Below are 288,358 nucleotides of genomic sequence, written 5' to 3' on the forward strand. Positions count from 1 at the left end.
AGTATTATAAATAATCTGGCCATAATTTAAAGTATACAGGAGGGTGTGTGTAGGCTAAATGTAAATATGCCACAATATGTTAAGAAACTTGAACATCCATAGATTTGGGTATTTGCGAGGAGGGGTTCGGTGGTTTCCTAGAACCAATCAATCTTCCATGGATATCAAGGGACTACTTTGCTTTTTTATTGTGCATCCTCTTTCTGCCTAATTCGCTAATGAGTACTTCCCCAGACGAGATTTGTGACAAATGACAGGTCTCTGTGTTATTAAAGCATGTGTTCTAAATTGAACCCTTAGACCTCAGTACATGTTGAAGAAGAGTAACCAGGTTGGATTTTTTTTAAAAGGCACCCATACAAAGAAAATGATTTGTTCAAAATCAAAAATGCCTTTAGCATTTATATATGTATCAACATCTAGTTTGGTGAAGGGACAAAAAATTTTCAAACTCAAACACAGAAACAATTGATGTTAATCTTTTACTCCTTGCAGTCATTGGCCTCTTCCTACTTTTTGTTTGTTAACTTTGGAAGGTAAGTTTATTGTCTCTTCCTCCCCCTCCTCCTCCTCCTCTTCCTCCTTATCCTGCTCCCCCTCCTTGAATCAGGAAATAATTCCAAATTTCTTCTTTCTTATAAATATTTATTGGGATCAAACATTTTTCAAATGTGTTCTAACAACTAAACCTACAATGACTTTACTATAGTGTCTTCTATTCTTTTAAATGGGTTTTTATATAACAATAGTTTATACATGCTTTTTATTCCTTGACATCTTGATCCTCAGGTTACAAGAAAGTCCCTCAAATCCTTGAATAATGTTCAGAGATGCTTGACCCAGGAGCTTCATATATGAGACCATATGTTACATTCCTACAGAGTTCTTCATATGACATTTCTACCAGTACTCCAAAAATGTCATCTCGCTGCATTTTGGCTTCCATAGGAGGTATTAGATACTCCACTGTCAGTCTACCTGCTGCTTTTTCAAAGGTAATGTCTCTTTCTTGCCTATGTATTTACTTATTCCTTTGTCAATATTCCACTCCCCAATTAATAGATAAACCCCATTTGTTCAAGGACTCTTGCTGTATTATTCACCTCTATGACATTCACCACTTCCTAAAATGCTGCCTGCTATAATAGGTGCACAGTAAATACTTGCTGAATAAAAATTGAGCAAAGGAATCTTCAAAGCCTCTGCCAGTCTCCCAGTCTAAGCCACACGATATCTTATCTGAATTAATCACACTTGCCCCCTGAAGAATTCTGTGCATACGGATCAGAATTTTCTTCTAAAAGGAAACGTATATGTCATTTCCATACCTGCAATTCTTTGATGGCTTCTAAGTGTTGTTGGTATAAAGTAAAAACTCTGGAGATTAAAACCTTCAATAGGTCAAGCACAGTGGCTCACTTCTGTAATCCCAGCACTTTGGGTGCCCGAAGCGTGAGGATCACTGGAGCCCAGGAGTTCGAGACCAGCCTGGGCAACATAGGGAGACCCTATCTTTACAAAAAAATGAGCAAATTAGCCAGGCATTTTGGTGCACATCTGTGGTCCCCGTTACTCAGAAGGCTGAGGTGAGTGGCTTGCTTGAGCCAGGAGATTGAAGCTGCAGTGAGCCATGTTCATGCCACCACACTCAGCCTGGGAGACAGAGCAAGGTTCTGTCTCAAAAATTTTAAAATATATAAAAAATTAAAAAGCCCTCTGATAGTCCTTCACAAGCTAACTCAGACTCCTTTTCTGTATTAGCTTCCAATGCTACCCTTACCTGGAATGCACGTCTCTCCAGCTCCTACACCTGGAGGACTCTCGTACTTCTTTCTTTCACAGCTCAAATGTCACTTCTCCAGAAGTCTTTCTCAGTTCTCCTAACCCAGGTGGCTCTCTCTGTTTTATGCTCCCATGGCACCGCTAAATTCTCCTGTCATGTCACACATGCATTTCTTCATTTATTCTGCAGATATGTTAGTGAGAACTCACTGTATGCCAGCACTGGGCTAGATCCTAGAAACATGGTGATCAAGATAGAATGTGGGGCTTACATCCTAGTGTGGAAAAAAAAGAGAGAGATTCAACAAATCATTACACAAATCACTAACAAAACTGTGGTAAGTACTTTGAAGGCAAAGTGCAAGTACAATGAGAATCTTGTAACAATACTGGGGTCTAAATCTACTCTGGGGAGTCAGAGAAGGCTCTTAGGCAAAGATAATGATCTAAATGAATCCCAGAGTAACAGTCACCCGGAGAGAAAGTGGCCAGGAGCTACCATAAGCTGAGAGTGATTATATTATTGTAAGTATTTGTTTAACATGTCTTCCCAATTGCATGTCTGTGCTATTTATCACAAATTCATCAATATATTTATTTTAATCATATATCAACTAATCAATGAACTCATTATTAAAATTATAAAATATTTAGGACAAAGCCGAGTAAGCTAATAGGTATTAAGAGATGCCAAGTCCCCATATCATAATTGAAGAATCAAAGTTTATGTCAATACTCCACTATAAATAACACAATGATTAGATCAACATTTCTCAAACTAGATTTCCTAGTACATTAATATATTAAGATAGAATTCTTTTAGACTCATGTGAAAATTGGTTCATGTTGATGAAAAACAGGGCTAAGTCTAGCTTCAGGAATGGTTGGATACAAGCCTGAATTAATTGCCTTTCCCTTGAGCCAGGGAATTAAGTTAACCCAATGTAAACATCATGTCATGGGCTGAGAGGAGGGGAGAGAGTTCTCAAAGGAAAATTAAAGTGCAGATAGGAGAAGAACAAGGGACTGCTGGGCAGGGACAAATACTAGCTGTTCATGATCGGTAATTTGCTAGATCGACAATCTTCAAACTTTTTACATTCTTGAAAATTATTGAAAATATCAAAGAGCTTTTATTTACGTGAGTTATAATTATTGGGTGTATTCAAAATCTAAGCCAAAAATGTTACCATATTAGCATATGAACATAATGTTCCTGTCATTTTTCAACTAATTCATAATACTTGTATAAAATTATTTTATTAAAAAAAGATTTAAAACAAAAGTCGGGAGAAAAGTGCTCCTGTTTTACATTTTTTCACGACTCTACTATTGGCTTGATAGTCACATTCAGTCCTGCGCTGACTCTGTCACAATCATGCACATCATGCAGCCTCTGGAAAACTTCAACTGTATGAATGAAAACGAAATTATTATTATGACATACTATTGGCATTGCTGAACTCCAGAGACCATCCGGCTTCTAGAGGTGATCTAAATTCCTTGGTTCACTGCCCCTTCCTTCATCTCCAGATCTCATCATCCAGCCTCTGACCTCTGATTCTGTCCTCACAGCTTCTCTCCGATTCTAACTCTAATATCTCCGTCTTACTAGAAGGACCCTTGTGATTACATTGGGCCCACCCAGACTATCCAGAATCATCTCTGCATCTCCAGATCCTTAACTTGATTACATATACAATGCCCCTTTTGCCATCTAGGGTAACGTATTCAGAGTCTGGTGCCTAGAATATGGATTCCTTGGTGGCGGAGGGCGTTAATCAACCGACTGCAGTGTGGGAAAGCGATCCCGCCTTTGCTGGCCCCTGGGTTCCTTACCATCTGTTGTTAATTTGCTTAACCCTGACCACAACTCTTCAAATTAAAGTCTTTTCAGTTAAATCCCTTGGATTTATCACCTATTTCCTGCCAGGACCCTGTATAATATACTTGCTAAATCTGAAGCCAGTTACAACTAATTTATAAGTGTGGGTATTATAAAATATATATGCAGCCCTTCATGCTAATAACAATTTTTAAAACGTACATAATCATAAGTAATAAGTGTGTAAAAATATCCTACCCTGGAAATGGGGTCAGCCTGAGTAACCTTATGAAACTGGTGGGCTTTGCCTTTTGTACTCACCACCTCTCCTTTGATCACTCTTCTTCCTTTTCTGTCTGTTCCCGCCTCTTCTGATCTCAGGTCCAGGCTCATAGTCTGCTCACCGAAAACCCAATGAAACCTCTCACCTAGGTCTGACCTCCCTAATAATCTAATCCAGTTTACCCATTACCCTTTACAAGCAACTTGTTCTTTTTACACTCCCTTCAGCTAACACATTAGCTAATAAGTGATAACAAATTAACATTGACTGTGTCAATGGACAATTGAATTAAAATTTTATGTTGGCAGTCTTCTGGAAATATACTGCCTTACCCCTGTTAACTTAAATCACATAATGTATAAAATTAGAAAGGTGAGCTTTATTTCTTAAGAATGGAATTACGACCTGCAGGCAGAAAGGGCAGCCTGCCAATGGAAAAAAACCTAAAGCAAGCTTTTCAACAGAAGGGAAGAGTAACACAGGAATTTAAGCTGAAGGGGTCGGCAAAGCATACATATTCAACAGGACACAGGAAGTGCTATGAATATTCATGAAAGAGCATGAGCATGCATGATAAGCAAACATGCGTGTCACCTGCATCCCATAGTCCTGTTGGGATGGAGATTTAACATTTAAATGTATAGAATTAGGTGAAGAAGGACAGGAAGGCACTCAAATGTGCATCCTCTGTAAAACCAGCCAGAACCAGTTCACGGTTGGTGGGCTCTTATCAGAAGAAAGTTACAGAAATCAATCTCTTGTCCAATCAAAGCTCTCACTGTGGCTTGTGGAACAGGTTGGGGCTCAGTTATTCGGTGTCTGATGGCTGGCCAGCTGCAACTGCTTCAACATCACTTATCTCAAAGCCAGTGTTGTTTAGCTGTTGGAGAAAGAGGGAGAAAAAAACCTTGTGGCAATTAGAACACAGTTACTTTGTTAAGTGTAAAGTATGTGACTTAGCCCATGCCTGACATGGCCACAGGTCTTGTTTACAATTTGGTATCTTATTGCCATAAACAGTCTATTCTGCCAGTCTTAGGATCTCTGTTTTAACATTAATGCTGGTCAGCTGCTGTGTCTAAGCAGCAAAAAGAAGGGGATATAACGAGGTATCTGACCTACTGTCCCGTCATGGTTGGGAACTCAGGTGGGTTTTTTTAACTATTATTATTTTAAGGTTTCTCTGAGGTCCCCTTGGCCAAACAGCCCATTCAGTTGGTTGGGGGCTTAGGATTTGATTTTCAACCCTCAGCCCTAAAGGAGTGCATTTCTGATGGTAAATTATCAGACATCATGCAAAACTGAATGGGAGGTGGAAGAGGAAAAAAAAAAATCTTGGTCATGTATGAATGAAGTAAACCTGTTTGTAACTGTTTATCTCTTCTGTGCACAATGATAGAAATATTTAGAGCCGGGCGCGGTGGCTCAAGCCTGTAATCCCAGCACTTTGGGAGGCCGAGGCGGGTGGATCACGAGGTCGAGAGATCGAGACCATCCTGGTCAACATGGTGAAACCCCATCTCTACTAAAAATACAAAAAAAAAAAAATCAGCTGGGCATGGTGGTGCGTGCCTGTAATCCCAGCTACTCTGGAGGCTGAGGCAGGAGAATTGCCTGAACCCAGGAGGCGGAGGTTGCGGTGAGCCGAGATCGCGCCATTGCACTCCAGCCTGGGTAACAAGAGCGAAACTCTGTCTCAAAAAAAAAAAAAAAGAAATATTTAGAGTACTTTTATCTCTTACTTTCTAGGAAGTAACTCTGTTTGATTGGTTTTTATTAATATTATCTCAGACTTATTCCTAAAATAAAATTAATATCTAAAGTATTAGAGCTTTTAAATAAACTTTTGGTAAATACAAAAATTAATCAGAGAGATGGTAGTTGTTTCGGAAAACATAATCAAATAGTATCAAAGGGTCTTATTGGATTCATTTCCTAAACGTTTCCTGAATCTGTCTCCACTTCAGTTTTTCTCAGAAAACAATTTTTAAAAAATATTTCTTCTTTGAACTCCTATTTTTGCCATATTAGGTTTTCCATAATACATTATTTAGCTTGCAGTTTCATTTCATTTATTTACATTTATTTATTTATTTATTTATTTATTTATTTATTGAGACAGAGTCTTCCTCTGTCACCCAGGCTGGAGTGCAGTGGCACAATCTTGGCTCACTGCAACCTCAGCCTCCTGAGTTCAAGCAATTCCCCTGAGTAGCTGGGATTACAGGCGTGCACCACCATGCCTGGTAATTTTTGTATTTTTAGTAGAGACAGAGTTTTGCTACACTGACCAGTTTGGTCTTCCTGACCTCAAGTGATCTGCCTGCCTCGGCCTCCCAAAGTGCTGGGATTCCAGGCATGAGCGATCGCACCTGGCCTTTACTTATGTTTTCATCCTGAGTATGTTCCTTCATTTGATCTAGATCTATGTTCAATTTTTCATCAGTTTCTGTTCTATTATTCAGGTGATCTGTTGGATTTAAAAGTCCAGAATTAAATTTTATTTCAAGAAATCCTTTTTTCTCTTCAACTGATCATTTGCAATAGCTTCTTGTACCTTCTCAATAATTCTCCTTACAATCATTTACAAATTCACCTGTTTCTTTATGAAAACTTCTCTGTAAACAAGCTGCTGAGTTTATTTGATTCAAGTCCCTCTTTTAAGCTCCTGAGACCCTTTAAGTAATACCTGACTTTTCTTTTCCTACCAGTGTCCACTCGTGTCAGTCCCCATTGCTTCTGGATATGTCAGATTACTGGAAAGGTCTTGGACAATAGTGGACATCCATGAAGTGAAGGGTAAGGAAGGTGTTTCCTCACCAGGATGGCAGCTTAAGAGGTACTGGGACTCTCACAGGGCTGAACATTTCAAGTAGATTCCATATGTCTGTTAGGATGCATGGTGATCACCTGGTCAAGTGATTATAGTCTCTCAACAAGCCATGGGATTGATTCTATTTTCAGACTTCCCCAAATCTACGAATACTTAGGTCTGCTCATTGCTGTAAATAATTTTGTCAAGAGAAGTTGACCTGTGCTCTTCTGTTCCTATACTGTCTCCTCAGGTCCTGAAGCCTCGGATAGATTTCCCCTCCCCACATACTCTCTGTGTTATTGTTTGAGATGGCATAGGAGGGTGTCAAGGAATAAGCCTATGCTGCCATATTCCCAGAGTGCTTGTCCCCTCCTTCTGTAAATAAGTCTTTCATCATTTCCTGTGCAAGTACTAAAATGCCTTCCCTTTCATCCTCCTGCCAGCAGTCTTCTCTCAGTTAAACCCATTCTTCCAGATTGATCTATTTATCATGAACTGGATGTATAACTTCCCGTCTTGAAACCACTCAGCAGCCTACCAACACTTAAGATAAATTCCAAGCTCTTCACAAACTTTTCCTTAAGATTTTCCCATCTCTGTCTTTAGCCTCAACATCCATCACTGCCTTGCACTTACAGTTCTACTTTTAGAACATAAAGAATAACTTGTAATTTTCTTGTACATCATATTATTTATTTCAGACCTCTATTTCTTTGTTCATGCTGATAATTTGTTCCTTCAACAAACATGTACTGCATACCAACCATGAGTCTGGTACTATGGTAGGCACAGGAGATATAATGCTGAATAAGATAGATAATTGTTGTGCCCACAAAGCTTATACTCTAAGGCAAATGTTGTATCACATCAAAAATATAGAACCTAATAGGTGCAAAGAAAAAATAAAGCATATTATTTCCTCCCTGCAATGAGAGTTTAAAACCATTCAGTAAACTGCTTTATTTATTACATGGAAGATTTCATTTCTCACCATGTTGGCCAGGCTGATCTTGAACTCCTGACCTTAAGTGATCCACTTCATTCATGGGACACTTTCGTGTTTTCTTAAAGATTTTCCCACTAGAAACATTTGACTGAAACTCCCTCTCCCCAGCTGAATGTTTACAATTCTCCCCTCAATTTCTGCAACTAACAGCATGTCCCATTCTTTTTTCTGGCTACAGCCTGCCTCTGGTTGAAAACCTTCTTGGATGGGGTCCCTTTAAAAATGATCCTCAGACTGTCCTTTCTGGTTGCCCACGTCACATCCCTGGTACACACTCTGCCCTGTTGTCAGTGAAAACACAGTTTGTTTTCACTGCGTGCAGCTTGGTCTTAGCTCTGCCACCAGAGAGGCAGCTTTAGCCACACCATTTGCTTTTAGTCTTCTTAGATGTGAGACAAATCCCAGGCCCTTTTTACCAGAAACTTCACAACAAATATCAACCTCTCCAACTGCTTATCTCAAAGCCCCTCTCACAGATTTTCTAAACAAACTATTGCTTGACCTCAATCATGTATCTCCTTAACTTGGTTTCCAGATTCCTTTGCTACAGGTATCTTTCTTTGAAATATAAGAGTTTTTGCCAAATAGGATTTAGTTTTCTCTTTAACATACTGATACACAAGCAAACAGGCACTCACCATAAAGTGTAATTAGTAAAATGTGTTCTGGGAGCACACGAGGGAAGTCTTTAACTTAGACTTAGAAGTCCAGAATAGACTTTTTGGAGGAAGCCATATTTAAGATGAGGCTTGTGGGATGAGTCAGTTATCCAAGCAAAGTAGGAAAACACACATATAAAAGCCAGAAGCAAAACAGGATGTATTCAAGGAACTGAAAGTTTAGTGTAGCTTGATCAGACTAGAAGGAAAAATAGGGAAAATGAGACTAGAAAATGAGCAGGGATTGAGTCACAAAGCTTTTGTCACTCACAATAAAAATTTGAATTTTATTTGGGAGCAATGGAGAATCATTGAAAGTTTTTTTTCTTAGGAAAATGACATGTCTGTTGTGTAATTTAGAATGTGCTTTAACTGCAATGTGGAGAGTTGGTTTGAGGGAGGGTGGTAGAAAGAAATGGAGAGAGAGCTGGTTGCTAGACCACAGCCACATCCAGCCCAGGAGATGAGCATGGTGGTGGCAGAAGTGGTGGAGAGAAGCAGTGGGCCTCAGATCCACTTAGGAGTGGAATCTATTGGGTTTGGTGACTGACTGGTCATGGCAAGGCGAGGAAGAGAAAGGAGTCAAAGATGCCACACAGGTTTCTGTCTTTGCCAACTGAGTGGTGCCACTCCCTGAAATAAAACTCTGGAGGAAGGGCAGGTTGACCAAGCTCCACTTCGCATGCATAGGTCTGAGATGCTTGTGAACACTTTCCTGCTTCTGCTTGTTTAATTGATCCTTCTTCAACCTTCAAACTTCAGCCCAGAGGGTATCTCCCTCTTGCTGTTCCCAAATTCCCAGAATTTTCTATTACCCCTTCCTCTCTTACTCCTCACTCACCTTTATTTTTTATTTATTTTATTTTACCTTTTTGAGACATTACCCAGGCTGGAGTGCAGTGGTGCAAATTTGACTCACTGCAACATCCACCTCCCAGGCTCAAGCAATGTCCCTGCCTCAGCCTCCCATGTAGCTGAGACTACAGGTGTGCACCACTATGCCCATCTCTCTTTAGCAGAGGTGGGGTTTCAGCATTTTGACCACGCCAGTCTTGAATTCCTGGCTTCAAGCAATCCACCCAACTCGGCCTCCCAAACTGCTGGAATTACAGATGTGAGCCACCACATCTGGCTTCCCTCTCACTTTATCCTATTACTTTTCTCTTTACAGTGACTTTAACTATATGAGTGTCTTCTCCAGTAGATTATAAAAGCCTTGAAGATATAGAATTTGTGTTATTCCTCATGTGAAACCCTCATCACCTAGTGAAATTCCTGCACATAGCAGGCCCTTTATTAGCGTTGTTGAATACAGTGGATCCTCCTGAATTTGAAAATATTGAAGCAGTAATACATATGTAAATGTGTATGATAAGACGTTTCTGAAGCAACACATATCAGACATACCCACTGGGGCAGACATCATCACTACAGCAACACACGTGTATCACAAACTCACATACAGACCAGGTACTGCCAGCTTTCTAGGAAGGACAGAAGAAAAAGAGTGAAAACTGAGATATCCAAATTGTGCTCCAACTAAGAGGGATTGAATGCCCGAACCAGTGTACCGTCAGCTCCGTCTGACTGGAGATCTTATGTATCTCTCTGTTACAACAAGCTCCTGCTCATGAAACTGTTCACAGGTTTTACCAAAGTTACCCCCTACAAAATAGAGGATAGAAATAACAGATTGTCTTACACGTGCATATAGTCATGCTCCATTGCAGAATGAAAGCTTTAGAAATCGATCCTAAAACAAAATGGCTACAAAGAGGAGCTCGGAGCCCACATGTCCTGTGATTCATCCCAGGATCTGCCACTTACTGGCTGGGTGATATTTCTGTGCCTTAGTTTCATCATTAGAAAGATAAAACACTCAATGGAGTGGCTACAGGGTCCCACTGCTGTTACATCTAAGTGGTTCATGGTCCGATTCAGTACTTACGGGGTTGTGACAAGTATAATATGAATCAATCTATACCAAATCCTTAGAACAGTGCTTAATCTATGCATGCTGTTCTCACCATTCTTCTTCTCATTATTATTATTTTGCTGTTGTTGTTGTTACAATGACTACTACACAGCATCATGATTCAGCCAGTCAGATTTCCATCAACATCAGTCGACACTGTAAGTAGGAGGAAAGGAACCGAGGAAAAGCTCTGTCACAAAGTCCATGTACTTTCCTTGGTGGCAGCGTAATCTTGAGGAATCATCTGGCTTTTTTTTTTTTTTTAGATGGAATTAGCCTTTTGTTACCCAGGCTGGAGTGCAATGGCGCGATCTCGGCTCACCGCAACCTCCGCCTCCTGGGTTCAGGCAGTTCTCCCGCCTCAGCCTCCTGAGTAGCTGGGATTACAGCCACGTGCCACCATGTCCAGCTAATTTATTGTATTTTTAGTAGAGACGGGGTTTCACCATGTTGACCAGGATGGTCTTGATCTCTTGACCTCATGATCCACCTGCCTCGGCCTCCCAAAGTGCTGGGATTACAGGCGTGAGCCACTGCGCCCGGCCCTCATCTGGCTCTTATCTTTGAAAATAAATCCAGTGTATATGAAAAGAGAGAAGAATTGAAGCACTGGCTAGACATCCCCTCTAGTAAAGGGCAGCCACCGGCCGTTAGAAATGCTGGGTGAATGCTGGGAGAGAGCCAGAGGAATCCCACAGGAAACAAGGAACACACACTAGGATGGCTGCAGGCTCGCCCAGCGGGTGCCCCTCAGCAGTGCGATGGTCCCATTCACGCCGATGGTGCCGACCATGGCAAGACCTTGAGGAAAAGCCAGAGTACATCAGTATACCCTGTTTACTCAAGCAGAGGCATTCTATGAAAATATGCTCAGGTGTGGTGGCTCACGCCTGTGATCCCAGCACTTTGAGAGGCCGAGGTAGGTGGATCACTTGAGGTCAGGAATTCGAGACCAGTGTTGCAAACATGGTGAAGCCCTGTCTCTACTAAAAATATGAAAAGTAGCCAGGTGTGGTGGCATGCGCCTGTAATCAGAGCTACTCGGGAGGCTGAGGCAGGAGAACCACTTGAACCCAGGAGGCAGAGGTTGCAGTGAGCCAAGATGTGCCACTATACTCCAGCTTGGGCAACACAGAGCGAGACTCTGTTTCAAAAAGAAAAAGAAAGAAAGAAAAGAAAATGTTTAAGTATTTCTATTGTGATTGGTTATAATTCTCAAGATGTGTGTGTTATAAAAGGTAAGATTTATTTTTTATCTAGAACATTTACTTTTCAATTGTAAAATTCTTTTGAGAAAAAACTTATTGAGAAATACATAAGTCATTGTTAATTATAAGTCATCTATTAGCATGTTAATATTCCTAAAGTCTTTTTTGTTACTGTTATTAACATACGTAAGGACGCCACAGACAAGCGGGCAGACTACATAACCTCATTTGATTTTTGACATTTACACTACATTTGACATCTACCTTTGATATACACAATTTTTATGGAAATTGTATGACTCTTCTCTAAAGGCATTTATAAGAAAATAAAATTTCTTAATATTTTCCAAGAAAAATTAGCATTTCTTTTTTTTTTTTTTTTTTTTTTTTTTTTTTTTTTTTTGAGACGGAGTTTTGCTCTTGTTACCCAGGCTGGAGTGCAATGGCGCGATCTCGGCTCACCGCAACCTCCGCCTCCTGGGCTCAGGCAATTCTCCTGCCTCAGCCTCCTGGATAGCTGGGATTACAGGCACACGCCACCATGCCCAGCTAGTTTTTTTTTGTATTTTTAGTAGAGACGGGGTTTCACCATGTTGACCAGGATGGTCTCGATCTATTGACCTCGTGATCCACCCGCCTCGGCCTCCCAAAGTGCTGGGATTACAGGCTTGAGAGCCACGTACTGAATTATACTAATCGTCTTGAACTCAAGAAAGTTCAGATAAAATCTACTGCCTTTGAAGGTAAATATCTATTGTTGTCAAGCCCAACATGGACAGAGGCTTGTTCGGGAAGATGTAGAGTGGATTAATCATTGGGTGGGTAGTTAATCTCAGTAATCCTTAAGGTTACTTCCAGTCCTGACATATAAACTAACAATCTTAACTGGCCCTTCGCAGAGTCATAAACTGCAGTTTGCAAACTGTTTTGAAACAAAAATATTCTATATGAGTCATATTTATTGTTCATTATCTGTATTCACTAGAACACTCTGCAATGATGAGAATATTCTCTTTCTCTACTGTCCAATATGGCCACCATTAGCCATGTGTGACTATGGACACCTGAAATGTGGCTGCCACAATGGAGAGCACAGGTCTATATTCACTTTTTAAAATCTCCTATCTACGTTTGCTTATTAGTATTTTGCATTTAAAACATTATACTTCAAATAAGCTGAGGCTCACTATGACAGATGACTCTGGAGAGAGTAGAGTTCTTGACAGAGCTGAGAAAATTTAACTTTATTCTTATCCTACAATCTAACACAGTGCCTGGCACAGACTAGCTCTCTCTGAACATTATACAACTTTTTGTAATTCCTTGACTCTTTGAATTCAAAGTCAAACATTTAATTCACTCAATCCTATAGGCTGCTTTTAAAGATAGTAGCAGTTTCTTACTTCATTCTCATTGTGTCAGAAGTCTAAGGATAATAAAAGCTCAAGAACTTCGTGAACCAGCTCAGCACATGAACTCGGAGATTAGTCAACAACTTAAACAAACAAGGCTGGCCAGCTGGTCTCTGCTCTATTTTACCACAGTCTGGGGCAGGAAAAAGGCATTTAGGAAAGGCCTTGAGAGTGTTTCCCTCTCCTCATCATCCATCCCCCTGCCCCCAATCCATCAGTTTAACCTGCACAACTTTTGGCTGATAAAGGACATGGTAGTTGGCCCTAGGGACCACACCAGTCACTTCAAAACTGTGCCCCATGGGACTTGGGACTTGTAAGGCCCATCCCAGTGAGATGCAGCGTGTCTCCTGTGTCCCAGATCTTCCTATTAGTCTGGCTGGGCCTCTTCACCATAGACCTGCAGCCACAGATGACTACAACGGCATGGCTTCTCACTTCTTCGTTGTTTAATGTCCAAGGAGGGCAGTTTGGCAACACCAAGAAGAGTTTAGACAAATAAACATGATCAGGGCACATCATAATTAATGGGCTTCACCACACAGCCAGGCTGCCCAATTTCATGGTTTCAGACTGTGGATTCACCATAGAACTTTGCTTTTTCTGCAATTGCTCCATTTAGAAGGACAGCAGGTCCGGATAGGCTGGAATTGAGTACATGGTTCATTCAGTACTTGCTGTAAGAGCGAGGTCTTGCATGCCATGTTGACTGGCCATTTTACCATTGCTGTCCTATGGGTGAAAAGGATTGAGGACCTCAGACCCATAGGCACTAAAGATTAGGAGATATTCCTGTGTCAGAGTTTACCATAGTCTGAAATAAGTGGGCTTTGTCAATGGGCTGAATTTTGTACCTCTTTCCCCTGGCCCCCCAAAAAACCCTCCTCTGTTGAAGTCCTAGCCCTCAGTACACAGAATGTGACCATATTTGGAGACAGGGTCATTAAAGAGGTATTTAAGTTAAAATGAGGTAATTAGATTGGGATCTAATCTGATGACTGTCCCAGTAAGAGAAAATCTGGATACAGCCACATACAGGGAGAAGACAATGTGAAGACACAGGGAAATGACGGCCAGTCATAAGCCAAGAGGAGCCCCTAAAACAGATCACTCCCCATGCCTTTAAGAATAAGCATACCGGCCGGGCGCGGTGGCTCAAGCCTGTAATCCCAGCACTTTGGGAGGCCGAGGCGGGTGGATCACAAGGTCGAGAGATCGAGACCAACCTGGTCAACATGGTGAAACCCCGTCTCTACTAAAAATACAAAAAATTAGCTGGGCATGGTGGCGCGTGCCTATAATCCCAGCTACTCAGGAGGCTGAGGCAGGAGAATTGCCTGAACCCAGGAGGCGGAGGTTGCGGTGAGCCGAGATCGTGCCATTGCACTCCAGCCTGGGTAACAAGAGCGAAACTCCGTCTCAAAAAAAAAAAAAAAAAAAAAGAATAAGCATACCCTGCCAACACCTTGACTTTGGACTTGTGGTCTTCAAGACCCTGAGAATATGAGTTTCTGTTGTTTAAGCCACCTAGTCCCTGGTGCTTTATTATAGCAGCCCTAGCAAACAAATGCAGACTCTGGTTCCATCTCTGTAAAGCCAAACTTCTTAGTAGGGATACGACCTCTTTGCTTGGGATCCTCTTTTCCTGTCTTGAATATAGAGCCAGGAGGAACACAAGGAACTTCTCTAACCTGGGTTGGAGCTCTTTTCCCTTCCTGGACTTCTTTGTCCTAAATGTAACAAATACATTGTGTCAGTTTACTTGATAACCCTCTGCCTTTTCTTTCTCCTCTCCCATTTCCCAGAATGAATTAGTCTTCCCAGGAAACAGCTCCAGGATCCAGCCTGCCACCAGGGAGGCCAGGGAAGCTCTGAAGGATTCCCCAAGTCCAAGTCAATTCTTTCAAGGTTGGTCCTAGGAAAACCCAGGCTGCCATGAATAGTAACTCTTATCAGATCTTTCTAGTCCCAGTAGTATTTTGTCAGGATCTCTGGGAACAATGTACCTGCTCCATAAAATATTTTCTTCTATGTACTGCCCCCAAATAATCAAATTTATTAATGAATGAAAGGTATATTGCCTTTCATTTCACGTCAAAGATTGCCTTTATTGCCCATCACAAGTAGGTGATTCCTTTTACCATTCAAGATGGTCATATTATAGCCATTCTATTAGACAGTTAACCATATTTGGTAGACCCAAAGGCTACTGAAGACCACAGAGGACTCTTCTGCCCTCTTCTGATGCCTGCCCTGATCTGGATCTATATCCCTGAGAAAACTGGACTTCACAGTTCAAGAGCGAAGGTCAGAGCCAAGCATGAGGCAAGAACGCTTAGGCTGCTTCAAGCTTTGTTAATGAAAACATTTACTCCATCAGCATGACTTGTATACCAGGACAATACAGCATATAGGAAGCAGTGAGAGAAGTAAGTCAACCCCACCACTCAGGGTTCCACCATCTGTAATGGGGGTTACATTGAAAGGGGATCTGAATGGGGGAAGGTGATAACAAGGAGGGATCTTATTAAGGATGGTGAAATATAGGAAACTTGGTAAGAGAGGGCATTATCATAAATACCCTGGAACAGGTGTTTGAACCACCTCACTGGCAAAGCATTTGTCAGAAGAATTTAAAAAAAGAAAAACATGGGCCGGCAAGACAGGGACCCGTTTCTGGCTGCAGCACTAGACCGTCCTTCCTGTGTCACCATCATTTAACAGGTGTTTAGGACACAAGAGGTATCCTGTGGTCCAGGGTTGCCCAGCCCTTAGATTCATTAACCTTTCAGGGAGAGAAATTGCCTTTCTTTCTCCCTAACTCTCAAGGAGGAAGCAGCCACATATTTCACCAGAGGAGTTCATTTTAAGTACAGTATTAAATACTTTTCAGTTTTCCATCAATAAGTTTTTCTTTATAGTTAACCAAACTCCATCATGCTATAATCTTAAATGTTTTAATAATTATAGTTTAATATAATGTTATATTTAATATAAAATTTTACTTAATATTGAGAAGAAAGTAATAATTCAAAATCACTGGTGAAAATCAATGTTAATAATTTAGTATATGAGTATTTGTATGTATTTATATAAATGTATGCATGTGTGTTCTGCTTTTATTTGATGTTATAAATATTTCTCAATAAGTTATCATTTATATTTCTCAGTATGTTATCCCTTGTAAGTATTTCTCAATAAGTTATCTCAATATCATCAACACATATCTTTCATTATCAATAAAATCTTCAGTAAAAGTTTGACTCTATTTTTGGTTGTGATGTTTCTTTTAACATCCACGGTTATTTGGTGACACTAGGAATAAATCACTAAGCTTTTTAATCTAAATCCCAAATTATGAGAACGATAGATGGCCTCATTCTATCTCTAAAGCCCACCTAATCCTTAATGCTCCTGAGGGTTAGAGTCAAAAGTAGAAAGAATTAGGGTTCTAGAGATTGCCAAGTGTTAAACACATCACTTTTTTTTTTTTTCAACTTAAAAATTCAGTGGTTTGTTCTTTAGGGACAGAAAACATCTATGGTATCAAAAGAACCACAACAAAATGTCCTATTTCCCACTTTAAGAGCTGCACCCCACAATTTTCTCAGCCTTTGCCTATTGTTGGACATTAAACTTGTTTCCCACTTTGGCTCGCATATGTTAACGATGCAATGAATTTTACTAGGTATGGATCTTTCGCAGATTTCCGTATGTGATCCTTAGGCTATATTCCTAAAATAATTACTAGATGAAAAGGTAAAATTGTATGGCTCTTGATTCCTATGTTAAGCTATAATTTATACTCTTGCAGCCAATGTGGTCTTCAAAAGAACGTAACATTTTATCATCTTAAAGTGGGTCATTCAACGTCCTCCTCACCAGATCCAGTAACTTCAGTTTCTTTAAACTTTTAACTTCTCTCCAGGGAGAGATGGGATTCCAGGATCTCAAGGAATTATAATCAATCCTGGGTGAAGAAGCCAGCATATGACAAGACTCCATAACAAATAGGATGGAAGAGTGTTTGGAGTCCATTTTCCTTGGAAATCACAGGCTGCCTGGACATGCTGCTCCCAGCTCTTGAAGGGCCACTATCCCTGCTTCCATCACAGAAAAGGGAAAACAGATGCAATAACCATATCGATAAAACCCCAAGCCAGCATGATTGTCCTGGCAAACACAAATGCAGAGACAAAGACAAAGGGGCTTAATATATTTGAAATCAGGACCATCCCAACTTATACGTATTTAGTCTGCTTGTAGACATTTCAACAAATAGGCACAAGGAGTCTGGTGGTGCCAGACACTGTGGTGATGCTGAGCGTGCAGTAGCCAACAGCATAGGCACAGCTTTACCCACGTGAAGTTTAGTTTCTGTGGGTAAGTGAGTATGTACAAGAAGTGCCATGATGCAGTCAGAGGGGGAAGCCTTCCTGCCCAGCTGGAAAGCCTGTGGACGACACAGCGCAATCTGACCTTTCTATCATCAGCCCAACCAGCCTCACTCCAATGCCCTCCCACACCTTCAGAAGAGAAATCTCTGTGTGTTTCTTTTACTTCTCTACCCTTCAGATGCTATTGAGAAGCACTGAGATAAAGCACAATTGAAGAGGCAAAGCACTGGATTTAATTGAGACACCAAATCTGAAAACAGAAGAGGAGATAGACCTTGTAGACCCCTATCAGCCCCTGCATTCAATGTGTCCACGAAGGTAGACAGTAAACAGGAAAGCTCACCACCACCCTTACTGTGACCTACTATCTTGGAGGCCAAACTGGCAAATTTCCCATGCAAATAAAGCCTCCTTGCTGCATGTCCAGGGCAGGCTGTATTTGCAGAGCAACTGACCAAATCCTGGGGCTCTGATGAGAGCCTAGATCTTCAGGGACCTCTCTGCAGGATTTTGGGTCATCCCGAGTGTGTCTGCTCATAGTGCTATTATGTCCAGGGGTGTCTGCCATCTGCTTCTTTGCTTGTCTGTTTGTCTATTTGTCCTCTCTCCAAATCTTTAGCAACTCAACAATAAATCCCGGAAACCTAACTCTACTCAAAACATTCACAAGGCGCTGCAACCTTGCTTAATGGCATTGAAGCGAAGGAAGTGGGGCTGGGGGAAACAGGGTGCTGGTGGGTGTTCCCAGTTCCTATGGTCACAGCCTTAGCCACAGCCTTGAAACACAGAGTATCGGGTTCTCAGCTAGCCCCCTTGGCGGGGAGAGCTGGGAGTTTCTGACCTTCTTTGGGGTTAAGGCTGCTGGTCTCAGTCTGTGCGTAAGCGAGTGGTCACAGTCCTTAATTGCAAAAGGGAAGTGGTCAGAAAACACACTCTGTCCTGGCAGGATTGATAACTTGTAAGAAACTTTGGAAGAATGCCAGAAAGTAACACTGAGGTTGTCTATGAAACAAAATATACATACATCACTTACATGTTTGCTTATAATTTCCAACATGTTCTGAAAAGAAAAAGGAAGCAGAGGGAAAGGATTTTGAGAAAGAGTTCACAACAAAGCCAATACAATTCTCTGCCATTTCCTTTTTACAGTGAAGAGATCACTTAAGTGGTCACATCTAACAAACCCAACAATTACTATGTCCAGGGTCCTAATCAATGCATTTTACATGTATTGACTAATTAATTTATCATTACGGTTTTATAGACAAGTCCTTTATTTAATATAAAGAAATGCCCCATTTTACAGATAATGAAACTGAAGTCCAGAAAGTTAAGTCATATATAGAATCCCTAAGATCTAGTAAGTACTGGAGCCAGGACTTGTCGCCAGGCAAATGACTCCAGGTTAACACTAAACAATTACACCCTGCTGTCATTTTAGGGCTGAATACTTTCTATCAAGTTCAAAATGAATTATTCCCATGGCAAAGGGACATAGGATTTGGATCATCCTGCTAATGAAGTTGTTCTCAAGATCAAGGCACAGGGATCAAGAGTGGTTTTAAACTGGACAGGGAGGCTCAGTGAGGCCCGTAAGCTGGGAAGCATATTGCTTTGGCACTGCCTTCACATTTCATAAGAAGAAGGCAATCTAGAGAAATGCAATAGAATTCGACCATATGAAGTTTCCAGTTTGATACTGAATGTTGTTTCTGTTTGGGGCCACCATGCTATCGGAGCTGTCATTTTGTTTCCTGACTGAAGCTAAAGGAGTTATTGCTGGGGCATGCTTTAATATTCCTCCTGGAGGTCAAAGTATTTAAGTCTAGAAACAAAATAAAACCTTATAAGCTAGCAGACAGTGAAACTGAGACCACAAAGCACACTTGGTGATCATGTACCCACACTTTGTCTTCCAGGAAAAACATGAGAAAGAGTGACTCTGTCTTTATGAGCTGGCTCTGCTTAAAATGAAAGTGAAGGGTGAGGCTCCCGGTCTTCACTTTTCATTTCTGAAGGCTGGTGAATTTTCTGGAGCCTGTTTGGAAGCCTTCACTGGGGTGACCTGGGGACTGCATTAAGTCTAGCAACAGTTGATTGAATATCCACTGTATGAAGAAGACCATGCTAAATACTGTGTAGGACACAAAAATTGAAAAGACAAAAGTTGAGCCTTCCAAGAGCTCATGGGGCTAAAAGTCATAACTGTCTGCATTGGAAGTCTGGCTGGGAAACACGTCATGAGACTTTGAGTTAGAGGGGAAATAAATGAAGAGATGGAAGAAATGTCTGGGGATTTCAAGGTTTGAACTGAACTGGGCAAGAGAGTAGAATGTCATTAGGTGAAAAAGGGAAAAGGAAGAAGTTTAAGTTCAAGAAAACATTTAGAGCCAGAGGCCGGGTGTGAGAAACACATGGTGAATCCTGGACTGACGGGGGTGAGCCAGCATTTCTGTTAGCCCAGAATGGGTCTGAGTGTGTGCATGCCTTCACGTGTGCATGTGGGGAGAAAAGGCATGGATATTCTAGCAAGGAATGAGAACAAAGGCCTGGGCAATGCTGTATAAGCTCTCGAATGCTTGATAAAGGACTAACAGCTTTATTCCGCATGTCAAGGAGATGGAAGGATCCAAGCCTTTGAGTATTGAATGACATGACAACGGATATAATTTAAGGAGACTTGAAATGCCTTAACCAGTGCCCCCCAGTCATAGGTCATAGTGACCCTAATCATCAGATCCAGAGGCTGACCTGGACAATAGCATCCCTGAAGTCTGTTTCTGGTGCTGACCCAAGTGTGGGCCTTCAGACCGTAGGACAAATGCATAGGGTCAATTTGGCCCTGGCTTCTCCCTGGGGAATAATAATATAACTGATATTTCACCGACAATGGAGCATGGCAGAAGGAGTCACTGTGCAATATTGAAAATGTATAGGAACCACGCACCCACACAGATGGACTCATCCATTTTCAAGGAGCGTGAAGCCTGGGAAGAAATATCATTCCAACCAGTAAGGACTGCAGAGTGGTGTCAAACTGAGTACAGGCTCCAGCTTCACACACCTAAGTTTTTGTGTCAGCTCATAACTTCAGTAGATTGGTTTACATAAGCTGTTGTAACAGAGTGCTACGACTAGGTGGCTTAGGTGGCTTAAACAACATAAGTTTATTGTCTCACAGTTCTGGAAGCTACGAGTCTGAGACTTCCTTCTGAGTTAGTCTGGAAGGTCAAAGAAACCTGCCACTGTCAGCAGGGAAGTTTCGTCTGAGGGCTGTAAGGGAAGGAGCTGTTCCAGGCCTCTCTTCTTGGCTTATAGATGACCATCTTAATGTTCATTTTCTCTGCATGCCTGTCTGTGCCCAAATTTTCCCTTCTTACAAGGACCTAACTAGATCCTAATCCAATAAACCTAATGACCCCATTTTAACTTGACTGTCTCTGTAAAGACCCTATCTTCAAATATAGTCACATCTTTAGGTACTAGGGTTTAGGACTCCAACATATGAGTTTTTTTTTTTTTTAATATATTTTATTGTACTTTAGCTTCTAGGGTACATGTAAAGAACATGCAGAATTGTTGCATAGGTACATACATGGTAATGCGGTTTGCTGCCTCCATCTCCATCCCTATATATGGCATTTCTCCCCATGTTATCCCTCCCCAACTCCCCACCCCCCTGCTGCCCCTCCCCTAGTCCCCCACAACAGACCTCAGTGTGTGATGCTCCCCTCCCCGTGTCCATGTATTCTCATTGTTCAACACCTTCCTACGAGTGAGAACATGTGGTGTTTGACTTTCTGTTCTTGCATCAGTTTCCTGAGAATTATGGTTTCCAGGTTCATCCATGTCCCTATGAAGGACACGATCTCATCATTTTTTATTGCTGCATAGTATTCCATGGTGTATATATGCGACATTTTCCCTGTCCAGTCTATCATCAATGGGCATTTGGGTTGGTTCCAGGTCTTTGCTATTGTAAACAGTGCTGCGATGAACATACATGTGCATGTGTCTTTATAAAGGAAAGATTTATAATCCTTTGGCTACATACCCAGTAATGGGATTGCTGGGTCAAATGGAATTTCTATTTCTAGGTCCTTGAGGAATTGCCACACTGTCTTCCACAATGGATGAACAAATTTACACTCCCACCAACAGTGTAAATGTGTTCCCACTTCCCCACATCCTCTCCAGCATCTGTTGTCTCCAGATTTCTTAACGATTGCCATTCTAACTGGCATGAGATGGTATCTCAGTGTGGTTTTGATTTGCATTTCTCTAATGACCAGTGATGATAAGCATTTTTTCATTGTTTGCTGGCTTCATATATGTCTTCTTTTGAAAAGTGTCTGTTCATGTCCTATGCCCACTTTTGAATGGGTTTCTTTGTTTTTTTTCTTTAAATCTGTTTTAGTTCTTTGTAGATTCTGGATATTAGCCTTTTGTCAGATGGGTAGGTTGCAAAAATTTTTTCCCATTCTGTTGGTTGCTGGTTCACTGTAAAGATTGTTTCTTTTGCTATGCAGAAGCTCTAGAGTTTAATTAGATCCCATTTGTCTATTGTGGCTTTTGTTGTCAATACTTTTGGTGTTTTAGTCATGAAGTCCTTGCCTATGCCTATCAACATATGAGTTTTAAGGAGACACAATGCAACACACAACACTCAGTTTCCTTATCAGTGAGATAAATACTATTACCCACTTACTGTATGTGTTATTAGAAATAAGTGGCTCAAGCTTGTGAATTACTTACAACAGTGCTCGGCACACAGTAGCCTGCAGCAAATAATGGCTAGTGTTACACAAACTGACAGAGGAATGTAGAGCATTCTCCATCACACCCCTCTGTCCTGACAGCTCCTACGCCTTGCTCCCAGACAAAAGTCATCCTGACTGACAAGTAAGCAAACCGTCAAAATTCTGTCACCATTCCTGATGAAAACAGTCACAGTGGCTCTTAACTTACTTCTCACCCTTTTGAATGCAACTATTTTTCACAAGCAAAGTTTCCTATTATAAAATGAGAAAAGAAAGCAGGCCACATTTTTCTATTCTTCCCTTGGAAAATATCAACCTCACTGCACCTTTAAACAGAGACTGACAGCAGCCTGATTGGCAACCTTGTATCTCCAAGGCCAGTTAGGGTTGCAATGGCCCACATGGCCCTAGCATCCCTGGGTGGGACCAGGGGAACCCAGACAGCCCTGGGAAACAGGCTGTTTAACTGGCAGTGCCGAGTCAGCAGCAAGCATACAAGGCTGGTTATTTGTGGACGGCACCAAGGAGTGGCTATTATTTTAAAAGAAATTCTCATAGAAAGAATGTTGGATGTAAAACAAGTAAAGGGGCTCATGGAAGCAGAATAAAACTGTAACGTAAGTGGAATCCTGGGCATTAGACCGTGTCCATTCACACCCAGGAAAACAGCTGTCACAAGGTCCAAGCTTTCAGTCCTTTCAGAATTCACATGATAATTGTGATAAAACAGAATGTTTCTGAAATAATAGTTCTTATCATTGACAATGCCTACTTTACAAAGTGTGAAATGTAGCTTTCATTGGGAATGCCCATATTACTGGCTCTAACAATAGGTGAAATGAACATGTATGTTTTGTTGATTTTTTTTCACATTTTAACATCTCCGAAATCAAAATATGTATTAAAATTATTAATTAAAAATTGAAATATGAGAAGAAGCATTGTGGCTTAGCATGGTGCTTATGGTCCCATGTACCACTATGCCTGTAGGTAGGAATAATCCCTCAAGCCCAGAAGTTTGAAGCCAGCCTGGGCAACACAGTGAGGCCCCCATTTCTAAAAAATAAAAATAAATACAACAACATGTCCTGTAGAATCTCATTTTTTTAAAGAAGCATTATGTCATAGCTTAATTGGTTATGTGTCATTTCTTCATGGCTTATAAAATAATTCTGCAGTTAACAAGCAATAGTGATATAGATTCAATGAAATACGGGAGCAACTCTAAGTGTATTTGAGTTTCCTCTGGGAATAAAGATGTGACTTATTTCATCCTCTTTATATCTCCCCTAAATCTTCTAGACCTATATTGTGGCATGAGTAAGAACATCTTCAAGTGGCAAATGTTTAAAAAAAAAAAGACAACAAGGTTAGTGTTCCAACTGATGTTAAACTGCAAATCAGCAGCAAGAAATTCAGACTCAAAAAATCAGTGGAGTGATTCTATTAGATCATGAGTCGCCATGGAATTGCTTGAGTATGTGTGTTTTGTGATGTGACTGTAGCTTCAGCACCATGACATAGTCTGGGAATTAGAAAAGAGATGGAAGCAGGGAGTGGCACATATAAGAAGACTGAGTGGCAAGCAGTTGTTGCGGCCCTGAACCTCAGAGGAGAATCAGAAGCCAGTCTTTTCATTGTTCAATATGCTGTCCTTACCTAGTTTGTTATTGTTAAGCTTTATCACCACATTTGAGCTGCAAAAAGTGGACCATGCATTTTCAGTTCTTTACATCTTAAAGAGCAGGGCATCTAATCAATGCTTAATGGACATCTGCTTTTCTTAAGAAAGTGTTTATAGCATATTCCTGTGATGATGTCTACTATATACTAGTAAAGAAGAAAAAAACAAAGATGAATAAACTTCCATCCCTAAGCTCCAGGAAAATTCTTCCAGTAGAACTAAGGCTTCCAGTATCATAAAGGCCAAAAGAGAAATTTAATTTGTTCGTATCAGTTGGGAACTGATAATTCCTGTATGTTACACTAGTCTACACTACAGTGTTTTCATTTTTGTCCCTGTCTAACAGAACTTGCCAACAATGTTGGGCAGATGTGTGCCTACTTAAGGTCAAAAAAGAAGTAAAAATATTTTGAAGCAGAGAAAGGATTGAATAGACTCACTATATCACTCAAAGGAACTCAGACTTCACATTCTTTCTTCTCCAGCTATAAACAATGGAAATAATAACAATCCTTTAAGAAGCAATCCCTTTAAGAGGGTGTCTTAAAAACAGCCTGGGAAGTATAATATAATTGAATAAGGAATATTATGAAAGAAAAGAATGTAAGCTCACCTTTTGCCACTCTCCTTCATTTTCCACATTTTCTCTTACTTCCTATCTACCCGGAACTTTCCCCATCCATCTCCACATTGTTTACTTTCCACACATACAGAAGATCAACAGATATTTTCCGAGAACATTGAATGCTAAGCACTCTGCTAGGCTCTAGGAATATGGTGTTGAAGAAAACAGATGCAGTCTCTGCAACCATGGAGTTTAAGCCAGTTACTAGGACAACAGCCAAATCCCCCATCTGGCTCCTCTGTGAGTTTCTCAGTGAGTATTTCTCCTTGAGTTTGCAAAGCAAACAAGAATGTGGCCCCAGGAGCTTACATTAGAAATCCAAGTGAAAGGGAATTTCTAACAGAGAAGAACACCTCTTCCATCTATGCCTGGGGCCTTGACTCTTCTCTTTGCCTCCCACAGGTGTCATTGGGATGCAATAATGGATGTGAAAAGTGTCATATAACCTATAGAAATCTGTAATAAATTCCCATTATTGTTTCTGCATTATGATTATGAGCTCTATATTCCCATCACTGTCTTTTCAAGACTGGAAAAGCTCAAGGCTTCATTACTCCTTGGAGTATAACACGTTCTGAAGCATTTATCTGGAAATAAATAGCGGATTTCTACAGCCTGGAGGGGCTGAGATGGAGGGTAGACAAAATGGAAACAAGGAGAGTTTGTTTAAAGTGGAGCTGCTGGCAGAAATAGGCTTCAGCTGAACGTGAGGCGTAAGCTCTTAAATCAGTAGCAATCTATTGAGTGATGCACATTTTTACTGACACGTTTACATCCTGTAAATTCCATGTGTTGTCTTGAGAAATGTGATTTGCAATGAGGAGGAATGACCAGGAGAAGTGGTCTATTATTTTATATGTCATTACAGACTTGGGATAGAACCACAAACCAGAAACTGAGGAGCCAGACAAGTTCACGACCCATCAGCAATACCACTATCAGCCATTAACTATTTTTTTTCTTGCCTAGTATGAAAAGCTCTGCTAAAGTACAGTTTGTCTGAAAAAAAAAAAATTGTGAATTAGATTTTACTTTATTGCCACCATCTGATTTTTTAAAAAATCACCAATTATGAATGCTAGAGCCCTGGGCAGCACTGCTGAGGCTGGGATGTGATTGGAAGGCTTAGGACTACCTTTCCTTTGAACTAAAGACTGGAATTTTTTTTCTTGCCTTGGAGGGGGCCCCGCAAAGAGAGTTTCCAGCAGCATCTTGCCATTAGCTTTCATTTAAAAGACCATAATGAAAAGTCCTTCAGTCAGGCTCAGAGGCTTACGCCTGTAATCCTGTCACTTTGGGAGGCGGAGGCAGGCAGATCATGAGATGAGGAATTTGAGACCAGCCTGACCAACATGGTGAAACCCCATCTGTACTAAAAATACAAAAGTTAGCCAGGTGTGGTGGTGCACACCTGTAATCCCAGCTACTCAGGAAGCTGAGGCAGGAGAATTGCTTGAATCTGGGAGGCGGAGATTGCAGCAAGCAGAGATCGCGTCACTACACTCTAGCCTGGGCAACAGAGCCAGAAGAAAGGAAAGGAAGGAAAGGAAGAAAGGAAGAAACAAAGAAAGGAAAGAAAAGAAAGAAAAAGAAAGAAAGAAAAGAAGCACTTCAAAAGACTTCTCCACAGAAAGTGGAGGGGTGGGGAACAGCTTACAGTTGGTGGAGAAGGAAAGTTTGGTTGAAAGATAAATAACTGAAAAAATGGATGTCATATTTTAGAGAGCCCTGGGTGGCCACGTATCCACAAAAACTGAAGGGGAAAGGAAAGAAGATGAAGAGAAGGAGGGAGGAAATCAGTTAATACTAGCCTTCTACGTCTTACAACCCAGAGGAGACAGACGTTAATTACATAATTACCCATTAGTGTAAAACCATGACGGTGACAAGTGCTACAAAGGAGCCCTCCATGATGATATGAGTGCCTTTGCCGGGGGAGCCTGATTCTTTCTGTGTGGTCAGAGAACACTCTCCCTAGCTGACAGACGAACAACAGAAGCACATATCGTGGGACAATGTCTCAGGCAGAGAAATGACATGTGTGCACGCCATGTGGCTGGATGGATTACAGCACACGGAAGAATGAAAGTGGAGCAAGGTTGTTGGGGACCAAAAGACAAGGGAGTAATGTGAGGAGAGGAGGATGCAGAGCAGCTTGACTACACAGGGCCGTGCCAGGCAGCAAAGGACTCTGTCTTCATCTTAAGAAACTAGGAAGGCCCAAAGGGCTTTAAGCACAGGGCACGTTTTAAAAGACCACTGTGGCTTCAGTGTGGAGAATAGGTTTTCGGAGGGTGCCTCAGTGCATTTAGTGTTGCTATAAAGGAATATCTGAGTCTGGGGAATTTATAAAGAAAAAAGGTTTCTTTGGCTCAAGATTCTGATGTCTAGAAAAGCTCAAGATTGGACATCTGCATCTGGAGGGCCACTCATGGACAGGACATAAGTGAGAGTCAAGTGTCTGGATTCAGACGCTTCCACTCATGACAGAAAGTTCCAGGGAGCCAGTGTGTGCAGGAATCACATTGGAAGAGAGGAAGAAAGAGATGGGGGTAGGGGGAAATTCCAGGCTTTTTTTTTTTAACAACCAATTTTCATGGGAACTAATAATGAGAGTTCCCTCATAACCCTCACCCCCCATGGAGGGCATTAATCTACTCATGAGGGGTTCACTTCCATGACCCAAACACCTCCCATTAGGTCCCACCGCCAACACTGGGGATCAACTTTCAACATGAGGTTTGTGGGAACAAACATTCCAACTATAACAGAGGATAAGAGGGAATATAAGAGACCCATTAGGAGGCAGCAGTTGTCCAGGCTAAAGACCTAAACAGACTACTCCAAACTCAAGTGTTGGAGAGAGCACAGAGGACAGATTTGAGAGGTGTTTAGGAGGAGATATATATATACATATAATTAGGAGATTTAGTGATTATCATAATGGACCAGTCTATCCACTGCTATCCTGGCTCAGTAGGAGATTTTAAACTAATTTAGCCTAGATCAGTGGTTCCCAACTGGGACAATTTTGCCTCCCAGTGGACATCTGGCAACATCTGGAAACATTTGGGGTTGCTATAACTAGGGTGCTAATGCTGCTGATAGAGCATCTAGTAGACATATTTCACCGATGTTACTAAACATCCTACAATGCGCAGGTCAGCCCCCACAAACAATTATCTGACTGAAAATATCAATATTGCCAGGGTCTAGCAACCCTAGCCTAGACCCGTCTTTTCACTACACAGATCCCCACCTTCACATCACACTTATGAATAACTGAGTCAAAGAATGGAAATTATCCACAAGACAACAGCAAGAATGACCAGTAGCAAGAATGACAAGTAGTCAGTGGCTGCTCAGCATCGGCCAAGCTTTCAGCTCTTGCCGAGGAAGTGCCTCGCTACAGATGGTGGCATTCTGCACTGTCCTCCCTCACCTCCTCCCCACCTCACTCCGCGCATCTGTTGTGAAGCCCATGAGAGCTGGGAAGACTCATGTCCTCTTGCGTGTGTCTGCAGCCAGATGCTTGACTCTCACTTCTGTCCTGTTCAATGTTTGTGGTATCTGTGACAGTGGGTGACTAATAAGTGACCGTGTCTTCCAGCTTGGGGAAGAAGAGGCCTTCAGGATGTAAGTACAGGGATTTTTGGAGTATCGGGGTTGGAGAGAAATGCACTAATTAGTACTCTGCGTAATTATTTCAACATATTATTTCTAATGAAACAACAGGTCACCTTCCTTCTCTGGCTCTACTTTGCTTCCTCCGCTTGGCAATATCTTACGCCATCGCTTGGAATCAGGAGGAAGACCTGACCCCAAATCCCCAGTCCTTCTACACTTTTCTTGTTGGGCACCTCCTTCACCCCTTCATCAGCTGATTCTCCCATTCTCCCCACTCCTCCCAGGAAAGTGAGCTCTCAACCAGCCCTCACAAAGGGTTAGTTACACTTTCTCCCAAAAGGTGAGTCATAGTCCCAGTCAGTAAACTTTTCCTAAAATTTCTGCCATTGTTCTGCTGCAGACTTCCTTCCTCATTTTTGTAGAGAATACTGCTTGGGTGCTCTGTTTCTGTTGCAAGATCACGAGAATCACAATCTCTGCTTCTTTCAGTTTATGGTATACATGATCTCATGAGGCAGACCAAAAATCAGAAAGAAGAGCAGGCGAGTGAGTGAAAATGGATAAGAATAAGTGATTGTCAAAACACTGACAATAAAAAAGAAATATAGTAACTATGTTCTATCAATGGATATCAATTTTCAAGATTTTCGTGCAGAGAAAAAAAAAATCCCCATAATAATGGTCTGTATTGTAGAAACCAAAACCATTTGGTATTTTATCACATTTCAGGTGGAGCTCATTTCTTTTCCAAAGTCCACCTTGCCCTTACATTATCATTGTCCTCCCATTTCCGAAAAGATGCAGTATTATTACCCTTGTAAGAACAATGATGACTCTGGAGGATTTATTGATGACAGTCTTTCACACGAGTAGCTAAAAAAGAAAAAGACTTTGACTTTAGACTGATTGATTTTTCTGCCCTAATGTAATGGGTAGAAGATTGGCTTTCCTCCAAGAAGTTTCAGAGAAAAAATTGATTTGGTTTCCTTTCAGACTGTTAAGGAAACAGTGATTCATGTTTACCTTGCTGTTACGATGTTTATGATGAATAGGTGAATTACACCAACACTCCAAGTGGATGCACAGAGCAACACCAAGGCTATTTTTATTTATATGTGATTCCCAAACATTAACCCAGACTAAAAGAAATGTGTGTGGTATGCACCAATAGCTAAAGTTGTTTCTACGTGTGCTATGCACAGCTTCAGGGGAGGAGGAAATAAATCCAAATATGAACTAGCCCAGAGCCCTTCTCATGGATAGACCACTGCTTATATGAAGTGATTTCAAAGTCACTAGCAAGTACCCCTCCACTGGGAACTGGATCTCTAATGGTGTTTAGAAATGTTGACATCACTCACTTTTTAAAGCTGAGCCCTTATTAAAATGCAAATGTCAACCAAGGAAAATAAGACATTTAGCCATGATAAGTATTAACACTGTGTTAGTCAGGGTGCTCCAGAGAAACAGAACCAGTAGGAGGTATATATATGTAGGAAGATTTATTTTATAAAATTGGCTTATGTGATTGTGGGGACTGGCAAGACAGAAATTCACAGGGCACACAGGCAGGCTGGGAATTCCAGCAGGAGTTGATGGTATAGTCTTGAGTCCAAAGACAATCTGGAGGCAGAATTTCCTTCCTTCTTCCTCCATTTCTGTGAAAGAACCTCAGTCTTTTCTCTCAAGGTCTTCAACTGATTGAATGAGGCCCACCCACATTGCGGAGGGTAATCTGCTTTACTTAAAGAATATTGATTTAAATGTTAATCCCATCTAAAAACTACTTTCATAACACCATCTAAACTGGTGTTTGACCAAACAACTGGAAACCGTAACCTAGCCAAGTCGACACACAAGATGAACAATCACCAACACCTTGACTTGAATTAATTTATCATGTTTATTTTTCAGTTTCCTGAGAGGTCAGTACTTGGGAAAGGCTAATTCTCACATATAAAAGAAGGGAAGGGTAAAAAGAACAAAGGACAGGAATCCCTGTCATCAGAAAGCATAAGTCAAACAATGAATGGTTAGACTTGGAGACCAAGACCAGGAAGGCGGCAGGGAGGGTACGAGGTGCAAAGAATTTGGCTGTGGGAAAGGGGAGGCCAGGGATTATAAAGGAAGTTTCCCCAAAAGTTGGAGGACGAGGAGGAATGTGAAGCATAATTCGCCTAGAGCCGCTAAACTCATCTGTAGAGGCCCTTGGCCAATTCTCGAACTAGTGTTTTATTTTACCTTCATGTCTATTGAGGATTCACACAAAAAAACAGCAAGAACAGTAGCATTTCTTGATTGGCAAACACCACGTGTCACAAACTAATTTCTTTATATATTTAATCTTCCTCCAATGAAATGAAAGTGGTTCTACTATTGTCTCCATTTTACAAATTAAAGAACTGACACCTAGGGAAATTCAGCAACTTCTCTAGATACACCACTGGAAACTGGCATAGCTGGGATTTGAACCTATAAAACGTGCCATCAAAGCTTGTAATCACGAACACTATTCCATCATCTCTGAAACTGCTATTGAAGATATTATCTAGGCTGTTCTGTGTTCTTTGTATAAGGACATACACACACAATATGTTCCTTTTAGTACCAGGAAAAAGATTGTATCTCCCAAGGACCTGGTTTATTTAGAAATATCAGATAATATAACCTGTTTGTTTTTCTTCTTCTGCATAGTTTGTAATTTTCTTTTTCAATTTCAATAGTCTCAGTTTATGAACATTTATTTTTCAGGTTACCTCAAACTCTATTGTAAGTAGGAAGGATACAAATTCTAAAATATGTGTAGTATTATATACATCATATTACTGCTTAAGAAACTCAAATAGCAATAGCGAGTGAGAAGTTTCACGTTCTTAAAAAAAAGCCCTGTTATCAGAGAAAACAAAGTAATAAAAGTGATTTCTCTGACAGCAACATTTCAGGCTTAAAAAAAAAAACCACCAAATTTTCAAGAACTCACATTCCAAGATTAAGTGGATGTAGATAGGAAGAATCCACTGGGAATTCCAGGCTTTGGAAAAAACTGCTCCCTCTCTAGTACCTAGAGGAGCCAAACTTCCCATATTAGCTCTGTAGGGTCCTAATTAGGGAATAATAAGCAGCACCCACAGTTTTTTGGGGAAAAGAGATACAGAAAGATGCAGAGCTTACCTCTCTAAAGCTAGAACAATGCCTGAAGTAGGTGAAGGGAAAATACATATCTGCAGTTTTCTTCAGCATCCTGGCAAAGTAATAAGTCCACTTATGGGTGCTGATCCCAGTTCTGCTTCTGATCTTGCTCCTGTTTCTGCTGCTTTTCCAACCCTCATTTCCCTTGCTATTCAAGCCTGATCTGTGCTATCAACTCCCTGGACTCAATTTTTGTCTAATGAGACTCCATGTCCTGTCAGGGCCTCCATCTGACAGCAAGCCCATGGCCTCACTTCTGCCAATAAATCTGTCCACCCTCACTCTTACTTCTCTGACATTTTTGGCCAGCATCCTACTTCATCTCAGCTCCAGCTCACTATGACTTGACCCGCTGATACCACAGCAAAAATACTGCCCTTCTCCCAGCCCTTCATAGTGGAGTGGCAGTTCCCACACTGTCCATGGGCATTCATTATATTACTGCTTAAGACATTCAATAGCAATCAACAGCAAAGAAGATCATAGATACAAATCTGATCTACCACCTAATAAACCTAGTTTATGATGTTTATTATTATTTATTATTAAGTAAATCCGGTGGAGTATTTACCACCTAATACTCCATGATCAGGGCTTTCAGAACCATGTCACTGAGGCTGTAGGTTCCAGCCATGGTTTCTTTCTACAAGTACCTGAGTCAAGTGTGATGGGACTCAGCAGCGCTCAGCTATTTCCTAACCTGGGCTGAAGTGTACGTGGACCTGCAGAGAAGTTATCTATTTCCTTAATACGGGGTAAGCTTTTATATGAAACCACTGCCAAAGGGGCACATCCCCACGTACTCTGAACCTGTGTGCAGTAACAGTAGGAAACAGCAGGAAACACCAGGTCAGAAAACACTAAGACAAAGGTTATGGGACAATCTGGAAAATCTAGAGAAATTCGCTAGGTTATACTTCACAAACTACACACAGTCTAGACAATACAAATCCAGCCATCTGGTGGTACTTGCAGTGGACTACAGAATACTTGAGATACAGAAGTCTCAGAGGCTTTCAGTGACCACTGGAAACCAATGTTCTCAATGATTGGTTGACTACTCCTTCAATCCATTTATTCTTCATAGTCCTTGTGATCCTGTGTTCAGGAACCACTCACTGCTTGGATAGCTCATGGTCCTATCTCTGAGTTTGAGTGCTTGGCCATCCTGCAGCACTGCTGGGCCCACCCATACCAGAACTGTCCATGTGAAAGCATCACTTGGACCATCTTTACCCAAGAAGTGGTTAGGAGAGGGTGAAGGCTTCCTGAATCATCCTTATGATCATACCATCAACCTAGTCATAGGTTTACCAACACCTTCTCCCTGTTCTCTCTCTCTCTCTTTTTTTTTTTTTTGACACTTAAGTATTAACATTTTATTTCAAACACTTATGCTCATCCTTGAGTTTAAAAAGTCTAAGAAAATCCAAGGGGTTCCTTTAAAACACTTACCTACTTGTGATGGAGACACCAACAGGAACCAGCAAACCAGTTTATTTACTCCCATGGATACCTATTCGCTTACCACTCTTCATAGCCCCAGTACACTCTCATAGAGCACCCTAGGGTTTCACTGATCATTACCTAACAGCACCTAAAAGCACCTATGCTTTTCTTGTCCCATGAATCAGTGAAAGTCTGCAGATCTTTCCAGCTCTAGAAGCAGTAATGTTTTCACCAAAATCAGCATTTTGCTTTATGGAAACACAGGCAACATCTGGTAGTGAAGAGGGCAGTAAGGTTTGACTTAACCAAAATTGGCTGACAACTCAAAAAAGTGATTTCATCATTCTGCTTTGCAATGTAGTCTTCAGAAGTCAACTATGATAAAAAAAAGTAGGAAATAATCGTTAAAATTTTAGCAACTCCTAAAGGGCTGGGAGGTGGGTTTAGCAGTTTATTAGGATTTATAAGTCATTTTAAAAAGTCAATTTAAACCAAGTAGAAATAAGTATGCAAAAAGTCTGCAAAACAAAACATACTTTAAACATGTTTAAGTAGACAGGTTATCTGAAATTCTTGATTTTTCAGTCACTTCACTGTTATGCTATGGCAGCCAAGTAATCCTTAACTTCAGTTGGAGTAAGCCTCCTAAATCCAGCTTCATTGCAGATTCCAACTTCTATGTTATCCTCTGTCATTTGCCCTTCAAAGCTTTCCTTTAGGTTTAAGATGGCTGTATGAATGGTATCCTCAAGTTCCAGATCTGCATTATATCTTTTCTCAAGGTAAGTTTTCCCATTTACATAGTTCTTTCCATTGCTGTAGCTTTCCAGGCAAAGTATGCTCCAGATGGATCTGACTGAAATAAATATGGTCGCCCCTCATTCCAATCACAAATAAGTAAAGAAACTCCAAATGGATGAACACCACCTGACTGAGTATATTCTTGCATCACAGAAGCTACTCTCTGTAACAGCTGAGCTGTGGGAATGGGTTCTTGGTACACAAGATAGTACTGTTGAGCTAGTTTTTGAGCTCTGTGCACAAGCACTCTGTAATCTGGGCCCATGCCACTGTACACCAAACCTACATGCTTGGTAATTGGTTCTACTTTGTGTACACTTCGCTCATCATACAGAATGGATTTCTGTTTTTTCTCAGTTGCTAATACCACACCATTTGCAGCTTTAATTCCCACTGACGGGGCTCCTCCAGCTACAGCAGCCAAAGCATATTCAATCTGGACAAGTCTACCAGATGGGCTGAATGTAGTCAGCGAAAAGCTGTACCCACGCTCCGCCATCTTTACCCAAAGAGCCCTCTCCCTGTTCTCCTATCCAGAGAGCACAACTTTTGGGCACATGAGAAAAAAAAATGTACAGCTATGGCATTTTTACGGAACCTAAGCCACCTGGCTCAAAATGGATTTTAAAAATTGGTAATGAGAGAGATTCTATGTAATCCTGTATGAGAAAATGACCCATCTCATTGCAGATGACAAGAGACCCAACCCCAAAAAGCTGACATGGTTTTTGTCTGTGACCCCACCACAATCACCTCAAATTGTAATAATCCCCATGTGTCAAGATCAGGGCCAGTTGAAGAAAACTGAATCATGGGGTGGTTTCCTCCATACTTTTCTCATGGTAGTGAATAAATCTCACAAGATCTGATGGTTTTATAAATGGGAATTCCCCTGCACAAGCTCTCTTGCCTGTTGCCATGCAAGACATGACTTTGCTCCTCATTCAGCTTCCATCATGATTGTGAGGCCTTCCCAGCCATGTGGAACTGTGAGTCAGTTAAACCTCGTTCCTTTATAAATTGCCCAGCCTCACGTATGTCTTTATTAGCATCATGAGAACAGACTAATACAGGTACTTAAATAAAAATGGAATTTACTGAACCACATAATGGTAAAGACTAAGGATAGTACTTGATGACTCCAGGTTCAGCTCAAGTCAGGGGTCAAACAATGCCATTAAGGTTTAGTTTTCCTCTCTCCCTCCATTTCACAAGGCTATCTTCCTCCATGTTGACTTTAGACAGAGTACACGTGGTAATAAGATAGTGGCAGCAGATTAAGCCCTTACACCTTTTTTGAGTTTTAGGTCCATCCAAAGATATTGAGTCCACTTTCCCATCTACTCAGTCATTCTGGAATTCAGTGTCATTGGCCCGTGGTTGGCCTTCTTTGGGTCCTGTGCCCATCGCTGAACCAATCCCAGGGATGGGGAATGGAATGCAATGAATGGCTTAGCCTAGCTTTACCCTGGACCCTAAGGAAAAGTTGGCTTCTCCAGAACCACATATAGAATAGTGAGGGAGGAGTGGGTCCCATAGAATCAGAGTGCTGTAATCACAAGAAGAGAGTGGATGCTGGGTGGGAAAAACAGCAAAAGTCAACCCAAGATTTGCAAGGCCGCCTTAGAACCAGGCCTTGGTTTCTGCCACAGTTGCTTCTGTGTTCCCATTGTAGGCTCAGCTCCAATGTGCCTCAATCTCTTATCAGGTCCTAACTCTTGTTTCTGAGCAACCCACAATCCATCTGATGCTGCTGGCCCTGCCAGTGGGTCTGCCTTGGTCAGCCTTTGCCCATTGAACCCCAGTTCCACTAAAGCCTTACTGAGCCCAATTGCCAAGTCCAGCTGAAGCCTGCTGTATGGTAATTCCAATCTGATCTTCCCGACTCCACCTGCTACTGGTCATATGAAAAGTAGGCCATACCTGATATTTCCATGATTCAGTCCAAGAGAGACAGATCTGCAAACATGCTAATCAAACAGATATCTGGCTTTCGATAATGGAAGAGATTTCTTTAGGGCTGTATCCCAGGGGAAGAAGGAAGATAATCAGGTGACAGCTACAAGAAAACAGCATTCCATTTAAAGCTCTTTCCAGTAACAGGTGATCACAAGCCTGTTTGTAGTATGTAAACACCTGACATTTACATGCGTGTGTGCACGTCTACACATGCATGTGATGTATATGGGAGTATGGAAGAAGAGTTGGGGAAAGAGCGATTCCTGCAATTCTTTTTTCCAGTCTCATATTAATAATTAAGCCCTCCAGTGAAATCTCCTGCCACCTCTAATGAGAAAGTGGAGAGGGGTTCTGAGTATGTGGTGCTGGGATCTGACTTAGCTCTAGTGTGTCCATCACAGTCCCTGAGTGGCTACTGTAGTGTACTGCTGTGGTGTTTAAGCAATATACCATGATATACTGGTGACTTGAATAGAGCTAATGCCTATCAATGGAGGCCTGGCTTACGCCAGTGGAAAATCTGAGTGATGGTGGAGCAATTTTCATCTGATGCAAAAAGGAGGCTTTTATTACACTTCCCTATATGGAGCCCCAGAACTCATGAATTTACACCAAAAAGTGTACTGAGAACATATGGCATACCCAGCATCCACTTAGAGCCTGGAGCTGAAGTCCAGAAGGAGAAAAAAGAATTAGAAATGAAAATAGTGAAGTCTAGGGCCAGGGCATGGTAAGAGAAGGGGAGAGCTGGAAACTTGTTTGTTTTAAACAGAGGTGTTATCCTTTTGAAATTATTTCCTATATTTATCCTCTAAGAGCAGAGTCCACACTAAATAACCATAAATCCAACTGAGTTCTGAGAAATAATACATTCTTAGACTTGTCTGAGGTAGGGTTTGCATGATTGTATGTTTTTCTTGGTTTTATTTGCATGAGAAAAAAAAAAAAAGAATAGGAAAAAAGGCTTACCAAGCATAGCTGTAAGACTTTAGTTTCAACGATCTATTAAAATTACTTCTCAGTTCAAAGGGTGGATTTTCATTGATGTGCATATCATAATTTTCTTTTAGGTTTAAATTATTTCGTAAATTTTCATTGTCTCATTTAGTCAGTCATCCAACAAGCTTTTATATAAGCACGAGTAAAGGGGAAAGAAATCCAAGGGTTATTTTTTTCATTTCTTAATGAAAAACTGTTTTAAGAAATGAAAAAAATTTTTTCTTTAAGAAATGAAAAAAATTTATCACTTTAGACATAATTCCTTAGGTAGGCTGGCTGCAGTAAAGATGGCTTTCGAATAACAGCTAATTATTTTTCTGTCTAATTTCATTATTTGTTTACATTCCTCATTCAATAAGTGATTTAAATCATTTTCCACTTCCTCATTTACTATCAATTATTGTTTGCTCTGAGTCAAAAAGTTGTTTGTCACAGGATGTAATACTATTTTAATCAGCTTTATTTATTAAAGTAGAATTATACATTGTTGAATGGAATGCTATACTTGGAAAGTAGTGACTTGACCCCTCACATGTCTAACTTTGGGGCAATGAGTGTCCTCTGAAGTGGAAGAGTGATCTTCCATGGGGAAGTGAAAGTTCATGTTTCATTGAAGATGTGCTTGCTGATAACTTGCTTCCCAAGTGCATAAAATTGGCTAGAAAGCAAAACTAGTTGCAACACAATATTTGGAGAAAATTTTGAACTGTAACAAATTTCCCCACTCTAATTGTAATAATTTGTAGAACAAAAACTAGTCTATGAAGAGTCTATTTGAAAAAATTGGGGCATTTTAAAAAAAAAGCTCCTCTTGATTAATGGATACAAATATAGAGGTAGACAGAAGAAATAAAACCTAGTATTTGAATAAATCCATAGAGTGACTATAGTTAACATTAAACCATCTTACATTTCAAAATAGCTAGAAGAGTAAAATTAAAATGCTCCTAACATAAAGAAAAGATAAATATTTAAGTTGATGGATATCCCAATTACTCTGATTTGATTATATGAATGTGTCAAGTTATCACATGTATCCTGAAAGTATGTACACCTACTACATATCAATAAAAATATAGATAAATAAGTAAATTTTAAAAACTCCTCATCACTCCCTGCTATGTCTCATGGAGCTAAGTTTAGACCCATAAACATTGCACGACATTTTAATGAGTTGATATCCAGCTTTCCAATCCAGTGAGTGAGACCACTGAAATAAAAAGAAAGCCTTTGCTCAGTTGAATCCTTGTACGGAAATCAAGAATCCCACGTTGTCTTGGCTGTTTGAACTTTCAGGAAAAAAGAGTGACAGAATATTTATTCAAAACAAAAAAATTCTGGTGATTATACAGGATGTCTAAGTGCCTGCCAGTTTGAGTTTTCCAAGTTTTATCATGGAAGCTTTGTTCAAAGATTTCAATCATCATTTAGCAGACATGTCAAGGGTGGTATTGACAAGAATAAATTTTGCCTCTGAATACTTTGTTAATGAAAAATACCTTGACCTCAATGTAAGAATATGTGTTTATTTTCAATAATCATTATTATATTTTATAAAATAAAGCTATTTGATTTTCACTTCTAGTATTTTAACAGATTAATTCAATGCATTTGTCTCCCTCTAAATAACATGCTATAGTAGGAAGCATACTGACTTTAGAAGAAGTGGGAGATGAGCTGAAATGTGGTGTCATCATGTAAGAGCTGGGAAAAAGAGTAGACACCTTATTAACCACCTATTCCCCAACACTAGATGTTTCTCTTCCACATGATGACAGAAAGTCACTTGACTTAGATCGTTGAAGACTAAAATTAGGTGATACATGAAAAGTATCTATTAATTTTTGGCACATAACAGGTACTTGATAAATATTATTTCCTTTCTCAATTATTTTTTGGCTCCAATGAATCTTATGCCTGTAAGTTAGACAGCTGTGTACTTAGGTTTTGTCTGCAAGTGCCCACTAGTCTTTGAGAGTCCTCCAAAGATCAGATGACCACACGTGTTAGTGCATCTGCAAAGGGACTCCCCTTACCACTCATGTTTACTCACTTGTTCAGGGGCACCTGCTGAGCATCCACTTGTTACAGCCATGTGCCTGAGGATACTAAGGTGAAGAACACCCAGGGCAAGCACTCAAAGAACCAGTTACCTCCTTAGGGAGATAGGCCAGAAAACCAACAATTACCCCACAGGGTCATATGTTCTCTCTGGGTTTATCCAGATTTTTTCCAAATCTGCACACATTTGAAAGAAGAGTGTAACAAGAGCTCCTAATGACAGTGGAGGGGAGAGGGAAGTCCAAGAATACTTCAGCTCAATCTAGACCTACCAGAAATGTTAGCTAGACAAGAGGGGAACAGGAAGAGACACAGGAAAGAGTGTTCCAGGTAGAAGAGATTGTCTCTTTTTTTGGTAACAGAAAATTCATTACACACAGTCTCTATAGTCTTCTACTTAGATTGGCCATAGATAAAGATGAAGAAGCTATTGGAGCATCTGTTGTGGCCAAGGTAGTCTGCTAAAAGGATGGAAAGACTGAATTAGTTCTTTCAGGACCTTCAGGAAGCTTGTAAGATAGCTAGAAGAATGAGAAACACACATGTGGCAAATAACTATGTAAAGTTGGAACTGTCAGCACTATCCAGGATTGATAAGTGCTGCACAGTGATTTATTAAATTTGTATTTCAGAACAAATGCCCCCCACAATGAGGCCAAAGGGATTGAGTGTCAAAGTGTTAAAGCCACAGATTTCCAACTCCATTCTCTGAGAAAAGTTGGAGTAGATGTAAAAGCACTACTCCTACTCCAAAGAGATGTTTTCGAGTTGAGTACTTGAAAGTGAATGAATTACAATTTATCTCATATTTTTAAATGCCACAAAAGTTGCAAGAATGAAGATTTTAAAAAGCTAAGCAATGGGGAAGATAGCAACTAACCTAAGTATCTTTTAAAAAGTGTTTTGACTGAAGTCTGTTAGGCTAAACACAAAGAGAACCGCAAACAAACACTACAGTCTAGTTGGTCAATTTGTTCCTCACAGGGAGGTGGTTTCACAATTCTGAAACTATTTTATAAACATATTAGGAATGAGCTAATAAGTAAACATATTACAGATAATGAGAGCCAGGCTTCTCAAAACTGGAGACAAAAATTTGAAATAAATAATAAGAAGGCTCAAATGAGCCTTGTGGTGTGGGATTGATCTTGGAAAAATCAATGTGAGCTGATTTTTAAAATACATATATATGCATACACACACATGCACACATATTTATATATAATGTGTGTGGGGGGGATTGGGGTAGTATACATACATACATCTTGAGTTTTGCCTGTCGGGAGGGCGTGAAAGCAGTGACACCCCAGTAGCAATGAGCACATCTGGTGCTCCGATCTTGGTTTCTAAATGTTATTCTCCAGTAAAAAGAAACAGGGTGCTCCTCGGAAAAATGGTTGAACTCAGGGCTGGGACAGGGAAAGTAGAAAATGAGCAGTACTCAAAAAAAAAAAAAAAAAAAAAAAAAAGGCATTGGGGGAAGAGGATGAGGACATATTGAAAGTGCACAGAAACCTACCTGAAAGAACTCCCAATGGCCAAATATGAAACAATTACAGCAACAAAATAATGATAGCATTGGATCATAACCCAAAGGATAACATAAATATCCTTGAGTCTATATTGATATAAATAATAACTGAATAAATAAAAGGCAGAGAAGAAATAACTTTTCTTTACAGACTCCCACTAGTAAATGTGGAAGGAATAAGGGAGCTAGAAAGTCCCCACGATTACAGCACAGTGGAAATTGCTGTGGGCAAGATTTGTTAACGAATGACAAAATTAGTGAGCAAATGTTTAAGGAGAAACAGGGTATTTGTATAGTCTCAAAGCATATCTTCCAAAATATAAACATAGTAATTTTAAAGGGAAAGATGGAAATTTTACATTGGAAAAACCTGTGGCCACGTGATCAAGGTTAACATTATCAGTAATAAGGCAAGTCAACGTCAGGTACCTCTGGTGACGCATTGAGAAAGATACATGTCCTCTGCCATATCACCCTAATAATACATGACTTCAATCTAATCACGTGAAAATTCCAGACAAACCCAAACTGAGGAGCATTTTACCAAATAGCAGTAGTCTTCAGAAGTGCCAAGGCTCTGACAGACAAGGAAAGTCTGAGAAACTATCACAGATTGAAGGAAACTAAGAAGATAGACAATTAAATGCAAAGTGGGATCCTGGGACAGACAAAAAGGCCTTTGTTGGAAACTCTGGTAAAATCTGAATAATAAAGTCTACAGTTTAGTTAACTGTATTAAATCAGTATTAATTTTGTAATACTGATCAATTTACCAGTATGAATGTGTTAACATTATGAAAAACTGCATGGAGGGCATATGGGAAACTCTGTTCTGATTTTGCAACTCTTCGGTAATTCTAATATTCTCTCAAAAATCAAAAGTTTTAAAAAGAAAAAAACAAAAGAAATTAAGCAGCATGTCTCTTCTTGCTACAAATGAATTTGAGATCCTTCAGGGACTATACTTGTTTCCTGTTTCTACTGTAACAAATTACCGAAAACCTGGTGGCCTATCACAACACAAACTTGTTACCTTATGGTTACCTTGTTACCTTATAGGTCAGGGCTGAGATAGGTCTCACTGGACTAAAGACAAGGTATCAGCAGGACTGCGTTCCTTTCTGGAAACTCCATGGAAGGATTTTCTTGGATTTGTTCAGCTTCTAGGGACCGCTTGCACTTCTTGGCTCATGACTCCTTCCTTCGAAGCCAGCCATGGCAGGTCACAATGCCATCTCTCTAACCTGCCTCCCTGGTCACATTCTCCTCTCCGACTATAGCCAGAAAGGATTCTCGTTTTTCAAAGACACAGGTCATTAGATTGAGCTCACTTGAATAAGCCCATCTCAAAGTCTATAACTTAATCCCATCTGCAAAGTTTCTTTTGCCTCATCATGAAACCCAGTCACAGGATTACAGCATCAGGACATAATTTGAGGTGGGAGCCATTATTCTGCCTACCACAGAAACATTTCAGGGAATAGGAGATGCCAGCACCAGGGAACCCTCAAAAAGTAGGTGAGTCAAATTCCATAGCATCCCACAGTGTCTAGAATCTAAGAGGTTCTTAATTAATGACTGCTGATTTATACTGAAAACGAAATTATCACACCGATTCCACTAGTCCTTCAGTCAATGTCCGGCTACCTCCTGGGTGATTCATCTCTACCCAAACAGTGTTCCTCTTTCCACTATGAAGGCCCCACCTTTTTAGGATCTGTATCCCCAGACCTCCCCATTCTCAAGCAGGGCTGGGTCTGAGTGTCCTAGGAGTACCAATAGCCATCCTGTCCTATAACATATCTGCCTCAGTGTCCCCAAGCACAGTATTTAATGAATGTTTGTTAAAGTGAACCCCAGCCAGGAATTTGCTTCTGCTCTGCATGCAGTGGGCCTGTACATCCTTGCTTCAGATCTGTTTTGGCTTATTAAGAATAGAAACCCACTTTCACCCTGCCTCCAAAAGAAGTATGTGAGAGGGAATGGGAAGTGGTTCTATCCATAATTTTGATGTGGCAAAGTAGATAATGTTTTTATTATGGTCTTTGATGAAAACAGGGAGAGTCAGGCTGAAAACACAATTTTCATGGATGATTTAAATGCTTTAAAATCTTAGCACTTTGAAGCATCATATGCAATGCATGTACCCTCGAATTATTCTCAGGGATTTATGTGAATAAATGCACATTTTGTTCACGGGTCTTTCACAGGCTCTGTTGATAGTTTTTGGACCCGTTTGCTAAAGCGGCTAAACTTAGGCCGCACATTGGCACCATGAGAAGCTTTTAAAAAATACTGATATCTGCACTTGCCCTCAAAAATTCTCATTTAATTGTTCTGTTAAAGAATCAGATATTCACACATTTAAGATCTCCAAATGATTCGAACATGAGACCAGGACAAAAAACCACTATGCTAAAGAAATCACATGTGTTTCTTCTTATTAAAGCTGAAATGTGCCTTGCTGCATGGGGTGAGGTAGCCACTCCCAGGTGAAAATATGCGTCTACTTCTTATGAGAAAGTAACACCCACACTTTAATCTGTCTCTGCTAAGGTTTAACCAGCAGTCCTTTTCCCTCCTGCTCCAAATTTTTTACTCCTTCCTCTCCCATTTATTGTTCCTGCCCCCACGGTGCCTCTTTCTCTTTGATCTGTTGTTGAACCAGGAATACTTCTCCATCTAATGCCCTGCAGCCACCTTCACATGGCCCCATTTGCTACAGTCCTGACCCTGCTGCTTTCTTTCATCCTCCTGTCACACATCCTCATCCCTCATCCTTTGCTATTTCCAAACACAAATGATGGGAAGAATTAGGGTGGGAAAGGAATTCAGATGATGTACTGTGGCTGCCAGAAAAAAACATGCTTCTCAGATCTACAACTACAGCACATGGATTGCTGGCCCTGAGTGCTATGCTCTGAAATCCGCCATTGCCTTAGCAGAAAGTCAACTTCTCACAGCCCCATATCCCCCTACTTGGTTGCTCCCCATCAATAGCTAAGATGATGGCAGGGTCCTAAGTCTGGCCTGTCCCTGGGAGCTTCAAGCGTCTCTGACTGCTATCTTTGACACAAGGCTTCCCATCAGCCTTACCAGGCTTACATACAACTGCACTCACACTAGGACTCTTCACTCACCCCTATTCCTTCACTCCCTCCCTCCCAAATGTCAGACCAACAGCTGGCACTGTCATCTGTCACAGCCCTTCCTAGCTTCCTCTCCGTTTTCCCTCCCAGGCATCTTGTTGGTAAATTTCTTGCACATCTAATTCCAACTCGGTCTCTTCTTCTTGAAAAATCCAAAGTAGCACATTACCACAGGAGGAAGCTATAAGTATAATTTAATTTTACTCTAAAAGATGACTATTTCTAACCATTTATTTAATAATCATAAGCTAGTATATACATTTAAAAATATATATTTAACAGAAACCAGGTGCCTTCAGAGGTTCTTTGATTAAATAAGACTTTTTTGTTTTTTTTCAAAACTGGCTGCACATTGGGTCACCCAGAAAACTTTTTTAAAATGCCAATCCCCCTCTTGAGATTCTAATGCAATTAGTCTGGAGTAAGCCTGGAAATTGGCATTTAAATACCTCCCTAGACGACTCCAATGTGCAGTAAGGTTTGAGAACCCTACCCTATAGGTACACATGGGACAGGCCACCATTTACAGTACCTACAAGATGTCAGCTACCCAGCTGCTCAGGAGAAATATGGTTAAGCATCATCCCGAGGGGAGAGAAAAATGTCTTCAGCAGGTCATCATAAAGGAAACACTGTGGGATGTCATCAACCACATCCTTAACAACATCCCTGCAGTAAACACAGAAATAAGCTTCATAGAATTGCTTCCTATGACATTCCCCAGTGTCGCCAGGTTCTTTCCATGTGTTACCACAGTGCAAGCAGGTTCTGTTCACGTACAAATTTGGAGAGGAATTTTCCAGTTTGGTTAGTGGTATCTCTCCCTGAATAGGCTTCACGCTGTGTCTTGGTGTAAAGTCTGTGGTTGGACACCGGGGGTACCAGAGAACAGCTACTTACCTATTTTCTGTGTTGGAATTCTGCAGAAAGTTGTGTTTGGTCCAAAGAGTCTACTGCTAAGGAGCATTTGAAAGTCAATCTCCAGTCTGCAGGAAGAAAGTAACACTCTCATTCTTTAATGATTCTAGGCTCATTCCGATTGAACTCACAACAGACCATGACTTCAGAGTCTTAGAAATCATTAACTTCACTGGGAGATGATCAATAAAGATGAACTTGAGACCATGTCTCGATACCCAAGCAGACAGTGCACACCTGACCAGGAGTGACATCAATGCTAAGATGGACCCCCTCTAGCAGACACCAGGCCATATCAGACCAGAGAAACAAATTCCTCCCACATGGCCAGAAAGTTTTATGGCAGTAACCCTAAGACTGACAGAGTCACTATTTCATACTTAATTATTTTCGTTTCCTCACAGCCATGGAGAGAAGCTATCTAAAACCTTGAATATGAGGAAATGAGTTTATGAACATCTATCTTTCTTGGGACATGATACTATAACTCATTAGAAAGGCCAACACATTGACATTCTCAACTCCAGGCTCCAACACTCCAATCGGGCTGCCCACCATCTTCAAGAGGCATACCCTAGTGAACTTCCCAATTTAGACACTAAACACACCTCCATCAGTTGGCTGTGCCTGACCCACAGCAATGCTGCATGTTGAACTTCTGGATTCCTTTCCCTGAGTTTCCCTTCCCAGCATTCTTGCAACCAACCTGGAATAGCAGGGAAGAAGATGTTTAACAGATGAGTTTTCTTCCATCAGTTATGATTTTCTAACCTCCTTGCTTATTGAGCTGCAGTTCACTGCAACTTCAGTGAAATGGGTTAGAAATGCTTTAATGTTCTATTACCTATGAATTAACAAGTTTCAAAGACATTGTTTTTTAGCTAATGGAGAGTGCATGCTCTCAGTATTACAAATCAACTATAGTAGTGACGTTGAATAACGTAAGTAGGAGCTGAATTGAAAGCTGTAGGAACAAATAGCCACAGTGGAATATAAGTTCCAAAATGAGTCTTTATGCTAATTCAGATGAGTGAACAACATTTTCAAAGAAGCAGAACGTTCAAAAACACCCAGAAGAAGGAGCAAAACAACAGAAAAATTATATCTGCTGATCAATTTGGATTATTGTTATTATATCACCACTATTCTTGACTTTAGACATCACAGAAAACCGTTATGTGGTATAAGAGTTTTATTTTTTAATTTATAACTTGATATGTACGTTCACCTACAAACTCCATTTCATTTCCTCCAACAAATTGCTGCTCTCCAAGAATGGCAAAAGTGGGAAGAGCCATTTTTACTCCCCTTACAAGAAGAAAGGGGGCCCCCTATGACTGGTAGCATTTTGGAGGCAAGCCATTCTCACCTCCCCGGCCAATTTATCAATCCCTGACTTCTGCTAAAGTGTGGAGATAATGAATCTATCAGATTCTTTCTGGAAAGAAAAATCTTGATAATGCAGGTATATAATAAAAATCCATGAGCATATGAGAAAAATGAAGCTACCAAAGTTGGAAAAATGTGGGGAACGGCTAGAAGATCAGCATCTTCACCATCCTTGGTTTGCTTCATTTATCAGCATTTTCACCATCTTGGTTTTATTCCATTTTACCAACATCTTCATTATCTTGGTTTTGCCCCACCTCAGGCTTAGCTACAGACCTGATCCCAGCAGAGAATGGATGAGCCGAAGGGCACGCCATTCTAGCGCAACACTGAGATTCCTTTGGAGTGTTAATACTGCTCAGTTTCTGTTTGTTCTTCTCTCCCCATTGCCACCATTCTGGGTCCCCATGCTGCTGCCTCAGTGTGGCCACATCAAGGCACTTGGGAAGCAGTCACATGAGACAGGTTCTTCCTGTGGAGTACTTTCAAGGCTGTGGCAGGCTTACTGGTTACCAAAATAAAATCTGTTTTCCTCTCAAAGCCTGTTCAATACTCCATGTACGTAATGACATGAATGGAATTTAAAACCTGACAACTTGCTAAATTCTTTACTTCTCTTCAAATCTGCAAAACCTTGCTGAGACAATGCAAGGACAGCTGTTGAGATCCATTTTTTTTTTTCTCCCATCCTGAGTGAAAGACAGGACCAAGAAGTTTAAAATGAAGGGCTCCACTAGTGCCAGTCACGCTGAGAGAAAATGAGCATAAAGCCAGCCTGTGGAAAATGTCAGTAAATCAGGTCTGGAAATTGGCATTCTTCATTCTTCCCCTAAGGCAGAGAAAGTAAAGTAAGGAGCGAGAGGTTTTATCAAATTGGACTTTACTTCATTATTCTCACTAAATCACAAATTCCCTACTCTCCAGGGTAACCTTACCCGGGGTGATGCTTTTTTAAATGAGGTGTCTTTCTCAGACGTGTCTAGTCACAATTCACTGGTGACAGCACAGGAAGGTTAAAAGTGGGAGATTCTGCTGTTAAAGATTTGAGGTAGGCCTGGGATATTCTTAAATTTATTGAATATTTTTTATTGTGTGTCTGTGTTTGCAAATGTGTAGTCAGGGGCATATTAAAAATAATTTTTTAAAGATATTTTAAGGTCATTTTTGTCATATTTATAATTTTTTTTAAAAATATGAAGGATATGGACACTTTTCAAAAGAAGATATATATGAGGCCAACAAACATGAAAAAATGCTCATCATCACTGATATTACAGAAATGCAAATCAAAACCACATTGAGATACCACCTCATGCCAGTTAGAATGGTGATCATTAAAAAAATCTGGAGACAACAGATGCTGGAGAAGATGTGGAAAAATAGGAACACTTTTACACTGTTGGTGAGAGTGTAAATTAGTTCAACCATTGTGGAAGACAGTATGGTGCTTCCTCAAGGATCTAGAAATAGAAATACCATTTGACCCAGCAATCCCATTACTGGGTTTATACCCAAGGGATTATAAATCATTCTATTATAAAGACACATGCACACCTTTGTTTACTGCAGCATTGTTTACAATAGCAAAGACTTGGAACCAACCCAAATGCCCATCGACAATAGACTGGACAAGGAAAATGTGGCACATATACACCATGGAATACTATGCATTCATAAAAAATGATGAGTTTGTGTCCTTTGTAGGAACATGGATGAATCTGGAAACCATCATTCTCAGCAAACTGACACAAGAACAGAAAATCAAACATCGCATGTTCTCACTCATAGGTGGGTGATGAACAATGAGAACACATGGACACAGGAAGGGAAACATCACACACTGGAGTCTGTTGTGGGGGACCACGGGAGGGACAGCGGGGGGTGGTGGGGAGGTTGGAGAGGGATAACATGGGGAGAAATGCCAGATGTAGATGACGGAGGGTTGGAGACAGCAAACCACATTGCCATGTGTGTACCTATGCAACAATCCTGCATGATCTGCACATGTACCCCAGAACCTAAAGTACAATTTAAAAAATTATGATTACTATAGAAAATGTACCAAAAGGAAATATTCAGAAAGATGCACAAAGGTTTAGTGACGGTTTATCATTGTATTTTTTTATTATACTTTAAGTGTGGGGATTCATGGGCAGAACATGCCAGTTTGTTACATAGGTATACACATGCCATGGTGGTTTGCTGCACCCACCAACCCATCATCTACATTAGGTATTTCTCCTAATAATTTATTTTATATTATATTTAATAATATTTATGTATAATTTAAAATATATAGGGGGCTATCCCTCCCCTATACTCCTGGCCCCCCGACAGGCCCTGGTGTGTGATGTTCCCCTCCCTGTGTTCGTGTGTTCTTATTGTTCAACAACTACTTATGAGTGAGAATACGCAGTGTTTGGTTTTCTGTTCCTCTGTTAATTTGCTGAGCGTTTTCTGTTCCTCTGTTAATTTGCTGAGAATGATGGTTTCCAGCTTCACCCATGTCCCTGCAAAGGACATGAACTCATCCTTTTTTATGGCTGCATAGTATTCCATGATGCATATGTACCACATTTTCTTTATCCAGTCTATCATTGATGGGCATTTGGGTTGGTTCCAAGTCTTTGCTATTGGGAACAGTGCCACAATAAACATATGTGTGCATATATCTTTATATTAGAATGATATATGTTCCTTTGGGCATATACCCAGTAATGAGATTGCTGGGTCAAATGGTATTTCTGGTTCTAGATCCCTGAGGAATCACCACACTTTGTTCCACAATGGTTGAACTAATTTACACTCTCACCAATGGTGTAAAAGCATTCCTATTTCTCCACATCCTCTCCAGCATTTGTTGTTTCCTGACATTTTAATAATTCCCATTCTAACTGGCATGAGATTGTATCTCATTGTGATTTTGATTTGCACTTCTCTACCACCAGTGATGATGAGCTTTCTTTCATATGTTTGTTGGCCACTTAAATGTCTTCTTTTTTGAAGTGTCTATTCATATCCTTCACCCACTTTTCGATAGGGTTGTTTGTTTTTTTTCTTGTAAATTTGTTTAACTTCTTTGTAGATTCTGGATATTGGCCCTCTGTCAGGGATAGATTGCAAAAACTTTCTCCTATTCTGTAGGTTGCCTGTTCACTCTGATGATAGTTTCTTTTGCTGCGCAGAAGCTCTTTAGTTTAATTAGATCCCATTTGTCAATTTTGGCTTTTGTTGCCATTGCTTTTGGTGTTTTAGTCATGAAGTCTTTGCCCATGCCTATGTCCTGAATGGTATTGCCTATGTTTTCTTCTAAAGTTTTTTTGGTTTTAAGTCTTACATTTAAGTCTTTAATCCATCTTGAGTTAATTTTTGTATAAGGTGTAAGGAAGGGGTCCAGTTTTAGTTTTCTGCATATTGTTAGCCAGTTTTCCCAACACCATTTATTAAATAGGGGATCCTTTCCCTATTGCTTGTTTTTGTCAGGTTTATCTAAGAGCAGATGGTTGTTAGATGTGTGGTGCTATTTCTGAGGGCTCTGTTCTCTTTCTGTTCTGTTACCAGTACCATGCCATTTTGGTTACTGTAGCCTCATAGTATAGTTTGAAGTCAGGTAGTATGATGCCTTCAGCTTTGTTCTTTTTACTTAGGATTGTCTTGGCTATATGGGCTCTCTTTTGGTTCCATACAAAATTTAAAATAGTTTTTTCTAATTCTGTGAAGAAAGGCAATGGTAGCTTAATGAGAATAGCATTGAATCTATAAATTGCTTTGTGAAGTATGGTCATTTCCACAACATTGATTCTTCCTATCCATGAGCATAGAATGCTTTTCCATTTGTTTGTGTCCTCTCTTATTTCCTTGAGCAGTGGTTTGTAGTTCTCCTTGAAGAGGTCCTTCACATCCCTTGTAAGTTATATTTCTAGGTATTTTACTCTCTTTGTAGCAATTGTGAAAGGGAGTTCACTCATGATTTGGCTCTCTGTTCGTCTATTGGTGTATAGGAATGCTTGTGATTTTTGCACTTGATTTTGTATCCTGAGACTGCTAAAGTTGCTTATCAGCTTAAGGAGATTTTGGGCTGAGAGGAGGGGGTTTTCTAAACACACAATCATATCATCTGTGACAGATAATATGACTTCTTCTCTTCCTATTTGAATACCCTTTATTGCTTTATGTTGCCTGATTGACCTGGCCAGATCTTCCAATATTATGTTGAGTAGGAGTACTGAGAGAGAGCATCCTTGTCTTGTGCCAGTTTTCAAAGGGAATTGTCCAGGTTTTGCCCATTCAGTATGATATTTGCCATGGGTTTGTCATAAATAGCTCTTATTATTTTGAGATATGTTCCATCAATACTAGTTTATTGAGAGCTTTTGGCATGAAGGGGTGTTGGATTTTATTGAATGCCTTCTCTGCATCTATTGAGATAATCATGTGTTTTCTGTCATTGGTTCTGTTTCTGTGATGGATTACGTTTATTGATTTGTGTATGTTGAACCAGCCTTGCATCCCAGGGATAAAGCTGACTTGATCATAGTGGATAAGCTTTTTGATGTGCTGCTGGATTTGGTTTGGATGAACATTTCCGTATCAATGTTAATTAGGGATATTGACCTGAAATTTTCTTTTTTGTTGTGTCTTGGTCAGGTTTTGAGATCAGGATGATGCTGGCCTTATAAAATGAGTTAGGAAGAAGCCCTCTTTTTCTATTGTTTGGAATAGTTTCAGAAAAAAATAGTATCAGATTCTGTTTGTACCTCTGGTAAAATCTGGCTGTGAATCTGTCTGGTCCTGGGCCTTTTTTGGTTGGTAGGCTCTTAATTACTGCCTCAACTTCAGAACTTGTTAGTGGTCTATTCAGGGATTTGACTTCTTCCTGGTTTAGTCTTGGGATGGTATATGTGTCCAGGAATGCATCCATTTCTTTTAGATTTTCTAGTTTATTTGCATAGAGGTACGTGTTAATGTTATTCTCTGATGGAAGATTGTATTTCTGTGTGATCAGTGGTGATATCCTCTTTATCATTTTTTGTGTGTCTATTTAATTCTTCTCTCTTTTCTTTTTTATTAGTCTGGCTAGTAGTCTATCCATTTTGTTTTTGGTTTTTTTTTTTTTGTATTGGAAGCAATTTTTATTTTTTTATTTTTTTATTTTTTTTAATTGCATTTTAGGTTTTGGGGTACATGTGAAGAACATGCAAGACTGTTGCATAGGTACACACATGGCAGTGTGGTTTGCTGCCCTCCGTCCCCTCACCTGTATCTGTCATTTCTCCCCATGCTATCTCTTCTCACCTCCCCACCTCCCGTCCCTCCCCCATTCCCCCACAATGGACCCCAGTGTGTAGTGCTCCCCTCCCTGTGTCCATGTGTTCTCATTGTTCAACACCCGTCTATGAGTGAGAATATGCGGTGTTTGATTTTCTGCTCTTGTGTCAGTTTGCTGAGAATGATGGTTTCCAGGTTCATCCATGTCCCTACAAAGGACACCAACTCATCGTTTTTGATGGCTGCATAATATTCCGTGGTGCATATGTACCACATTTTCCCTATCCAGTATAATTCAACCATTGTGGAAGACAGTGTGGCGATTCCTCAAGGACCTAAAAATAGAAATCCCATTTGACCCAGCAATCCCATTACTGGGTATATATCCAAAAGATTATAAATCATTCTACTATAAGGACACGTGCACATGAATGTTCATTGCAGCACTGTTTACAATAGCAAAGACCTGGAACCATTCTGCTAATCTTTTCAAACAACCAGCTCCTGGATTCATTGATTTTTTTGAAGGGATTTTTGTGTCTGTATCTCCTTCAGTTCTGCTCTGATCTTAGTTATTTACTGTGTTTGGCTAGCTTTTGAATTTATTTGCTCTTGCTTCTCTAGTTGTTTTAATTATGATATTAAGGTGTTGATTTTAGATTGTTCCTGTTTTTTCCTGTGGGCATTCAGCACTATAAATTTCTCTCTAAACACTGCCTTAGCTGTTTCCCAGTGATTCTGGTACGTTGTGTGTCTTTGTTCTCATTGGTTTCAAAGAATTTTTTAATTTCTGCCTTAATTTTGTTATTTACCCAGAAGTCATTCAGGAGCTGGTTGTTTAATTTCCATGTAGTTGTGTGGTTTTCAGTGAGTTTCTTAATCCTGAGTTGTAATTTGATTGCACTGTGGTCTGAGAGACTGTTATGATTTCCGTTCTTTTGCATTTGCTGAGGAATGGTTTATTTCCAATCATGTGGTCAATTTTAGAATAAATGCGATGTGGAACTCAAAAGAATGTATATTCTGTGGACTTGGGGTGGAGAGTTCTGTAGAAGTCTATTAGGTCTGCTTTGTCCAGAGCTGAGTTCAAGTCCTGAATATCCTTGTTAATCTTCTGTCTTGTTGATCTGCCTAATATTGACAGTGTGGTGTCAAAGTCTCCCAATATTATTGTGTGGGAGTCTTAAGTCTCCTTGTAGGTCTCTAAGAACTTGCTTTATGTATCTGGGTGCTCCTGTATTGGGTGCATATATATTTAAGTTAGTTAGCTCTTCCTGTTGCATTGATCCCTTTATCATCATGTAATGCCCCTGCTTGTCTTTTTTTTTATCTTTGTTGGTTAAAATCTGTTTTATCAGAAACTAGGATTGCAATCCTTGCTTTTTTTTTTTTTTTTTTTTTTTTTTTTTTTTGCTTTCCATTTACTTGGCAAATATTTCTCCATCCTTCTATTTTGAGCCTCTGTGTGTCTTTGCATGTGAGATGGATCTCCTGAATACAGTACACTAACAGGTCTTGACTCTTTATTCAATTTGCCACTCTGTGTCTTTTAATTGGGGCATATAGGCAGTTTAAATTTAAAGTTAAAATTGTTATGTGTGAATTTGATCTTGGCATTATGATGCCAGCTGGTTATTTTTCCCATTAATTGATGTAGTTTCTTCATAGCATCAATGGTCTTTACAATTTGGCATGTTTTTGCAGTGGCTGGTAATGGTTTTTCCTTTCTATATTTAGTGCTTCCTTCAGGAGCTCTTCTAAGGCAGGCCTGGTGGTGACAAAATCTCTCAGCATTTGCTTGTCTGCAAAGGATTTCATTTCTCCTTTGTTATGAAGCTTAGTTTGACTGAACATGAAATTCAGGGTTGAAAATTCTTTTGTTAAAAATGTTGACCACTGGGCCGCACTCTCTTCTGGCTTGCAGGGTTTCTGCAGAGAGATTGCTGTTAGTCTGACAGGCTCCCTTTGTGGGTAACCCACCCTTTCTCTCTGGCTACCCTTAACATTTTTCCTTCATTTCAACCTTGGTGAATCTGAGGATTATGTGTCTTGGGGATGCTCTTCTAAAGGAGTATCTTTGTGGTTTTCTCTATATATCCTGAATTTGAATGTTGGCCTGTCTCGCTAGGTTGGGGGAGTTCTCCTGGATAATATCCTGAAGAGTGTTTTCCAACTTGGTTCTATTCTCACCATCACTTCCAGGTATATCAATCAAACGTAGGCTTGGTCTTCTCATATAGTCCCATAGTTCTTGGAGGCTTTGTTCATTCCTTTTCATTCTTTTTTCTCTAATCTTGTCTTCAGGCTTTATTTCATTAAGTTGATGTTCAATCTCTGATATCCTTTCTTCTCTTTGATTGATTCAGCTATTGATACTTACGTATGCTTCATGAAGTTCTCGTGCTATGTTTTTCAGCTCCATCAGGTCACTTATGTTCTTCTCTAAATTGATCATTCTAGTGAGCATTTCACCTAAATGTTTTTCAAGGTTCTTAGCTTCCTTGCATTGCATTAGAACGTGCTCCTTCAGCTCAGATGAGTTAGTTATTACCTACGTCTCAAGCCTCCTTCTGTCAACTCATCAAACTCATTCTCTGTCCAGTTTTGTTCCCTTGCTAGTGAGGAGCTGCGATCCTTTGTAAAGAGAAGAGGTGTTTTGGTTTTTGGAATTTTCAGCCTTTCTGCACTGGTTTTTCCTCATCTTCATGATTTATCTACTTTGATCTTTGATTTTGGTGACCTTTGGATAGGGTTTTTTTGTGGGCATCCTTTTTGTTGATGTTGATGCTTTTCCTTTCTGTTTGTTAGTTTTCCTTCCAACAGTCAGGCCCCTCTGCTGCAGGTCTGCTGGAGTTTGTTGGAAGTCCAGTCCAGACCCTGTTTGCCTGGGTATCACCAACAGAGGCTGCAGAATGGCAAATATTGCTGCCTGATCCTTCCTCTGGAAGCTTCATTCCAGAGGGGCACCCACCAAATGCCAGCCAGAGCTCTCTTTTATGAGGTGTCTGTCGACCCCTACTGGGGAGATGTCTCCAGTTAGGAGGCACGGGGGTCAGGGACCCACTTGAGGAGTCAGTTTGTCCCTCAGCAGAGCTCAAGTTCTCTCTTCAGAGCCACCAGAAAGGAACGTTTAAGTCTGCTGAAGCTCTGCCCACAGCCACCCCTTACCCCAGGTGCTCTGTCCCAGGGAGATGGGAGTTTGATCTATAAGCCCCTGACTGGGGCTGCTGCCTTTCTTTCAGAGATGGTCTGCCCAGAGAGGAGGAACCCAGAGAGGCAGTCTAGCTACAGCAGCTTTGCAGAGCTGAGGTGGGTTCTGCCCAGTTTGAACTTCCTGGTGGCTTTGTTTACACTGTGAGGGGAAAACTGCCTACTCAAGCCTCAGTAATGGGGGATGCTTCCCCCCCTCCCCAACCAAGCTAAAGCATCCCAGGTCAACTTCAGACTACTGTGCTGACAGTGAGAATTTCAAGCCAATGGATCTTAGCTTGCTGGACTCCATGGGGGTGGGATGCACTGAGCTAAACCACTTGGTTCCCTAGCTTCAGTCATTTTTCCAGAGGAGTGAATGGTTCTGTCTTACTGGTCTTCCAGGCACCACTGGGGTATGAAAAAAAAAAAAACAAAACAAAACTGTGGCCAGCTCAGTGTCTGCCCAAACAGCTGCCCAGTTTTGTGCTTGAAACCCAGGCCCCTGGTGGTGTAAGCACCCAAGGAAATCGCCTGGTCTACAGGTTGTGAAGACCATGGGAAAAACATAGTATCTGGACCAGAGTGCACTATTCTCAGGGCACAGTTCCTCACAGCTTCCCTTGCCTAAGGGAGGGAGTTTCCCAACTGCGACACCCCACCCTGCTTCAGCTCGCCCTCTGTGGGCTGCAACCACTGTCTAACCAGTCCCAATGAGATGAGCTGGGTACCTCAGCTGGAAATGCAGAAATCACCATCTTTCCGTGTTGATCTCACTGGGAGCTGCAAACTGGAGCTGTTCCCACTCGGCCATCTTTCCAGCCAGTGTCCATTGCATTATTTTTAATTCCAAATCTGTAAACAATGTAAACAACCCAAAATAGAGTTGTGATAAATAAGACTGGTCTGTGGCATCATTAAAAATCATGTAAGGATATGGATCAGTTTTAACAACATACTAAGAGGAAAACTATAAGGTTAAAAAGAATATATGCAGCATGATTCCATTTACTTTTAAGTACTTACTCACTAATTTATTTAAAACAGAGAAAAATACTCCAAAAGGTTAAATATGTTATAATTTCTGGATGATTCCAGTCCAAGTCATTTTTATCTGCTTTATATTTTTCTGGGTTTTTTTGAGATGGAGTTTTGCTCTTGTTGCCCAGGCTAGAGTGCAGTGGCACAGTCTTAGCTCACCACAACCTCCAGCTCCTGGATTCAAGTGATTCTCCTGCCTCAGCCTCCCGACTAGCTGGGATTATAGGCACCTGCCACCATGCCCAGCTGATTTGTGTACTTTTAGTAGAGACAGAGTTTCGCCATGTTGGCTAGGCTGGTCTCTAACTCTTGATCTCAAGTGATCCACATACCTCAGCCTCCCAAAGTGCTGGGATTATAGGCATGAGCCACCACGCCTGGACTTAGTATATTTTTTCTATATTTTACAAAATGTTTGCAATCACTATATATTACCTTTAAAATTAGGAAAAAGAGGATTGTTTTTTCTTTTAATTTTCCAGTTCAAACCAGCCAAATACCCACTACCTAAAAAGCTAATTATGTTCTGTAACTCTTCAACAGGCTCATGGGTTATAATGGTCAAGTCAGCCTGTTGCGGGGCTGGGTCGTCCTGTTCATCTAGAAGAGAAGTGAAATGTCTCTGCCTCCCTCACAGCTGAAGTAAGAGAGCTTCTACTGAGGCTTCCAGTCTTCCAAGGTGTTTGGCTTCTCTAACTCCCCTGGATAAGGGACAACTTTCTTCTCCCAAAGCCTTTTCTTTGCATCTCCTTCCTGGACCAGGCAGACGGAAAGAAAACACACCTGCCTGCTGCCTGTCCACCTCTGAGGTCTTCTTAAAGGGGGAGGTCACCACCACCCAACCATCTTCACTGCAAGGTAACAGACCAATGTGTTCCAGACAAGAACCCCAGGTCTAGAGAGATTATGTGGCCAAAATTCCCCTGCTTCTCCAGTGCTGCGCACTGCCACTTTCATTTGCTCAAGGAAACCAGGGAATATTTGAAAGAGAAAATGGCATGCTGAGAATTTCCATGATAGTGAATCCAGGTTCCCTACCTACATTTTTTTTTTTTTTTTTTTTTTTTTTTTTTTTTTTATTGAGACGGAGTCTTGCTCTGTCATCCAGGCTGGAGTACAGTGGCGTATTCTTGGCTCACTGCAAACTCCGAATCTCTGGTTCAAGTGATTCTCCTGCCTCAGCCTCTCAAGTAGCTGGGATTACAGGCATGCCCCACCACATCTAGCTAATTTTTCTGTATTTTCAGTAGAGACGGGGTTTCACCATGCTGGCTGAGATGGTCTCAATCTCCTGACCTTATGATCCGCCCGCCTCGGCCTCCTATGTGCTTTTTAAGGTAGTTAGTGACTAAGTCAATGTTCCAGAACTTGAATTCTAACACACTAGATGTATGTACCATCATCAACAAATTCTCCTTGGGTACATACTGTGTCCTGCACTTGGCAAAGTCATACATACAAAGAAGTGACTGCAATTTTCCCACCCTTAGGTATTAGAATTAAGGGAGCGTCACATAACTCTATGGAAGCCTGAGCTTACAGTTAGAAGAATAATATATCTTGGGGACTTCCAGCTTTTTATTTTAAGTATCCCTATGACATAAATAAAAAAGAAGGGCCAGAATAACCTTAGTTTTATTGTGCAAAATTAACATTTAAAAACATTGTTGTATTCCCCCGAAATTTCAGTGTTTCAAGAGACTGGAATTTAATTAATGTAGCTATTTAGAGATACAAATCAGCCATTACTGTTCTTTTTTTAATAAGGATATTGAGTTTAATGATATCATTATCTTCACTAGCTTCTAACGCTAGAGAACATAAGATTGATCCATTTTCCCCAAAGCTTTTGTGTAATAAGTTTTTATGCAAGTGGAAAACTTAATGCTACCAGAAACGAATTCAACCACACTTTTAAAATTAGAGGATAATTACTAATTCTGTGGTCATTCATTCCCATGTCATAGTCCAACACAGGAAACTCTGAGAAATGTAACCACCGGTAAAATTAAACCTGCAATTATAGCACCAATTTCTAGGATATGTTTATTTTTCTATATTTTTGCAACATGTATAAACTACATAAATATATTTAAATAGAATATATATTTAATAATATATTTTTATTATGATATATATTTTGTTAATTATGATACTTATAAGTATTTATCATAATAAATATAAATATTGATATGGAATGTCTTTACATTATTAATAATGATAAATAATAATATATTTTTAAATTATTAATTAAATTTCAGTCTCTTCAAAACGCTGAGATTTGGGGAGAGAATATAATAATGTTTTTAAATGTTAATTTTGCACAAAAAATTAAGGTTAATCTGGCCATTCTTTTTTATTTACAGACTTTAATTAAAAAGCTAAAAGCCCCCAAAATATATTATTTCTATTTATTATATTTTATTACATAGTCTTACATTATGTTTATTTTATATAAATTATATATTATAATATACATATAATTTTCTCATTTATTTCTCATGTTGACCTTTTAAATTCAGAGTCTGTCGTATCATGATTACTTTAATAAACTTAAGACAGGTTTGTTTGTTTGTTTGTTTTTTGAGATGGAGTCTCACTCTGTTGTGCAGGTTGGAGTGCAGTGGCACGATCTCTGCTCACTGCAACCTCTGCCATCTGGGATCAAACAATTCTCCTGCTCAGCCACCCAAGTTGCTGGGATTACAGACGCCTGCCACCACACCCAGTTAATTTTTGTATTTTTAGTAGAGATGGGGTTTCAGCATTTTGGCCAGGTTGTTCTTGAACTCCTAATCTCAAGTGATCAGCTCACCTTGGCCTCCCAAAGGGCTTGGATTACAGGTGTGAGCCCCTGCATTTGAACTTAGGACAGATTTTGATGCTGCTTATAGTCCTCTTTATTAAATTTTTAAATTGTCATTGAATGTAAAGGGTTACAATATACTCACTGTATTAGCCCTAACTACCTTTGAAAATACTAATCAGAAAAAAAAGGAAGCATGCTTTATCCATCCTTTTAGCTAATGCTTATCTTTGTCACCTAGAATTTGGATTGGTCTCTCTATTTGCAATAAAGTCTCAACGCACCCCACATCTTTACTAATTTCCACCATCTACTTTCAGAACATTTTTTAGGTACCCTCTATTTCTCTCATCCATTACCCTCAGCTTTTCCCAGTTCTTGGAGCAGTGTGTCCAAGGCTTCACTGTACCCTAACCTAGAACCATTCATACAACTCCCACATTTTCCTCATTGGTTGAAGCCTTCTCTAACCAGAATCCTTCTTCCATCACCATTAGCTGCATAATTAGTCTTGATCTTTTTCATTTTTTATGGTCTTAGTAAACTATTAGTTTGTTATATTTCATCCAATTCTATATATGTGTTTTATGCCTCTCTGGATCAGAGTTTTTGGCCCCAGATCATCAATTCTGTTGGAAGGGGCCTGGCCCTGTGATAATTCCAGTGACACAACAGCAAATCTGGTATGACACTGACCCTTCCACATATTGGGAGTGGGGATGAGGGCAATCCTAGAAATAGTAAACACTGAGCACTCAGTGTTTTGTATGTACTATCTAGATTCAAACCCAGACAGTCTGAATGTAGAGCCACCACTTTTCACACTGCAGTATGCTGTTGTGATGAAGAGGAAAGAAAGATACAGAAGAGGAAGAGGCGGCCACAGAAGAGGAGGAGGAGGCAGAAGGTGGAATTACAGTGCTTAAATCTCTGGTTCCAGGAAAGTACTGTAATAGAATCCTGATTGTGGCACTTCCTGCTATATGGCTGCATATATGGCCCAAGGGCTACATGTATCGAACCAATACTAAGTCTTACATACCAGGTCATGTGCTATGTGCTCCATACTGCCTATTGAGTAAAAAGTCATATGGTCCCTCATCTTCCATAGCTGAAAGCTTAGTAATAAAGAAAGGTAAGGGGCCATAGAAGGACATGGAGACAGTGTGGTCTTCTCAGAGGAGGTAAAGTCTGATGGGTGGAAGGATTGGTTAGTATTAATCAAATGGGTTAAGGATGGGTTAGTGTTCATCAGAAAGGGGCAGGAAAGGGATTCCAAGCCAAGGAAGTAGCATGTGCAAAGACCCCCACGTCATATCAAAGTGAGGTTTATTAAGACAGTGCTAAGAAACATAGTTCCTGGTACATGGTAATAGTTGACAGTGTTTCCAATGATGACAATAACAATGGTGGTTGCAGTGGTTACCAAAGTTGTGACAGAGGAACATATCCTTCTCAAATTTTTGCCACTGTGGGTTTTTTTGTTTTGTTTTGTTTTTTTAGTGACAAGGTCTTGCTCTGTTGCCAAGAATGGAGTACAAGTAATCAAAGCTCACTGCAGCCTTGACCTCCTGGGGTCAAGAGATTCTCTCACATCAGCCTCCTGGATAGCTAGCATTATAGGCCTAAGCCACAAGGCCTGGCTAACAATTTTTTGAAAAATTTTTGTTAGATATGGAGTTTTACTTTGTTGTTCAGGTTGGTCTCAAACATCTAGGCTCAAATGACGCTTATGCCTCGGCCTCCCAAAGTGCTGGTATTACAGGCATGAGACACCATGCCCATATTCACCACAGCTGATTAACTGAGATTTACTTTTCACAGCTTCCATCTCACCCTTTAATGAGGGCATTTTTTAAAGATACATTTCCCTAAGACAAGAAAAGGAAAAAAGAAAGAGAACGGGACGATTGGAAACCCAAATCATGGACATGTGACCAGTCATTCTCTTATTTGTAGATTTCTTTCAGTGCAGTGTTACCTTTGTCACCTAGCATTTGGATTGGTCTCTCTATTTGCAGTAAAGTCTCAATGCACCCCATGTCGTTACTAATACTATTATCTACTGTCAGAAATTCTTCCAGGTACCCTCTATTTCTCTCACAGGGAAAAATAGGATTTAATTTTTACAAATGGAAAAAAAATATAGAGATAATCTGTTGTGTTCATTATGGTATAAAAAATATAGAGAGATAATTTGTTGTGTTCATTATGGTATAGATGATCAGTTTCTCCAGAGAAAAATCTAACTAAAACAGTTAGATGAGACATTTACCTAATGATTCAAGTTTCTCAGTAGTAGCAGAACAAAGAAAGCAATCTTGTTTCCAAAGTAAACAATGTCTTCCAAACCACACCCTCTTCAGACTACTTCTAAGAGATGAATGTTAATGGCAGTAGGAATTTTCTAACAGTCTTGCAAAGTGTATGGAAAAGCGTGGTCCACGTAGTTTCCTTGTTGAACTTCATATTTACCAGGCATTTCAAATAGATAGATACTTTTTTTTTTTTTTTTGAGACGGAGTTCCGCTCTGGTTACCCAGGCTGGAGTGCAATGGCGCGATCTCGGCTCACCGCAACCTCCGCCTCCTGAGTTCAGGCAATTCTCCTGCCTCAGCCTCCTGAGTAGCTGGGATTACAGGCATGTGCCACCATGCCCAGCTAATTTTTTTTTTGTATTTTTAGTAGAGACGAGGTTTCACCATGTTGACCAGGATGGTCTCGATCTGTTGACCTTGTGATCCACCCGCCTCGGCCTCCCAAAGTGCTGGGATTACAGACTTGAGCCACCATGCCTGGCCTGATAGATACTTCTTACAAAAATTTCCGAGATGCTACGGTAACATATGCTGTGAAATATAATTGCATGGATGACTAAATTCCTATTTATGGGCTTCACCCTTTTTCACAGCTGCTGTACAAATAACAAAGTTCAAAGGATAGAAAATCTAACAGTTATATACCCTGAATTCCCACACCCGAAAGATTTTCATAAAAGCCAAATAGAAACAAACAGAAAGGCGTGGTTGCTCTCTCTCATTTTCTTTTAAGTTGAGTGGCTATTTTCTATTAGATTTTACTGGTTCATTTATTTAATGATTCTTTCCAGTAGGCTATTATTATCTGCAAGAGTATAATGTAGAAAACTACAAGCACGAGTTAGAGGAAACTACAATCTTCCTACTAGTGCCTGGGAAATAATTCTCTAGGAATATTTTTCTAGAGAAAATGCTTTCCCACCCAAATCCTGAAATTACGCTCAGAATTGTGGTTCATATGCATAGGTGCACTGATCCCCCTTTAGGAGAGGAACCATAGCTTTTTGGGGGTCTTCAATAAAGTCCGTAGCTTCAAGGAATTTTTAAAACACATTGTTCAACACTGTTTTCCTTTTGCTATATTTTCACTCAGTAACATTTAAGTACCTTCCTTTAAATAGGAAGCACTTTTGTTTAACAGCTCATAAATTAAGCCTGAGCAACATAATGTAAAATAGGTATCAAAGTCATACGGATGTTAAACAGTGTGGTAAATTGGTCACTAGTCCAATAGATGAATTGTAATATATGACCCTATTCTTTTTCAATTGCAATTTTAAAAGTTTCAAAACCTCAGGGTATGAGTAGATTACTGTGTGATGTCCTTCTTACAAAATTCTTTTAAGTTGACATGCAGGACAAGAATTTAAGTGCTGTAGAAAAATCACCACAATTGCTGATACCATCTTTTTTGCCACTGTCATGGTTTGTGAATACTTGGACTCATAGTTTCTTTCCCCCACTTGGTTCTTCTATGCCTTGCTCATTTTTTCCAGTGATCCTCATACTTCAGTGGTTATAATCCTAAATATCCTCAAAGGTGGGATGCTATAGATGATAACTGAATTCATGTCTACCTATAACTAATAATTTATACTGGGGAGCTAAACTAGCAGTTCTGCAAAAACACAAAATGCAGAGGAGGTGTGTGGGAAGTGGATGAGATGATACTATTCACTGATCAGCAGGGACGTAATAAATACCTTGAAGTCTTTCCTTATAAAAGTAAAAGATTCCACTGAACTTGCATTACTTATGCGATATCCTTTTTAACATACCTTTTAAGGCACATTATCATTAATGAAACATTTTTGTAAAACGATTCCTTAAAATGTCAGTTTTTGAAAGAAGAAGGAAGAGGTAGAGAAGGAGAAATAGAAGCAGCAGCAGTAGTTGAGGTGAGGAGGCAGAGGAGGAAGAGGAGGAGAAGGAGAAGGCGGTCGGGAAGAGAAGTGAATGTCCAAAGAACTGCTGGTGCAATCCAGCCTTCACAGAATAAGATGGACCAATAAACATTAGTGTCTTGGAGCTAAATTTCTGTTCTGTCTGTGGAAAGGAGAAGACCAAAAATGAAGGAAGAGGCAAGAAGACCCAGCCTTTTCTATTGCGCTCCAGGTGGAGTCATCGTGGTGAAGGGTTCTGAGGAAACATAGACAGTGCCCCATAGTGCCAGGCACTAGTTCTCTAAAGCAGAGGTTCTGGGAGGAACATTCCCTATCCAAATCCTGAAATTATATTCAAAATTATGCATTCATATTCAGAGATGTATTTTTCCCCCTAAGGGGAGGAGACATAGCTTCTTTAGATACTCCACATAGTCTATAACCTCAAAAAACTGGATGAAACAGGTTGCTCAAGGTTAGGGTTTCCCAGAAACTCTCTTTCCAAAAGCATCCAAGCTACCCTGCATCTATCTCCTAAGCCTTCATCCCTAAAGGGAATAGCTAACACTTAGCAGTATTGGAACAACTTTTTCTGAGGATAAAACCTTGGTAGCTTGAATCATTGGGTAAATTCACCCTCCTTAAGCTCGTATGCTAACTTGGTTAACAGCCCAGATTTCAGATTATCAGCCACGACTATCTGTGGCAGTATTTTGCAGTTTCTCATCATTCTCTCCACTTGCTATGTCATTTGTTACTCACAACACAATTGGTGTTAAGTAGGATACCTTACCATTAGTTCCCGTTTATAGAACAAGAAACTGAGAGTCACGTTCCCAACTAGCAGCCTGCCAGGCTTAGAGTCTAGGTAAGGACTCCAGAGAGGCTAAGGCATGTCTGTCTGCAAGGAAGTTAGTCAAAATACAGTGGTGGTGGTTGTTGTTGCTGTTGTTATTGTTTTCCTCCAGTGGCAAAATGTTTTCACTTCCCTAACCCAACCCTACACACATCCTTCCACCACATCCTGGCCTTTCTTAGAGAGAAACTGAATCAAAATCATTCAGAGAGAGTCAATGCTTTTCTCAGACAACAAAGAAATAGCCAGAGCATAGCATGCTGACAGCAAACTCCAGGCAGATCAGAAAAACAAACAAGCAAACAATAGTCCTTATCATATTTTTGAAGATATATTTTGTTTAGATGAATAGAGCCAGAAACTGCCTCATAGGGAAAATCATCTTCCTTTAGTAAACATGTATTTTGCACATCAATTTTTTAAGAAATATGTTTATTTGCCAGAATCTTTACTAGATAGTGTTATCAGCTCTAATATTTTATTCCTCCCTGTGTTGTTTTCCACATAACTCTGCAGTGTACCTGCAATGTGGGAATGATGTACTTCTGAGATTCCTGGCTTTGGGTTGGATATAGGACTTGCTTTTGCCAATAGAATTAGGCCAAGGCCATACTGTGCTCATTCTGGACAAAACCACAGAACCCTTGTGTTCTCTCTCCCCTCTTGTACTTCTACCATCACTTTGAGAAGACTATGTCACACTAACTCACTGGTAGCAGGAAGGTAAGTATGGATATTTAGGAAAACCTGAATCAACCAAGTCATCCCCACTCATCATAGGCTGCATTAGCCAATGCCCCAAATGATATTTCTCTGAAGATGGCATGAAGACCAAAACTATCAGCTATGTTTGTTACAAAGCAAAGTTTTCTTCACAATAAACCATGTATTATTTGTCCAAATGCAAAAGATAAGGCAGTTTTACTTGAATGATTCTATACCAAGCTAAACTATCATGCAAGTGGTAGACAGAGACATTTTCAGATATATAAGAACTACCTGAGAGAATCTCTGGGACACAGGTAAATCAGTGTTTAGATGGAAATTTATAGCACTAAACGCCCACAGGCAAAAGTGAGAAAGACCTAAAATTGACACCCTAACATCACAATTAAGAGAACTAGAAAAGCAAAAGCAAACAAATTCAAAAGCTAGCAAAAGACAAGAAATAACTAAGATGAGAGCAGAACTGAAGGCGATAGAGACATGAAAAACCCTTCAAAAGAATCAATGAATCCAGGAACTGTTCTTTTTTTTTTTTTTTTTAAAGATTAACAAAATGTATTGACCACTAGGCAGACTAATAAAGAAGAAAAGAGAGAAGAATTAAATAGACAAAATAAAAAAATGATAAAGGGGACATCATCAGGCCTTCAATAAAATTCAGCACCTCTTCATGCTAAAAACTTTCAATAAACTATATATTGATGGAACATATCTCAAAATAATAAGAGCTATTTATGACAAGCCCACAGCCAGTATCATACTGAATGCACAAAAACTAGATGCATTCCCTTTGAAAGCTGACACAAGACAAGGATGCTCTCTCTCACCACTCATATTCAAAATGGTATTGGAATTTCTGGCCAGGGCAATCAGGCAACAGAAAGAAGTAAAGAATTTTCAAATAGAAAGAGAGGAAGTCAAATAATCTCTGTTTGTATGTTTAGAAAACCCCATCATCTCAGCCAAAAAACTCCTTAAGCTGATAAGCAACTTCAACAATGTCTCAAAATACAAAATCAATATGAAAAAATCACAAGCATTCCTGTGTACCAATAACATAAACAGAGAGCCAAATCATGAGTGAACTCTCATTCACAATTGCTACAAAGAGAATAAAATACCTAGGAATACAATTTACAAGGGATGTGAATGACATCTTCAAGGAGAACTACAAACCACTGCTCAAGGAAATCAGAGAGGACACAAACAAATGTAAAAACATTCCATGCTCATGGATAAGAAGAATTAATATTGTGAAAATGGTCATACTTAGTAAAGTAATTTATAGATTCAATGCTATTCCCATCAAACTACCATTGACTTTCTTAACAGATTTGAAAAAACTACTTTAAATTTCATGTGGAACCAAAAAAGAGCTCATATAACCAAGACAATGCTAAGCAAAAAGAACAAAGCTGGAGGCACCACACCACCTGACTTCAAACTATACTATGAAGGTACAGTAACCAAAATGGCATGGTGCTGGTACCAGAACAGATATATAAACCAATGAAACAGAACAGAGCCCTCAGAAATAGCACCACAAATCTACAACCATCTGTTCTTTGAACAAACCTGACAAAAACAAGCAACGAGAAAAGGATTTCCTACTTAATAAACGGTGTTGGGAAAACTGACTAGCCATATGCAGAAAACTGAAACTGGACCCCTTCCTTACACCTTATACAAAAATTAGCTCCAGATGGGTTAAAGACTTAAATGTAAGACCTAAAACTATAAAAAAACCTAGAAGAAAACCTAGGCAATACCATTCAGGACATAGGAATGGGCAAAGACTTCATGACTAAAACACCAAAAGCAATGGCAACAAAAGCCAAAATTGATAAATGGGATCTAATTAAACTAAAGAGCTTCTGCACAGCAAAAGAAACTATATCATCAGAGTGAACAGGCAATGTACAGAAAGGGAGAAAATTTTTGCAATCTATCCATCTGACAAGGGGCTAATATCCATAATCTACAAGGAACTTAAAGTTACAAGAAAAAGCAAACAACCCCATCAAAAAATGGGCAAAGGATATGAACAGACACTTCTCAAAAGAAGACATTTATGTAGTCAACAAACATAAAAAAAAGCTCATCATCACTGGTCATAGAGAAATGCAAATCAAAATCACAATGAGATACCATCTCATGCCAGTTAGAATGGTGATCATTAAAACATCAGGAAACAACAGATGCTAGAGATGATGTGGAGAAATAGGATGTGGAGAAACACTTTTACACTGTTGGTGGGAGTGTAAATTAGTTCAACCATTGTTGAAGACAGTGTGGCGATTCCTCAAGGATCTAGAAATAGAAATATCATTTGATCCAGCAATCCCATTACTGGGTATATACTCAAAGGATTATAAAGCATTCTACTATAAAGACACATGCACACATATGTTTATTGACTGTTTACAACAGCAAAGACTTGGAACCAACCTAAATATCCATTGATGATAGACCAAATAAAGAACATGTGTCACATATACATCATGGAATACTGTGCAACCATTAAAAAAAGGATGAATTCATGTCCTTTGCAGGGACATGAAGCTGGAAACCATCATTCTCAGCAAACTAACACAGGAACAGAAAACCAAACACCACATGTTCTCATTCATAAGTGGGAGTTGAACAATGAGAACATATGGGCACAGGGAAGGGAACATCACACACCAAGGCCTGTTAGAGGATGGGAACAAGGGAAGGCATAGCATTAGGAGAAATACCTAATGTAGATGACAAGTTGATGGGTGCAGCAAATCACCATGGTATACGTGACAAACCTGCACGTTCTGCACATGTATCCCAGAATTTAAAGTATAATAAAAAAGTATAACATATGTATCCCAGAACTTAAAGTATAATAAAAACCTGTATGCCTATGTAACAAACCTGCATGTTCTGCACATGTATCCCAGAACTTAAAGTATAATAAAAAAATACAAAAAAAGAACCACCTGAGAATATCATTCAGCAAAATAACTAAGTAAATAAAGAAATAGGAAGTCATAAGTGAACCTACTCCAGGAGATCAGTGAAGGAAAAACGGGGGATGACACCTATGCAGCAGACCTTAAGAACTACCAGATAGGATTGGAATAAGAAGGTGGAAGCCCTAGGAAGAAGGTCTTTCAAGAATCTGGAGAGACAGCAGGAGGTAAGGAGGGATAACATGGGGAGAAATGCCAGATATAGTATGCACCTAAAGTAAAATAAATTTTTTAAAAAGTCAATATGATGGAGTTTTAGAAACATAAAAAATATATGAGTAAAAAAAATATAATGAAGCAATTAGATGCTGTTGGAAAAATCTATACAAGAAAGACAATCATAATACTACACTTGGCTCTACAGTGGATTTATTTTATTTATGTAATCATAATACAATAAATCTCAAGTGATGGTTCATTTATTTTTTATTTTTTTGAGACAGGGTCTTACTCTATCACCCAGACTTGGGTGTAGTGCTACTGTCATGGCTACTGCAGCCTCAAACTTCCAGGATCAAGCAGTCCTCCTGCCTCAGCCTCCCAAATAGCTAAGATTACAGGCATAAACCATCACACCTGACCTCAAGTTTTAGTTTAATATAAAGTAGTGATTAGTAGTAATTGAAGGATAGGACGTAAGGGAGTGATAGAGGAATAGTCAAATCCTCATCAAATAACAGTAAGAAATAAGTAATGTATAAAAATGGGTAAACTAAGTAGCAGTATAAGCATATACTTTATAAATATTACTATAAGTATCATATGAAGTAGCTTAAAGTTAAAATAAGTTGCTTCTTAGGTGGGGAGGAACAGTAGATAGAGGTCTGATCTGTTGTCTCTACATTTATAAGCTTTTCAGCATAGTTTGATCTTGTTTAACTATGTATTAATATACATTATTACTGTGATCAAAAGAGGAGAAGGTGGCAGCAGCAGCAGGGCAGTGGCAGTATGCATGCAAACAGGGAGAAGGAGGTGTAGTGGTGGGAGATGAGGCTGGAGAAGTTTGGAGTCAGACAGTCCAGGCTCTGGCAGAGCAGGTTGAGGATCTCGATCTTCAAAAAAAAGCCACTGAAATTTTTTTGGCCGTGTGTGTGTCATGAAATAATTTTGAAAAGCACTCTGGCTTCAATGTATGAATTGGTTTGGAGGGTTATAACAGCACATGAGGGGTAGCCAGTTAGAAAGCTATTGCTATAACTAAGATAGGATGTAATGGTACCTTGGATAGGTTGGTAGAATCAGAAAGGATTTGATAGACATGAGTGAAATTTAGAAAGTAAGGCTGATAGATTATAGCAATTGATAGCACATAAGAAGTTGGATAAAAATGGAAGATAATGGAATCTACACAATGGGGACAAAATTATGTATAGCTCATTATAGGTAACTTTAACCTTGTTATACAAAAGTAATCTCAAATCATTTTTCACTGGTGAATTACCACACCCTCTTACTTAGGGAGTTGGTGGAAACACTTACATAGATATGACAAACAGCCTTTATCCAACCAGGGTTCCATTTGAGAATTAAGTTATTAGAGAAAATTTCTCAAAACTATTTTTTCAATTCTCCCAAGGATACATAGGAGAGTACCATTGCAGGTGAACAAAATATCAGGGATTAATTCCCTAATAAAATCCTGGTTGATATGGGCTGGTAACAAAGATAGTTTCTGGTCTGATTCAATCTATATTTTTCTTCTTTTAATGCTCAGTTTGATAGTTCTCCTGTGGTTCCATAGTTCACATCTTGTTGGGCCATATCAGTATGACCCATACCAGTGTAGGCATACACTGTATACATTTGCAGATTTGCAGTTGCTCCACGCTCCCTAAGTACAGTACAGCTTTTTCATCAGTTGGATTGCCAGGATAGTGAGATTATCATTACAGCAGTTCCCCAAATGGTTCCAGGTTTCCTTCCAGTTGTGTGGTATGATTATATATTCCTGATCTCTTTAAGTTATGGATGATCATACAATTTCCTCTGATCATTAAAGTATGAGAAAAAGTCAAAGGTGTCATTTCTTTTTTTTTTTTTTTTTTTTTGAGATGGAGTTTTGCTCTGGTTACCCAGGCTGGAGTGCAATGGCACGGTCTCAGCTCACCGCATCCTCCGCCTCCCGGGTTCAGGCAATTCTCCTGCCTCAGCCTCCTGAGTAGCTGGGATTACAGGCACACGCCACCGTGTCCAGCTAATTTTTTGTATTTTTAGTAGAGACGGGTTTTCACCATGTTGACCAGGATGGTCTCGATCTCTTGACCTCATGATCCACCCGCCTCGGCCTCCCAAAGTGCTGGGATTACAGGCGTGAGCCACCGCGCCCGGTCCAAAGGTGTCATTTCTAAGCAGAATCTTTAAGAATTAGTACATACTTTACCATGTTCCCTTTTCCTGCTTCAACAAACATGAACCCCATGTGCAGATAAAGCCTCTAACCCAGAGTCACTACAACGAACAGAAGTCTCTTAGCATTCCACATTGAATAGGTATCATGGTGTGAAAAACAACAAACAAAACAAACTTGTACTCATCCACTGAGATTTTTGTATCATTTGTTACTGCAGCACAATCTTACCTATCCTGTCTAATACAAATACTTTTCCAAAATGCTCTGCAAATATATATTGCATTTTAGGTTTTGGGGTACATGTGAAGAACATGCAAGATTGTTGCATAGGTGCACACATGGCAGTGTGATTTGCTGCCTTCCTCCCCTTCACTTATATCTGGCATTTCTCCCCATGCTATCTCTCCCCAACTCCCCACCCCCCGCTGTTCCTCCCCTATTTCCCCCCAACAGACCCCAGTGTGTGATGCCCCCCTCCCTGTGTCTATTTCTATCCTTATGTACCAGGAGTGATTTATTTCTGTACATTTTAGTAGCCCTGCTTTGTGACTCCCTCTCATGGCTCTAACATCTTCCTAAGAAACATTTTGTTGTTGTTGCACAAAACGTGGCCTCAGAATATTTTATATTCTATGAGTCAGCTGTCTCTGTCTTCCTACCCTCAATGCTATGAGGAGGGCTATTATTTTTCCCAGAACTGTACCAAAGGTAAGGCAGTGGGAAGGGACCATGCCATGGAGGAAATAAGAGGGTGCATTGTCTGTAGAAATTTTAAAAACAGTAATAAAACCAACTAAAGATCAGTGTGCTTTTTATTATCATCATAGGACTACAGTGCAATGCAGTTTATAAGTGCCTGTTACATATCATGCTAGAGAACTTCCCCAGCAGCAACCAACCAAACTAGTTGGGATCCATGAATTAATTCATTCATTTAATAAATACCTCTTTTGAGCAAGACATGGTGCTATGCACTGCAGATAAAAGAAGGAACAGCACTGGCACTGTCCCTATCCTCATGGAGTTTACACTTGGAGCATAGGGGCAGAAATTCTACAAGTGTGCAAGTTGCCAGGATTATGTATTTTTCCTCCTTGAGGAGGTGCCATTTGAGTTAGACCTGAGTGATAAAGAAGAGGTAGCTGTGCAAGGATCCAGAATAGCATTCCAGGCAGAGTGACTGTCAATGCAAAAGCCTTGAAACAAGAACGAAGTTAATGTGCCTGAATATTGTGAATGAAGTGGTGGGTGGAGAGAGAGGAGATCAAAGAGAGGGGATCAAAGAGAGGGGCAGGGATCAGGCACTAGGCATAATCTTTCAGGCCATTCATTGTAAGGAATCAGAATTTTCATCTTGTTGGAAAGGGAAAGCACTGAAGAGCTTGAAGCAGGAAAGTGCTATGACTTTTTCTTTAGAAAGACTTCTCTGGCCTCTGTGTGGAGACAGAAGAAACAAGGGGAGCGGGACATCAGTGCTGGGGCTGCTGCATTCGTCCAGACAAGGGATGGTCCTGCTGTGAATGAGAATCTTAACAGTGGATGTGATGAAAACAGTCAAACTGAGGAAGTGACAGGACAAGACTTACTGAGGATTGGACATCAGCAGTGAGTGAAAGAGAGAACACATAAATGAATCCTGGAATTGAACAATTGAGTAGATGGTGACCATTTACTGAGACATTTTTTCTTAGTTTATGCTCTGTTAAAATAGAAAAAAAAGTTTTAAAGCTAACTACTGCAGTGGAAAAAAATATTTTTCAGTTAAATGACCTTATCAAATTATTTAGACTACTAGACAATATCATAGATCAAATCATCTGGGAATTACCACCCCAGAGCATCCAGGACTGAACTCAGACGGGCAATCTGATTGGCTCACAGTGACATCACAATTCTATTTCAGGGCAGAACTGGAGGTCTGTGTATTGATGCCCAGAGCCTGAGGTCTGGCCACCCACTGGTCCCTAATCTGTCATCTAGATTCATGCTGTGCTGAGACCATTCCGTGAGCTGATAAAAGGCTGTAGGGTGGCTGGGCCTTAGGGTAGAGGGTTGTGTAATGCAGTCCATAATGGCAGTGGAGGTAAGATTAGAAACCAGAAAATATATGTCAGTGTGGTCTGACCCCTTTCTGAGTTCACATCAAAATCCCCATTTGCTTTCCAGAAAGTAGTGGTACAAACCATTATTCCTGCTCATGATCTCCTTGGGACAGTTCTTCTAGGACACAATTCTCCCTTGCACTAGAAACTATTTTAAAAGTAAACAACACAAAATACCACTACTTAAAGAAAGTCTGGCTCTAACATCCTCCTCAGAAACATTTTGTTGTTGTTGCACAAAAAGTGGCCTCATTACAAAGAGCTTTATTCACAGATCTATAAAGAAGGTAGAGACCATAGGGTCACACCCAGGAGACAGAATTAAACAGTGGCATTCCAGAAAGGCAGCAATGAACTCCAAAACAGATTCCAGCTATGAAGATAGATCTTTGCCTACTGCCTACAATAGGAATAGGAAAACCCTCATGTTTCTAACACTGTGTTATAATTTAAAATTTTCAGAGGTCATGGTATTTATTCAACCACACCATCAGTACTATCTGCAACTCAAATTGCAATGTCAATTTTCCCTTATTGTGCATGTTTCCAGCTCTGTGTCTGGAGCTGAAGAGTGGTGGAGCCATAAATCCATCCCTTTGGCTTTGGCCAACTCCCAAGGGTGTGTTCAGGGCATCTCCACCACTTGACTCATAGCATGTCTCTGATTAAGTCATTGTAATGGGATAATGGACAATCTTAGATTGTGGAATCATGATATGGCATTGTAAGGTGGAGCCAGAGAATCCTATCAATGCAATTCACAAGGGTGTAGTGTACACACACACACACACACACACACACACACACACACACACCCCTACACAGTATCTTGACTACAGCAGGCTAAACTTAGTGGGCAGTATAGCATAGTGGTTGGAGGCTTTGACTCAAGACAGACTGCACAAGTTCAAATCCCATTTCTCTCATTTACCAGCTATAATGTGAAACCTTGGCAAGTCAGTTAAATGGGCTAACAAAAGTACAACATATTTCATGGGATTGCTGAAATGATGAAATGAATCAATACACATAAATGACATAGTACAGCACCTGGAAAGTAGTAGGGGCTATTTATTATTATGATGATTATACTGAACATTTTAAAATCTAAGGCCACACATCATATGTGTCCCCTTCATGACTTCGTGTGTTGTCAGAAACCATCTTAGAGAAAAAGATGTGAGAAACTAACATGCATTGAGCCTCTACTAAATACCAGAAGCTATTCCTGAGAATGTATATAATATGCACCATCTCTAAATCTGAATGATTTCCCCAAGCAGTAGCCCAAGACTCAAGTGGGGAGAACTGTGGTATGATCCAAGTACTTCACATAGCCTTGCAATAACCTCAGCCTAGATTTAAAGCCTGACCTCTACCACTTACTAGCTGTGTGACCTTGAACAAGTTATTTCAACCTCTGCGCCTTAATTTCTGTATCTGTAAATCAGGTAGAACATCTAACATTCATGATGCTTGTGAAGATCTAACAAGTTGACGTATGTATTTTAGAGTGGCTGGCATAGTGTGAGTTCTCAAAAGCAATGTTGCTCTTCTAATTACATCTTAGCTTTTACCATCCAGGGAACTCGTAGCCTTCCCTGGAAGAACTGAACGCCAATAGTCATTTTACTATTTAAACATAATTTATTATTTCATGGAAAAAAAATTCTTAAACATTATATGTATAGTGAAAGAAATAAATAAATTCTGTGAAGATCTGGAAAGAGTCTTAAATTTCCAATAGACACAGGTTTTCTTACTTAACATATATTTACTGTTCAGCCCCATGTATTTGTCAATACAGAATTTCCCTTAATTTCCCTGTAACTTATTTGTTTTAACCAAAGAGTAACAGTTAATTGGAGTAAAGATAAAAATGAGATGATGATCAACAGTTCTGAGATGACATGGATTGATGGCTTTCGCAGTAATCTGTGGGGGCTCTCCCTGACTACTCATTCTGAAATGAATCTGTAGCTTTCTCAACCAAATCTTACAGCTTTGAGGGATAAGTATTTTATTCTATAGATAGGAGGACTGTGAGATGGTCCTCAAAGAGCTCCTCAAGGAGCTAGGCTATAAGGTGTCATTATGTTTGTTATCATTGTTCTTTCCTTTTGGTTCCAAGGCATTGATGGGTATGTGCATTACACAATATATAAAATTAAAGATACCAGATCTAAACACATGCCTCTACTTACTGAAGCCTGGCATTAGACCAGGAACTGACCACAGCATACAAGGTCAGCTGGTATCATTGAATTCTATACATTTGAGTTGGATTGGGTGGCAGAAGGTGCCAGAGCCCAAGCAGACGGATATGAGGTAGAGCTTAACCGGTATTACCATCACTATGGCCAGGTACTTGACAGGGCAAGTGGGTACTGGGATCAGGAGGGAGAAGCCAACAGGGACAAGGCATGAGCTTGCAGAAGTACAAAGCCCAGTGCTGCTTACTGGAAGAGGATGCTTGTTTAGTCTTTTAAACACAATGCACTCTTCTGATGACCTAGCAGGATTGCTGGGACTCCCTGCCCCAACAGGATTGCTGAATACTAATGCCAGAAGCTAAGTCACTCAAGAATTCATTCATTCTACAAATATTTACTGAGTACCTACTATATGAATAAAATATGCCAAATTTCCATGACCTGGTGGTCATGACTCTGCTTTAGCAAGCAGAGACAGATAGTCAATGAGTAAATTATTTAGTATATCAGAAGACAAAAAGTTCTAAGGAAAACAAAAAGTAAGGCAGGGTAAGGGAATTGGAAATGTAGTGGGAAGACTATAGTTTTTCTTTTTTCTTTTTCTTTCTTTTTTGTTTTTGAAGACAGAGCCTTGCTCTGTCATCCAGGCTGGAGTGCAGTGGTGCAATCTCAGCTCACTGCAACCTCCGCCTCCTGGGTTCAAGTGATTCTCCTGCCTCAGCCTCCCGAGTTGCTGATGGGATTATAGGTGCCTGCCACCACGCCAACTAATTTTTGTATTTTTGATAGAGATGGGGATTCACCATGTTGGTCAGGCTGGTCTCAAACTCCTGACCTCAGGTGATCTGCCCGCCTCGCCTCCCAAAGTGCTGAGATTACAAGCGTGAGCCACCATGCCCAGCCGACTACAGTTTTAAAAACAGTGGTCAGAGTAAGTCTCATTGAGGAGATGATTTTTAAACAAACACTGTAAGGGAGTGAGGAAGTAAGCCACGTCGGTCACCTGAGTCAAGAGCATGCAGGTGACCAAAATGAGAAAGACTGTTTGCGGCGAAAAGGCCCTAGGATAGAACATGCCCAAGAAGGCTGGTGTGGATGGAGATCTGGGGGAGAGGGGAAGAGCTGCAGGAAATGACATCAGAGAGGGTGACCACACCATGGAAGACTCTGAGAACTTTCATTTTTACAGAGTGAAACATAGACCTGGCGGGTACAGTGGCTCACACCTGTAATCCCAGCACTTTGGGAGGCTGAGGTGGGTGGATCACCTGAGGTCAGGAGTTTGAGACCAGCCTGGCCAACATGGTGAAACCCTGTCACTACTAAAAATACAAGCAATTAGCTGGGCATGGTGGTGGGTGCCTGTAATCCTAGCTACTCGGGAGGCTGAGGCAGGAGAATCACTTGAACCTTGGAGGCAGAGGTTGTAGTGAGCCAAGATAGCGCCATTGCACCCCAGCCTGGGCAACAAGAGCGAAACTCTGCCTTAAAAAAAAAAAGAAATATGGAACCATGCAGGGTTTTCAGCAGAGGAGTAACATGATCTGAATAATGTTTTTAAAAGATTAGGAAGGTGATGAAATAATCCAGGAAAGATACAGACCAGGGTGGTTCAGCAGCAGAGGTAGTGAGACATGGTCACATTCTGGATAGTTTTTGAATCAGGATTTCCTGATGGAACCAATGTTGGATGTGACAGAGGATACTTAGGAAGAACTCTAAAGTTTTAAAAATTATTATTAGACTTTAAGTTCTGGGGTACATGTGCAGATTATGCAGGATTGTGACATAGTATACGCATGCCATGATGGTTTACTGCATCCATCCCCCCATCATCTACATTAGGTATTTCTCCTAACTTTATCCCTCCCCAGTCCCCCCACCCCCTGCTATCCTTCCCCTAGCTCCCACCCTCAAACAGGCCCCAGTGTGTGATGTTCTCCTCCCTGTGTCCATGTGTTCTCACTGTTCAACAACCACTTATGAGTGAGAACATGCGGTGTTTGGTTTTCTGTTCTTGTGTCAGTTTGCTGAGAATGATGGTTTCCAGCTTCATCCACGTTCCTGCAAAGGACATGAATACATCCTTTTTTATGGCTGCATAGTATTCCATGTTTTATATGTGCCACATTTTCTTTATCCAGTCTATCACTGATGGGCATTTGGGTTGGTTCCAAGTCTTTGCTATTATAAACAGTGCTGCAATGAACATACCTGTGCATGTGTCTTTATAACAGAATGCTTTATAATCCTTTGAGTATATACCCAGTAATGGGATTGCTGGGTCAAATGGTATTTCTATTTCCAGATCCTTGAGGAATTGCCACACTGTCTTCCACAATGGTTGAACTAATTTATACTCCAACCAACAGTGTAAAAGTGTTCCTCTTTCTCCACATCCTCTCCAACATTTGTTGTCTCCAGATTTTTTAATGATCACCATTCTAACTGGCGTGAGATGGTATCTCAATGTGGTTTTGATTTGCATTTCTCTAATGACCAGTGAAGATGAGCATTTTTTCATATGTTTGTTGGCTACATAAATGTCTTCTTTGAAAAGTGTCTGCTCATATCCTTCACCCACTTTTTGATGGGGTTGTTTTTTTTCTTGTAAATTTAAGTTCTTTGTAGATTCTGGATATTAGCCCTTTGTCAGGTGAGTATATCGCAAAAATATTTTCCTATTCTGTTGGTTGCTGGTTTACTCTAATGTTAGTTTCTTTTGCCATGCAGAAGCTCTCAAGTTTAATTTGATCCCATTTTGCCTATTTTGGCTTTTGTTGCCATTGCTTTTGGTGTTTTAGTCATGAAGTCCTTGCCTATGCCTATGTCTTGAATGGTACTGCCTAGGTTTCCTTCTAGGGTTTTTATGGTGTTAGGTCTTATGTTTAAATCTTTAATCCATCTGGAGTTAATTTTTGTATAAGGTGTGAGAAAGGGGTCCAGTTTCAGCTCTGCAGTTTTTGGCCTGGATAGCTGGAAGCCTCAAGTTGCTATCAACTGAGATTTAGAAGGAGGAGGTTTAGGAAGAAGATCAGAAGTTCAACTTTGAATGTATAGGTTTAAGAGATCTGAGAGACATGCAAGAGGAAGGGTAGACACTTGTGTACAGTAAGTCTGGAGAGGTCTACACTGGAATTACAAAAGCAAATGAAAATGAGGTTTTCCAGAAAGGGGGTGGTCACAGAAGAAAGTCAAGGACAGGACACTTCAACTTTAATAAAATGTAGCCAAGAAAAGAAGGAACCAATAAAAGAGGTGGATAAGGATTGACCAGAGGCCACTCTCTTTCAAATCAGGAGTGAGAAACTTCTCTCCAGACTGTTTTTACAATTTGAAATGTGTGATTCGGGGGATGTGATGTGATCCTCATGTGTGGCTCACAGTGGTTTCATGGAAACTCTGAAGTTGGAGAAAACGGCCTGGGTTATATTTTCCTGTGTAGGTTTCTAGTATGTTTGGATGATGTGGCTGGGTGGACCCACATTTCCCAAGAGACAGAACCTCAAGACCAGGGACATCCTCTGAATATGGCTACTGGGGATATTCCCTTCCATTTACCAAAGAAGGGTTGGGGGGAGCTTTATTTTTCACTTTGTCTGTGAAAAGTATTTAAAAAATAATATTCTAATATGAATTCTGTGTGTGTAAATAGTCTACAAAAGTCTTTTTTTTTCCCTGAATTTAGTGTATCCAACTCTTTTCTCTAGAAATGGGGCTTTTCTGACTCCCTCATTGATTATTGTTAACTCTCAGGATTATTATTGACTCATTGACTGTTAGCATTTTTTTCCTTTTTTAAAAATAGTCCCCTTCATTAATTTAGGTCCTTTTTATCATTGTTCTAAATGACATGTTACTTCCTGTTACTCAGCTACACTACTGAGAGTTATGTACCATCCTGTTTAGAGAAATGTATTCACCAAATTGACTCAAGCACAGTCTCAGAGCTTGAGATACTATCTTTCAGGTTTTTCCTGGGGTTGAGCTATGCAGAAGAATATAAATCCTCAGCTACTTGTAAGCTGAGTAGGATGATTGCTTGAGGACAGAAGGTCAAGGCCAGCCTAGGCAAAAGAGCAAGACCCCTCCCTCTAAAAAATAAAAATATAAAAATATAAAAAACAATATAAGTCCTTATGTTTCTTAACCTGTGCATTAAATAATTATCGTATAGCAACTATGGTCAGCCAGAATTAAAAGCTTGACACATAATAACTCATTCTGTCCTCTCAAAAACCCTGTGAGGTAGGGACTATCATAGTCATCCTCACTTTAGAAATGAAGAAAATGAAGTACAGAAAGATGAAGTCACTTGCTAAGGACACACAGCTAGTAAGTGGCACAGGCCGGATCTGAACCCACAAGGCTGGGCTCTAGTGCCCCTGTGCCTAATCACTAACTTTGCTACACCCTGTGCCTCTTTTGGTAATTTTCCACCATCTGAGCTGCTTCTGGCTTTGTTGCTGTTGTTGTTGTTTGTTGACATTTTTGTTTTTGGTAAGATCAGAACCTCATATCTGGAATTTTCCTATCACCCTTAAAGTTAACCAAACAGCATCTGAAAAATGGTGATGCCGTGAGCCAGGGAGGCCAAATGAAGTGCCGCGTCACAGATGAAATTTCTTGGGTGGCCTTCCCTGCATGAAGGCAGTTGCTCTTCTTGGTGCTACAAGGTATAATGATTGTAGCTATTGGTATTTTAAGCACGTTCAATGTAAAATTGACTGTTTTAATACTCTAAGGAATTCATTCATCTAAAGATTTAAAATGCATTTCTTCTCAGTATGATTCCATTCTGAATTTTTTTTTTAGAGACAGTTTGACTCTGCTGCTAGGCTCTAGTACAGTGGCACAATTACAGCCTCAAAATCCTGGGCTTAAGTGAACCTCTCCACCTAAGCCTCTCAAGCAGCTGGGACTAAAGGCATGTATCACCACACCTGGATAATTTTTTGTTGTTGTTGTTTTTGTTGTTGTTGTGATGAAGTCTTGCTCTGTCTCCCAGGCTGGAGTACCGTGGCGTGATCTCAGCTCACTGCAACCTCAACCTCTGCCTCCCAGGTTCAAGTGATTCCCCTGCTTCAGCCTCCCCAGTAGTTGGGATTAGAGGCACCTACCACCACACCCAGCTAATTTTTGTATTTTTAGTAGCAACGGGGTTTCACCATGTTGGCAAGGCTGGTCTCGAACTCCTGACCTCAGGTGATCCGCATGCCTGGGCCTCCCAAAGTGCTGGGATTACAGACGTGAGCCACCACACCCAGCCAAATTTTTAAATCTTTTTTACAAATGGGGTCTCACTGTGTTGCTGCTCTCTAACTCCTGGGCTCAAGCAGTCCTCCTGCCTTGGCCTCTCAATGTGGTGGAATTATAGGGTGAGCCACTGTGCCCGCCCGCAATTTGATCTTTTAAGTGAAAGGCTTATTGCAAGAAACTATGTTTGGACATATTAAGAATCAATGCTGATGTGTGGATTCATTCATGAGCATATTTTATTGCCTGGTCTAAGCATCTGTTCCTTTCACACACTCTCCAGTGAGTCAGGACCAGCAGCAAGTTTCCAGTTTCTGCAGATATTTGGTTTTTACCCTGTAGTGGGCATCACAAAATCTCTCGGCTGGACTTGCTTCTCACTGTTTGATTTCTCTGCAGAGCTCCCAATGCACACAGGGGCTTGAGATGTTTGCTTGTTTAGATGGAGGTGCTGACTCAGCAGCTTGGGCTGGGGCCTGAGATTCTGCATTCTAAGATGCTCCCAAGCGATGCTGTTGCTGCTGTTCTCCCCTGCAAAATTCAGAAGGAAAGGCCTACAACTGTGATTCTCAGGCTTGGCTGCCCCACTGGAAACACCTGGGACTCTTTGAAAAATACTATTGCCTAGGTTCTGCTTTCAGAGGATTTTTTTTTTTTTAATTGGTCCGGAGTATGGCTGGGGCAGAAGGAGTTTTGAAATCTCCTCAGGTGAGTCTGCTACTCAGTCGTGATTAAGGCTCACTAATTTTGTTTAGAGCAGTGACTATCAAATGTGTGGGCCTGGGCCATTAGCACTGGCATCTCCTGGGAATGAGAAACGCAAATTCTTGGGCCCCAACCCAGACCCGAATTAGAAACTCGGGTGCACCAGGCTTCTTTGTTAACAAACCTGCATGTGATTCTGATGCACATTCAAGTTTGAGAACCACTGGTTTAGGGGTTCATATAATATATTTTCCATGTCTCTTCCTATCCCTCTTGGTCCCTTTTCCCCTCCTCTTACCTCCCTCCTTCTCCTCCCCACCAATCCCTCAACCCAATGTTTGCAAACTGTTTAGATCAGTAGGGCTATACTACAATATGAAGATAACAAGCTAAGAGTTTGGGGATAGGTGTAGAGAAAGCAATTCAATTGATGCCAAATATGCAAATATTTGGGTCATCTTGATAACTGACAGTTGATCACTGCTACAGTTAGAATGTATTCCTCCCCAAAATGTATTTGTTGAAATCTTTTTTTTTTTTTTTTTTTTTTTTTTTTTTTTTTTTTGAGACGGAGTTTCGCTCTTGTTACCCAGGCTGGAGTGCAATGGCGCGATCTCGGCTCACCGCAACCTCCGCCTCCTGGGTTCAGGCAATTCTCCTGCCTCAGCCTCCTGAGTAGCTGGGATTACAGGCACGTGCCACCATGCCCAGCTAATTTTTTGTATTTTTAGTAGAGACAGGGTTTCACCATGTTGACCAGGATGGTCTCGATCTCTCGACCTCGTGATCCACCCGCCTTGGCCTCCCAAAGTGCTGGGATTACAGGCTTGAGGTATTTGTTGAAATCTTAATCCCAGATCCAAGAATATTGGGAAGTGAGACTTAATGGGAGGTGTTTAGGTCACGAGAGTGGAGCCCTCATGAGTATATTAATGCTGCAATAAAAAGGGCTTGGGGGATTGAGTTTGACCTGTCTTCTGCTCTGCTGCCATCTGAAGACACAGCATTTCTCCCCTCCAAAGGATGCGATCTTCAAGATACCACCTTAGAAGCAGAGACTAGGCCCTCACTAGACACCAGATCTACTGATCTTAATACTTTCCTACCTCCCAAACAGTAAGAAAAAAAAATCTGGTTCTTATAAATTACCTAATCTGTGCTATTCCGTTAAAACAGTACAAAGGGACTAAGAAAGGCAATCCACTTAAGCACTGTGTACCCCAAACTAGAGTAAACTGGATGCACCAAAATGTTGTCAATTCTTTGGTGACACCTTAGAGCCAATAATGCCTGACTACGTATTTAGAAGGAAACCCAATGGAAATTGTTCTAGTATATGCTTCTGCCAGTCACCATCTAGTGCTTTTGACAATACTGTGTAGATCTACTCAATCAGAACCCTCCCAAGCCCAGGCTGACATGGTGCCATTGTCTTTAAGCCCCGACTAATGCCTCCAGGTTGACGTTCTCAAAGTCTGTAGAACTAGGTCTTCACCTGTGTCTTTTATAGCCCTTGATCCCCAAGGCTGCTGGCTGTTGGCCCCTGTATGCTTGAATCTCACTGCCCTTCACATCTGAGGAAGAGGCTCCCCGTGGACATCACACTTAACTTCCTGCAGGTGATGGACATTCATGGAGCACAGACTGTGGCCGGGCTGCCAGGGGCTCGAGGAGGCAAAGCAGCTTCTGCTAAGGGATGTTCCAGTCCAGTGGGAGGGTAAGCCCAGCACACAGAAATGAATGGCTCTGCCAGGATGTGGCGAGGGAGCGTCATACAAGCACCTGCCTCAGTATTCAGATCACTTGGCATGCTATTTACACAGAAGAGAGCAATGTGGGCCTACTCCTAGGAGAAGAAAGGATACCTTTTGCTTTAGGGCATTAATATTAGGAGGTCTTTCTTTTACTTGTGGCAAGATGCATATAAAATATGCCATCTTAATCATTTTTAAGCATATAGTTCAGTAGTGTTACATGTATTTAAATTTTATGCCATCAAACTCAGTAACTTTTTAATGTCACAGAACTGAAACTCTATGTGGATAGCCAATAAACAACAAATTCCCACTTCTCCCTCCCTGAAGCCTCTGACAACCACCATTAACTTTCTGTTTCTATGAATCTGACTACTCTAGGCACCTACCTCATATAAGTAAAATAATACAGTAATTGTCTTTTCGTGGCTGACTTACTTCGCTTAGCATAATGTCATCGTGAGTTGTCCATGCTATTGCATATGTCAGAATTTCCTTCCTCTTTAAAGCTGAATAATACTCTATTGTATGTACATATATCACATTTTGTTTATCAATTCATCAGTTTCATGAATACTTACGTTGTTTCCACGTTTTGGCTATTGTGAATAATGCTTTCATGAACATGGGTATACAAATATCTCTTTGAAACCCTGCTTTAAATAGATATATACCCAGAATTGAATTGCTTAGATGATATGGTAATGCTATTTGTAATTTTTTGAGGATTTGCCCTTCTGTTTTCCATGGTAGCTCCATCATTTTCCTTTCTCACCAGTAGTACACAAGTTTTCTAATCTCTCCACATCTTTGCCAACACTTGGTACTTTCTTGTGTTTTGATAGTAGCCATCCTAATGGGTATGAGGTGATATCCCATTGTGGTTTTAATTTGTATTTTCCTCATGATTAGTAATGTTCAGCATTTTCATATGCTTATTTTTGGCCATTTGTATATCTTTTTTGGTGAAATGTCTATTCAAGTCCTTTGCCCACTTTTAAATAGTTTGCATGGATTTTTTTTGGCTGTCATTGTTGTTACATTGTAGGAGTTTTTTTTTAAACTAAGGCAAAGGAAGTGGGGATAGTGAGAAGGATTGCCTAATATTAATGCCGGTGCATGTGTATAATTTTCTGGGGTAGGGGACAGGGTTTAGTTCACTTAAGCCTTGAACTCCTGGACTCAAAGAATCCTCTGTCTCAACCTTCCAAGTAGTTGTGATTACAAGTGCATACCACCACACCTGGCTGAATTGTAAGAGTTATTTACATAATCTATACAGTATCCCCTTATCAGACATATAATTTACAAAGATTTTCTCCCATTCCATAGTTTGCCTTTCACTCTGTTGATTGTGTCCTTTGAAACACAGAAGTTTTGTCTTTATTCTGATGTAGTCCAATTTACTTTTGGTGCCTGTACATTTCGGTAATATCCAAGAAATCACTGCAAAATCTAAAGAACTTTTTCCTCTATGTTTTCTTCTAAGAGTTGTATAGCTTTAGATTTTATGCTTAGGTCTTAGATTCATTTTGACTTAATTTTTGAATCTGGTGTAAGATTCAGGTTCAAATTTATTCTTTTGCAGGGAGATCTAGTTTTCCCAACAACATTTGTTGAAAAGACCACTATTACCTCACTGTCTTGGCACCCTTATTGAAAATCATTTGATCATATAGACGAGCGTTTATTTCTGGGCTCTGTTTCATTCCACTGTTCTACATGTCTGTCTTTACGCCAGCACTACCCGATCTTGATTACTGTAACTTCATAATAAGATGAATCAAGAAATATGAAGCCTCCAGCTTTGTTCTTCTTTTAGAAGATTGCCCTGGCTATTTGGGATAATATTAGGCAATCTTGTAAACCAAAATTCAGATTTCTCTCATCTTAAAAGTCTCCAATATCTTCCTATGACACATACAATTCAAACTTCTTACCAAGAGGACCCACGACCCGCTGTATAACCTGTGTGCGACCTGCCCGTCTGCCCTCCCCTCTCAGTATGCTCCCTGCTTGTCCACAGTGCTCCAGTGCCACTGGCTGCCTGTCTGCTCTCCAGCCCAGTTCCTCTGAGCAAGTACTATTCACTCACACATCTGTCCATTTGCGCATTCTACATGTATATATTGAGATCGTACTCTGTGTTGGGTCCTGTTATAGAGATATGGATACAGCAATTGGCACTCATGGCTGATGCCATCTCAGCCTTTAGCTGAGAGGCTTTCTTCCTCACCCTATTTAAATTTGTTCTTCCTCGCATCCCACCCCCGCCCCAATTCTCCATTTCTATATTCTACTATTACTGCTTTCATAGACTTACTCTTCATTTTTTTTAAGCCTGTATATTTTCTGTCTCTCCCATCAGACCTTAAGCTTCAAAAAGTCACAGGCGTCAAAGACACTTGGGGAACACTCAGTACACATTTGTTGAAAGAATAAAGTGCATTTGGTTGACGATTTTCTGAGAGGACAGTAAACTTGGGTAATAAAGGCTTCCTTTTATAGGACAGAGTGGTCATTCACCTCTCTGAGCCCCTGTCATTGCTGTTGGTTTGAATGTCAACAAATCACCGTTTAGAAAGCTGTGTTAAACTTGCACTGAACACAGAATAAAGCATTATAACCATAATTTCACTGTTTAAATGGAGCAGGATTTCTGAAGACACTGAACATTTGTTTTCTCATCTTCTGATCCTTTCCAAAGAAAATTGGAATTATACCTATAATCCCAGCTACTTGGGAGGTTGAGGCAGAGGATCCTTTGAGTCCAGGAGTTCAAGGTTTAAGTGAACTATGATCATCTACCACCATGTGTCATCTGAGAGCACGAGTCTAATATCTGAGTAAAGGAAAGAAATAATTTCCCCTGAAGAACTAGCTTGTATTTTTTCTTATGAGTACCACTCACTGATTCAAAGTCATTGACTTAAAATAGAGAGCTGTTGGATTCCATTACTATTCTGCACAAAAATGCTTTAAAATGTGAGTCAATCCAGGTTTAACCAAAAAGAAGAAGAAATGCTTCCCAAATAATCCCATTTTTGACAGTCATTTAATTAAATGTAACCACTGATGTTATAACTCCCCAGATTACAAATGTGTCCCTGCCACGTTCGTATTACCAGAGTAAACTGAAACTCATGAGGCAAAATAAGCCATTTTACCACTTTCTCCCCTTGGGTTCACAGCCTAAAAGTATTTGCTCATAGTAAATGAATGTAATATGGACACATATTTGCAAGTTTACCTCACAGTCAGCCACAAGGTAAATGGAGTCATCCATATTATAAACCCCCAAAACCATATTGTAACTTTACATCATGAAACCTGCCAAAATTACATTTTATATCCTTACTGAATGTACAATTTGAAATTACCTCTTCTTAAACGAAATAGGAATGTCAGACTTGGTTGTCCTGCATAAGATGAATCATATGGATTATGTTATTTTGTTATATTTTATTTTCTTTCAGACAGTTTCAATCCCCTGCAACACGTTTCAGCTGAACTGTTTGTTTAGTACATTCCCCCGTCCTATTAGTCATGAAAGAACCAGATACTCTAGTGATTATCTTGCGGGGGCTCACTCATTGCTTTTGGAAACAGGCCACAGATGAAGTAACAATAACCACACTGACGGAAAAAAACAAAAAAGCCAAGCCAGCAATATAGTATTATGACAGCAGATCACAGCTTGACTTGAAAAAGCAGAAGCTATAGTCTAGCTTTTTCCACTTTATACATATATATCATCTCCCTTGACGTTCTGCCCCTGTCTGCCACCAATCAATCTTCATCCAAGAAATATAGTCTAAATTTTCCCTATGGATCTTCAGGAATGACTCACTGAGTGTAGCTGGAGGTGTATTAGAAATTTTACTTCAAAGATAAATATTTTCATTATGCTTCCTTAGGGGATACATAAGGTCAGGATATGTAATACAATTTTGCTTCACAGCACATAATATTCTCATTTTCACCACAATTATTTCTCTTCAACAAACAACTTAGAGTACTTGCCAGAATGTTCATTACAAGATAGTTCATAGTGACCAAAAATGAAAATCAACTCAAATGTCCATCAGAGGATTGGCTGAATAAAACATGGCACACATATATCAATGGAACAGAGTCAGGCATTAAAATAAATGATATGATATTTACCGTTTTCTGAGGGAGATCTCACTTCCCAGCCAGCTCCTTGAGATGGTTTCAGAAACGCTTACTTGCCCCAATCCAGAGATGTAAATTCATTCCCCTCTGCAGACAATGCTCCATGATTGACGGAAGGACGGAGTAGAAGGGGAAGAAGGCAAACGGGTAGGTGAGGCTTCTAAGTTGTTCTGGCTCCTGCTCCAGCTCGGATTGGGTCTGGCCATAGATCTGAACTTATGCAGAAAGAGCTGGGAGTGCCCAGGGATTGTCTGGGGCCTAAGGACCCAGGAAGGTCATTGGGAAGAGCTAACCAATTCACTTCAGGTGGGGAATACTCGGCCAGACATGTGACCCAGGTGGCCATTTTCTCACACCCTGCAGTCACCATCTTCCATCCCCCACCCGTGTCTGATTCGTGCATGGTGCCTGCCTGGTTACTGAGGTTTGGGAGAACACATATTTAACCCCAGACAGACGCACGCAGACAAAATTTTGGCTTGCAAGTAGGGTATACGGCCTCACCAGTGGACCCGCCGCTTCTTCCCTGTTGCTTCCCTGTCCTGTCTACCTCCTCCACTACTTCCTTACCTACGGGGCAGCCAGGAGGCGGGGCCAGTGTGGTAGCGAGGAAGGGACTGGCAGGTGCAAGCTGTCAGTCAGAAGCCCGCCCCCAGCGGAGAACGCAGAGTGGGCGGAGTCGGGCGCCTCCCAGCCCGGGATCCGGAAGTCTGAGCCTAGTTGCAGGAAGTCTGATCCCAGCTGCGTGAGAGCATTTGCTCCCTGAACCGAGTTGTCTTGCTGCTGTCTCTTCTCACAACCTCGCCGGAAGTATAAGAAGAGAGCAAGCAGATTTGAACCTATCTGCTTTCAAGCTGGTCATCACGATGAAACTTAGACACAAAAATAAAAAGCCAGGTAAAAGTTCAAAGGGCCACAAGAAGCCTGCAAAGCAAAATGGGAAGAAAGCAACCTCCGAAGTGCCTTCTGCACCTCATTTGGTTCACTCCAATGATCATGCCAATCGAGAGGCTGATTTAAAGAAGAAGAGGGTTGAGGAGATGAGGGAGATGCAGCAAGCTGCCTGGGAGCAAGAAAGACAAAAACGCAGGACCGTCGAGAGCTACTGTCAGGATGTCCTGAGATGCCAGGAAGAGTTTGTGCGTAAGGGGGAAGTTTTACAGGAATTAAATATGTTTTCTCGGCTGGATGACGAGGTCACAAGGAATGCTTATTACAAGGAGTTCCATGAAGTGGTGGAATACTCTGATGTGATTCTGGAAGTCCTGGATGCCAGAGGTCCATTAGGCTGCCACTGCTTCCAAATAGAGGAGGCTGTCTTGCGAGCACAAGGCAGCAAGAAGCAGCTGGTCCTTGTCTTGAACAAGATTGACCTGGTCCCCAAGGAGGCTGTGGAGAAATGGCTGGATTACCTTCGGAAAGAGTTGCCAGCTGTGGCTTTCAAGGCCAGTACCCAGCATCAGGTCAAAAACCTGAATCATTGCAGTGTACCAGTACACCAGGCCTCTGAGTCACTGCTGAAAAGCAAAGCCTGCTTTGGAGCTGAAAAACCTCACGAGGGTTCTGGAGAACTATTGCCGCCTTGGTGAAGTGCGTACGCACATTCATGTGAGCATTGTGGGTCTTCCCAATGTTGGGAAGAGCAGCCTGATTAACAGCCAGAAGCGCTGCCGTGCATGCAGCGTGGGAGCAGTTCTGGGATCACCAGATTCATGTAGGAAGTCTACCTGGGCAAGTTCATCCGGCTGCTGGATGCTGCAGGCATTGTCCCAGGGCCCAACTCAGAGGTGGGCAATAATATCCTGCGTAACTGCGTCCACGTGCAGAAGCTGGCAGACCCTGTGACCCCGGTGGGAACCATCTTGCAGCACTGCAACCTGGAGGAGATTTCCAACTACTACCGTGTGTCTGGGTTACAGACCACTGAGCACTTTCTCATGGCAGTGGTGCACCGTTTGGGGAAGAAGAAGGGAGTCTTACACAGTCAGGAACAGGTGGCCGAAGCTGTCCTAGCTGACTGGGTCAGTGGGAAAATCAGCTTCTATATGCCACCACCACCTACTCACACTCTGCTGGCCCATCTCAGTGCTGAGATTGTTAAGGAAATGACTGTGGTCTTTGACATCAAGGATACTGATATAAAAGTATGTGTGTATTATAATAGATGCAGCATTATAGTTTATATGTATTTAATACATGATATGTGCAACATTATTTCTTTTGGAAAGATTTTCCTGACTCCAGATTATATCATGCCCGTTTTTGTTTGTTTTCTTTGAGGTCGAGTCTCATTCTGTCACTCAGGCTAGAGTGCAGTGGCACACTCTTGGCTCACTGCAACCTCTGCCTCCCACGTTCAATGATTCTGCTGCCTCAGCCTCCCAAGCAGCTGGGATTACAAGGGTGTGCTACCACGCCCAGCTATTTTTTTGTGTTTTTAGAAGAGATGGGGTTTTACCATGTTGGCCAGGCTGGTCTCGAACTCCTGAACTCAGGTGATCTGCCCACCTTGGCATCCCAAAGTTCTGGGATTTCAGGTGTGAACCACTATGCCCAGCCTATGCCCTCTTTTTAAATATTAATATGATCCTAGAATACAGACTTTCCCTTCATAGAACTTATCACAATTGTAAGTAAACATGTAATAGCATCATAGTTGTTTGAGCCTGTCTTCCTACTCAATTTCCTTTCTTCATTTTGATTTCCTGTATTTTCTAATTTTTCTATAATGGCAATATACTTTTTTAATAAAAAGAACTTAATAGAATAAAAAATTAAAATTGTATTTGTCAGCTTTTACTATAATGATGCTGCAATCAATTCCAGAATATCAAAGTCTTAAAACAATAAGGCTTCATTTCTCTCTCAGTTTCTGTGGGTCATCTGGGTGTCTCTGTTCCAGACTGTAGGTCAAGTTCAGGTCTTCTCCTATGGGGAGTTAGGCAGAAGAATTAGTTCTTACCTGGGACATGCTGTTCTCATGGCAGGAGGCAGGAGCACAAGAGAAACCTCAGAAACATGCAAAGCCTTTTAAAACCTCTGTCAGAATTGGCATTCATTTATGCCCACCCTCTATCAGCCAAAACAAGTCACATGGTCAAGTCCAAAGACAATGGAGTAAGGATGTATAGTCTGCCTCCCATGAGGCATGGTAAGTTACCTGACAACAGGAAGAAATGTATTATTACAGAGAAGATGCAAAGGTTTGGGTATAATAATCCAATATGTCATGATACTAATATTTTCTAATAACTACAACCAGTTCTGTGCTAGTAGACTAAGTATAAAAAGTAGAATCACAAACAACATCAAGCTCTAAACACAAGGGCTGAGTCTTGGAACCCAGAAACAGCCTTTCAAAAACACATCAGTGGAGATAATTAGCAACAGTTTACACATTTAAGGTTAACAACACAGCAAAGAAAAATAAGCTGACTGTACCAATTGTCCTATGTGGCAGATTGTTCATTAACAACCCTCAAAGGTCTACAACTGATTCACATCTTCCTGCAAACCAGTTATTTTCAACTGAAGGCAATTTTTTTCCATGCAGAGATCATTGGCAATGTTAGAGACATGTCTGAGTGTTACGGTATGGGGTGTGGGGAGGTTATGGTCTGAACTGTTACTGATATCCGAAAGGTAGAAGCCGGGCATGCTATTCAATGTCCTACAATGCACAGGACAGCCCACAGGACAAAGAATTTTCCAGCTCCAATATCAGTAGTGTTGCTGTTCAGAAACCCTGCTGTAAAAATACACCTTCCCACATTCACTCTTGGTTTGGCCGTGTTATTTTTTTTGGCTAGTGTGGCATTACCAAGTATAACACAAGCAGGGGTGTAAAAAGTGATTGCTCACTGGAACTTGCTATCTCTGGTTACATTTGGAATCCAGCCACCATGAGAAGAAACCTGAAGTTGTTAACTGCTAGAAACACGGAACCCAGTTGCTCCCATTGCCCCTGTCAATCACATGAATGAGGCCATCCAGAGCTAATTATCCCTTAGCAAACCCACCAGCTACCTGCAGATACGTGAGTGAACCCAGGCAAGTCTTGCAAAAGAACTGCTCAAATGAGCATAGGCCATTTTGACAAACCACAGCATCAGGAGCTAATAAATGATCACTGTGTTTGGAGGCACTTTATTATGAAGCAAAGATATTGTACTTATGGGAATATACTCTAAGATGCTGTGATTAAAGGACTCCGACATACAGTAGTTTAAATAAGGCATTTTCACATAAAGTCCAGGACTCCTCAACACAGGTTTTCCATCTCTGAGTCCAAAGTGGCTCCTCCAGCTCCTACCATCACAACTGTATCTCAGTCAGAGGAAAAGGAGAAGACACAATGGATGTTCACATGCAATGCTTTTAGGTCAAAACTTGAATGTGCCACATATCATTTTTGTTCACATCCCATTGCCAAAACATAATCGGATGGTCACATCTAGCTGCAAGAAGGAGCTGAGAAATACTGACTTTAGCTGTGGCAAAATTCTTCATGCCCAGGAAAATAATCTGGTAGATTAGAAGAAAAGGAGAACGAATTTTGGAAAACAGTTGACTGCTATAGGGATTTAAACTTCTCACAAAAAATTATTAATTACATGTACATATCAGATGAAGTAGTCAGGTGGTAGCCTGGACTATCCAGAAAACTGCTTCAATCCTTCAATTCACTTTGCTGTGTCACTTCAAAAATCACTTGCACTTGAATCTGTAACACAATTATATTTTTTTAAATGGGAAAAAGTTGATTTCCATCAAAGTATACGATAACATGAGTTTTCTTAAAACAAATATTTTCTCCTAATTTCCACTATGAAATCCAATTATTTTCCCAAGGAAATACTCCCAGTATGAGGAAGCTTTTAAAGTAAAAGTTAGTTCCCAGGCCATAGCCTTTGGAATGCATTGGCATTGTTTTTCCATTATTATCTCTCACAAATTTTCTCCTGTATTTTCTGATCCACAGAAAATTTTATACAGTTGGGTACCATATCAAAGGGCCTTGCGGAGCTTGGTAAGGGTTTAGCTTTCACAGGGTAATATAATCAACATAATAGAAAACTAGACAAAAGGTATGAATGAGAGTACACAGAAAAGGAAATATGAATAACCTAGAAACCTAGAAACATGTGTGTCCTCCCTCCATTGAAGAAATCGAAATCAAAACTACACTGAAATACCACTTTTCACTTATAGAATTACATGTTTGATAACATATCATTGGTGTGAATACAGAGGTAATTACTCTTATTTATTGCTGATAGGGCTATAATTGTTTAACCATAGAGAAAATTATCAGGAACTGTATAATTTTAAAAATGTACATAACCTTTCAGTTAATAATTCCATTTCTAGAAATTTATCCTACAAATGTATTTATACACATAATTTTTTGAAGCATTGTTTGGCCAAGGGAAAAGAGGGAAAACCCTCACTGTTCATTACCAGGGGATTTGTTAAACATAGTACAGCCATTGAATGGAATATTATATAGCTATAAAGGAGAAAACATATTAAATAATTTCTGAAATACTCTTTTAACAGTGTGCATAATGCTGCCACTTGTTTAAGAGAAAGAGAATGTTTGAAAAAACACAAAATCCTTGGACGAATAAACGAGTTGATATCAGTGCTTACCTCTTGGGGGAGATGGGAACCAGGCTGACACAGGATAGAAAAGGAGAGTAAATTTTTCAATAAACATAATTTTATACTCCTTTATATTTGAACCATGTGAAGATGTTTTCAAAGAAAATTACAAAGGGTTGGGGGATGGGTTGTTTTTTTATTTTTGAGTCAGATTCTTGCCCAAACTGGAGCTCAGTTGTGTAATCTCAGCTTATTGCAACCTCCACCTCCCAGGCTCAAGTGACTCTCCTGCTTCAGCCTCCTGAGTAGCTGGGACCACAGGAATGGTCCACCACACCTGACCAATTTTTGTATTTTTAGTAGAGAGAGAGTTTTGCCATGCTGGCCAGGCTGATCTTGAACTCCTAACCTCAAGTGATCTATCTCCCTGCCTCGGCCTCCCAAAGTGCTGGATTACAGGCATGAGCCACTGTGCCCAGCCTACACAGGGCTTGTTTTTAAGTGAAAGATACAATATCTCTTGTTGAAGATACTGTATTGATATTAATGCAGCCTAAGATTATATTTCTTTATTTTTAATAATTACCTTATATTGAGATCTAAGTAAACTAAAGCCTCTATCTCCTTTCTAAATGGACTGCTCTTATATCAAGTTGTTTTCTTTGTATTTAGTTGATTTTTTATCCAAATATAAATCTGTTTTTAAAAAGCTAGCTTACAAAGGAGAGATGCCCCCTCCTATCATTTGCATTTCCTACATTTTAAATAAGTAAAATCCAGAATAACACATACTTCCAACAATTATTTACTAATTATTGAGATACTAAAACTAACATTCTGGTACTAAGTTTAAATTCTGTGGGTGATACAAATATTTCATATATGTATAAATGTGTATTATATATGTAAATTTTATGTATGTATGTAAATGTACACTATGCATGTGTGTATATATAACATGTATGCATGTTTACACATACACACATATGCCACAGCTTACATATGATAATTATATGGTTAAAGTTGTTAGATATACTACTTATATTTTTAAACATTTTGAGTGAAATCTCAATTTGTGTTTTAGAAACTTCCAAGTATACAAGGCAGTTTTCACAAATAGGCAATCTATTTTTAGGGATTCTTAGCTCTGTCATTCAAAAGAAACAGAACAGTAATTCCTTTCAATAAAAACTAAGCCATCTTTTCCCTAAAATTAAATGCATTTCACATAGTTATTAAAACTGGTGAATTTGAAAAATGTTTATAATTTTACAGCAATGGTAATAATAAAACTGATTTTTCATCAGTTTTTTTTTTAAAGAGCACATGCTCATTGCAGAAAATTTGTCAATTACAGAGACATACAAAGAAGAAAATCAGTGCCACCTGTAACCTCACCAGTTAGAGATACCCACTGCTAACATTTTAGTTCACCACCAGCCAGCTCTCCTAACCAGTTAACATTAACTCCATGTCAAACCATCAGCTTTGACCTTTGTCAGTGTTCTAAAGCTGATTGGAGTTCATTCTCACTAAGACTAGTTTTCTCATCCACTTCAGCAACGCAGCTTGACCTCCTATTGGTTCAACCTAGAAGATCAAGAGAGGTTAGAGATTGGTCCAGAGTGTAGAGGGTTGGGAGGGCAGGCTTTACATCAGAAGGAAGAGCGGCACTTCCCCTCCCCTGCCTGCCCAGCACATTTTGAGATGTCCTGTGTCTGCTCATCCAAGTCTCCTCTGCTCCCCTTTAGGCCACATCATGGGTGTGGCTCTGAGCTATGAGTTCAGACTAGCACCCAGAAAGGGATGGAAACTCCTGGAATTAGGGGTAGAGGGAAGCAAGGGCAGAAAACAGAAGGGATAAGTAAAGCAATCTTCTCTACCAACATGCATTTCTTCAAGGCCTAAAGTGGAAAAACATAAGAATAAGTGATAAGAGCATTGATAAAATATGGAGAAATCAGAAACATCTTAACTCCAGTTAATTTCTATTAACTGAGTACAATAAAACTATCTGCACTTTCATGTCGGCGAACCCATGATTACTCATCCTCAGTCTCTCCTTCCGCAGCTCCCATGGCACTCTATCACCAAACCCTGTCAATCACATCCTCCAAGTTGGCCTTGAATGTAATGCATTCTATCTCCATGGCCACCAAGATCTTTCATGAGAATTTATCTGGTCTCCCTGCTTCCATGCCTGCCTCCCACAATCTATTCTCCTCTGGCTGCTATGTGGTCTTTGTAAAAAGAAAGACCATGGCATATCAGTTTCCTGGTCAAAATTCATCAAACTTCCCAGTTGCCCAAATGCTAGCCATGTCCCATAAGTTCTCATGTGATCTGGCTGCTGATCTTCAACTTCATTCCACTGTTCCTGCTCTCACCCTTACTTCAGCCCCCTGATCCTCTTCTAGGCCCTTCTGCAAGGCAGTCTCTCCCCTCTCGGGGCCTTCCACAAGCTTATCTCTGCCTGGAGGCACCTCCTGTGTCTCTGCCACCACTCCTTTCTTACTCTTTAGGTCTCAGTTTAAACATCGCACAGAGTAACATGGAATCACACCTAGGTGTTAAGAAATTCATCAAAATGTTATAGTTCTTTCTCCAGGGAGAGATTCTGGAGAGTTTTTATTTTTTTAATACTAATGTGTATTTCCTAAATTAACTATAATAAAACTATGTTGTTTTCACAATCAGAAAAAAAAAAAAAAAAACACAAAAAAACCCTCTGTTAATCATTTTCCTAGCCTACAGACTGCTGTTATAGCTGCTGGTCTTGGCACTTCTGTGAAATGAGGTAGTGCAGACACAAGGCCTCACTGCTGCTGTGCTTTGCAATTCTGCCATCTTGTCTTTTTCCAGTAGCTGCATCTCCCTTTCTAGATGCTCTTTCATTGTCTTGTGTGACCAAACACACTTTCTTCTTTGTTCAGAATGCACTCACCCTGCTCCTGCTCCAAGCCTGGACGGGATCCCAGCTCATCTTTTTACCTCAACTCAAAACATCACCTCTAGATGGAGCTTAAGGTCCCAGCAGAATAAGTTTCTTTGGCCTCCATATTCCAATGACTCTGGCTTCTTTTTTCTGCAAGAGCACTTTGATCTTTGCTCTGGGATTTATACCTGAATAATGACTTTGTTCCCTGAAACAAGAGCAGGACCCAGTCTTCTTCCCCATTGTACCCCCAGGACCTAGGCCAGTGCCCAGCGGAGGGAAGATACTCAACTGTTGTGTATTGAGTGAATAAATGAACTTGATCAGACAGGTAAGGAAATTGAGGCACAAAGACTTAACTACCCTGATAAATCTGCACACCTGTTCATTCATATTTTCTTTTCAATTTGAGAGATACTTTAGTGCAAAATAAAGTCATTAAAATAGGAATAGGATCAAATTTAAAATGCATTGAAAACATTTCAAGGGCTCAGCTTATAAATGGGGCACGAGAACATGCAGAGGCTTCCTGACTACAGGCTCAGTGCTTTTTAACTGCACCATGCTTTACCAAAGTGAGTCTATGTGATCTGTGATGACTGGCAGGGTTTATCTCTTATTTATTGTTTAGGTGACTTCAATCTTCACCAGGGTTGAACCAGAATACACTCAGGGCAACATGTTTTCCCACTAATATTGTGCTACAGACACAACCATGAAACCTATGGCCTCTATCCAACGAACCCCCTCAGTCACCACAATTGCACAATGAGGCAAATGCAATGTAGAAACAAAATGGCTTGAAACACAGAACATAGATTTAGAAGTTACAGCCACATAAAGCAGTGAGATACTTCAGCTAGTGTGACCCCTGACTGTTCTGAACACGCTGACCAACCCATTTATCCAGCGGCCAGTTGCCCCCCAGAAAGCAGCTCACCGACATGACTTGGCAGTACTCCCTGGGGCTACACTCATTCCTGGTGGCACCAGGCAGGGTGCCAAGCATCACCCTCTGCATGTGAGACAGCAGGGCAAGGTGCCCGAGGCTTTGAGACAAAAACATCTGCTGAAGTCACCGAGTTGTTGGTTGCCTGAGTTCACCCCCGCTGTGTGAGTAAACTGCCAGGCCATTTCCAGGATCTGTCCCTGTCCCTGTGAGGGACATTGCAAGCTCCAGAGCCCAAGCCCAAGGGTCAGCTAATATGGAAACAAATGCAAAAACCTCCCCATCACCATCAGCAGGTGCATAAGGTTGGGGGCAGAAGCTAAGCCCTTCCTGACTCATGCTAAGATGCAAATCATAAGACTTGAGTAAAGCAACTTGTAGAAACATAAATTTAAAAACCTGTCTCATAATCTTTTTTTTTTTTTTTTTTAACGGTGCCTTTTCAACAAGATGCCAAATAACAGCTTGAAGATCTGGAAGTGAGCTTTTTCCTTTTTTGTTGTCTTATTTTGTTGGTTTTTAAATAGGCTTAGAACAATTCAGGGACAGAAGGGTCCTTAAATACCATCCCTTCTTGCCCTCTGACCCATGGAGTGGCTACAGTCTTTTCTGCTGATTTACTCATTGCTCTGCTTTATAATAGAGCCATAAAGATATGCAGGAATCAGACAGAGCAAGTATTAGCTAAAGCAAGTGAGCTTACCTTACCAGAAGGAATTTAAAGTTTAGAATCAAATTCCTTACCAAAGAACCATCCAAAACCATGCCTAATCCCTCTGCCATTAGATGCACCACCTTATTTTTAAAATCAGAATGGATACCTACTTCACATGATGCTCATGCCTACATTGCAATCTGTAGAAATAATGTGATTACTTGGAGGGTAATAGCAATATGACCAACTTATTTCGAAAACATCCTTTTGCTAGGCAGCTAGTAAATCAATACACAGTAAGTTTTCCTGTGTGGTTTACTTCACATGGGAAAATCTAAATTCATTTATTTATTCAATCAAAATACTTAAATTCCCACTATACATCAGGTGCCATGCCAGACACTAGATTTACATAATGCTGCATAAGAGACAGAACTTTCTCTCAGGAAACTTAAGAGTTTAGCTGGAGAGTCTTCATCCATCAAATCCGTAAGTTCTAAATGTGAGAAGGTATAGAGGCTCCAGATTCATGATGCATAGAGGTGGTAGAGAAGAAACCATGACCATGCTGGCCTCAAGACAGCCCAACACTAGCCTCAGAGAACTCAGGAGAAGCACTGGTATTTGTAACATGTGTCTTTGGTTGTTTTTCTATTTTAAATCACTCACCTTGAGTCAGACTATAAACTCTAGAAGATTAAAATGGATAGCCACCACAATGCAATAGCAGAGTTTCATTTACTGGGTGATAAGCAGTCGTAAAGCTCCTCACAGGAAGACTGCCATAATGCAAATAGCATTCCCCAAATCAAAGGCCAAATCTGGATCCTAAGGCTGATGCAGGTTGTAGCTTGCAAAGTCGGTTGCTGCAAACGTATCAGCAGAACTGTCTTGTGTGACTGATGGTCACCTAAAATGGGATTTAACCTGCTCAATGTCATTTTTATTTTAATTATCTCCAGCTTAGTATCCTTGGTGTGATCTCTCTATAGGCAAATCTTTTTCCCTTGGTTTTTCATGTGTTTAAATTCAGAACCTATTTTCCAAATAGGCATTGGCTGTGTGATTTGGCTTACTAACACAACTAAGATGGCAGAAGTATCCTGAACTCTACATGTATTCCATGTGATGTACTGTTTCACAGAAAGCTAGCTGTTGGGTTAAGAAAACATATAGGCCAAACATATAATGACATCAGGCCTCCTTCCCTGACGCCAGCAGGGTGTTTGATGTGGTGACATTCTAAAGCCATGTGATGCCAGTTTCAGTTGTATGATTCATATTGTTAACCTTTGGAAATGCTGAACATGAATGAATGACCCTAAATTCTACCCAGCTGTACGAGTAACACTATTTGTAAATAGTTTCTTCCCTGTCATCGTCCTCTGACTTAAAGAAATCCTTCAGTTAGTGTAGCAATGTAGGCAATTAGTTCAATAGTTCATCAAGCAACTACAGTCACAACTTACAAATTGCTTTAGCTCAGCTCCCTTCTGCTACTAATGGACCTAATCAGCATTTATCCTAAATATCATTATCGGAAAATATCTGCTTAACAGAAACAAATCAGAAGCAATAGCTTCAAGGATTGGAAGTCAACCAAGTTCCCTTTATGTTAGCACCTCATCACCAAGAAAGAAGAAATTCTTCAAATTCATTATGAATTATCATTTGAATTCTTACATACTCTTCTACCATGCAACAACAGAGACTGCTTGGGGAGATGAGGCAGTACTGTCCTGAAATCATTTGCTGTCCTTTCAAAATAAAATACAAGAAATGCCAGCATAGTTCTAATGCTGATTAGATTTCCCATGACGTATGTTCAGAAAAGTCATAAGTGATAGCACTTGTCTTGAAAATCATTTTCTTATACAGACTCATGAAACAAATAATTTTGATATCTATGTAAAATGTTAACTTTTAAAACAATAGAAAAATTAATGAGCATGAACCATGCAACATGTAAGAGTGTTCAATGAGTCCTTACAACGGGGATGGTAGCAGAGGTTAAATGTTTATATTAATACTTCTGAGAGTTACTCATGGCTTAATTCTTTTATGAACAATTCTAGTCATAATTTCCAAACAAGCAAGGCAGTGAATAATTGACCCAAATTAGAACTTCGTTGTGTTTTCCCCCACATCTTTCATTCTCAAAAGACAAGTCAGCTTGATTTTTGGTTCTGGGGGACATCTTAAATAGAAAGTATCCATTTTAAGCATATAGTGGATTCCAGATGTGATCACAGCTGTATATCTAAAGAGCCACCTGATGCTGACTGAGCATTTCCTCTGTGTCAGCCACTGTGTTTAGTGCTATATGGACCAGATCTCTTAATCTCACACCAGCTGTATTGTTTTATATAATATTGTATTACATATTATTTTAGTTTATTTTTCTATTATTATTCCTGTTTCTTAGGTGATGAGACCGAATCATTTTCCTTACCTCTCTGCAGTCAGATTTTTGTTACCTCTCTGCAGTCAGAGAGCAAGTAGACAGTAGAGTTGGGGTTCAGTTTTTAGTGGCTGTGAAATGTCCAAGCATTCAACCCCTACCTTGTACAAATTCTTGAGAGCAATTTTATCACCTTCATATTTCTTCCAGGGCAAAGAATACCATACCATTTTACTCTGTTTCATTCATTTCACATTGGCCAGTGGTGGAAGTGTGGTGGAAAGAGGCCGATTGCTCATTTGCCAAATGACACTTTAAAATCATGAAAGCTGAGGTAGTGTTGCTGCCATGGCAACTGACCAGAAAAATGTTCTTATAGTTGAGAAGCTACTGGGGAAAGAGAGAGGTCCCCACTGGTTAACAAGCTTGCTTATGCTTAAACAAAATCTTTTATGGCTCTTGTTGTTGTTGTTGTTGCTCTTGAGACAGAATCTCACTTAGTTGCCCAGGCTGGAGTGCGGTGGCCCAATCCTGACTCATTGCAATCTCTGCCTTCCAGTTTCAAGCAATTCTCCTGCCTCAGGAGAATTCTATAATTCCTAACTGGAATTATAGGTGTGCACCACCACGCCTGGCTAATTTCTGTATTTGTAGTAGAAATGGGGTTTCATTATGTGCCCCAAGCTAGTCTCCAACTCCTGGCCTCAAGTGATCCACCTGCCTCAGCCTCCCAAAGTGCTAGGAATAACAGGCATGAGCACCATGCCTAGCCCAAAATCTTTTACAGTCACAAAGGTGTAGCTATATCCTAATCACAGAGGTATTTTCAATATGTTCGATATTTTAATGTGTTCTGAATTTGATTACATCACCAGTGGAGATAAATTCTTAGACTACATGAAACTAAATAATCAACCTGACTGAATTTTTAACAGGTTATCTTTTTTAAAATAAGAAACAAGGTACAAGAGTCCAAATATTTTTTTAAAAAACATTGAGAAGTTGGAAAGTATGCTGAAGTCGGACACTTGAGTAACAAGGCAATTAATTTATTTAGGGGAATAGGATCTTATGAGAATCTGTTAATCAACAGTCTTTTAGTTGCTGTCACAAAAACGCAATGTGAACTTACTTAACCAAAAAAAAAAAAAAAAAAAAAAAATTGCTTTACTGGCTCATGTAACTGGAAAGTCTAGGAGAGACATCTGGCTTGTCCGAAAAATCACACATTATCTTCAATAACCTATTCCTCTAGTGTTGGCTTCTGTCTCAGACAGATTGTTTCTCTGCATTAGTCTGGATAATCCTTAGCAACTCCAGGCTTACATTGTAACAACCATTATAGAAACAAAGCTCCTCTTTCCTAATAGCTTTGGTAAAAGCCTCAGGACAACCTCCCACTGGCTCCCTTAGAGTCACATGTCTATTCCAGATCCACCAATCAGTGTGGGAAGGGAGGGAGCTATTGGACTCTAGGTCTGGTCAGATAGCTATTTCTGGAATAGTAGGGAGAGTGGGAGAAAGGGAGTCGCTAAAGGAAAATGAGGCTGCTATTATAAAAGGAAGGAAGAAATAAGGCTTTGAAGACAAAAACAACAGATTCCTAGAGCCAGGGAGAAAACTATTCTAAGATCCTAATTCAGTTTCTGGCAGATAGCTGATCTGATTCCTTTGCTAACCTGTAAGTTGCTTGTCTCTGATGAGTCTTTGTATGAGCATCTCACACAGACAATAATCATTTTGCAAAATCAGGAATAGAGGTGAGGAGAATAGTTCCTCCTCTATCCACTTGCAACTTCTCCTCTCCCAGGTCCCTGCAACTCCGCAATTAGAGTCTAATTCCTTTGGGTATTAAAAACCTATCAGACTTTTAGAATCTTATATTAAAATGCAAGAGCCTTCATAACGAAGCTGTATCTTAAACCTTTACCAACTGTCAGAGACATTAAAATGGAGTAATAGCAGGGAATGAGAAGAAGCTAAGGCTGAAATTTACCGAGGAGAAAATTTGCTAACCACAGTTTCACCTAGTGCCAATCCAGGCAATCATTCTTATATTTGATGGATTTACTGGAAGACTTTTTTATTATAGCTCTGATCTCATTTTGTTATTGGTCTATTCAGGTTTCGGATTTCCTCATGGTTCATTCATGGTAGGTTGTATGTGTGTAGGAATTTGTTCATTTCTTCTAAATCTTCCAATTTATTGGCATATAATTGCTCATAGTTCCATTAATGGTCCTTTGAGTTTCTGCAGTATCAGTTGTAATGTCTCCTTTATCAACTCTGAGTTTATTTATTTGGATCTACTTTTTTTTCTTAGTCTGGCCAAAAGTTTACCAATGATGTTTAACTTTTCAAAAACCTAACTTTTTGTTTCACTTATCTTTTGTATTGTTTATTTCAATTTCAATTTTGTCTTCTCTGGTCTTTATTGTTTCTTTTGTTCTACTAAATTTGGGTTTGGTTTGCTCTTGCTTTTCTAATTCTTTGAGATGCATCATTTGGGTGTTTTTTTTTTGGAAATTTTTCTTCTTTATTAATGTAAGCATTTATTGCTACAAAATTCTCTCCTAGTACTCCTTTATACAGCCATATTTTCAAGGCTGAATAGGTATCTACCTGAATTTATTTAGCTGGTGCTTTATAGTTAAACATTTAGTTGTTCCCATTTTCTTTTTCTCCTTTGCTCTGAAATATATTTTAATGTTTTCAAATTTTCTAAATATTAATAAATAATGTTGTTTAGTGTTTTGTTTGCCTGATTTTTGGTTTACAAAATGGGGTGATATGGTGTTTTACACTCTGCTTAATTCCTTCACAATACACTATAAACACCTCTCTGCATCAATGAACATGAACTACAATGTAAAGTTAAAATATTGCCCCTTCTCAACAGCTGCATCCACTAATAAGCAATACTCAAAAAAGTTCTTTCAAGTTGGGAGTTTGTAAAAACCATGACAGAACATAGAATTACATCATGAATGAAATATAGTTTATTATCAGATGAACTGAAGTAGGAATTTGCATTAAACAACCCACAACCAGAACATTATTTGTTTATTTAATATGGAAATTTCTTCTTAACTAATAATGTCCCTCATTAAGAGGTGTGGCTAAAAGCAAGTTTTCTGTCCTGGTTATTGACCAGGACCTATTTAGGGGGTTATCTGCTGGTCCTTGTTACACTCTACCTGGGCCCAGAAACCACAACAAACATCGTTAGATGGTATCAGGATTTACCTACAAATTGTAGAGACTCCCAGGCATTTCTGCAATTACTGAAAAGTTGTTGCTTTTTTATTATTTTTAAGTGCAGAATCTTTATTTCCTTAGTTTTAACCACATCTATTTTTATTTGCTACTTCCTTGGTTCTAACCTCGGCTATTTCCTTGGTTCTAAGCATGTCTATCATTTGCTACTTTGTAAATTCTAATTATATAATGAAACAAGCAATATGGAGGCCTTAGTGTGTCACATAGCAATTACTCGATAAGAGTTAATGATAACTCTTTATTATCTATATGAATGCTGTAAACAATACTCTCCCATGAGTTTAGAGAAAGACTGCTGTCATATGTCTCACTGTGGGAGGAGGAAGGGTTTTAAAGACTCCCTTAGCTTTTGGCAAGACAGGATCAATTTCTAATCTGTGCAGTTCCTGAAAGACCTTAACCTCTCCACTGTGTAGAGTTATTTACTTTCTCTATATTTCTCATTCTCACAATAGCCCTCCCCAGCAGCTACAATTATAGTTAAGAAGCAACCTTTTTTATGCTCTACCAGACATCTTCTGTAGAACATTAATCATAATATGTATGTATATTTACACATATGAACAGAAAATTGGATTTCAGACAGACAGACACACAAAGAATATGTATATCTGTTACACAAGTCATAGTCTAGTTGCTCCTTTATTATCCCATTTGTGAACTGGAAATGAAAAAGTATTTGCAATATTCCTAATTACATAACAAATATGAAAATATTTAAACAATAATTAAGCTCTGATGAATAAAAAGCCTTTAGAAAGAAGTGCTAAAGTACATAAATTCACTTATTAAAGTAGTGTTGGTTTTGCTACTACAGTATTTATATACCAGAGGGGTATTTTTTAATAATTTCAAATTTTATTTTAGATTCAGAGAGTACATGTGTAGGTTTGTCAAATGAGTGTATTGCATACCACTGAGGTTTGGCATATGAATGATCCTGTCACCCAGATAGTGAGCATAGTACCCAATAGCTAGTCTTCTCTCTTTTCTTCTTTATTAATCTGGCTAGTGGTCTATCTATTTTGTTAATCTTTACAAAAAAAAAAACAGCTCTTGGATTCATTAAATTTTTGAAGGGATTTTCACGTCTCTACCTCTTTAGTTCTGTCCTGATCTTAGTTATTTCTTGTCTTCTGTGAGCTTTTGCATTTGTTTGCTCTTGCTTCTCTAATTCTTTTAATTGTGATGTTAGGGTGTCAGTTTTAGATATTTCCCACTTTCTCCTGTGGACATTTAGTGCTATAAAGTTCCATCTAAACACTGCTTTAGCTATGTCCCAGACATTCTCTCAGGTGTTCTTATGTATCTAAAAATGTCTTTGTCTACCCATATACTTGCATGATAATTCAGCTGGATATAGCATTTTAGGTAACAAATCATTTTCCCTTTGAATTTTCAAGACATTGCAATGAAATCTAAATTTTTATCACAGGCTATTTATCAATTCAGTAATTTAGTCTTTTTGTATTTCTGCCTTTCTAATCACAAGCTTTCATGTAGACAAGAACAATGGGTGGATGTGGAAGATGAGATACTCTCCAAAAGCCCAGTTAGCAATTGGGCCAAACTCCTTCGGTATATCTAGTCATTTCTTCCTAAAGAGAACTAATGGAAGAGATCCAAGAAGTCCTAAAAATTCTTTATGAAAACTCAACAGCAGAGTTCAAGCAAAACTCCCTTATCTTCTGCATTTGGACAAATGATACATGGTTTACTGCAAATAGAACTTCACTTTGTAACAAACATAGCTGATAGTTTGGTCTTCATGATATCTTCAGAGAGGTATCATTTGGGGCATTGGATAATGTAGGCTACAATGAGTAGGGGTGACTTGGTTGATGCAGGTTTGTCTTAAATGTCTGTTCTGTTCTTCCTGCTACCAGTGGGTTAGTCTGGCATAGTCTTCTCAAGGTGATGGAGAAGTACAAGAGGGGAGAGAGACATAAGGCTTCTGTGGTTTTGCCCAGAATGAGCACAGTATGACCTTGGCCTAATTCTGTTGGCAAAAGCATGTCTGATGTCCAAACCCAAAGCCAAGAATCTCAGAAGTACATCTTTCCCACCTTGTGGGTGCACTGCACAGTTATGTGAAAACAATGCAGATACAAGGAGGAAAAAAATATTAGAGCCGATAATACTATCTAGTGAAGCTTCTAGTAAATAAACATATTTCTTAAAAAATTAATGTGCATAATACATGTTTGCTAAAGGAAGATGATTTTCCCTATGAGGCAGTTTCTGGCTCTGTTCATCTAAACAAAATATATCTTCAAAAATATGATGAGGAACATTGTTTGCTTGTTTGTTTTTCTAATCTGCCTGGAGTTTGCTGTCAGCATGCTATGCTCTGGCTATTTCTTTGTTGTCTGAGAAAAGCACTGACTCTCTCTGAATGATTTTGATTCAGTTTCTCTCTGAGAAAGGCCAGGATGTGGTGGAAGGATGTGTGTAGGGTTGGGTTAGGAAGTGAAAACATTTTGCCACTGGAGGAAAACAATAACAACAACAACAACAACAACCACCACTGTATTTTGACTAACTTCCTTGCAGACAGACATGCCTTAGCCTCTCTGGAGTCCTTACCTAGACTCTCAGCCTGGCAGACTGCTACTTGGGAACGTGACTCTCAGTTTCTTGTTCTATAAATGGGAGCTACTTAACACTTAATGGGTGTCCTACTTAACTTCAAAGGTATTGTGAGTAACAAATGACATGGCAAGTGGGAGAAAATTATGAGAAACTGCAAAATACTGCCCACAAATAGCCCTGGCAGGTAATCTGAAATCTGGGCTGTTAACCAAGTTAGCATACAAGCTTAAGGAGGCTGAATTACTCAATGGTTCAACCTGCTAAGGTTTTATCTTCAGGAAAAAGTTGTTCCAATACCCCTACGAGTTAGCTATTCCCCTTAGTGATGAAGGCTTAGGAAATAGATGCTGGGCAACTTGGATTCTTTTGAAAGAGCCCCAGCCAGTTTACTCCAAGTAAATTTCCACAATATACAAAGTGGTGGTGGGGTCAAGACAGACAGCAGCACTTTAAACTCTTTGTGTGGGTATGTGTGGGTGTATGTTTGGGAAGAAAAACAGAGGTGCAGACGATCTTCCTTTTTTCTTCTTCAGCCTCCATTCCCGGCTTCCTCCCCTCACACACATTGGACTTGGTTCCAATGTCAGCGTGGTCCGAGATGAAGCATGAAGCGTTGGGGTCGGGGAGGGAGAGGGAGCTTTGTGTTAAGTGCCTACTGGAAATGCACTGTAGGGTTTTTTCCTGTATGGGAAACTATTTATATGAAGCTTTGCCCCATTTCCCACATTTATCTCATCTGGTTAGCTGCCTCTGATTCCAGCTTTGTGTAATTCTCTTTGTCAGCTTCACAAAGCTGATTTTTTCCAAAGTCTAAAGACTGAGCTCACCTGGCTAGACTGTTGTGTTTTGTTGAAAGTTTTCATAATGTCATGCCGTATTTATTGTTTTAAAAATGAAAGGAATACTAATAAGTTTTTAAAAAGTTCCTTCATGCATAAGATTTTTTTTTTCCAGTTACTGGGCTTAACTGGTGTACATTAATTAGATGTCCATACTGTATTATTTTCATTAAGTCATTTTCTTTTTCACTTAGTATCCAGCACACAATGTGAGTTAATACTACAGTATTTGTGTTACTTTAAGTACTAAGTATGCAGGTTTCCTGGTATCACTGAGTTGCTGCTATTAAAGCTCACACACGAAATAGCTAAAAGTTACAAGTGTGTGAATTATGACTGTGAGCCTTAGAAAATAAAATGTATAAAAGGCAACACATGAGCTGTCAAACAGTGTTAGGTATGTGTTTGTATGTACAGAGTTGTGCATAAGAATTGTTTTATTTTAGCTGATTGTAATCTACTCACATTTTCATTATTTAGCAATTCTGTATAAAAATAGCAATTATTTTGTAAACATTGCCAGAATACTTTCTAGTTGGTTTGTAATTTTTTTATGAGTGTTGTTTTTTTTTTTGTTGTTGTTGTTCTTTGTTGTGTTTTTTTTTTTTTTTCATTTTTGTTTACGTGTAGATCTGTAAATAAAATTGCAGTATTTAAAGCTTCAGCTTTCAGGAAAAAGAAATAGGAATTCAGTGTGTGCATGACAACTCATGTGTATGAGAAGGAGGGATTTGAAGGAAGATGGCTTGCAGAGTAAGTCAGGTGACAACTGTCAGGGTGTGGAAATTTCTTTTCCTACAGGGTACGTGATTTTGTAAAAAGAAGTATTTCTCCCAAAATTGGGAGTAGGCAAACTACTAATCAGTTTAGCTTTGTGTTGTATACTAGTTGAAAAAAGAAAATACGTAATGTAATAAACAAACAAAAAGCTTTTATGATGGGTTTTATAGATTTGTTATAAATAGATGTTTATAGATTTTTTAATAAATAGATCTCTAGCTATGATCTTACCACTTCAAATGGGTGTAATTTGAATAAATATTCTATGGTAAAGGATCAATAAAAGCATTTTTTTAAGAGTTAAAAAAAAGAAAAGAAAAGAAAACAGAGTTTCTGGGAGACCTTAACTTTGAGCAACCTGTTTCATCAAGTTTTTGAGGTTATAGACTATGTGGAGTGTCTAAAGAAGCTATGTCTCTGCCCCTTAGGGGGAAAAATGCATCTCTGCATATGAATGCATAATTTTGAATATAATTTCAGGATTTAGATGGGGAATGTTCCTCCCAGAACTTCTGTTTTAGAGAAATAGTGCCTGGCACTATGGGGACACTGTCCATGTTTCCTCAGAACCCTTCACCACGATGACTCCACCTGGAGAGCAACAGAAAGGGCTGGGTCTTCTTGCCTCTTTCCTCATTTTCAGTCTATAGACAGAAAGACAGAAATTTAGCTCCAAGACAATAGTGTTTATTGGCGCAGCTTATTCTTTGAAGGCTGGATTGCACCAGCAGTTCTTTGGACATTTACTTCTCTTCCCAACCGCCTTCTTCTCCCCTTCCTCTTCTGCCTCTGATTTACCCCAACTACTGCTGCTGCTTCTGTTTCTCCTGCTCCACCCCCTCCTTCTTGTATCAAACACCAACCTTTTAAAAATCCTTTTACAAAAATGCATCATTAATGATAATGTGCCTTAAAAGGTATCTTTAAAAGGCTATCACCTAAGTAATGCAAGCTCAGTGGAATCTTTAATTTTTATAAGAAAAGAATTCAAGGTAATTATTATGTCTCTGATGAGTGAATAGCATCACTTCATCCAAACCACCCACCCCTTGCCCTAGCATTTCGTGTTGTTGTGGAACTGATAGTTTAGCTCTCCCATATAAATTATTGGTTATAGGTAGATAGGAGCTCAGTTATCATCTATAGCATCTCCCTTTGAGGATATTTAGGATTATAACCATTGAAGGATGAGAATCATTGGAAAAAATGAGCAAGGCATAGAAGAACCAAGTGGGGGAAAAGAAACTATGACTCCAAGAATTCACAAACCATGACAATTGCAAAAAAGATGGTATCAGCAATTGTGGTGATTTTTCTACGGCACTTAAATTCCTGTCCTGCATGTCAACTTAAAAGAATTTTGTCAGAAGGACATCACACGGTAATCTACTCATATCCTGAGGTTTTGAAACCTTTAAAATAGCAATTGAAAAACAATTGAATAGGGTCATATATTCCAATTCATCTGCGATCCCTCTTAATGTTTTCTGATGATTGGACTAGTGAGCACTTTACCACACTGTTTAACACCCATGTTATTTTTATGTGTATTTTACTTTATGTTGCTCAGGCTTAATTTATGAGCAGTTAAACAAAGGTGCTTCCTATTTAAAGGAAGGTGCTTAAATGTTACTGATTGAAAGTATAGCAAAAGGAAAACAGTGTTGAACAATGTGTTTTAAAAATTCCCTGAAGCTATGGACTTTATTAAAGACCCCCAAAAAAGCTATGGCTCCTCTCCTAAAGGGGGATCAGTGCACCTATGCGTATGAACCACAATTCTGAGCGTAATTTCAGGATTTGGGTGGAAAAACATTTTCTTTAGAAAAATGTTCCTAGAGAATTATTTCCCAGGCACTGGTAGGAAGATTGTAGTTTCCTCTAACTCGTGCTTGTAGTTTCTACGTTATACTCTTGCAGATAATAATAGCCTACTGGAAAGAATCATTAAATAAATGAACCAGGTAAAATCTAATAGAAAATAGCCACTCAACGTAAAAGAAAATGAAAGAGAGCAACCACGCCTTTCTGTTTGTTTCTATTTGGCTTTTATGAAAATCTTTCGGGTGTGGGAATTCAGGGTTTATAACTGTTAGATTTTCTATCCTTTGAACTTTGTTATTTGTACAGCAGCTGTGAAAAAGGGTGAAGGCCATAAATAGGAACTTAATCATCCATGCAAATTATATTTCAGGGCATATGTTACCATAACATTTCAGAAGTTTTTCTAAGAAGTATCTATCTATTTTAAATGCCTGGTAAATATGAAGTTCAACAAGGAAACTACGTGGACCATGATTTCCATACACTCTGCAAGACTGTTAGAAAATTCCTACTGCCATTAACATTCATCTCTTAGAAGTGGTCTGAAGAGGGTGTGGTTTGGAAGACATTGTTTACTTTGGAAAAAAGATTGCTTTCTTCGTTCTGCTACTACTGAGAAACTTGAATCATTAGGTAAATGTCTCATCTAACTGTTCTAGTTATATTTTTCTCTGGAGAAGCAGATCACCTATACTATAATGAACACAACACATTATCTCTCTATATTTTTTCCATTCGTAAATATTAAACCACCTAGCCCTATAACACCGCACTGAAACAAATTTACAAATAAGAAAAAGATTAGTCACACGTCCATGATTTGGGCTTACAGTTCTCTTTCTTTTTTCCTTTTCTTGCCTATCCCTAGGGAGATGTACCTTTAAAGCATGCCCTCGTTAAAGGGTGAGATGGAAGCTGGGGGAAAAAAAAAATCCCAGTTAATCAGCTGTGGTGAATATGGGCATGGTGTCTCATGCCTGTCATCCCAGCACTTTGAGAGGCTGAGGCAGAAGCATCACTTGAGCCTAGGTGTTTGAGACCAACCTGGACAACAAAGCAAGACTCCATCTCTACCAAAAATTTTAGTAAAAAATTATTAGCCAGGCATTGTGGCTCAGGCCTATAATGCTAACTATCCGGAAGGCCGATCGATGTGGGAGAATCACCTGAGCCCAGGAGGTTGAGCCTGCAGTGATCTTTGATTACTTCACTGTACTCCAGCCTGGGCAATAGAGTAAGACCTTGTCACTAAAAAAACAAAACAAAATGAAAACCATAAGTGAGGCCTGGCACGGTGGGTCATGCCTGTAATCCCAATTTTTTGGGACAGCGATGCCAGTGGATCACGAGGGCAGGAACTCGAGACCAGGCTGACCAACATGGTGAAACCCCCTCTCTACTAAAAATACAAAAATTAGCCAGGCATGGTGGTGTGCACCTGTAATCCCAGCTACTCGGGAAGCTGAGGCAAGAGAATGACTTGAACTCAGGAGGCAGAAGTTGCAGTAGGCTGAGATCCCACCATTGCATTTCAGCCTGGGCAGCAGAGCAAGACTCTGTCTCAAAAAAAAAAAAAACAAAAAAACAAAAAAAAAACCAAACGAAACATAAGGTCAATAAAGGTCAATAATTTCAGAAGGATATATTCCTCTGGCACAACTTTGGTCACCACCACAATCATCATTGTTATCACTATCATCATTGGAAAAATTATCAACTATTATCGTGTGCCAGGAACTATGCTGAGTGCTTTCTTTGCACTGTCTTAATAAACCTCACTTGATATGACATGAGGGCCTTTGCACATGCTACTTCCTTGGCTTCGAATCCCTTTCCTGCCCCTTTCTGATGAACACTAACTCATCCTTAACCCATCTGATTAATACTAACCCATCCTCCCACCCATCAAACATTACCTCCTCTGAGAAGACCACACTGTCTCCATGTCCTTCTATGTCCCCTTACCTTTCTTTATTACTAAGCTGCCAGCGGTGGAACATCAGGGACCATATGACTTTTTACTCAATAGGCAGTATGGAGCACATAGCACATGACCTGGTATGTGAGACTTAGTATTGGTTCAATACATGTGGCCCTTGGGCCATATATGCAGCCATATAGTAGGAAGTGCCACAATCAGGATTCTATTACAGTACTTTCCTGGAACCGGAGATTTAAGCACTGTAATTCCACCTTCTGCCTCTTCCTCCTCTTCTGTGGCTTCCTCCTCTTCTGTATCTTACTTTCTTTCCTCTTCATCACAACAGCATAGTGCAGTGTGAAAAGTGGTGGCTCTACATTCAGACTGTCTGGGTTTGAATCTAGATAGTACATGCAAAACACTGAGTGCTCAGTGTTTACTATTTCTAGGATTTCCCTCATCCCCACTCCCAATATGTGGAAGGGGCAGTGTCATACCAGATTTGCTGTTGTGTCACTGGAATTAGCCAGGGCCCCTTCCAAAAGAATTGATGCCCTAGGGCCAAAAACGCTGATCCGAGAGGCATACAACACAGATGTAGAATTGGATGAAATATAACAAACTAAAGTTTATTAAGACCATGGAAAATTAGAAGGATCAAAAACTAATTACGCAGCTAATGGTGATGGAAGAAGGATTCTGGTTAGAGAAGGCTTCAACCAATGAGGAAAATGTGGGAGCTCTGTGAATGGTTCTAGGTTACAGTACAGTGAAGTCTTGGATACACCGCTCCAAGAACTGGGAAGGGCTGAGGGTAGTGGATGGGAGAAATAGATGGTCCCTAGAAAAAGTTCTGAAAGTAGATGGTGGATATTAGAAAAGACATGGGGTGAACTGAGACTTTACTGCAAATAGAGAGACTGATCCAAATGCTAGGTGTCAAATACAATAATTAGCTAAAAGGGTGGTGGATTAGGATAAAACATGGATGTGCTACATGCTTGTTTCTTTCTTTTTTTATTAGTATTTTCAAAGGTAGGTTGTGCAAATACACCAAATATTACCCTTGACCATCAATGACAATTGAAAAATTTAACTAATAAAGAAGACTATAAACGGCATCCAAACCTGTCTTAAGGCTGGGGGCGGCGGCTTGCACCTGCAATCCCAGCACTTTAAGATGCCGAGATGAGGTGATCACTTGGAGTCAGGGGTTTGAGACCTGCCTGGCAACATGGTGAAACCCCGTCTCCACTAAAAATACAAAAATTAGCTGGCTGTGGTGGCAGGCGCCTGTAATCCCAGCTACTTGGGAGGCTGAGGCAGAAGAATTGTTTGAAATGGGAGGCAGAGGTTGCAGTGAGCCGAGATCAAGGCACTGCACTCCAACTTGTGCAACAGAATGAGACTCCATCTCAAAGAAAGAAACCAAACAAATCTGTCTTAAAGTAATCATGATATGACAGACTCTGAATTTAAAAGGTCAACATGAGAAATAAATGAGAAAATATTACATATTTGTGTACATGTTGCAAAATAGAGAAAAATAAACATATCCTAGAAATTGGTGCTATAATTGCAGGTTTAATTTTACCAGTGGTTACATTTCTCATAGTTTCCTTTGTTGGAGCATGGCATGGAATGAATGACCACAGAATTAGTAATTATCCTGTAATTTTAAAAGTGTGGTTGAATTTGTTTCTGGTAACATTAAGTTTTCCACTTGCATAAAAACTTACCATACAAAAGCTTTGGGGGAAGTGGATCAATCTTATGTTCTCTAGCATTAGAAGCTAGTGAAGATAATGATATCATTAAGCTCAATATCCTTATAAAAAAAAGAACAGTAATGGCTGATCTGTATCTCTAAATAGCTACATTAATTAAATTCAAGTCTCTTGAAACACTGAGATTTGGGGGGAAAATACAACGATGTTTTTAAATGTTAATTTTGCACAATAAAACTAAGGTTATTCTGGCCCTTCTTTTTTATTTATAGCATAGGGATACTTAAAATAAAAAGCTGGAAGTCCCCGAGATGTATTATTCTACCAACAGTAAGCTCAGGCTTCCATAGAGTTATGTGACTTTCTCTTGATTCTAATTCCTAAGGGTGGGAAAATTGCAGTCACTTCTTTATATGTATGACTTTGTCAAGTGCAGGACAAAGTAAGTACCCAAGGAGAATTTGCTGATGAGGGTGAATACATCCAGAGAGTTAGAATTCGAGTTCTGGAACATTGACTTAGTCACTAACTACCTTAAAAGGCATGTAGGTAGGGAACCTGGATTCACTATCATAGAAATTCTCAGCATGCCATTTTCTCACTCAAATATTCCCTGGTTTCCTTGAGCAAATGAAAGTGGCAGTGCGCAGCACTGGAGAAGCAGGGGAATTCTGGCCACATAATCTCTCTAGACCTGGGGTTCTTGTCTGGAACACATTGGTCTGTTACCTTGCAGTGAAGGTGGTTGGGTGGTGGTGACCTCCCCCTTTAAGAAGACCTCAGAGGTGGACAGGCAGCAGGCAGGTGTGTTTTCTTTCCGTCTGCCTGGTCCAGGAAGGAGATGCAGAGAAAAGGCTTTGGGAGAAGAAAGTTGTCCCTTATCCAGGGGAGTTAGAGAAGCCAAACACCTTGGAAGACTGGAAGCCTCAGTAGAAGCTCTCTTACTTCAGCTATGAGGGAGGCAGAGACATTTCACTTCTCTTCTAGATGAACAGGACGACCCAGCCCCGCAACAGGCTGACTTGACCATTATAACCCATTAGCCTGTTGCAGAGTTACAGAACATGATTAGCTCTTTAGTAGTGGAGTATTTGGCTTGTTTGAACCTGAAAATTAAAAAAAATAATAATCCACTTTTTCCTAATTCTAAAGGTAATATATGGTGATTGCAAACATTTTGTAAAATACAGAAAAATAGGCTGGGTGTGGTGGCTCACGCCTGTAATCCAAGCACTTTGGGAGGCTGAGGCAGGTAGATCACTTGAGAGCAGAAGTTTGAGACCAGCCTGGCCAACATGGAGAAATCCCATCTCTACTAAAAATACAAAAATTAGCCGGATGTGGTGGCAGGTGCCTGTAATCCCAGCTACTTTGGAGGCTGAGGCAGGAGAATCGCTTGAATCCAGGAGTTGCAGTGAGCTGAGATCGCCCCTCTGCACTCAAGCTGGGCAACAAGAGTGAAACTCTGTCTCAAAAAATATATATACAGAAAAACATAAAGCAGATAAAGTGACTTGGACTGGAATAATCCAGAAATTATGACATATTTAACATTTTGGAATATTTTCTTCTTTTTAAAATAAATTAAGAAATAATACTTAAAGTAAATAGGATCATAATACATATTTTGTTTTTAAACTTACAATTTCTCTCTTAGTATATTATAAGGACTGACTTATATCCTTACGTGATTTTTTAAGGTGCCACAGAATAGTTGATTTATCACAACTCTATTTTGGGCTGTTCACATTCTTTACAGCTTTGGAATTTAAAATAATGCAATGGGCAGTGGCTGGCAAGATGACCAAATAGGAACAGCTCCGGTAGGCAGCTCCCAGTGAGATCAATGCAGAAGGTGGGTGATTTCTGCATTTCCAACTAGGTACCCAGCTCATCTCATTGGGACTGGTTAGACAGTGGGTGCAGCCCATGGAGAGCAAGCTGAAGCAGGGTGGGGTGCTGCCTCATCTAGGAAGTGCATGGGGTTGTGAATCTTGCACAAATATCAATAGCTGAATCAATCAAGTGAAAGAAAGGGTATCAGAGATTGAAGATAAACTTAATGAAATAAAGAGTGACAACAAGATTAGAGAAAAAAGAATAAAAAGGAACAAACAAAGCCTCCAAGAAATATAGGACTATGGGAAAAGATAAAACCTACATTTGATCAGTATACCTGAAAGTGATAAGGAGAATGGAACCAAGTTGGAAAACCCTCTTCAGGATACTATCCAGGAGAACTTCCCCAACCCAGCAAGAGAGGCCAACATTCAAATTCAGGAAATACAGAGAACACCACAAAGATACTCTTGGAGAAGAGCAACACTTTTGCTCATTTTTTAAAGGAAGTTATTTGTTTTTTGCTTCTTGAATTAAGTTTCTTATTGATTCTAGATATTAGACCTTTGTTGGTGCATAGTTTACAAATATTTTCTGCCATTCGGTAGGTTGTCTGTTTACTCTGTTGATAGCTTCTTTTGCTTTGCAGAAGCTCTCTAGTTTAGTTAGGTCCCAGTTGTCAATTTTTGTTTTTGTTGCATTTGTTTTTGAGGATGTGGCCATAAATTATTTCCAAAAGCCAATGTCCAGAATGTGTTTCTTCGGTTTTTTTCTAGGATTCTTATTGTTTGAGGTCTTACATTAAATTCTTTAATCCAAATTGAGTTAATTTTTCTACCTGATGAAAGGTAGGGGTCTAGTTTCATTCTTCTGCCTATGGCTAGCCAGTCATCCCAGCACCATTTATCAAACAGGTAGTTCTTTCCCCATTGCTTGTTTTTGCCAGCCATCTTGAAATCAGATGGTTGTAGGTTTGTGGCTTTATTTCTGGGTTCTCTACTCTGTTCCATTGGTCTGTGTGTCTGTTTTTGTGCCAGTACTGTGCTATTTTGGTTACTGTAGTCTTACAGTTTGAGTGGGTAATGTAATGCTTTCAGCTTTGTTTTTTTGCTCAGGACTGCTTTGACTATTTGGGCTCCTTTTTGATTCCACATAAATTTTAAAACATTTTTTTCTCATCTATGAAAAATGACCTTGGTAGTTCAATAGGAATAGTGTTGAATATGTGATTGCTTTGGGCAGTATGGCCATTTTAACAATATTGGTTCTTCCAACCCATGAGCATGGAATGTTTTGCCATTTGTTTGTGCCATTTATGATTTCTTTCTGCAGTGTTTTATAGTTTTTTGCAAAGATCTTTCACCTCCTCAGTTAGATGTATTTTTAGGTATTTTATTTTTGTATATGGCTATTGTAAATAGGATTTCGTTCTTTATTTGGCTCTTAGCTTGAGTGTTATTGATGTATAGAAATGCTACTGATTTTTGTACACTGATTTTGTATCTCGAAACTTTACTGAAGTTGTTTACACTTCCAATAACCTTTCAGCAGAGTCTTCAAGGTTTTCTAGGTATAGAATCGAATGGGAGTGGTGAGAGTGAGCATGCTTGTCTTTTTCCAGTTCTCAAGGGGAACACTTCAGCTTTTGTCCATTCAGTATAATGCTGGCTATGGGTTTATTATAGATGGCTCATTATTTTGGGTATACTCAATTTGTTAATGGTTTTTATCTTGAAGGGATGTTGGATTCTACCAGAAGCCTTTTCTGCATCTATTGAGTTGATCATGTGGTTTTGGTTTTTAGTTCTGTTTGTGTGATGAATCACATTTATTGTTTTGTGTAAGTTTAACCAATCTTGCATCCCAGAAATGAAGCCTATTTGATCATCGTGAATCCTTTTTTGTGCTGCTGGATTCAGTTTGCTAATATTTTGCTGAGAATTTTTGTGTCTAGGTTCATCAGAGATATCAGCCTCTAGTTTCCTTTTTCATTGTGTCTTTGCCAGGTTTTGGTATCGGGGTGATGCTGGCTTTATTGAATGAGTTAAGGAGAAGTCCTTCCTTCTCAAATTTTTGGAAAGTTTCAGTAGAATGGTACCAGCTCTTCTTTATGCATCTTGTGGAATTTGACTGTGAATTCAACTGTTCCAAGGCTTTCCTGGTTGGTAAGTTTTTATTACTGATTCAATTTCAGAACTCAGTATTAATGTGTTCAGGTTTTCAGTTCCTTCCTGATTCAATCTTGGGAGGTTGTATGTTTCCAGGAACTTATCTACCCTTTTCTTGTTTTTGTGCATAAAGGTATTCATAATAGTCTCTGTGAATTATTTGTATCTCTGTGGGATTGGTTGTAATGTCACCTTTCTTGGTTCTGAATGTGCTTATATGGATTATCTCTTTGTTAACCTGTCTAGTGGTCTATCAATTTCATTTACCCTTTCAAAATCCAATTTTTGTTTTCATTGAGTCTTTGTATGGATTTTTGGGTATCAGTTTCATTCTGTTCTTCTCTGATTTTAGTTACTTCTTTTCTTCTGCTAGCTTTGGAATTGGTTTGTTCTTGTTTTCCTAGTTTTTGTAGGTGTGATGTTAGATTATTACTTTGAGATCTTTCTAACGTTTTTAGGTAAGTATGTAGCACTGTAAACCTTCCTCTTAACACTGCTTTTGCTGCATCCCAGAGAATTTTGGTATGTTGTGTCCTTGTTTTCATTTATTTGAAATAATTTTTTTATTTCTGCCCTAATTTTGTTGTTTATTCAAAAGTCATTCAGAAGTTGTTTAATTTCCATGTAATTGTGTAATTTTAAAAGATCTTGATTTAGATTTCTATTTTCATTCCACTGTGGTCCAAGAGTGTGCTTGGTATAATTTAGATTAAAAAAAATGTATTCAGACATTTTTATGGCCAAGCATGTAGTCAATCTTGGAGCAGCTTCCATGTGCAGATGAGAAGAATTTATATTCTGTGGTTGATGAGTGGAGAATTCTGTAGATGTCTACCATTATGTCCAATTGGTAACATGTCAAGTTTAAGTCCCAAATTTCTTTGTAACTTTTATGCCTGAATGATCTGCCTAATGCTGTCAGTGGGGTGTTGCAGCCCCTGAATATTATTGTGTGACTGTTCAAGTCTTTTTGTAGGTCTAGAAGTACTTGTTTTTTGAAACTGGGTGCTCCAATATTGGGTACATATATATTTAGAATAGTTAAATCTTCTTTTGAATTGAGCTCTTTATCATTATGCAATGCCCGCTCTATCCTTTTTTACTATTACTGGTTTAAAGTCTGTTTTATCTTTATCTCTTTTTGATTTCTGTCTGCATGATAGATCTTTCACCAACCCTTAATGCTGAGCCTATGAGTGTAGTTACATGTGAGGTGGGTCTCTTGAAAACAGCAGACAGATAGGTCTTATTTTTCTTATCCAACTTGACACTCTGTTACTTTTAAGTGGGGTATTTAGACCATTTACAATTTACATTCAAGGTTCATACTGATATGTGAGATTATGAACCTATTATGAAGTTGTTAGCTGGTTGCTTTTGTAGTTTCTACTGTGTGGTTGTTTTACAAGCTCTGTGGACTATGTACTCAAGTGTGTTTTGTGGAAGCAAGTGTATTAGTCCATTCTCACACTGCTGTAAAGATATTACTCAAGACTGGGTAATTTATATAGAAAAGAGGTTTAATTGACTCACAGTTCTGTACAGCTGGGGAGACTCAAGAAACTTAAAATCATGGCAGAAGAAGCACGTCTTACATGGCAGCAGGAGAGAGAGAGGAGTAAGTGAAGGGAGAAGAGCCCCCTATAAAATCATCAGATCTTATGAGAACTCACTCACTATCATGAAAACAGCATGAAGGAAACCAATCCCATGATTGAGTCACCTCCCATAAGGTCTCTCCCTTGAAATGTGGGGATTACAATTAATGATGAGATTTGGGTGGTCACACAAAGCTAACCGTATCATTTCATCCCTGGCCCCTCTCAAATCTTACGTCCTCACATTTCAAAACCAATCATGCCTTCCCAGCAGTCCCCCAAAGTCTTAACACATTTCAACATTAATTCAAAAGTCCAAGTCCAAAGTCTCATCTGAAATAAGGGAAGTCCCTTCTGCTTATGTTTAACCAACCTTGCATCCCAGAAATGAAGCCTCCTTGATCATGATGAATTCTTTCTGGATGTGCTGCTGGATTCAGTTTGCTAATATTTTGTTGAGAATTTCTGTGTCTACATTCATCAGGAATGTTGGCCTGTAGTTTCCTATTTTTATTGTGTCTTTGCCAGATTTTGGTGTCAGGGTGATGCTGGCTTTATTGAATGAGTTAAAGAGAAGTCGCTCCTCATTTTTTTTGGAAAGTTTCAGTATAATTGGTATCAGCTCTTCTATATACATCTTGTGGAATTTGACTGTGAATAAATTTGTTCCAAAATATGGATAAAGGAAGCCTGTAAAATCATAAGGAAGTTAGTTCCTTGTAATATACAATGGGAGTACAGGCATTGGATAAATGCTTCCATTCCAAATGGGAGAAATTGACCAAAACAAAGGGGCTTCAGGCCCCTTGCAAGTCTGAAAACAAACAAGGAAGTCATTAAATCTTAAAGCTCCAAAATGATCTCCTTTAACTCCATATCTGACATCCAGATCATGCCGATGCAACAGGTGGGCTCTCCCATGGTCTTGGGCAGCTCTGCCTTTGTAGCTTTGCTGGATTCGGCCTCCCATCCCAGCCTAATTCTTGTCTTTTGTGCACCCACAGGACCAACACCATATGGAAGTTGCCAAGGATTGGGGCTTGTACCTTCTGAAGCAATGGCCTGAGCTGTACCTTGGCCCCTTTTTGCCATGCTTGGAGTGGCTGGGACACAGGGCACCAAGTCCCAAGGATGCACACAGCAGAAGGGCCCTGGAAATGAAACCATTTTCTCCTAGACCTCTGGGCCTGTGATGGGAGGAGCTGCCATGAAGATCTCTGACATGTCCTGGAGACATTTCCCCATTGTCTTTGTGATTAACATTTGGCTCCTCATTACTCATGCAAATTTTGGCAGCTGGCTTGAATTTTCCCCCAGAAAATCGATTTTTATTTTCTATCACATCATCAGGCTGCAAAATTTTCAAACTTTCATGCCCTGCTTCTCTTTTAAACATAAGTTCTAATTTCAAACCATCTCTTTGTAAATGCATAAAACTGAATGATTCCAGAACAATCCAGGTCACATCTTGAATGCTTTGCTGCTTAGAAATTTCTTCCACCAGATACCTTAAATCATCTCTCTCAAGTTCAAAGTTCCACAGATCTCTAGGGCAGGGCCAAAATGCCACCAGTCTCTTTACTAAAGTATAGGAAGAGTGACCTTTGCTCCAGTTCCCAAGAAGTTTCTGATCTCTATCTGAGACCACTTCATCCTGAACTTCATTGTCCATATCATTATCAGCATTTTAGTCAATTCAGCAAGTCTCTAGGAAGTTCCAAACTCCCACATCTTCTTGTCTTCTTCTGAGCCCTCCAAACTATTCCAACTTCTCAGTATTCCATTTCTCAGTTTCAAAGTCAATTCCACATTTTCAGTTATCTTTATAGCAGTAACCTACTCTACCAGTAACAATTAACTGTATTCATCCATTTTTACACTGCTATAAAGATAATACCAACGACTTGGTAATTTATAAAGAAAAGAGGTTTAATTGACTCACAGTTCCAGATGGCTGGGGAGGCCTCAGAAAACCTACAATAGTGGCAGAAAAGAAAGAGGCACATCTTACATGGGAGCAGACAAGAGAGAGGGGTGAGTGAACAGGGAAGAGCACCTTATAAAACCATCAGATCTTCTGCGAACTCACTCACTACCACAGAAACAGCATGGGGGAAACCACTCCCATGATCCAATCGCCTCCCACCAGGTCTCTCCCTTGACATGTGGGGTTACAATTTGAGATAAGATTTGGGTGGAGACAGAAAGCCAAACCATATCAGCGGGTATCATTCTTTCATTTCTATGTTTAGAACTCTCTTAGGGTGTCTTGTTATCAATTAGTTGTAAACACCACTGTACTTGAACCAGCCAATAAGGATCTCTTGTAAGACTGAGATCTAAGACTAAGACTGGTCTAGTGGTAACAAATTCCCTTAGTGCTTGCTTGTCTGCAGAAGATTTTATTTCCCCTTTGCTTATGAAGCTTAGTTTGGCAGGGTATGAAAATCCTGGATGGATTTTCTTTCCTTTAAGAATGTTCAAAATAGGTTTTTAATTTCTCCTGGCTTGTAAGATTTCTGCAGAAAAGACTGCTGTTAGACTGATGGGATTCCCTTTGTATGAAATCTGACCTTTTTCTCTAGCTGCCTTTGCCATTTTTTCTTTATTGGACAGTCTGGTGAACATATGTCTTGGTAATATTCATTTTGTATAATATCTCACAGGTATTCTCTGAATTTTTCATATTTGTATGTCTACCTTTCTAGTGAGATTAAGAAAATTTTATCAAATCATTCCCTCAAATATGTTTGCCAGGTTGTTTACTTTTTCTCCTTGTCTCTCAGGAATACCAATAATTCACAGATTTAGTTGCTTTACATAATCCCATATTTCTTGAAGACTTTGTCCATTTCCTTAAATTATTTTTTCTTTATTTTTGTCCAACTGGATTAATTCAAAAGACCAGTCTTTAAGCTAAACATCAGAGTTTAAATACAAAAAGAGCTCTGTCTGCATAGCTTGCTGTTCCTCAAACCCTGTGTTTCTTAAGGCTTAAACAAAGTTTGTATTTCCATTTATTTATTTGCTGTCAACCTATCCTCAGACATTCTGACTTTCCACCCACTTGTAAGTGTGACATTGGAGTTACATTATTATCTTTGTTTTCTGAATCCCCACGTATGAACTCCAATCTCTCGGCTATTAGTTCTTTGAGTACTTGACCTGATCTAGCTACACTTGGCATTTCTGTCATGCTCTTTATTCTTTCTGTGACCCATTTCACAGAAACATCCAGCAAAGCTAAGCACTCTCCCATTTGCATTTGATTAGACACAACAGAGCCGCATCAGAACCTGTCATCATAATCTACTCCTGCCCTAGGCTTAGTGAGCAGTGTCCATGTTACCGAACTCCACCATCTATAGAGTACTTAGAGGCCTCCAGAGGGAGGTTCTCTGGGTCTGCTCAATCTCTGCTCTTCACTACAGGGGTGCTCCCAGGGCAAAATGTGAAAATAGACTAAGTCCACCCTGGGCCCATTTAGGAAACTCCTGGCTGCTTTAGCCTTTTACTGCTTCTCTAGATAGCTCCAGATTTTACAGTTCCTCTTTCTTAAAATTTGCCATTCCCATATTCTAGTCCTGCATGGTCTTTATTAAACTAATTCATGCTGATATGTGAATGACAGGGGATATGTTATCCTACTCAGGGAAGACAACTGCACTCGAACAAAAACTTTCTGGAGATAATGTTGTAACCCAAGGGAAAGTCTCTAAAAAAGCACTATTCCATGGAATAACTCTAAGAAGTCTGCTAAAGGATAGGCCTTTGTGGCAAATAAAGCTTAAAGTGCTTCTAAAATTATAGGGCGTAATCAGATCTTTATTCTGCCTGAACCTAGCACCAGCCTCATGGCATATACATCCTTGTAAGAAGTATTCACCAGATACAAAGTGGTGGGAAATGGAGAAGTGTTAATCTTATGCACATTAGCTTGAAGGGGAAGACAATCATTAAGTAACCAATTTATTTTGCTGTTTTTTTCTGGGAGGGAAGAAAAGGAATGAACATTTATTGAAACTTAACTGTGGGCTAGTTATTATGCTGGAAACGTGATATTTCCCATGTCATTAGTACTAAGAATAGCTGTCATTGTTAAGTGTTTGCTTTGTGCCACATTCTAGACTGAGAGCTTTAAATATATTACTTATTTGAATCCAACTAACAGGATTATTATTATCTTTCATTTTCCAGGCAGAAACAAGGCTAGAGAAGTCAACTTACCCAGTACTATACAACTAATCAGTGGCAGAGTAGGAGTCAAAACTTTGATCTCATTCCAAAATCTGTGTCCTTAATACAGTCCTCTAAGACAGCTATAATAATCCCATTCTCCAACTGAGGAAACTGAGACACAAAAAAGTTAAGCAATTTGATCTTTGTCACAGAGCCAATTGATGATGATTCCTTAAATTCAGGTCTACCTTAGTATAAAGCCCTCATGTTCATACTTGCTGACCCTTGGCAGGAATTGAAGAGATGCCCTCCTCTCAAAGGCCTTTATTTAAGAGTCATTCCAGGATAAATAATGTGGGTGAATATCAGAAAATATGCAGCAAAAGCACAAGGACCATGCCTCAAGATAAAAATTAACCTAAATGTCTAGGGTTTAATCTCTGTCATTAATACTATGCTGACCTTCAAATTTCTTTCTTTAAATTTCATCGTCACCTCACTTCTGTGTATGATGAGGAAGGGCTTTATATATACTTATATTGCTTATTCCCGTGAAATAAAAATGCTAGGAGTGCAGAGGGTGGAAAATAGGGTATAGCCAATGTTGAAATGAGGTACAAAGCAATGTCTAAAGGTGTTAAAATGAAGTTATTCTGGAAGAAGAGATTGGTTGGGGTGGAAAGGATTCAGACAGTTATAAAAAGAACTATGCCTGAGAGGGAGTGGGCAAAGACAGACAGAAACAGATCAGAGAAATATATAGGTTTCAAGTCATTCTGTGTCAGGGAAAAAAACAACAACAAGGGTTTTACATCTTTACATCTTTCCCCAGAGCTATCCTTGGGTAATTTCTGGCTCATGGACTCTCCCTGAGAACTGCCAGCTGGCCTTAGCTTGCACTTCTTTGAGGTTGATTTTATGACTTCACTTCCTGGTTATAACCTATGCTGGGAGCACACAGGATTTGGCAGACCCACTATGAATTCAGTGCAGACATTTATGTAGATAACTTCATAAAGTATGTTGACTGGGGGAAAGAGCATTGATTTGGGAATTAGCAGACTAGATTTTAATCTTATCTCTATCCCTAAGAGTATTCTAACTGCTCAGTGCCTCAGTTTCCCTAAGGTTGGAGTATAATAAGTGCAATAATGCACATGAAACCATGTAGGACAATGCCTGGCACATGGCAGTTATCCTTTCACCTTGCGTAGGTCTTTTTAATATAAGAAGATATAAATCCTTCCTACCTTGAACTTAAATTTTTTCCTTCCTCCCACAGGTTTTAGGTGAAGACTATAGTTCTCTTTATAATTCATATCAAACTCTTTTTAGTACTTTTATGATACTAAATTTTAAACCTTTAGTCATAGGTGTGATTTTTTTGAAATATCTAAAAATCATTTAGTCCCAAACCTGGTAAATAAACTAGATAATTTTTTTTTTTTTCATTAACAAGGAAAGAAGGGAGAGAAGAAAGGAGGAAGACAGAAAAATTCCCGAAGTACTGATTTTCTTGGGTGACTTAAACTGGCAAAATGTTAGTCCAAAAAGAAGTTTCTACAAACAGCAGCAATCTGGAATAAGAATCTACTTTGAAGGGAACAAGAGGATAACATTCATTTGGATATGAATGTTCTTTTGAACTTGACAAGAATAAAAAGGCATGCAATCACACCTTTTAAGCCTCTGAAAACAGGACAGAGGGAGGAGATCAGATGATGCAAAATCTCTCATTCATCCATTCTCAGATTCTAAGGGGTTGGCTATATCCTCCTTGCTGGCTGTGTGTATACAGTACCTCTATAAGGAAGAATAAACTAACATATTTATTCCTAATTGTTTTCTCTGGTTTTATAAGTTTTCCTATATAAAATAGCATAGAAATACCAGTCTGAAAATAATTGAAATTAAAAGAAGCAGAATCTAATACTGATTGTATATGTGACCTGGGATGTTACATGTCCTCTCTGAACCTCAGTTTCATCCTCTGTTCATCTGTAAAATGGCAGGATTCATTTTAGGTCTCATTGGATGAATACTGTATTTTGTTCTTGCCACATTCCATTCTTCTCAGGGAAGCAACATGATTCTCATCTAGATTCAGAGGTGGATTTATCAAGAAGTCGCAAAGTGTAAGATTCAGGGCCGCTCATCAGCACAAACTATTCCCCGGCCCTGGAGGAGATGATGTGTTCATGGGGTCATATATTTTTGTAAAATTTGCCAAAGTTAATACTTCTGTGTGTTTTTAAAATTCTCTCCTTCTTTCTCTCTTTTATTATTATTCTTATTATTTTGAGGCAGGATCTCGCACTCTCTCACCCAGGTTGTAGTGCAGTGGCCTGATCATAGCTCACTGCAGCCTTTAAATTTTGGGCTCAAGCCATCCTTCTGCCTCAGTCTATCAAGTAGCTGGGACTGCAGGTGTGCTCTACCATACCTGGTTATTACTTTTTTTTTTAACTTTTTTTTTTTGTAGAGTAAGGTCTTTCTATATTGACCAAGCTAGTCTCAAACTTTTGGCCTCAAGGGATCCTCCTTCCTCGGCTTCCTGAAGTTCTGGGATTATAGGCATGAGCCACCATGTCGGGCCTGTATTCTTTTTCTTAAAAAGGGTTTCTGGCACTGTTTAAGGCTCAAGCTCCACAAAACCGGATCTGCCCATATATAGAAGACATGTTTCTTCTAAACCCACCGTAAAATGTAGATTTCATGGAAAGTAGACAAAATCATCAAGTGATCGAATAAGAGGAGTCCAGAAGCTAGCTTTAAAAGCAAACACTTTCAACTTCCTCTACCTCTCATCTCCTCTTTGGCTTATTCTGTTGTTTTGTTTTGTTTTGTTTTGAGACAGTCTTGCTCTGTCACCCAGGCTGGAGTACAGTGGTGCAATCTTGGCTCACTGCAACCTCCTTTCCCAGATTCAAGCAATTCTCCTGCCTCAACCTCCCAAGTAGCTGGGATTACAGGCAAGTGCCACCACGCCTGACTAATTTATTTTTGTATTTTTAGCAGAGATAGGGTTTCACCATGTTGGCCAGGCTGGTCTTGAACTCCTGACCTCAGATGATCCACCCGCCTCGGCTTCCCAAAGTGCTAGGATTACAGGCATGAGCCACTGCGTCTGCCCTGTTTTTGTTTTTTTAAGAACACGAAGTGGGGAATTTAAATGGCAAAATGGCTGACCCAAATTCATAACTTAGATTGAAGTCATAAAATGAACTTCTGATAATCATTCTCTGCTTCAGTACTAGGGGCAAAAAAAAAAAAAAAAAAAAAAAAAAAAAAAAAAAAAAAAAAAAAAAAAAAAACCCTGAACGCATGTGGTGATCTACTTCACTAACAAGAAATCACAAACTGTAGAGCACAACCAGTGAAACTGGATATACAGCATTTGCCATTCCTTGAAGGCCAGTTGTCACATTCGTCACATGTTTTTCTACATCATGGAAAATAGAGTAGCCAGTAGCTGTTTTTCAGGCACAGCAGAGATTATTTTTACTCTCAATTACAGCGACCAAAATAGTAAGAAGTGCACTGGGAAGAGAGACTGGGCTGGCATTTATTTAATTAGTTTTCAAGACAGAGTTAGTCTTCATAAAAATGGGTTGGGGGTGTGTGTGTTTAGGGTTCCTCCCAGTTGCTGCATGCTCCTGTGGCTTCCCTTCCTCACAGCCACCTGTGGCTTGCCGTCTGCACAGTCCCTGCCTCTGGCTTGCCTTTGGGGTGTAACCAGTACTATGTGTTCTCCTGCTGCAGCCCCACAGGCCATCTCCAGGTTCTTGGAGCTTCAGTCAAGTTCCCTGGACTGTTTGGGTACCCATACCCGACCAAGCTGCAAAGAGTCTCAGCTCCTCACATATGCGGGCATCAACCCTGGGGTATTCTAGTCACCACAAGATTGCTAAACACAAATCTGACTTTAGCTGCAGGGAAGCCAAGATAATTGTAGTTGGGGGGAGGGTAAACTACACACACACACACACACACACACACACACACACACACATTTATTCAAGTTGTTGGGAATGTAAGTTACGAAGTAATGTTTCACAAGCCACTTATGCAATGGTCAGTCTACTTCCTGAAATTGATTCCACTGGTGGTGCCAGTAGGAAAAATATATCAAGGAAATTTTTAAAATCAACAACAATTATGCAAGTATTAAACTCTACATTCCTTTGTCCATGAAATTCTTTCCTCCTCTATCTTGTTCACCACTGTGCTTCTAGTTCCTTTCTCTGCCTCTACCCACCAATATTATCTTCTGGAGACATAAGCTCTCAAACTCACTTAACCTTCATTCATGAAAATACTTAGTGAGTGCCTACCTTGTGCCAGCACTGTGTTTTGCTCTGGGGGAATGAAAATTAAGAAGAAATGGTTCCTGCTCCCATTGACTATACAGTCCAGTGGGAACAACGGAGAAGTAACAGAGGGCACAGTGCATTGTAGTTAAGTATTGAGATCAGGTTCACTCATAGGATGTCTACACCTGAATCTATTCAAATGCTTTCAGGAGATGCCTGGAAGGGATGTTCAGTAGACTCTTAACACACACTCCCTAGATGTGACCAAAGAAGGTCTGCAGTCATCCAAATATTTCATTTGGAGAAAACGTTCTAATGTTTTTTAACACATGTTATGAATAGCTAATGCTTTAGTTTTCTATTGCTGCCACAGTAAGTTTTCACAAACCTGGCAGCTTAAGACAGCCCTCATTTATTATTTCACAGTTTTATAGGTCAGATATCCAACAAACTTGGCTGGGATTCTGCTTACGATCTCACAAGGCCAAACTCAGGGTGTCAGGGCTCTTCATGGGAGGTTCTAAGGGAGAATCCACTTTCTGGTTCATGCATGTTGTCGACAGAATTCATTTCCTCCTCATGGTTCCCATGTTCCCATTCTGTCTTGAAGTCAGCAATGGTGGATTTAGCACTTCTCATACATCAAAGCCCTCTGACTTCCCCTGTACCTTCCTTTTATGATTTCAAGGGCTCATATGATTATATCTGCCCACCTGGGTAATCAGGATAATTTCCCTACTTTAAAGCTTTTCAGGAATAATTCATTGATGTATAATATCTCACAAGTCTCTTTCTCTTCCTTAGGAAACATGTCATTTCTCTCCATATTTTGTCTGTAGAATTTTTGTTCCAATCCTAAATAGGAAGTTGGCAGTTAACCCTAACACAATGAACAAACAAAAATCTTTGGAAGTTCAGTCATGAGAAAGAAATCTGTGAGAGAGAGATTCACAAGTTATAAATGCCATACTTCATACCTGTTAGAATGTCTGTTATTTAAAAAGAAAGAAAAAAGAATAACAAATCTTGGTGAGGATGTGAAGAAATTGGAATCAGTGTTGGTAGGACTGTATAATGGTACAATTGCCATGGAAAATGTATTGTAATTCCTCAAAAATTAAAAATAGAACCACTATATGATCCAGCAATCCCATTCTGGGTATATATCCAAAAGAATTGAAAGTAGGGTCTCAACATGTTCATAGCAGCATTATCCCCACACTAGCCAAAAGGTAGAAGCAACTCAAGAGATGACTGGATAAACACAATGTTATATATACAGGCAATGGAGTATAATTCAGCCTTAAAAAGGAAGAAAGTCCTGTCACATGCTACAACATGGATGAACCTTGAAGACATGCTAAATGAAATCATCCAGTCACAAAAAGACAAATACCGTGTGATTCCACTCATATGAGGTACCTAGAGTTGTCAAATTCATAGAAAAGGAAAGTAGAATGGTGGTTATCAAGGGGCTGGGGAGAAGAGGAAAAATGGAGTTGTGATTTAAAGGGTATAGAGTTTCAGTTCTACAAGATGAAAAAATCCTGGACATCTGTTTCACCACAATGTGAATATACTTAACACTACTGAACTGTATAGTATAAATGCCTCAGTGGTAAATTTTATATAAGTATTATTACCACATTTTTTAAAAACAGAATATACCAACACCAAGAGTGAACCCTAGTTTGAACTATGGACTTTGGATGATAATGATTTCTCAGTTTATGTTAATTGATTGTAGCAAATGTACTACTCTGGTACAGGATGCTGCTAGTTAGGGAGTCTGTGCTTGCGTAGGGGCAGAAGGTGTGGGAACTCTACACTTTCTGAACAATTTTGCTGTGAATCTAAAACTTTTCTAAAGAATAAATCTAGCTAAAAATAGTTCTGAATTTTAGACTATGCAAACATTGTAAACATCCAATAATACCTTCAGAAAAACTTGCTTATGCCATGGTTGAGGACGTCAGTGGATGGCCTCAAAGACATCATCAGTGTGTTGTAACACAAGCCATAACCTATGGTCAGTTCTTGCTCCTTTGGGAGTCACTCCTTTGGAACAGGCAGAACCCCTTTCTTCATCTGCAACATAAGAGGACACATTAAGTGACCACTAAGACCGATTTGACCAGTACATAACTTTATGAGGCTATGATTGTAGGTTCCATATGTGATTTTCATTGAGTCAAAGATTGTAAAATAGATGACTTAATTTGGGATTTGTGATTGTAATTCATGATTATGTAATACTTCCCAGATTCCCCATTTAGAAATATAACAACAATGACTGTGTCCATGAATTCACACCCAACTATGATTGGAATTTTCATATGCAGGACCTAAAACCAATTAAGCTATCCTTCCTTAAAAAATGTGCAGCCACAAAACAAATCTCAACAAGTTTTAAAAGATTAATATTATATGAAGTATCTTTTTCTAAACATGATAAAAATAAACTAGAAATCAATAGCAGAAGGAAAGCTGGAAATACATAAATACGTGGAAATTTAAAAACACCATCTTAAAAAACCAATGGGTCAAAGAAGAGGTCATAAGGGAAATTAAAAACATCTTGAGACAAATAAAAAACAATGCTCATGAGATGCTGGAAAAACAGTGCTAGATATTAATCTAGGAACATAGAAATAGACCAATAGAACAGAATAGAGAATACAGATAAAGACCTTGATATACAGAAACTTGATATTTAGCAGAGGGGGAGAGGGCATTAGAAATCAGTAGGAGAAAAAAATTAACTATTCAATAAATGATTCTAGAATAATATAGATCTCAGTTATTAGAGCTTTGTGTTCATTTCTTTTGTGTAAATATCTATAAGTCATGGGGTAGGTATATGCTTAACTTTATAATAAAGTTCAGAAGAAACTGCAAAACAGTTTTTCAGATTACCTAATTTTACTTTCTCAGCAGCAATGTATGAGAGTCACAGTTGCTCCACATCCTTGCTTATGTTTATTATTGTCTATCTTTTTAATTTTAGCTAACTTACTTAGTATAAAGCGACATTTTGTTGTGATATTTATTATATTTCCCTAATGTCTAATGATGTTGGGCAGCCTAACATGAACTTACTGGCCTTTCATAACTCATTTGTTTTTGTGTCATTAATCATTTTATTCTTGAGTGGTTAGAATTCTTTATATAGTTCAGATCTAAGTATTTTGTCAGATACAGGTATCACAGATATTTTCCACCACCCTATGATTTTATTGATTCATTTCTTGTATATCTTTTAATGAGTAGACTTTTATTTTTTGCTTTTTTATTGAAGTGTAATTGACATACAAGAAACTGCACATGTTGAAAGGGTTCAATGTGATGAATTTTGACATAGGTATACACCTTTGAAATATCAAGATAATCAAAATAATGAACATATCTACCACTCCAAAATTTCCTGGTTCCCTGTCATAATGCATACTTCCCTTCACCCCTATCCTCACACAACCACTTATCTTTCTGTCACTATATATTAGTTTGTATTTCTTAAAATGTTATATATAATAAGTGGAATCCTTTGGTATGTATTCTTTGTTACATCTAGCTTCTGACACTCAGCATAATGATTTTGAGATGGATTCTTATAATTCTGTATATGAATAGTTCACTCCTTTTCATTGCTGAGGATTATATTGTATGGATATATCATAATTACTGTATTTTTACCAGTTGATGGCTATTTGCATTTTGGGGGTGTTAGACATTACACAAACAGCTGCTATGAACATTCATGCACAAGTCTTTGTGTGGACATGTTTTCGCATCCCTTGGGTAAATACTTAGGAGTAAAATGGCTGAGTTGTATGATAAGTATGCATTTAGTCTTTTAAGAAACTATCAAATTATTCTCAAAGGGTTTTATTGCATAAATTGTTAGCAGGGCCATGCACTTTCTGAAGGCTGTGGAGAAGAATCCTTCCTTGCCTCCTTCCTAGCTTCTCATGGTTGTTGGAATTTTTGGTGTTTGTTGACTTGCAGCTGCATCACTTCAGTCTCTGCCTCTGATTTAATATGGACTTCTTCCCTGTGTTTCCTTTGTATTTCTGTACCCAAATGTTCCTCTTCTTCCACTCACAGAATTAGGGCTTATCCTAATCCAGTATGATTTGATTACATCTTCAAAAATCTCATGTGAAAAAATAGATTCACAGGTACCAGGAGTTAAGACCCCAGCATATCTTTTGCAGAACATGATTCAACCCACAATAATGTGAATTTATCTCTACTAGTCCTACTTGTAATTTTGAGTTCATGAGTGTATATTTGCTGTAAGAATTCATATCTTTCTTTAATTTGGGAAAAATGTCAAATACCTCTTAAATATCTAGCATTTTATTTAGTCTCTTTCTTTGGAATTCCTCTTAAAAATATGGAAAATTATAAATCTACTTGCTGTGTCTTTTAACTCCTTTTTCATATTTTTTAATCTCTTTGTTTTTGTTCTGTTTTCTGGGTTATTCTATATTATCTTCCAAAGTTCTAATGCTCTTTTTAACTGTGTTCAAACTATAATTCATTACACCTATTGAGGATTTTTGCTTCTGTTTTTGTTTCTTGATTTCAGTGACTGTATCTTTTAGGTTAAATGTATCTTTTGAATTGTCTTTTATATTTTAGCTGTCATTACTATATGTTAGGAGTAGATAAAAGTGTGTCAAAGTAACAATTTATGCAATCATCTAGATCAAAGTCTTCTATTCACTCTTAGACTCCTTCCCAACAGGTTCCTAACTAAGAATTTGGCACTGTTTACCAACCATTCTATTTTGAAATTCTCTTCTCCATTGGCTTCAAGATAAAGCTCTGTCCTTCTCAGGCTCCTTCTGGGTTAATCTTGCCTTGGTCTCCCTTCAGATGCTGACTGATCTCATACAATTCTCTTCTTCTGTAAGTAAGAAAAAGTTGTTCAAGGTTTTTGAAAAGAAGAATAGAATACTTCAGACATCTCTGTGAAAAGGATTTCTAAAACCCTATACTGAAGAACCTCTTTGTTACATTCAGCTATAGATACAGATTCAAATAACCACGGGAAAATTGTTCTACCCAGAACTCTAATCATTCTTCACTGCAGAATCAGCGTGACAAATTGTCTTGTACTGACATAGGCTCTTTCTCCGTAGTGACTGTAACTCATCTTAGATATCTGACAGGATTAATGCAAGTACTGTCAGGTTGGCAACTGGCAAAAATCAAACATGGAGCTACCCTGAAATGCAGATGGTTCTTCTTGGCAATTAATGTTTTTCATAGCAAAATGGGTGCCTTGGTTTGGAGGTTGTCTGTTACCCAATAGTAGTACCAAATAACAGCCACATTCTTATCTCCCTTGGAAAAGTTAGAGGAGGAGATTCCTCATTTGCTACCCTTCCAAGTCATAAAAGTAAAGTTAATTTCAATAGTCCAAAAGAGAAAAGACAAGACCAAGATGCAACCTGTTTTCTCGGAATAATACTTACAGTCTTAATAATAATAATAATAATAATAGCTAACAGGGACAACATTGTTACAGTCAGGCATTTTTCCGAGTACTTTATATATATTAACTAACAATCCTCATAACTTCTCTATAAAGTAAGCACTATTTGTACCCCCATTTTACACCTGACAAAACTCAGGAACAGAGATTAAATAAGTTGATCACAGGTGCAATACATCTTATAGACCCCCAACTCTGGGCTTCTTTTCTCTTCTTCAAGAATTACTTTCACCTTCTCTAATCACCCAGAGATAAAGTGAACAGATAAAATGCAGAATGTCCAATTAAATATGAAGCTCTGATAAACAGCAAATAACTTTTTAGTATAAATATGTCTCATATTAAATTTGGGACATAGTTACACTAAAATATTATGTGTTGCCTATCTTAAATTCAAATTAACTGGGTATTCTGTATTTTTATTTGCTAAATCTGCCAACCCTGCCCAGGTACTTTGTGTTCTCCTTATCTCATAGAAATTGCTTGTCAAGAAATTATAGGCTGGGCACGGTGGTTCAAACATGTAATCCCAGCAGTTTGGGAGGCCCACAGGGGTAGATCACTTGAGGTCAGGAGTTCGAAACCAGCCTGGCCAACGTGGTGAAACCCCATCTCTACTAAAAATACAAAAATTAGCCAGGCATGGTGGCACATGCCTGTAATCCAAGCTACTTGGGAGGAGAACTGCTTGAACTGGGAGGCAGAGGTTGCAGTGAGATGGCACCAGCCTGGTCCACAGGGCCAGACTCTTGTCTCAAAAAAAAAAAAAAAAAAAAAAAAAGAAAATTATAACTGCCCATGTATTTTTTTGAAAATTGAAGTCAGCCTGTCCTCCTTCTCAGATATAGTCACAATTTAAACCTCATTTCAAGTTTTGAAAAGGGGCTTGATATAATTTTAGGCCTCAGTAAATAAGTGAGGGAGATTTTAGGGGAATAACTGAAGAAAACTTATTTCCCTAGCCCGGAACGTTCACTGGAGACCTTTTGGGACTAAGTCCTATCCAGAGCTATTATGGATGGATATTCAGGATAAGCACCAGAAGGAGCCTCACCCAGACTATCCCACCAGGCCAAAACATCTATTCCAGGGTCTCGCAACTACATTTGGGGCTGGGTAATCCTCTGCTGTGGGAGCCTGTCCCATGGATTGTAGGATGTTCAGCAGCATCCCTGGCCTCTACCCACTAGATCCCTGTAACACCCACCCCTCTAATTGCGAAAACTAAAAACATCTCCAGATACTGCCAAAGATACTCTGGAGGTGAAATCCTCCTTGGCTAAGAACCACCGATCCAGGGAAATCTCAAAGACAGGAGACTTCTAGAAGGTAAAACCAAGAAATCTTTGAATGAAACAGATACACTCCCATCCTACTTGAAACAAATCAGGTGAGCAGGTACTTGGCATTTTTATCACCTTGGCTGGTTGGCGACAAAGGTTCTCTTGGCTACATTTGTCTAATTTCCCTTCAGTAGGCCACTACATAACACACGTTTTTCAAAGGATGGTCTCATTTATATAAATAGATAAGGAAAAAACTGCAGAGGCTGTCTTATCTAATTAACTTTTATACAAAAATGGCATAGTTCCAGAAAGCTCAATTTAAAATCATTGAGATAATGGACCCTTTTTAGAAATATAAAGCCATTTATTTAGGCCTAAAAAAATGTAGAGATGGAAAGCATGATAAAGTTTTAAAAGCTATCCTTTGAAACATAATTACTTTCTGTATACTTAGTTTATATATTACATTTTTTAAAGTCATAGAATTTTTGTTTACAGCTGCAGAGTCCAAATAATGAAGTTTTGATGTAACAAGGTGGAGACTACAAATGTATGAAATATTAGTATCAGTGTAGCCCAGAAATCAAGCCAATTTTTCTGTTTTGTTTTTGTTTTTGAGACAAAGTCTTGCTCTGTTGCCCAGGCTGGAGTGCAGTGGCACAATCTTGGCTCACTGCAATCTCCACCTCCTGCATTCAAGTGATTCTCCGGCCTCAGCCTCCCAAGTAACAGGGATTACATGCACCCACCACCATGCCTGGTAAATATTTTCATTTTTAGTACAAATCACTTCAGCTAGAGATGGGGTTTTACCATGTTGCTCAAGCTGGTCTCGAACTTCTTGCCATGTCAGTTTTTACAGGTGTGGTGTCCTTATGCCATGCTGGACTTAGAAAAAGTCAGCCTGGTTTAGTCTGATCTAGAACCCATTAAATTCATCTTTCACTCTTGGTTTCAGTGATGGTAAAAGACCACTCCACTGCCTTACATCTCTAGCTGAAGTGATACATCAAATCACACCTTCGCTTCCTCCTTTCCCTCCCACACACACCCACTCCGGATGCTGGTTTTATCTCCTTAGTATTTTTCCTAGATCAGGGATCAGAAATGGTAGAGGTCTTTAATATCCTTCAGCTCCATTTTCACTGCAGCTATAGAAGGAAGTAAGTTAGATTTCTAGACAACTTACTTTTTTTTGCCAGTGCCCCAGCACTCCAGCTGTTAGGACATATGTAGTTAGCCATGCAGCACTTGTAGTCACAGTACTTAACATTTTTGGAATGCTTAAAACACATCAGGCTCTAGTCAGAGAACTCTACCCGTGTCATCACATTGAATCTTCACAACAATCCTATGAAGTAATATGATTATCTCTAATTTGAGGTAACCGTGACACAATTCATTCAAGGTCACAGCTAGTAAGCGATGGAGCCATCCTTTCAACCCATATGCCTAACTTTGGGGTTCTCCCTGTGACCCACTGTGTCATGGTGCACAGTGCTGTAAGTTCCACTGAAGAGCACGCAGTTTATCCACAGGGCAACAAGACATCATTGGTGGTCAGTTGTGTGTTTCAGAAAGATGATTCTCTCTGCAGTATTTGAGAAAAGACTGGAGGCAGAGAGGTCAGTCCAGAAGCACTGCGGGTGACAAAGTGAGGTGGCCTGGACTAGGACAATTCCTGTGGGGAAGGAAAGAAGAAGATGAAGTCAAGGAGAATTGTGGAGGCAGATGCAACAGAATCTGAAGGTTGAGTGGCTGCAGGGGTAAGGATGAAGGGGATCACGGATGACGCTGAGATATCGACTTGCTGGTGCTATCATGCTATCATGATCCAGGGTACACAAAAAGCATGAGAGTGAGGGAGACAGAGAAACTGAATGTGGGATATGTTGGAATCCCCAGAACGATTTCCAATAGACAGGCTTCTGCTGTAAACGATACTTTTAGAAATCCCATTAAATGATGCAACACTGATCTAAGCACTGGTGAACTAATGGGCAAATAGCATCTGCTGGCAGGTGAGGGTGAAGGTGTATGGGGCCCCATGACATCAAGCTACCTGTTTGAAAAATAAAACAAAAACTGTCAGCCTAGTAGAGTGCTGACAGCCAATACCCAGATAGAGACGAGCTGGAGGCAGAAATGAATGACTGACTATGAACTGATTCTTCCCTTTCAATAGCCTCCAGAGGCCTGGGTACCAAGCCTGGCAAAGACAGAATTCTCTCAAGTAAACCTCAGAAAAGGGATAATGAAGCTCTTGTCCTGTAAGTGGGTCAGAATGGTGGGAGGAGAAGTGGGAAAGAATGAAGATGAAAATCACTTTTGACATGTGGATGTTTCATTGACATAAAGGGAATTTCCACAGAAATACCACATGGATTCTAAAGTGAACATTGAACTATCAGCCAATGCCCCCATCACCTGAGCTATTTAATGTGTAATTCCAGAGGGACCCAAGTTACCAGAGAACATCCATTAGATGCTAACTCCTTTGAGCAACAACTGCCTCCTATCGAATGAATCTTCAGACATCAATGCAGGAAGGGAGAGAAAAGTTTTGAAGTTTTAGCATACAGAGAATATTAGTCATCTAACACCTCTAAAATTTGTATAAATGATACCTAGAGTATATTAAAGCAATGACTATTGAAGGATTATTAAGTACCATTAATATTAGGTACTCTGTGCTAAGTGCTGTACATTCATTAGTCCGTTTAATTTTCACAATGAGGTAGATGGTGCCAATACCATTCCAAACAAGGAAACTGACACTTAGAGAGATCATCCACTTACCAATATCATACAGCTCATCAGAAGAAGAGTCAGGATTTGAACCCACGTCTGTCTGACTTCAGAGGTTGAGCTCATAAGCACAGTATTGTTACCATGACTTTGAAGCTTATGAGAGAAATAACACGTTTCTCAGGCTGTCTGTCCATAGCCCCATTGTGAGGAAATCAGCATGGAACAGCCTTATGCAGTGCTAGGTGAAGGGGTAGCTATTTCCTGCCACAGAATGAGCCTCATTTCCCTTCTCTAACTAGTCCAAGGAATTGCCAGGGAAAATTAGGCTCACTAAGTTGATCACACCCCTATAGCCTTCAATTTGAGAATAGAGTTAAGAATGAAGATATTTCACAATGAATATAGCAAAGCACTCAGGCCCTGTCACTAGATTCTCTTTAAAAAGATTTATGCAAGAGAGAAATGCAGATCTTTTAAAGAAAGAATCTGAAAAGACTCTGAAAATGGAGGGCTCCTACAAAGCTAGTCTAGACATTTACTTCTTATCCATGGATTCTAAAATATATTGGAATTGGATATGAATACACTTAATAGATTTCACTTAGACTTAAATGAAACTTACGGAACATACCTAGTTCTATTCCACCTTGACAAAGCAAGTCAAATTCTCCAGTGATGGATCGAGGATGCTTCTGGAAGTCAATGGAAACTGCTCAGAAGTGGGAGAGCTATGCCTTCCCACATGAGAGAAGGCTGTGGCAGGCAGCTTTGCACCTGTGGACAGGGGCTGGACTGGCTCTGCTTGACATTCGCTTGGTAGATCTGGGCTTCTTTCACACATCCACAATGGTTGTCTTCAGAACCGCTAAGAAAAACAGAACCATGCCTTGATAGCCCCCAAATACATGTACCTCTCCATACATCTGTATATCATGCAAAACTGCCAACGTGCTTTTAGGAGATTTCATCTTCCCCGCCTTTTTGATCTTAAAGATTTATTGGCTGGACGCAGTGGCTCATGCCTGTAATCCCAACATGTTGGGGGGCCGAGGGGAAGGATCACTTGAGCCAGGAGTTCACATATATGAGGTAGATGGGCAAAGACAGAAGTCTCTCAAGTAAACCTGAGAAAAAGGGATAATGGGCAGCCTGGGCAACATGGTGAAACCCTGTCTCTACAAAAAATATTTTAAAATCATTTTAAAATCACTGGGCATAGTGGCACACATCTGTAGTCACAGCTACTCAGGAAGCTGAGGTGAGAGGATCACTTGAGCCCTGGAGGTCAAGGCTGCAGTGAGCCATAATTCCACTGCACTTTAGCCTGGTGACAGAGAAAGACCTGTCTCAAAACACACAAACAAAAGCCATTCTTCATTTAATGGAATGATGGAACATATAGATGCTTGTGTTCGTTTTCTATTGCTACTGTAACAAATTATCATAAATGTGACAGACATCTCAAAAAATTACAATTTATTATTTTCCAGTTTTGGAGGTCAGAAGTCCAAAATAGATGGGCAAGACTGTGCTTCTTCTGGATGCCCTGGGGAGAACCCCTCTCCTACCCTCCTAGACTACAGAGGTTGCCTGCATCCTTGGCTCATGGACCCTTCTTCCATTTTCAAAGCCAGCAGCTTAGTGTCATCCAAACTCTCTCTGTCACCCTCCTGCTTCCCTCTTAAAAAGATTTTGTGATTACACTGGGCCCACCTGGATAATCCAGGATCATCACCCCATCTCAAGATCCCCAACTTAATCCCATCTGCAGAGTCAGTTTTATTACACAAGGGTAACATGTTCTCAGGTTCCAAGGATTAGGACACAGACATCTTTGGATGCCATTATTCAGCATTGCACAGTGCTGGTTATTTTTAATGAACTTTCTTATTAGAACAAATTGGAAACCCTATGTTAGTCCCCAGCGATTTTGTTTTGTTTTAAGCTTTACTATCCATGAATTGCAAAAGTCGAGCTACAATTGTTATGAACCTCCAGCCAGTTTAAAGTTGAACTTGAGCTTGGATAGGAAAAAGAACAGCAGAGTACAGAGAACCTATCTTGTGACCACCCAAAAAAGGAGGACAAAAGATTCTTGGGTTTTATTCATGCACTCAACAAGCATTTACTTATCAAAACACAATTGGAGGTTTTTCTGAGATACTTTGTAAATCCTGAGCACCATGGAGATGTAAAGAAAGATAAAAAATTATTCCCCAAAGGCTCACAGTACAGCTGCTCCTTCCTATCCATGGGTTCCACATCCACAGATTTAACCAACTCAGGATTAAAACTATTTTTAAAAGATAAAAAAATAAAAATACAATACAACAACTGTTTACATAGCATTTATGTTGTATTAGGTATTAAAAGTAATCTAGAGATGATTTAAAGTATATGGGAGGATAGGGTAGGTTATATGCAAATACTACAATATTTTATATAAGGGACTTAAAAGCATCTAGAGATTTTGGTACCAAGGTGGGGGTCCTAGAACCAATACCGAGCAGATGCTGAGGGACGACTGTATAGCTGGAGCAACTGTAACTAGGAACCAGAGAACAACGTAAGGCAAAGTGATTTGTCTACGTTTCATTATGAATGCAGAGCCTCACTTTCTATTTTCCTTTATCCCGGCTGCGGCCAGGCAGAAGAACTAAACAATGCCGAAACAGTGAGACATCCCCACAAGCATCTTGGTGGTGGATATTCAAGAGCTGAACACCATCGGAATTAGAATACACACCTGAGGTTGGCCTCCGGAACTGCAGTCACATTGTGGCTACCAGAACAGGGAGTCAAAACAAAAAAGAGAGTTGTTGACCAAAGGTTTTCACAAATATGGGTTTAAAGCGCGATGAACTAATGCTTCCACATGGCCTTCATTCAGGGAGGGCACAAAAATGGAATTTTTAAGAAAATGTTAGAGCCAAATTAATATAAAAGTGGCATTTTAAATTTCATATTTTTAAAATAATTAATCTATAATATAGTCCAAGAAGCCTAGTTGAGTGTGAATTTATCCCTAAGCTATTGTTGTACATGAAAGCTGCAGAAATAGCCACAAGTCCAAGTTCACCTGACCAATGCCATCATTTCCAGGTGATGCCACCCCCAGGAGGAAATGCTGTGGGCATTTCCTCACGGCACAGGACCTCGTCCTGGCTCAGAGCTGTGGCAGGATGGGCTCCACCAAGCTCATTCTGCAGGTGTCCCCCTCCTGTGAAGCCTCAACAGCTCAACAGAGCATGCCATGCCCCAGAGCTTGGCATCTGCATGAGAAACAATCTTCCCACCTCCACCTTCACTGCTTTAGTAAATGCTGTGAGCAAAATAAAGTGAATGATGTGACGATAGTAACAGCTAATGTTTACTTAGAATCTACTGCATATCAGGCAAAATTCTAAGTGCTTAACATGTATTAGGTCACTGGGATGGTTAATATTAGGTGCCAGCTCGATTGGATTTAAGGATTCCTGGATGGCTGGTAAAGTATTATTTCCAGGTGTGTCTCTGAGGTGTTGCCAGAGGAGATTGACATTTGAGTCGATGGACTGGGAGAGGAAGACTCACTCTCAGTGTGGGTGGGCACCATCCAATCAGCTTCCAGGGTGGCTAGAAGGTGGGATAAGCTGACTTGCTGGGACTTTTGGCTTCCATCTTTTTCCAGTGCTGGATGCTTCCTTTTCCTCCTCCTGCTCTTGGACATCACACTCCAAGCTATTCGGCCTTTGGACTCTGGGGCTTGTACCAGTGGCTTCTGGGGGCCTCTCAGGCCTTTGGCCACACACTGAAGACTGCACTGTTGGCTTCCTTGGTTTTGAGGCTTTCAGACTTGGACTAAGCCACTACAGCTTCTCTCTTCCCCAGCTTGCAGACGGCCTACTGTGGGACTTCACCTTGTGATCGTGTGAGCCAATTCCCACTAAGAAACTAGCTTTCATATATACATACATCCTACTGGCTCTGTCACTCTGGAGAACCCTGACTTACACAGTCATTTAATCTTCTGGAAATCTTATGAGGTAGGTAGTATTATCATTCCCCACCTCCATCCCCCATCTTATCAATGCAAAACTAAAGCACAGAGAATTTCTGTGACTTGCCCAGTTAGTAAGTTGTGAAATTGGTATGTGAACCTATGTAGCGTGGCCCAGAACCATATTCTCAAGCATAGCACTAGACTACCTTGCTTTACAGAGAGCATCCTAGGGCCAGGAGAGTGGCCTCAGCTTGGGGAGTAGAGTTGCTCTTTACAGAAACAATCCAAGTGGATGGAAAAGAGCCCTTTTCCAAGGAGTAAGAGCCATGCAAACCAGGCTGGGATCCATAGGAGCCATGAGCCTTTGAGGGCTTGGTGAAGTGTCTGTACAGTTCATGTTACGGTTTTACAGGGCTGCTCTTATGTGGCCTGGAGTGCTGCAGTAGGCAGGGTACCTCCTGGCCTCTGGATGAAGTCCCCAACGCTCATCTTCAATGGAAGAACAAAGCTAACATGCAGGAAGAGTTCTGCTTTCTTCATCTGTACTGATTGAGGAGCTAGAGCACTGCTTTCAATTCTTAAAAATAAACTCAAAGCAAGCTACAGAAATTCTGATACAAAAAGAGGGCTGCTTCTTCGGTGATCACAGAATGGGAACATTTCCAGTTTGCTGGCTGCTCTAGAAGTGTTACCAGGCTATCACAAAGAACTCTGAAATCTCCAAGGGAGTTCATTACAGCTCTTGGAATCCAATGACTAGTAGAAGAAAAGAAAAGAAAAGTTTCTTGGACATCTGTTTGTTCCACAACCAAAAAAAACAAAAAGAATTTTTTTCATCTATCAAAGTTGTCAGTTAATTCCCCATACTACCAGCAGTCCATCAATATGTTAATGTTTTATTTTAAAATGATTGCTTAGTCAAATGGAGAAAAAAAAAAAATGTGGATGTCATGTATATACCAGATTCAAGAAATAAAGATTGACTTTTTGCTGCCTGTTTGTTGGGTAGATTTTTGCTACATTTTGTGATTGCATTTATCTTTCACATGTGACATGACATTATTATGCTTTTCAACCATAGAAAAAGTGTCATGAAAATCTGATACCATCATTTCCTAGAGTAGCTTATGATCAATGAGGCCACTGATACCTTCATGGAACTCATCTGCCTCAGTGGATTCCAGGGGAAGTACAGGGAACAGCATCACAAGTGAGCTATGGAGCTGCCACTGAGATTCACAAATTATCGAGGCTGCTGAAACATAGCTGTTGGACATTTGTTTCTGAATGCAAAATTGGTTTGTTTGTTTTTTTTTTTTTTTCAAATAAATTAAGCAGGCCCAAAACTAATTTTAAATTTCTTTTTAATTGATTCATAGTGAAAGTATTGATTCATTAGGGAGTTCCTAGGGCCAAAACTGCATCTTTCATTGCTATTAAAGGATTGTCAATTGTGTGTTTCGGGTATGCATTTTGAAAAAATATTTAGGACACCTGAAACCATTCTCTTTTGCTTATACAGATGGTTTGTGCTTCAAAACCCTCAAGACCTAAATCTCACCTGAACTAGGTGGTTACATATTTGAAGGAAATATGGATATTTTGTCAGATTGTTACATATTTGAAGAAAAAGAACCAAAACCACATGTAAAGTACTAACAAATAGCTGGGGAAAGACAAGTATTTAAATGTTAGTGTACTACTACTGCTTTTCTTTCATGGAGAGCTGAGTCTGAAAAAAAAAATGCCATCTTCATGCAGGGTGTAGGATGTGTATGCGGAGGGGTGGTGTGATGTAAGAATGTTTGATACACTTGACATGAAAATCATCGGGAAATGGGAGAAGAGCAAATGATGAAGTGAGCTTTAGGTGTTGGTGGTCTTTCAAGCGTAAACCAGTTCTAAGTCTATAGGGATTAGATAAAAAAAATTACAGCTATATTTTTCCCAGTGGAGAGTGGGGACATGGATGGAAATGATTAAGGCAGTGACTACTACCTTGAAAAAGCCAGGCCGGAACTGTGGGGACTGACCCTGAATGCTATTTAGCCTCTGTACTCTGACATTGATATTTGAAAGCCAATATTTGAAGTGCACGTATGCACCTGGCCATCTTCTAGGAGCGGTGTTAAAGCACCTGATAGGATCAATCACGCAGCTTCCTGAGAGTAACCATGGCCTTGACAAGAAGGGGATAGGAAAAGCCACTGCTTTTTCTAGGCTTTCCCTTCCCTCTTTTTGTCATGAGCACACCCTAGCTCCTCACATACTTTATTTCCAATGGTTCCTTCAGGCTGCATGTAATCCAAGACCATGTAGACCAGCAGCCAGCTCTTTATAAAAATCACCCCTGCCTTGGAGAGCCCAGGTGAATCTGCTGAGCTGCTCCAGGTACAAGCAGAAATGAGGTTACATTCCTCCTTAATTTTGTTTGGAGAAAGGCAGAGAATAACTCAGCAGCCATATGCAAGAGCACTAAACCTTTCATAGTGTTTAACAGAAAATATGCACTTTATTCTACAAATTTCATGGTGCCTACCAGAAAAAGAGAACAGTGCTGGCTACATTGACTAGTACACACATTACAAGACATATACCCAGTGTACAAGATGTCTGCAACCTTGTTGAGGCTGAAACATTTACATCGAAATTCCAATCAGGCTATGAGCAAACTACGAGATACATAGAATGGGAGACACCAGGGTATGGTTGGTGTGATAATTAATTCAATGGGTCAAATTGACTGAGCTAAGGAATGTCCAAACAGTTGGTAAAATATTTCTGGGTGTGTCTATGAGGGTGTTTCTGAAGGAGATACGCATTTGAATTGGTAAACTAAGTAAAGAAGATCACCCTTACCAACGTAGGCAGCATCCTCTAAAAAGGCAAAGGAGGGGCAAAATTCTCTTCTTCTCCTGTGGAGAAGTGGAGGCTTCTCCTATCTCCATCTTCTCCTTCTGGTCATCAGAACTACAGGTACTTGGGACTTAAGACTCCAGAACTAACATCAGCAGCCCCCTGAGCCTCTCAGGCCTTCAGGCTGGGACTGAATTACATCACAGCTTTCCTGGTTCTTCAACCAGCAGATGGCAGATCATGCGACTTCTTGAGCTCCATAATCACATGAGCTGATTCCCATAATAAACCTTCTCTTCTATATCTCTGTATATACCCTATTGGTTCTGCTTCTCTGGAGAACCCTGACTGATACAGCTGGCAGCTGAGGTCACACAAGGCATGGCTGATGTTAGCTGAGGGGACTTTCTTGCTCCAACTTTGTTGACCTTCCCCCAGTCTCCCATATCCCAGAACTCTCTCAAACCTCCAGATGCTTGAGGATGCTCTTCCCCGGTTCTGGCCAGCTGCTGGATTATATTTTCTTTGAGAAGTTTTTTCTTGCCCCTCTTTATGTATTCCCACAACCCCCTGCATTTCCCTTTCATAGCATTTATCACATAGCATTGTAATTTCTTATTAACTTATGTCCCCAATGAGACTACAGCACTGTAGGCTAGAAACTATATAGTGTAAAGTTATGGTCACTTTAAATCTTGGCTCTACAACTGTTAAGCTACGCAATACTGGATGAGGTTCTTAGCCTCTCTGAGAATCCATATCCTCAGGAATAATAATTGTACTTAACTTTCTGTAGTTGTGTCAACTGATAAAATGTGTGGAAATGTTAGCATGAGCCTGGCACAGGGAAAAGGTTCTGGAAGTGTAGACAGGTATGATAATTGTATTCTCATTTGTTCCTCTTGTATTCTGAATTCTATAAAGTCATTTATTTATTTATTTATTATTGTGTAAACTTATCCTTTGTTGCATGTTAAGGGTCAACATAAGGTTTGCATATACTATGTACTTCAACATTTATTCAATAAACAAATGAAAGAATAAGAATCGTATTCATGGAACTTAAGCAGACCAGAGAATAATACTTACATCACAATTCCACTAACTCTGCATTTCTGAAGTTGTTCTGTATTAGGAATTCGCACATGCATGCATATGTGTGTGGGTGTCCAGGTGTGTGTGGGTCTGGGTGTGTCTGTGTACGCATGTATGCGAACGTACATGTACAACATATAGAACTGGTAATGACTCCTACTCAGGAAATACTCCATGACTTAAACAATTTAACAAAGTGGCAACTCCTCCTAAAAAAATACAGCTTAAACCATTATTTGACTTCAAACATAGGTCCATTGTCAAAGGTCACACATCTGGAAAAGCCATCACATAATGCAGGCCAAAATTCAGGGTTTGTCTGCTTCACAGCACACCTTAACATCACGCTCCTGTGTTCCCACTATGCCTCTGCTCCCACTTCCCACAGTTCTTATCTTGTTATATTATTTATGAGCCTGAACTATAAATCCATTGAAACGGGGAGGATTTTGTTGGCTTGGCGCAGTTTAAATTGCTTTTTGGTACTATATATATTTACAACATCTTATAAATATTTAAAATTGTCATAATAATGACTCCATTGACTCATAATAAATTCTCTGTTTAGTGTAGGGATGATTGCCAAATTGATAATCCAGAAAATTGGAAAACCCCGTCAAACTTTGTGACCTGATGGTCCCCAAAGTATATCTTTCTAATTACTGGAAAAGCCTGAGCAGTAAGCTTAGCTGTCTTAGAAGTTGATCTTAATAGATAAACATCCTGAAATTTACCTCTTTGGGAAAGATAAGTAAAAGAAATATTTTCTGCTGAAGAATTTGCTCATTGGACTGTATCTTAAAAGTCAAATAATTTTTAGGAGTTATCAGGCAGTGTATAAAAAAATCACAGAATGAAGAAGTGCCCTTTGTGCTCTGAACGGAGAGTTCCAAGCATGATGGAGAACACAGTGTGTGAGAACACTGAAAAATGATGCTGCAGATGTACAGCGGGAACCCCTGGGGAAGAGCTTTGAATGCCATAAAGGAGTGTGGACTTTATACGAAAGGGCAGTGGTTCTCCAAGTGTGGCTGCTGAGCAGTCAGCAGCATCAGCTTCATCCAGGAGCTTCTTAGAAATGCAGACTCCTGAGCCCTAGCCCAGGCCTAGGGAATCGGAAACTCTGGGGCTGAGGCACAGTAACCTATGTTTTCACAAGCCCTCCAGTTGACTCTGATGCACCTCTGTCATAGAGAATATTTCTAAGTATTGGAATTATATAATCAGATCTGGATGTGCCAAAGACAACATGAAAAATGTATCAGAAGAAAAGACACTGAAGGTGGGAGGGCCTGAAAAGAGTAATGAGAGGATTGATTGATTAGAGATTTTTGTATTTTATCTGTATTGTTTCAAGTCTAAGAATGTCATTGATGATGTCATCTATTATATTCACCTCTAGAAAGAAAACGTCTGCCAATTAAACAATAACATAATGTTTCTTATCACTTAGAATTTGTATTTTGTACTTACTAAAAGGGCTCCTTTATACTTATACTTTCAGATTTTTATCACATATCACTCTTGCACATACAAGTAAAGTAATTTGGTCAATGTATTTCTAATATTTATTTTCTATTCAGAATCTGACTCTTCTAAAGCACTGTCCACTCAAAAGTTACCTGGAATGTGAATAGAGGGAGCATTCTGTGTTTTTATAAAGCTCCACCATTGTTTCTGGGATTCTCTTCCAAGTGCCTGATGTCCATTCTGCAAGTCTGCATGCACACGCAGACCATGGTGTCCACCTCATGACTGTTGCCTGTAAGATGCTTCCTGGTTTTAAAGATGATAAAGTGTGGAATGGGAAAGACATCTTAAAATTGACGCTATCCCAATGAGCACTTACCTGGGCCCCTACTAGGGCAGTAACGGGAATAATAGGAAGAAGGGGACAGAGGCCAATCAGAATCTATCAGAAGTGTATTCTGAAAGTTGTGCGTCCAGCTAGATGCGAGGAAAGGGAAGAGGTACACAACTCTGAGGTTTCTAATTTGAGTGATTTAATGTATGGCAATGCCCTGAATCAAGATCAGAAATTCAGAAGAAGTGGGTTTTAACAGCAGAAGGAAAGCAGTGGTTCAGAGTAAAATGGGTTTGGTTTATGGCTTTTTGAATGGGATACCCCAGAGGAATTCCCAGATAAAAATGACCAGGATGCAGATATAAAATAAAACTTCATAACTCAAGGGTGGGTGAGGGTGAATCATGGTTAAAGAGAGATTTTTTTTTTTTTTTATCAACAACATCTAAATGGTAGTTGAAACCAGGGTGATGAGTACCATTTTCCAGGGAGGACACACAGAGAAGTTGAAGACAGTTACAGAACAAAGACAAAATAGAAGTAAATAGAGACTTGAAGGAAGGTGCTGTCAGAGAGAGAGAGAAAAAAAAAACCTGTCAAATGGTGTTTACATACCTTGTGGGTACCTCAAAGGCAAAAGCTGTCTAACGTGTACTCTCGCTCCCCAGGGCAATGCCTAATCCAGTAATGTTTGTTGAACCGACATGAAAATGGTGGCCCAAAAGCAAAAAAGGTGAACATTTTAAGGAGAAAATGGACAGCAATATCAAATGATACAGCTGATAAATAGAATAAAATGACAAAGAAGCCACTGGATTTAGTAAATCCAGTTTAACTTGCACCACTACCACAAACTTCATTTTACAAATGAAGAAAGAGAGGCCCAGAGACTTGAACACACATGTCCAAGACTACCAGTTGGCTGACTGGGGAGTCAGAGGTAGGTCTCTGGTCTCCTGCCTTTTTTCCTGGGGCTGTTTATTCTACACTTAGGTTCTACTTTTGGAGGAGGACTACATCTACTGCAGATAAACCTCTGGATCCAGGCAACCAGATAGGCTCTTGTCTTAGTTCATTTTCTGTGGCTATAACAGAATACCACAGGTTGGGTAATTTACAGAGATAAGAGATGTATTTGGCCACAGTTCTGGAGGCTGAAAGTCCAAGATCGAGGGGATACACCTGGTGAGGACCTTCTTGCTACACCATGATTGATGGAAGGGCATCACATGGTAGAAGCACAAGAGACAGAGAGAGAGTGTGGGGGCTAAACCTAACTTTTTAGCAGAAGTTCACTCCCAAGATCATTAACCCAAATAGCAGCATTAATCCATGAATGAGGACATAGCCTTCATGACCTCATCACCTCGTAAAGGCTCCACCCTTTAATACTGTTGCAATGGCAATTCAATTTTTATTTTTTGAGACGGAGTTTTGCACTTGTTGCCCAGGCTGGAGTGCAATGGCGTAATCTCGGCTCACTGCAACCTCTGCCCCATATTCAAGTGATTCTCCTGCCTCAGCCTCTTGCGTAGCTGGGATTACAGGTGCCTGCCATCATGCCTGGCTAATTTTTTGTATTTTTAGTAGCTATGGGGTTTCACCATGTTGACCAGGCTGATCTCAAACTCCTGACCTCAGGTGATCCACTCACCTCAGTCTCCCAAAGTGCTGGGATTACAGGTGTGAGCTGCCGCACCCAGCCAGCAATTCAATTTTTAACTCATGAACTTTGGAGGACATACTCAAAGCACAGCAGCTCCTACTAACCAAATCCATCCATAACAACAAATTCCGCTAACAGCCACATCGCCTCTACGGAGCAGGAGAGAGCAGAAGAAAACAGAGCAAGGGGTCTGGTCCTGGACGTGCATTTCAGGTCTTGCTCTAACACCTAATCATTGCCTGTGGAGTGCCCTGTGGAAGAAAAGGTTCAGAGGACTTTACTCTCTGGGTTGTATCTTGAATGAGAATTTTCTCTGATTCTGGTTATGTATAACAGAACAGAAAGGGACACCACAAGCAGGCGGAAGAAAAACAAAACGGGTTTCTCTCTGTCGTGCGGGGTCATTAACCAGGATGTTCATACCAGATTCTACATGAAGAAGAGCAAAGTCTGAATTCAGTGAAGTCAAAACACAGATAACAGCATCATTCTTTCTGATGTCAATTAAGCTGCATTACTGTTTATTTGGTTGATGACATCCTGAGAAAATGAGTGATTTCTTCAAAGCAGTAATTCTCAAACATCAGAGCTTATCAGAATCCACTGGAAAGGCACCTCTTTCAGAGCTTCTAGGGTAGCCTAAAGTGAGTTCTGCCTTTAAAGCTCAAAATTCTCGGGAGATATATCCCAAGAGAAATGGTGAACATAACATTTCCCATATTTCAAAAGTAAAAACATTCAAAGATCAGGCTCCATGACTTATTTCCCTCTTTGTAATCCTCGCAGGGCCAGAGGGTCGACAGGAAGAGACATGTGTGGCCACAACCCCTGTGGCTTCAGTGTTTTTATTAATACAGACATGTACAGCCATGCGGAGGTGTCCGGAAGCCCCCATCTGGCAAAGATGACTAATGGGACTTTCCCACTGACATCCTAGCAAAGGTGCCAGAAGTATATTTGTTCCAGATCACAGTCCTAATAGGGCAGTTTCTCCTGAGACATTACCCTGACAGACAACCATCTTCCTTTTACAACCTTCGTGGCACCCCCACGTGCTACCTTCCTCTCCAGGGTGGGGAGAGGAACTGAACCCTTCACAGCAAATGTCAACCTTTCTATAAACTACTAAGAGTGCAATTTTTCTTCAATTATAAAGATTGCAATTTTCACCCACTTTTACATTCCGTGTCACAAAAAATGAAGAGCAGATCAGGTCTAGCTAGAATCTATAATCTAAGGAGTGCTAAGGGAATGCAAAAGTAGATGCAAAGTCAAGCAGATATTATTGGCTGCTTGCTGAAAATCATCAAAGTCTTTCTCATAAAGCAGTGGGAAGGTATTGAGTGATAAGCGATGTATTCGCTATGGATTCTGTGAAGTCAGAACTTGCAAATACATATTAGCCTAAGAAATACAGAGGACATTTATTCACAGCCTACTCTCACGAAGATAGGTGAGATTTCAAACTAGAAATAAAACTCACATAACCATTAACACAATCCTAGTCCATTAATAATTGCTTTTTTTTTTTTTCAGATTGTGAAGAGAAGATGAACCAACAGCCTTAGTAAGAAATAGGTATCTGGAGCATGAACTGTCCTATTTATTAACTGAGTGACCTTGGGAAAATCATATAATCTTTCTGAGCTTCAGTTGATTCATAAGCAAAATAAGATTGAACTAGGCCAGGTGCAGTGGCTCACACCTGTAATCCCATCACATAGGGAAGCTGAGGTGAGAGAATCGTTTGAGCCTAGGAGTTTGAGACAAGCCTGGATAAAATAGTGAGACCTTGTCTCTACAAACATTTTAAAAAAATAATTATCTGGCTGTGGTGGTGCATACTTGTCATGCCAGCTACTTGAGAGGCTGAGGTGGGAAGATCACTTGAGCCCAGGAGGTCAAAGCTGCAGTGAGCCATGATCATGCCACTACACTCCAGCCTGGGCAACAGGGTGAGACCCTGCCTGAAAAATAAGAATTTTTAAAAATTGAACTATATGCTCTCTAAGATTTCTTCCAACCCTGAAGTTCTGTGTCTATAACCGAGGGAACACTGGCTACTGGAAGATTTAACAGAGATATGAAGCATAAGGGGATATGTCTTATAACAGCAATATAATTTTCTTTCAACACGGATGTTTTGGTATTTTGAGAATACCAAAACTAAATGTGACTCTGGTAGTAACAGAAGCAGGATTTGAAAAGCTGCAAAGATATAGGAGTTGCAGAACAGATTCCTAGAACACCATACCCAGAAAAATTCATCTCTCCAAGGAAGCCAAGCAGTATTTTCTAAACAGTCTTACAGAATGGCAACTCTACTGGGTACTAAAAGCCTTGAGAAGTGAACGAAGTTAAATAAGTAATTTTGCTGCAGGAGGTCTCAGAGCCTTTTCTGCAATGTCCGACAGAACTTTCTGCAATGATGAAAATGATCTATGTATATACTTTCCAATAAGGCATCCATAATCCGCATATGACTATTAAGCACTTGAAATGTAGCTAGTGTGATGGAGGAACTGAATTTTTTATTTTATTAATTAGTTTGTAGTTAAATAGCCAGATGGGGATAGTATCTATATTTTAGACATCATAACTTGTATCACACACATGCATTTACAGTGCCAGCTCTAAGAGGGAGCCAGCACACACTGCATTTACCAAACTTGCTGAACCATAGAATTCTGCTTTCAAAAAATTGGAATTCTTTGCAAAATCATTTGGGAAAGACTAGGCTATGAGCTATCTGCTAGGTGGTTGAAGCCCCAGGAGACAACCCTAGCTTTGACATTCTAACTAGCCAGCACCATCATGGGCATGAGTCATGACCAAGTGGTAAAGACTGCGCTGTTCTTTGTTTTCAGCATGTGATAGTATCGCCTCACAATTCAACCACATCAAATTTCCCAAGTCCCAACAGACACCCTTAGCAGAGGTAGCCCAGTGCAAGTACAGTCAACAGGAATCAAGTAATGTTAAATAACTGGCCTTCCCACCAGACATAAAACAATGATAACCTAGTGCTGGGCTTTTAAGTTCACCAGTCAATCTTGGATGCAATGATACATCGTTATCTCAACAACTCAGTGAGATAGGCAGCATTCCATTTTGTAGGGGAGGAAAATAGTATTTAGACAGCTGAAGTGACTTAGTTGCTCAAGGTCACACAGTTAATTGAACTTAACCTCAGTCTTGGAGCTATATCTCCTCAATAATTCTAACAAAACCATTTCAAACTGAATCTTTCCTTACAATGCCTAGAGCCCATAAAAATATTGAATTAATACATTCTCAAAATACCAAAACATTTTGGATCCCCGAGGAAAGTAGTTTGTTTTATAAGCTTTGCTCAGATACACCCTGAGAAGTATAAGAAATGCAAGAAATGTGTAGTTATAATGGAATATAAGAGACTGATATGATTATTCATGAAAATACATAATTCCTATTCTCCAAGAAATCCTCTGCCAGACCTGTAATAATTATATGCCTCTCAACTAAAAAATCCATACCGGTGTGTAAATAACCAGCTACAAACTTCATTCACCCAATTATTTCTCCTTTCCTGGGTATGCAAGCAATTTAGTGCTTCTGAATGCTATTTATTCAGACCGCAATAGCACACACAACTGCTCATTTGTGCATCAAATTCAAGCTTGTCTCCTTGAGTGGTAGCTTGCGGGCCAAAGTCCTTGAACCAATTTGTCATCCCATCAAATAAGTGCATTTGACTCTGACCCACATGGTTGTAGAAATCAAGGTTACTCGATGGAATACTGTTTCTTGAACCAACATTTGGCCTTGTAGGAAATTGGGATTTACAGCTATGACCCAAAGTTCCAAATCCAGGCATTGCCAAAAGAAGACCATACAGACCTTGAAACAGCATGTCAAAGAGGTGACCCTCTAGAAATTACGTAGGCATGGCTGGCTATTAGCAGGGCTTACTGCATTCACTTTGGCTTTTAGATTAAACTGTAATCACTTTCAGTCTAATATATAGCAGTCATTATTTTCTCTTTAATAAAATTATATACATTTAATATACATAATACTGACTTCATTATGTCATACTGTACTCTGAAAATAATTTATACTACAGTTTTCATTACAATGTTGCATACAAAATACCATCTGCGGTCATCTCAAGGGTTCTGAGAAACCTAAAGGAAAAGAAAAGTGGGAGGGAAAGTAACAATGAAAGAAGAACAAAGGGTCAGCTGGAAGAAGATACAAGGACATTTAAAGGCGAAGGCTGGGTTGTCAGGCAGTTTGAACAAAATCACGAGACACATGGAGGGCTGGAAAACCTGAGAGAGAGAAGATTATTTAAGTAATTGGCACTCTCAAAGGCACAGTGGAGCCCACAGGGAGAATTGTGGGAAAGGAAAAGGCTGGTGAAGCAGGAAGTTGGAAACAAAACACCTCTGCACACAAACCCAGGCATCCAGCTGAAAAAGCTCAGGGTCTGCGGAGCACTGGGACACCACCACCAGATCTTACCCCCTAGGGCCTTGTGAATGTCTCAGATTCCTGGTCCCCAGGAACCTGTGTTTTTAACAGGACCTCCAGGTGACTCTCATGTTTGGTAAGCTTGGGAGCCAGTGCTAGTGAAGAAGGGCACAGATGGAGGGCTGACAGTCTAAAGTCTGAAATCAGATTCATTCACTCACCAGCTCCGTGAAACCGGAAGACACTTGACTTTCTGAGCCTGGATCTTCTTATCTATAAACCTAAGAATGTGTTTTGTCCCATAACAATCCTCCAGGTTAAGTATTATTATTATCATCCCCACTTTACAGATTAGGAAGCCAAGGTACAGAGTGATGAAGTACTTCGCCCAAAGCCATGCTGCTGACAAGTGGCAAAGTTGATATCAAAGCAGAAGACACCTCCTGGTGCTACGCTCTCAGCTAGACACTGTTCTGCCTCTCCTTCCAGAAAGGAGTGCTCTGCTGAGAAAGGCAGGGGAAAAGCTTTCCAGGCAAAGCACTTTATGTTAATTCTTATTCACCTCGGATGATAACTGATGTCCCACTTACATAAGTTACTCTGTAAACTAGCAAGTTTACTCAAATTAGTTTTTGAATCAAGCATTTCTTCCCCAATATTAATCATTTATAGGAATCAAGCCATGACTCCATCTGGGAGATGGCTTGAGCATATTAATGCCTCAGTAAACGTCACAGCTAATAATGGCACCACAAGGGGTAGAAATGAGTATTCCATCAGGCATCCTTAGTCTACGTGCCCAGACTTGAATCTGCATTAACAGGATTCACTGACGTAAGACCAAGTGCCCTGAATGTGTTCACCTCTACACTACTTTACACAAGCTTCTAATCTCCTCAACATATTCCTGGGCTGGAAATTTGCATTCTCTTTGAAATTGGGTCTCACTAGTTCATTTCTCAAGACACTGCAGCATATATCAAAATGAAGATCTAATCACCTGCTGTTCTGACAAAGAATATTTATTTTACCAGGATGTGTGAAATGATTGTTTCTCATTTGTCATCATGCTCTTCACTCCAGGCTGGAAGAAATACACATCATGCATCCTGAAAGATAGAACATGACACCAGAAACTAATTCCGAATGTTCTTTCAAAATACATATGTATATATAAATATAAATAAAAATACATATTATGTATACTGCAGAAGACAGCGTCCATTGGACTCTGAACCACAATGACTTTTTCTTATTCCTTACCACTTGCAGATATTCTGCCTTCTGGAGTTTTTAATACCATTCCATGCGAAATATTTAAAGGTAGCTCCCACGTTCTGGAGTTCTGAATAGTGAGTTTTCTGCCATAGGAGGTATTCAGACCAAGTCAGTTGATCATCTGGCAGAAAGGTATAAAACTTAAAAGCAAACACCAGAAGGGGTATTTAAACTGAATCACCTTTACCTCCTAACCTTCAGCTTCTAGGACCATTCTGGCCTCTTCTGTCAGACTTCAAAGGTTCAATTCTTTCATCATTCCTCCTAGAACACTGTCTTTATATGTCATCAGCCTAGCTGTCCCACCCTCATCTGGATGTGTCCTCATCGAACAACACCCCTTTTAAAGGGTGCTCCTCAGAACTGAACAAATGTGATCTCACCAATGAAGAACACCCTAGGACTGCTACCTCTTTAATCAACATTCACTTCTAGCATGTGCTCTGGAAGAGCACTTCCTGTTGTTAAAGCTATGCCTCACCAGTGGCTCTAGTTGAGCTTGAGGTAACCTCAACTGTCCAAAGTTGTAGGACGCAGATTTTGACAGGAGGCTGGGTAAGGAGGGCATCTGTGCAATTAGCCACCTGCTTACAGAAACTGTTACCATGGGGAGAAGCAGCCAGGAGACGGAAAGGGGGTGAGAAACTTTCAGAGGTAAATTTCAGTTTTTCAGTTTTGCCTCTGATTGGCCGTGGGATTCAGGACCACGGAGACAGTCAATCCAATATTTCCAAAACAAAGTTTTTACCTGCCTGTAGTCTAAATTGTACCAAAAAACATTCCCCCAACTCTTCTTCATCTCTACTCCTCAAGATTTACTCTCTGGGCATACTTGAACCTTGAATAGTCAAATATTCTGTGAGGGAAGTATTTTAGGGTTCAAAAATAGAATCAGGGCCGGGCGCGGTGGCTCAAGCCTGTAATCCCAGCACTTTGGGAAGCCGAGGCGGGTGGATCACGAGGTCAAGAGATCGAGACCAACGTGGTCAACATGGTGAAACCCCGTCTCTACTAAAAATACAAAAAATTAGCTGGGCATGGTGGCGCGTGCCTGTAATCCGAGCTACTCAGGAGGCTGAGGCAGGAGAATTGCCTGAACCCAGGAGGCGGAGGTTGCAGTGAGCCGAGATCGTGCCATTGCACTCTGGCCTGGGTAACAAGAGCGAAACTCTGTCTCAAAAAAAAAAAAAAAATAGAATCAGAGAAAAAGATCCCCCAATACACAGGAAAGTATCCCAAGATATAGCATAATGGAATGATGAAGTGATGGAAGTTTCCGCAAATTAGGAATCAACTGTGTGTCACTTCACTGCAATGCAGTGACAAGATCCAATGTAGCCTTCCACATATACACCCACACACACACAAATCCTCACACTGTATCATTGAGCATTAGGGCACACAAGGAGCAGAGGCTCTTATCTTTGCCCTAATGCTTAAAGACGCAATAATTAATGATTTCCACATTAAGTTCAATCTGTCAACCAGGAATGATGGACCAACTAATTTTTCGTGAAAATTATCCACAAGGGTTCTACACTGGCTCCTTCCTCAACTTCACCCCAATCATACCTTTATGTCATGCAAGTTCACAGGGCCACATCCCAAACAGGCACTCAAAATATTCTAAAGGAATGCAGACTCCTTCTCTGTTCATTCATTCAAAAGTACCCAGCATCTACTAAGTGCTTACCTAAAGAAGTATGAGAGGGTTCTTTCCCTCCAAGAACTTATCCTGTAGTCATAAGATGCCTCTATACTAAATATTTCAATCCAGCATACTTGGCAACCACATGACCCCACGTCCAAAGGAGGTGCAAATGCATAATAAACTGTAGGAGTTTAAAGCAGGAGAAGGCTGAGGGTTGGCTGGCCAACTACAACCTCCTGAAAACAAGAGGATCAGAGCTGGATGGCAAAGGCCCAATCTTACAACCAGGTTACAAGATCCCGGAGGAGTCCGGCTGCCATTTCCACTGCCAGCCTGGAAGGTTGCAGTGAATCACAATCATTACAAGCCTGAAGAATTATGTCTTGAGTATTCCTGGCAACTCAATTACAGCATGCAAATTTTCCGCGGAGTTGACTTCTCAGCTTCAGAACCGCGTACACGCTCCTTTGGGCTTTTTGCACGAGGAAAACATTATTGGGAAAGGGGTCTGAGGATCAGCCACTGGGAAGTGCATTCAATAGCACTTTGGTTGAGATAATTGCCGTCTTTTTTTTTTTTTTAAATTGTAGGCTTTCGAGGTGACCACAAGCAAAATTTGTGACAGACATTTGACACTGAGAAACTCTGCTGTGTATGGGTGAAATTTTTCACATCCCCCCACCCTCAACAGGCTGGTTTATTGACCAACAAAGGGAAATTATCCAAAACCACTAGAGTACGTTAGCCAAGTTTTCTCGTTTGTCACAATGCTTCTTTGCTAGGTACCAACATTTCTCCTTGCGTATAGTCATGCGGATTCTCATCCAGGCAAGCCTGTTCAACTACACAGTTGGTGATGGCACAGCAGCCCAGCTGCCTGGGTTTGGTGTCGCTCTGTGAGCACCGACATACACATTTGCAGCAAGACTCCTCACCCACTGTGGACTCAAGGGATTTCAAAGCCCTGTTCAGTGTCTGCAGAGCTGCCTAACTATCCTCAGGGCCAGATGTTCTCCTTTGTCCTTTCTGCCTACAGCTAGCTCTGTCTAGAAGAAAGCTTACAGTGCAACAGTGCAAAGAACACGAGGGCATCAAGTGAAAGGAATCCCAGGCTAGGAAAAATAAAAGAGCTTTCAGAGGCACTCTCTTTGTCTATGGCCATCAGGACCCTGGATATCAGTTAGCATAACAAGGCTATAGTCAGAAAACTGGGCAGAGTTTAAAGACACTCTTAAGAGAGCCCCCAGCAGGGTGTGGGAGCTTGCCAGCAGCTTGCACAGTCATTCCCTGAGGGCACCTCCAACAGGTTCCAGGGCTCCTGAGGAACTGACTTCCTAAGCAGGCTCTCCTACCTGTAAAAGGAAGCATCCCCGCCTCCTGGACTTTTTGATAATTTTACTTATTGTGAAGATGGCATTACAGAAGAAGTATTAGATTGGGAGTTATACTATATTTGGCTCTGCCATTCCCTGGCTTGGGGACATCAGGCAAGCTCTTTGTGGCTTAGTTCTGTCCCTAAAAATTATAATAGTGTCTATTTCCTGGAGTCCCTAGGAAGACTCAATTAGACAGCGGAGGTGAACATGCCTAACAGGGGTCTCACACATGGTTTGCCTTACATGAAAGTTAATGAGCACAAGAACTGCATTAACAATTCATTTCCAGGATGCCTGTTGTGTGTTAGACAGTGAGATTTATAAAAATGAGCAAAGCATTTTTTTCCTTTGCTGAACTTACAGACTAGTTAAGAAGATGATATGAACACATGCAAAAGAACGCATTAAAAAACAGTGAACAAACATCCAAAATGGATATACATGACAAGTGCCAAGGGAATCTCAAAAAAGAAAGGACAAGGGGAAGAAAGAAAGTCAAGCAAGCAGATATTTTAGCGGAACCACAGAGGTTAAGGAGGATTTTTTTAAATGAGACCAGAAAAGATCCCAGACGAAGAAAGCCTTTCAGAATACAGAGACATCCAGACAGAGAAAGGCTTTCAGGAAAATAATCATCTCTCATGAATTTACATAATAAAAGTTGGCTTTCCAAGGGCCCAGCACAATTGCATTTAATAACTATTAAAACTCAAGACCAATCCCAGTGTACAGAGAAAGAACATCTACCATCTCCTGCATGATGGCGTCTTCTATTCAGTACAAGAAAAGTGTATCAATGGTTCTCCAATCTCAGAAAGAGAACAGAAGGCAAGAAAAAGAAAGCATGCAGACAGATAACCATCTGTGTGTGCTGGTTTCGTCTTCCTTCAAATGTGTAATTATGATTTCAAGAGCTGAGTTGGCCATTTTGAGGACTGATGGTCCAGGTCAAACAACCCACGAAGAAGGAAATCAACCTACAGACAATAGACCATGGTTTTTTGGCATGATTTGCTTTTAAAGGAGATTTAAGTTTGTCAACTAAAAACTAAGTACTTCCTCAATATATTTTAATTTGGTAGGAAACATCAAATTCACACATCTTCAGCAAAGCCTAAAATGGTGCCAACCACCTCATCCCTAGAATAAAACATAAAACTGCATTATTTTCATTTTGTATGAAACATTCAAAGTTCAAGCTGGAAAATTGTGTGTGGGCTGATGCCTGATGGTGTAGCTGGTTATTATGTAGTGACTCACGATAAATTTCCAGAGCTACCACACCTTAAAGTTAAACTCACCCAAGCCACACAGTAAACTATTAGCGAAGAAATTTTGTAACCATAATTTCTAGTCTTTTAACTAATTTTTTTTAAACTTGTGGCATGGCCAATTTTATAAAAGTCATAGAGATGTCTTTTCTGGCGTCCATGTTTTCAAATATTTATCATTTCAGAAACAATACAAAATAAAAACACGCCCCTGGGGTATTTTAAGGAATGTTTCTGCTGACCAACTTGGTCAACCAGCGTAATCCTGGAGCACCAGCACACTCATGTCGGCTGGCCTCGGCTCCTCGCCACAACCAGCACTCAGCAAAGGATGCCTGCGGTTGTGGCAGTGTCTGCCCCAGGTACCCAAAAGGAAGTCTCTTCATGGCAAGGCCATGCTGGAGATGGCACCACACAGAAAGGGCTGATGACAAGACACAACCATTCTGAGAGAGGCTACAGTACAGAGGAGGAGCTGCTACACTTTCCCCTGACACAAAACAACTAGTAAAATATTCGTATCTCAGGGAGAGCCCTTATACCTCAGCCGGAGTCCAGTTTTGGTCACCTGCAGTAATACACTTCACAGGAATCCACAGTGAACTCACATCAGCCTATGCCCAAGAACTCAGAGCTGGAAGCTTCTGTTTAACATAAATGTGGGTTCAAAGAATGAGTCCACAGATCTCATTAGAGCACCTGAATCAACTGGCTTTTCTCTTTTTTTTTTCTTAAAAAAAAAAAAATTGTAGGGTTTGGGTCTCACTACGTTACCCAAGTTGGTCTTGAACTCCTGGCCTCAAGTCATCCTCTTGCCTTGGCCTCTCAAACTGCTGGGACTATAGGCATGAGCCATTGCACCCAGCCTCTTTCTTTATTTTTAATTCTTTTAATGACATGCTGTGGGGTCAGTGACGTAGAGGGTACTTCTGGGCTACGGAGGTCAGTTCTTTGACTCTGATTTTGAGCTTGGATTTTCACTTGGACCTACCGATTGTTCAGACTGAATGGATAAAACAAATAATTTATAAAGTGGGTTTGTTGTCCATTTAGTCCTTTCTCTGACACCACAAGGGTCTCAAATTCGTTTTTAGAGTGATATCCTCCACCCTTTTTACACATCTAATTAATGGAGTGAATGATTTTTCTGGGGGTCTCCAAAAACTCTCCCCATCGGGAGAAGGCTAGGGGTGTGGAGCGAAGACCTTGATCAGGCGGGGGCAACCAGAAGGCTTCCCATCAGTGCCGGCCAGCTGGCTGAACTGCACTGCGCAGGGCAGAGGCTGGCAACAGGAGACGGGGGAGGATGCTGACGTGCCACCGACAGAACACAGAGTGTTTCCTTGGTTAGGAGCACAAGCTGCGCACACACCTCAGTCGTTAGCTCTTAAAAAGGGGAACCTGATGTAATGAATTAAAGGGTGTGGAGGAGGCAGAAAGGTGGGAGCAGAAGCCACGTCTGTGCCTGCTTGGCTTTGCCCTGACTCTGAGCTGACAGGTAGCACGTAGGTGCTAAATCAATCTCCCACAGATGAGTTTTTGGATTAAAAGCCAGGGATGGTTGAAGGAATTAATTGTAGACTAGAGGAAGACAGAGTGTACCGGCCTCACAGACACAAGGTTTCTGTCTGCCTCCCACACGGCGTGGGTGGGCCACGTTCCTCCGTGTTCTCCGTGTGCTCTTTCCTGTCTAAATGTCAATCGTGGCCAGGTCTGGTCAGGGCAGTGAGACTGCCTTGTGGTAAGAAAGCCCACAGTTTCTCAGCAGGTTTCCTCTGATCTCAGCCCTCTGGGCTCCACCTGGATCAGGGCCTAAGGTCTGGGATCTTTCTAGAAGCCCAGCATTCCTTGCCTTGCTTCCCCACCTGGAGGGCAGCTTCTGGTGAAGAACTCATCTTCACTTGCTTCTCTTTTCTTCTCCTACAAAACCACTTCCTCTCCCCATCCAATCCTCCTGAGAAACCCACTCCAACACTGCCATGCTTCACTCCTCAATGACAGTTTCAAGGTTCCTGTTCCAATTCATATTCAGACTTAGGGGTCTGCTTGGAACACAACACACAGAAGAGAAGAGCAAGATTCTAATCAGCAATCAGTCCCCTCATTCTGCCTTGCCTTCTACTCATTTCTCTGTCTTCTTCTCCTGCTGTCCCTCCTGCCCCACACAGTCTTACTGCACCTGTGTGCCCTGTATCAGAACCTCCACAACTTTTGGTGGGAAAAGGCAAGCTCAGAGGTTCTCTGTCCGGTCTTCCTTCTCTTGAACTTCTGAAAGCCCACCTGTCCTACAGGAGCTCCCAGCTACACAGACCATGTACATGGTGCTATTTATCTACAGGACATCTTCTCCTACTGTTTGTATAATCTTGTGCCCAGTTGTGCTTTCTGACTGCCAGGTTAGTTTGTTCCCGAGGCAGGAAGGAAGTGTGATTTGACAAATACAGCACTCACCTGGAAATTGGGATACTTGCACTCTCAATTGGTCTCACTGTGGAAAAAGTATGTTGACTCTCTGGGTAAAATGATATTTCAGCAGGTTTGGATGAGTGAGCAGGAAACACGGCAGGCATCCAGAAGGAGGGCACATCCTCAGTCAATGGCCCTTCCTGCATGTAGGCACACAGTAGTTGCAGTTCCTGGATGGCTCCTAGGATCAGTCGATGGCCTACTTCATGGTCTTCCTCCTCCTCTCCCTTTCCCCAATCTTGACTATTTGGCTCCTCCAACACTAGTTGATCAAAGACACTCAAAAAGTCAATTCTTGCCCAATATGCTTCACGAACAGCTACTCTGAGAGTGCATAAGGGCCAGGCATGCATCACAAGTAGCCTGGGCTTGAAATGAGTGAAAAGGTACATAGAGCATGCTCGCAAGAATTCTGTTGAATGATTTCTCACTCCTGGATCCTACACATAAGGGTCAGAACACTTTTAGTCTTGAGTGTCAGAAATTCAACTCAGATCAGCTTAAGTCAATAAATAAATCCATGGGTTATACACCGGGATGCATTTGACCTCAGGCAAGCTGATGAAAGGTCTCAGACAATGTCATCATACACATGCCTCTGTCTGTACCTGCTGGACAGGTGTTCTCCAAAAGGTGGGAAGGTGGTTACCAGGGCAGAATCCCCGTAGAATAAAAGTAGTTTCCAATAGGTCCAACAGAAATACCCAGGGAAGCCTCTGCTTGGGTCATGTGTTCATTTCTAAACCACTCCTGGGTCATGTGGCCTCCTCTGTGGCAGGGCAGGCCTAGCTCCAGCTGTGGAATACGTTCTCCACAAGACAGAAACATCCAGTTCCTAGAAGAATGGAAATGGATGCTGGACAGGCAGAAACACCCAGTGTCTCCCACACCACCCCGTGCCAGCAGTGAACCAGCACTGTAAAAACTCTCAGCAAACTGTGATGCCAAATGCATCCAGGGAAGAGTCTTCTAAATCTCACAAGTTTCCAATAAAAGACAAAGAAAGAGCGGAGGCTGGATCTCTGGAACCTAACAATGTGGCACTCTATTTCTTTCTATTACTGGATAAAGCTTTTCCAGTGTGGTAGAGCTAAATAGCCACAGACTTTGCTGCAATCATCAAAATGCTTTTATGACTCATGAGATAAATGAGAAAAACACATGAAGAGTCAGAGTTACGCTGAAGTTAGATTGTAATCACACCCTTTACTTCTGACAACCCACTGACAAAGTTTCCTGCTAAGAGCACATTACTGACTTATTTTCTCCATAGAGGGCATCTGCCAGTCCTAAAGTAGATTATTGCCTGGACAGATTATGTGAGACCTGCTTTTCACACAGGTGAGTGTCCCGTCAACAATCAATGTAACTCCTTTCTCTACCACTGAGTCAGCCTGCTGAAGAGAAACACTGACCCAGTGGCCCAAGAATCCAAAGTTGGGGATATTGAATCTTTTGATGGGCCACAAATCAGCTTAAATGACAATACTTTCTTTAAACACTAGCACGAAAGGTTCCTAAGTGGATGAGGATGCTTTTCTTAGAGCATAAGAGGATCAGTCCTCTCTCTAGTAGTGAGGACACTTTAATACCCTGATAGTCTTTCCAGGAAGTAGAGCTTCCTGAGATAGGCCTCCGAGTCACAGAAGAGGGCCTCGGACAGAGCTTTCCCTGACTTTGTGGTGACCGGGGTTTTCTCACACTCAGGCCTCTCTGCCTCCAATAGGCCCATATCTCAGTAACAGCAAACCAGTAAAATTTATCAAGCATCTGCTGTGTGACAAGCATGGGAACACAACGATTAATGGGGAGAGATATTCCCTGGCAAGATGGCATCGTGAGCTCAAGTTGTGGGCCCCCTCATCGTTACTCCAAGCATAGCAATAATATGTGAAACATTTTTTGTTTTGCACATAAAGATAAAAATCACACTAAAAAATCAGATAAATACTTCCATGAAAAAGAAACACATAGTAATAAACAGAGTCAAAACCGTGGGCCTCTTGGTCTCTTGGTCAAGAAGGCGTAGATGACCAAAGTCTGATTCTTCTTGGGTGACAGGGAGCAAAACCTTCCAGATTTGGCAGAGGATCCAAGTCAGGCTCACCACCTGAAACCAGGCACAGTGCTGAGCCCCTTTGTTTGTAAAAGGAGGTGGAAAAGCCGGACCACTGGCCTTTCTATAGTCCAGAGGACTGGCAGGAAGCAGGCACAGCCTGGAGCCCCACCCTATGAGAAGCTACCCACCAGCTGAGTGGCTGCATGTATGTATCCCTAGACAGGCGCCCCTAGACTTTTTACACAGGGGGCCAGTTCACTGTCCCTCAGACCGTTGGAGGGCCACCACATACTGTGCTCCTCTTACTGACCACCAATGAAAGAGGTGCCCCTTCCTGAAGTGCGGCAGGGGGGCCGGGTAAATGGCCTCAGGGGGCCACATGCGGGCCGTAGTTTGGGGAAGCCTGCCCTAGTACATGAGTTAAGAGCCCAGCCATGAATGTTCAACCTGGCTCTGGAACAGAGTTCCTGGGAACCAGAGAGAGGCAATGTCAAAACCACTAACTGAGGAGGAAAATAACCCAGAGCTATGGGGAGGGATGAGCTGCTCAGGAAGAGCATGCAAACCTAAATTTTAAAGAAAATTAAACAGGAAGAAAGTTAGACAACGATTTTAAAGGCCAGCAACATTTACTCCCTCCAAAATAGAAACACCTGAGCAGTCTCAAAATCATTTAAAAGAAGCATGCTTAAAACCCTCAGAAAGACAAAGGAAGTAATTACATCCGTGAGAAACAAACAAAAAAATAAAAGCAGACATGAATAAAGAATATATGGTTCTGAAAAGCAACCAACTACTAGTCCTGCAAATCGAATATACAGTCATTGAAATTGAACGCTCATAGACTGCCTAGAAGACAGCACAGGAGATAAAAAGGCAGACATGAAAAGGCTCATCAGAGGCCCAGAGGACAGACTGAGGGACTCCAGCAGAAGACTGACAGCAGCCCCAAAATGAAAGAAGAGAGGAATTGGTGAAGAAAACATATCTACAAACTACATACACACACACACACACACACACACAATTAGCCAAAGGGGCACACACTTGTAGTCCCAGCTACTCAGGAGGCTGAGGTGGGAAAATTGCTTGAGCCCAGGAGTTTGAGGTTACAGTGAGGTAGGATTGCACCACTGTACTCCATCCAGCCTGAGCAACAGAGTGAAAAAAAAAAGGGGGGGCAGTGGTAACTTTGTAGAGGCGATAGCTATGTTAATTACCTGGAAAGCAGTGATTATTTCACAATGAATACACACATCAAGTTGTATGCCTTAAATATACACAGCCTTCAAATGTCAATGCTATCTTAAAGCTGTTACAAAAAAATCAGAGTTCCCAATTCCCATAATATCAACTTCAAAGCAGCCAGCTTCAAGAACAGGTATTTGAGCTCTGTTCCCTGACTTCTCTGCCCCTAGGTTCAGGATTTTCTCACGTTTTTCTTTTTAAGGAATAGATGAACCCTCTTTTGTTTTGGAGGGGCAGAGGGAATCAGCCATCTTACGTTTATATTCGGAGTAGCCAATGTGAATATAACCAACCAAGCACCTTTCATATGTCAGGCACTGACTAGGGGTTTTCACATACTGCGTTTAAATTCCTCCTTACAAGCTTGTGCCAAGACAGGCACTGTTTTCCATGTTACAGAAGAAGGAATTCTCAGCCAAAAATTACAAACAATGCTTCTTTTCAGCTAAGGGTGAACAGAAACTCTCCAGACTTCAGGGTCAACGTTCTACGGTAGCCACGCTGAACATAAGTAACACTCATGGGTCCAATAACATAAGCTGAATTTTGGAATTATGAATAATCTTTTAAACATTTTGGGTAGAGTTGGTGACTGGAACTGCCTCAAGAAAGTAGACTTGGGAAGGGAGGGAAAGAGTAAGCGGGAAGGAGGGGAGAAAGGGAGAAAAGGCAAGAAGAGATTGTGGGAGTAGTGGGGAAGACTAGTGGCACCAGGGATTCGGGCCAGAATGCACAACCACCACAGGAAATAGCTCAACAGCCTCCCCGCCAGGAAGAGCAGACAGCTTACACCTGGCTTCAAAGGAGTAAGGAGTCAGTCCTGCAAACCCTGCCTTGATCGTGCAATGGTCATGAAATACTGGGTTTTTTAAAACCCAAAAGGCAACTTGCCTGGTGCTCTGCCACTTCAATTTCTGTAATCCTTTTTTTTTTTTTTTTTTTTGAAACAATGAATTTATTTATGTTCTGCTCATTAAACTGCTGTTTGGAAAAAAAAAAAAAAGACTGCTATTTATGATCCTGAAATTGAAACATCCTTTTTCGATGAACAGAATACAAGTGGAAAAGCTCACTGATCATTCTTTGCTCCCACCTACCAAACACATTAATTTTCAGTGAAACTTCAGGTTAGACAAACCAACGAAACGTTCCTTGGTAACCCCTTTGCTTTCTGCTAACAGGCATGTGAGAATAATGCTTCAATGATCTTTCTACAGTCTCCTTTCTAGCACCTGCATCAATACCATTTCAATGTTCTCCATTTCATTAGCTGGACTTGGACAAAAGCCATTGTCAGTCTGGTCACTTATGGTTTCTTTAAGTTGATGATTAAGCCAGCAAAATTCTGTTTGAAACTGTATCTAAATTAAGGTTTCAAGATCCAACCATGTATGTCCACTTATCTGTGGTGCCAGTATTCTATTTGTCTTAGAGGCTCCCCAGATCAGCAGATTATGACCTCCTAGCCGCCCCACTCAGCAGCATAAGGACACTGATGAAGGACTTTCTCCATCTAAGACCACAATTTCTAAAACCATTTCCTCTCCTCACTCTTCTAGACCTCTCTTCAGCATTTGGCTATATTAACCACACACTCCTTGAATCTCTCTCTCTCTCTCTCTCTCTCTCTTTCTCTCTCTTCTATCTCTCTCTCTCTCTCTCTCTCCCCCCGTGTGTGTGTGTGTGTGTGTGTGTGTGTGTGTGTGTGTGTGTGTCAAGAGCAAAGACTCTGGCATCAACAAACTTGAATATGAATTGCAGTCTAACACTTTGTAACTGCAAGACATTGAGGAAAGTGCTTGAAAACTCTTGAGTCTCCATTCCAATATCTATAAAAAAGAAATGATAATCTCTCCTTTATAAGAGTTGTAGTGAAGTCTGAGTTAGCTGCTTATAAAGTGTTTCAAAGATACAGTCTTCATGAGGTGACAACAGATGGATCTGATCCTCTCTGCTTCACATTTTCATCTCTTTTAAATATTAACATTGTCCAAGATTCAGTCTTAACGTGCTGCAGTCTTCAGCCATCAGCTCATGTACATCTGTCTCTATTCTTTGCATACATCTCCCTGTAACCTTCCCCTTATCCCAGACCTCACTTGGAAGCCAGCAGACTAGCCTAGCAGTCTTACACTCAACCCTTGGAGACATGGCTTCACCTCTAGGTCTTGGTTTCCATGTCTGTAAAACAAGATCCTGAGTTGGTGAACGAATGATAGGGCATGATTCCCCATTACTCCTTCCTACATAAGTGAAGTAATTTCCCCCCACCTCTTTCTTAAGCTTTCCTTTCTTTGATATGCTTTGTATGTGTGTCCCCCCCAAATCTCATGTTGAAATGTGCTCCCCAATGTTGGAGGTGGGGGCCTGGTAAGAGGTGTTCAGGTTATGGGGGTGGATCCCTCATGGCTTGGTGTTGCTGTCCTCTAGATACTGAGTGAGTTCTTGTAAGATCTGTTGGTTTAAAATCTCTCTCTTCCTCTTGCTCTTACCATGTGCTGCCTGCTCCCCCTTTGCCTTCCACCATGATTGTATGGTTCCTGAGGCCTTCACTAGATGCAGATATTGGAGCAATGCTGCAGAACCATGAGCTAATTTCTTTATAAAATTGCCCAGCCTCGGGTATTTCTTTACAGTAATGCAAAAACAGCCCAATACACCCTTCCTTCTTCTTCCCATCTTCCTCTCCCTCAACTCTGAGGCCTGGAATAGAGTTTTGATAGTTTACCAGGTTACAATAGTTTAGGTTGGGGTATACTATTATAAGATTCTGTTAGCCCCCATCACCCAGCACGGCTGTGGCTTTGGAGATATGAGGTAACTTGGATGCTTCCGATAGGAGACTTTCTTAAGAGATTTAGTTCAGGTTAGTGAAGGATATAAAATTCACGAAGATACTGAGGTGTTTCCTCCCTCATTAAGCTAAGCTACATATGGTTATAAATCATTTTCATGAGAGAATAGCTTTGTGCAGCCATTCGGAAAGCAATCTGGCACTACTTAAGCAAATTGACCACTTAGTTACACTGTATGACTCAGCAATTCCACTGCAGGTGTGTGAGTCCATGAGGGAAGCTGTATGAGAATGGTCATCATGGCAGAGACTTGGAGGGTAGCCTTGGTGTCCACTGGTTGAATAGATAGGTAAAAGGGGTTCTGCGCACCATGGAGGACTCTTCAACAAGTAGAAGCTGAGAACCAGATGTACACACATCATTGTGACTAGATCTTTAAAACACAGTACTGAGTTTCTGGAAAGGAAATCAACAGGATGCAATATTTAGCAGAAACTATTTATATAATTAACAATACCTGCCCATGTATTTGACCACCATTGGAGAATGCAAAGGAATCAACTTACTAGTTTTCCAAACTGGTAAGTAAAAGGGAAGAATCAAGCATTTATTCTGATCCCTTTCTAAAATATACTATGGATAGTCAAACAATACAAGAAGAAATTTCTTTTTATAGAAGTATTCCAGCTAATAAACAAAGAAGAAATGCCAGAATTACAATATCATCAATTTGCAACCTCAAATGTGGCAAATAGACTCTAAGATGGCCTGCAATTATCCCTGATACTTTTACCATTGTGCAATCTCCTTCCCTTGAGTGTGAATGGGACCTGTGATTTGCTTCTAATCAACACAGTACGTAAAAGCTATGGGTGTCACTTCTGTGATTATGCTATATACAATTGTAGCCTCTCTCTTGCTAGCAGACTTTCTCTATAGCTTGTCTGTTCTGCTGACTTTGATGAAATAAACCGCTATACGGGGAGGCTCACAGGGCAAGCAACTAAGGATGGCCTCTGACCAATAGCCAGCAAGGAACTGAGGTCCTTAGTCACACAACCCCCAAAGAATGAAATCCCGCCAACAGCCACATAAACTTGAAAGTAGATCTTATATTTGCCAAGCCCAAGGTGACACCTCAGCCCTGGTCAACACCTTGTTTGTAGACTTCTGAGACACCTGGAAGCAGAGGACTCAGCTGATTCATGCCTGGATTTTGATCCACAAACACTGAGATAATTAATATGTGTTGCTATAAACTACTATGTTTGCAGCAATAGTGTTACACAGCAATAGATAAGTAATATAATAATAAACAAATAGTCCTAGGCTTTGATTATCAATGGCTGCTAATGTCACATAAAAAAGAGACAACCAGACATTATGCACATCCTGATGAAAAAATGCAAGACAAACCATGAAACAGCCTTGTTTAAAAAATTAAATGCAAATGTGATGATCCCTAGATTCAGCTACCAACTCAAAGGAACTACAGAAGGACAGAGGAACTCCTTGAACGACACCAAAGGGATACAATCAGCAAAATGTACACTTTGTTAAATTCTACAGGACAAACCACCTGGGTTGCTCAACAAACAAACTGTAGAAAAAATGAAAACAGATTCAGCAAGAAACCTACTAATTAAAAGAAACTTAAAGAAATATAAACCAATCACTATGTTTGGGCCTTATTTGAATCTGGATTCATATTAACAAACTGTGGGAAAAAATAACACTTAAGAGAAGATTAGAAGTTTGAAGATTAGCTTTTTGATATTAAGAAAATATTGTTCTTTTAAAGCTATTGATGAGGATGTTGTGGTTATGCTATCTTACGAAAATACACACTCAAATATTTATGGGAGAAATGATCTGATGTGTGGACGGAGGACAGTGGATGGGATGTAGATGATGTAGGCCTGGCCATGGCCTGATGGTGGTTGAGGGTGAATGATGGGCACAGGGGATTTATTATATTCTTCTATCTCTTTTTGGATATGTTCAAAATTCCCCTCCATAATAAAAAGTTTTTAAAATAACACACAAACAAACAAACAAAAAAAAAAACAGTTTGAAAGAACACTCACAAATAAAAAGACACAAACATTAGAGAAGTTGCATAAAAGTGGGGAGAAAAACATGAGTGCAGAATGGGGATAAGAAGAAATAAGTAAGCAAATGGATACATAAACTAAGTGAGGGCCCCAGTGAACCAATGGTGATGGTGGTTATACACAGGAGAGTGTAATTAACTCAACCCTCTACTCACTCAGGTCCAAAAGGAAAAAAAGTTTCTCAGGGCTTTATTTGTCAGAAGCTCCCCAGCCTGCCCCTTGTCTGGAGCCTAATGCTAGGACTGTGTACTTCTCTAAACCTCATCCAATTTTCTTCCTGCCCGAGGCCACATGCTAGTCTAGACGTGCATCGAAGGTCCCTCAGTGGTCTCCCTTTCATTCTTTTTTTTTTTTTTTTTTTTTTTTTGAGACGGAGTTTCGCTCTTGTTACCCAGGCTGGAGTGCAATGGCGCGATCTCGGCCCACCGCAACCTCCGCCTCCTGGGTTCAGGCGATTCTCCTGCCTCAGCCTCCTGAGTAGCTGGGATTACAGGCACGCACCACCATGCCCAGCTAATTTTTTGTATTTTTAGTAGAGACGGGGTTTCACCATGTTGACCAGGATGGTCTCGATCTCTCGACCTCGTGATCCACCCGCCTCGGCCTCCCAAAGTGCTGGGATTACAGGCTTGAGCCACCGCGCCCGGCCTCCCTTTCATTCTTAGCTCCATTTTCTCCCCTGCAATCCTCCCTGGCCCCCACCACCCATTGATTTACAATTTTCATGAAATGCAACCTTGTCACTGTTCTGCTCAAGATCCAACAACAGTTTCCCAGTAACCTACAGGATACAGCACAGTTAAAATCTGTTTCCCAGGCCGGGCGCGGTGGCTCAAGCCTGTAATCCCAGCACTTTGGGAGGCCGAGGCGGGTGGATCACAAGGTCGAGAGATCGAGACCAACCTGGTCAACATGGTGAAACCCCGTCTCTACTAAAAATACAAAACATTAGCTGGGCATGGTGGCGCGTGCCTGTAATCCCAGCTACTCAGGAGGCTGAGGCAGGAGAATTGCCTGAACCCAGGAGGCGGAGGTTGCGGTGAGCTGAGACCGCGCCATTGCACTCCAGCCTGGGTAACAAGAGCGAAACTCCGTCTCAAAAAACAAAAACAAAAAACAAACAAACAAAAAAAATCTGTTTCCCAATATTCAAGGCCTTCAACAATTGGCCTGCCACTTCTTTTCCTACATTATCTCTGGCCACTTCTCCACATGAACTCAGCACCCTACCCAACTCCCAGCACACCACACTGCCATTCCCCAGCTCAGCAACAGACAGCCAAACCAATCACACCTTCCAAGACAGGAGCAATGCTTCTCTCCCTTGACTGCTCCTAATTCTGTTGATAACAGGGACGCAACCCTCTTCGCTCCACCCCAAGGGCTAATCTGATTGGGCTGCATCCCCAATGCACGTGCTAGGGGGAATGGGCGTGGTCCGTGGCGCTGGGGTGTGGTTCTCTGGCACTGTGGACTCCCGTTGCCTGAGGCCATATGCAGAATGGAGCTGCCGTCCCCAGGGCAGCTGAATCAGCTCCCTCGCTCTCTCTAGGGACCTTGTTCATCTCTCATCCCTGAGACAGAAAGAGTAAACTGAGGTAGGAGTGTCCGGCTCTGAGCTGGCCCAGTCATCTTGCTCTCTGCCCCCTCACCTATGTGCACCCTGTGCTCACAGGCAGGTGAGTAGGAGGAAGTAGCAGCGTCCCTAAAGCTTTGAGCCTGCACCCATCACCCTGCTCAGCAGAGAACCCCTTCTGGTACTCAGGGGGATTTAAGATGAAGGGAAGTTAGGTTAAAACCTAAACAGCACTCAAGTGAAAATGGTAAAGAGTGGAAATTGTCCTTAAAAATATCTTAAGCTGTTCCTAGAATGCTGTCTGGAATAAAAGACTGTGTGTAAACAATTCTGTGTCAGTTCTCCCAATTTTTTCTTGGTCATTGTTTCTCTATGACTTTCAATTAATTCTTCAGTTTATTCCAACAGTCTACCACCAGCCTCTGTCAGGTCTCCTGAACAAAGTGCTTCTCTTCTCTGCTGGAGGCTGGAAATGCATTAAAAACACGTACAAGAGGGAGGAAGGAAAACGGGCTGGCAGGCAGCGGGACAAAGGGAGCCTTTGGGGTTCTGATGAAGTTCTGTTTCTCACCCTGGGCTGTGGTTAACGCATGTGTATTCACTGTGTCATAATTCATCAAGCTGAACACTGGTGACTGTGTACTTTTGTGTATGATTACAATACTTCAATTTTTTAAAGGTTTATTTTAAACACATCATTCTTTCCCTAAATTTTCCAGCAAGGCTGCACTGTTTCAGACTTCCTGGTCCAGGACCCTAGCCCTGTTTTCTTTTACCCAGCAGTTGAATTCCAGTAAATTAATTGAGCATAAGATGAAAGTAAATTATAAAGTAGGTCCATCACTAACTTGCTGTGACCTTTGCTGTCACCATGTTGTACAACAGATCTCTTAAGTGTATTTCTTCTTTTAGTTTTAGAAAAATTTTAATATTTTTCTTAGTACAACAGCTCTTACATAACAGCCTAAAATGAATTTCTGTGCTGCCTCTTCTCTTTCTACCTTTGGTTACCAAGTTATAACCCGAGAGTACTGTCCTGGGCTACATTGCATCCCCCTGCCAAATTTATATGTTGAAGTCCTAATACCCCAGAACCTTAGAGTGTGACTGCATTTGGAGATAGGGTATTGAAAGAGGGCATTAAAACAAGGGCACATTGAGTGGGCCCTAAGCCAAAATAACTGGTGCCCTGATAAGAAGAGATTAGGACACAGACAAAGACAGAAGGAAGACCATGTGAAGTCAGAGAGAAGACAGCCATCTACAAGCTAAGGAGAGAGGCCTCAGAAGAAAACAACTCAGCGGACACCTTCATCTTGGACTTACAGCTTCCAGAATTGAAAGACAATAAATCTCTGTTATTTAAACCAACTTTATTACGGCAGCCCTAGCAGACCAATATAAGTATCCATCTCCATTGCAAATGAACTATTGCTGTAATAAATAACACACATTTTTATTGTGTACGTACCATCTCCAAGTAAACTGGAAACTTTTTGATGTTAGTGAATGTGACTTTTATATCTTAGACTGTCTCATAAAAAACAGCACCATTTATATACATAATAGATGCTCGGTAAATATTTAAAACCCATTTCTTAAACTGCAGGCTATATGAAGACTTCTTTGTCTTCATCTGCTTCAGGGTTTCTCACACTCAGCCTTATTGACATTTTTGACTGAATAGTTCTTTGTTGTAGATGGCTGTCCCGTGCGTTGCAGGACATTTAGCAGCTTCATGGAACCCTAGCCACTAGATGTCAGTTGCACAAACCCCCTTCCCCATGTCGTGAAAACCAAAAACGTCTCCAGACGTTGTCAAACGTCCCCTGAGAGTCAAGCCACTCCTGCTTGAGGGCTGATCTATTGTGGCCAAACCTTTTTCCACTCTTCTTGGCTATTTTGTTTCAAGCAGTATACAAACCTGGAGATTCCTTAGAGATACGTCTTATGAATCCTGAGCATCACCAGGGTAACAAGAAATAAGGTCAAATTTATTGGGGGAGGGTGGCTGGTGCACCTCTGAATATCATTTGGTGGGGCTATTTTGTCAAATTTGGCCTGTAGGAAGAATAGTCTCTATGAGTAGGATGAGAACAACAACAAAAAAAAACTAAAAGTGTCAAGACGGTGGTTTCTGCTGAGTCAGAAGCCCAGGCCTCTCCTCCCAAGATTTCACCTTCTAGACACTGGTCACTAGCTAGGATCAACACAGGCAAGGAGTTATTTCTATCTCCAGTAGGACTGACTATTTTAAATGATTTGCAGCTTCAGCCATTTCAGAGTGGACAAATCCCCACATCACAAAAACCACCAGGGAAATTGCCACTAATGAGTATGCTTGTTAATGACCTTAGTAAAGAAGGCAGTGGCTGAAACGGCAGGGCCCCAGAACTGTGGTCTCCCCTCTGAAGCTGTCCTCGAACCCTGAAGCAGAGGCTGTTGTGAGCAGACAGTGTGCCCTCTCATTCCTACCCACCTCCCTCCTGGAGAACCATCTCTGGACCTCAGGATTGGCCTCTGGATCTCACCAACTAGTGCCCATGACTTTCATGGGTATAAAAATAAAACTATGGTGGCAAAGTTCATGGGGTCATCCTATCTATTAAGAATGTGAAAGAATGATGGGTCATGCTTTGTGGCCCAAAACCACAATCTAGTCTGACGGTTCCATTGCCTCTACCATCTGATATGATATCACATGGAGGCGACAGGCAGAGGCTAAGAATAAGGCAGCGTGGAGCCAGATTATGAAGGGGCTCCAGCCAGAAATAAGAAATACAGATTATTTCTGGACTCATAAACTTCCCAGGCCAAGAAGTCATTTTCTCTGATGTTTGTGGGGGAAGCATGGACATAGTATTAAAGACACAAGTGATTTAGTTAAATCACAGGAAACTCCTATAATCCCTGCGCTACTAGAATCCCCAGCAATACATTTATGTAAGTAACTATAACATGAGACAGTAAAAAGCTACCTAGAGAGAAGAGAAAGAAGCTTGTCTCTAGAAGCAAAGGAAATACTTTTTTGATGCAAAGCTTAGTAGCAGACATAGTAACACTTTGTTTCCACTTTTTGAATTACTCATTGTACTATTTACCATCCAAGAGGTACCAAGGTTAACAGTGAGACAAATTGTACATGTTTCTTTTACCCCCACTGGATACTGAAAAGCAAGTCTGGGTTGTATTTCACACCTGCTCCCTCTCCTTCAGCTCTGCATTGGGTGACGGATGCAAAACTCCTTCAGATTTGACTAAAGGTAACCCACACTTCTGGAATTTGAGTGAATACCCACAAACCACAGGCTGCATACAGGGGTTCCCACAGCTTCCTCATTTCCTTCCAGCTAAGCAACGTGATGCACAGGGTTCTTTTGCTGCCATGCAGCTTGGAGATTTGATATAGCAAGGGGGCACATCCCTTTCCAGAAGGGCATAGTTAGCTACCATTGACCATCGTGCTCGACACAAACTACCCCGTGTTCACATCATCACAATTTACATTATCTTCTATACCATTTTCTGTGGCACCTTAAATTCCCTATGCAAAAGCCATTTTCCTATCTTTTCCCTTGCTAGAGAAAGAAGTCAATAACGACCACTTTGCCTAGTGCTTACAATAGTTTTATTGCTTTCGTACTAGGTTATGACAGACACTGCACAGACACTTTAATTCCATTTAACAAGAACAAGAACAACAACAACAAAAAACCCAGAAATAAAGTTTTCAAAATGCAACTGAGTACGGCTGGGCACAGTGACTCGTGTGTAATCCCAATACTTTGGGAGGTCAAGAGCAGGGAGTTCAAAACCAGGTTGGGCAATCTAGTAAGACCCCTTTTCTACAAAAATTAGAAATTGGCTTGGCATGGTGGCATGCACCTATAATCCTAGCTACTCAGGAGACTGAGGCAGGAGGATTGCTTGAGCACAGATGTTCTAGGCTTTGGTGAGCAAGGATGGAAGTACTGTATTCCAGAAGTACTGGGCAACAGAGCTAGGCCCTGTCTCAAGAAAGAAAGAAAAAGGGGGTGGGGGGAGGAAGGAAGGAAGAGAGAAAGGAAGGAAGGGGGCAGGAGGAAGGAGGGAAGGGAGGAGGGGAAAAGGAGGAAGGAAGGAAAGAAGGAAGACATATATGTTGTGTCTCATAAGCCCTTCAGCCATTGGGAAAATAACAAGTGTGGAAAATTTAGAACACGTCTAGTATTAGGGCTGTAGCAAAGTCACACAAAACACAATGCATCAAGCAGAATAGAAACATGTTTCCCTTTAACAGAGGACTGCATAGGTTGTGGATAGAGCAGGACCAAGAAGCTGAATGCTCCATGAGGTCCTCCAGGGACCCAGGTTCATCATCATTTTCTTTTTCTTTTTCAAGTTAAAATTTAATTTCTACAGAGCCAAATACACTTTTCGAAGTGTTTCGACTCATTGCCCTATCAACATTCCCTAGAATGTTGCTCTCATCTGCAGCACCTCCTCTTTATTCTGCCCCACAGGAAGGGTAAAAGAGAATACAGAGCAGCCAGGCACGTGGCTCATGCCTGTAATCCCAGCACTTTGGGAGGCTGAAGCGAGTGAATCACGAGGTCAAGAGTTCGAGAGCAGCCTGGCCAACATAGTGAAACCCCGTCTCTACTAAAAACACACAAAATTAGCCGCGCATGGCATGGTGGCAGGCACCTGTAATCGCAGCTACTCAGGAGGCTGAGGCAGGAGTATTGCTTGAACCCAGGAGGTGGAGGTTGCCGTGAGCCAAGATTGCACCTGCACTCCAGCCTGGGTGACAGAGCATGACTCTGTCTAAAAAAAAAAAAAGATTACAGAGCAATCAGTTTCTTCTTAAAGGGTATTAGTAAGAAGTTGCAACTCACATCCCATTGGCCAGAATTTAATCACATATCTAGCTTGAGTGAGCACAGGAAATGGAGTTTGTGTGCCCTACTAGAACTTGGAAGACTATAATACAAAAAGGATAAAAGGGGAAATGAATACAATTAGGATATTATGCCACAACATCAAAATCTTTACAAAGATTGGAAATTGGATTCTCTTCTAATATCTTTCAACAAATGAGACTATAGTACTAGAACACAATTTGCAAATCATCAACAAAGCAAAAGTTTCATGCAATGATAGGCACTTCTGGCATCTTTGTTTGTTGTTAATTTTTGTCTATTACTTACTTCCACTTTTTTTGCAAAGACTGGAATCAATTAAAAGCATGAAATTGTCTGTCAAATCTGAGAGACCGATGCCAGACAGTATCTTTGTTATTTCCCTTTAGCACAATCCAAAATTTATTTTCAATGACTCTGGCAATCATAAAATGAAGGAATCTGTGAAGCAAGAACACTTCAGCCCAAAGCATTTCTGCAGTGTTTGGCAAGTGTTTAGAGTTCAGAGTTATCTGGTGACAACATCAAATACCTTGCGTTGTTTGTGAACCATATATTTCCTATGCTATAGGCTATGACTCTGATCTGATCTTAATTTCCCATGACAATTACAAAAATGCAAGAAGGACAAAGTTCTGTAGAATGTCAATATTCCTTTAGGTACTCATTGCTTTTGATGAAAGCATGACTAACTGCTGGTAGAAAAAAGCCTCTGATTGAGTGAAGCAAAATAAAAGATGCTATCAGTGTGTTAATGAAGAGATTTTTATGGTGTGCCTACAAACAAATATATGATGATGTCAGTTCCAAATTATCAAAACAGCAGTTGATACAATGTTTTATCTGTTTAGAAAATGTCAATGCCTTAGAGCAATGACTGCTATAATCCATTGTCATGATGTATTGTACTGATAGCATAGCAGTAGATATTCGTCCAGCGTCAGTAGTGTAGTAGTAATAATAGTAACAACATCAATAGTAGTAGTAGTTATAATTTCCTAAATTCTACTCTTTATTGGACGCTATACAAATTACTTTTTACATAAACTTCCTTACAATTTTCACAATAATATTGCAAATTAAATTAAATAGGCATCATTCTCAGTAAGGCTCAGTGAATAGGTTGACTGAGCGCCTCTGGTAATTGCAGCAGTGGTGATAACTAAGATATATGAAGTGCATTCTCTGTTCCAGGACATGTACTAAGCACAGTGAAGCTGAGATTCAGAGCCATGGCATCTCTGCCATGGTGCCTCATAAACACAGACAGAAGTCAGGTTTGTCACAAGCCAAAGGATTCATCCTGCTGTAGGCAGCCACTCAAGTTGCCTCAGAAAGCATGAGTCCTGAGCATGCCAACAAGTGTTGAAGTGATGTGACATTCTAAAATCAATCCAATCCACAGGATGGTTCATACCCATTCCATCATATGAAGCACCTACTTTCTCCTACAGTGTATTACATCTGGTCTAAGGGGGATGGATGGTGACCAGGCTATAGCAAAGAAATGCTGGAATGGAATCTGGGGGCTATGAACAGCTGTGCTTTAAGTCAAATTCTCCAAATTCGTCTGAAGCAGATAAATATAATGGTAATCAGAATGCTATAGTTTGAACATGTCCCCTCCAAAATTTAAAATACTATTAGGAGGTGGGACCTTTAAGAAGTGGATAGGCCATGAGAGCACCTCTCTCAAGAATGGGATTCGGTGCCCTTATAAAACAACTTTACAAAGGGAGTTCATCCCTCTTTGCCTTCCACCTTCCCCCATGTGAGGAAACGGTGTTCCTCCCTCTGAAGGATGCAATGTTCAAGGAGCCATCTTGGAAGCAGACAGCTGCCCTCATCAGATGCCCGAACCTGCAGTCACCTTGATCTTGGAATTCCCAACCTCCAGAACTGGGAGAAATAAACTTCTATTCTATATGAATTATCCAGTCTCAGGTATTTTGTTACAGCAGCACAAAATGGACTATGACACATTGAATCCTTAAAAGTGGGAAAAAATTTAAAGGAAGCACCAACCAAGTGCCATGGGAAATGATTCCATGTCATTTTATAATACTTTCCAGCACTTAGCCCAGTGCCTTTCCAATTGTCAGTGCTCAATAAATAATTCTTACTGTGTTTTAAGGGGAAAAAACTGAATTAACTATGCAGGTCACTTTGTTTTCTGAATTTTAAATAATTGGGTTTATGACTAGTAAACTGAACAAAGAAATCTGGTTAGCTGATGAAATTGAGGTGATGCTACCTAGCATGATTAAATGACAAATTTCTATGTTTTGATTTTCTTCCATTAAATAGATATAAGGACTTTCTTATTGCTGAGTTGGGTTTGTTTTTTCTTTTTCGTAAGAGCCTGCATCCAGTCATTTAAAATGTAAACTTCCATTTGTAAAACGAGTTTTAATAGCTTTTAGAAAGTCATGACAAATGGCTGGAGGAAGGCACAATGAAAGTCACAAATTACTATTAACTACTTCGGATATAAGTGAGTTTAAAATAAACTTCCTGAGCTTTATTACTGTCATTATTACTATTAGCAGTTGCATTAATATTTACTTGAATCTTATGTCTTTAATAAAACGATTTTTAAACCCAGAGAAGTTTTCAGGGTTGAGATGGCTATTAGAATTTTGTCTCCCTTCTACAGAAGCTCACAATGACAAGCTCAATGAAATAACAGAGATTCTGACAGTTTCTAACTCTAGCCCTGTATGTCTCAGCATGTGTCTGTCATCATACTTGCCTGGCCACGCATTCAAGGGGACACAGGGTAGGGTCCCTCTGTCTTAGGATTTGCTGTATTTAACCCACTTTACCACAGCCCCTGCAAATTCTCACAAGTTTTTCTATAAAGAGTAATCACCTTGCTTTGTACATTCCTTAAGGGGAAGGATTTTGTATCCTTTATTCCCTAGTGACTATAAAGCTTCTCTAGGTTTGATGAGTGATCATTAACTTTGATGAGAGAAACACGGACCAAAGAGAACCTGCAGTCATCACATCAGTTGATAAGCAAACTGAAAATGATTCCAAGTGATAAATACTGAGGCAAATAGGTAGATGCTTCACATTTTCAGTTACACACAGTTTTCCAAGAACACATCTAGAATTGCTGAGCAACACCTGTATACACAGAGTCCATTATTGTAAAAAAAGCCACAACCACAGTGATGAAGCTTATAAAGTTGATGAAGACATTTGCATCAATTCTGTTTATATTTATTGAGTGCAAACTGGGCCTAGCACTCTCATGGGCATTGTGAGAAATATTAAAAATTCAGCTGGGCGTGATGGCTCACGCCTGCTATCCCAGCACTTTGGGAGGCCAAGGCTGGCCTGGAGTTCAGGAATTCAGGCTGGCCACTGAGGTCAGGAGTTCAAGATGAGCCTGGCCAACATGGTGAAACCCGTCTCTACTAAAAATACAAAAAATTAGCCGGTGTGGTGGCATGTGCCTATAGTCCCAGCTACTCAGGAGGCTGAGGTAGGAGAATCGCTTGAACCTGGGAAGCAGAGGTTACAGTGAGCCGAGATCACACCACCGCACTCTGGCCTAGGCAACAGAGCAAGACTCCATCTCAAAAAAAAAAAAAAATGATATTCTATGAAGAAAAAATTATTAACAATTCAAGAGAGTTAACTCAAAAGATAATGATGTCTATGGACTTGTTTCATGTGGTTTTCCGACCTTCTAGTCTTAGGACCCTTTTAAACTCTTAAAAGCTACTGAGAACTCCAAAGATCTCTATTTATGTGGTTACATTTATCAATATTTAGCATGTTAGAAATTAAACTAAAAGAGTTTTAATATGTAGTAATTTATTTTAAAATAAGAATAGGCCAGGTACAGTGGCTCATGCCTGTAATCCCAGCACTTTGGGAGGCCGAGGTGGGCAGATCACTGAAGGTCAGAAGTTTGAGACCAGCCTGGCCAACATGGTGAAATGCTGTGTCTACTGAAAACATAAAAAAATTAGCTAGGTATGATCTCAGCTACTTGGGAGGCTGAGGCAGGAGGATCACTTGAAACTAGGAGGTGGAGGTTGCAGTGAGCCAAGATGGCACCACTGCACTCCTGCCTGGGCAACAGAGCAAAATCCCATCTCAAAAAGTAAAAATAAAATAAGAATAGACCCATTGCCTGTTAACATAATTAACATGTTCTTATAAAAAAGAACTATATCTTTCAAACAAAAAAGAAGTACGACTCATATGGAAGCTCAATAAGTTGGTCTCATAGAAGTAGAGGATAGAGCAGGGGGATGGAGAGGCTGGGGAGAAAGGAGGGAGAGGACATAAGAGATTGGTTAGCAGAGCCGGGCGCGGTGGCTCAAGCCTGTAATCCCAGCACTTTGGGAGGCCAAGGCGGGTGGATCACAAGGTCAAGAGATCAAGACCATCTTGGTCAACATGGTGAAACCCTGTCTCTACTAAAAATACAAAAAAAATAGCTGGGCATGGTGGTGCGTGCCTGTAATCCCAGCTACTCAGGAGGCTGGGGCAGGAGAATTGCCTGAACCTAGGAGGCGGACGTTGCGGTGAGCCGAGATCGCGCCATTGCACTCTAGCCTGGGTAACAAGAGCGAAACTCCGTCTCAAAAAAAAAAAAAAAAAAAAAAAGAGATTGGTTAGCAGATACAGGATTACAGCTAGACAGGAGAAATGAGCTCAGTGTTCTTTAACACTGTAAGGTGACTAGGTTAACAATAATTTATTCTATGTGTTCACATAGCTAGAAAAAAAGGATTTTTGAATGTTTCAGCACAAATAAACGATCAATGTTTGAGGTGATGGATATGCTAATTACTTTGATCATTACACACGGTATAAATGTACTGAAATATCACACCGTACTCCATAGAGATGTACAATTATTATGTGTCAATTAAAAATTTTAAAGAGATTAACATCAATTGATAATAAAATGGAAAATTATGAGCAGAAAAAAAAACACATTGCAGAAAGAAGGATTGGGAAGGAGGTGGGAAGGGTCATCAAAGGACAAGAGGGACCTTTGTAGAGAGGGAATTTCTCTGTATTTTCACTGTGGCAGAAGAAACATGAAACCACACATGCATTAAAATTGTACAGAACTAAATATACACACATATACAAATGGACACACAGGTTCAAATAAAATAGGAAATCTGAGGATGGTATATTGTATCAATGCCAATATTTTATTACGATATTGTATCACAGTTTTGCAAGGTGTTACTTTTGAGGGTTTATGGGATCATTCTGTATTTATTTCTTTCCTTCTTTTCTTCTCTTTTCTTTTTAAGAGATAGAGTCACTCTCTCCCTAGGCTAGAATGCAGTGGTGCAATCATAGCTGACTACACCCTTGAACACCTTGGCTCAAAGGATCCTCTTGCCACAGCCTCCTGAATAGTTGGAATTACAGGCATGAGCCACAGTGTCCAACACTCTGTATTATTTTCTAAAAATTTCCGCAAATCTACATGTACCACAAATTTAAAATTTTTAATTAAAAAATCAGTGAGAAAAATGACATTGTTTTATATCTTTGCAAATTTCCTTAGTATCTGGCTTAATAGAGCATAGCTGGACTCTCAAATCCACTTGTGCATTTGCTTTGTTACAAGGTACGCTTTTGGTTGAAGTATATGAAGAAAATTTAGCCTCACAAAGATATGAAATTGAAGGGAGGAAAAGTAGTATAACAACCCTTTCAGATCATTGGGATATTCTTTTCTGATACTGCACCAACCTTAACAAGAGGCAATTTCTTAAAGATGAGCTGCAACGTGGAATCTAAAACCATTACATTAAAATCCATTAGTCTTCCTTACATTTTGAATTTTGCTTGTGTATTAGTCCATTTTCATGCTGCTGATAAAGACAGACCTGAGACTGGGTAATTTACAAAAGAAAGAGGTTGATTGAACTTACAGTTCCACATGACTGCGGAGGCCTTACAATCGTGGTGGAAGGTGAAAGGCGTGTTTCACGTGGCAGCTGACAAGAGAAGAGAGCTTGTGCAGGGAAGTTTCCATATTTAAAAGCATCAGATCTCATCAGACGCATTTACTATCACAAGAATTGCGCAGGAAAGATCCACCCCCATATATAATTCAACCACCTCCCACCAGGTTCCTCCCACGACACATGAGAACTGTGGGCGTTACAATTCAAGATGATATTTGAGTGAGGACACAGCCAAACCATGTCACTTTTAACATCATGCATTGGTCTTTGGGAAAATAACAGTAGATCTTTGAAATAGTGACACTTCTATTATATAGTATCAAAATATTACATCCATTCATATTACCACTGTTCTCATCAGAAAAAGTCTTTAAGTATTGCAAAGCTGCCAAGCTCACAGTGGCATATGCAAGTATCCCAAAATTCTAATTTTCACTTAAGAGCTCAAATTTTATCATCAGCTATAAATACTGTCATTTGTTTTCCTTGTAATGTCAGGCTCAGGTTTCCCATTTTTGACAAAATTCCTGCCAAATATGCAATCTGAATAGCTACAGTCTGTCTATCAGTTGGCCTTTCAAACAAGTATGGTGTTCCATGGAAAAGCAGATAGTTGAGTTCACAGTTCAAACAATCACAAAAGTGCCTTTCCTCAAGAACCTGCATTTATTCATCTAAAACGTAAGTTTCTGCTTGTAGAACATGGTTTAACAGCTGTGAGAAAGTCATGACAGATGGGTTGGGGCAAGATGATACTCAGAAGTTATATTGCCAGTGCCTGGTGGGGAAGAATACAATGATTATTAGTACAGTTTAGTGCCGCTGCCTCAACTCGTCCTAAGGTACCAGAAATTGTATCCAATATCGACAGTCCCAGTCCTTTGCACACCTGCTCTCTTGCAGCTTCCTTCTCAGCCTAGGCCAGCATCACCACGACGGATGCCTTCTTGTGTACCTGGAAGCTCTCGGACAGCGAGAATTTTGATGACTACATGAAGTCTATCGGGGTGCTTTTTGCTACCAGGCAGGCAGCTAGCATGATGAACCCTACCACAATCATCAAAAAGAATGGGAACATTATCACCTTAAAAACACAGAGCACATTCAAGAACACAGAGATTAGCTTTAAGCTGGGGGTGGAGTTTGATGAGACAACAGCAGATGACAATAAGATCAAGTCCATTGTGACACTGGATGGAGGCAAACTTGTTCACCTGCAGAAGTGGGACGGGCAAGAGAGGACACTTGTGTGGGAGCTAAGTGATGGGAAACTCATCCTGATACTCACCCAGGGCACTGAGGTTCACATTTGCACTTATGAGAAAGAGGTATCACCTGCCTGTGCTGTTGCTGACCACTCCTCTGCTACCGTCTGACTCATCACCACATTGCCTCATTTATTTCTTCTGCATTTTGTATAAATCCACCTTGTTGGGGAATTCTCCTGAGGTCCAGTGCCTCAGGAGAATTCAGATCCAGTTCCAGTTCCCATTGTGTATGTGGTTTGGTTTTTTTTTCATGGCATTCAAAATGTGCTCTCAGGTCAACAAAGCAGAAGCAAGGACCAAAAAAAAAAAAAAATTGTCCAATATCAGTGCAAAGTCAACCTAGTGAAATGCGCAAATTGTGTCTTTGAATTATTATGAAAACAGCAAAAACTCTTTTCTGATCCAAAAGAAAAGGTTTCAGGACCCCACTTTGAAAACTGCTGAGACAGAAGAACCTACCACACTAATTTAAGGATTTAATTTAATCATAACTTAAAGATTTAGGGTTCTTAGTGTCCCTTGACTTCATTAGCAGCACCAGTGACTATTAACTTAAGTATAGAGTAATGTTTTTAACATCATCTGATTACAGATTAATGCTCTGTACCATTAAAATCACAGTAGTTTGCAATTGGCCACTGCAGATAGTATAAAGTGCCAGAATAAAATAAAAACCCCATTACTAATTCTCTTTTATTCTTAAAGGCAAAGCATTTTCTGGCCTTCTTCCTTTAAATTACCCCTGACAGATGGCTAGCAAGATGAGTTAGCCTTTGAGATTTCAGCAAGCTCTGCAGTCATGATCAAAAAAAGGAGAAAGGCTTAAATGTCCCCAACCCCACTTAATAAGGTGAGAAAGACCAGAGCCCAAAGCAGTCAGGATTCTTTTAAAGCCTTTTATCAAGTTTGCCTGTGTGCTTCCCTTAGACTAATTTAAAAGCAAGAGTCTCAGCAAGTGAATCAGCTAGACATGTGCAGAAAGCTAAAACTGGACCCCTTCCTGACACCTTACACTAAAATTAACTCCAGATGGATTAAAGACTTAAACGTAAGACTTAACACTGTAAAAACTCTAGAAGAAAATCTAGGCAAAACCATTCAGGACATAGGTGTAGGCAAGGACTTCATGACCAAAACACCAAAAGCATTGGCAACAAAAGCCAAAATAGACAAATGGGACCTAATCAAACTCCACAGCTTCTGCACAGCAAAAGAAACAGTCATTAGAGTGAATCGGCAACCAACAGAATGGGAAAAAATTTTTGCAATCTACACATCTGACAAAGGGCTAATATCCAGAATCTACAAAGAGCTAAAACAGATTTACAAGAAAAAAACAAATGAGCCCATTCAAAAGTGGGCAAAGGATATGAACAGACACTTTACAAAAGAAGACATACATGAGGCCAACGAACGTATGAAAAAATGCTCATCATCACTGGTCATTAGAGAAATGCAAATCAAAACTACACTGAGATACCATCTCACACCAGTTAGAATGGCAATCATTAAAAAATCTGGAGACAGCAGATACTGGAGAGGATGCGGAGAAATAGGAACACTTTTACACTGTTATTGGGAGTGTAAACTAATTCAACCACTGTGGAAGACAGTATGGTGATTCCTCAAGGACCTAGAAATAGAAATTCCATTTGACCCAGCAATCCCCTTACTGGGTATATATCCAAAGGATTATAAATCATTCTACTATAAGGACACATGTACACAAATGTTCATTGCAGCACTGCTTACAATAGCAAAGACCAGGAACCAACCCAAATGCCCATTGATGATAGACTGGACAGGGAAAATGCGGTACATATACACCATGGAATACTATGCAGCCATAAAAAACGATGAGTTCGTGTCCTTTGTAGGGACATGAATGAACCTGGAAACCATCATTCTCAGCAAACTGACTCAAGAACAGAAAATCAAACACCGCATGTTCTCCTCACAGGTGGGTGTTGAATAATGAGAACACATGGACACAGGGATGGGAGCATCACACACTGGGGTCTGTTGGGGGGAAATAGGGGAGGGACAGCAGGAGGTGGGGAGTTGGGGAGAGACAGCATGGGGAGACATGCCAGATATAGGGGAGGAAGGCAGCAAATCACACTGCCACGTGTGTACTTATGCAACAATCTTGCATATTCTTCACATGTACCCCAAAACCTAAAACGCAATAAAAACAAACAGAAAAAAAAAAGAAATTGGTCCATTATATTTAAGTATCAAATTGGGGGGGCATAGAATTATTTATAATATTCCTTTGTCATCATTTGAATGTCCACAACGTAAGTAGTAATGAAACTATTTTCATTTTTTATATAATGAATTTGTGTCTCCTCTCTTTTTCTTCATTTGTCTGGCTAGAAATTTTATCAACTTTATTGACTTTTTCAAGAAACCACACAATTTCCTTGTGACAAATGTACCAAACCAATAAAATATATTGCTCATAGTGCAAACTAGGTAAGGATATATGGGTGTACTAACAAGTTTTCTGTAAATCTAAACAATTCTAAGGAAAAGTATTGTTTAAATAAATAAAAATAGATTGAGCAAAATTCATATATGAGATGTATACAGTTCATAAGACACATGTAAAACATATTGACATTGACAGGAAAATTTGAAATTGAGGTATATTTATACTTCAGGAAAAGGCATAGGTAGAAATACAAATATCAGTAGCATAAACAAGATAATGATAAAACATACATCAAAGCAAATAATATATCTTATTCTCACAGTCCAGTGAGAAACTACTTAATTTCCTGACCACAACACAATAAAACTAGAAACTGACAACAAAATAAAATTTACAAAGTATCTTCCTGCAAATAAAAATTTGATCTATACATAATTCTTTCATCAAAAGGAAAGTAAAACTTGAATTACACATTCTTTAAGAATTAATAGCAATAGGAATGCTCCATAGAAAACTCAAGAAATATAACCAATGTCATTTTCAATAGAAAATCCATTATGTTTAACACTGTTATTGTGTAAGAAAAATTTCAATTAAATCAAAAAGTATTCAACTTAAGAAGCTAAAAAAATTAAAAAATAAGAGTAAATAATGAACAAATAAAAATCAGAAATAAATTATCTTGAAAAAAATAAAAGCATCAGAATGAATAAGAGTTATCATTGAATAGATGCTAAAATAAACTAACCTGTGAGAATAAAAAAGTACAACTACATAACATTAGGAATTTTTTAAAGAGTTCATAACCCTATATAGAGATCAGATTTTTTGTAAAAGGAATATTGTGTAAAAAACATATTACTATAATAATTGTAGGAAATTAAAATTAACATAATTACCCAAGAAGAGATAGAAAAACTATTTTTTTTAAAAAATGGAAAACATAAAGATTTACACCCTGAAAGTGATTAAGGCCTGATTAATTTTAGAGAAAAGTTACAACAAATATTCAAGAAATAGATAATTCCTATGATAATTACTGGTTTTGAACAAAGAAAAAATCTGAAACATTCCCATTTTTTTAAGACTTGCATAGCTCTGATCCCAAAACTTGACCATGACATCAAACAGAAATAACTGCCTTCCAATTTTGCTCCTGAATATTTACTCAAGAAAAAAATTTAATATTGGCAAATATTTTACTAGCCAAAGATGAAAAAGCAAATATTCATGGTACAATAAAGGGATAATGCATAGAATTAAAAGGGTTTTATTCTAGGAATGCCAAAATGGTTCAAACTGCGAAAATCATGTAAATTGGTCAAGAGAAAAAGTATTAGCATCTCTGGAAATTCCAAAAAGACTTTTGATAAATATTCCTACTGATCAAAATATTCAGTAAAATAGAAATGAATGGATACCTGCTTATTACAATACTTATTTCTGTGTGTGTGTGTGTTTGTGTGTGTGTGTGCATGCATATGCCTGTAATGAAAAGTCAAATATGCTTCAAATTAATCAAGAACTAGAAAGTTTTCCTCAATCACCATTTACATTTAACATTGAACAATCTAATCAGTGCAATTACACAGAAACCCACAATGAGTCAATATTAGAAAGAAAGTGTGAGAATTATTATTTACAGCTGAAATGTTCAGAGCTTAGTAAAGTGGAAGCTTACTAAACTGTTATGTGGAAAATCAATTGCTTTCCTATAGACAGATATCAGTTAAAAATTTTAGTATGAGTTGCATATGCCTGTGTCCAATAGCAACAAAACCAGGAAATGGCTATTTGGAAAGAAGAGCCAGTTAGCTCCTAGATGACTTCAGTTGCCCTCCCTCAGGGAGTCAGCAACTCTGGCTCAGCAGAAGGCTCTAAGCCCCTGCAGGCAACTTCCCAAGTAATTGGTGGGTGGCCACTAATTACTTCTCACACTAGCAAAGCTGTAACTAACTTCACTTGCAAAACTTACGTCCTGCTAATTTGAGTTTGACTCTGCCCCTCCCAACTCCTCTATAAGCACAGAAGGTAGCAGAAATATCAAGGTTCCTCTCCTGGAGTTCAAACCCCAGTACATCCTGTTCTTGAGTGAATGATGCCAAAATATCCAACTTAGAAATAAGAAAAACTGGAGGCAGCATTGGCAATAGGGAGCTTGCCCATCATGTATTTTAAAACACATAACAATTTTATAAATGAGTCACTAGTGCAGGAAGGGTCAAGCGATAAATCGAATAGAAACAATGATCGGTCCAAACATGTAGAAAATAAAGATCAATTTTAAAATCAATGGGGGAAAATATACACTTAATGAAAGATATTGTTGGAAACTAGGTAGCTATTTGGAGTGAGGAGAGAAATACAAAAGGATTCATGTCTGTTTCTCTATATTAAAATAAATTCCAGATATCTCAAAGATTTGAAGACTTGAAAAATAAAATTATGTAAGTGCCATAAAATGATATGGTGGAATCTTTCTATAGTTGTGGGAATAAAAGTAACAATCTCTCTCTCTCTCTCTCTCTCTCTCTCTCTCTCTCTCACACACACACACACACACACACACACACACACACCACCACCACCACCACCAAACCAGAAATTAAGACTGATAAATTTAAGTTTAAATCATCACCACATCATTAGAAAAAACTGAAAAGCAACCTAGAGGAAAATATTCGCAGTATACACAAAAGACAAGGAATTGATAACCTCTATTAGGACGTGAGGCACACGCATCCATGAATGCATACATAATTTATATAATATGTATCAAAGTATAAATTTATATAATAAGTATCAAAATGTTAAATGACCCAATAACTGACTTTTTAGGAACTTACCTAAAGTGATTATCACCCAAGTGGAAAAGCATATGCCCAAGGATATTCATTATAGCATTGCTTACCATAGACAATCAAAGGAGACACTTTTAACAATAACAAAGCCACTAATAATAACAACAAAACCTTTATCTTTTGACCATAGAAATCAGTCTAAGATATATTGTTGAGTAAAAATACAAGTTGCATAATCCTATTTGTGTAAAATCATATACACATATTTTAAATAAATAAATGCATAGAAAGATGTCTGGAAGGATATTTGTCAATTTGTTAAGAGTTTTTAGAGATCCAAGATGGCTGATCACTAGCAGCTCGGGATTGTAGCTCCCAGTGAAAGTGCAAAGAACGAGAGGACGCCACACCTTCACATGAATTCTTGTTACTCACGCACCAGGAGATTCCCAGCGGAGGAGCCCCACGGGTCGCCAGCGCGACTCTTGTGACCGGCGAGGAGGTTTTGCCGGCGCCTCGGAGCGTTGGTTCTTGGTGCAGAGTCAGAAAAGCACCATCAATCTTAACGCCGCTGATTGAGTCTGCGCAGTGGGTTGCTCAGATTTTGGCGCTGAGAATCAGTAAGCTGGACGTCCACTCAGAAACCTAATTACAAAGACGGCAATTATAAAGACCACAGATGGATAAATCTACAACGAAGGGAAGAAAACAGCCAAAAAAGGCTGAGAATACCCAAGATCAGAACGCCTGTCCCTCAGCAGGGGATCACAGTTCCTCATCAGCAACGGAACAAGGCTTGATGGAGAACGAGTGTGTTCTAATTACAGAAGCAGGCTTCAAAATGTGGATAATAAGAAACTTCGGTGAATTAAGAGAACTTGTTCTAACCCAATCCAAAGAAACTAAGAACTTTGAAAAAAGGTTTGACGAAATTTTAACAAGAATACACAATTTAGAGAGGAAAATAAATGAATTGATGGAGCTGAAAAACACAATACGAGAACTATGTGAAGTATGCACAAGTTTTAACAGCCGAATTGATCAAGCAGAAGAAAGGATATCAGAGGTCGAAGACCAACTCAATGAAATAAAACAAGAAGACAAGATTAGAGAAAAAAGGATAAAAAGGAACGAGCAAAGTCTCCAAGAAATATGGGACTATGTGAAAAGACCTAATCTACGCTTGATAGGTGTACCTGAATGTGACAACGAGAATGAATCCAAGCTGGAAAATACGCTTCAGGATATTATTCAGGAAAATTTTCCCAACCTAGTAAGGCAAGATAATATTCAACTCCAGGTAATACAGAGAACACCACAAAGATATTCCTCAAGAAGAGCAACTCCAAGGCACATAATCGTCAGATTCACCAGGGTTGAAATGAAGGAGAAAATACTAAGGGCAGCCAGAGAGAAAGGTCAGGTTACCCACAAAGGGAAGCCTATCAGACTTACAGCAGATCTCTCAGCAGAAACCCTACAAGCCAGAAAAGAGTGAGGACCAATATTCAACATCCTTAAAGAACTTTCAACCAAGAATTTCACATCCAGCCAAACTAAGCTTCATAAGTGAAGGAAAAATAAAGCTTTTGTGAACAAGCAAGCACTCAGAGATTTCATCACCACCAGGCCTGCTTTACAAGAGCTTCTGAAAGAACCACTACACATAGAAAGGAACAAACAGTATCAGCCTTTCTAAAAAATACCAGCAAGTAAAGAGCATCAATATAATGAAGAATTTACATCAACTAATGGGCAAAATAGCCAGCTAATATTAAATGGCAGTATTAAACTCACATATCTCATTATTAATTCTAAATTTAAATTGACTAAATCCCCCAATCTAAAGACAGACAGGCAATTTGGATAAAAAACTAAAACCCATCAGTCTGCTGCATCCAGACCCATCTCACATTCAAGGATACACAGACTCAAAACAAGGGATGGAGAAAGATTTACCAACCAAACAGAGAGCTAAAATAAATAAATAAAAAGCAGAAGTTACAATTTTTGCCCCTGATAAAATAGTCGTTAAAGCAACAAAGATCAAAAGAAGCAAAGAAGGACATTATATAATGATAAAAGGATCAATGCAACAACAAAAAGAGCTCAAGATCCTAAATATATATGCACCCAATACAGGAATACTCAGACACACAAGACTAATAAAGAGACTTAGACTCCCACACAATAATAGTGGGAGACTTCAACATTAATATTAGACAGATCAATGAAACAGAAAATTAACAACGATATCCAGGACTTGAACTCAGATCTGGAACAAGTAAACGTAATTAACATTTATAGAACTCTCCACTTTAACATTTATAGAACTCTCCACTTTAACTTTTATAGAACTCTCCACTTTAAATACACAAAATATACACTCTTATCAGTACCACATCATATCAACTTAGAAGTTTAAATGAAATGTTGGTTGGCTCCTTGTTTGTTATTCTCTTCCCTCATTTTCTTTTATGTCTTCATTGTTAAGGACAATTATAGGCATACCCATATTTAGACTGCATTCTAGCCTGGGCAATAAAACAATACCCCCATTCTCTCTCCCTCTTCCTCTTTCACTTTCTTCCTCTTCTTTATTCTTTTTCTTATTATTCTTTTTTTCTTTCTCAAAAAAAAAAAAAAAGAGTTGTTACCCCTAAAGGTTTGGATATCGAGTTCCCATCTATCCTGAATTAAATTTTTGCCTTAAGCATGTATAATGTAAAAAGATTTAAGCTTAGAATTTTTTTTTAAACAAGGCATTTATTTAACCTCCTCAGGACTGCCTCCTCAGTCTCTTGAAGATCCCTCTTGGCCATCGCATTCAAACTTCTTACCCTCTGGAGGTGCAGGATACTTTTCATTTCAAGTCTTTCTTGGCTGAGGACTTTGTTAGGATCACTTATAAAAGTATGATTCTACTCCCAATACATGTCAATTGGAGAAAATATTTAAATACAGAAAATCACCGGAAATATTAATAAGAATCACCTGAATTCAGTGGCTTGACTCCTTAATGCCATGTTTCCTCTTCCCATTCCCCATCATTTCTTGCCATATTTTGTTTGTTCGTTTGTTTGTTTTTTGAGATGGAGTATTGCTATGTCACCCAGGCTGGAATGCAATTGCATGATCTCAGCTCACTGCAACCTCCACTTCCCAGGTTCAAGTGATTCTCCTGCCTCAGCCTCCCGATTAGCTGGGATTACAGGCATGTGCCACCACGTCCAGCTAATTTTTGTATTTTTAGTAGAGATGGGGTTCCACAGTGTTGGTCAGGCTGGTCTCGAACTCCTGACCTCACAATCTGCCCACCTTGGCTTTGCAAAGTGCTGGGATTACAAGTGTGAGCCACAGCACCCGGCCTGTTTTTTGTTTTTGTTTTTGTTTTTATTATGTAATTTGAGGGATACAACCAGGAAGTCATGGCATGCAGTTTAGCAGTCCCTTTCTGGAAAGCTTTGGCTTTTGTTTGTGCAGCAGGAGCTTCTGAACAGCTGTAGTGTCAGATGGGCCAATGGATGGAAAATCTACAGAAATAAATTAGTTGTTACGTACTCTAACTTCCTTTTTCAGAGCTCTTTCTTGAGTCTATAGGAGGTGGTGTCTACAGTCAAAGTGCTTCATTAAGGGCGCACTCGTTCCAATCATACAATAGTTATCTTCTATTTGGAGGCTGCAATGACCAACCATTTACAGGTTTCTTTCCATTCCTGTAACCATTTGCATTAAGAAGGATGAGATAGAACTGTTAATGAGGATTAGCTACTTCCCTGGAAATTAACAATACCTGGATAATCTAAATGTCCAAGGCAAGGATAATTTGCTATCTTTGAGAGAAAGAAAGAAAAGAAGGGAAAAGATGAATTAGTAGTATCGAGCAAAATATTTGGAGTGTTTGCTGTGTGCTAGATGTTTTACTGGTGCGTTCAGACATTCAGAAATACATATACATTTGGGAGGCCAAGATAGACAGATCACTTAAGGTCAGGAATTCAAGACCAGCCTGGCCAGCATGGTGAAACCCTATCTCTACAAAAAAATACAAAAATTAGCCAGATGTGGTGGCATGCATCTGTAGTCCCAGCTACTCAGGAGGCTGAGGTAGGAGAATCCCTTGAACCTGGGAGGCAGAGGTTGCAGTGAGCCAAGATCGCACCACTACACTCCGGCCTGGTGACAGAGCAAGACTCGATCTCAAAAATAATAACAATAAAGAAAAGAAAGAAAGAAAAAACACATATACAACCCTCCTGTGCTACCAATTTTATTATCCTTGTTTCAAAGAAGAGAAATATGAGGTTTCCAGAGTTAAACAAACAAAAACACATGCTAAGGTCACACAGCTAGGGATGGCCTACAAATTTCCCCAAACTGAAGAACATTAAAATGCACACTTACCCCCAGGCATTTCATGAAATTTCATGCTAATGAAATCCATTGACTTGTACAGATAAATTTGAGTGAAAAGAATGTTGAGAGAAACTATCTAGTTCTTTAATTTTGGATGGGGCTGGACCACAGCTCTGCAGTGCAGTTAAAGTCAAATCAACATATCACTTACTGCCTGCCTCTCTGTGCAAGGCTATGTGCTTTATAATCTTGGAAGGAATAAAACTGAACACAGTTCATTAAAATGTACGTCAAGATATTATGATGAACTAAATTACCACAGTTGAGGGCACCTGGAAATGCTATCTCTGAAGTCTACTATTTGTCAAGAATTGAAGGCTACTTATCAGGCTAGGGGAAAAAAATCTTCTTGGCATATCTCTCTCTAAAGAGAATATCAGCCTTCCATCCACTGCTTTATGTTTGCATTCCCACACTCATGTGCTCACCTATGTATGTTTTCCTGATTCACTGACTTACACATTCCACTAACTTGCTCTGTTTCCCTCTTCCAACATGATAGATTTGCGTTCTGATCAACAGTAACCAACCCAAGGCAGCTGGGACAGGAGCGATGTCATTGATCATAACCAGAGGAGGAGCAGGCCCGGCAGAAGGGAATGCATTGGACTGTATAATAATCACAGTTCATTACGACGGCGGCAGCAGGCTGTGGTGGGCCCAGCACCAACACGGGTTCTGATTTTGGCACAAGTGATCATTTGACCTTAGAGGAGACACTTCAATTTTCCTTCATTTATAAATAAGGAGAAACAGAAATCTGAAGAGTCAAGGTGTCTAAGACTGCATTCAGTGCTAATGTGCAAGAAGATATAAAATCATGTAATGTTTTAAAACCACTACTTAACATGAATATATATTATATTTATTAAGTGTTTCATTTATCAACCAATATATTTGGAAAAACACAAAAACTTTTCCAACAAATCTTCCTGAGACTGTCCAGCTCCTCCTCCACGTTTCTGCATCTTACCTAATTGGAGTTATTTTCACTCTGTATCAGTCTGCTGGTGCTCATCTTTGGACAAAAATCAGATGGGCCACCGACTTTGTACTGCACTACCACCTTCTGATAAAGCAGAAAGTTACCAGCCTAAAATGACTCCCATCTTATCTTCCAACTTTTACTAAATGTTAACCCATGAACCAGGCAAGATGACAGGCCTTGGAATTCAAAGAATTGGCAACCCAGTTTCTGCTCTGAACACTTTTGGTAACAGCAAATAATAGTTCACACATACTGAATATTTACCAGACATTGTTCTAAGGGCTTTACATGTATTGCTAATTTAATCCTCACCATTTAAGATGTAGGTGTTATTATTCTCATTTTACAGGTAACATGAAATAAAAAACTAGAGATGACTCAGCAGCCAGATGGCAGAGCCAAGATTCAAATTCAAGCAGTCTTACTCCAGAATCCTTGCTCTTCATCACTATTGAAAGAAATCAACACATAAGCAAAGAAATTCCATGTCAGAGGGCTTTCTACTCCCCACACCCCTGTACCAAATTCCTAGCAATAGGGTCTGGCCATCATTAAATATTAAAAGCTGCACAGATGATGTTGATGCTTAGGTCCAGTTGAAAAGCACCATCATACAGAGACTATGACAGACATGAGATTCGAGGAATGTGGAGGCACCCAGAATGGTTCAGTAAGGGGACGTCAGGAAAGGCCTGCCAGAGGAGTGAACATGAGCTGACTCCCAATGAGTGAATAGGAATCTGCTGAGAGAACCAGAAGAAGTGCAAAGGGAGGCAGGTGTACAAAGGGAGAGAGGCAAACGGTGCTAAAAGATTTCAAGGGAGCTGAGTGAAGGCAGAGAGGTGATAGAATCCAGATCACAGGAGGCTTGGAGAGCCCCGGTAAAAGGCTTGACTTTATCCTATTAGCAAAGAGAATTTTAAGCAAGAAGCAGTTAGGATCTGATCTGTATTTTTAGAAACACTCCTTTGACCGCTGCAATGGAAGAAGGATTCAATGGAGGGAGATAAGAGGCAAAGTGATCAGAGTCCATCAGAAGCCCAATGAAACTGTTTCCCTTCCTTACACCTTATAAAAATATTAAACTACAGATGGATTAAAGATTTAAACATAAAACCTAACACCATAAAAACCATAGAGGAAAACCTAGGAAATACCATTCAGGACATAGGCATAGGCAAAGACTTCATGAATAAAACACCAAAAGCAATGGCAACAAAAGCCAAAATAGACAAATGGGATCTAATTAAACTTAAGAGCTTCTGTATAGCAAACAAAACAAAACGAAACAAAACAAACAAGCAAAAACTACCATTAGCGTGAACAAGCAACCAATAGAATGGGAAAACATTTTTGCAATCTATGCATCTGACAAAGCGCTAATATCCAGAATCTACAAGGAACTTAAACAAATTTACAAGAAAAAAACAAACCACCCTGTCAAAAAGTAGATAAAGGATATGAACAGACACTTCTCAAAAGAACACATTTATGCAGCCAACAGGCATATGAAAAAAAGCTCATCATCACTGGTCATTAGAGAAATGCAAATCAAAACCACACTGAGATACCATCTCACACCAGTTAGAATGGCAATCATTAAAAAATCAGGAGACAACAGATGCTGGAAAGGATGTGGAGAAATAGGAACACTTTTACACTGTTGGTGGGGGTGTAAATTAGTTCAACCATTGTGGAAGACAGTGTGGCAATTCCTCAAGGATCTAGAACTAGAAATACCATTTGACCCAGCAATCCCATTACTGGGTATATACCTAAGGGATTATACATCGTTCTATTATAAAGACACATGCATACATACGTTTATTGCAGCACTGTTCACAACAGCAAAGACTTAGAACCAACCCAAATGCCCATCAATGATAGATCAAGAAAATGTGGCACATAAACACCATGGAATACTATGCAGCCATAAAAAATGATGAGTTCATGTCCTTTGCAAGGACATGGATGAAGCTGAAAACTATCATTCTCAGCAAACTGACACAAGAACAAAAAAACAAATACTGCATGTTCTTACTCATAAGTGGGTGTTGAACACGAGAACACGTGGACACAGTGAGGGGAATGTCACACTCTGGGGCCTGTCAGGGGATGAGGGGCTAGGGGAGGGATAGCAGGGCATGGGCAAATTGGGGAAGGATAACATTAGGAAAAATACCTACTGTAGGTGACAGGGGATGGATGCAGCAAACCACCATGGCACGTGTATACCTATGTAACAAACCTGCACGATCTGCATGTGTACCCCAGAACTTAAAGTATAATAAAAAAAATTTCTTTAACTAAAAAAAAGAGTGCCTGCCTCATAGGAGGTGCTCAATAACTCTTTATCAAGTGAAGGTTGGAAGGGCTGCATGTGATGCTCATATCCTAACAGAAACAGGGTTGTCCAACCTGACACAGCAAGAGTGGAAGGAAGCGGTGAAGGAGGCTTAAAGGGTCTCCTCCCTCCAGGACACGGCAAACTCTTTGATTTTATTTTTTACAACAGGCTGACTCACGAAGCTGCTGCTGTGGATAGCAGCTGATGCATTTGAGGTTCTCTATGTATTCTAAAATACTCAGCATTGTAAAATAATCACAAGCCATTAAGAGAGGAAAGCATCTCTGGCAAGCTACATGCTTTGTACCAAAGCCTGTTTCCTTCACTGATGCTATCTCTAAAGGTAGTGGCACAGCTAAGACTACAACAGGCAGCTACAAACTCTGAGTTCAGCACTCCAACAGCCTCTCTGCAAAGCTTTCTATCTAATTGAGGAAGAAGGGATGTGCATTTTAAATATTTGCAATAATTGCAAAGTAATATACACTCATGGATTCATAGAAATTTAGAAAGTTCAAGTCTATGCCAGTGACTTACGTACTTTTTTTTTTTTGAGATGAAGTTTTGCTCTTTTATCCAGGCTGGAGTGCAATGGCATGATCTTGGCTCACTGAAACCTCCGCTCCCTGGGTTCAAGTGATTCTTCTGCCTCAGCCTCCCAAGTAGCTGGATTACAGGTGCCCGCCACCATGCCTGGCTAATTTTTTGTATTTTTAGTAGAGACAGCGTTTCTCCATGTTGGCCAGGCTGGTCTCAAACTCCTGACCTCAGGTGATCCATCTGCCTTGGCCTCCCAAAGTGCTGGGATTACAGGTGTGAGTCACTGTACCCGGCCACATTTTTAAATTTAGCAGTTGTTCTGTAGGTTACCCCAAAATAGCCAAGGCTATAGCTCCTAGGAATTCACACGTGTATATCCCTGCCTGAGGGCCAGTGGGACAGTACCCAAATGGGCCACTTGCATGAGGGTTAGGGAACCTCCCGGGAATGACAAGGAGACCCATTGGGGATGAGGACTGCCATCCCCTGAAGAAAGATCTCTATTCACCTATCCAGCTTCCTGTATGACTTTCAGCTCCACCACCAATCCACACCACCTCACTCCTTTTTTACATACATCACTTTTACATAGCTAACTCCTACTTCTACTCCGAAACTTGGCTAAAATTTATCCCTTTCATCTGAATTAGGTTTGCCTGCTGAGTGTTCATTACACCGTAGCATCTGGATCTTTGGGGGTTGGTACTTTATCTTTTCTCTCTGTATCTCCAGTTTTTAACACAATGAATGGGCACCTAATAAATGATAAATGGAGGGAGGGACGGACAGATCAGAGGAAAGAAATCATATATAAAGTGAAAGGGCTGGGCGCGGTGGCTGACGCCTATAACCCCAGCACTTTGGAAGGCCAAGGCAGGTGGATTACGATGTCGAGATCGAGACCATTCTGGTCAACATGGTGAAACCCCGTCTCTACTAAAAATACAAAAATTAGCTGGGCATGGTGGCACATGCTTGTAATCAAGCTACTCGGGAGGCTGAGGCAGCAGAATTGCATGAACCCAGGAGGCAGAGGTTGCAGTGAGCCGAGATTGTGCCACTGCACTCCAGCCTGGGTAACGAGAGCGAAACTCCCATCTCAAACAACAACAACAACAACAACAACAACAACAACAACAACAACAAAAATAGTGAAAGTGAGAAGGTATTACTTTTATACCAAAGATAATGGCTAAGAACAGGAGGTAATATAAGTTGCTTGGGCTGCAAAACAAACTGCTTCAATACTCAGTGACTTAAAACAACTATTTATTTAGCTTATAGCTCTACAGGTCGCAATTTGGGCTGAACTGATTTGGGTCATTTTTCTGGTCTAAGATGGGTTAGACTGACCTTAGCGGGGTGTGTTTAGACATCTACTGAGAGTTGGTGTGTGGACTGAGGCTAGCTGGTTTATGATACCCTTGGCAGGCCTGTGGGGACACATAGGGTCTCTTTCCACATGGTTTTTTTCTCTTTTCTTTTCTTTTTTTTTTTTTGAAAACAAAAACAAAAACAAAAACAAAAAACTTATTTTAGGTTCGGGTATATATGTGAAGGTTTGTTACACAGGTGAACTCGTGTCACAGGAGTCTGTTGTACAGATCATTTTATCACCTATGTATTAAACCTAGTACCTAATAGTTAGCTTTTCTGCTCCTCTTCCTCCTCCCACCCCCCACCTTCAAGTAGTTCCTAGTGTCTGTTGTTCCTTTCTTTGTGTTCATATGTTCTCATCATGTAGCTCCCATTTATAAGTGAGAACATGCTGTATTTGTCTTTCTGTTCCTGTGTTAGTTTGCTAAGAATAGCCTCCAGCCCATCAATGTTTCCACAAAAGATGGTTTCATTTTTTTATGTCTGCATAGTATTCCATGGTGTATATATATCACATTTTATTTACCAAATCTGTCATTGATAGGTATTTAGGTTGATTCCATGTCTTTGCTATTGTGGATAGTGCTGTAATGAACATTCATGTGCATGTGTCTTTATGGTAGAATGATTTATATTCCTCTGTATATATACCCAGCAATAGGATTGCTGGGCCAAATGGTAGCTTTGCTTTTAGCTCTTTGAGGAATCACTACACTGCTTTCCGCAATGATTGAACTATTTTGCACTTCCCACCAAGTATGGGAATTGTAAAACGTAGGAGTGTTCCATTTTCTCCGCAACCTTGCCAGCATCTGCTGTTTTTGACTTTTTAATTCTGAGTGGTGTGAGATCTGTGGTTTTGATTGGTATTTTCTCTAATGATCAGTGATATTAAACTTTTTTACACGTGTTTGTGACCAAATGTATGTCTTCTTTTGAGAACTGTCCATTCATGTCCTTTGGCCACAATTTTTTAATGGGGTTGGTTTTCTCTTGTAACTTTGTTTATGGTCCTTATAGATGCTGGATATTAGAACTTTGTCTATATATTTGTCAAATATTTTTTCCTATTCTATAGGATTTTTATTTACTCTGTTGATAGTTTCTCTTGCTGTGAGGAAGTTCTTAAGTTTAATTAAATCCCATTTGTCAAATTTTGCTTTTTTTACCATTGCTTTTGGTGTCTTTGTCATGAAATGTTTGCCCATACCTATGCCAGGGATCGTCATGCCTAGGTTGTCTTCCAGGGTTTTTATAGTTACAGGTTTTACATTTAAGGCATCTTGAGTTAATTTTTATGTATGGTATAAGGAGAGATCCAGCTTCAATCTTCTCCAATGATTAGGCAGTTATCCCAGCCTCATTTATTGTATAGGAAATCTTTTCTCCATTGTATCTTTTTGTCAGCTTTGTCAAAAATCAGATGGTCATAGGTGTGTGGCCTTATTTCTGGGCTCTCTATTCTGTTCCATTGGTCTATGTACCTTTTTTGTATCAGTGCCATACTGTTTTTGTTATTGTAGCCCTGTAGTATAGTTTGAGGTTATGTAATGTGATGCCTCCAGCTTTGTTCTTTCGCTTAGGATTGCCTTGGCTATTCAGGCTCTTTTTTGGTTCCATATGAATTTTAAAATAGTTTTTTTAGTTCTGTCAAGAATGTTTTTGGTAGTTTGACAGGAATAGTATTGCATCTGTAAATTGCTTTAGGCAGTATGGCCATTTTAATGATATTGATTCTTCCTATCCATTAGCATTTGTTTGTGCCTTCTCTGATTTATTTGAGCAGTATTTTGTGATTCTGACTGTGGAGCTCTTTCACCTCCCTGGGTACCTGGTTAGCTGTATTCCTAGATATTTTATTCTTTTTGTGGAAATTGTGAATAAGACTGCATTTCTGATTTGGCTCTTAACTTGGCTGTTCGTGTATAGAAATGCTAGTGCTTTTAAGCATTCCTATATACCAACAATAGAAAAGTTGAGAGCCAAATCATGAATGAATTCCTACTCACAATTGCTACAAAGAGAACAAAATACCTAGCAATATAGCTGACAAGGGATGTAAAGTACCTCTTCAAGAGGAACTGCAAACTACTGCTTAAGGAAATAAGAGAGGACACAGACAAATGAAAAACATTCCATGCTCATGGATAGGAAGAATCAATATCATAAAAATGTCTATATTGCCTAAAGTAACTTACAGATTCAATGCTATTCCCATTAAACTACCATTGACATTCTTCACAGAATTAGAAAAAAACTATTTCGAAATTAATATGGAACCAAACAAGAGCCCTTATAGCCAAGACAATCCTAGGCAAAAAGAACAAAGCTGGAGGCATCACGCTATCCAACTTCAAACTATATACAAGGCTACAGTAACCAAAACAGCATCGTACTGGTATGAAAACAGATACATAAACCAGTGGAACAGCACAGAGATCTCAGAAATAAGACAACACATCTACTATCATCTGATCTTTGACAAAACAGACACAAGCAAACAATAGGGAAAGGATTCCCTATTTAATAAGTGGTGCTGGGAAAATTGGCTATCCATATGCAGAAAACTGAAGCTGGAGCCCTTCTTTATACCTTATACAAAAATTAACTCGAGGTGGATTGAAGACTTAAACATAGGACCCAAAAAACCATAAAAACCCTATAAGAAAACCTAGGCAATACCGCTTAGTATACAGGCATGGACAAAGGCTTCATGACTAAAACACCAAAAGCAATGGCAACAAAAGCCAAAATTGACAAATGGGATCTAATTAAAGAGCTTCTACACAGCAAAAAAACACAAACAAACAAAACAACAACAACAACAACAAAAAAAAACTATAATCAGAGTGAACCTACAAAATGTGAGAAAATTTTTGCTATCCATCAATCTGACAAAGGCCTAATACCTAGAATCTGCAAGGAACTTAAACAAATTTACAAGAAAAATCAAACAACCCTATCAAAAAGTGGGCCAAGGATATGAACAGACACTTCTCAAAAAAGACATTTTCGTGGCCTACAAACATATGAAAAAAGCTCAACATCACTGATCATAAGAAAAATACAAATAAAAATTGTAATGAAATACCATCTCACACCAGTCAGAATGGCAACTATTAAAGTCAAGAAATAATAATGGATACTGGAGAGGCTGTGGAAATACAGGAATGCTTTTACACTGTTGGTGGGAATGTGAATTAGTTCAACCATTGTGTTAAACAGTATGGCAATTTCTCAAGGATTTACAACCAGAAATACCATTTGGTCATGCAATCCCATTACTGGATATATACCCAAAGGAATATAAATTATTATATAAAGACATACATGCATGTTTGTTTATTGTAGCACTATTTACAATAGCAAAGATATAGAAACAACCCAAATACTCATCAATGATAGACTGAATAAAGACAATGTGATACATATACACCACGGAATGCTATGCAGCCATAAAAAGAAATGAGATCATGTCCTTTGCATGAACATGGATGAAGCTGGAAGCTATCATCCTCAGCAAACACAGAAACAGAAAACCAAACGTCACATGTTCTCATTCATAAGTGGGAATTAACAATGAGAACACATGGACACAGGAAGGGGAACAACACATACCAGGGCCAGTCGGGGCGTAGTGGGTGAGGGGAGGGAAAGCATTAGGACAAACACCTAATACAGGTGGGGCTTAAAACCTAGATGACAGGTTGATAGGTGCAGCAAACCACCATGGCACACATACACCTATGTAACAAACCTGTACATTCTGCACTTGTATCTTGGAACTTAAAGTAATGTAACAAAATTAAAATTAAAAAAAAAAAGAAAAGAAATTGCTACTGATTTTTGTACACTGATTTTGTACCCTGCAGTTTTGCTGGAGTTATTTACCAGTCGAAAGAGGTTTTGGGCCAAGACTATGGGCTTTTCTATTTATAGAATCATGTCATCTGTAAACAGAGATAGTTTGACTTCCTCTTTTCCTATTTGGATGCCCTTTATTTTTTTCTCTTGCCTGATTGCTTGGCTAGGGCTTCCAGTACTATGTTGAGTAGAAATGGTGAGAGAAGGTATCCTCGTTTTGTGCCAGTTTTCAAAGGGAATACTTCTTGCTTTTGCCCATTTAGTTGCTCGTGTGTTTGTCATAGATGGCTCTTATTATTTTGAGGTATGTTTCTTCAATACTTAGTTTATTGAAAAGTTTTCAATATGAAGTAACGTTGAATTTTATCAAAAGCCTTTTCTGCATCTATTGAGATAGTCATATGGCTTTTGTCTTTAGTTCTGTTTATGTGACGGATCACATTTATTGATTTGCACATATTGAACCAATCTTCCACCCCAGGGATGAAGCCCACTTGAATGCGGTAGATTAGCTTCTTGATATGCTGCTGAATTTTTGGTTTGTTGAGGATTTTTGCATCAATGTTCATCAAGGATATTGGCCTGAAGTTTTTTGTTTTGTTTTGTTTTGTCTCGGCCAAGCTTTGGTATCAGGATGATACAGGCCTCATAGAATAAGTTGAGGAGGAGTACCTCCCTCTCAATTTTTTGGAATAGCTTCTGTAGGAATGGTACCAGTTCTTCTTTGTACATCTTGTAGAAGTTGGCTGTGAATCCATCAAGTTCTGGGCTTTTTTTGTTGGTAGGTTATTTATTATCGATTCAATTTCAGAGTTCATTATTAGTCTGTTCAAAGAATCAATTTCTTACTGTTTCAGTCTTAGGAGGGTGTATGTGTCCAGAAATTTATCCATTTTTTCTAGATTTTCTAGTTTGTGTACAAAGAGATGTTCATAGTTTCTGATGGTTATTTTTATTTTTGTGGGATCTATAATAACATTCCCTGCATCATTTCTAAGTGTGTTTATTTAGATCTTCTCTCAACTAGCAGCCTATCTTATTATTTTTTTCAAGAAATCAATTGGACTTGTTGATCTTTTGAATGGTTCTTTGTGACTCTATTTCCATCAGTTCAGCTCTGATTTTGGTTATTTCTTTTATTCTGCTAGCTTTGGAGTTGATTTGCTGTTGTTTCTCTAATTTTTTCAGTTATGACATTAGGTTGTTAATTTGAGACCTTTCTAACTTTTTGATGTGGACATTTAATGCTATGAATTTCCCTCTTAACACTGCCGCCTTGGCTGTGTCCCAGAGATTCTAGTATGTTGTATCTTTGTTCTCCCTAGTTTCAAATAACTTCTTGATTTCTGCTTTAGCTTCATTATTTACCCAAAAGTCATTCAGGAGTACGTTGTTTAATTCCCATGTAATTGCATGGTTTTAAGCAATTTTCTTATTCTCAACTTCTATTTTTATTGTGCTGTAGTCTCAGAGTATGTTTGGTATGATTTCAGTTCTACTGCATTTTCTGAGAATTGTTTTATGTATGAATTATCCACATGGTTATTTAACATCCAAAGGCTGCTCAAGCATGATTATATGATGGCTTCAGAGTTCTCAGCAGTAATAGCAGAAGCCATGTGGCCTCTTGAGACTTAGTATCAGAACTTCCACAAAGAAACCTGATCAAAAACAGTTACAAGGTGAAATATAAAAAATTGGAAAGTAGATCCCACCTCTTAATAACAGGAGTTACAAAATACTGTGGCCATTAAGGAAATCTGTCTTAGGATAGGATAGGAGGAATAATTGAATTGCAGTATTCCAAGCTGCACTCAGATTGTCCTTCTAACCTTTTATATATCTTTTGATCCCCAGCCCCTACTTCTATTTCTATCATCCTATGCCTAGGCAACCATTCTGACTTGTTCATTGTGCATCTTTTTGTTTGTATAAGTTCCTGCAAAACGTATATTGGTGCTTCGTGTGCATATGCTTTTGACTCACGCAAAATGTATTTTGTGAATATCTCACCTATTTCTTACTTTATCCAGCTTTATACCTTTAAAATCTATTCTTAATGCTATGACCCATTTAATGCGATTCTTGCATTTATACCCCCATATGATGTGATTATAAAAACATTGTTGGATTTAGTTAGCTAATATTTTATTTAAGGATCATACATCTACATCCAACAGTGAAATGGGCCTGTATTATTTTATAGTTGTCGAACATAGTCTCTATACTACTCAACCTTTGATCTTTATGATGACTTCCTTTATGGTTTAATAGTCTATTTTCTTTGTCTTTGATGCGCTCATATTTCACTGTAATCTATCTAGGTGTGGGTTCTCATTATCTTGCTATGGGTCTTTTCATCTGTTTTTCCATCTGTAATTGCATCTGCTGTTCTCCGTTATTTAATCTCTATTATTTCTCCGAATATTTCTTCTTTCCTTTTTTTATATTTTTCTTTCTGGGACTCCTATTAGATGAATAATAGATATTTCTAATATTTCTATCTGTGTCCTTAGCTTTGGCTTTTCTTCTCAGTTTTCTGTCATTTGACCCTTTTCTGTAAACTTCTAGGACAGTCCCTTAATCTGATACTCTTTTTTTTTTAGAGGGAGTTTCACTAGGTCACTCAGGTTGCAGTACAGTAGTATGAACACAGCTCACTGCAGCCTGACCCTCCTCGGCTCAAGCAATCCTCTCAACTCAGCCTCCCCAGTTGCTGCGACCACAGGCTCACATCACCACACATAACTTTTTAATTGTTTTGTAGAGACAAGGTCTTACTATGTTGCCCAGGCTGGTTTCTAACTCCTGGGCTCAAGCAATCCTGCCACCTTGGCCTCCAAAAGTGCTAGAATTATAGGCATAAGCCACCATGCCCAGCCTCAACCTGATATTCTAACTCACAAGCTTAGTCTTAGCTGTATTCTTCTAAGTATTATTCACATCACTGTGCTATTTATAAACTATTAAATTTGGTATACATATTTCTACTTTGTTATTTTTTGCTTCTCAACCTGTTTCACAGCACTAATATTGTCCGTTATCTCTCTAGGTATATTAATCATGTTCTAATGTCCAGTGACTGTTTTGAATGCCAAAGGTGTTCAATGTATTGTTTTTAAGGTAGTTACGACCTGGAAGCTCATTTTCCCTAGGAGTTCCTGTTTTCTGGAAATGTGTTTTGGGAAAGAATCAAAAGCTAGACCTTGGTCTGTGTCACTGTGGGTGATTTTAAGGAAGAGGGGGATGAGCCCCAAGATGAGTAGCCCCAGACACCATAAAGCACTGTGGCTACTCCCAGCACCTGCATCCTCACCAAGGAACTACTCCATCCAGGATGGATCATTTAAGTCCTAGAGAAGCACAAAGCTGGAAGGCCACAGTCTCCCTCACCCTGAGAGCTAGAAGAAGGCCGCCAGTTGGCAGATTCATCTGTATCTGCTTCCTCAATTCCTCAGTTCAGCATGACTTTTGTAGCACGCTGAAGTTGCCCTAGAGCACTGGTACCAGGTGTGCCACTGTATAACTTCCTATTGCTGCTGTAACAAATAACCACAAACTTTGTGGCTTAAAACATTTATTCTATTACAGGTCTGGAGGTCAGAAATCCAGAATCAGTCTCACTGGGCTCAAGTCAACGTGTTGGCAGCGCCGGTTCCTTCTGGAGGCTCCGGAGGAGAATCCATTTGCTTGCCTTTTCCAGCTACCAGTGGCCACCTGTCTTCTTTGGCTTGTGGCCTCTTCCTCCATATTCATCACTCCAACCTAGGCTTCTAAGGTTACATCACCTTCTCCTTTGACTCACTCCTCTTATAAGAATGGTTGTGATTACCTCAGGCCCACCCAGGTCATTCGGCAATCTCCCCCTCTCAAAATCCTTAAAAAGAAGACGTTTACAGGAAGTGAACGTATTTGGGAGCAATTATTCAGCCTATCACAGCCACCCAGGCCCATGTAGGCCGAGGAAACTTCGATTACACAAACATATTAGATGCACCTACTAGTATGTGGCTGGGGGAGAGGATCGGATGTGAGGAAGCACAAACAGAGCTTGTGACTACAAATGAGACTGTAGCTCCACCTATAAAGAGATGTATAGTACAGAAGCTATGAAAAAAATCAACATGGAGCTAATGAGGATGCGGAGTGAATATAAAATTAACCAGATTCACAGTTATCATCTTCCAGCTCTGCCCTGCAGCATGGCTGTGCTAGGAGGACCTTTCATTTCCGGAGCATAGGTGCTCCCTTGGGTTTGACATGGGGGTGATCCACTTGCACAATCAGTCTGTCTTCTTACACAGGTTCCGTGCTAGGCACGTGGGACTCAGAATTGGTGGAGGTGGTGTAAAGATGGATACATCCCAGCTCCCTCCTATCCTTAGAGATTTCAGCCTAGTGGGAGAGACAGACACACAACGAATGGTGCGGGATGACACCGTGCCCTATAGTGGGGTACTCACCAAGGCCAAGAGGCCTGACTCCCCAGCAGGCTGATACCAGTGGGAGCTTCGCCAGTCCCCACGTGAAGACAGAGGCCAGGGCAGCCCCCGCTGAGAGGACCACCACTGCAGAAGGGCTTAAAGGAGCATGAGACATCCTGGAAGCAGCCAGCATTTGGCAGCTTTAGTGCCTCTGTCCTACTGAGCTCTTAGGAAGCGATGTCATCAAAGTCCTCCCTTTTCCTCCTCCTCAAACCTTCCCTCTTTCTCTCCTTTCTTCTTTCCCATTTTCCCAGTGGGGGGGATGAGGAAGGAGACCTTACAGGCCATTACAGTCCCATGTTTTCCCCCTCAACTTAAGTCCCGATCTGGCAACAAACCGAATGCCAAGGGCTTGGTGAGAGAGAGGGGAAAATCAGCTGCAGTGATGGCAGTCCTCCAGAGGCCTCCTGATCACCGTTTCATCTCCGGAAACTTTTATCTCACACTCTCACAGCACCTGCCTTCAAAGGCCTAAAAGCCTCACAGATACTCTCCCACCCCTTGAATGTAGGCAGGGCTCAGCTCTCAGATCTTCACTTCACTTCCCTAAGAAAGGGAAGCCAGCAGGATCTCAGCGCTCATGTGCAGGTCTCTCACGGAGCTGCAGAGTGCCCAGGCTCAGAAACACCCCTGACTCTGGAAACTAGGTCCTTGGAGAAGGCAGAGCACACAAAGCCACAGTTCTGTTGTTGTAAGACAGACTCTGAAAATAATGATTATCTAAATTGTCTCACGCCAAAACCTTTTTTGCACCCTCATCCTGTTGCTAGAAGGAAAAAAGACTAAAAAAGCACTACCTCCTTGAATCTTCCTCCAAAGTATTTATTTCCACTGCCTCAGAGAGGAGAATGCATTAAAATTGCAATGATTGTTGTTTGATACAAATTGGACCAGATATCTTAGGCCATTACTAGTGTGTCTCTTTCATAAACACTGAGTCAGGAAACCCACAAAGACCAAACTGACATCATAGTTCCTTTCTGGCTAATAATGACTCCTTAACTACACAGACATGAACGGCACCCAACTGTGGTGCTAAGCCTGTGTGTGCATTTTTCTCCCTAGGAGGAAACTGGGAGACTGCCCACGTGGACTAGTTTACAGAGCGTCAGCCCTGCAATTGCTACTACGTGTACTGCATGAGGTTGGAGCAAACATCTGCTGCTCCCTGCACTGATCTTATGAACAGTACTCACCGCAGAGGATGTGCCGATGCTGAGAAGGCTGCCCTCAGTCTGTGCATCAAACCACCAGGTTTCAGGGTCCACATGGATTATCATAAACAATGCAGTCAAGTCAGAGTAGTGGCAGTAGGTTGGCTTTGCTTCAAGCCCAGTTCAGAAGCGCAGATACAAAGGAGAGCCTCTGGCAGATCAGTCTCCCAACGCAGACTGATGGTGGCATTCAGAAAACCATCATCACCAAGTCATTACGGTAATTTTATTCACAATTTCCATGGCTTACTTAAATGAGTTATATTTGCTCCGTGAGTAACACAGAATACACTGCCATGTTTTCACCCTAGATATGTAATTAAATCATCCTATTTGCTCAGTCATGTACTTTCTATGCTTAAAAAAAAAAAGGTGGTTGTACCTTATAAGATCAGCTTGGGGCTTTCCAAAGAGTCTATAATTTTAAAGCATTTGATCCTTACAAATTCACAGTATCCAGGGAAATGCCTGAACTAGATAATGTGAGAATCTCTAAGAACACCGATGCTCTTGAAAGTATATTTTCCAAATATAAAAGAACAAATTCAATGATTTTCAGTCTATCAGTCTTTGATAAATTTAAAAATAAAAGATTTGAATAAAAACTAATTTATACTTTCTGTGAGGGCCCAGGAACTGTTCCTAACTTCTTCAATTCCCTTGCATTTCTTACCATACTTAACACAACAGGTGCAAAGTAAATGTTGCTGCTATGCATTCATTCATTAATTCCAAAATGTTTTTTGAGAACTCACTATAAGCCAGGCACTTTTAGGCACTAGAGATATAACAGGGAGCAAAACAGACCAAAAAATCCCCACCTTATAGGTCTTATATTTTAAAGTTTTCCAAATCATCATCAGCAGGACAAAGATAAAAAGCAATAAAATCACTGAGATCCCTAAATAGACTTTTCTTAAAAGAAGACATTTAAATGGCCAACAAGTATTTGGAAAATGCTCAATATGACTAATCATAAGGGAAATGCAAATCAAAACCACAATGAACTATCACCTTGCACCTGTTGGAATGGCAAGTATTCAAAAGACAAAAGAGAATGTGGAGAAAAGAGAATCCTTACACACTGTTGGTAGGAATATAAATTAGGTCAGCCACTGTAAAAAAACAGTGTGGAGATTCCTTTAAAATTTGGAAATAGAGCTATCATATGATCCAAAAATCCCTCTTCTGGGTATATTTCCAAAGGAAATAAAAACAGTGTGTCGAAGAACCTTCCCTGCAGCAGTATTCACAATAGCCAAGATATGGAATCAAACTTCATCAATGAATAAATAGATAAAGAAAATGTGCTATATACAAAAGTCTAAAAGGCTAGACCTTGAACTCTGAAAGAAGCTTAGAAGCCTTGGGGAAGGGGAATGATTTTACTTTTCACTTTATTTCCTCCTATGTTGTTTGGGTATTTTTTTTCAATGAGCATATTTTACTATTGTAATTTTTTTTTAACTATTGTAATTTTTAAAAGATATTTTTAATGTATAGACCTCAAAAAAGGAAATGTACTATATATCCACAACAGAATACTATTCAGCCTTAAGTATTCTGTCCTTCACAACAACATGGCTGAACCGGGAGGACATTACATTAAGTGAAATAAGCCAGGCACAGGAAGACAAATACTACATGAGTTCACTTACGTGTGAAATCTAAAAAAGTTGAACTCATAGAAGTAGAGAGTAGAATGGTGGTTAACAGAGACTGGAGAGGTTGGGGTTAGGGAAAGATGGTGCTCAAATGATAGAACATGTAAGTAGACAGAAGGGATAAGTTCAATAGATCTATTGTACAACATGGAGACTATGGTTAATAACAATGTATTATATTTTCAAAAATTGCTAAGATTTGATTTTGAGTATTCCTATCACAAAATTATGTATGTGAGATAATGATTATGTTAATTACCTGGATTGAGCCATTCCACAATGTACACATATTTCAAAACATCATGTTGTGGCCAGGCACAGTGGCTAACACCTGTCATCCCAGCGCTTTGGGAGGCCGAGGTGGGCAGATAACCTGAGGACAGGAGTTTGAGACCAGCCTGGCCAAAATGGTGAATACTCCGTCTCTACTAAAAATACAAAAAAAAAAAAATAAATAATAATAATAATAATAATAATTAACCTGTCCTGGTGTCAGTTGCCTGTAATCCCAGCTACTTAGGAGGTTGAAGCAGGAGAATAGCTTGAACCCGGGAGGCGGAGATTGCAGTGAACCGAGATTGCGCCACTGCACTCCAGCTTGGGTGACAAGAGGGAGACTTTGTCTAAAAAAAGGAATGTCGTACACAATAAATATATACAATTTTTATTTGTCAATTAAAAATAAATAATAAGGGAGAAAAAGTCACTGCAATCAGAGACGCTGTGCCTTCTTTGTCACCACAACTGTACATTAGGAATGGGAGGGTTGGGAGGATGGATGAGCCACAACTTAGCAGGAGGCAATTGATTTTCTATGGCCTGGATTTATTGCAGCAATTAACAGGGCTGCTGTAAAATCGGTTATTTATCCTACTGCCTAATCAAGAATCTCTGAATAATTTCTTTTTCTCTTCTTAGTGCAAATGTAAATTTTTTAAAATCGTATTTGAAATAATGCACAGTAGCTTTGCTAGTTGTATGTATAAAATTCGACTGGTCCAGTGAGAAAACCAAATTCAAAACATGTAAGAAAAAAAGGCGAACTTACTTGCTCCCATGATTGGGACAACAAGGAGATCAGGCTAGCCTCAGGCACACTGGATCCTGGAATTTTGAAAGCCATCTTCAGGAGGTCAGCTCTTTCTCCCAGTCTCCCAGCCTCACCTTCCTCTGCCCCTCTCATTCCTGGCAAGCCCACTTCATGTGGTGGCTAAAGTGGCTCTTACAACTCCAGGTCTTGGGATCCTTTACCCGCGTGATCTTGGGGATAAATCTGGCCTTAGGGACACCAGCAACTCTCAAAATGTTATCAGGGCAGTGTCTCTCTCTGTACCCATGCCCCGCCAGTCTCAGTCTTCTCTCTGCGTTTCAGTCTTACTCTCCCTGCTGTGGTGCACGTCCCCTATGCTGAGGGAGAAGGGAGCACGAGGCCACAGAGGGTTCCAGTCTTTCTAACCCCCAGCTCAGCTCACCATCCCAGCAGTCATATCACATTTCTGGAGAGGACCCTGATTGGTCCGGCTCAGGACCATGAGGCCAATTACTGTGGCCCTGAGGATAGGATATCATAATTGGCCAGACATGGATCATGCGTCCATTACCGAAGCTGAGGCAAGGGAGGGCTAATGGCAGTTGCGTTCCTACCAAATGCAAATGCATTGCTCTCCCCTAGCCCCAATGGATTTACAAGACTCTTTTCTAAATCACCCACATTTCTTACAGCTTCTCCCCAGTTCCGCTAGTTAAAGTGCAGCTTTCAAGTGCTCAGCGGTCCCCTGTGGCCAATGGCGACCCTACTGTGTGGTACTTTTCTAGACCTTTGGCGGGGCCTCTCCTCTTTAACTCTGGGGAGTGCAAAACATTTGCTCAAACATGAAGTTATTGTATTGGTTTCCTGTGGCTGCTGGAACAAATTACAACAGATTTCGTGGGTTAAAACAACAGAAACCTACTCTCTTACTGGAGGCCAGAAGTCCAAAATGGGTTTCACTGGGCAGAAACCAAGGTATAGGCAGGGCCACTTCTGCTCAGAAGTTCCCGAGGAAAATCTGTTCCTTTGCCTTTTCCAGCTTCTAGAGAGCACTCTTGGCCCATGGCCCCTTCCTCCATCTTCAAAGCCAACGTCACAGCATTCTCAAATCTCTCTTCTTCCATTGTCACAGTGCCTCTGCCTTCTGAGTCACACCTCCCTCTCCTTCCCTCTTATAAGGATCCTTGTGATTACACTCAGGGCTCACCCAGATAATCTGGCACAGCCTTCCTGTTTCAAGAGAGCCCTTTTATCTATAGCTGCAAAATCCCTGGTGCTATTTACGGTAACATTCACAGGTCTCAGTGATTAGGACCTGGATATCTTTGGGAACCATAATTCAGCCTACCACAGAGGCATTGGGGTGGAATGTATTCCAAATGGAGAAAACAGTCTGTTACGGCTCAACTGTGGGTTGGAGAGGACACCTGTCAGAGCTGCAAGGCCACTGAGACTAAAGCACAGAGAGCTCCGAGGGGTGGATGAGATGGGGCCAGAGAAGGGAGCGAGAACCCGAGCACGTAGCCAGTGCCCTGCAAGAGATGTGGGTCTTTTCCTGAAGAGAAATGCAAATCCGTTGGGAGGGGGAAAAGGGATGCATTTTTAAAAGGTCGCTCTGCAGAGTGAAAAAGAAACAGAAAGAGGAGAGCCATTGAGGATAGAGGAACACCAGATTAGGTTGCTAATGCGGGCATCTCAGTGGTGGCAGTGGAAACAGGAGACAGCTATGAGAACTCTTGATTGGTAGCACTGGCAGGGGTTGGTAATGAATTGCTTCTGGAGAAAAGTGAAGGAGAAGGCAGCCCAAAGGATAGCTCCTGAGCTGTGGCCTACATAAATGATGGGGCATTCAGAAAAAGTAGAAGAAAATCAGAAGGGGTACTGGAAAGAAGATGGACAGCATGAATTTAGTTGGACTTCAATTTACAGTGCCCTGGAGACATTATGTGGAGAGGTCTAGCCAGCATACTAGTCTGGAGCTCAGAGATATGATTTAGGAATCATCAGTACAGAGCGAGTTACCGAAGCCCTTGCCTCAGTAGTTGATGCTTGGGTGGGAGAAGGAATGAAAAGAGCAGAGAGTCTAGGGCCAAGCTTCAAGAAACATCAATCCTTAATCTTCAAAAGAGACTGAAAAGGAGTAGCCTCAAAAAGAAGGATGTGACACAAAAGCCAAGAAAAAAGTATGTTTCAAGGAGGAAGTGGCCAATGGGATCAAACAGTGGGAACGAATTAAATAGCATCCTGAACATATGAATTCCTGAAGTGCTGACATATCAATCTAGCAATATACACTGCATAGTAGAAGGCAGTGTGGTACGGTCAGAAGAGCATACGCTTTGAATCCCAGCCCACCCACTTGTTAACTGGCATGCCTTACACAAGTCATCTAATACTCTCTGGGACTTGATTTCCTCATCAGTAAAATGGGAGTGGTAATGATAGATTTAGTATAGGTTCAAGGAACTGTGACAATAAATGGCTCTATTCTTCACAAAGATTTTGGCATACCTCAGGTTAAGTGAGCTGTCCAAGGGCCCATCAGGTACCAAACTAGTGTCTCTTGACTGCCAGTTCAGTGCTCTGTTAAGGAAAAAATCTCTCTCAGGATCTCAGAGTTGTTGCTTTTTACCTCTACTGTTCTCGTTTTATTGTTCAACAGTCATTCTTGTATACCTGTGATGTGAGAGATCCTGGGTGTGGGACTCGAAATGGGAAGAGGAGTGAGATACAGTTCCTGCCTTCTAGGGTGCTTTGGTCCCATAAAGGAGACAGATAATTATAATATCACGTGATAAACTTTTGAGTGGAATCTCCAAGGGCAAACCACAGTGGGAACCCAGTGGAAGGAATGATGTACCCCAGACCATGGGGGCAGGAAAAGAGGGAAAATCTTGGTAAGTTAGAACAATACCTCCTGATTTAAGCTGTAGATAGGAACGTGTAACTGCTTTTCTTTTCCTTTCATTAGAATCAAGAATTTCAGATCCAGAAATGACTTTCTAAAATTTTCACACTCCTATATCAAAGATGGTGGAATTGAAGGCCGGAGAGGTGAGGTATTCCTAAGGTCAACAGTTGGCAGAAAATCTAGGCGTGCCAGCCTCCGGCCTGTGGCTCATTAAGCTCAGCTGTGTCTCAGTCAGGAATGCAGTCATCTAGCACAGAGGGCTCAACTGGCTGTTCAGCTGGGCTGGCCCATCAACTCAGGCAAGAATCACCTGCCCTGATGTCGAAGGCATCAACACCTGGAAGAGATCCCTTGGCTCACAAGACTCAGAACCTAGAGGCGTTGTTTGGCAATCACGGGCAGATTGTAAGAAATGTACCATCATATTTCTATGACAGACAACAGTGGTTTTCTTTTCTTGAGTAGCTTATGTATCTGGTTTTAGGAAAATGGATACAAATGGTAGGGTAGGGGAAGGCTAACTGAAACTTCATTAAGACTGAGGATAAAAAACAAATTGGGAATAAGGAGAAAAGGATGACATACTCCTTATAGATCAAAGTAGAAATGATTGTGACAAAATCTTTACGTTAAAAATCGTCCAGCCACTGCGGAGAGCAGTTGGGAGACTTCTCAAAGAACTAGGGCTTAAACTACCATTTGACCCAGCAATCTTATTACTGGATAGGTGCCCAAAGGAAAATAAATTGTTCTACCAAAAGACACATTTACTTATATCTTCATCATAGTGCTATTCACAATAGCAAAGACATGGAATCAACCAAGGTGTCCATCAACTGTAGAATGGATAAAGAAAATGTGGTACTTGTACACCAAGGAATACTAAGCAGCCATAAAAAAGAATGAAATCTCGTCATTTGCAGCAACATGGCTGCAGTTGGAGGCCATATCCTAAGCGAACTAACATAGAAATAAAATGAAATACCACATGTTATCACTTATAAGTGTGAGCTACATATCAGGTACTCGTAGACATAAAGATGGCAACAGTAAATACTGGAGGCTAACAGATGAGGGGAGAGGAAGAAGGGCAAGGGCTGAAAAGCTACCTTTGGGGTCTATGCTCACTACCTGGGTGATGGATTCATTTGTACTTCAAACCTCAGCATGATGCAATATGTCCATGGAACAAACCTGTCCAGGTGCCCCCTAATTCTGAAACAATAGTTGAAAAAAAATGGAAGTTCAAGGCCCATAATTTCAAGAATATTCAATACAATAAATTCACAAAATAGGTTAGTAAAATGAGACATCAACCTCATCATTCAAAGCCATTTAAGGAATGACAGAGGGCTAGGGAGAGAGAAATCTGACTCAAAGAAAACGAAAACAAAATGTAGCATTGTTACAAGAAGATTAATAGATTGCTGTCAAGTAAATCTCTTGGAAGTTAAGTTTTAAAATGAGGTTTATCAGGAATGTCATGTACCACACACCATTTGTTTGTGAACAGACATCTGCAACAAAACCTGATGATACTTAAGGAGTTTGTTTCCTGAAAGTTAAACATGTTATCTGGTTTGTAAACCCTATCTTTATAGACAGTAAAAGCATAAGCTTCTTTCAGCCCCTTGCTGAACCGCAAATTCCAAGTAGACTCCAAATGAATTTATCTGGAAAGTCCCTTGAATTCTTTGGAATGGAATTAGACCTGTGGGTCATTTTTCCAAGTCGTGCCACGTCCACTCTCAATATTTTATAGTGACACTTCCTTAAACAACTTGAACAAGGAGGTACGAGTATAATCAAAGATAGCTAATCAAATAATCAGCAAACAGATGGGTCTGAAGATAGTGTTTTTAAAAGTAACAGTACACTTTCAAGAAAACAAAATACAGTAAAGGCCTCGTTTATGCAGCATTATTAAACAATGAGGTTGTTCACGTAAGTGCATTGTCTGGACAGCAGCTGATTTCCACTTCAAAATTATCTTGATGGAGATTAAGATGTATTACACTCATCCTTTCTAGCTTACTTAAACCAACATATTTCTCCTAAGTCTTTCTTTCCATGAATCAAGATCCCCCAATATTAATATCTATCATGATAGCTTAGTACAGTTTTATCCAAAAATCGCCTGGAGTCCCTAGGGTTTTAGCTGTAGACCTCGCTGTGCTTACTTAATTCTTCTATGTCCCTTTCCCCTTTGTGTTCCCTTTTCTTAAAATTGTCCACACACCTTCCTCCAGCCGTCATTTCCCTCTTTTAATCTGCTACTCTTTAAAGTGTCTTCTTCCTTTTTATTTTCAATTATGAAAACACCACATGCTTATTCCCTAAGACTTGAAAAATATGGAAAATTTAAAAATATTTACCTGCTCATACACAGAGGTTCCATCTTTGTCTTTTTTTAACTCACAAATTTGTTTTAAAATATACTGAGAAAGCAAGAGCTGCAGTAATAAATAGCGATGTGTATAACATTTACTGTGACAGACTTTTTTTTCCTCAAAAGAAACATCTTAAGCACAATGTAGTATTCATAAAGAGGAATTTTCTGCACTTAAATAGTTCTCCTTATAACTCACATGTAAGTAACCTCTGATTTTTCAGATATCACCTTGAAGCAGCATACACATCTTAAAGCAAATCCACTTCATAAAACATGAGTGAAAAACGTAGATTGCACTGATTTTATGGAAAGACAGGGAATAATTCACTTCATAATCTACAATTGAATAATATCCATCAAAACAAAAATGTACTAAAAACATCATTGTGACATTGTTTGTAAGACAAAGGCTAGAAACATCTTAATAGTCCATTTATAAGGGACTGGTTTTATATATCTATGAAATGAGATACTATGTTGCCATTTAAAGAATTATATAGATCTATATTGCAGAAATGAAATAATCTAATCACTATATGGTAAGATAGGAAAATACAAGGTGTGAAACTATATATATATACACGTACATATGTGTATGCATGCAGATATATACATATGTACACACACAGATTGACACACCCACACATTTCAGATTCAGAGACAGGAAGGCGTACACGTATATACATCCTAAAACTCAAAGTGACTCTGGAAGGATACACAAGAAACCTAACAGTGACTGCCTCAGACTGGAGAGGCCCCTGGGAGGGGCCTTCATTTACAATTCACCCTTGACTATTCATAGAGGGCTGTAACTGTGATTGTCACATCCCCATGTGCTGTATCACCCTCTTTCAACAGCAATATGAATTCATTTAGTTTGTAAAAGCATAATAGCAAGAGTGAACACTTACTGTTTACTCCATGCGAGGCAGTGAGAGCTTGTAACATGTAATTCCATTTCATCCTCACAGATTATTTTCTGTGAGAGGTACCTATAAATACTATCTCCAGTCTATGAATAAAGAAACTGAAAAACAGGGGAATTAAGTAATTTGCCCAAATTATACTTCTGGGAAGCAACAGAGCTGAGATTTAAACTTAAGTGGATTAGCCCTGGAGTTTGTTTTTAAAGCTCTAAAACATAAAAGCTACAAGCACAAAACAAAAATAAAAGGCATAAAGTCATTCACAAAGCCAAAACTGACTTTAAAAATGAAATAAATTGTTGATTTTAGGAAGAAAAAAATCCACCTATACTATTTTTTTCCCCACATCATCTTTAAAGCTTAAAATTGAAAGCAACAGGATAGTGCCAAGTGACGGCTCTACGGGATAAAGACTTATGCTGGGTATTTTTAATGTACATAGACAAAGTAATTTTTATATAGTTAACACTACAATAACTGGTACTGCAGGAATCTCCAGTAGCATTACTCTGGGCTCCCTTCCCATTCCTGTTGCCGCACCTCTTCATGGGTGCCACAGCTCTCCCATGGAACTATTCAGGGACCCCAAGGCCCAGCCCCGACATGTCCCACTCCTGCGCTCTGCTGTGCATGAACTGCCCTTTCCAGTGTGTATTCCTGCCAATCATAGTCCTAGATTTCCTTCAAAGTCATGATCAAATTCCACCTTCCACAGGAACACTCTGCTGGTCATCTACGTCAAAGCTCTTCTCTCCCTCCTCTGGGGCTTCCTTAACAGTCCACTCAATAGAAAAGTAAACACAAATAAAGAATGCAAAGAAAATGAAGATTATGAAAATGCCTATTACCTCTCCCTCTAAATGTAGGTCCCAAGGGAACAAGAACAGTGTCTTTCCGTTAGTTGCTCCACCACCCTCACACTGGTTGGCACAATATTTGAATAACTGTTCAAAAAAGATGGCAAGAAATGAGGTACAGAGAATGGTATGAGTCCTTAAGAAACCTAAGGCAGATGGAAGAGCAGGAAGTGCGAGCGGCCACCGTTCTGCTCTGGGATGTGAGTCATCTTTGCTCGCTGCAAGGTGTAAGATGAAGATGCCTCTTATACAAGAAGCAGAAGTTTGCTGCCAAAGGAAGCAGGTGTTTTGAAAGAAACAAAGACAGTTGGGTAACATATTTTCTTCCACAGTGGGACCTGCGTGATACAGCCAGCCTCCAACACTTGATGGACCTGGGAGTTCCCAGGGCTACTAGAGAATTGCTAGTGGCAAAAGATGAGCTTGTCCTCACCCTATCCTCCCAACCTCACCCCTGGTCTGTGTGATGTGTGTGTTTAGGGTGAGAAGGTTTGGCATATTATACATCAAAGTTTTATATTAGCAAGACGGTTTTTTTGGTTTTGTTTCATTTTGTTTTGTTGAAGAGGGTTTGATCTTGGTGGGCCATAGCTCTGAAGAACATTAAAGATCCAGGGTTAACAGAGCTTGCCCACACTTCAACAGGAAGAGAAACTGTCCTTGCTGAAAGAAGTAGAACCCTGAAGGAGAGAGAAAAGGAAAGCAGGAGAAAGATCAAAAGGAAAGGGGAGTCTGGGCACCTGTGCCAGGTAGGTGTCCTGTCCAGAGGAAACACTAGAGGATCCCCCTCAAAAAAATTGCCTGCCGCACACTCAAGCCTCTGAGCCTCTGGCCTCTGAGCATGTTCCAACTGGCATAAGGAAGAAGGGACCTTTTGATGATGGACCAAGCCAGCCCATGGGCCTTTGCAGCTATTGCAGTGTAGGACCAAAGAGCCAGTTTGCAGCATTTGAATGCTCAGAGAAGCCAGGCTTCCCCAAAAACTGGAATATGCCTTCATCACTGGATAGCATTCTAGATGCTCTCTGACAGTTTGGAAGGCAGAAATGGGTGAGGGGTTAGGGTGGAATCCCACTGAGACCTTCCAAAGGAAGAAAATGAAGGAGGTGACTGCAAGGTCAGAGCTGGGTGGCTTGAAGCCCAGAGGAGCGTCCTTGGGGAAGACAGAGGAAAGTACCCCTCAGTGCAGGGCAGCCCTGGAAAGGAAGTGGCCAGGGAAAACACAGCAGCATAGCCAGAGAGAGGACCCAGGGGTGACAGGCAGGGAGGTGGACCCTATGCAGAAACCCTGGGTCACCATCCTACAGGCAAGGCCACCAGCTCCGCCTAGCGCTTAGTTCACATCTGCAAAGATTCACAAAGCTCTTTTTCCCTTGCGTCCTCTTCTGTTTTACACTAGCTCTCTTGTAAGTTGGTTGCTTGGTTCTATTTACCTGGCTTTTCCAGTCAAATTATCAATCTACACCTTTAGGAGTTTTGTGAATATGAAGAAGAAACAAAAAAACGCCTTGAGTGGAAACTCAAAGGGTTACTTGGATGTCTTCCCACTGAGAGATGCTTAATAAACATAGATAATCACACAAGTTGCTGGAAGTACTGTACCAGAGTTGTTGGAGTTGTTTAGCACAGACTTGTGTTAGATTATATCAGATGTGTTTCTTTTTCGTCTTTACTTTAGGAATGAAATGACAAATTCTTCCCAGGTGGCAGCAAGAAAATTAAAAGCACAGCCCATCTGCACTCTTGCCTCAAATGGAAAAAAAAAAAAGACAAAAAAATCCCATTTCAAATGAATCTCCGCCATAAACTCAAGCACAGCAACAGATGTGAAAAAGTCCTAGGAGACAAAACACAACACCCACAATTCCCAATAAAAATAATCAATACTGGCTGAAGTGCTAAAAAACACAAGTGCTTCCAGAATGCTGCAGGGTATGCCAAGAATCCTACCTGGAGAACAGCTGCTGTTGGCAATGCAGGCTGCCAGGGGAAGATTACCTGGAGGAAGTTCTTACATTTCCTCTGCAAAACCGTGGGAGAAGATGTGAGGGCAGCGGGAGGAATGGCACAGCATGGGGTAGAGAGGAGGAAAAACAATCGAAATGGATAAATGGGAGTATACATCATAGTCACTGATGATTGATTCCTGGCATTCATGAGACCAGACATTCAGCAGGGTTTTGGGGGGTTTTTGGTTTATGTTTTGTTTTGATGAGATAGTGTCTTGCTCTGTCACGCAGGCTGGAGTGCAGTGGTGTGATCTTGGCTCACTGCAACCTCCGCCTCCTGGGTTCAAGCCATTCTCCTGCCTCAGCCTCTTGAGTAGCTGGGATTATAGGTGCCTGTCACCATACCCGGCTTAGTTTTGTATTTTTAGTAGACACAGGGTTTCACCATGTTGGCCAGGCTGGTCTCAAACTCCTGATCTCAAATGATCCACCCGCCTTGGCCTCCCAAAGTGCTGAGCCACCACACCTGGCCACATTCACCAGTTTTTAAATGTCCTAATGCCAAGGATTGTATGTAATTCGTTGGTATCTCTTAATAGAAACACCACCAGATGCATTCTGAAAAGGTGAACTGATGTTCTGTGATGGCAAAGGAGCCGAGGCAAATGTGGAAGCCAAGGAAGAGCCAAGAAAAGCAAAGCCAATTGCCTTCATGCTGGGGTGGTTTTGTGTGCCATGACTATATTGTCACCATCACTGTAGAGCATTCAATGACGATCTGAAATGGGTCCTAAATGCATCTCCGTGATTTGTTGTGTCAACATAGCATGCACACCCTGCTGCAGCTGGCTCTCAATCAAATGCAATTATAAAAGGTATATGGTAGTTATCAAGGTGGGTTAAAGAAAATTTTACCCACGCGCAAGTCTGTATGGATGCACATACAGAGACACAGACTCGGTACCCTACACCAAACAGAGTCCCAGCCCTACAGCACAGGCTCACCCAAACCCTGGCCTCCCCCTCGATGACCTCATCCCCACTCCAGAACCAGCCCTCGGTGTTATTGTCCACGGGTCTTTCTGACTCTCCCTCTCTGAGAAGTCACCAGAAAATTCTAAGAAATGGTAGATGGCTTAAGATCCTCTTTGATAGGGGCTAACTCAACAATTGTTACTCCAACGATGTGCTGTGGCCCAAAAGCCTCGTGGTTTCCAAGAAAATGTTTCATAGATGATTCTCCTCAATGTTTAGGCTCTCTCTTTTAAAAAAAAAATCACTACATTTTTAAATTAACAAAAAGTATATGTGTGTGTGTATATATATATATATATATATGGTCTACAACCTGATGTTTTAAATATATATATACATGTGGATGGCTAGATCAAACTAATTAACTTATGAAATACCTCAAACACTTCTCATTATCATTTTTCGATGAGAACACTTAAAATATGCTCTTTCAACAATTTTCAAGTATATAATACATTGCTATTAACTATAGCCACCATTTATACAATAGATCTCTTGAACTTCTTAGTCTCTTGATTGGATTTAAATAACTACCTCTCTGTATGTGCCTGGGCTATAGATGTTACCAAATAAACAGAGAGATTTTGAAGATACATACACATTCTTTAGTGGGATTTTTCTTTTCACAGCTTTGTTCCACATCCAACAGTAAGTCAGGCATTTAAAATTTTGGGTCTTGATGGCTGAAAGTGATAAATCTTTTTTTTTTTTTTCAGTATGATAGAGCTTGTCAAAAATTTTAATTCCTGGAACATCTTGTAGTGGCAGAAAGTGCCAAAAGGGCTCCCAAAAACACCACAAGAAAGGGGATACATCAAAGAGACACAGGAATCCACTGCTAGAGTTCCCAATGTACAAAGCTGGAACAATTTGATTAACAAAGTAGTACTGGAGTATAACTTGATATTCATGAGTTCGTACTGGCATAAATAAATGATCAAATAAATAAACAAGTGAGAGAGAACAGACAAACCTCTCAACAGAAGAATTCCATCATGTATGTAGCTACTCCCCCTCAGGGAGGTGAAGTATGACTCCCACTCAGTAAGTGCAGGCTACCCACAGTGACTTCCTTCCAAATAGTGAAGTATGAAAAGGTGGAAAAAAGAATCACTTTACAGTAGAGAAACCTATCAAGACCATCTCAGCCAGGTCATCAAGGTGAACACTAACTGCGAGTTGTGTTGATGGTACCACTGATGCCACATGACAAGAAGGGCACTTCACCTCTGTGATCTTTCTTCCAGAAACCCATAACCTCAGTTGAACCATGAGAAAAACATCAAACAATTCAACTAAGGAACGATCTACAAAATGCTCTCCAGGATACTTCAAAACTATCAAAGGTCATTGAAAACAAGCGAAGTCTGAGACACAGTCTCAGCCAAGAACAGCCTATGGAGACATAACAGTTAAATGTAATGTGGCATCCTGGATCGAATCTCGTAGAAAAAGGACATCAGGTCATAAAGTATGGACTTTAGTTAATAATGAGATTGTTACAAATGTACCTAATGTACATTCATACAGTCAAATTTGGAAAAAAAATTGTAAAAATAGTACAAAGAGTTCCCATATACCTCACACCCAGTTTTCTTTATTAATATCTTACATTAAGAAACAGATAATGTACATTTGTACTGTGGTACTAGAGTATAACTTAATATTCATGAGTCCATGCTAATATAATAAATGATCAAATAAGTAAACAAATGGGGGAGATGTACATTATCTGTATTCTAATATAAGATATTATTTGTACATTACAAAGGTACATTATCTGTATCCTTCATTAGGATTTACATTGTAAATTAGGATACAGATAATGTATATTGTACAAATGTACATTGTATATTACTTACATTGTACATTTCTACAAATGTACATTATCTATATCCTAATGTAAGATATTAATAAGGAAAATTGGGTGTGAGGTATATGGGAACTCTTTGTACTGTTTTTCAATTTTTTTTAAAATCTAAAACTATTCTAAAATTTACAATTTATTGAAAGAAATTTGGCTTCCTGGGTGCCCCATCCCCACAGGCTGTGCTTCAGTATCTCTGATATAAGACTCATTGGCTGGCAGCAGAGTAAGCTAACCAGGTGATTCTGTTGCAGGTTGCATATAGTTTTCTAAAAAGCTACAATGGCCAGTTGCTTTTGTATTTAAGCAAATACAAAATTTGCTTAAATTTTGTATTTGCTAAAATACAAAAGCAACTGGCCATTGAAATGTCGACCTCTTCTACGCTTGAGTGCCAGAAGCTCCAGAGACAAAAATACAACCTGATCTTTGGCCTGCTACTTGCCTGGCCCAAGGGCACCATTCCCAGTGCTGGACTACTCCAAAAATGTTGTCATATTATGCCATGGCCAGTCACCAAAGGCCACATTTCTACAGGTTTTGACAACCCCAAGTACAATCACATTCACCAAAGTAAGCTTTTAAAACAGTCATGATGTAGCAGACAGTCCTGTGGCCTCCAGCCCTGTGAGCTAGTGAAGTAAAGAAAATGAAAAGAGAATAAAAGATAATGCTTCCAGCAGCCCTCAAACTGAACATAGAAGCTATTCGTTCACCAGAAAGAGCAAAGGCGGGTGGCACCCTGTCTTTAAGTCTCAATCCAACTGTGCTTAGTTGTAGACAGTCTATAGGTATTCTCCAAAATCCTCAGATATTTATATATGGTCAATTAAAGCCTAATTTTAGCTAAGGAAATGGTCTTCAATATTAAATAGGAGCCTTGTGGGATTATTAAAATAGTTTGGTTGAAGACAGTTAAACCTACATGGCCATTTAAAATGTTAACCATATCATTAGAATAGGTTACTATCAACTAGTATAGAACAGCTGGACTGTGTCTCTGTTATTTTCTCCATGGGTATTTAATCGCTTGATTCCTTCATTTAGGCAACCTGATCTTTGGCAGGCATGTTATTAATTTCCTGTGAATATGACATTTTCACAGTGACAAGCTGGTCAGTTACTCCCAGATCATATCATTTGTCTTAATTTGCAGACTTTCTTGAAGCATCAGGAAAAACATAACTGGTGGTCGTGTGTGCATGCGCACATGTGTGTGTGCGTGTGTGCATGTATGCATGTGTGTGCATGTGTGTGCGTGTGCGTGTGTGTGTGTGTGTGTGTGTGTGTGTGTGTATCCTCACACTGGCCACCCATACCATGCCCCAGCATGGAGGCCCGACAAATGAGTTCAGACTGTGTACCAGACAACTGTCTCCACCAACAATGCTTTCATTACTAATTCTTTCTTGCTCCCAAGATCTAATTGTAACACTCTGTTTTTAACCAAAATGCAATGAATTCTCAGCCTAACCAACCTCAGAGGGAGACTTACTGTAATTTCCAACAGGCTAGCACACTTTCAGAGAGCTCATGAGCAGGTCTGCTTTTGGAAAACAGCCTAGGGTTGGAGATTTTTGGTCTGAAGTATGGAAACATAGAAAAAAAATCATTGAAGAAATTTAGCCCAAATCCATGTTGCCAACCTCAAATGATTAGTTTCCATATAAAAAACAAAAATAAAGATGAGGACAAGATAAAGTTTATTCCTCAGACTTCTCTACTACATGAATCATCCAAACCCAGTAACCAGGATATTTCCGTCCGCAATACCTCAAAACAGACTCAAATGGCATTGAAATAAATTGTATCTTCCCATTTTTAATGGCTCAAAGTTTATTTGAGTTAAGCCAATGACATCATATGGGGGGAAAACTGTAACCTTCAGTAACCTATAACCATAGTGGGCACTCTCAAATATAATAATTGAACTTATAATACCTGTTAAACCACAACAGATTCTGCAAATGTCAGTGTCGGGCTGTTAGTGAAGCAACTATTCAGAATCCCAAATCCTGTCACAGAATCCCAAGCCAGAATAATTTGTTACAGAAGCAAATTATTCCTGATATTTTTGAAATACTTCTAGGTGAGTCACTAATTAATCCTCACCATGCAGTGCTCAGTCCCGATAAATATAAACACTTGCCTCTTAGCAGGCATGATGAAGGAGACTGCGGAGAAGGTAAATAGTTCATGGAGCAAATCAGAGGAGAACCCACATTTCAAACGAAAAGTTCACCTCCCAATTCTGAGCTCAAGTCATTTTTCTCTGCATTGCTGAGAAATTGGCACCAAGATAAGAAAGAGGCCAAACTGAAATCATTACACGAATGCTTCTTGGTATTTGGGCTCTGATATCTGAGGCTGCCTTTGGGTTTCTAATTCTTTTTGAGATCTTTCTTTCCTGGAAATGGGAAATGCCTGTGTCCAGGAGGTGTGAGGTGGGGCAACAAACACTGGTCAAACGAGAAAAGACCCAGTTGTTGCATCCTGTTTTCTGTTAGACCACAGTTTCAAGTTCCTTCAGGCAATTGTTCAAGACTAATTGTCCACCCTTTGGGGTCTTGTCAAAGCACTTTCTGGGGTCAGCAACATCAAATGCATGCTCTGCAAACAATTTTTGAGTAAGTGCCAGGCCACTTTGCCAGGCCCTGAGGATATAAAGACCCATACAACACCTTCTCTTATGGTCCAGCACAGGAAGATGTAAGAAAGCCTGACCTTTCCTCCTGGAATTCTGTGCCTGGATGTTTTCATCACTCACCACTTGGCTGGAGAACTGTCTACTGTTGAAATGACCACCTCCTGTCTTTAGGGATTCTCTAGAACAGCCCTGTCCAATAGAAGTATAACATGGACCACAAATGATTTCAGTTTTCTAATAGTTGCATTAAAAACAAAACTTCGAAAAATATGTGAAATAAATTTTAATAGTATATTTTATTTAAACCAACATATCCAAAGTAATGTCATTTCAACATGTAATCAACATGAATGAACTATTAAATTAATGAGATATTTTCCTTTCACACTAAATATTTGTGAGAAATCTACATCTATTCTACACTTCAGCACATCTCAGCACTCATTTCAAGGGCTCCAATAGCCACATGCATCTGGCAACTACCAGATTGAAGGGCACAACTCTAGACCCTATCCTAGCTTCTTTTCTTTTACACTGGGGAGATCAAAGCATCTGTTTAAATAAGAAGGAAATGCATTCCTATTGCTGCTGTAACAAATTCCACAAATTTAGTGCCTTAACACACATTTTATTATCATACAGTTCTGGAGTTAGAAGTCTGACATAGGTCTCACTGAGCTAAAATAAAAATGTTATTGTCAGGACTATCTTTCCTTCTGGAGGCTCTGAGGAACAATCCATGTCCTGCCTTTTCCAGCTTCTAGAAGTTTCCTGCACTCACTGGCCCTTGACCCCATTCCTCCCTCTTCAAAGCCAGCAACGATACATCTCAGACTCTCCCTTTGATCTTTGATCAAATTGTCTTCTGACCTTAGCTGGGAAATGTTTGCTCAGGTTAAGGAGATTAGATTGGATCCCCTTGGATAATCCAAAATAATCTCCCCATCTCAAGATCCCTGCTTTTATCCTATCTGCAAAGTCCCTTTTGCCATGTAAAGTAAGAGATTCACAGTTTCCAGGGATAGGGACCTGGACATATTTGGGAGATCATGAGCATGCCCACTACAAGTTTTATTTTGTTTTAATTATAAAGATAAAAGAAAAAATAGTTGAAATTGAGGACTTGGAGAATCTATCAGGTTACACTGGAAAAACATCAATTGCCTTTTTCCCTCAAGCTCACTCAGAAAGAACAAAAATTTCCTCCCTTGGATAAGAAAGACAGAATCACTTTCATGAAGTTCTGCCTATGTCCCAGGATATGAACTTTTTCTTTCCACATGCCACCAACTCTTCATTAAAAAAATATTTTATGGGAAGACGATTCAAGATGGCTGAATAGGAACAGCTCTGGGGTGCAGTTCCCAGTGAGAATGCAGAGGGTGAGTAATCACTGCATTTCCAAACGAATTTTTACTGCCCACAGACCAGGAGATTCCTGGGCAAAAAAGCACCATGAGTCTCCAGCACAGCTATTTCAGCCAACACAGCGGGTCTCCACACAAAAACTCACACAAATCTGGGCACCGTTTCAACTGGCACCTGGAACGCCTGGGAGACAGAGTCACCCATTCAACTGAATAAATGGGGGATGAAACAGGGAGCCAGGTGATCTGGCTTGGCGGGCCCCACCCCCACAAAGACCAGCAATCTGAAACGCTCTGGATTGAGAGTTTCAGAGCAAGCACAGCTGTACCCAGGACAGTCCAGCTCTGTGGGGGGAAGGGCATCCACCATTACCAAGGCACTCCACCACTACTGAGGCAGTACACCATTACTGAGGCAGTCCGCCATTAATGAGGCAGTACACCATTACTGAGGTAGTCCGCCATTACTGAGGCAGTCCGCCACTACTGAGGCAATCCACCATTACCAAGGTAGTCTGCCATTACAGAGACAGTCTGCCATTACTGAGGCAGACTGCCGTTACTAAGGCAGTTCTAGCTATACCTCTATAAACAAAACCACAAGGAAGTTCACACAGCAGCTGGGCAGAGCCTACGGCACCTCAGCAACACCTCTGCTGGCAGACTGTGACTAGGCTACCTCCTCGCTGGGCAGGGCATCTCTGAAAAAAGGCAGCAGCACATCAGGAACTTATAAATAAAGCCCCACCTTCCTGGGACAGAGCACCTGGGAAAAAAAGGCGGTTATAAGTTTCATGGCAGTAGACTAGCAGCTCTGAACGGAACAATGGAGCTCACAGCTCAGTACTTGAGCTCCTACAAGGGACAGACTGTCTCCTCAAGCAGCTCACCAACCTACGTATATCCAAAGAGACACCTCATAAAGGAGAGCTCAGGCTGACATCTGGCGGGTATCCTTCTGGGACAAAGATAACACAAGAAGAAACTGGCAGCAAACTTTACTCTTCTGCAGCTGCCGCAGGTGATCCCCAGGTAAGCAGGGTCTGGAGTGGACCTCCAGCAGTCCTACAGCAGAGGGGCCTAACTGTTAGAAGGAAAACTAAGAAACAGAAATAAATAATTTCATCGTCAACAAAAAGGACACCCACTCAGAGACCCCATCCAAAAGTCAGCAACTAAAAAGAACCACAGGCAGATAAATCTACAAAGATGGGAAGAAACCAGCACAAAAGGATGAAAACACCCAAAACCAGAACGCCTCTCCTCCTACAAGGGATCACAACTCCTCACCAGCAAGGGAACGAGGCTGGATGGAAAATGAGTCTGATGAATTGATAGAAACAGGCTTCAGAAAGTGGGTAATAACAAACATCTATGAGCTAAAAGAACATGTTCTAACCCAATGCAAAGAAACTGAGAATCTTGATAAAAGGTTTGATGAAATGCTAATGAGAATAAACAGCTTAGAGAGAAATATAAATGAATTAATGGAGCTGAAAAACACATGAGAACTTTGTGAACCATACACAAGTTTCAACAGCTGAATCAACCAAGCAGAAGAAAGGATATCAGAGACTGAAGATCAACTCAATGAAATAAAATGAGAAGGCAAGATTAGAGAAAAAAGAGTAAAAAGAAATGAACAAAGCCTCTGAGATATATGAGATTATGTGAAAAGACCTAATATACATTTGATAGGTGTACATGAATGTGATGGAGAGAATGAATCCAGGCTGGAAAATACTCTTTAGGATATTATCCAGGAGAACTTCCCCAACCTAGCAAGGCAGGCCAATATTCAAGTCCAGGAAATACAGAGAACACCACAAAGACATTCCTCAACAAGAGCAACACCAAGGCACATAATCGTCAGATTCACCAGGGTTGAAATGAAGGAGAAAATGCTAAGGGCAGTCAGAGAGAAAGGTCGGGTTACCCACAAATTGAAGCCCATCAGACTCACAGTGGATCTCTCAGCAGAAACCCGACAAGCCAGAATAGAGTGGGGCCAATATTCAACATTCTTAAATAAAAGAACTTTCAACCCAGAATTTCATACCCAGCCAAACTAAGCTTCATAAGCAAAGGAGAAATAAAATCGTTTACAAACAAGCAATTGCTCAGAGATTTCATCACAACCAGGCCTGCCTTACAAGAGCTCCTGAAAGAAGTACTAAACATAGAAAGGAACAACCAGTACCAGCCACTCCAAAAACGTACCAAATTGTAAAGAGCATCAACAACACAATGAAGAAACTGCATCAATTAATGGGCAAAACAATCAACTAGCATCAAAATGGCAGGATCAAATTCCCATATAAAAATCTTAACCTTAAATGTAAATGGGCTAAATGCCCCAATCAAAAGACACAGACTGGCAAATTCGATAAAAATTCAAAACCCATTGGTGTGCTGTATCCAGGAAACCCATCTCACATGCAAGGATACACATAGGCTCAAAATAAAGGGATGGAGGAAGATTTACCAAGCAAATGGAGAGCAAAGAAAAGCAGGAGTTGCAATCCTAGTTTCTGATAAAATAGATTTTAAACCAACAAAGTTGAAAACACAAAGAAAGGCATTACATAATGGTAAAAGAATCAATGCAACAAAAAGAGCTAAAGATCCTAAATATATACACACCCAATACAGGAGCACCCAGATACATAAAGCAAGTTCTTAATGACCTACAAAGAGACTTAGACTCCCACACAATAATAGTGGGAGACTTTAAGACTCCACTGTCAATGTTAGCCAGATCAACGAGACAGAAAATTAACAAGGATATCCAGGACTCAAACTCAGATCTGGACCAAGCAAACCTAATAGACATTTACAGAACTCCCCACCCGAAATCCACAGAATATACATTCTTCTCAGTACCACATCACACCTACTCTAAAATTGACCACATAATTGGAAGTAAATCACTCCTCAGCAAATGCAAAAGAACAGAAATTATAACAAATAGTCCCTCAGACCCCAGTGCAATCAAATTAGAAGTTAGGATTCAGAAACTAACTCAGAACCACACAATTTCATGGAAACTGAACAACTGGCCCTTGAATGTTGACTGGATAAACAATGAAATGAAGGCAGAAATAAAGATGTTCTTCGAAACCAAAGAGAACAAAGACACAACATACCAGAATCTCTGGGACACATTTAAAGCTGAGTCTAGAGGAAAATTTATAGCAATAAATACCCACATGAGAAGCAAAGAAAGATCTAAAATTGACACTCTATCATCAAAATTGAAAGAGCTAGAGGAGCAAGATCAAAAAAACTCAAAAGCTTTCAGAAGACAAGAAATAACTAAGATCAGAGCAGAACTGAAGGAGACAGAGATACAAAAAAAAAACCCTTCAAAAAATTAATAAATCCAGGAGCTGGTTTTCTGAAAATATCAACAAAATAGACAGACCACCAGCCAGATTAATCAAAAAGAAAAGAGAGAATAATCAAATAGATGCAATAAAAAACGATAAAGGGGATATTACCACCAATTCCACAGAAATGCAAACTGCCATCAGAGATTACTACAAACAACTCTATGCACTTAAACCAGTAAACCTGGAAGAAATGGATAAATTCCTGAACACTTGCACCCTCCCAGGACTAAACCAGGAAGAATTTGAAACCCTGAATAGACCAATAACAAGGGCTGAAGTTGAGGCAGCAATTAATAGCCTACCAACTAAAAAAAGCCCAGGTCCAGATGGGTTCACAGCCAAATTCTACCAGACATACAAAGAGGAGCTGGTACCACTCCTTCTGAAACTATTCCAAACAATCCGAAAGAGGGAATCCTTCCCAAATTGTTTTATGAGACCAACATCATCCTGATACCAAAACCTGGCAGAGACTCAGCAAGAAAAGAAAACTTCAGGCCAATATCCATGATGAACATAGATGCAAAAATCTTCAATAAAATACTGGCGAACTGGCCAGGCGCGGTGGCTTACGCCTGTAATCCCAGCACTTTGGGAAGCCGAGGCGGGTGGATCATGAGGTCAAGAGATCAAGACCATCCTGGTCAACATGGTGAAATCCCATCTCTACTAAAAATACAAGAAATTAGCTGGGCATGGTGGCACCTGCCTGTAATCCCAGCTACTCAGGAGGCTGAGGCAGGAGAATTGCCTGAACCCAGGAGGCGGAGGTTGTGGTGAGCCAAGATCGCGCCATTGCACTCCAGCCTGGGCAACAAGAGCAAAACTCCGTCTCAAAAAAAAAATATATATATATATACTGGCAAACTGATTGCAACATCACATCAAAAAGCTTATCCATCACAATCAAGTAGGCTTCATCCCAGGGATGCAAGGCTGGTTCAACATATCCAAGTCTATAAATGTAATTCACCACGTTAACAGAACCAAAGACAAAAACCACATGATTACCTCAATAGATGCAGAGAAGGCCTTTGACAAAATTCAACAGCCTGTTATGCTAAAAACTCAATAAACCAGGTACTGACAGAATGTACCTCGAAATAATAAAAGCTGTTTACCACAAATCCACAGTCAATACCATACTGAATGTGCAAAAACTAGAAGCAGTCCCTTTGAAATCTGGCAATAGACAAGGATGCCCTCTCTCACCACTCTTATTCAATACAGTATTGGAGGTTCTACCCAGAGCAATCAGGCAAGAAAAAGAAATAAAGGGTATTCAATTAAGAAAGGAGAAAGTCAAATTGTCTCTATTTGCAGATGACACGATTGTGTATTTAGAGACCCGGTCATCTCAGCCAAAATCTCCTGAAACTGATAAGCAACTTCAGCAAAGTCTCAGGATACAAAATCAATGTGCAGAAATCACAAGCATTCCTATACACCAAAAACAGACTTAAAGAGAGCCAAATCAAGAACAAACTGCCATTCACAATTGCTACAAAGAGAATAAAATACCTAGGAATACAACTAACAAAGGATGTAAAGGATGTCTTCAAGGAGAACTACAAACCACTGCTCAATGAAATAAGAGAGGACATAAACAGATGAAGAAACATTCCATGCTCATGGTTAGGAAGAATCAATATCGTGAAAATGGCCATACTGCCCAAAGTAATTTGTAGATTCAATGCTATCCCCATCAAACTACCTATGACCCTCTTCACAGAACTGGAGAAAACCACTTTAAACTTCATATAGAACCAAAAGAAATCCCACATAGCCAAGTCAATTCTAAGCCAAAAGAACAAAGCGGGAGGCATCACACTACCTGACTTCAAACTGTACTACAAGGCTACATTAATCAAAATAGCATGGTACTGGTACCAAAACAGAGATATAGACCAATGGAACAGGACAGAGGCCTCAAAGGCAATGCCACACATCTACAACCCTCTGATCTTTGACAAACCTGACAAAAACAAGCAATGGGGAAAGGATTCCCTGTTTAATAAAAAGTGTTGTGAAAACTGGGTAGCCATGTGCAGAAAGCTGAAACGGGATCCCTTCCTTATACCTTATACTAAAATTAACTCCAGATGAATTAAGGACTTAAACATAAGACATAACACCATAAAAACCCTAGAAGAAAACCGAGGCAAAACCACTCAGGACATAGACATAGGCAAGGAATTCATGACTAAAACACCAAAAGCAATGGCAACAAAAGTCAAAACAAACAAACTGGATCTGATTAAACTCCAGAGCTTCTGCACAGCAAAAGAAACAATCGTTAGAGTGAACAGGCAACCAAAAGAATGGGAAAACATTTTTGTCATCTAACCATCTGACAAAGGGCTAACATCCAGAATCTACCAAGAACTAAAACAGCTTTACAAGAAAAAAAACAAACAAACCCATTCAAAAGTGGGCAAACGACATGAACAGATGCTTTTCAAAAGAAGGCATACATGAGGCCAACAAACATGAAAAAATGCTCATCATCACTGGTCATTAGAGAAATGCAAATCAAAACCACATTGAGATACCATCTCACGCCGGTTAGAATGGCTATCATTAAAAAATCTGGAGACAACAGATGCTGGAGAGGATGTGGAGAAATAGGAACACTTTTACACTGTTGGTGGGAGTGTAAATTAGTTCAACCATTATGTAAGACAGTATGGCAATACCTCAAGGACCTAGAAATAGAAATTCCATTTGACCCAGCAATCCCATTACTGGGTATATACAAAGGATTACAAATCAGTCTATTATAAAGACACATGTACACATATGTGCACTGTGGCACTGTTTACAATAGCAAAGACCTGGAACCAATCCAAACGTCCATTGATGATAGACTGGACAGGGAAAATACAGCACATAAACACCATGGAATACTATGCAGCCATCAAAAATGATGAGTTTGTGTCCTTTGTAGGGACATGGATAAGTCTGGAAACCATCATTCTCAGCAAACTGACACAAGAACAGAAAATCAAACACCACATGTTCTGACTCATAGGTGGTTGTTGAAAAATGAGAACACTGGACACAGGGAGGGGAGCTTCACACACTGGGGTCTGTTAAGGGAGGGACAGCAGGGGGTAGGGAGTTGGGAAGGGATAATATGGGGAGAAATGCCAGATATAGGTGATGGAGATGGAGGCGGCAAACCACACTGCCATGTATGTACCTATGCAACAATCCTGCATGTTCTTCACATGCACCCCAGAAGCTAAAGTGCAATAAAATATATATATTAATTAATTAATTTTAAAAATACTTTTATGGGCCGGGCACGGTGGCTCAAGCCTGTAATCCCAGCACTTTGGGAGGCTGAGGTGGGTGGATCACGAGGTCAAGAGATCGAGACCATCCTGTTCAATATGGTGAAACCCCGTCTCTACTAAAAATACAAAAAATTAGCTGGGCATGGTGGCGCAGCCTGTAGTCCCAGCTACTCAGGAGGCTGAAGCAGGAGAATTTGCCTGAACCCAGGAGGCGGAGGTTGCGGTGAGCAGAGATCGAGCCATTGCACTCCAGCCTGGGTAACAAGAGTGAAACTCCGTCTCAAAAATAAATAAATAAATAAATAAATAAATAAAACATAAAAAAAAAAAAAACTTTTATGTCTCCTAGATGCCAGACATGTACCAATGCTAAAAAAAATAACCACAATCAAATAGCACGAGGAAGATCATGGCATAAGGTGATAGTTCTTTTCTATGGTAAGAGGGTTTTTTAAAATTATGATTATTTTGAGATTTTTTTCATGTTGGATGCACATTACGAGCATGACATCTTTCCCTAAATAGTGTTACTAATGAGAAGAAATAACCTAGGAAGAACCCAAATAAGCAATAACATTTTTAAAACCTTTTATTTATCAGAAAAAAATCAGATTCATTAATACGTGGAGCCAGAGATCAAAATAGAAACATAAGGCTACTATATTTGAGGCTTCCTTAGGAAAATAATTTTTAAAGACTTAAAGATTGTGAAGTAATTATGTTTATCTACATTTATCAATGCATCTTTTGATGCTAGCTTATTACATGCAATTGTCCTACCAATAACACGTATTGTCTGTCACCTGGCTTATGGCTTTAGCCCCTTTTGGAGGATGATCATAACCCAAAACTCTTGGGGCAGGAAGGAACTGTATAGATCATGCATTCCAGTCCACTCGTTTTGCAGATGAGGAAATAGCCCATGCGGGGAGGCCAAGTGACTTGTTCAAAGTCCTACAAGTAACTAGTGGCTCAGCCAAAGCCAGACCCTAGACTCCAAACTGCCAGGACATTGCTTTTGACTCGTTGAGGAGGGGTAAAATTCTCCCTAGCCATCCATTCATTCATCCATCCAACCAGCATTTGCTGAGTGCCCAACACATGCAGAGGCTGTTCCAGGGTTGTGGATGCAGCAGAGAACAAAACTGGCAAAATCCCGGCTTTCAGGGCCTTCTGCCCTTGGGGGTGAAGAAATAACAAATATATACTTATGCCAGGTGGAGAAAGGGCCAAGAAGAAACATAAAGCAACATAAGGGGCTCACTAGTGCTGGAAGGTTGCTGCTGTTCACAGGTGGTCAGGGGGTACCATAGGGATAAGGTGACGTTTGAGCAGCGAGTAAATTTGGAGTAAAATTTAGAGTAAGCGTAGAATAGAAGCTAATTCAAAACAGCGTGGAAATTCCAAAAAGGATAGTGAGGATGTCCATGAAGGGGAAGCCAGTGGGAATCAGTGACATAAAGAAGGAGATGGCTTAAACAGAGAAGGGATGCTGGTGGTGACAGTCTGCAGTCTGCTCACCCGAGTCTGCGTGCACCTAAGCAGCTGTGACCTCCGAGGAGCCGCCTTGAACTTACCTCTGCTGTCTGCCTGGCACAGGTCCAGGTGGCGCCTAGGACAGGCTCCATGAACACAGGGGAGCAGTTCAGGCCTGAATCTGAGGAAGGAACCTGGACAGAAAAGGATTTTCTTTTCAGTAACCAAAGAACTAAGAAGTCCCTCCCGATTCTGAGTGGGGGTGGAGGTGGGTGAACCAGCAAGAAAGAACCTCAAAGGTCAAGCCAGATGAGGAGCTGGCCTACTTGAAACAAGGAAGGCAAGCGACTGAGAAACGGTTCAAATCGTCAGGCTAATTGTGCCCCAGGAAGCTTTTCACAAAGCGTAATTCAGGCTCTTGGAAAACCATAGACTGTGCTGCTGTACCACCTTGAGGCTCCCAGTAACACTGCAGCTTTAAGAAAGCAGAGTGGGTCTTCCATGCTGCTGCGGTCTCTGCCCAAAGCTTCCTCCTCACTGTGATAAAACTCTATGTACCCCTGGATGGGTGGCAAGCACTGCCCTGTAGTGAACCCCACGGGAGAAGCTGCAGGGCTATTTGTGGGAGAGCAGTGCACTCAGTGGCTGCCACCCAGACCCATGACGCTAGGGCCAGCCCAGCCTGGCTGGGAGGTGCATGGCCACCACTGTCCAGGGCAAACTGCCCAGATGACCAGCTGAGCTACCCCCAGCTCGAGCACCTGAGACCCTGTGCCTTCACGCTCAATCACATGGCAGCTTCTGAGGCCATCAGAAGGCCCCATGCATGGCTAAAGCCCCAATTTTAAGAGAAAAAAGAAAACCCAGGAAATGAGTGCTTTTCAGGAGGCAACTCAGGAAACAGAAAAGTTTTCTGGCTTTTCTTCCTTTTTTAATAAACTACTTTCACTTGTGCCTAAACTTATTAACATACATTCCCTTCCTTCCTTCCTTCCTTCCTTCCTTCCTTCCTCCCTCCCTCCGTCCCTCCCTCCCTGTCTCTCTCTCTCTCTCTCTCTCTCTCTCTTTCTTTTCTTGGGACAGAGTCTCACTCTATTGCCCAGGATGAAATGACCACAGTGACCATTCAGCAGCTTTGCCTTCCTCTACGTACCGCGGCCAATGGTGTCCTTTCCTGTCTCCATATTTGCTCCTTCTAGAAACTCTGGCTTAAAGGCCCGTCTTCCGTCTCCTCCCTCATCCCACCCCTGCACTCTCCTCGTCCAATCCAATCCCTTGGCAGGACAACAGGCACTTCCTAGTTACAGCCTCAGGGTCGGAATTTCGATAGCCAAGCCTCTGTATCAGGAGATGGGCGGGGGGTCCAGACGTGGGAGTAGGGACTGACTGGTGGAGGTGGGTGCCAGACCGAGGCAGAGACAAGACAGGCAACTGCCGCAGCTTCTCTCTGCCTGCCTCCGCCGCCAGCAGCCTCCCCCTCACCCCAACCCACCCCCGTTTTAAGAGGCAAAAAGAAAACCCAGGTAATGTGTGGTTTTCAGGAGGCAATTCAGGAAACAGAGAAGTTTTCTGGCTTTTTATTTTCTTTGTAATAAACGACTTTCATTTCTGCATAAACGTATTAACATGCATACTATTTTCTTCCTTTCTTTTTTTTCTTTTTTCAGAGAGTCTTGCCCTATTGCCCAGGCTGGAGTGTAGTGGCATGATCTCAGCTCACTGCCACCTCTGCCTCCCCGGTTCCCGCGATTCTCCCAAGTAGCTGGAACTACAGGCATGCGCCACAGAGACCAGATAATTTTTGTATTTTTTTTTTAGTAGAGACAAGGTTTCACCATGTTGACCAGGCTGGTCTTGAACTCCTGGCCTCAAGTGAGCCACCTACCTCAGCCTCTCAAAGTGTTGGGAGTACAGGTAAGCCACCACGCCCAGCCTAAATATTATTTCTTTTCAAAGTTTTCTCTTTGGTTTTTGCAAAAATTCCAGAAGCCACCTTATGAATACACCCACAACCTCTTTGAGCAAATCTTGTTGAATAATGTATTTTAAACGAATTTTCCACCATGAAATACAACATGCATTTAAAATAGCATTATAATCTGAAGAAAGGTTATAAGTTAAAAATCCAGGGACATATAACTAATAAATAGAATATTACTAGTACCTTAGAAGCTTATGTCGCTTCCTCCTCCGTCCCCCCACCTTTAAAGGTCATTAGCACTATCAGAAGATCACTATTCTAAATTTTACATAGAATTTATTTCTAATCTTTTACCATAGAATTTTAGCTTGTTTTTTGAATAGTCCAGAAAAGTAGAGCTATACACAATATGAGCTATACACAACATGGGTATAGCTCTCCCTAAAAAATTTAATATGTATTCTGTTTTTGCTTAGAAATTGCTAGGTTTTTTTGAATCTGTGGATTATTATCTTTCATTTCTGGAAACATTCCAGCCATTGTCTTTTCAAATATTAATTCTGCCCCCATTCCTTCCTTCTTCTCCTTCTATGCTTTTTAGGTGGGAGTTAAATCTCCTTTCCTTCAATGTCACTTAAACTTTTTTCTATATAACAGATTTTTATCTTCCTGTGCTGCATTCTGGATAATTTTTTCTAATTCACCAATTCTCTCTCAGCTATGTCTAATCTGCTGATAAACTCAGTTGTTGAGTGTTTTATTTCAGATTAGTTTTGATTTTTAGAAGTCTGAACCAGATGCAGTGGCTCACGCCTGTAATCCCAGCACTTTGGGAGGCCGAGGCAGGCAAATCACCTGAGGTAAGGAGTTTGAGACCAGCCTGACCAACATGATGAAACCCCATCTCTACTAAAAAATACAAAAATTAGCCTGGCTTAGTGGCGGGCACCTGTAATCCCAGCTACTTGGGGGACTGAGGCAGGAGAATTGCTTGAACCTGGGAGGTGGTGGTTGCAGTGAGCCGAGATAATGCCATTGCACTCCAGCCTGGGCGACAAGAGCGAAACTCTGTCTCAAAAAAAACAAAAAGAGATTATTATTTAAAGCAGTATACTTTCAGTAAGTAGATGATCCTCCATGATGTGGGTGGGCCTCATTCAATCATTTGAAGGTTTTAAAGAAAACAGACTGAGGTCTTGCAAGGAAGAGGGAATTCTGCTTCCAGACTGTCTTCAGACTCAAGCTGCAACATTAGGTTTTCTCTGGGTCTCCAACTTTCCTGCCTGCCCTGTGGATTTGGAACTTGCCAGTCTTTGTAATTGCATGAGCTAAATCCTTAAATAAGTCAATCTCTCCCTCTCTGTATATGCAGTCTATAGACAGAGATACACACACACACACACACACACACACACACACACATGCATGTGCGCACGTGCACACGCGTGCGCGCGCACACACACACACACACACACACATATCCTATTGTTTCTATTTCTCTGGAAAGCCTCACTAATATACTCAGCTTCTCTCTCCCATGATGCATCAGTCAACCAAACCTGAAGCTCAAGTTCACTGGGCTCAGCAAATGCCTTCAATGCCAAAGTTGGTTTTACTGCCTGCTTACAGTTGCACATTTCTACCTTCATTAGCTTTCTGGCCTGTGTATATCTTACCTTCATGTGAGCCCAACAATACATTTAGGAATTTTTTTATATTTTATCCAAAATGTTTAATTGTTTCCGATGGGTAGGTTGGTCAGAGTGGCTCATTTTGCCATATGAGTACAGATGAAGCTGAAAACAAGCTGGTTTATTGTGCTTTTCTGTAACTTACCTTGCACACTATTTAATCATGAAATGTGGCTCATCCCTTGGTGACCCCTATCATCTGGATATTTCTGAGTCATTTCCTTTTTGCAATATCCAAATTACTGCAGCAAATAAATAATAGTAATGATTGTAACCATATAAATCTAATTCAAAATCACCAAGAAGCAAGGTAAATTCTTCCTTCCTAAAGTCCTCTGATGGCTATGGAGTGTGGGGTTACATCATGTCACATTACAAACCTCTTTTAACATTTCGCTTTTTCTCCCATTCTCCCTGGATGGAGAACTGTTTGCTCCCCAACACCTGCCATATCTCCTTCCTCTCATGTATCATCCGCTTTCTGTCATCTCTTGGAGAGAGAGGAGTCGGGATGGAGAGGAAGAATTAGGTAGAACTCAGAGATCACTGGAAGGTGTTACACCATAGGCCAGCATTATGTAGGTTAGAATATGTGGGAAGAGGTGCTGGGACAAGATGTGCTTGATTTTAGACATACTGTTCTGTAAAGGCAGAGGCAAAGGGAAAAGACCACCCAACAACTGAAAAAAGGGACCAAGAGCTTGAAAAGGACATTTGTTCTTTCTGTAACTTTTTCTTCAGACCGTGTTTTGAGGAACATGGAAATCATGCATGAAATGGCCTCTATTGCTGTCCGCTCTGATGGGCAGCAAAAGAATGAAGGCAAGGAAAGAAGAAAACCGTATCGTTAAGCTGAGATAATAAATACTTGTGCCTAGTTTCTGGAAGCCACACAGAGATCCTTTTTACATGTTGTCCTTCTCAAAATTTATCTACTTAAGAACCTTACTTTGTAAAGATTGTCAGCCATATCAATCTGAAGCTCAAAGCAATACTACATAGGAAGACAAAGAGAATCCAACTGTTTAACAGTCAGAACAAAGAGCCCCAATCATGATATTTCCGGCCACGACAACGGCCAGATTCATCAACTGCCAAACTTGAAAAGGCCAAAGGTCATTGCAAGGGCTTTAAAATGCTTTTGACAAATATTTATGGAATAAGGGAAATTCACTTGTTTAAAATATATATGCAGGAGTAAAAAAACAGGAAAGGAATACATCATTATATAAATAATTGTTATCTCTATGTGATATGGTCTGGCTGTGCCCCCATCCAAATCTCACCTTGAATTCTAGTTCCCATAATCCTCACGTGTCCTGGGAGGGGCCTGGTGGGAGGTAACTGAACCATGGGGTGGTTACCCTCATGCCGTTCTCCTGATAGTGAGTGAATTCTCACAATATCTGATGGTTTTGTAAGGGGTGTTTTCTCCACTTTGCTCTGCACTTCTTGATGTCACCATGTGAAGAAGGATGTGTTTGCTTCCCCTTCCACCACTATTTTAAGTTTCCTGAGGCCTCTCCAGCCATTCTGAACTGTGAACCAATTAAACCTCTTTCCTTTATAAATTACCCAGTCTCTGGTATGTCTTTATTAGCAGTGTGAACAGACTAATACACTATGGTTATTACAAGTGATTTAAATTGTCATCTTTTGATATTTCTGTTTCTAACTATGGTAATAGATTGTAGTGCAATGAACAGAATTTGGGCATTGGAGCCTGCCAGACATGGACATTCATTGACACTATGCCCAATGGGTAAGAAGTTTAACCCCTGAGTCTGAGCTTCTCACATGATAAACAAAAATAATGACAGAATTGATACTGGGTTCCATGATAGGAAATGCTTGCTATAGAGAGTAAACAGGAATTATTATATGAACGTGCATTGCACTTAGGTGCTCACTCTTTCTCTTTCGTTTTCTATTTTACTAGTTTTAACACTGCTTCTTCACTATTTCCTTATAAGCTCAATTTCCTTTTTACAAAAGCGGTATATCCTTCAGTAGTTTTCTTCAGCACAGTTCATTGTAAACTCTTTCAGTCTATTAGAAGTTACTTTAAACTTACATTCACTCTTGAAAAACAGTTTTGAAGAATATGAAACTCTAGACTGACTTTTTAAAAATCAGCACTTTGAAGACATTACTTCCTTTTGGCCGCTATTATCATCTTTGAGAACACTACTGTGAATTAATTTTGTTCCGCAGGTAACTCATTTGTTCTCTCTGTTGTCTTTAAGATGATCAGTTTTGCAGATTTTTTTAGACCTGTGTGCATGTGCACACACATGCATGATGTGAAATATATAAACAAAATTGCATAAAATCTATATGGGCAGTTTAACCAGCAACCAAGTCAAGAAAACAGAATATCGTTGGCACCACGGGAGGCCCCTGTGCCTCCTTCTATCTGAGAAGTAACCACTATCCTTACTAAATGATTTGGTCATTTCCTGGTTTTTGAAACTTTCAAATTTATATCCAACTACAAGTTACAAAAGTCAATCTAAGTTTTGAAGGGTCCTGTATAACACAATGCTGATGGAACAGAACCCAGCATCAGTGGTTATCTCTGCAGCCAGTGGGTGTGCTTGGTGCCTAGAGAGTGGTGAGAGGGATACTTGTCACTGTACATTCTTATACCTTTTGGAATTTAATACCATATGCATATATAACCCTTTCAAGAAGATAAGTTAAAAATGTAAAAGAAAATTAAAAGGATATCAGCAGTTGTTGAAAATAGATGCTCAGTGTCACAAAGAAAAATTAGCACTGAGACTCTAAAGGATCTTTCAGCAACGTAATTTTTACTTCCAGGACTCTGGGAAGTGTACTCTCACTAGCCATCTTGCCACAAGAGTACAATGAACAAAGGAAAACACATGAATTTATCCCTTACACATTTGGGGTCATCCTTACTGCAGTGTCTGATCTCTGTTGGCTGGAGCCAGACCTCACAATTTAAACTAAAACCCGATTGGCTAACAACTTAAACTTTTCTAAACAGGTTATAGCAATGGAGAGCTGGGGCATGCCAGTGAGCACGTCCAGCACAGATACCTTGGTTAAAGTACAAGGACATAGAATGTACTATGTGCCTTTAAGCATGACATGTCTAACAGCTACATAGGATAGGGCTTAACAAAGTTTTTAGCACACTTATTCTTTAACAAGAAAGGAAACTTTAAAAAGGAATTTTTCTACTTCCCACAACAGTAAATCACATGGAGCTAAGCAAAATAATAAACAAAAGTCCTTTACATAAATTAAAATATTAAGAGTAGTTAAATTAGATAAAATATAAAACATCTGCCGGGATTAGCGGATCACACCTGTAATCCCAGCACTTTGGGAGGCTGAGGCCGGTGGATCACTTGAGGTCAGGAGTTCGAGACTAGCATGGCCAACATGGTGAAATCCTGTCTCTACTAAAAATACAAAGAAATTAACTGGATGTGGTGGCAGGAGCCTGTAACTCCAGCTACTCCGGAGGCTGGGGCAGGAGAATCACTTGAACCTGTAAGGCGGAGGTTGCAATGAGTCGAGGTCGCGCCACTGCACTCTAGCCTGGGCGACAAGAGCAAAAGTCCATTCCCCGTCTCCACCCCCCAAAAATGAAACATCTTCTTGAAAGCATTTAAACAGCCAGTAAGATTTTGAGGATGCAATGGGTCAAATACCTAGCAAAAGTAAAGAAACCCAAGAAGTAAACCACTGAGATTGCAAAGCCACTCTTTCCTATTTATCAAACCTGAAGAAAAAACTGTGATACAGGATAGTATATTGGCAGCCTCTCAAGGCCAGAAAGGCAAGTCAGTTCTCCCCATCCCCTCTAACAAAGGGATTCTCATAAGCCACCCCCTCTCTGCTTGTAGCTCCAAAGGGCTACACCTTTCAGACACTGGCCCTTGCCTGGATGTGCAGCACATCAAGCCATCCAAGGGATCCGAAACCTTCAAAGCTTGAATTTAAATTAAGGTGCCCCAAGGCTAGCTGTACCCTCAGGCACCTGCCAGAAGCAAATAAAAATTCCCCAAGGTACCATCATCCTAGGCCTTTGCTCTGGGATTTTTAAACCCAGTTCTTTTGACCCCAGAGCCCAGGTTCTTCACAACTTTACTAAATGACTGTGGACAAAATTAAATAGTGTATGAGAAAGGACGTGTTGGAACACAAAGGTCACCTAATACAAAGTTAATAGCTGTTCGGATTTCCTATCAAAACTTGCAGGAGCAATCAGCACTGCAGAAACCTCTCCAGCGGCCAGAAACTCTCCTTTTCATTAAGGGGCTCTCATCCATATTGCAAGGCTTCAATGTTTAGAGCATGAGCTGAAATCCACTGCTGATTTCTCCCCATGGGACCTTATCCCCTTAACTAGGGTCACAAGCTTCAATCTGTCTCCACTAAAACTCTTCATATATTTAAAGGCAGTTTTGAGGTTACCCCTACATCTCTCTTTCTTTAGGCCAAACTGCCTTTTCAGTGAAAGACAACAGGCAGTTTGCAAAAGTGCAAAATATACTCTTGTTCTTGCTGTAAACTCAATGATGCAAAACAAACAAAAAAACTCACTAATTTTTACTCTTTCTGTGTTATAGGAACAATAGTACATTCATCCTTAGATAAATGATCTCTCACACTTTAAAAAATCGAGGTATTTCAAGCCCTGTCCCTCACCTTCCTCTCTGTCCTAAGATACAAATTACATAGGATCCCTCTGTAAAACTGTCAGATGTCCTTTGCCACATTTCCCATTCCTTTGGAGCCACATTTCCTTTTTAGCATTATAGTCTATGGAATCTTGCTTACTTCTTGCCAGCTCTTTTGGTTTTCTTAGCAACTAGGGTGCACTTACACCCAAACCTTCTCATTGTTTATTTCCTAGCATTTTAAAACATTCTTGAAAAAAATTTTAAAACCATTTCCTAATTTCTGGGTTTAAATTACATTGATAGGGCACAGTAAAAACTATCTGTATACATATAATTATGCATTTGTCCAAACCCACAGAATGCACGAGTGAACTCTAATGTCAACTAAGGACTCTGGATAATGGCATGTGTGTTAACGTAGGTCCACAGATTCTAACAAATGTCCCACTCCTTTAGGGCATGCTGACAGTGAAGGAGGCTGGGGGAAGAGGGTATATGGGAGCTCTATATTTTCTACCCAGTTTTGCTGTGCACCTAAAAGTGCTCTAAAAAGCTCTAAAAGAAAAAACAATTCTTAAGACAAAGTCAAATCCATTAGTTTATATATATATATATATATATATATATATATAAAAGCTAACTTTTAAGTATCTCATGTACATAGTTTAACAAAGGTAAGGTCGTACTATGGAAAAAATGTTCAAACCAGGACAGAATAATTTCATAGCCATGTTCATATTCAAGGTAATAATAATATTCTGCTTTGCATTAAATACAAAACAGGTTGGGCAGCCAGCCTTTTAAGTCACTATGTCCTCATTCAGGGCATCTATAAGTAGGTAGACTCGAGCGTTCAGCTGAAAATATTTCTAACTTCTCTTGTTCTCACAACTGTGATCCAGCACTGAGGTCCTCTTACATGGTTTTCCGTCAAAGTACACAGCAGCGAATCAGATACTATAGAATGAAAACCAAGACCAGATATTTCTTAAATTTATTGAAGAACTCTTAGTTGGGAGAAGAAAGATCACAGGCTTAAACAATTGTAAGACAAAAGAACAATTAATTGCAAATAAATACAAAAGTAATTTCTGAAATTTTTTGAGCCACTGCTAAAACAAAATTTTAGTGCACCTCAAAGTTTCTATTTTGTTAAGTGAACATATTAAATTACTGAAGAGCAAAAAAGAGTTACTGTTACACAGTACAAGATCATAATGTAGTAACCAAGCACAGCCAAATAAACAGCTATAATTATTCCAAGCTGCTTTTGCTATGTATCTGGCATGTTAAACAAGAAAGTGGATTATTTTTAACACTGCACAAGTAACCAAAGGTAGCAAATCCAGCAATATTAAAACCGGATATTAAATAGTATTCAAACATTACAACAAAAACAAAATAAGAACCTCTAGAACTACAACTCTACCCTATGAAAGGAATGTACACAGATGGTTAAAAAAATAAATAAATAAAGTGACAAAAGTGACTAATTCTGTATGCACATCTTCAGGCAGGAATACAGTAAATGAGTAAATGCTTAGAGGAGTTTTGCTGAAAATGAGAAAAAATGCATTTCACTTTAGTACAATTTTTCTGAATTCTCACTGAAGCTCGACTTCTCTTGTGCTGGTGACAGGTGGACAGGGTTTTTAAATGCAAAGTATTCTCCCTACACCCCGAGTATGGATGCCTCAGTTTTTAAAATTTTTATGGAAAGTTTTCTTAGAAAAACATAGAATTTAAAGTGATATACTGATGGGAAATTGAATATATTGATTGTGGAAGAATATCAGCTAAATAATTAAGTAGACATTTAAATCTGGACTCTGATGAAGAATCAAGGTTAAATTCTGCATCTGGGAAAGGTGCACTCATGTCAAAGTCATCTAATGTCAAAGTCAGATGGTTAAACTATCTTTATACGTCGTGCATTTGGTAAGTAAATTCTCTTACCAGCAACATAGAGCCCTTGTTGGAGCAAAACTAAAGTATTATGAATTGAATTAACTTACAACAAATAATGGAAAGGGTAAGTGGAAAAATTTTGAAAGTGTAAAGATGTTATCATATATACTCACCAAATGAATCCTCTTAAAGGTTTTGTAATGCCATTACATTGTATCAAACACCCAACAGATATTGTCATTTTCTTCTGTGATTTATAAAGGAACCATTCCTTTTGTATAAATCAGGAAGCATTTTAAAAATCAACCTTAACACCAAAAATATACATGTAATTTTAACTTGGCTTAGGAAAAGATGAAAGAACTGCCACATTTTGGTGTGAACAAGATTCTGAAAACCTTTACCAGAGGTCTCATTAACTTTTTTCCACATTATCACTTGAAGGTTTTCAAATTGGTAAACAGATAATTCAGCTCAATGCATATCAAAACTTTAACAGTTTTGAGTAAGACAGACTTCATAAGGGCCAAAATATACAGAATAGCAATATTACAAAGTTACAGTATAAATACATCAAGCCAATTTATAATAAAATAAGAGAGTTGTCTTCAAAAGAGCTGTTTGACTGACTACAGAGCAACCAAACAGATCTAGAACATCTTTGGAAAAACCACAAAGTGCTTTTAAAGAAAGTTAAGTTTAGATTATACTTCATTAAAAGATACTACTCTAAACTCAAAGTTCTTTTCTCTATATGAGGAAGTCTGACACTTTTCACATCTGCTAATATTTTATATTTTTAACTGACACTTCTTTTCACATCCACCAATATTTAATGTTTTTCTCTATGCCCCTGCACTGAACTGATGTAAATGTGAAGTTCCACTATTATTATCACACATGCTAATACCCAATAACTGGTCTGTCATTATGTAGTGGTTAAATATGGAAATGCTGAAGCCAGCACAGCTCCAGCAAAACGCAAAGGGAATCAGAAAAGCCTCATCCCAGAATTATTACACCATAAACAGAAATAAACATTTTCAAACACGAAAGTCTTACAAAATAATATATCATCACTTTAAAAGAAATTCAGAACTCTTTTTTGCTGTTGATACACTCAAGTTACTAAACACCATTTGATAGTTAGACTTGTAAAAAATGCATTCTAAACATAATAATCAATTCATAATTACCAAGAGCAAACATTCTTCATCCTAACATTTAAAAACCCAGTCCAGTGCTGCCACATCTCAAGTTCTTAAAAGCTAAAGGCAGAAACAATTCTGGTTATACAATTCTTGCATTTCTCCACCTTAAAAAATACTTGAAGAAACTTCAGGAAACTTGGTATTTAAGGCTTGCTCTATTTCTGCATCTCAAATTGAGAAAAATCAAAACCTACAATGTAACCTCAAACTATTTAAATAGCTTTTAGCTTTTTTTCCTAAAAAGCAAATTTGAATCTTTCATTATAAAATGTATTTCTATACCACAATTTCTAATTCACATTAATGCAAGTGCCCTTATTCCCTATTCCCTGGCAGGCGCTATGTCTTCTATATTTTCTGCAGTTTTCAGAACAGTCAGTGCTCAGAAAAAATGAAAATGCAACGGAGTAAAATCAAAGTCCCCACAAAAAGTGATTTATCCTAGATTACAAAATCCAGTACTGGAAAAACCAACATTTACACACAACCACACACCCACACATACACAGGACACGGGGGGGAGGTAAATAAGAATAGTGGGGAGGTGAGACACAGTAGGGGGAGGAGGGAGAGAGCAGAGGGAGGGGGGAAGAACAGGGGCAGGGAAGAGAGAATGGCTGGGGAGAGTCAGGAGGAGGGGAGAGAGAGACAAAAGCAAGATACATCTTGGTCCTCTATTCACATCAACTTGCAGTGTCTAGAGATAAACTAGCAGGAAGTGTAGAGCCCAGAAAGATCATGTCAGAGAACTTGACAAGATACTGTACATACATTTTATCAGGGGGAAAAAAATCCCAATTTTTCTAGAAAAAAGCTGCATTATTGGTAGACAGTTTTTTCAAAAATCCAACAATAAAAACTATTGGGCTTCTCTAAATGTATTTCCATATTAACATTAATTTTTAAAATTCCAACATGTTTTACAATTTACATTTTCACTTGTAAGATAAGTTGGGAACCCAAAACTGTTCAAAAAGAGGAATAAGCATTCTTACTGCACAATCATTATAGACATTTTATTTTAAAGCACCTTTTTAAATTTTAACAGTGGGTTTCTAAAAAGAAAACAATAAAATAAAAGAGGGAAGAAATTAGCAAGGTTCAAGTACTCCTTTACACACACACACATACACACACGCACGCGTGCGCCCCTTCCGCCGCCACGCACAAAATCACTTTCATGCCAGAATGACTGGCGACATTGGCAAATAATCTTATTTGATGAAAGGATGGGGGAAACTATCACTTACAGTGTTTATAGAAACCTAAAATACTAATATTTCTACTAAGAAATTAAATAGTTTGGGGAAATAAAGCCACCAATAGCTGAACTATGAAAATGAAACTGATTTTTAAAAGCAGGAAAGAAAGACCAAAAATCTACTAGAAATTTTAAAAAATTAGCCTCAATTTTATTTTCTGCTGTCAGACTAGTTATTAATTAGATACTATTTGTTTGCAAAGGAGCTTAAAATTATAACTCTATCGCTGGAACCTATCCTCAGCCACTTCAGTGCAGTTTCTAGCAGCACTACTTGGATACAAAAAGAATGTGGTCAGACAGTGCCCCTGAACACCCCATGGTTAGACCTTCCTTCAATTACATGTTCTTAGGGTCTTGACACACTACACACGTGTATAGAAGATAGTTATTTTGACAGAGATTACAAAAGTATGAACTATATACACCAAGTGATAACACAAAGCGCTTAGAAAGCTATATTTACTTCCCTCCCAATTGACTTACACTGTTAATACTCACTACTCAAATTTTATCCTAATCATCTTTATTGGCTTGTTCCCCTCCCCAAACAAATACTAAAATATACTGGTTTGGGGTTTGTTCTATGCATTTTCCAGGAGCCAATCAAACAGTGACTTGCATCTCTCCTCACTGGAAGCGTTTTCCATCACTTCATAGTACTGAAGCACAGCCTGCAGGAGGTCTCCCACTTTCCAGCCTTTCTCTTGCAACCGTTTTGAAAGCTAAGAAAGAAAGATGTGTCAAACATTAACCAAAAGGCATTTTATAACAAAGCTTTTATTTTTATTTTCAGTATTAGCTGAAACTAAGAATCCTGCTGTTTACAATTAAATACTGTTTCCTAGCTATAACAAGGTCTTCCCCTCTAAACCACCGCCCCTTTACCCAAACTAAACATTTTCCCTCTTCCCCTATATAAACACATCTCCTCCAGAGAATGACACTTTGGGATCGCTGGAGACAGAGCTCCACAAACCTCACCAAGCGGATAGTCTGCACGGGTTTGCAGAGGCTGAGTTTCTACATGAAATTCTTCACCTAACTAAATACAACTGCCAAACCCTCAATTAGAACATAAAATAATAAAGACAACATCAAGATTAATAAAAGGGTGTGGATTTTCCTTCCACAACATATACAACATATAGTGTGATATTTTTCTGGAACAGACACTCTAGCCTCAACGGAAACATGGCTTTCTAAGTTAGGGAATGTTCATGTTTCAACAACAACAACAAAAATAAACAAATAAATACAGGTTTAAATAAATCTTGTTGTTACCACTCATGACATGCCTTTGCTCATTTCTTTTTCTACTAAGTTCTATAAAAGTTCTTAGGTTTTGAAAGATCTGTTAAGCTAAATTCTGAAAAACTACTTTAATTTTGTGTAACATATATATGCTTAACTTTTTTAAAAACAGCTTTATTGAGATAAAATTCACACAATATACAATTCACCCAAAGTGCCTTAGTTAATGGCTTTTAGTATGTTCTCCAAGTTGAATGCAACCATCACCACAATCAACTGGAATATTTCCACCACACCAAAAGGAAAATTCTAATAAAGAAAATTGAGGAACAAAAATCTTAAGACTGCATACTGAAAATCTTGACTAATAAGGTGCTTGGCACACAGTAAGCATTTTGTTTAAACTTTTATCAGCTTTTGATTATGACAGCTTCTCATGCGAATGAAACTGGATTATCAGAGAAAGAGACATATTAATTACTAGGTGCAATTATGAATCAATTAAATACAGAGAATAGTTCATTTTTTTCCCCATAGGAACACACACAATGCTTATTAATAGCACCTACCTTTGAGAGCATAGTGTTATGTCAGTCATTAGACTAAGCATTTTTTTTTTTAACATTATAGTTAATCCTCACAAACCCCTGTAAGGTAGATTCTATATTCATTTCCATAGTGCAGTTAAGGGCAATGAGACAGACTGGTGAACTGCCTCTGATTATACTGCTAGAAAGAGGCAGAGCTGATGTCGGAACCCAAACTGTTGAACACTACAGCCTAAGCATTTAACCACTCTGCCAACACCAGGCATCTTGTTAGACCAACCACATGACAAGAACATCATATACTGTTAAATGTATCCTCACACTCTATAAGGTAGGTACTTACTAGGATAAACTCCTTCTTTGCAGAGTCATGAAAATAAAGTTCTGCAACTTCAGCCTCAGAGGCAACAAGCCATTGAAGAATAATCCTTAGCTGGGGGTCTACTGTGCATGGCTCCATGTCAATATTGGTAATTAGCAGTGTCTTTCCATCTTGCCCTAAACCTAATATTTAAATGTAAACAATATAAAGTAAAACTCATCAATTTGATTCTCAATACTCTGGTTGTCAAGTAGATACAAATATTTTCTCAGGATTCAAATGAATGGTGAAAAAAAATCCCATCTTTTCCTAACCACACCATAACCTCAACTAAAATATTTCTTTAAAAGGGCAAAATAATGTAAAACAAAGGAACAACTTTGATCATTTATTAATTGCAAAAATATAAACCACCATTTTAATTACTGAATTCAAGTTCTATAAATGCCATAATTTGTAAAGCTATCATTACAATAAAAATAAAAATGAGGCTGGGCATGGTGGCTCAGGCCTGTAATCCCAGCATTCTGGGAGGATGAGGTGGGTAAATCACTTGAGACCAGGAGTTAAAGACCAGCCTGGTCAACATGGAAAAACCCTATCTCTACAAAAAATAGAAAATTTAGCTGGGTTTGGTGGCACACACCTGTGGTCCCAGTTACTCAGGAGGCTGTGGCACAAGAACTGCTGGAACCCAGGAGGTGGAGGTTGCAGTAATCTGAGATGGCACCTCTGCACTCCAGCCTGGGCAACAGAGTAAGACTCTCTCAAAAACAAAAACAAAACAAAACAAAAAAACTCCCACCCCACACATACACATAAAAAGAAAAATCTCAAAGAAGAGCAGCAACATTTGTGCAGCACATATTTTATCCTAAATATTGTTCTAAAGTTCTTTATATGTACAAACTCCTTTAATCTATACAACTATTCTATGAGGTAGAAACTATCATCATCTCCATTGTACAGGTGAGGGATCTGAGGCAAAAAATGCCCCAGAGTGTTCCAGTGGGGAAGTGGCTGAGCCAGGACATTTACACAGGCAGTCTGGCTCCACGTTTTTTTATTTTTGAGACAAGAGTCTTGCCGTGTCACCAGGCTGGAGTGCAATGGTGTAATCTCGGCTCACTGCAACCTCCACATCTTGGGTTTAAGCGATTCTCCTGCCTCGGCCTCCTGAGAAGCTGGAACTACAGGTGCGCGCCACCATGCCCAGCTAATTTTTGTATTTTTAGTAGAGATGGGGTTTCGCCATGTTGGCCAAGATGGTCTTGATCTCTTGACCTCATGAGCCGCCTGCCTCAACCTGCCAAAGTGCTGGGTTTACAGGCATGAGCCACCATGCCTGGCCTCCATGCTCTTAATCACTTCACTCTTCAGACAAAACTGGAGGGAAAATGCCATATTCAACCAAAAGCCAGATCAGGGAATTTTCTGGTATACTCCTGGTATCAAGATTATCTCAAATTTATTTTCTTTCTGTATGATAATTATGTTTTCATCACAAAGAAAGATCCATCTCTGTTGATGGAAATAATGACTTGTGGGCCAATATTATGCATCTAACATTCATGTTGCTTAATGATACCTGAGCAATAAGGAGTGCTGAGACCAGGACCCCTCCACTACTCAACACACACTACAAGAGGTAAGCACCAGGGCATGTTGGCAGACATCATGCCAACATGTACCCGTAATGGAAAGGTTGTTGATAGATGTCTCTGATTCTCTGCTACTGTTTGCAGGCCATTCTAGACCACTACTAATTATTTTTAGGATTTGTGTTGTCCCTAATTTTTTAATTTAAAAGATTTGGTCCACGTTACTCTCTAAAAATAAATGTATCGTATTTTCCCTTCCCTCTCTCAAATACTCTCAATCAAAAACAGGTTTGGTATACCATGGTACAAGACATGGTCTCTGGGCCATTTTGCAATCCTGTGGAGCTCAGGGGGCTGAAAGCTAATTACCCTACTGATTCTTTGCACTGCTGGTGTTTTCTCAGTTCAGGACACCTGGTTGCCTGGTCTATAAGAACCTCCAAACGGCTCTCTCTTTACAGAAGTCACTAATTTCTTTTTTCTTAATCATTCCTCAGTACAGCTAGTTAAGCAATCGCTAGTTCATTAGAGAATGCTTACCACATGCATTTATACCACATGCATTTATACAATGTACAGCCTTTCTAACTCTGTTCATGGGTGTTACCTGAGAAAAGGCATACAACTTTTATAAACAAAGTCAACACTTTTTTAGTGAACAAGAATGAAGCAAATATTGCAATGGGGAAATCTCAATATCAAAGATCAATAATACTAAAAATATTGCCCTATTTTGACTTTATATCTGATGAGAAAAACTGACTTCTAGAAGCGCTATGTAAAGAATATATACTTACAGAGGCTTATTAAAACTAAAAAAATAACAGTCTTTAGTCTGAAGATTGCAGCTTAAAAATTGGGATGTGATTTCCCTAAACAAGGTGTTAAACTGACTAAAAATTCAGGTGTCATAAACTAAATTTCGAGTAAGTCTTTTTATCTATTTTCTGTTTGCCCACTTCTACAGAAGCAGTTTTTTAAAAATCACTAGTTCAAAAACAAGTATCTCAGAGAGTATAAACATTTTTAATTTATATGTGCCACTTTATAGAAGACATTATTGATATTTCCAAAATTAAGAAAAAAGTAAGTCTGTTAGGAAAAAATTCAACAACCATCTGAATATAATGAAAACTTAGCTTCAAAGTAAAGTTTCTAAATTTACTCAGATATTCTAATATATGAATTAAGGATTACAAACCATGGTCCAAAACTCTGTGGCAAATGATATCTAGTACTGATATACTTGAAACTATGTTCATTAAGGAAGGATCTTAGTATTTTCTTCAAATATGTGTATGCCTGAGTGAAGGACTAGAACCGGGGGAGGGAAGAAGAATTAATTTAGAAATATCTTTTAAACAAGATAAGTAAAAATATTACTTACTGATTCATGTAAGTTTGATATAAAACCCTAATTCTACAAGTTACCAGTTTGGATGGAAAATGTTACGAAAGGTAATATGCCATGGTTATAACAGATTATCTTACCACTAAGAATTTTAGCTTTTACATTTTGAAAATAATTATACAGAGCGATTGTAATAAATTTCTTTCAAATAATCAAATAATTCTCATATTCTTTTTTTTTTTTTTTGAGTCAAAGTCTCTGGCACTGTCACCCAGGATGGAATGCAGTGGCATGATCTTGGCTCACTGCAACCTTCGCCTCCCAGGTTCAAGTGAATCTTGTGCCTCAGCTTCCCAAATAGCTGGGATTACAGGTACCCGCCACCATACTCAACTAATTTTTGTATTTTTAGTAGAGATGGGATATCATCATGTTGGCCAGGCTGGTCTTGAACTCCTGGCCTCAACTGATTCACCCACCTCAGCCACCCAAAGTGCTGAGATTACAGGCATGAGCCACCACGCCTGCCCAGTATTTCTTTATACCAATGAGAATTTCATTAGTGTAGCATTAAATAAAACTGCTAAATGAAAAATCTAAAAGTGGACAAAGAAAACTAGTTCAAGAATACCTTGATTTCTAATGTTTTACACAACCCAAAGCCGATCTAATTAAAATGCACACACATTCTTCTAGGAAACCTTATACAAAAGACATGCCAACACTTTGAAAAACAAACCATCAATTACCTTCTACTTCATCCTCTTGCTCTTCATCTTTATCATCTGGTTCATCACTTATGAATAAAATAACAGAAGCAGTTAAAAAAAACACTTTAATTAATAATGGTATCAAAACAATTCTTAAAAATGTGGTAAGGAATGAATGTTACATATGACATATGACATTTAGAAAGGGGAGAAATGACAATTAAAAAGGAAGCTTTGCTTCTCACATCATTTCACGTTAAAATCTGAATTGCAAATGATTTCTAAAGTTAACAAAACCAAGAAATCTTATCTTACCATGATATCTGGTGCCATGTAATTTCATAATAATATTCAATTTAAAACCATTTAAAGTTGAAATAGTCTACTAATTTAATATAGCACTGGAGTATCATAGAATGCCGGAATAATTATTTGCTAATAATTTATCTGATACAATTTATATATATTTTTAATACAGTAAAAACACTTTTCACCTACACTTTTCTTATATATAAAATAAAATCACATACAAAAATAAAACATAACAACAAAAAAAAAAACCTCGACAGAAATCCTGTAGGAAGCAAGCTCTTTGGAATGAAATAACTGGTAGAATGAAGACTAGCAAGCAGAGCAACACATGCATAACAGTGACACATTTTGCAATTAGATGTCAGTCATATCTTAGCATAGTTGAATTTTTTCATTAGATGTGAATTCGTCAAGCAGAATCATGTAAAAATGTAGGAGAAAAGCAGGTTGATACATACTGGCACTGTAACCCACATTCTTTGAAGAATATGACATCATGCATTAGTGGTGACAGACTCATCAGTTTTTAAGTTTCTAGACTGGACCAACCTGTCTGATGTTGGAAAGGATAAATTGTCCTCATACAAATCTCCTTCTAAACCAAGACTGCTCCAGCTACTGCTGTTACCATTACTGCCAGAGGAAGAAAAGAACAGAGCTGAACTAGAAAATGAATAGTAGAGAAGACCTTTGTTTTCCTTGGAACAGCCTCTGTCCTTGATAACTGCAGATGTTCTGAAGATGCCACAACGAAGGAGAACATCCACAGAGTGGACAGAGATCATCGCTGCTACTCTAAAAGGTGCCTGACAAGTTCAGAGATTCTGGATTGTCTCACTTCTCAATAGATCATGAAAATTATCTAAACTTAACATTTTACAGATTAACACAATGGCTTTTAGGACAGCAAATAAATGCATGAAGTAGTAAGTTTCACAGAAAAATTAATGTCTTAGGACTGTCTTGAAATACAATTTGTGAAACGCTAATACCCTTTCATTTGGATAAAGTTTAAAAAAAATAGGTTAACATTCTCTCAGGTCTCTAGATAATGAAAGCAGTGACAGGTTTGGGTGAGGGGATGTGGGGGAAGGCGAAGATGGGACAGTAGGCTCTAAGACATAGACCAAACAGACCTTTTCTAACTATTTGGAGAAAATATGCTTTCAGACTTTAAAATACTATTATGTCAATTATTTGCATTTCACATATTACGTATAATTTGTAGATGGCAAATATCATAAATTTTCTTCAGAATGAAGCTAGAATAGCCAAGGCTTAATCAAGCATATGCTTGTCTGGTTGGCCAGTCACTAATGCCACACACAGATAACTTCTTACACTACCTAATCAACTGAAGAAGAAAGCAGGTTTTTTCTGAAACTGCAGCAAAGCAACTTTTTAAAAAAGCAACCTTGTTCAGAAATAAAATTAAATTCAAATTTTCAGATTAAAACCTTCACATGCAATTTAAAAACTCTAATCATTCCTAATTATTAAAATCATTAGTAAGCACATTAGTTTGCAGTGATAAACAGCATTTTCCCCAATATTTAGGCTAGGCAATTATAAAAATTAATATTTATACAAACCAAACTTTTGGTTCTAAAAAAATAAATGTAAAATGATTTTATGTACATCAGTGAATTCTGTTATGGCTACCAAGAAAAGGTGATTACTTCAAGTTCCAAAACACTTCCAAGCAATCTTAAATAATTTACATAGTCATATTCACTCTAACATAATCAAACTGTCACAAACTACAAGGTATTAGAGAATAAAAGTTAAAACTGAGCATGGTCTTTTTAAAATATGTTCAAACAAATATTGCTCTATTATAAAATCATTAAAACCCATGTAGTTCATTGTCAGATAAACTAAAAGTGAGAAAATATACAAATAAAGAATGGACAGACAGCTGTGAGTCAAGAAGAAAAAGAAAGTTAATCATTTCAAACACTCTATTTACTTCCATTAATAGGATGATTATAACAAAGAAAAAAATACAAAATTTTTCTACCTATCACAATAATTCTTCCACTTAATAATACAAATCCATCACCTACATATTACATAAACATTTAAAAAAACAGCTAAACAAAGCAAAGAATAAAAATTCAAAATCCCTCTAACCTTATCCCCCCACCTGCCTCTTTGTGCCTCCAAATGGGTATTTGAAGTCATTCTTTATAAAATGCCCTTCTAACTAGGTGACTATATACATTTTTCATCTAACCAGGACACTTTTTAAAAATGAAAGATGTCACCATTAATAATTAATTACAGCAGAACGGCAAAAGTCAAACTATCCTAAGTGGGGAGTATGATCACCCTACATAAATCCAACATTGAAAAAACTTAATTTCTTCACTTAAGAGTCTTCCTACTTCATTCTTGAAACACTATACTGCTTCCATCACTTTCTTTTATGTCTTTTCATATATCCTATGTCTAGCAAAGGAGTACTTACGCCCTCCAACCAGTGGTATAAGTACTTCAGTGGTCCAGTACTGAGATGCTTTATTGTAGCTTTCAGCCATAGTAAGACTGGTCTCAATTCTGATACACCTCACAAAAATTATCTGAAACATTCTGTAAATCCGGCCCCATCTCTTAACCTAATATAATTCATAACTCCTAAGAGAATAACAAACTACCTGAAATATTTAAGACAGTCACAGACAGAAACCAGTTCTTTTCTGATCAAATAATTATACAGTCCTAAACATTTCTGAAAATCTGAAATTAGTGTTTAGTCGTTACTCTCCACTGAACTTCCTGCTTATAATGACGATGCAAGGTGTTTCCAAATTGTCATCTTTTTTTTTTCTTTTTTGAGATGGAGTTTCACTTTGTCACCCACGCTGGAGTGCAGTGGTGCAATCTCAGTACACTGCAACCTCCACCTCCCAGGTTCAAGTAATTCTCCTGCCTCAGCCTCCCAAGTATCTGGTATTACAGGCACCTGCCCCAACACCTGGCTAATTTTTATATTTTTGGTAGAGAGGGGGTTTCACCATGTTGGCCAGGCTGGTCTTAAACCCCTGACCACACGTGACCTGCCAACCTCAGCCTCCCAAAGTGCTGGGATTACAGGCATAAGCCACCACGCCCAGCCCAAATCCCCAAAGTCTTTATCTCCTACCTTGATCTCTGTAGCAGAACAGAAAATCAGAAAAGTACAGTATCTATAGCAATTGTCATCAAAAGATGCCACATATCTTGTAAATCAATATATTTTCAAGTTCGGTCTCTGAATCACCTGCAAGGAAATCATCTGTGGTGCTTATCAAGCATGAGGATTCTCAGAACCCTCCATGACTTCATAAACCTTCATCTCTGGAGGTGGGACCCTGAAAACTGTATATGCAACAAGCACACCACCAATCCTGGATGAGACCCCACTATCTTTTTCTCTGTGCCAGAACCTTAATGCCATGAAGCATTATATTAGGTCAAATTACAATTGTGGTAAATGGAAACACAGGTCTTTTTCTGACAAAATGCTATCAAGCCAGGTTTGCTCCCCACTTAAATTCAAATAGTAATCATTAATTTTCTGCACCAAAATGCATTTATCCACGTTAAACATAATTATTTTAGCCTCAGCATGATTTGGTCTTTTTAACCTTTGTTCTGTTAATGGGATTACTTTTTCAGCCTGTGTTGAATTATCCACAAATGAGTATTCCACATCATTAATAAATAACGTTAAAGAGAACAGAACCAAGGACAGAAAATGGTAAGACAACACCTTTTTTCTCATTAAATTAGAAAACATTCTGCAGAGAGTTGTTCAGCTGATTACAAGTCCTCTTAATGCTGCTAGCCTCTACCTACAGCTAGGCCTCCCATTTTAACACCAGGAATTCCTAGACAACAATGTCAACCCCAGTGAAATTCTAGAAGCCTGTGTTTCTCGAAATGGGAGAACAAACTAAATGTTAGTACCCTTTTCTAGATAAAGCTATGGAAAAGGGCCAAATTATGCTTTGTGACATTACCCCCACTTGCTTCTACCAGTTTTAAACACTGTCTTTTGGGACCCAGATTTTGAGAAATATTGGTGGTTTATGTAGCACTGTAATAAACTATGAGGAAATAGACACTTTATAAACATGTTACTATTTCCAGGTTAATCCAAGCATCAAACAAAATCCCCCAAGATGAAGTTTCCTATCAGGTGAAAAGTCATTTCCTTTCCTTATGCTACCTCATTCCCTCTTCCAACTGTCACCTTCCCTCCCACTCCTAGTTTGCCATTTCCAAGAGCTAAGTTCAACTGATGGTTCACAGGTCCTTTGATACATGCCTGAAACTGCAAGTATGCTGAGAACACTTTCCTCCCTCATGACTCCACTACAAATGGTATCTATTATTTCCAGTTATCAGTTTAAGGATTTGGGCTCTTAATTCAGATTGGTGAGAAACCATTGGAAGGTTTTGATCAAAAGACTGACATTTTTTCTTTTTATGAAAACATCACTTTGAACTACTTTGTTGAACATAAAATACAATTACAGAAAAGATAAAGCAATTACAGAAAAGATAAAGATTTTATAGAATTTTATAGGTTAGTCAGAAATGCCTTTAGGTAGCAGTTAAGACTTTAACAAACAACTGTCTCATAATTAATACAGTATTTCAAACACCACTGTTTTGAACAAAGTTAACTAATAAAAGTTATGTATGAGGTGCCTTGTGCTATACAAAATCACATTTTTATAATGGCTTTGACTTATGTATTTTCAATCATTCAAGTCTAAGTGTTCCAGGTCATTTTGTTCCTAACAGCAGGACAAATAAGGATCCTCGCCCCACCAAAAAGATATTATTTTAACTAATATCAGGAAAATTACAGGCCTATTTTGATGGCTTTTAGAGATAACTGTCGTTTTTCTTGTTCTGTAAAGAAAAAAAAAATCACCCTTTTTAAAGTGAAAAAAAAAATTCTCATCAGAAGTTCATAAAAGTTCAGGAAAAGCTTAAAAGGCACAAAATTAAATGTATGCAATATTTTTCAAATCAACTATTGGCACACCCAAAGAAAATTAGCTAGGCTAATTATTAAATAAGTGTTAAAAACAATTAAAAAATTCATTGTGAATAATAAAATACTAAAAATCTACAAAAGTAGATTTTCAAATTTAGAATTTTTAAATAATAATGTAAATTTATGGCTCACTTCTGAGATCTGAGGACCTAAACCACACAATTATATGCAAAAGTGTAGTTACCTTTCACTTAGATGATGAAAACTGCTGCTTTCATCTTGGTGTTCATCTTCAAAACTTAAATTGGACCAGCTACCAGTGCTGTCATCACCAATACTGAGGTTCATCTGCTGGCTACTAAAAGACTCGGTTAACTGAAAGTCTTCTACTTCTTTTGAACTAAAAAGAAGAAAAAAAGAAAACAAAAATCAAGTTGAAGGCATCCCAGATTCTGAACTTACAAGACTACCAATTTGATGATAAAGACGATGAAAACAAGAAATGGTATTCAGAGTCAGACCAGTGGTTCACGTAATCCTTTGAGTCTGCCAATAAAGAGAACGTAGGATAGCGTATTAATTTCAAAGTTAACTGAGGTGCCCACCAACAGCCCTAACTTACCTTGTTAATCTACTATGGATCTAGGGAATTATATCCCTAGGGAATTATTTCTCTAAATTCTATTTAAAGCAGTTCATTTTTCAACTGGGATACTATGGAGGAGTACAAGTTCCTAAGTTTATCATCTGCTTTTAAAACACTAATTTATACTACAGGAGTCTCCTTCTGGCTTTAAGAACAAAAAAGTAGTTCAAGAAATCCTAGTATTGTCAAAAAAGCCTATATTCAAACTAACCAAATCTCTTGAGCATAGCTCATAACCCCTTTCATTTTTTTCAATAAGAGGCATTTATATTTTTTATTCCATCACCACAAAAAAGTATATTCAATGCTCAACTATTATAATTGCCCCACTATATTTTATGTTCAACAAAGTAGTTCAAAGTGATATTTTCATAAAAAGAAAAAATGTTAATCTTCTGATCAAAACCTTCCAATGGCTTCTCACCAATATAAGTAAGAGTCCAAATCCTTAAAACATATTCCCTCTCCCTTCTTAAAGCATCCACCTGAATCCTACTATTATCCCTGGCCCACTCCTCCCACTTCAGCAACACATGCCTCTCCGATGTTTCCCAGACATGCACAGTCCCACCCCTATGCCTGGAATGCTCTTCTCTGTGACTCCCACATGACTTATTCTCATTTTGCCTTTGGTTTTTGGCTCAAATATTACTTTGCCTGTATTGCTTCCCTTGCTGCCTATTCAAAACTGTAAATCAGCCCTAATGGCCACTGCCACCATCAACATGAGCACTCTCTAACTCCCTACCTTGCTTGATTTTTTTTCCCCAAAGCACTTATCACCATGTGACATACAATATATTTTACTTACCTATTGTCTTATTCCACTATAACATAAACTCCAAGAGAATGCTGATTTTTGCCTATTTTATTTACTTCTGTATCCCCAGAATAGCCTCTAAATTGCCCCCAAGTTTTCAGCTATTCTAACTTCATAAGATACAGGATGATACTGAACATTCCAAGTGTAGGTACATTATAGTTCTAAACCACAAGAGAGCATTCCTTTGTTTTTTTTGAATACTTTTCCTAGTATGTGCCACTTTCTCATGGTTTTTGGCTGAAATGACCCAAAGGATGAGGTCCAGATAAGAGTTTTTAATGACTGTGAGGTTATTTTGGCCCAGAATCATAGCTTAGAATATAATTGTTTTGTCACCTAAAAAGGCACTATCAGCCAGGCACAGTGGCTCATGCTTGTAATCCGAGCACTTTGGGAAGCTAGGGTGGGAGGACTGCTTGAGCCCATGAGTTCAAGACCAGCCTAAGCAACACAGTGAGATCTTGTCTCTACAAAGAAACAAAAATAAATAAAAATGTACCAGCACACAATTTCCCCATTTGACATTCACATGCCACCTCTCTGTTCACTACAGCTTTGTGAAATATTTATGGTCATGTTCATGAATCAAACAAAAAAGGGAGATCAGGTGAAATAATCAAAATAACACCTTAAAGAATTGATCTGAATGAATCTCCTTTCAGCTTGAAAGACAAATTTAACTTTAGAAATAAAAAAATGTTAAAACAGTAAACTCTACACACTACAGTCAACTTTCCTTTCCTTAGTCAGCGCTTATAGAACCCTAGCACAATTATTATGAAAAGAAGAGAAGCAGGAAAGAATTACAGCAGTCTTAATAAAAAGCTGAAATTGGACAGCACTGGCTTACAGGAAGAACTTTAGGGGCTGTCTACTCACCCAACTCCAAGAATGAAAAGTGGAAATAACTGAGAAAATCAATAACAAAGGCATTTGCTAGCCCCGAGAGTGATGTCTTAAACATTTTAATCTAGAGGACAGTCTCTTTTCCTCCACAAGGCTGGGAGGAAAAGGGGGATGGGGGTGTAGGGCAGACAGGACTGGACTGAGGAGGAGTAAAAAGTAAAACAGCCTGGCATGACCTGTATGAGGAAAATTATTTCAATTGTAAAAAGACCTAATTTATTATCTATTCATGAGAATATTAACCATTGATGTTTATCATCATACTAAGAACTAGTATGTAGTGAAAAAAGAAAACATGGATCTAGGACAGAGGTTCACAATTGTTTTCAATAAAGGGCCATGATATAGTTTGGCTCTGTGTCCCCACCCAAATCTCATCTCAAATTGTAATCCCCAGGGTGGGACCTGATGGGAGGTGACTGGATTATGGGGATGGCTTCCTCCATGCTGTTCTCGAGACAGTGAGGGAGTTCTCATGAGAGCTGTGGTTTTAAATGTGTCTGACAGCTCCTCTATTCTCTCTCTCTTTCTCTCTCCCCTGCTGCCTTGTGAAGAAGGTACTTGCTTCCCCTTTGCCTTGTGCCATAACTGTAAGTCTCCTGAGGCTTTCCCAGTCATGCAGAACTGCGAGTCAATTAAACCTCCTTTGTTTATAAATTACTCAGTCTCAGGTGGTATCTTTATAGCAATATGAAAATGAACTAATACAGGCCAGATAGGAAGTACACAGGCATTACTGGTCATGTGGCCTCTGTTCCAATTACGCGACTGCCATTGTAGTGCAAAGGCAGCCATAGCAATATGCAAATGAATCAGCATGGCTGTGTCCCAATAAAATTTTATTTATAAATACTGAAATTTGAATTTCATATAATTTCCATGTCACAAAATACCATTCGATTTTTTTCAACCATTAAAAAAAATATGAAATTTATTCTTAGCTTGCAGTCCATACACAATCAGTAGGCCACATTTGGCCCACAGACTGTAGTTTGCCAATTGCTGGTCTAGGAGAAAGGCGGCTGCCTGATTAGGGCAAATAGAGACCTCTCCTAGTCCACCAGAAACCTACAGCATCTCTCATCTCAAGTAGATGCTATGGAACAACTGGATTCAAGAATTCTGCAAACTGTTTCTCCCTATTTTAAGATGGGTAAGAAAAGAGGCAGTCCATGTCATGGCTTTGACAGAAGCTACTAAAAAACCTGGAATATCATGTGACTTGATTAAATTCCACCTCAACTTAAAGCATTTTCTCTTTCCAGAAGACTTACAAACATCCTGTCAACTAATAACACAAGTTGGTCCTGATGTCTTCTCAGGGACAAAGAATATTTAAAGTGAAAAACACTAAGTTGTTATTATAGAATCCTGAGCATGGATGGGTGTGGTGGCTCATGCCTGTGATCCCAGTACTTTGGGAGCCTGAGGAGAGTAGATCACCTGAGGTTAGGAGTTCGAGACCAACCTGGTCAACTTGGTGAAACCCTGTCTCTACTAAAAATACAAAAATTAGCTGGACATAGTGGTGGGTGCCTGTAATCCCAGCTAATCAGGAGGCTGAGACATGAGAAACACTTGAACTCAGGAAGCAAAGGTTGCAGTGAGCTGAGATTGTGCCACTGCACTACAGCCTGGGCAAAAGAGCGAGATTCCATCTCAAAAAAAAAAAAAAAAAAAAAAGAATCACTGAGCACAAGAGTCAACTACTGAAAAACAGGACACTGTAGGACTGTCAGAAAGAAATGTCCCTTCGACTGTGAACTGATCAAGAGAAATGCTGTTAAGTATGTAAAGAATTTTTGCTTTCTTCCCCAGGGAAGTTTGATTAAACAATGGTCTTTATAAGAAAACTTACTTTTGTGATTGAAGAAAGGTATACAAAAATTTAATCTCAGAATAGTAAACTAATATGGTAATACTCTATATTTGCTACAGAATAGTCTCCATTTATTCATGGGGAATATGATCTAAGATGTCCAGTGGATGCCTGAAACTGCAGACAGCATCAAGCCCTGTACATACTAGGTTTGTGGAACTGATAACTGAGATGCCTTCTGAGTGACTAACAGGTGGACAGCACATGCAGTGTGGATACACTGGACAAAGGGGTAACTCACATCGTGAGTCAGACGGCATGAGACTTCATCACACTACTCAGAATATGCAACTTAAAACTTACGAATCATTTACTTCTGGAATTTTCCATTTAATATTTTCAGATTGAGGAAAGCAAAACTGAGAATAAGAGGGGACTACTACATAAAATTCTCCAGCTATTTAATTCAACTTTACCTACTTCATAGCTCTATGAACTTGGACAAGGTGATTATCTTCTCCAACCCTCATCTTCCAACTACGTAAATGAGTAACACCTTCCCTCAAAAGGGAACAGGAGACCAAAATATATACAAGTAATGCAGGATATGAAACAATACATATAGGCAATAGGGAAAATTTTTGTTTAAAAATAATACCTTTCTGAACAGGACCTAAGACATAGGATCACATTTAACTTTTTATTTATTGTTAATGACCAAAAGAAATGTGAAACTCACCTGCTAATAGCATGTCCAACATTTGTGACAGCTGCTGTCATGATTTCTGTGGCAAGGCTTTCAGCAAAGCTGGTACCCTCCTGTCCGATCCCACTGTCGGCTGCCAGGCTAGTGCTGCTCAGCTCTCGCTCAGCTTTTTCAATGGCTTCAGCAACTATCTTCTCAGCAAGCACTGCCTTCTTATCAAGATTAACATGAATCTGAGGGACATCGAGATGAAAAATCCTAGATTTTGGAGAGCGGCTGCTAAATTTTGGATTTGAAGCTAGCTTACTACCAGGGAGAGAACCCTGTCTGAAAAAGTGCTGAGATGAATTTCCAGAGCAATTGTGAAGTTCTTTAAGGTCACAATATCTGCAAGTTTGACCTATAAGAGGTGACAACTTCTCTGCATAAGTGACCCTGTCTGCTGATTTTGTGGTCTCAGACACTTGGAACACTGTAGATCCTAGAGTTAGCTCTAGAGTGTCATCCACTACTTTTTTGGCATACTGTTCTATAGCTTGAACAACATTCTCTCCACAACCATATCCATTTAAGCTGCCAGCGCTGTGGTAAAACCTGTGACTTTGTGAAGGAGGCTGAAGAGACTTAGGCAATTCTGGTTTAACATGACACTCGTTATCTTCTTCACATCCAGATTTTTCAAACAAGCAAGAATCTGTTAAGGATTTTGGTAGGCCAACTAGAGAAGCTGTCAGCTCTTCTGTAGCATCTTTTGTTATGCTGTGAGCAAGAGAAGTTGAAAAAGTATACAGTTCAGAGCACTCATTTCTACATGGATCCTGGGTCCTTTCGAAAGGTTGATTTTTGCAAAAGTAACCTTCATTTCTTTTACTTTGTCTTTTTTTATCTGCCTCTTGGTGGTGTTCCTTATTTGAAAACATTAACAGTTCCTTGTTTGCTTTCACTTGTGAGCTTGGCACAGGGAACATTCTTGAGTTGCACTGCACTTTGGTTGTCTTAGCTGCTTCCTGTAATCCTGATTTAACAGATCGGTAGGCAAGTCTATTTGCATACTGATCCATTATCAACTCACTATTACCACCTTCCTGTTTTAGTATCTGGATAATGTGACCTGCATATTCATCTGTCACACTTTCACAGCTGGGATACCTATATGTGAGACCTGACATACAAGAACTTGGTGGTAATGAAAGAATAAACGAATCCACTTCTCTTGGGTGTGCTACAGCCTCCAAATCCAACCTCTCTTCTACTTTATAATCTTGGCCACCATCGGCATGACAACTGTTCTTCTTTTGCTTGAAAAGCATACAACTTCGGACTTTTGTGATTTTCTCAGCTTCTGTAATGACTTCTGCTGCCATATCACCTGCAAAATTGCACAATATTTTCAAATTTTCATCTGAGTGGTTTAAAAAAGTAGGCGAGACACTTCTTTGACTTTGCACATTTAAGCAAGGGCTTTTAACCTTGGGTTCTTGAATTATTTTACTATCTAAATGGGAAGCTGCCATTTCAGTTGCAAGAGAAAGGATGTGTGTAGCTAATGCTTCTGCAAACTGAACCTTCTTCCCCGAGTGCTCTGACTTCACATCCACTTCTGGGAGCTCTCCACTTTCATTACTTTCAACTTCTTCAGAAAGAGATCGCATGAGTTTCAACATGAACTCTTCTTTTTCTATGGTATTTTGTTCATTCTCAGACAAACTACCAACAGATGAGTTGTGCGGAGTAGAAGGTGGTGTAGCAGGTGCAAACTCTTTGGCTAATTCTCCCTTGAGCTTTTTGGTTAACTTCTTGATATCCCATTCAGAACTAGCCTGGGATGGTACTAAAGGAGTTGATGGAGGAGTATCAGGTATTATATTTCTGTCCCTGACTTTCTGTTTATCTTCTACATGCAAACCATCTACACAGGTAAGTGCTGTAGATGAGAAAGTATGTGAATGAGGGAAAGGGTTTTCCTGTCCAAAAGACAAGGGTTCAAGTGATGTATTATTCAAGTTTTGCTTTTTCAGTGTTTGATCCTTATCAAGTTCCTTTAAGTCAGGTTTCTGACCTGTCACAGCTGGACAAGACGGCAGCATCTCTAAGGAAGATCCATGAGCCACAGAACCCTTACATTCTGGAACACAATCTTTTCCAGCTGAAAGTGAGCAGTGAGTTAAGTGACTGTGAGACTCAGAAAATTTGGGAGACTTTTCCGGTGTCAACTGTGATTCTTCTCCAGGAACAGGCAAGGTTTCCTTGTATACTGCCTTTTTATCCATATTTGGGATCACTGATTTGCTTTTATCTATGGAATGTTTAATAATAGATTTAGATAACTGGTCAGCAAACATGTTCTTATTGCTGCTAGCTTCACTGCATTCCAGCACTGCTTCATCACAGTGGGAAAATGGAGGGGTTTTCCCCTTTACTGATTTAGTTAAATAATCTGCATGCTCATCAACCATTTTTGTAACTTCCAATGATGTCATTGACTCTAAAGTTTCATTTACTATTGTATGCACCATTGCTGCAGAAAAGTTGCTAATAATTGCAGGATCACTTGGTAATTTGGAGGAACTTTGCATTTCAATATCATCATTAGTTGGTTTAAAATCATTCGTGTTACCTGGATTGTGTTCTGAAGGTAAACAAATATTTCTGAGACAAGCCACTTTTTCTTCTCTGTTTTTTGTGGCAATATGCACTTGGGCAGAATCACCATTTGAATTACTATCATCAGATGATAGAAGAGCCTTTGCCTGACATGCAGTAGATGAAATATGATATGGGAGAAGGGCACTTCCTGCCAAGGGCACTGGTATAGAAGTAACAATTCCAGAAGTACAAAACAAGGCCTGCTGCACTGTGAATTCCTTTTTATATTCCTGCACCGGTTTTGTCACCATAATTGCTTGATTGTGAAAAGAAGGGGAAAATGTGACGGCCTGTGTCGATGGCACTACACTTTCTGCACTCACATACTTGATATTATCTGTAGAGACACTAACTGCTGCCTTTGTTGTAAAGGTCACATCAACTTGTGATAGCTCAATGAACGCTTCCTGTATTACAGATTCAGACAAGTCTTTTGCATACGACTTCACTACTTTGTCTTCAAAGTCAAAAGATCCACACTGTGGAGATGCAGGCGTTTGAGGATATGAAAACTGACACACTTCCATGATACCTTCAAAAACAAGCTCTTCAGCAAGATCTGCAGCAAACCTAGCAACTGTGTTTGTGAATATCTGCTTCTTTACATACTGTAAATCTTTTAAGGCATTTGATAAAGCTTCACTCACCAAAAAGTTAGCCAGGCTACTAATGGCACGTTCTTTCAGTGAAAATGCACGCTGCCTTTTCAGCTCATTAAATGCCATCTGAAAAACAGATGATGTCAATTTGATGGCTAAGTGGCACAACGCATTGGTACATGAAGAGACTCCTTTCTGTAAGTCTTTAAATGCACTGCCAAAACTTTTTTCCAAAAGATCTGCTGCAAATTTTTGAATGCTATCTTTAATCATTAAGGATTTATTTTTAGATTTATTTTTTTGATCAAGGTTTCCATGCTTAAAAGTTACAGTTTTATTTTCTCCATGTTTAATACTATCAATATTTGACAGAGCATTAGTATGCTGGGTACGAAGAACTGAGTCTAATACTTCACATGAAATGCTATTTGCATAATCTTCATAGGTGTAATAAACAGAATCATGATTTTCATGAATCCTATCTCCACCAATATCTGTTTGGCAAAAACACTCAGCTGGAGTACAGCCTCCAAGAGGACTAAAAGCAGAGGATCGAATAGGACTAAATAAACCACTATCTTCCCCTGATGCCTTCACTGGGCGAGGAGAATCTGGAGCATCACACAGGTTACCATATGGAGATTCTGGTTTACGCGGAGTTGGCTTTCTAACATTAGCTGGGAGAGCTGGACGATCAAACTTGAATTTTTGAGGATTCATACATGATTTTCCACGTTTGTGCCCTTTCTTCTGCGAAGACTTCCTGATGACGGGATCTTTGTTAAACAGGCAAGTCTCTAAAGTTTGTTCTAGTTCATCAAACTGATCAAAACTATCAAAAAATTCACTTACTTCTGAGTCTGAATCTTCAATATCATCTTTCGTCACAGGAATTTTAGGCAGCTCAAGTTTTGCTTTTAAGCTTTTTTGATATCCCTCTTCATCCAAGAAAATAACAGGACTTGGACTTGAACATTCTGATTCAGATGAGTAGGCAGGAGAAGAAGAAAAAAATGTTTTCTGTAAATCAATGTCTTTATCTGAAGCATTAGATGACCTATAGAAACTCCTTTGGGTCCAAGGCTCTGAAATTGATGTTGTGACTGAAGTTTTCACAGAAGGCAGTTCTTTCTGTCCCAGAACATTCATTGAGGAAGTTGAGGGTTTAGCCAGTGACTTCTGCTGCCCAGAGCCAATGAGAATCTTTAAATCATGGGTTTCTAAATGATGACCAGTAACCGTCTGGGAAGCAGCATCACACTGGCTCCTTAGCACAGTAATGTTCATTCCTATAGGAAAAGAATGAAATGAAAAATTATTCTTGAACAAAAATTTTCAGAAATTCATTTAAATCTATGGAATAAACTGACTTTAAGCATATAATATTCATGTGTGTCTTCTAAACTACATTGTTTAACAGAAGATTCACCCAAGTAACATTTGAAAGTAAACATACTTTTATATAATAATTTCAGTTTACTCTATGTCTAGGGATACCACCAGGTATCCCTACTTTTATATAATGGAATGTTTCATACTTTTATATAATGGAATGTTTAAAATAATGGCATGTTTATATAACTGGTATGGAATGTTTTGCATGCTATCACTCATGTTAGAAAAATTACTGTGGAGACTCTGTCAGCTAACTCTTCTGCAATTTGAACCTGGGAATGTTCCAGACACTTACTGATGTAACCAGTGCATGAACAGTACCAACTAAATAAGAAAACCTGAAATAAGCAAAACTGAAAACTGGGTAACAATGAACTTAAAAATCATAAGGAATTTCCTCAGGTAATCAGAAAAAAGGTTAAACGGTTTAAATTGGATCAAATCTCAACATAAATTTCAATTGAACAAGTCAACCTTAAAATTTTCAAAACTGAAAAACTTTAATTTCCTATTTTAGGGAAAAGTCTAATGAGAAACAAACCATTGTTATATGGCTTTGAAGTTTCTTCCTCTTCTAAGTGCTCAAAAGCAGTGACAAAGTCATCCTCTATGGATGACACAGACTGGTTAGTATCATCATCATCTTCATCAGTTGTCTCAAGTTGGTGCTTCTGATGCAAGAATGTGTCCAAGGTGTACCTTATACCAGTAGCATATTTACTTAGGAGACTAAAGATAAAATCAATCCTAAGTCTTGGTAATGTATGTGACACTCTCATGACACAAAGCATTCCAGAATGATGACTCTTGGGAAAGATAAAAAATAATAATAAACAATTTTAATTTCAAATACAAAACATATCATGAAGCCTAGATATAAGACAATCTCAGAGAAAAAAACAAACAAGAAATTCATGCATCCTGAAAAGCTCCTTGGATTTGTAATGTTTACTTCTTCATTCTTTCTCTACATTTTTCACTTTCCAGTCCTTTTTTCTCCCATCTTGTTTTATCCAGGTATCCAAATTCTACCTAGCTTCGTCTCCTGAAATGTTATAAAACTTACTATCTATCCACTGCTTTGAGCAATTATGTTTTCCTTTACTACTGTGCAGTTCTGTGATTTTCCTTAATCATTTGCCTCTCTCATTAACTCTATTATAAACTGTTTGGGGGCAGCAAGAAGGTTCTATTTTCTTTTATTTTTAATCCCATTTTTCCTGTAGCTTCAAGCATGATGCCATCTTCCTTCCTATCATAATTTTTTTTTTTTTTGAGACGGAGTTTCGCTCTTGTTACCCAGGCTGGAGTGCAATGGCGCGATCTCGGTTCACCGCAACCTCCGCCTCCTGGGTTCAGGCAATTCTCCTGCCTCCGCCTCCTGAGTAGCTGGGATTACAGGCACGAGCCACCATGCCCAGCTAATTTTTTGCATTTTTAGTAGAGACGGGGTTTCACCATGTTGACCAGGATGGTCTCGAACTCTCGACCTCGTGATCCACCCGCCTCGGCCTCCCAAAGTGCTGGGATTACAGGCTTGAGCCACCGCGCCCGGCCCCTATCATAATTTTAAAAAGTCCACTCCTTTTATTACAACTTACAATGTTTATAGCTTTAAAAATACAAGTCACCAGATTTCCCTCCTACTCTTTCTTTCCAGTATTAATGAAATGATTTATTCAAAAAACTAGAAATCGAATATAACAGCTAATCACCTCTTATATCCTAGCAAATAAAGCGAAGTAAATATGAATAAAGAATATAACCAAGGAAACGAGGCAAGCAGCTCTAGTTTTGTTGGCAGACTTTATAAAGAACAACACGGCAGTTTTTTAAACCTAAAATAAGTAACTCAATTTTAAACTTATGGGTTCAATTGTATATGTCTTACCTCTTAGAATGCAAAGCATTTTCTCTGATGCATTATCAACAAAATCATACTTGGTAAAGAACTAAATGCTTCATATTATAAAACTAACCACCTATAAGAAATGGTAACATTCTTATTTATAAAGAACACATCATCAGATGTCCACTTCACATAGAATTTTTTAAAACCAGAAAATGAACTGAAGTACATTCTCTAAAACATATAGCATAACATTTATATAAATTATTTGAAACTTCCCATAATAGGAACAAGTCACTATAGCTTATACAAAGGTATAAGTAGTTCAAGAAATCCAGAAATAATAAATTTGCAGAAAAAATTAATGTATACTTGCATACCATCTACAGAACTTCACAGTTGAAAAATATAATTTATAAGATATGATCAAAATTACTCTATCCTTCAGGGATGTCAATGCTTCATGAGTTAATTTCTTATGAATCATATCCTTGAGATACCATTTTAAAGAAAGAAATGTCATTCAAGCATTTGAAACTTTAATCATCTTCATCAAATATAGTAAAACTTGCCCTAAAAAACTCATTAGAAATTATCTACAAAAGTTACCTGATTTAGAGGATCACTGCTTATATCTGATGGTTTATTTATATTCCTCATACAAATAATTTCATTTTCATTTAGACTGCAGAAGTGGAGTGAATTCAGAAGATCTGGAAGTTCCAAAGAAACTGCAGCTAAATCCTAATCAAAATAATAACAGTAAGTAACACTCTAGAGTAATACTTTTATTAAGGTTCCTATAATGTGGAACCTATCAAAAAATTATAAAGTCTACTACTAGTAAATTTCCTGGCTCATAAGAGTTAACATATATAGTTTATTATTCACAATTTTTCAAAAATTGAAAAATAAAATATACTCAAATTATTTAACACTGACTATCCCTGCAGCCTTTCGAATGTATTAATATCAAGCTATAGAAAAAATTTTACAGGGTACCTAACATATCCATGACAATTAAGCATTTAACAGTTTTCAGCAATGTTAACCAACGTCCTTAACTTTATGAAATTTTTCATATAAATTTTTTTGTTAGAGAATGTACATCCTAAAAGCTTAAGTTTTAACTCTATAAAATATAATTAACTTTTCTGTCTTTCCTCTCCAAGGTATCGTATTAGACTTTAACTGAAAGTTTATGAAGATTAAAGGAAAAGCAAATAGCTTTCATTTTTTCTTCTTGTTTGCCCTTTAAACACAAATATTTTACCCAGCTAAAGAATTATTCAAGTCTTTGACCCTTTGTAGAGTACTTTCCTTTATAAACATGGTTTTATGAGTAACTCTTAAAGGTGAAGAAAAATATTAAAGAAATATCTTGGAACATTTCTCTTTTCGGCTATGTATGTTCTCAAGAATATATCCTCTCTTGTTCCTTCTGTCCAAATTTTTTCCTTCAAGCAATGCCACAATCAAAACATACAGCAGAGTTTTTGTCCATAATCACCTGATACGCATTATTCAGAAATAATTTAAAAATGTTATTTCCTCCTCTATGAGGAGACACTTTACTGCCACAAAAGAAAATATGTAGAAATCACACATTTTTAAGAAGCAGCATGAGAGAAAAAGAAAAGCATGCCTATCCCATCTACAGGAACTTCAACCACTGTTTATGTAACTGTGAAGCTTTCCTTTGCTGTTCCCAATCTCAAACATCAGTCCCTCTGTTAATAATTGCCTAAATTAAACAGGCTAAATTTTTGCATTGGCTAATTGTTAATTTTTCAAATCTTACCTTTTAAGTTTAATTCAATCTTAACTACATGAGAATTTTTACTATTAAGGTCAAAATTATGAAAGCTATAGAAATAAACAAACAAGTCATACATTCTACATTATGCACAGAATGGAGAAAAAGTCTGCAGTTTGCAACCTTCTCAGATAAATGATTTTTGTGGTCAACCCTAAAGCTGATTTCCGTAACAAGAATATTCAGTAAAAATACTAAAATTGACCATACCTGTATATGAGCAGCATCTGTCTCCTCATTAAAACCCAGAAATGTGACCTGAGTAAAGAACAAATAAATCTCCATTAATTTGAATTTTTAAATCTTTCAGACTGGTGACAGAGCTGAGAAACAGGAAAAAAACAAATTATTAAAATGCTGACTGCCTTAAAAAGGACTTTTTTCAAAGATGACCCCAAAATATTTTTCACCATAGACTGGGCTCGAAAATGCAGATCTTGAACCTTGTATCTCCCTCATTAGCAAGTTCAATCAATTCTAACCCCAAAACATATTTCAAATACATCCACTTCTCTCCATTCCCTGGCCACCCTTCTTACCTACACTACTACAATTCTCTCCCACCTGGCCCCATTACCATGCCACTTCCCTAACCAAACTCTTCCATGCTTCCCAGGGCAAAATCCTAAGTGGGGTTACCTAACACCTTCAGCCTTCTACCATTTTCACTTACACACGAGCCCCCTTTCTATGTCTGAAACATACCCTGTACATTCCTGCCTAAGGACTTCACAGTTGTGCCCTCAATCTGGATCTCTCTTCCTTGGATGGTTACATGTGTGCTCCTCCTCATTCTTCAAATTTCGATGCAAGTGTCACCTCCTCAGAGAGGCCTTCCCAGGGTAGACCCCAGAGGCTACTTCCTCATTGACTCTGTGATACCATCATTTATTTCCTTCAATATCCTTATTTTTTTCCCCACTCTCTTCCCCTCTGTGCTTTTTCCTAAGTCATAAGATGAATGATAGTCATTTTCTTTGTTCTACTTTCAGTATTTTTCTGCAAAGAATATATACTGACTAGGTGCAGTGGCTCATGTCTGCAATCCCAGCACTTTGGGTGTCTGAGGCGGATGAATCACTTTAGGCCAGGAGTTCGAGACCAGCCTGGCCAACATGGTGAAACCTCGTCTTTATTAAAAATATAAAAAATCAGCCAGGCAGGGTGGTACACACCTACAGTCCCCATTACTCAAGAGGCTGAGACAGCAGAATCATTTGAATCCTGGAGGTGGAGGCTGCAGTGAGCCGAGATCATGCCACTGCACTCCAGCCTGGGCAACAGAACAAGACTCTGTCTCAAAAAAAAAAAAAAGAAAAGAAAAGAAAAAATATATACACATACTACTTTTATGACCTGAAAAAGAGTTATTTTTTACATTTATATTCCCTATGTTTTTGGCATCATAGTAAGATATTTTTTCCCTCTGAAGACAGTGTTGTAAACTGTTCACTAAGCAAGCACTGTGCCTAAAAAATATATATACTTAAATGACAGCAATATTAATAATCAATTATCAAGAATCTGGGGAAAATAGTATATTCAGAATATGTAGCAACACTGAATATATTTTCAGTCTATTTCTGATTATTTAAAAGCAAGTCAGAATCTTAAATTACTCTGAGGTTTTTATTCTGATTAATTGTGGCTGTTACTTCACATAAGTGTTACAGTTAACTTCTAGGTAAATTGTTAACCTCTAGGAGCCTGTCTCCTTATCTATAAAACTTAAGGCAATACAACTTCCCTCCCATAGTAATGAAGTTAGCTGGATAACGTAGACGAAAGTGCCTAGCATATAACAGGCACTCAATAACAAATAGATAGGCAAGTAATTAATTTCCTTCCTTTATTTGAAAAGGTATTCAGAGATCTGCACACCCTAAAGTGGGACAGAAATTCCATCTATTCTTTCAAGTTTCCTTTACTGAATACAGAAAAGAAAATAAGTTGGCAAAGGATTTTGAAAATGCCAGGGGAGTTTTGTATTTCCCATTGGTCAAGAAAGGCCTCACCAGGGAATGTAGGCTTTTCCAAGCACTGCAAGCTAAGCAACCTGGAAAACTGCTGGAGGGCAGGGCACAGGACATCATCATAGAAGATGGACATATGTATTAGGCCTGTTGTGTTCTGCCACTGTTTATTTGGAAAAAACCAAGTAGATTAAGAGTGGCTTAGTTTTACTAAAGTAAAGTGAAAAAGGTTAGCAAAGAAAATAGTGAAATTAAGCTGATACAAAAAGAAGTGGTTCAGGCAGCAGAACAGTACAGACCTAAAACATACGCTCAACTTCCTATGAGATGACATCAAATAGATAATTTCTCAAGGAATATTAAATCATTTACCCAAAAGAAAATATATACAGTCCCCCACTTATGATGGTTGGACTTGTGATTTTTCAACTTTATGATAGATATATGAGGTCTTAAATACATTTTCAACTTAGAGTATTTTTGATGAACAATGGATTTATCAGGATGTAATTCCATCATAAGTCCAGAAGCATCTATCTGTAACTACAATTTTATTAGAAACCTCATTTAAAACATAGAAAAAAATCTTACTCCTTTTATAGTAATAAATTCAAACAAAGATTTGAAACACTGAATGTAGCAGAGAAATAGGTGAGCAAGGTATATCATCTTATCCTCAAGTAACAGAGTAAATATCTTAATTTCAAAGATACATTTATCACTACTTTTTTATTTTTAAGCAAAGTACTGAATTTAAACATTCAACAAAATAATCCCAAAAATCAACATAAGAAACATTCATTTGTTTCAGAGTAGAAAAATTCATATTAAAGTACCAGTTACTGAATGTACTAAGCATCATCTAATATAATGCTATATATCCAATTAGTACTCGGCATATAATTAAATAAGCTCATTTGTTTGAGTTCATTGTCAATTAAGAAAATTATTTTAGCCAGTATTTAAAACAGGTACTTCTTTTTTTGTTTGTTTGTTTTCCCCTCTCCTGCCCATAAAACAGGTACTTCTGATACATGTAAGAACACAGAGATTTTAGGCATTTTAAAAATACATCATACAGTCCTACATTCCACTGCATGGAAATACATTGTGATTATTAGGAAGGGGTTAGAAAGTAGTATATTAAACCTCAGTTAAATTGGCATGTTCATCCTGCTGTAAACAGTCCTCTGCTGTTACACTGCATAGTTCCTTCTTGCTCTGCAATAAAGATTTTACAGACTGGAACACATCTTCACTGAAGCTCTGCAGGGGAAAAAAAAAGATATTTTAAATTTACTTAATTCTAAGACAAGGGCAGGAGATTCTGGAGATGTTTTATATAGTCACTCATTCTCTAATTAATATTCACTGACACTTTTTAATACCGGATGCAGAACTCAATTCCATTGAGAAGTAAAGCTCCATTCAGCTGAAAAGGTTTAGGTAGAGTTTCACATTCCCAAAATATACATATACCAGAGCCTGGGCATTCAACTCACTAGAAGATCACGTGAGATCTCATACCAGGTTCATTTACTCTTACCTTACAGTAAAACTTAACAGTTAACTGCATATCTGATTTCTAAGTCACTGGTAGAACAGAAGCAACAATTTATATGATTGAGTGAGATGATGTGGGTGCTATGGTAAAGTGCACAATAGTAATTACTCCCTTAACAAAGCTGAAGACAGAAAAATAAGACAGTAATCCAAAATAAGGTTTTCCATGGATCTTAAGGAAGTTGTCTGATGAAAATGAAAGGGGATTCCAGATTTCAGGGTGAGATGTTTGTCACAAGTACAAGGAACAGAAGGAGGAAAAAGTTACATAAAGAAAATAATGAGTATTATAATCAGACATAAATAAAACACTTATTTCTTCTACCTTATCCCCCTTCCACTGACTTGTCAATCTGCTCTTCTATCAGAAATGTCCTTACTTCCCAGTCTTCCCCTGTAGAAACCCTACCCATCCCAAGACCTGTGAAGGCTTTTCCATTCCTCAGTCCTAATAAATCTCTCTCAAAGTTCCTGCTGTATATTGTGCATTATGGTCATTTAATCCACATCAAAACATATTATAATTATTGGCCAGGCGCAGTGGCTCACTTGTGTAATCTCAGCACTTTGGGAGGTTGAGGTGGACAGATCACTCGAGGTCAGGAGTTTGAGACCAGCCTGGTCAACATGGCAAAACCGTCTCTACTAAAAATACGAAAATTAGCCGGGCGTGGTGATGGGCACCTGTAATCCCAGCTACTCAAGAGGCTGAGGCAGGAGAATCACTTGAACCTGGGAGGCAGAGGTTGCGGTGAGCTGAGCTCATGCCACTGCACTCCAGCCTGGGTGACAGAGATTCCATCTCTAAAACAAAAAACATATTATAATTACTATACTCAGATATACTTGTCTTTCCTACCCATTAAACCAAATATGGAAGTCACAGACTGTATTTCACTCACTTTGTTTCCCCATATTTCAGAAGCTCACACTAGATGAACTCAACAAACAGCTGCTAATCTTAATAAAATAAATGGTAATCTTTAAGAGGTACAAATATGAACTCAAAGAATTTACAATAAAAAGCTGTATTGTTAAATTTAAATCTGACCTGTCAGTATGAATTCGTAATTCTCTGAATACATGTACTACCTTTTCCATTGAAAAGTCTTAGAACAATGACCATCAGTAGCAATGAGCAAACCCAGCACCCAACTTTGGGTCTCTAAATATCACCAATAAAAAGAACTAGAGTGCCCTAGGGAAATGGCTGGTTCCCGGTCTGAGGCTGAGAATGTATGAAGTGAGCCTGGAACATCTAACTGTGCCAGAATGCAAAGAAACACTCAAAGACTAATGGGTCACTTCAAAAAAAAACACAGAAGCCAGCTTGAAAGAATTCCCACTGGCCAAATTTGGGACAACTAGGAATCAAAAAGAATGAATATGGTAATGAATTATGACTACTGCATTAAAAAAAATCTATGAGTTCATTAAAGAGAAAAAGTCAGAGAAGCTCTTTACCTAAAAATGCTGACTAGTATGGACAGAATGACAAATTTAGAAAATCCCATTTAAAAACTCCCAATGTAATTACTGATTAAGGAAAGGATTATCGATGTATCCTAAATCTACTAGGTTAAAAGTTGGGGAAAAGGACACTCATATTGTCTCAAAGGATCATCCTATAGTTTATTTATTAAGTGTATTAAACATAAAGAGATTATATACATTTATATTGGAGATATCTGGTGGTTATTATCTTAACCACCTAGTCAAGCCTAACATCAACAATATGGACTTCAGATCTGATAGACTGGAATGAACACAACATCACCCTTCAGGTGTTTCTGTTGAATGGAATTACAGGGAAAAACAGATGAACCCAAATATGAAAATATTCTATAAGACAACTGGCCTAGACTTTTCTGAAGATTTGCTGCATGAGAAAAGAATTTAGACTATCGGAATGGTCTAGAATGCAGAAAACCCAAATACAGTGTGTGAACCTTGACTGGATCCTAGAAGAGAGGGAAGGAAAAAGTTACAAGGATACTTGAGACACAGGGAAATGTATTTGTAACACATGCTAGATGACATTACTGAATTAATGATTTTCTAAGAGGTGGCAATGATACTGACTTACTTAGAGATGAAGTGATATAACGTCTGTAACCTACTCTCATACAATTACAAAAGGGAAATTGTGTGTGTGTGTGTCTGTGTGTGTGTGTGTGTAGGCACGCAGAGAGAGACAGAGGGTATGGCAAAATGTTAACAGATGGTGAATCTGAGTGAAGAATATATGAGGTGTTCATTGTACTAGGTTTTTTTCCCAACTTTTTTGTGGGCTTGAAAATATTCAATATCGTAAACAATTTTGTTTTCCTTAATGAATGGAGATTTTCATATTAATTTAGAAACAGGAAATCAAAACAGGAAAAAATATCGAAATCTGAACGTGAACTGTCAATATAAACTCCTGACACTTTAAGTACAAAGGTAACTCCTACTATCCAGATATTGGTTTCTAAATACCAAGATATTCAGTGTTCTTAAAAAAAATAGCCAATTCTAGGCCTGAGGAAGGTAAAGTAGGTGAAACTGGTTGCCCTGTACCAAAACGATACAACCAGAATTTAAAAGCCATCAAGTTACAAGTCTGAGACAAAAAGATATGGACACCTACTTGGAGGGGATCTCGGGTATCAATTGAGCAACTTAAAATAAATAGATGAGTGAATGAATAAATGACTCTAAAGAAATAAAGGTTATAACATATATAATTGCAAAAATCCGTAAGTCCAGAGCAATACAAGTAAGTGAATGAATGAGGGGAAATAAAGTCACTTGCTACTATTGGCAGTAACTATGACACCATGTCATTAATCTGAAAATGGTAATTAAAAGGCAGTTTCCCTGCCTCTGTAGGAGATATTATAGTTCATCTAAGGTGAACGAGGAAAGCCTTTCTTTAAGAGTATCAGCTAATAAGTGTAAAAGGAATGGTAGAATTAGGAAAATCACTATCTTGCAACTCCCATGAAATAATGAATTCAGGAAATGGTAATTAAGGGATGCCAAAAGCTTTAGCTCCAAAGTTGTTGGGAAAAACAGGATATTTGCATATAGCCATTATGTGCTAACTGAAAAACAGATAATGCACTGTACAATGGACAATTCTAGCAGGGTTATCACCTTAGTCAACCGATCAATCATAGTATCATGGAGCATAGGAAAATCTGAAATTCTGTCCTCACATCACCCTACAAAGTATTCTTGCTAAAAATGCTTAACCTGATCCAATTAAACCTTTAAGCCTAACTTCTACTTTACATGAAATATACAAGGGAGAGGATCAAATTAAACAGCAATATGAGAAAACAAGCAGACAAATCTAGATGTGGAACACAGTAAAAGAAAACTAGTCTGGCCTATTCAAGATGTCAGAATTGCTAGCAAAAAAAAAAAAAAGGAAAAAGGAAAGATTCCTTCAAACCAAAAGAAATGCTAAGTCCTAACTGCCAAAGGCAACCAAGAGACTAAGAGGCTAGACTGGATCTAAACAGGGGCAGGAGTGAAGTATAAGATATTTTAGAGGTAATACAGAAAATCTGAGTATGGCTGGGTATTAAATATATGGGAATTTATTTTTCTTGGATGTGGTCATGGTATTCACGTTATGTGAGAAGATGCTGTTATTCCTGGGAGAAGTATGCTGAAGTGTTCAGGGTGAAATAATGTTATGATCATAACTTGCAAATAGTTCTGCCTGAAAGTAAATACACACATACACAGACACAAAGCAAACAAGACAAATTATTAACTACTGTTGAATATGGGTGGTAGGTACATGGGTTTATTTGCGTGTGTACTATGCTTTTAACTTTTCTATATGCTTGAAATTTTTCACAGTAAACTGTTAGAAAAAATTAATGGCATAGAAACTATAGCTATTTTTTATTTCACAATATTAATTCCCAATAAATATTTAATATATCTATATATTTAATGCAAATTCAAGTGAAATCTAAAGAATTCAAGTACATTTTTCAATTTCCACAGTAGCCAATAGGGAAGTGTCTGTCATTAAGATGCATCAAGATGTAGGTGGTGGTGTATGTGTGCACATTACTGTTTATATAAACACTGTTATATTTGGATTCACATACTTTTATCTAAAAGGGATTCCAAGAATTCAAGTGAATTCAAATTAAATCTTTACTGAATAACTAATATGAACATTGAGTTGAATAACAAAAGACACTAAATCTGGTATGAATAGTATGAAATTTCAGCTGCTGCCTAACCCCTGAATCTCTGGCAATGAATGGGTAAATATTCAAGTCAGGTAGTACCATTCTTGAAGAACATGGTAATCAGTTCACTATTATATTTCATATATATTAATAGTTATAACCATTAGTTTAAAACAAGCAGTATATCAATTTAAAGCTATAGGTCCAGTTGCTAATCTGAAAAAGTATAACAGAAACATTTCAAAGAGTAGAAACAGAAAATAGTTTTTATTGTACTTTTTCAAATTAAAAAGTGGACCTATTAAATTTAAAGGTAATTTACCTGAAAACATATGGAGCATATCACTTAAAAATGTAATTAACATGCTGTTTAAGTTTACTTTCTCTTTTGCAGGCATCCTGTAGATTTAGAAGCCATCCTCTTAGAGTTAGTAGTCAAACCTATACATCTTTTAGCTCTCTACATAAATGAATGGCAGACCCAGAAGCTTATAGGAACACTGATAATTAGAATTTGGAAAGATCAGCAAAGGGGACAGGAGTTACCATAAAAGAGAAGGAAAGCAAGAAAAACACTACAATGAAAGTCAAATACTGTCTTAACATGTAAGGATTGGTCAATGGTGTCATGTAATGCAGAAGATGAAGTCCAGAAAAAGAAATAACAAAGACTGTTAATTATCCTCCAGGCTCTATTCTTCCCTTCTTTGTTTATAAGTACTGCCTCCAAAGTTTTAGCAAAGACAAAAATGACAAAAAACTGGAAGGTTAACCAAATTGTTTTAAGACAGGAAGCCAAGGAGTTCTTCTTTAGACTAGAAGGAAGAAAAGATTAAGGATCATATTTCATTTGCTTGCTACTGATTACCCGAAATCTAACATAGGGCCTAGCATTTAATAAGAACTCAAGTGTGTATTTGCTGAATGAATGAATGAATGGTAAAGCTAAAAATACGTAAGACAGCTTACACCTGACAGTCTATACTGCAAAAAAGCAGATGGAAATCTATGTGTAGAGGAAAAAAATGGGAAGGAAGCACTGTAATCTTTAGAAAATAAAATCACTGTGATCATGATTTTATATCACTATTTTCATATATGCCAATCTTTGCAGTATTTCAATGTTATTAATTCAAGTAAGATTCATTTAAACAAAACATCATAGATGTAAGACTTAAAAAAAAAAATCAACATTTTAATTAAGACTTTCACTAAAAGAAACCTAATACATAATTAAGACTTTCACTAAAATAATTAAGACTTTCACTAAAAGAAACCTGAACTTACTTTTCTGACAGACGCTTTAGTCTTCATGTGATTGTTTCTGAAAGTCGCCATAACTATTTGTTGTTGTATATAATCAATGAAGAGGTAATCCACGAAACGCCTAAAGAAAACATATTAAAACAACTTATTTATGGATCTTAGTGATTCAGGTAAGTATTTTGTGCTAAATTAATTTCTTTAAACTCAAAAGAAAAATGAAAACAAACAAAAATAATCTGAGCCCCCCCCCCCACCAAATTTACTTGCAATCCAACAAAAATATTTGGAAAATATATGAATAATGGTATCTTAATGAGATAAAAATTACTATAAAAAATCTCATATTTTAGTTCAAAATTATAAAATAGTTCACACCCTTATCTATTCAATCTCACTGCCCTTTTTTATTGCAAAGCCTCAAAGAGAGAAAGATTTGAAAAACAAGGTTTTTTCAAAAACATTTTAAAAATAAAAGCTTAAGTAGAAAGTATCACAAAAAGAATTCCAACTTCCCTGCCTCCCAAAAGTCACTCTTATCTCTATGGCAACAGTGAATCCTCACGACATTCTTATTTCTTGGACAGAAAGGTTTGATAATACACTAATGAGAAATCTGCACTTATCAAATTAGATAAGCAAATTCCTTATATAGGAAGCTTAAGAGCATACCAATGACAAAATTTCAGAAGACATCCAAGTCAAATGATTAATAGTACTTAACACACACACCTGCCAGGAGAAACGTTCAAACTGTCTTAACTTTTTAAAGTTGCTTTAGTATCTTTGAGAACTTAAATCAACCAGGTATTAACCACTCAATATCTGCATGTGATCACAATATCTTGTCCATTCTTTTGAAATCTACTTGTGCTAGATGCTGTGGATACAGGAGAAACAAGACAGATACGGTCCTCCTGCATTCAAAGCTTTCCAAGGAAAAAGTTTTATCACAGTAAAGAGCTGAAGTGAGGAACTACATTCTTTTTTAAAAAATCAAATAAACACAGATTTAAGAAATTCTGTTTCAGGTATTTTCAGAAAATCAATCTGGTCTTATTAAGAATTGCCTAGCTGAAGCCGGGAACCGTGGCACACGCCTTTTGTCCCAGCTACTCAACAGGCTGATGTGGGGAGGATTGCTTGAGCCCAGGATTTCAAGGCCAGTCTAGGCAATACAGTAAGACCCAGTTTCTGAAAAAAAACAAAAAAAAATGAATTGCTTAGTTGAGGCTTCCAAGACATTTGATTAACATAAATTTACATTGTGAGATTTATATGCAAAAACAAACTTCAATGTAGCCCCCACTGTCAAAACTTGTAAACAACTAAATTTTAGTGAAGTTCAAATTTTACATTATTTCACTATGGAGATGAGATTATAGCATGTGAGTGCCCAAACACACACATACTTCTTTAGAGATTTCTACATTTTAATTTTTAGACAAAGAAGTGCGATGGTATTCTATTCTGAACTACGTTAAGCCCTAGTGGTCTCTATAATAATAAAATCTGATTAATTGAAGCAGCATCATGAGAAAGGCTCACTATCAGCACAAGGTAATGGGTGATACCCAGAATCCAGAAGAGGATCATGTGCGTTCCTGTGCTGCCTCTTATTAGCTTTGTTTCCTCTTGGTAAACTGCAATGTCGCTGAAACTTTTTCCTCAATATATATAATACCTTATTTATCAGACAAGTTTACTGTGAGAATCAAATGAGAAATAATTTATGGGAGGTACTTTGAAAACTATAAAACACAGGCAAAAGAAGACTTAAAATTTATCTATGGACCAAAATGATCAAGTGGACCAAAATTATCAAAACAAGGCTTATGTACAAAAACGTATGTGGCCAAAGCAAAAAGATAGTCCTTTTATTTGTCCCAGGCCACCTCACTCTCCTTTCTTCCCTACAATGTTCTCCTCAACTGCCAGAAAGCCTTAGAGGCAAATGGGCTTTTCTCAAGTGCAACATAAGAAAGAAGTCAACATAAGGGTTCCAAGAAATCAGAGACTGTCAAAGTCACTTCCTAAATAAAGCGGTACATGCAGGCAGTTCTGTAATATTAGCATGTCAAAACCCTGAAATACTTCTACTCATTGACTCAGCACTTCTACTTTTGGGAATTCATCAAAGCAAATAATGATCCTAGAGCATCCAGCTTACTAGCGAGAGCCCATAATGCATCATGTGCTCTGTTTTGCTAAGAGGTTTATGGAAATATCTCATGTTATCCTTAAGACTACAGAATGGGATCCCAGTTTGACAATGAGAAAAACTGAGGTAAGGGGAAGCTTAGCAATTTGCCCAGGCCCACACAGTAAATAAATGGCAGAGCTGAGATTCAATTCTAAATTTCTAACTCCGGCACTGGGGCTCTTCACCACTCCTCTACAGTGCATAAAGGTTTGATAGGCTAGTTCATCACGATTCACAGTAAGAAGAAGCAATTTAGATGCTAGAAACAAGAGAGTAATTAAATGACCTTAAGTTCATTCCCACAGTGACACCATGGCAGTCATTAAAAGCAATACTGCAGGACAGAGGTATGGTACACCTTATATCACTTTCTGAGTCTGCTCCTAACCTTGCCTGAAAGAGAAGTTGAGAAAAGAGACAGGTAACAATTACCTTTGCAGCTGCTGACTAAAATCAACCGAGCAAAGATAAACATTTACTCACAGGAGACTTCACCATCAAATAAATGGGACCAGCTATCTAAATGAGCTGCTTACCCTCAGGTACAACAAGCCCTAAGGTAGAAGAAACAGTTTCAAAGAGGGGCAGGGAGAGGCAGGAGACAACATGCTCTGAGACAACATGAGGGATTTGACAGGGCTGGCTACCCCAGTTCACTTTACCCACAATTTTCCTGAATGGCAGATCCAGATAAAACACCCTTATTCAAGGTTGAATAATAAACCAAATGGAATTCAGTATGGGATCTGTGAAGAAACACTGAAAAACAAACAACACATAATATACACAAAAACAAAAAATCCAGACAAATACAATCATGCTCCTATAGCTCACATTATCTAACAGTACCTGAAAACAATATTATCAAAAAAAAAAAAAGCCAATATTCTCAAAAAAGCAGAATAGGTATTGCTAAAAACAATGGAAAACCAAGAAGATTTTAAGAAAAATCACAAAATGCAAAAGTAAACAAATGAAAGCAATTAGAGAAACAATTATAAAGAATACAGAGAACAGAGATATGGGACACTTTAAATAAATACATATCCTTTGATCATGCAATTTCACTACTTAAAATTTATCCTACATATACACTTGCACAAAATTCACAAAGGTATGTGAAAGACTATTCACTGAAATAAAATGAAAAAGCTAAAAATAACCTAGAAGTTCATCAATTCAAATAAATTATAATAAATTCAGGATTATTACTCAGCTATTGGAAATAATGAGTTAGAGTGATCCATACTGGCATGAAAGAGCACATTGCAGAACGGTGTAAATAGTATGCTCTCACTTGTAATTAATTAAAAAAAAAAAAACTGGCTTAGCATAGTGGCTCCCAGCACTTTGGGAGGCCAAGGCAGGCAAATTAATTGAGGCCAGGAGTTCAAGCCCAGCCTGGGCAACATGGCAAAACCCCAACTCTACTAAAAATACAAAAATTAGCTGGGGTGGTGGTGCGTGTCTATAATCCCGGCCACTAGGGAGGCTGAGGCACAAGAACTGCTAGAACCCAGGAGGAGGAGACTGCAGTAAGCCAAGATCATACAACCATAACCCAACCTGGGCCACAGAGCCAGACTCTGCCTCAAAAAAAAAAAAAGAAAGAAAAGAAAAAGAAAGAAAAAATTATATACAGACACAACTCTGATACACACACGTACGTATTCATGCATCCACAGGAAATGACTTGAAGGAGGTATGCTAAACTGATGACAGCAGTCACCCATGAGAAGTGGAACTTCTTTTCTTTTTTTTGAGATGAAGTCTCACTCCATCACCCAGGCTGGAGTGTAATGGTGCACTCAGCTCACTGCATGCAACCTCTGCCACCCGGGTTCAATCAATTCTCCTGCCTCAGCCTCCCGAGTAGCTGGGATTACAGATGCCAACCACCACACCCAGCTAATTTTTGTATTTTTAGTAGAGATGAGATTTCGCCAAGTTGGCCAGGCTGGTTTCTAACTCTGACCTCAGGTGATTCGTTCACCTCAGCCTCCCAAAGTGCTGGGATTATAGGCATGAGCCACTGAGCCCAGCAAGGACTTAATTTTATAAAATGTCATCTATCTAAGAGAAGATGGTAGGTCGCTAAGTAAAATAAGGCAGGTTCCGGCATTTTAGCATTATCCCATTTTGTGAAAAATCTGTATAACTACATATGTGTATCTATATATACAATATAAAAGAAGACATACACTAGATGGGTTCAGACACTGGTTTTATCTGGCTAGATGCAATCATGGGCATTTCATTTTGTGTCTATGTATGGGGAGTTTTATACTTTTCTGAATGAACATAAATTCTTTCATAATTAAAAAAAAAAGTTTCCAAGTCTGTCCTTATCTCATTTGGCTTAAGAAATGTTCAAGTTGACATCATCCATTACATGATCTTTTTTGTATCAGAATTAACCACGTCAAAGAGTCTCTGAAATGCTTATCAACAATATTGCTGTATCTTGACTCTTCTACTACACTAGTTCTCAAACCTCAGTACATGGACAAATCAGCTTATTTCTAACTCACACAACTCCCACATCAGAAGACACAAATTCACTAGGTCTACATGGAATACAGAAATCTGTAATTTTAACAAGTGCCACATGTAATTTCTGGTTGAGAAAAACTTGTTTTTCACTACATAGATTTCCTTTCCTAAATGATTTCATAATTTGTTACTCAAATACTAGTATTTCCCAGTCTCTTCATCCTTATCCTCTTGTCTCATTTTATTTAGTTTTTCAAGGACATTTTATCCTTACCTCTAGTTTTAATTATGCAAATAACTCCCTAATTTATTCTTCAGTTCTGGATATCTAATTTCCTATTAGACACTTCCAACTAAGTATTTCAGTTACTCCAAAATTTGTATGTTCAAAAGGTAAATAAAACTTTCTCCCTAAATGATCTCCTCCTGTATTCTCTATCTCAGTAAGAGCCATTAAACCAAACCCAGCTAGCAGGCCAAGCTGGAAACCGGTCTTCCTCTCAATGCCTATAGACTACCGTGTCTAGTAAATTGCCAAATCCTGACCTGTCATTTTCTCAAATCTACCCTCTCTCTTCCATCAGCTGAACCGCTACTAACTATTCACGCCTCAGTTCAAGAACTTCCCTCCCTAAAGGTTTGGCTCATATCTCTCCTTTATCCCTCCTTGCCCAAATAGTAGCCACCTCCTTTGTGCTCCCTAAGTGGTTTATAGTTTAATCATCTGATGCCACTGTTTGCATACTTCCTTCTTGTTGTAAGTTCCCTGGGAACAAAAGTATCATATGTATTTGTATTTGTATTTTTACATAGTAGGCATTCAAACTGTTGATAAAAAGTAACATATTTAAAGAACAAAGTTCAAAGCATGATGTAGGCTGAAAAACATAAAATAAGAGCAAAGTATGCCTTTAAATATTTAAATGAATAGGTCTACATTTAATGAGATTGTGAAAATATATTTATGTTTCCAATAATTTCTACTTTATAGTATCTGAGATCATATTTGGAGTAAATGCTCCAAACACACATTTTGACCAAATGCGAAATGGCCAAGTGTTAAAAATTAATATTCTGTTGAATATAACTACAAGAAAACAGGATAGAATACATACAAAGCATTGGCTTCAAACATTAGACAACAGGCAACACAGGACTTTGAACCCTGAGAGAAGGGAAACACTGCCTGCCAGCTACGTCCAGGTCACAGCACAGGGACAGGAAAGCCAAACAGTCTGGCAGTTTCACTGAGTTTTAGACAGATCAGTTTGGGGAGACCAAAATGGCTAGAATTTACAGGGTACCATGCTGGAGGGAGAGCTGAAAGTAAGTGAGAGCCCTAGATGAACCACAATATATTCCACCAGAATAGAAAAACCTTATATCAGGCAATGATATATTATCATTAGAAGAAGTAGCAGCCTTAGTAGAAGTAGCCTTAGCAGAGGCAATAATTCAGCACTACATTAAAAACTGTTATGGATCCACATTAATAAATTCTAAAAGCAAGCCTTGAAACAATCCAACAGATTCCAAATAACTGTGTACCCCAACAAAATTCAACACATTTAAGTAGTATAATAAATCAAGCAAGCAACAGTAATAGACTCAATGGCTGGCATACAATAAAAAATTACCAAGCATGGAAAGGAAGAAAAAAATATGAACCATAATCAGAAGAAAAAAAGTCAATACATGGAGAGTTAGAAACGACAGTGATGATGGCAGAAAACAAAAAATGACGGTAAAACTCTAGTACAAATATATTCCATACACTCATGAAGTGAGAGGAAAACATCATCTTGATAAGGAGAGAAAGAGAAGATAGAAAAAACACCAAAATTCAACTTTTAGAGATGAAAATATACCATAATGAAAGGAAAAGCATATTGGATACAATTAACAGATTAAAAACTAGGTAAGAAAAGTTCAGTGAACTTGCAGACAATTAACAGAACCTATCCAAAATGAAACATGGAGAGAAGAAACTTGAAAACAAACCTAGAGGATAACTGACTTCTTAACCACCATAAAAAGTACGTAACTGGAGTCCCATGAAGAGAGAGAGAGTGAGTGAGTGACAGAGAGAGAGAGAGAGAGAGCGAGAGAGAGCGAGCGAGAGCGAGAGAGCACGCGCGTGCGCGAGAGAGAGAGCGCGCGAATGTGCGCTGGGGAAGAAGGTGCAGAAAAAAATAATATTTGAAGGCAAAATAGCCAGAACTTCCCAAATTTGATGAAAATCATAAACTGACAGAACCAATGAAGCTCAGCAAACCCCAAGAATATACATAAAGAAAGCCACACCAAGGCAAATTATAACCAAATGGCTGAAAACCAGTGATAAAGAAAACATATTAAGTGACCAGAAAAAAAAAAGTACATGTTACATACAGAGTAACGAAGAAGGACAAGAGACTTCACATCTGTATGAACCAGAAAAAAAGACAATGGAGCACTATCTTCAAAGTACTAAGAAGAAAATAAAAAGGATCAACCTGGATATACTCAACGAAAATATATTTCAAAAATTAAGGCAAAATAAATTTATTCAGACGAGTAAGGGTTGTGATAATTCAGCAAGAGTTGACCGCTTGAGTAACTGTGGAAAGAAATTCTTCAGGCAAAAAAAAACACTACTACATAGAAATCTGAATCTTACATGAAGGACTACAGAATACCTGAAATGGTAAATATGAGGGTAACAGAAGTTATTCTTCATTTTTCAATCCCTTTTAAGCAGTTAAGATATAACTATTTAAACTAAAAATAACAATGAATTAGAAGGTTTAAGATAGACATAGATAAAATGTATGACAAAATAGGATAAAGAATGTGGCAGGAGGAGATGGAGATGGAAAAAATACTGTCTTAGGTTTCTACATTAAACATGAAGTGATATTATTTGAAGAAAAACTATAATAAGTTAAAGTTATTTTGTAAACCCTAATGCAAACACTAGAAAAATAAAACAGAATAACACCTAATAGGTGAACAGTAGAATAAAAGCAATGATATCCCCCTTTTTGCAGATAAGGAAGCTAAGTTCCTTTCTCAGGTACAGACCTGTTGTTTGACTTACAAATTTAAAAATACTACAGCTATCAGATACTACTGTTTCGTTTTTCAAAACAATAGTCAATCATATAAAATGATTTTAGCATGTCATAATATGTATTAAGATGTTTGCTTCTTTATAGTTTCTGCTTTTTTTCTTCTTAATCCTCAATCAACCTCATTCCTGCATTCACAATATACATGTTGTTCTTATTGCTACAAGGTTTCTCAGCCTCAGCACTACTGACATTTTGGGTCAGGTTAGTCTTTGTTGTAGGAGGCTGTGTATGCACTGTAGGCCATTTAGCAGCTTCCTTGGCCTCTACCCACTAGATGCTAGCAGTACTCATTGAGTTGCAGTAACCAAAACTGTCTCCAAATATGACCAAACATTCCATTGGGGGTCAAAATCGTCACTGCTTTATTTTAGCACTGTAGACTACAGTGCCTTATGTAACAGTTAAATGTATGCATGTCTATGCCCTGCACTGGACTGTAAGTGATAACATCATTCAACACACATATTCACGAAGCATCTAAGTAACAGTGATTAGGATACAACAGTGAATTACATTCTACAGCCATGCCTTACTCATCTCTGCATTCCCAAAGGCCTTACTCATAATAAGCAACTATTCATTTACCGAAGTGAATAAGCTGTAAGGTGAAGAAAAATTTCATCAATGACATGAACGCAGACAAGTATTTGGTGGCAAAAGCAACATCACCAAATAGAAAACAGGGCCACTTTACCTAACAACTTTTTGCAAAATTAATCCAGGGATATCTGTTCTGTCAATTTTGTTTTCTCAAACAGTCATAGAAAAAAATTATTGATTTTTCGACTGTATTCCAGGTTGAGATCTACTTCTAAGGTATGAGCCCAACTACCCATTGGTATTGAAGGAAATAACATGGGTCTAATTGGCAAAGTACTAAGTGTGAATGGCTATTAACTTCAAAACTACCTATTCAGCAACAATAAACACAACTTTTAAAAACAACATGGAGCAACAAAATATTAAAATCTTGAGATTGTGCTTTCAACGTGAATATGCTGCCTAGAACATAAAGTAACGTTCTTAATCTTGCATGAAGCCCTATCACCAAGATTATTTTTAACAGAAAATATGTTCAGAATTTTAACCCAGGAACAATTTCTTTTTATCAGTGACATCTATGCCTCCGTGACTCTGAGTATATTGTTGAAAAGGCATTTAAGTAGCTCTTACAAATATAAGGATCTACCCTAAGCTGCCAGTAACAGAAATAAGTGAACAGATCTGCTTTGCAGATGGGACGGTCATAGGAAGCATCCTACAATCCCACACAGAACCTATTAACTCAAAGGGTATATTACAGCATAAAAAAAGAACAGTGTGAAAAATAACTTTAAGGTTTCAAGCCTGAGGAGCTGAAAGAAAAGTACAGCCTTTGCAAATTAGAAGGTAACTGGAAGGCAGTGTTTTACGTCAACATAATACTACACAAGGGGATGGGTACAGTGGCTCACACCTATAATCCCAGCACTTTAGGAGGCCAAAGCGGTTGGACTGCTTGAGCCCAGGAGTTTGCCTGGCCAACATGGCAAAACCCCATCTCTACAAGAAATATAAATATTAGCCAGGTGTGGTGGCATACACCTGTGGTCCCAGCTACTCAGGAAGCTCAGATGGGAGGACTGCTTCAGCCCTGGGAGAGGGAGTTTGCAGTGAGCCAAGACTGTGCCACTGCACTCTAGCCTGGGTGACAGAGCAAGACCATGTCTCAAAAAAAAAAAAAAAAAAAAAAAAAATATATATATATATATATATATATACATACACATATATATGAATATACATACATATATGAATATACACATATATATATATACATACATATATATGAATATACACATATATATATTGGGATATATACATCCCAATAACTAAAAAGAGATTTACTTGGAGTCAGAGCTGGAGATGTTACTCTTAAGAATAATCCTCTAAGAACTCGAAAGCTGATCTCAGAGACTAGGAAGAACAGAAATTCAAGAGAGCATCTACGGAGACAGCAATGATAAAGGGTTCCCGGGCAGGTATAAAAGGAAGCACAAATAAATGGCAGTCTGAAAGGCAGGTGAAGTAGAGATTTAGAAGAATTTAGTGTCACTGAAGTCGAGAAATGGTTTTAAGCATGAGTGCTCAGCACTAGACTTCTAAACCTCTTGAGGGCAGAAATTCTTTCCTCTCTGAATATGAGAGAAGCCCGTATCACAGTACCTGCCACACGGTATGCTCCTGACAAATACTAATACTGTACCCTTGCACTGTGCCTGCCATGCACCAGATACCGTTTAATTGCTTTATATACATGAATTCATAATTCTCACAACAGAAAGTGCTATTATACCCATTCTACATACAGGGAAATTGAGTCATAAAGCATTTAAATAATTTTTCTGAACTCCACAGCTAGGAGAATCTGTGCTGTAGAGACTACTGGTTGGATCTGGTTAGAACATTACGAAGCTGCAAGCAAGTTCAATGCAGTGCTAGAGGAAGAACTCAAATTGCAGGTTAGAGCACACTTAGGTACCCATCAATTCCTCCCTGTCCACTCTCCTTTTGTTAAAGATATTGGCATGGTCAGTTTAAAATGTGCAGACAAACCTAAATCTCTTCCTCATGCATTTTTCCCATTCCTCTCTTTCCCCACTCCCCAGCCAACTAGGCTAGAAGTAGAAACCTGACCAATTGGATTCTCTCTCTAGAAACAGAACTGAGCCTGGAGATGTTTGCTGAGAACCATGTTACACAGTCAGTGAGTCTGGTGTTGGCATCATGGCAAACCAAAGTCTCATAAAAACCAGTTTTGGGGAAGTGGGAACCAAGAGCTTTAAAGAGAAGGCCAATCTAAAAGAAACTGGAACAGACCTGCAGTGAGTAGCAGAGACATAAGACCATGTGCTTCCAGAGAAAAACTAGAAGAGTAACTGCCCGAAGACTTTTTGGTTCCTAGAACACTGAATTGGAATCATGCAATGGACTTCTGCAGCACTGTATGACACATGCTTTTTTTAAAAGTAGGCTAATTAAATTGGCTTTTTGTTCCTTGCAATCAAAGGACCCTCAAACTATTACAGGAGGTAAAAAATAAACAAAAACACTGAGTAAGCAGCTACTATGTGCTTCACACTAACTTTCTGAGGTGGGTATGAAGAAAATGCTCATTTAATTAACAGACCTGACTCCCAAATCCAAACTCTTTACAATATACCTCAT

General features: G+C 39.5%; 2 protein-coding genes, 1 long non-coding RNA gene and 2 pseudogenes across 11 annotated transcripts in view; 2 read left to right on the forward strand and 3 right to left on the reverse strand.

Annotated features, from left to right (window-relative positions):
- Window positions 1-4,647: 4,647 nt before the first annotated feature.
- Window positions 4,648-232,671, reverse strand: LOC141581642 (uncharacterized). 3 transcript variants are annotated; one of them, XR_012514410.1, is made up of 10 exons: window positions 232,549-232,671; window positions 231,497-231,589; window positions 134,926-135,159; window positions 132,733-133,224; window positions 129,539-129,666; window positions 126,691-126,842; window positions 54,692-54,815; window positions 44,723-44,820; window positions 44,097-44,182; window positions 4,648-4,770 (listed from the first exon to the last, which is right to left on the reverse strand). It is a non-coding gene; the product is annotated as an uncharacterized LOC141581642 (long non-coding RNA). The 3 variants fall into 3 exon arrangements; XR_012514411.1 differs by lacking the exons at window positions 4,648-4,770; window positions 132,733-133,224; window positions 134,926-135,159 and adding an exon at window positions 185,764-185,998 and having other exon boundaries at window positions 43,507-44,182; XR_012514412.1 differs by lacking the exons at window positions 4,648-4,770; window positions 132,733-133,224; window positions 134,926-135,159 and having other exon boundaries at window positions 43,507-44,182; window positions 232,549-232,641.
- Window positions 33,166-34,025, reverse strand: LOC101051736 (proteasome subunit alpha type-2 pseudogene; annotated as a pseudogene).
- On the forward strand, window positions 85,887-124,334 carry LOC101050460 (guanine nucleotide-binding protein-like 3-like protein). Its single transcript, XM_074387963.1, is given in 6 exon segments — window positions 85,887-86,698; window positions 86,700-86,844; window positions 86,847-87,295; window positions 94,601-94,775; window positions 114,503-114,661; window positions 124,204-124,334. Coding segments are annotated over 6 exon segments (1,740 nt in total). The 5' UTR covers window positions 85,887-86,017.
- On the forward strand, window positions 174,419-180,223 carry LOC101051102 (fatty acid-binding protein, heart pseudogene; annotated as a pseudogene).
- A 7,979-nt stretch (window positions 232,672-240,650) lies between the features above and the next one.
- The window catches only part of AKAP11 (A-kinase anchoring protein 11), a 51,062-nt gene continuing 3,354 nt past the window's right edge, over window positions 240,651-288,358 (reverse strand). For 5 of the 7 annotated variants that reach the window (XM_010344932.3, XM_039473316.2, XM_074387781.1 and 2 more), the window contains 11 exons: window positions 277,367-277,466; window positions 271,467-271,583; window positions 268,555-268,602; window positions 267,138-267,272; window positions 265,221-265,485; window positions 260,073-264,573; window positions 255,384-255,539; window positions 250,696-250,779; window positions 249,874-249,920; window positions 246,194-246,354; window positions 240,651-244,773 (listed from right to left, as the gene is read on the reverse strand). In XM_010344932.3, coding sequence (XP_010343234.3) covers window positions 244,633-244,773; window positions 246,194-246,354; window positions 249,874-249,920; window positions 250,696-250,779; window positions 255,384-255,539; window positions 260,073-264,573; window positions 265,221-265,485; window positions 267,138-267,272; window positions 268,555-268,602; window positions 271,467-271,583; window positions 277,367-277,417 — 5,706 coding nt within the window. In that variant the 5' untranslated portion in view covers window positions 277,418-277,466 and the 3' untranslated portion in view covers window positions 240,651-244,632. Of the gene's footprint in view, window positions 244,774-246,193; window positions 246,355-249,873; window positions 249,921-250,695; window positions 250,780-255,383; window positions 255,540-260,072; window positions 264,574-265,220; window positions 265,486-267,137; window positions 267,273-268,554; window positions 268,603-271,466; window positions 271,584-277,366; window positions 277,467-279,831; window positions 286,834-288,358 lie in introns of those variants that run through there. The other 2 variants (XM_010344931.3, XM_074387782.1) reach the window with 2 other exon arrangements.

The sequence above is a fragment of the Saimiri boliviensis genome, chromosome 16 (assembly GCF_048565385.1).
Source record: "Saimiri boliviensis isolate mSaiBol1 chromosome 16, mSaiBol1.pri, whole genome shotgun sequence".
NCBI classification, from domain to species: domain Eukaryota; kingdom Metazoa; phylum Chordata; class Mammalia; order Primates; family Cebidae; genus Saimiri; species Saimiri boliviensis.